The sequence below is a fragment of the Pithys albifrons genome, chromosome 6 (assembly GCF_047495875.1).
Source record: "Pithys albifrons albifrons isolate INPA30051 chromosome 6, PitAlb_v1, whole genome shotgun sequence".
NCBI lineage: Eukaryota > Metazoa > Chordata > Aves > Passeriformes > Thamnophilidae > Pithys > Pithys albifrons.
This window is the reverse complement of record NC_092463.1, coordinates 41,397,639-41,685,996: the sequence shown is the minus strand read 5'-3', so window position 1 is coordinate 41,685,996 and position 288,358 is coordinate 41,397,639. Positions and strand designations below refer to the sequence as shown.

The 288,358-nt window shown below is 37.4% G+C and overlaps 1 protein-coding gene across 5 annotated transcripts; it reads right to left on the bottom strand.

Annotated features, from left to right (window-relative positions):
- Positions 1 to 146,714: 146,714 nt before the first annotated feature.
- Positions 146,715 to 263,129, bottom strand: FUT8 (fucosyltransferase 8). 5 transcript variants are annotated; one of them, XM_071558597.1, is made up of 12 exons: positions 262,932 to 263,129; positions 236,027 to 236,107; positions 210,390 to 210,484; positions 200,613 to 201,038; positions 189,255 to 189,370; positions 188,943 to 189,108; positions 182,339 to 182,453; positions 174,181 to 174,418; positions 162,071 to 162,317; positions 160,683 to 160,859; positions 154,113 to 154,263; positions 146,715 to 149,426 (listed from the first exon to the last, which is right to left on the bottom strand). In XM_071558597.1, the coding sequence occupies exons 4-12, from the start codon at positions 200,813 to 200,815 to the stop codon at positions 149,109 to 149,111; spliced, it is 1,731 nt and encodes a 576-aa protein (XP_071414698.1). In that variant the 5' UTR covers positions 200,816 to 201,038; positions 210,390 to 210,484; positions 236,027 to 236,107; positions 262,932 to 263,129; the 3' UTR covers positions 146,715 to 149,108. The 5 variants fall into 5 exon arrangements, with proteins under 5 accessions (XP_071414698.1, XP_071414695.1, XP_071414696.1 ...); XM_071558594.1 differs by having other exon boundaries at positions 236,031 to 236,107; XM_071558595.1 differs by lacking the exon at positions 262,932 to 263,129 and adding an exon at positions 249,920 to 249,978 and having other exon boundaries at positions 236,031 to 236,107.
- Positions 263,130 to 288,358: the final 25,229 nt, after the last annotated feature.

Sequence of the window (288,358 nt, the reverse complement as noted above, 5' to 3'; positions counted from 1 at the left end):
GAGATTTTCATGAAAAAAAGAAAGAGGAATTCTGTGAATGGTTTCAGTGTGCTTTCTGTAACTGCATTGGGTTTAGACAGTTTAAATTCTTAATATAGAATTTGCGCACATGTAGGTGCCTAATGATGCATTTGCACCCTGAACAAAATCTTTCCTCTTGGATTTTTTCTCCAAAACAAGGCTCAGGACTAGAAGACTAGAAGATAAGGCACCCTGACAGACTGTATGTCAGAAAAGACACAATGTTATTTTCATTTTTTATTTTTAGCCAGGGGCTTTCCCCCTCCTTATGCTAAGGCATCTGCTGATTTTTTCTTTTTTTCCTTAGGAGAAAAAAAGACACTGTTGAATATAGAATGCAGAATTTAATTCTAGGTTAGAATATTATTGCTCTGTTAATGGGCCTTTCCTACATATGAAAACAACTGTCCTACTGTGCATTTTGCTGACAGACTAAGCCTGCTGTCTGTGCTCTCCTGAGGCATCTCCCTGGAGTGATGGCTACGCACCTGTGTAAGGGCTGCAGCCTTTGGCTGCACCAGGTTTTAGCTCTACAGAGTTGTACTCCCTTGGAAGGATGCACTGGCCAGTGAAACATCTGTCAGTGGGGAGAAAGGAGTGGTCCCCAAAGTAAACAGCTCATAGTGAGGTATTTAGAGGATGCACTCTGACTGTGAGAAGGACATAATAATGGGGTGGACTATAAGCACCCTGCAGGACTCCATTTAATGTTCTTTTCATTTACCAAGCCATTAAACTAGAGCTGATTTTATTATCATAATTTTTTCCACTGGCATCTGAAGAAGTTTTATGGCTTTCAATAAAGCCTTCTCTCTACTCAGAATCCTGTTTGATTATATTATAACATCTTCTAGTGAGATTTATGTTCTTGTTTTGCTTAAGATTCACATTTTAATGTAGTCATAAAAACAAGTTAGATTTTCTTGTTTGGGGGAATCTTACTAAGTTAATTATCAGGCACCACGTGGCAAATCATTTAATTTGGCTTCTATTATACAATGACTGCTTTTTATTTTCTTGACTTTACAATGGAGAGAAGAAAGAGACAAATCAGAATGCAGTAGGAATCTTTGCCTAAGAAAGGAACCTATTTCAGAAATGGGAAGTTTCCTCTGGACAAAGTAAGGAACCTCTCTTAAATTGTGAATTAATACTGCCATCCTAGACATTTTTAATGTTAACTTTGTGTTTTTCTGTTTTAGATTTAAATTTGCTCTTCCAGTCAGTAAAATCTTGTGTGATATTCTCATGGCACTATGGACATCAAAGGTTTGGTCATCCTAGAGATTTCCTTCCAAGCTAGTGTTCACTTGTGTGAGGTTTCCTCACAGCTGAGCCTTGAGGTCCCTAACTAGCTAAAAGATTGAACTAAACTTATGATGATGAAAAGAAAAGAAAAGAAAAGAAAAGAAAAGAAAAGAAAAGAAAAGAAAAGAAAAGAAAAGAAAAGAAAAGAAAAAAAGAAAAGAAAGAAAAAAAGAAAAGAAAAAAGAAAAGAGAAAGAAAAAGATCCATTTATGTATTTCTCCTAATGGAAGAGAAAAAATATTTGGTGAATATCTTAGTGACCCTTATAATATCTAAGTCCTTGATTCACACAATGAGTCCTAAAGTCACATCATATGCTGAGTTTGAAGGGACCAACAATGATCATTGAGTCCAGTTCCTGGCCCTGCACAGAATCATCCCCAAGAGTCACACCATGTGCCTGAGAGTATTGTCCAAACACTTCTTGAACTTTTTCAGACTTGGTGCTGTGATCACTGCCCTGGGGAGCCTCTTCCTGTGCCCAACCACCCTCTGGATGAAGAACCTTTTTCTAATATCCAACCTAAACCTCCCCTGACACAACTTCAGGCCATTCCATTGGGTCCTATCACTGGCTTACCACAGAGAAGAGATCAGTGCCTGCCCTTCCTCTTTCCCTCACAAGGAAGTTGTGACTGCAATGAGGTCTCTCCTCAATCTCCTTTTCTCCAGGCTGAATAGACCAAGTGACCTCAGCTGCTCCTCATATGGCTTCCCCTCAAGGCCCATCACAGCTTCATTGCCCTCCTTTGGACGCTCTCTACTGGCTTAATATCTTTCTTATATTGTGGTGCCCAAAAGTGCACACAATATTCAAGGTGAGGCCATAGCAGTGCAGAGCAGAGCAGGACAACCCCCTCCCTCAACTTGCTGACAATGGTTTTTTGCCTGCTGCACCCAGGACATGGTTGGTTCTCTTGCCTGTCAGGGCCAATAAGACCAAAGCAGGAGCACCACACAGTAAAATAATGATATTTTCTGTTCCATTCTACTATAAAGAAAGTCACAATGTATGTTTTCATCAACAGTAAATATAGTCTATATCTGCCATTCTCACTGAGAGTATTAACAAGGGATATAAGTTTTAGAGGTGATATAAGCTGATCCTCTGTTATCCTTCTCACTTGGAGGTAAACACTGAGTTATTCTGTGAAATAAGACTCTCCTATTATGAAAGTGCACTGAGACTTTGGTATTTCACAGCTTCAGACTATTTCATTTGTTCACTAGAGATGTCACCTGCTCTTTTTTTTTAATTATTTAGATAATCTTGGAGAATGATTTCATAGGATAATACTCTTATGTTAACCAAAGAAGGCCCTAAAGATAAGTCTAGCATCCAAGCCAATCTTGAATCAAAAAACTGATGGAGAAAATAGCTTTGCTCACCAGATAGAGACTGAAGTCAATGCAGAATCTTCTCTCCAGAAAGTTCACCATTGATGGCTGAAGATTGTCACCTTTGTATTGATCTCCCAATTAAAATTCAAAGACCTTTTTTATAAATAGTTGGTTTATACATTATTTTCATTTCTGAAAGAAACAAGATTTCACTGGCCATTTAGTTGTCTTTACATTTAGGATTTTTTTATTATTAATGGCAGTCCGGTCTTTGTCATCTCAAAACATTTTGCTGTGACACTGACAGCAGAAAGTGTCTAAGCTAGAAAAGAGATTTCCTTGATCTGAGTTCACTTTCAGCATAGTTGCAAATACCATTAGTACAAATTTTGTTTTAAAAAATTGCACTCAAATTTGAATATAAGGTTATTTATACGTTCTAAAAAATAAATTAATTTCTATGAAAAAAATATTTAATTTTTTTTTTCAATTGCCTGAAATTCCAGTTACTAGGCTTCTTAAAAATTCCTCCCAGTTTCACTAATTTCAAAGTATTTCACAAAGTGGACATTATTTAAGTAAATATGTCCATTGACCCAAATCTACTTATGTTGGATATAAAAAATAGTTGGTCTAGAAGATTCACCTTGCCCTATGGCTGAACTGCAATGACTGTCAGTATGAGTGTTATCTTTTTTAAAAAGTTGTGACAGTAATGTTGTACCCTTATGAGAAATTACTTAATTAGTGCCTTCCAATTATTGAGGTCACTGAATGGAAAATTCTTAAAGTGTAATATCATGCTGAACAGAAACTGGAAGAGTAGACTAGAATTGATCATTGCTCCAAACTTATCTATCATCCTCTGACCTGTGTCATAGTGTCCCCATGGACACCAAATGGTCCCAAACAATAGACTGCAGAGGCCAGAACATTGCAACAGCTGGTGACTGCCAAATGCCCTGATGAATGTGCTTTGGCAACTTGCTGTTAGGACCTCTTTTCATGAGCAACAAATGACCAACTATAATCCAAATCATTCCCAGAACATTGTTTTACTATAGTTCGCTCTGTCTTCAGTATAAAATTTATTGTGCACATATTTCATCCTCCTCAAGATCTTTAGAAAAAGTAGGAAGATGTAGAAAAATTTCTCATATAAAATTACAGCAGAATCACAGCTGCATCTCTTAAGTATCTGTTAAGCGGGTACCAAGATCTCAAAATCATGCTAACAGGTGATGAAGTTCCATTATATAAACAGGCAAACTGAGTACACAGACTTATGTGATTTACACATTTCACTCAATAAGTCAGAGGGAGAACTCATAGAAAAACATGATACTCATGATTCTTCATACTCAGCTCATAATGTCTTCTGCAGTATGCTTTGTTGGAAATAAGTGCCTAAAGCATATGAGGGAAATGACAAATTAGAGAGGGCATGCACAAGAAAGTGGAGGATTTCTAAAGCAGTTATATCATCAGCATCTGCACAAAATTACTTCTTTTTTATTTTCTTTTGTCTTGATTTGTGTCTTCTTGTCATTAACTATAGCAGCATATTTAAAATTTAAAAATATGATAATACCTAGAGGGCTCAGTCATCTAGATGGTCTAGACATTAAAATATTCATTTGGGGTTTTTTTTTATTCAAATGACTGCGCCTAATCCAAAATGTTTCAGGCTCAATTCTCAAAAGTAGTTAGTGTTTTGCTTCTGTTGAAATCAGAGTTATAAGCCTACAAGCCAGATGGAGAAGAGCTGTAGAGTCCAGAGTAAAAGACCTAATATAATACTAGGGCAAGCAAACGTAGGAAAAGTTTTGTTTACTTTCTTTCTTGTTTTTAATTTTCCTTAAGAATTTAGCAAAGCTTATTCTGAGTCACTTTGGTCTCCTGTAGTGGTAACTGCAATGCTGACTTAAGCTATCTATGTGTGATATTAAGTGCTAGCTTTCATGGCTTTTTGCTGACTTACACAAACTGGCAAAATTTATATTAACACCACAGATACTCAGAAAATTAACAGTCAGTGAATATTTACTGGAACTGAAATGTTGTCTACCAGAGAAATATAATGCTCTCTGGCTTCTGGCTGGTAGTATATCAGAAACCCCTGGAGCCAGTTGATTCTGGTTTTGTCATGTGGCTGGGTATTTGTCTTAGAACCCTGATTCATGACAAGGGCTCAGTGTATAATGTAACTGCTTATTGATAGCAGTTCTTTATTTTACACTTTTATTATTGACATATAAGTAAAATCTAAATGTTCATAAAAATGTATTCTGAATCCCTTCCACCTCAAGAGATTTTTGAAGAGCTAAATGAACATGAAAATATTTTCAGACATCCCTCAAAGGTTGTGATACAAAACTGTAGAAGATAAAGTTTGCAATACTCAACATGAGGAAGAACTTCATTACATCGAGGGTGGTAGAGAACTGGAACAGGCTGCCCTGGAGTCAATCTCTGGAGACATTCAAACCCCGCCTGGACGAATTCCTGTGTCACCTCTTCGTGGTGGCTCTGTCTTGGCAGGAGGGTTGGATAGGATGATCTACTGACATCCCTTCCAACCTGAATGATTCTGTGATTCTGTGATATAGTAGGCTCAGAAGATTTCTCAACTTGACAATACCATATATGTCATAAACTACAAACTATTAGACAAGAAGGGAAATTTCCAAAGGTATCTAAGTCCCATTTTAAAATAAGACTTAGACATTTAGATTCCCAAATTTAGAAAACCATAAGGCTTCAAGTCACATTGGGAAATAGAACTTAGGCTCCTGATTTACAAGGACACTTCAATTTTTTTTAAAAATTGTAGTCCTTTAATGGTTGTTTTGAGAATACAGTTATCAAGACATGACTGTCAATTTGGAAAAGCACAGCCTTTTTACATTAAATACATACTAGATAAGTTGTTTGGTCTTTATTTCATATACTGCTGATTTAGCTTATGCTGTATGTTGAGCTGAACAATTAACAGATAAACTAATTGATGGCAATACTATATGCAGTGTAATTAATATCTAAGTTAAAGCAAGGTTGCTGCTAGAAAGGGTATGTCTTTGCAAGCTGTGAGTTCTTGCAAGGTTAATATGAACTATATTTCCCAAACAGGTGCTGTAACAAGCTGTAAGTGACTTGATGTATTCTACCACAAAAAATACAGACTTAGGCATTAATTTTATTTTAAATTTAGGAAGTTAAGGGGTGTATATCCATTGAATTAATCAGAAACTGGTCATCAGATTTCAGATTTGTCTGCAATGATTGTGTAAATGTATGGTGAGACACACTGAAGATTGACCCTGTGCTAGAAGTACATACTTTTATTTTCAATAAAATAGGTAATTTAAGAGAGGAGGGGTATTTTTTCATTCTTTTTTTTACCCCTCCTCAGGGATTTTTCCCCTTCCTCTTTCTCCCATCTTTCTCCCACTCTTAAACCCACACAGAGTACACATTCTCCATTTTCAAAACTAGATTTGAGACTTGCAAAATGGTTTATTGAACTCTGCAATGACTGCAAGAGAAAAGTATCTTGTTTCAAGTTTAATAAAAATTCCATTATCACCTATGCATAGAGGCTCATATGTAATCAATATGAATTAGGCACCTGAGGATGTTAGAACAGGAATATCCAACCCAAGGCCTATCAGAAAAATTACTTTGGCTCATAGCTCAGTTTTAGCAATGCTTATCCTAGAGTTGCAGGACCCCAAAGGGTGATGGTGCCTGAATACAGGCTGCTCCAGTCAGAAGGAGTTGATTGTACTGCCCCTCTGTAGCAGAAGTGAGGAGCAGCAGACAGTCCAGCAGAGAGTCCTACCCTGGCACCAGGATAACTGTAATACACCTGGCTGGAATGACTGCCCACTGTCCTTTTCAGTGTTGGCCTTGCTTACTCCTTCTGGGTCTGGGATGTGATCCAGCCCAGTTCTCACTTCTAAGTTGCCTATTGGCAGACATAAATGCCAATTAAAGCCTTTCTACCCTTTCCAGTTGTTATGGATTAGTAGTAGCTGGCAACTAAGCACCATTCAGCAGCTAATTCACTCCACCCACCCGCAGTGGGACGCAGGAGAGAATTGAAAGTGCAAAAGTGAGAAAATGCATGGGTTGTGACAGAAGTAGTTGTTTATTATTATAATTAATAACAACAACAGTAATACTGTAAGTAAAAGTAAAAAAATAAAACCCAAATAGAGGTAATAAAACCCAAGACAGAAAAGTGATGCAAGTCTAAACTGTAGCTCACCACGATCCAATTGATGCCCAGCCAGTCCCAAAGCAGCAGGGCAATGTAAGAAGCACAAAAGGCCTTGAATCAGTCTAAGAACTACTCAGCAGCAAATAAAACATCCCTTTTTAATCAACATGGTTTCCAGCACAAACCCAAATCATAGCCCAGTAATAGCTACTATGAAGAAAATCAACTCTATTCCAGCCTGAACAGGCACACTGGTGAACATGGTTTCTGTTGTGATCTGAGTTTAGTAAGCATACCTAGTATACCTGGGGTTATTTTCCTTCATCATCTGACCCTAAAGCGCGGACATCACTGAGCTGAAGAATAAATTACTCATTGTATTAACTCATATTTGCCCCCAAATAATTTCTAGATATTCAAAGAGCATGTTTTTGAATCAGTAAGGCTTCTGAAAACACACCAGTTATTTCATTACAAGGAAAGTGCCTAAATCTGTTCAGGGATTTTCTTCTGCTTATTATTTGTATATAAATTGTTTATTTATTGGAAACACCACACCATATTCCCAAGAAATCATCATTTTGGATATAGAGATTTGAATTGTTCTCTCTGACAGTAAAATCCAACATACTCTTCTTAGGAGTAAGAACAAACAATATTTACAGTATTTAAACAGACAATTCCATTAATCAATGACATTTTGTCAAAATGGGGGCAAGATGAAATGATAATATAGGAAGTAATTTTTTACATGATATAGCATAAGTCATTTATCCTTTGGCTTAGAGGTCTTTTATGAATAATGGCAGAATGGAATAAATGTCTCAGTCCTTTGTTAGAGTTGATTCCTCTCTCTGTGAAGGAATTACATTGCCATTGTAAAACAATGCTAAAGATTGGACTTTTCCAAAGTAAGATTTCTGTTGTTTGACATAGAAGTTAGCTTTGACGGAACTAGTAGATTTTGCTTAGTCAAGTAAAAAAAGTTGATAATACTGTGTGTTATTAATTTTATACAGTGATAATGAAAAAAATAGGAATATACAAAAAGGTCTCCAAAGCAATGATGATAGGGCTTTGTTTTTCCTGAATGTTTTATTTATTTTCAACAGAAGGTAGCCAAAGTAGAAAATCCACTGGAAGGATTCTTTAGAAAGGTAACCATCCATGTGAAATAGCATTTAGAATCTGCAGTTTCTAGAGCCATTGTTACTTTAGGGGCAAAGTTTAATTTTATATTTTATTGCTTTGTTTATTTGGCTGTTTACTATCAACATGCTGCCACTGCGAAGAAACTGAGCTGGCTTAACTCTGACTGGTTAGAGCTGTCACATAGGACACTCAAATTCACATAACTGCTGTCAGGACAAGCTTTGATCCACAGGCAGTCTTAGATCTGTGTAAAGTAAATGGATTCCAAGTGCCTTAATTTCATTAAAAGAAATTACGCTTCATTTTAGAGGGAGACAAGTGTAAACACTGAAAGTGTCAGCTTAGAGTCAAGGGACATGTGGTCAAAAGTGAAGCAACTTTGCCAGATATTCTACTATCACAGAATAAGGAGGTTGCTTAAATATGCTGGGGCAGGAAGAGAGGTGAAATGGAAAATGGCAAACAGGGCAAGAAGATGTGAGTGTAATTCTTGAGTAGTAGAAGAGAAGAGGAGCTTCTTAAAGCACAGAAATCATCAGAGGGACAAGACTAGAAACTGATCCATGATGCTGTGATCAGGATGGTGATGTTCATTCCTTTTGCATTGAGAGGTGCAAGATTTTCTCACTTGCTTTCTTTGAAAATTAAAAAATGGCATGAGAGAATCTCTCTTGTTTCATCTATTCCTAGTAGGCTCTAAATTGACTGTAAGGAATCTTACACGAATTTGTGAAGCCAAACATCTGCAGTGTATAGACAGGAGCTGATGAGACACCCCTCCTTTCGCTGATACCCTACTGCTTCTGAAAGCAGCACCTCTTGCTGCTTCCTGGAAACTCTCAGGTCATTACAGCGACCCTTGTAATAGATGTGGTGTTTGATTCCAGACCCTTGTGCAGGGCAAGAGTAATGGTTTATTACCGAAGCATGCTCTGTCTGCATCCTTCTGTTTCTGGGGCACTGTAGAAGAACCTCCTTATTTCACCCCCATCTACTTCAGGAAAAACAGGCTCCCAAATAAATGTGTTTTGAACACCGTTGTTCAATGCCAGCATCTGCAACAACATTTTTTTTGTGTGAATAGAATTTATCCTTAGGACACAAAACACAATTTTGAGTTTAGCTAAGATGGACACATGGACTATTTGTATAACAATTCATGAACAATCATGACCTGGGAGAAGATGCTGGTTTGAGAAGTGTTCCTTTGTATCTATTTGGAGTTTGAAAGTGTCAGTCTGGAAGATAAAATCTGCCTTTTTGCTTTGGGTGCTTCTATTCTTTGAGTACTGATGGCTGATAAAATAAGTTAGAATATCTTATGCAGGAGTGTGTTTAACAAAGCAAAGACCTGACCAACAAACACATTTGTTGTTTAGGAAGTCACATATCAAGGCATGCACACACATAACTGCAACAAGGAAAAAATAAATTTTAACACTTCACCTACCTAATAAATCACATGGAAACTTTGGGGCTTTTAAGGTTGAAAACATGAGCAATAACTTTATTGTTAAGGCTATATGGAGATTTCCACTTAGGCAAGATTAAAAGTATTATGTTTAATACTTTCAGAAAATTGACTAAAAATTAATTAGATCTTGAAATATGGCACAATAATTCTCCAGTAGACATTTGAACTGGGTACCATTTTAGATTAAAAGTTACTATAACAAAAAACATTTAAAATCATATATTAATAAGTGCCCTAAAGTGGCTTTTTTCCCTCTGATCTCATAAAATTACTTTAAAAAACCTCTGTGTTTTATTCTATTAGCTGTGTAACTCAACATTTCTGTACTTCAAAAAATTTCTACATAAATATCGTATGTGTCAAAAAAGTCATATTACTACCTCCTCCACACACACCCCCCCCCCCTCTTAAATTCATGAGGACACTACAGGGCTTTTAATCCCAAGTTCAATGCAATTTTCCTCTTGTAAGTGTCCTCAGAGAATTCCAAGGAAACAAAGAATTGCCTGATGATATTGTTGCAGAAGATTTTCTTAAGAAAAGCTGCTTTTCCAGTAACATTTAATTATTTAGCAAAATATGTCTTCAGTGTAATGGCCTTCATGTAATCTTAATAAAGTCACCATGATCAGCAATACACGTGCATCCTGGAGGAAAACTATTGTTTTTAGTTACTTTAAAGGCATGCAAAAAGCTAAGGAAGCTCATGAGAAAAAGGTTAAAAGAATTAAGTGTGAATAAAATAACTACAAACTACAGGGGTAGGAATGGGAAATCTTCCTGAAAGTACCGAAAGGACAATATTAAAGAAATTAAAAATATTGCTTGTGTATATAGGAAAGAAAGTATCTATGAAACAAAGAAAGGGGAAACTAAGGCTGAAAACCGAGAATTATTTGCCAAATAGACTAATTACAGTTTTATCAACCTCTTAGGGGAAGCATTAGAAATCTCTTTACTCGAGCTGTTCAAATTTAGGCTTTGGCAAAGCCTCAGGGGATATTCTGCAAAGAACAATGCTTCTCTGGTGAGGTGAACAGGCTGGAGAGACGCTGATAAAGCCACAGTATTAGCATGGTGCACGGCTGTGTGAAAAAGGCACAGTAAATGCTCAAATCAAAAGTAAGCAGTTTTGTTTGAAAAGGGCAGAGGCAATTACTGGGGCTTGAATTCAGAAAGTCTTGGTGACATTCAGCATGGTTAAAGAAAGTGGAAACTTCTAAAGATTCCCTCTGTTACCTCTAGAATAACCCTTTTTGGTTCTTTATTTAACAGTCAAATGATCATCAAATGGCTACAGACTGTGAAGCACTACAAAAAACAGTACTCCACACCCTAAGAAATTCACCTAATACAATTAAAAATGTCATTTATGCAAAATGCAGGTACTCTGGTTAGTGAGAAGGGATAAGAGCTGCTTCATGTTCTGACAAATAGTCTGAGGACCATTGACAGATTTAAAGATTTAAGAAATTATAGTAATGCTGTTGTTGGTTTTCTTGAGTCTCTTCTTGTGGCTTTATTGGGAGAACATTGGCAAAACCAATTTTTTCTTATGTTTCTTGTCTGTGCCTCTCCTTCTGCTGTTATTTATCTACTTCTAGATTCTATAGTCATTTCAGGATGCCAGTTTGCATTAAAGATGGAAACGGAAAGTTGTTGTGGGTTATTTTCTTATTATTTCTTAAATTTTTGATGAGATGAAACTTGTCAAGTTTTGTTCTGTACTGTATTTATCTTGTTTAGTTTTAGTTTTATAGTTTTGAAATTCAAGATGTTTTTAAAAAGTAGGATAATAGTAACTATTAATTATTTCAGCTAGTAAATCCTCACTTAATCTGTTGTTTGCATAAAGTAGCATAAGAAATACATAAATAAACACAGAACTACTAAATGCCTCTGTAATTTCACTCTTTGTTTTTGTGAAGTTATCAACACTGATTTGCTGCACAGCTACAGTATTTCAGAATCAATTCCTTGCCATACAGGATGTGCACAGTTTTTCATTGGAAAGTTAGAAATGAAAGGGTTTGTGCAGATGTTTCAAGAAAAATACAAAATTAAATGAGTGAACCTGGCTAAGATGGGAGAAACTATTTTCTCATTATCTCAAACACCAACTCACTCATGTAGTCAAACGTGATCAAAACAAAATTTCCATTTTTTTTGTGGGAATGCTGGTGGTATTAAAAATGTAGAGGCAAACATTTCCAATCCCTTATGCTAAAAGGAAGGTAGGATAACCTACCATCTACAAAAGTAGACCCATTCCAATGTGAAGGATTTACAAAAGAAAAGGCAAAAGATTATATCTTATATGATAACACCATGTAACTGAGCAATGTAGAATGTGAAATTGTTATCTTTGAGAAAATAAACCCTTTCGGAAATAACCTAGGAAAAATATAATGTAAAACCCCCTGTACTTCAGAAGAAATAGCTCATATCGGTAGTAAAATGAACATTGGTGAAATTATAACTGTTGCTGCCTTTTGTTATTCTAACAAAGTTATATCTGGCAAGCTCCCATTCTGTAGAAGTATACTTCACTCAAGTGTAGCTGTCTGGAAAGGAAAGAATAAACAAGGAAGAAAAAATGTGGGTGGGTATCTCACAGTTCCCAGCCGAGGGTCAGGCTTTCATGCCTGCCCTTGAAGTCTTCTGACCTGTTGGAATGGAAAGATTGCATCCATGTTACACATCAGCATGAGCACTCCATAGCAACAACACACATTTCTTTGGGCTGCAGCCCTCTCCAGTCTGTCCATCTGTCTAACTCACACACAAGCATTGAGTGATCCAATGGACACTGTGTGAACTCCTAGAAACAGCGGCCCATGTTCTCCTTTACATTGACTAACTCGCCCTGCTTGGTGCCACTACTGCTGCCATTAGTGGTACAGGTGACAGATCAGACCAGCGAATAGCAGTTTATGAAATAACACATTCTGTAGGATGGCCTACAACAGGATAGAATTTAGGAACATAGTTATCCCAGACAAACATACTGTACACTCTGGAAAGGCAGGTCTGACTACAAAGGGACATTACCCTTTGCTTCCTGAGCAAGTATTGGCAAGCTACGACTGTAAGGTTTTATTTCCCACATGCCAGATACACTAAGCAGACAATGTCTCTTACCCTAGATGAAAGTTCTCAATTCAGGGAATATTTAACTCTTCTGAGAGTAAATCCTAAACTGAAACCAATTTACAGACATGTGAATGATCAGGGAAGTAAATCTGTTACACCCCACTATGAATCATCTAAAAGAACTCTGAATCTCAGTTCTTTGATAAGAGAATTAAAGATGTTAAAATAGATTTTTAGTTGTTCTGATATCAGCTCAACTAATCTGATTTGTCCCACAGAACGATGCTGCTACTTTTCATTAGTCTCATGCCTCATTACCTTCATTTCTCTCAGCTCTCTGAAGTCAACTACTGTGCCCAGTTAGGTGCAGAGACTTCACTTCTGATCTCAGCAAACCTGTGCTATCAGCATTATTTTTATCTCTGAAACCCTGCTCCTTTTAACTTGAGCTTATTCCCACAGCAGACCATTGCATAAACCAAAAATGCTACCATTTGTCTAAATATTAGCCTTCCTAGTGAAGTCAGTAGAATTTTAACTTCAATCACATACACACATAGTACACGATCTGAACTGCTAACATTTAATGAACCTGCATACAATAACTTTCTCCGCAGATCAGTGTTGATGCTAGTCTCCCTGTAGCCAGTATGAGGTTAAATCAATTCTGGAGAATATAGTGGGATGTATTAGGAGTCCTGCAGACATGACTGTAGTGCCAAAAAACAATGAAGCACTATGAAGAACAGTGCAGTCATGGATCACTTGAACATAATGACTTGAGAATCCTAGGATTTGTATTCACCACTCTGCAGATTAGACAGTCCCTTCTACCTAACTGGAAAAGTCAATGTGAAAGCCATAATTCTAATTTGACAGCCTTTTATGCCCTCTTTGCATGAATTTTGCAGAAATGGAAATGACTTCACAAGAATTGTGCAACAGAGAATATAGACATAGAATACCAAGTTAAATACATTGAAGATGGTGGTAGTCAAAAGAACGCAAATTGCACCAAATAAAATAAAAACACCAAACCTCAAACTTAAGAAGAGATGGCTGGACCTGATGATCTGCAGCAAAAAATCTAGTCATATTTCACTAAAGTACATGTAGAGCTTAGGCTTGTAAGGAAAGTGATGTAAATTAGAGATCTAGCCATTGCGGCAATTCTTGTTTACTAAGGACTCTCCTTAACTGATTTCAAAGGTTGTCTTGTTAGTCAGTAAGTGATAATACATCCCTGGAAGATCAGCATTTTTAGCGAAGAAATATGTAGTAGTCAAAGATGAAAATTCATTCTAAAATGGTAGAATAATCTTAATGTTCAGAGTGTTCTCTGCCTTGCAGAGGAGTTTGCCACTGAAACACAAAAAGCTTTCCTTTGGCCTTCCTAAGATACAAAGAACAGTTTTAATAATTAGCTACTGCTTGATACCACAGCATATATGTCTGAGGCAAGTGAGCTTCCACTGAGTTATCTTTGTTTTAGATGCATGCATAAATCAACTTTAGAAAGAGATAAAACACAGAAATGACAAGCCCAAATAGCTATCATTTCTTTAAATTATATGCAGCTGAAGAAAGAGGGTCGCAGTACAGAATATTAGGCAACCTTTATACAAGGCAGCACTTCTGCACTATTTCTAGCAACTTGCTAACTAAACTTATATTTATCAGAGTCATTAAGAAGAATGAACAGTGAATGAATGAATGAATGAATGAATGAATGAATGAATGAATGGCTGCAAAATATCCACAGAAGAAATATTAAGACGTCACTGCAGCTTGTTTTTTTTTCTAAAGCAGTTTTTAACCAAGATCTGCAAAAACAGTGGACCAGGTTCATTCCTAATGATCAATCAGATGATGGATTTGGCCCTGGATGACACAGAATAAGCAAGGAAACATGATTCTGGCATGAATCTTCTCCTCTTTCATTCTTTGGGTGTTCTCAACCTTATTGTAAACTTTAAATCAATCTGCAGTAGGCTGGAATTGAGGAAAGTATCTAAGAATGGAAAAATATCTATGTAAATTTATAATGCTGTCTTTGTTTGAGGGAAAAACCGAAATGTTTACCAAAAAGCAGAGGAGAGGATTCCTCCAAAATAATCACATCACTCTTTATTAAATTTAAGAAAAAGGAACTTTAAATAGAAAATGGATATAAGCAGGATAACCGTTCTTAACTACTATATATATACATATATATGTGGATATACATATAACTGTAAACAGACCAGAGCAAACTATTCCCCCAGCACCAAAAGTAAAAAAACAAACAAAAGAGAACAACCCCCAAACGGTAGGTTCCTCCGGGAGCAGTTATATTTATGGGCAGTGTCAGTGTCACACCTTGGCTAGCTGCAAGGTGAATTCTCAGTCTTTTCCCAGCGAGGCAGAGACAAGGGGTGACCACTCAGATGAACTCTCTCTCTCTCTCTTTCCTTGTCCTTTGTTCCAAACAAAGAAGGAAAAGCTGGGAGTAGAGGGATGGTGATAGTTCCCTGGAAGGAAAGGTCTGCAGTGTGTCCCGACAGCAGCCATGACTCCTCTCTCTCTCTCTCGGGTCGCTGCCGTGGCAGGGCGGGCAGTCGCAAAGGTGCGGGTAATGGTGAAGCCATGGTGGCAACCGAGCTTGCAATGCCAAACCAGGAGAAGAGCAGTGGTAAGAAAAAAACCAGCTCACTAAACAGCAGCAGCAACGAGCAGCAGAACGGCTTCTCTCTGACAGCCACACACAGAGCTGCAGCGTTCAGCCAAAACTGTGGATGCCCCCCAAAACCAAGAGACAGTGCAAACCCATTCCCTTGCCACACCTTCCCCCAGTCTGCCCCCCACCCAAAACAATCAAGCAGGAATTGGTAGCAGTTGACTACTTCTTTTGTTAACTAATGGCATGGGGAATTAGTGGCAGGGAGAGAATTTTTCCTTTAACATCCCAAAACTACAACAAATGCACATGTACATACACAGAGGTTTCTTTGCCTATTTATTTAATTAGAAAGATGCTCAGTTAAATGCAGCCAGTGTCATTTAATGCCTTTCTGCTAGAAATGAAAGCATTTGGCTCTTGGCCAATTCTAGTTAGTACTTTTTGCTAGGCTCCAGCATATTGCATCCCATTTTATCTCCTCTTCCCAAAGGACCCCAGGATCTCCCTGTGGTAACAGGGTTGCAGATAGAGAGACTCAATGCCAGATCAAATACTCACAGACAAGCAGACTTTCTCTCATAGTTGAGGAGATTATTTTAAACCATAAAATTAAAATACATAGGGGGTAAGGGATGCAGACAAGGATGGTATGATTGCTGTCCAAATTCATCTATTCTCATGCTGTTTTTCTCTCCCCTTACTCTTGTTTGGGCTATCTCCCTCTGGGCCCAGTTCTCCCTGCTTCTGTAGTATAGAGAAAAAGCAGGGAGTTGGCACATTGGAGGTCATACACAAAAGAAACATTTTAAGTTAGGCTTTTCTTCTGAAACTGAACCTAAGGGTGTTTCTGTGTATATACATGCAGTGGGTGCTAAATTTTGTCTACCGAAAAGAAGCAAGGTTCAGGGCTACAGCATCAGAATTATTCATCTCCCCTGCATCCACTTTCCAGATTTGAAAAGTATGTGTTTCACTGTCAGATCATGTCCCTTTTTGTCCTTGAATGGGGATATGAGGTTAAACACGTGCAGACAACAAAAGAAAAATGCAGTTTGGAGCATCCAGCTGATTGCTTGCTCAAAGGGAAAATGGCAATTATGGATGTTCAAACACTTAGATCTGCCTATTTCCACTTTCCAGACAGGTTTCACCCATGTAGATTATCATGCCCTTTGGCTCCAAAACAAGGACATAGAAAACTGGCACAAGCCTATTTAAATCTGCAGGCATCCTGCAGGCAGCACTGATCACCAGACACTTAAATGGAAATTTCACATGAGGGTCAGAGGAGCTGTGGAAGAAATGAATGATTTGTTTTGACTTCAGTGCCTATACTACAAATTTACAAGAGACAGCTAAGGGTCAAGTGTGAATGTTCATCTCTTGCAGTGCTCATAGCATGTTCTGTGCATATGTGAATCCACTGGGCCAAGCATTTATATACCAATAGTCTTAAATATGGTTTCTTATACTTTACATTACATGCTAAGGCAGAAGTTAAGTGAAATGAATGAGCCACACAGAAGTCACACATGAGCATTTAGTTGTTTCTGTTACCAAACAAGGACCACCTGAGGGCATGTTGCAGGTGCCACAAGTTAAGTGCCTATTTCTTTGTTCTCAGCAATAAAATGATAATATGGCACCACACTCAGATCCTGGCTTCAGGCTTCAGCACTAGCACCAGCATTGAAGGCAGAGCGTCGATGTAAATGCGGTTGATCATTGTCAAGTCCTGGAACACATTTCTACAGTGGAAGGACTCCTGGTGCATGCTTGCTGAGTCAGCACATCTGCATTTCCCTCTGTGGCTCTTCTGTTACTCTCCGGGCCAGGAAGGCAGAGGAGTTTGAGGCTATCTCAACAATATGTTAGCAAGTGCTATAATGTATAACCAATATTTCAGAGCAAACTCTGCTGCTTACCTCCCAGACCAGCATTTTATAAATTTTCCCTTACTTTTCCTAATGACTAGTTTTAGTATATGAATTGCTAATGTGCTTATATGGACACATTGTACAAAATACCCTTAAGTTCAGCTTTCTGATCAGCATCACACCAAAACGAAATGGTGTTTGCCTCTGCAGTTGTAGGAGGATTCACAACTCCGCAGAGATCTCACAGATCTCTTGGGAGTTTGTTGGTAACCCCCAAGGCAGTACTGGTGGAAAGCCTGAGCAGTAAGCCAAGCTAGGGAAGGAAGTAAGTAGGGAAAATAGATATTTTTTCATTTCTGCTTCAGAAATGTCTTAGTAAACATATGTGGAATCTGAAGTGCTCTGCAAAAATAAGCTGGAGATTTATTTTTATTTTCCTTTTTTTTGGCATGTGTTTGTTTGTTCTTTAAAAGAGTGACTAAACAGGCAAGATAAAAAAACAAAGGATGAGGAGCAGCTGACATTGTTGGGCCTGTTGTTCCAGAGAAGTTGTTTGATGATTCAGAACATGTCCCCTTTAAAGCAGAGTGCAGTAGAAGTGTGAGAGCCTAGACATTAGACAATTCCTTTCTCCGTGATCAAAACAAGTATTCACATAATCATGGACAGTGTGTGGAGGAGTTAACTCTCTGCTCCCTGTACTTCTCTCCTGTGTTACCCTCCAATTCTTGTAACTGCTTTCCAGCAAATATCCTTGGAGACAGGTCACCTTTTGAGAGAGACAAGAGAGGAGATGAGAGGAAGAAAAGATGTTTTTAGTCTGTCTGAGTCTCTTGACTTTGAAAAAGCTTTTCCTGCAAATGCATTTTATACTACAGGTACCTTTGTTACAGCCAGTCTGCAATTGTTCTTTAACATTATTTCATCATTCTTATCCCAAAGATGCTCATCATCTTAGACTCCAAGAATAATTGTATGCTCTCTTTCCTTCCCCTCTGGGCTTTTTCATAAACCCCAGCCTCTTTCTGCCATTCAAAATTTTTCAGGATAAATGTAAACCCCTATAATTAACATGCAACAAAGCCTCTCCACTTTGGTGCTGATCTCAATCAAGGCATAACTACAAATAAAGCATACTACTTTTCTTAGCTGAGTCATCTGTAACCCTAAAACTATGAGAATCACAGTAGCTGTTTGGGTAACACAGATTTATGGCTTGGGTTATTAGAAATTTGAAATGAGTAGATTTTATAAAAATCTGCTGGAGAGTTTGCAATGGAAAGTACTGACAGCAATCTTACACATTACTGCAATAGGCAAGCATAGGGAAATGTAAGGTGAGATGAATCAGTCATTCTCTCCATTCCTTCATGCAAGTTGCATCTGGGCTCACAGAGTTCATCATCTATCAGTAATTTTTGAAAACACTTTGAGTACCCCCACGCTCCAGGAGCCTAAATCACCAGTTTTGCTTTTGTGAGTGTTTCAAAAGTTGAGCATTAGTAGTAAAACTCGATTCTCCAAAGGAAAACTTGCACTTAGCTTGCACTTAGCTTACTATCTTTGTTACTTGAGATTTCTAAAGCTACACTGTATGCAGAAATGTGGAGTCCTCAGACCACAAAATAAGTAAAAACTGGAGCAACTGCTCTCTGAAGCCCAGCTACAACTTCTGCTGAGGCAGATTTTGAAATAATTGTGACGCGAAAGTTGCTTGACTCACCATTGCTAAAATCAAACAGATTTTCCCCCCCTGCTATTCACAAACACCTTATCCTGTGAAGACAATGGGGGAAAAGAATCCAGTTTGGAGCATGAGAAAAGGATATTTTTTGACATTTCCTGAATTCTTTTAAGAAGGTTACTGCTGTTTTGACAGAAAGGAAAATATTGCCTATCTGCTGCTTGCCAGCATGATTCTCTCTGGATTTCAAAGGCAAGACTTTTTTGTTTATTAAGAATTTGTTTTGATTGGCATACTAGAGTCTCAGAGTATCCATGGTCTCTGCTAGTGGTGAAAAACCAAGAGAAGTCGAGGGAATCAGCCTATAACCTTAAGCAGCTGTGGGACAGCCTTTGAATGACACAGGGATAGCTCTCTTCAGTTTCTTGTCTGTCTCTGATTCATTGGAATAACTTTCCAAGCATTGCAATAATAATCTGTGTGAGTTGGGATTTTTGGCTTTTGATAGTTACATGTTATAAAAGGGCCCAGAGGTATTATGCAAAGAGCAAGAATGATAGAATGTTCTCCTTGCAAGACGTGTGTGTGCTCAAAGGTAAACAACCCTTGATTTAGATTCCAGATGGTTGTTTTATTTTCTGTTATTTCCCCTTATTTTTCAAAAATTCCAGCAGCATCGTTGTCTGCCTGTCTTGCAGATATTTATGTGACCCTTGTGACTTTGCAGCTAACACACAGACTGCTTAGATTCATCAGCAAAGGAGATCAAGAAATATGTAGGAGAGCTGTGTGGCATAATGGGTAGCATGCACTGCTCAGGAGTAAGGGAAGATTGGATTCAAATTCCTGAGCTAGGGGTAAGGATTTGATTTGGATTTTGAAGGTACTGACTCTTTGATGTGAAATATAGAAACTCTTTTGTGAGCAGGATGGCAAAAGACATTCTTTCTGAGATATTTACTGCAGATGTATCATAAAATGATTCATGTGGATTTTATCTTGACAAAGTAGTACAAACGAATAAATGGTAAAATTCCTGTTTACTGTCCTAAGATGATATTTAAATGTTCCCATTCCAAGTAGTGTATTTTAATACAAGATTTGTTATGCTATAACTTAAAAGCAATAGTTATGCATGAAGTCATGAGTGAAATTTGAATAAGCTACTTTAATTTTGACCCCTCTGGCTTCTTGAGTGCCTCAGTATTCAGCATCAATATTGTCTTATTGTGATATTTAAATAGTTACGAAAACGAATCAGGCTATGAAGTCACAGAAGAAGTAAAAAACACTGAAGTTAATTTTCCCAGGCTTATACAGCATTGTGGGCTTTTTCCTGTGTTCAGATGCATGGCTTTCCATTTAATTTCAAGGAGGTTATTTCAGGTCCTGCCTCGAAAGGGACTGCTTAAATTTTGAAACTAGAGATTCTGGTGTGTCAAGTCATCAATACTATTTTCCATATTATGCCAGTTTTCTGGCAGTGCTGTCCTAATCACATAAACGATTGGGCCAAATCCTAATGGACTGCGATTCTGGCAGAGCTGTAATATTCTGAGATATGCTAGAATATTTTTCAAAAGTAGGTCAAATTTTACTAGTCTGAGGAAGGCACTATTGCTACATGCAGCAATACCAAAAAGAGCAATGATCACATCAACCACTTCTTTTCTATATCACACTTTTCTTATCCTCAGTCTATTTGTTAGTGTATTGTCATTCTCCTTGAATAAGATTCTTGGGGGAAAAAAAAAGATTAAATTTATGCATGTGTTTGAACAGCACTTCACAGAATATGCTACAGATAATAAGAAGCAAGAATAACAACTTTTTTTTTTAATTCCATCATTAAAATATGTTCATCCTCTAAGACCTATCAAATTTAAGTCAGTGGTTTTTGGGAACAAAATGAGGAATTCAGGCCTCATTCACTTTTGAGGCAACATGTTATGTTTCCTTCAGCTTGTCAAGACAAAGAGATATGGGTCACAGCTGAATGGAACTGATTTTTGTTAAAGAAAACCTGAAGTCAAATGTCATTGTCATTCTACATAAATATTCAGCATTTGTGCACTTCCTCCAAGGCAACTTTTATTTCTCATTCGGGGCATTGGCTTCAGCTAAATTTTTCAACAGAAAAGTAAAACTCAAAAGAAAAAAGTTAGAAATTATATAAACAGTTTCAAAAATGTCTATTTCCCAGCTAAAAGCTTAACAGGGTTCACTTAACAATTATTCACTGAGAACAGGTTAAATTCACAACTTTTGCTGTCAAAAGACAAGCTTTGTCTGATTATGTTAGTGATGTTGTTTTACTGTTGGAACTTTCACAGCATTTTAGGAAAAAAAAACAAGACATAGAGGAACAGAACCCAGTACCAACACTAAAAATAGCTCAGCAGTACCATGTGTACCTCAACGTACCATGTGTAAGGATGGTATCCCCACTGTCACAGCAGCTGTCATGACTCAAATGACGTGGCATCGCTGGAATCCAACTTCTCACTCCCAAGAAGTGGTGAAGGTGCTGTAGCACTGAGGCCACAGTTGTACCAGGATTAACTCCATGTTCTGTTAACCATACACATCCCTGGGCTGCCTTCACACTGAGGAGAGGAACATCAACCATGCTATGTATCTTGCTGATGGAAACCCAGAACTTTTCTATTAATTTTGACTAGTAATGATTTCCTTTGTTTTGCCTTAATATTCCTCCTGGAATGTTTTAGGAACCAGTTATTAAAGTCAGAGCTCCAGTGTAATGCCAGTCCAATGATAAAAATCCATGTGGCTCCCATAGAAACTTGCAGGGTGTATTCACAGTTTCTCTCCAATAGGGATGCACATTACTGCTTTTGTGGTTTTCATGCCGTGCTATTTTGGACGGTAATTCTGGACCTCTAGCATCTAACAGACACAGTCCTAACTTTTGGATACCCCAACTTCCAGGACAAACTGCTGCTATCAGTGCATATGGAGATGTTTTGTTCATCATGAGGAAGTCCAACACTGAAGTAGTCTGTATTTCCTCCTTTGAGTCTTGTTTGTAATGGCTGCTTTATATTTAACAACATAACAGATATTCTAAGTTTGTCGCTTAAGCTTTTTTTGTGCTAAAGCACCTTGTGAGGTGGGAAGAGAACATGAAAGCAAGTCAATGAGATGAGAATGTTGAAAGCATTTCTCACTTCTTTTCCTTTTCCCTTCCTATATTCACTTATCACAAACAATGTCTCATCCTTGTCATTTAAACAAATCCTGCTTGGTTTTTAGCCCTTAAAGTGGGCTGCAGATTAATAATTATTTATACACACGCCCCCACCTGCATTCTTAAGCATTCCACATACTGTTTTTACCTACCCAGGGCAACAGCATTTGCAGACCGCATTTGCAGTTTGTACGTCCACCATAAGATGGCATTGTCCGTTCCTACATTTGTTCCACCATCCTAACATGGTCAGGAGCCAAAGATACAGCTGCACTCGTAGTGGAAAAGTCAGTGGTGTGTCAGCACTGACCCCACTGAAGGCATATGTAGCTGCTGGGATCATTAGAGAAGGAGTGCAGTGTAACTGTGGAAAGAGACAAGGTTTTTAATTCTTCTCCAAGAAGGTGTCAGGAATAAAAATATCATCTTTAACAATAAATGTAAATATCAAAATTAAGAAAATCCCTGTTCCCAGAGAGAATGATGCTCTGAAATTTATAAGGACAATTTCAGTTTGAAGTACTTCAGAAAATGAAAAAAAAAAGAAAAAAATTTTAAAAGAAAAAATAAAAAAGTGAGAATTTCACATTTTAAAAAGGACTAGTAAGGTATTTTTCATGTTGCTCAAAATGATGGCACTGATCCTCAATTAGAGCTGGAAAACGGTCAGGGCAGCCAAGAATGAGGTGTTGATTTTGGCAGTGTCCTGTTCTGAGTTTATCTCCAAAACCAGATTAGAACAACCATATTCACATCTTAAATGGACAATTCTGAGACACAGACAATTTTAACAATTCAAACTCTAGTATTAGATGTTCCAGTCTTGTCACCTTCTGTCTCTGCCAGCTGCAAAGAGCTGGTTTAGCATAAAGACCTAGGCTACCAAAGAACTCCTAAGACCATCCGTTGTGCTGGAGGGTGAATTACAGGAGAATGTTCTAAACACAAACACATCATCTCTCCTGTTTCTTAAAAGAATATCATGTTTTCAGACCAATCCATGGCCCCAGTTAAAGGAACGGGAATTGTATGATCTCACTATTGCACAAACTACCAGAATCTTAATGCTTCATGTCTCTGTACCCCATTCTGTCTGCTCTGACTTGACAAAAATCTTCATACATGCTTGATCTTGAATCATTCACAAACACTGTTTTGAATGTCTGTAAAGTGTTGAATCTCATCTAAAAGATTATTGTTTTCATTTTTTCTTCTTTCTAATTTTTCATTTCTGTGCCTTCATTCTGACTTTCATTAGCTATGTTGGGCTCCCTGTAGTACCACCTTCCATTTTTCAGCAAGGGCATTTATTCTAATATGCTTTGTGGCAACAACACGGGCCAGTTTATTGATCCCGGTGGGACCATTCACATGATTCCAGTGATTCATTTGCTTGTGTGTTTGAATTGATACTTCTCAGCATTAGGTTCGTCTGGAAAATTTGCATTTGATTGAGCACACAGTCCTGGCTTCATTAGACCAAAAAGCCGATGAGAGGGTTTTCTCTGTTGTCTTAGCCTCTTCAATTGACTCCAAATTCACCTGGCAATGTTGCTGAGAGAAATGGGTATACACAGTGATGTACAGGTCTTGCAGCTTTAACATAAGATGAGTACTAGCGTCTACATTCTTAGAAGCTTACATTTATTTCTGAGCATCAAAAAGTAATACAGTTAGGAAAAAATATATTTATGCCAGTACACTCTGACCCATGGTCTCTTTAATTTAGAAGTCCGTTTTTTATCATTTTTGTCTTGGCTGGTTAGCCAGTGATGGAGATGTGAAACCAGTACAGACACACACATATATGTAATTATTCTCCTATATTCCCCTCATAAAGCTCAGCCTCATAATAGTAGACTTGGCATCCATCACAAGGTAGGGGGGGAGAAAACTTTGGTAAGAAAGTTGTAAAAAACAGCAGAGTGGGTTCTTACATGGCATTGCCCCAACAGAGAAAATTTCTATTCAGTTAGCTACTACTTCTTCCTTGCTGCACACTCATCATCTGCTCTCCTCCTCCCCCAAGCCACTTCTTGCCCTCTCCAGGGAGAGTCCTTCCCCTCATTTTTACAAATGCTAATTAATTGCCATACATAAGTAACAGGGGTGAAGAAGACACTAGGAACTGCTTAAGATCATTACAAGAGGCTAAAACATTTGCCAGTCATGAGCAATTAGCAATATAGTCTAAAATAAAGTGTCATTGCATAGAAAAAAAAAAGAAAAATACATACAAGTCTGGCATTTGTGAAGTGTAATCAACATGTTGATTTCTTTCTAATTAATCAATGATTCCATTGTTGATTTTGAAAATCAACTGCAATTTTATCTTGGGAAGTCAATAAAGAGTTTCAATATATTTCACAATGGTACTTCTAATGGTCAGATAGTGTATTTTTAAGTCTACCTTTATTTGAGGTAACACAGTACTAACTAATAACACATTCCTTTGTTACGTCTTTAGGGTTACTAGAGGGACCTCTGAAATGCAATTACAGTATTTTAAACAAGAATTTTAAGTCTGAAAGTAATTTCTGAAAATATCTAAGCGTAGTAAATTGAGTTTCAGAGTTCATCTTTACATTTCCTTCTGCTACATCATCTCTGATGACTGTAGTGCAGATTCCTCATTTAGGATGTCACCATCTATAAGTCAAATCCTATAGATGATAGGTGCACACTAAAAGCATTAATCTGTCATTGCTTTTTTCAAATTTGGATGGATAGATACATATAAGTTAAAGGCACTTTTATCCCCAATGATATTTTTATGTTCATTAGACAGTTTTGAAGGTTATGAAATACAGCTACAAGCTTATTCTAACTTTTCTTAATCCATTTTAATTTTAAAGATACAGACATATTTCCTACCCTAAGACCTTTTCATCTGTGATAGTAGAATAGACCAGCTGTGTATGATATTTTGTGCTATAGAGAAGTGCTCAGAAGAAGCAGCATGAGAATCAGGAGGTAGGCAGACTGCTGTTTTTTCACTTTATTTTAACAGCCTGGAAGGTGGGTTCAGGAATACAACTAATGGACAAATCTTCAGCAGCATTTTGTTGAAATCTTTACTGGATATAAAATGTTTCAAATAAAACATTTTGATGGATATCTCTAGCACGGAAAACAGCCCTTGATTCACAGCAGGCTGCTGAGATCCTGTTGTACACAAACTATATGCACTACAACTCAGCTTCCAAATACAGATCTGACAGTCTGAAAGTGTTGTAAGAACCTTCCAGGGTTTGCAGATCCAGGGCTTACAAGCCAGCTGGAGGCAGAGGAGTCCAGTATTTCCAAGACACCCAATTTATGAGCAATCAACAAAATTCTAGAGAGAGAGTTAAAACGATGTAGGGATCTACAGAAGTGTACAGGTATTAGAACAAAACTCCTGTGCGAGTATTTAAATGCCTTGCTGCTTGACTGAGTTTGGAGAACTATATACTCAGGGTCAAGTTCTTCATTTTGTGTTTATCATCATCATCATATATCACCACTTGTGCTGTTAAGGCCTGTCCTTGGACCGCTTTTAGTGAACACCCGAAGAAAGCATGTGCCGAGCAGTTTGTGAATCCTGACTGAACTAGACAGGACTGGTTTCAAGCTAGGAGCAAGACATGGAAATGTAGTGCTCCATGGGGAATGTCTAACGTGTTTTCCAGTTCTTGTATAGTTTCAAATATTTAATCCTAAATTTGACTGCTACTCTTTCTTCTACAAAAATCTTGTAACTTCAGTCATGTCCTTACCTCAAACACCCAGTGTGTAGCCTTTGTATGCTTGCATGGAGTGGCTGCAAACACCGTGTATACCCCTCCACATCACTGATGAGAGCTGCTGCATCTTGCACAGGAACTGTAGGTGTGTCAGTGTGAGAGCTCAACCATGAGAGCACTGTGGACATTGTAGTGTGGTGATCTCAAGTACCAGATATTGATAAGAGAATGTAACTTGTCTTTATCTGAATTGTTTAGAATCAACAAGGAGAAAGAGAGAACTTGTACTCAATGTAGTCAATGAGGAAAGATACATTCCTCAACTTGCTATTTGCAAATGGAAGAGGATTCCATAGTACCTCACAATATCCTTTTCTCTAGATAGGACACTTAAAGATTTGTTGGATGCACTATGAAGTGGATAAAGAATTGGCTGAATGACTGAATCCAGACAGAGTAGTGCTCAAGGGCTCAGTGTCCTGATGAAAATCAGTGACGTGGTGTCCCTCAAAGGTCTGTATTGGGATCAGTACTGTTTAATAACTTCAGCAACAGCAGCACTGAGTACACCCTCAGGAGACAACACAGAGCTGAGTAGTGCAGTTGGGAGCCTTAAGGGATGAGATGCCATCCAGAGGGACCTTGACAAGCTGGAGAAGTGGGACTATGGAAACCTCAAGAGGTACAACAAGGCCAAGCACAAGGCACTGCTCCTGGGTCAAAACAAGCCTTGGTGTCAATAGATGCTGGGGGATGAAAGGATTGAAAGCCCTACAGAGAAGGACTGGAGGTACAAAAAGATGAAAAACTGGACATGATCTTGCAATGTGCACTTTCAGCCCTGTACCCCAGGCTGCATCAGAAGCAACTTGGCCAGCAGGTTGAGGGAGGTGATTCTGCCCATCTACTTCCCTCTAATGGGAGTGCACCTGGAGTATTTTGCTCGGTTCTGGAGTCCTCAGCACAGGAAAGACATGGACCTGTTGAAGAGAGCCTAAAGGAGGGCCAAAAAAATTATCCAAGTGCTGGAGCACCTCTCCTATGAAGGCAGGCTGAAAGAGTTGGGGTTGTTCACATTACAGAAGAGAAGGCTCCTGGAAGACCTTATTAAGGCCTTTTCAGTAGGGTCTGTAACATTAGGACAGGGGGCAATGGTTTTAAACTAATACACTGGAACAGGTTGCCCAGAGAGGAGGTGGAAGCCCCATCACTAGGAACATTCAGGGTCAGGTTGGATTGGTTTCTGAACAACTTGGTTTATTTGAAGATGTTCCTGCTTACTGCAGAAAATTTGGACTAGATGACTTTTTAACAGTCTCTCACAACCCAAACCATTCTGGGATTCTGGGATTTTTCATCTCACTGTTGCTATCTAACCAAATACACAAAATTTAAAAATAAATCAAGTCCTCACTGAGCAGCTGTCATGACCTGAGCACTCATGGTTTTCTGAGGAGAAGTTTTTTCCAAGTCAACAGCAAAAGTTATTATTTCAGAGGAAGGTGAAGGTATAGCTGAAATTGAAGAGAAATTTGGCTCAGGAGTAATCTGGTTGAAAGATCTTACATAGTATGATTGTGGTTTTCCTGGTAATTATTTTGTAACTCTGCCAGATCCTTCCCCCAAGTCATCTGTGGTCATCAAAGGAAAGTCCTGTTCAGGCAACAATAGAAACAGTGTTTAAATAATCAGTGTTTCTGCTTAGAACTGCTCATTCCCAAATACATCTCAGAAGAAAGTATGAAGTAGGGAAGAATAGGTGATGCTTTCAAAAGATCAAAGAAATAGTCTCCTATGTGTCATAAATGGTTCTCTTTGCACAATGCTTTAATGTTACAGATATGGGATTTATCCTGTTTGTCCTGGGTTGAGCATAGTAGAGGAGCTGCTAGATGTCCTCCTCTTAGTGCAGCCATGATGGAACTGACCAAGCCACTCCCACACACTGGATTTTACCCCCTTTGAGATGATGTAGTATGGTATGGAATACAATATTATTGGCTGGAAAAAGTCAGCTGTTAGCTAGCTCAGCCCAGCTTAAATCAGCTGACAATCCTAGGCCTAGCTGAACTTTAAAACCTAAATTTAGGCCCACCTGGCTAAACCCGTAACACTGTTCTATTTTTGGAATTGTTTAATGGTCAGTTTGTACATCTCAGGTGGGTGATTAAGAAATTAAGCTGAAACACTATATCACCAGCCTGCAGACTCCACTTCTGGTTGTGAATGTGTATTTGATTTATAAATGACACTGTATCCTGGATTCTATCTGGACATTTCTCCCTCCTGGATTGTTTGGTGTTAGCTTGAAATGCAGTCTGCTTCCCTGTCCTTGACTGGCAAGTTAGCTGCAGCCTGTGTGCAATAGGATTTTAGGTGGACTGCAACCAAATAAAAGTATTGATTGGCCTGTGATAGTGGTAGGAAAAAAGGTAAATAAAAGGGGCTGAAATATAAGCGTAGCTTTAATAATAGGCATTTATGAGAAATGAGGAGGCTTGCCAAGGAAAATGAGGGAAGAATGAACAGACTGACTAAAACAGATAAAGATTTTGAAAGCCACTTTTGTTTGGCTGTGTACTCCCATAACTGATTATATTGTATGCAGTGTTCATCTGTGAAGCATGATTACCTGAGAAGCACCTTAGAGATCATTGTACAAGCCTTGCTCTATCTGTTGCATCATTTTTAACAAGTGAGAAACTAATATCTCAAATCCAACATTTTGAGCGTTGTGGAAATGCTTCTGAAAAGGCTCCGGAAGAATGGCAATTATATGGACATGGGCTGTCAGACTGTAGAGCCTCGGTTTTCAGCTAAAAGTGAAGAGATCTGAAACCCAAACTCCATGATTAGAAGCACAAGCTAAGACCTCATGTGTTTGTGAAGTTAATTGCCTATTACAACACAAGCAGAAGATGAACTGTTTATGTTATGTGCTATTTATGAAATATGTAAAAATCTGATGTATTTTGATGAAAGGCACACTGGAGGGAAGAGACTGAGCTTATACTTTGTTTCTCTGCCGCTTATTATTTGGGAAGGCTTTTTCTAAATCCCTGACATTGGTGAGAGCCATTTGAAAAGTTCCCCTTAGTCAGGCCAAACCTGGGCTCACAAGCACAATTCCATTATTTCATCTGGATTTTATTACTGCAAGCAGCTTACCCAGCTGCATAGCAGGAATGTTTAACCAGGAACAAGACAAACTTCCATAAGCTGCTTAATTCAGACTTGGGACTCTTCCTTCAAATCGATTGATATTGAAATAATTACTTCTCAGAATCTGTAGAGGGAAAGGATGTAAAAGGAAAATTAAAATCTAATTAAATGGAGGTAGAAAGCAGTGTCTGAGTAGACAAATCTTAAGCCTCAGCAAATTTTCAAAGGTTACATTATCCTTTTTGTCCCCAGAAGTCTGACTTTTTAGTTTTTTACCTCAATTTTGCACTTCTATCACTATTTTTTAAGTAACAGGGAAAGTGCTTTTATTTTCCTTAAAAAAATATTGGTTTTGTATATCTATATAAAAGTCATGTAAAAACATTTAGAAATAATTTTTTCTTTTTTTATATTTATAATCTGTGGTCCAACAGAATTGACTGAGCTACCATGACAATGCCAATGTCCTGAACAAAAGAGCATTATGCTGGTTTCCCAAGTGCAAGGATCTTTATTTGTAGTATTTGCAGCGGAATTTCAGCTTAGGCAACTGTTCTGCTTTCTCTTATTCTACCTTTATAAACTGTGTAGTTGTTGTCCTCCTACTATTAAACTGCAGACTGCATTATAAATTCACTGTGGTGGATGAAGTAATTCATGTATATAGCACGGGCTAAGCTCCCTTCTTCTTGTCATTAATTCATACTAATTTAACTGCCCCCCTTGATGGAATTATAATGCTGGAGAGCAGAGCTCCTGATACTTTGTAAGGCAGAAGAAAAAGGTCAAAATACTAAAAGAGTTTTGCTTTGTCTTGGGGAGGGGGACTGTCAGAGACCAGATTTATATCTCACTGATTGATGGGTCAAATCAACCATTTTTTCTGGGGCCTGGGGGGTAAAAAGTGGGGGCTGTAACAGGGAATTATGTTTAAAATAAGGCTGGTATTCATTTTCAAATGAAATAACACTGGAAGTACAGAAATTTTTTTTTGTTTCAGTGGAAGTCCAGATTGAAAGCACAGATATGGAAGTACACGGGGTAGGAAATTAGGCTCTAGCTTCCCCTGAGGAAAGTATTACAGGGCAGAGGGAGAGGGGAGGTTTATGCTGGGGTCAGAGTGCTTAAAAGCAGCTTTCTGAAGTTAAATAGTTAATCACTAAAACAATGAACATGAACAGTGGCCATATACAAATACCTAAAGAAGAGTGAAAATGGGGCAAGTGTGTTCCAGGCTTAACACACGTGTGCATGCTCTCGAGACCTACTGCTTTTTTCAGTACAGAGCATTTTGCAGTTGTGGTTTGTCTATCTGGTAACACCAAATGAACCTCAACCCTAGAGGTTTGTCTCTTCTTTTCTTGAAGAAAGCATAAACATTTTTGCATTCCCAACTTTCTTTAGCAAAGTTATAGTACCCTGTGCCTTTCTTGCCATTTTGAATATGCCTCCCTCTAGTTTCCTTTACTGGACTTCCTTGAAAAAAACGTCTGTTCCTATTCAACCTTTCCATTTAATTTATGATTTTGCACACCTGTCATATTCCCCCTAAATCTCTGTCACAGGCTGAAATATTTTGCCTACCTGTGGTCCCTCATAGGGAAGCCACTCATTCTTCTGACTATTCCTGTAGTTCTTCCTTCTGAAGATTTTGTTTTAATAAGGAGTGATTTTCAAGCCAAGGGGTTCAGCAATGCACACACCATTCCTATATATTTATGTTCAGTAAGATGAACTGCTGATTTAAACAGCAGCATAGTGACCAGTTCCGTTTATCCTTCTTTGGCTAATTCCAAATTTTTCCTTACTTTTTTCACTCCTGTTAAGCACTGGCTTGTTACTTTGTGGAACCAAATACTGGGACCTCCAATTCTTTTTCTGGTAATGACTATGATTTCATGTATAAACCTAGGACTTATTTTCCTTGTACACATTGATTTATGCTTATTTCTGTTGAGTTTCAACTGCCATTTTATTGAACAGTTTTGTGAGGTCCTTCAGGGTCCCAGTCCTTTCTCATCCTTACTCCTTTGAATGTTCTATCACTAGCAGACTTCCTTGCCTTACCACTAACATCATTTTCAGGGTTAAGTTTAAGAAAATGAACTGCACAAACTCAATGGTTTTCACTAATTACTTTTCTTCACTGTAGTACTGACCTGTTATCCCTATTCAACCCCCTTCCCCTTATATCTTTTAACCACTTGCTTACTCATTCCTGGACCTTCCCACTTAATCCACTGCTGCTTATTTGGTTTTGGGTTTCTTAAAAAAACCAAACCTTTTGCTTATATAACCAGTTTTTGTGTTCTTGCTGATTTCTTCAAATACTTCCATAATTTGAAATAGAAGACTTCCCTCTACGGAGCGTGTCTGATACACTGATATATGGAGGCTGCATTTTTTGTAGTTGCCTGCTAACTATCTAGTGGAAAATGCTTTCTGTTTCTGATTTAATTTTCATCTTCTGTCCTATGATTTACATAAGATAAAGAATTTTCAGATTTGCATACTAAGAAACACTACATTGAAAAGTGTGAGTTTGGTACTCATTTGGCTTTCATTAGTTTCAAAGTTCATGCACAGTCTTGGTATGAGCTCTTTCGTCCCCTTGCAGTTCAGATGAAGTCCATCCTTGTACAGGCTTTTTTCAGATGTGTACCTAGGTTGCAAATTGAAGAAAATAGCCTTTTGGAGTTTCGTGCTTCAGATAAATTTGTACTGGCTTCACACTTCATCTATATCAAATAGACATGTCCTAGGAAAAAACACATTTTAATCATGAAAGATTGACTTTTGCTTTAACATTAGGAAGAGATAAATTGTCACAGTTGAAAACATTTGAAAGTGGGTTTTGTGTTTAATAGTTTTGCTAAAGAGATCTCTTACAGCAAAAACATTCTCAATTATATATTAATTTGTTTGTGGAAACATAGAATACTTTTTTCTTCTCAAAAATAGGATTATAATGGACCAACAAATTTATCCAACTTCTGCTTCTGAATATTCCACATATTAATGAATATATTGAGCTGATGATGGAGCTGCTGATGGAGTTAGTGATGCATTGTAAAAATATTAAAAATTCATATAGACTTTCTTCTTTCCTATAGCTATAATGAAGAAGGCTATATTGTGGATAATTTAGATAATCTGCAGGGGAACTAAAGCAATGACTGCAAAGGCGAATGTGGCGTGTCGTCCCCCTAGGCCCTGGAGAACTCCATTTGCTAGAATAGCTTCTAACTGCTATTTAGTGGGCAGCTAGTGGAAAATAAAATTGCTTCAGGCAAGTGAGAATCTTATTCTGTTTCATTAATGTTTGCAGTCTGAGTGAGGAATAGGGTAAACTAACTCCATTTCTAATAAGGGGAGAAAACTCAAGGCACAAATAAAGAGAGAAAAAGATCAATATCTTCTTTTAGCAAGATATCTTTTTGAGATGAACATTGTTTGTGTTGTGCAGAGGTGTTGTTTGAGAGTGGAGGAAGGTAGAAGTAGTAGTTTAGACACCTGTTGCTGCTTCTGGAGACAGTGAGTTCTGTTATCTAATGGTCTAACAAGTCACTTGTTGATGAAGATGATAATCTTTGGTTTGCAGAAACTCAGACCTTTATGAAAAACTGAAAATAACAATAGAGCATTATGTAAGAGAAGTATTTCATGCCCTAGAAGATGGTTGAGTTCACCACAGTGTGCTGAAATTCTCTGGGGAGATTAGAAGGTAGACTGTATGTGCTAGCAATTGATGAGATTAACAGGACAAATTTCTACCAAGAGAATCTGAAAGCTTTCAAATTCCTGGGGCCAGTCCAGAAAAGGGTCACCAAGATAGTAAAGGGACTGCAGCACCTTGTATGTGGAAGGGCTGAGAGAGCTGGGACTCTTCAGGCTGAAGAAGTAAAGCTTTGACAGATGGAGGTCTGTAAGTGTCCAATGAGAGAGCTTAAAGGTGGAGTCAGACTTTTCTTAAAGGTGCCACAAGAGAGAAGTAGAGGCAATAGGTGCAAACTGAACACAGAACACAGAATAACAATTTATTTGGGGTTTTTTTTAACTGCAAAGGTGGTCAGACTCTGAAACAGATTGCCCAGAGAGGCTGTAAAGTCTCCATCCTCCGAGATACTTGTAATCTGACTGCACACTATCCTGGGCAACCTGCTCGAGCTGATTATTCTTGAGTGAGGGAGGTTGTCTCAAGAAGTTTGTTCCAATCTCAGCTATTCTGTGATTCTGTGAAAAAAGTGAATGATTCATAAACACCCAAGGTGAGTAAAGGTGGTGTCTGCTCATTCAGCAGTGAATTTGTGATTTAGAAGTTTAAGGGAAAACCTCAGCTTTCAATTTAAAACAAAACCACAAAACCACAAACCCAAAATTCTTTGCAAAGTTGACTTATAAATGAAAGCTAAGGAAGGTCAATAGCCAGGTTGTTTATTTCCTGTTCTCCACAGGACTGTAGTTAATATCTCTTGTGGGTACCTAAGGCTGCTGCTGAAGCCTCTCATTTCAGAAAAGCCACTTACACATTTGTGGCCAAAAGGGCTGGACTCACCAACTCTCCTCCATCAATATCAGCTGAGCAGAATTCTTGCCTCTGCAGTTTGACTTTCAGCTATGATTTCAGCTATGTTATAGGCCACACAACCTACCTCAAGGGACCTGGAGACCAAGTCCCAACAGAAAGTTCAGCATTAATCTCTGAAAAATCTTCTTTGCCAAGAAGCAGCAAGGCCCCTTCCTGTTCTTGTAGCAAATTAGAGACATGGGACCATCAATGTGCATACAACCACTGTGTCCATTAGCATTGAGTACTACACATTTGCAGCAATCTGCTCTTAGAGACAGAGTGACTTCAAGAACATCAGGGATCAATTTTTCTCTGAAGAAAAAGGATGAGGCAAACCTTATCAGCAGACAATGGATTAATTTCTTATTGTTCACCATTAACTAAGTCTGCTGCTTTTGTTAGGGTCCTAGAAATTCTCAGCCAGACTTTATCTGACCAGTCACACAGCATACCATGGACTAGTGTTTAGGAGATGGAGAAGAGAAAAATCTTTTTTTTTTTTGAGTCTCCCCAAAGGCTAAGATCAGCCTTAGAAGGCAATACTGACTATAAAGTGGAATTATGATGCATAATTCTACTAAAGCCATTTTTGTCCCCCCAAAAACCAAACCAAAGAGTACATCTTAAAAGTAAAGCCATATAGCTTAATGGAAGGGGGGGAAAGGGGGAGGGGAGGAAATGCCAGCTTTTTAGAAAAGAAAATATCCTGCACTAACTTCAGAAATAGTTCTCTCAAATAGACTAATCAAAGCCTTACAATGAGAAGTAAAAAAGCCACCGCCACCACCCAATACTAATGGTGTGACAGTAGAAAGGAATACTGAAAATAAAGGATGAATGAAATTATTACTGTCAGGCCATTTCCATTCCAACATTGTACTTAACTACATTTAAAATTACACAACAGACTAGGCATTGTAGGACAGCATGATGTACCATACCAGTGCATCAAAGGAAATTACCCAAAGGGATAATGATGTGGCAAATGATTAATTAATCAGTACAGCATTCTGGCATGGGTTTGAAAGGAAAAAATCATACCGGTTATTGTTTGCATCATAGTTGGACATTTGTTTGATAGCCATTACCTATGGACACATGATGCTTCAAAACTGATCCAGGGAGAAACCAGAGACAATTCTCATCATGACATATGATTGTTATCTCACTTTTCACCTTGTCAGTTTTGTATGTAGAGTTCTTCTCATCTTCCCCATCCACGTTCTCACAGACAAAACCTGAATCAATTCCTACATTACACCACTCAGGATGCTAACAGAAGTCGCAAGTTGCTGCTTGGTGCTTCACAGCAATCCCAACACAGAGATTTCTGGCTTCGATTTACTACTAATCTTCATTTCATGTTTTCTGATTTCCATCTGCTAATAGGAACTGCAATATTTGCACATGCCCACTTAATCCACTGTATTTAAAATAAAAATTATTCTTATAGAATTTAGAATTAAACACTGCAGTTGGTAGCTATGGATTCATTCTAGACACAATGATCAAGATCTTCAAAGATCTCTACTGATTCTGCAAAAACTTGAGATCTGTCTGGGACAGCATGTGTGCCCTGCCAGATATGTGCTTTTTTTGCAGGCAGACAGAGGTACCACCATCTACCCTGGGCCAATGATATCAGCGTGATATTTGTCAGGAAAGAAATTTAAGTACTGAATAACTATTAGGCTCACTGTCATTCACATGACACAGAATCATCAAGGTTGGAAGAGATCAAGTAATCCACATGTTCTGGAACACACTGTTTCCTCTTCTTGATGAAGTCATGCACACTCTTACTCAATCAGGAGGCATCAGGAAAGAAAGCCATGTACAATTCAGAAGATATTTCCAAGAAGAGATATACTACATGCACTTCCTATGTGTACATTTCCGCAGGACAGCAGGTGATGCACTGAGAAAAGAGTTGACAGAAAATTTGAGTGGGAAGGAAAAGAAAATTCTGCCTGAGGCAAGATCATCATACCATCCTGCTGAAGACTTTGTATGGTCTCCAAAACATTCCTTTCTGTATCTTAAGGGCAGCCAGTTCACAGATGACACCCTTTCAGGAAATATATTTGATAAAAGATGAAAGTCTCCTCCTGCGCTAGTATGTGGGAAACTTGGAAGAAAAGGTTTCCTGATAGACTCCTTCCACAACCCTTCTTGAATCCAGTATCTTTTATAAGTCAACATTTTGTTTTTCCTCTCACTGTCATGTTTACCAGTAGTACATACGCCTGCAATAAGTTTAGGCATAAATGGAAACAGATTCTGAGATCAATTTACATAGCTTAATAAGATTTCATCATCCCAATATGATAAAACTTGATTTATTTTACTTTATTTACTAAAAAAAAAGACAGAAACAAAACAGACAAACAAAAAACACAAACCCTAACTCTAATCCTAACCCTAACCCAAAAAGCCCCATAAAATGATAATTAAACTCCAAATCAAACAAACCCCACCCAATGAACAAACACAAACCAAGAGAATTTGAAAGCTTTCAGATTTTCTCAGTCTAGGTCTTGTCTTGGGGTAGCCAGAACTACAGCCAGCACTCCAAAGGAGGCCTCACCAGCACCAACCATAGAGGATATCACCTTCCTCAATCTGCTGGCAATGTTTTCCTAATGCAGCCCAGGATATTATTTTATATCTTTGTGGCAGCTGAACAAATCTAATTTCTAATCTTATAAACAGGGAATGTTTGAATTTTAAAAAACAAAGAAAAACAAAACAAAACAAAAACAAACAAAAAAAAAAAAAAGAAAAAAATATTAACACTAAATAGCCCTTCCCGTTAAGGATTATGAGAAGAATATTTAATTTCTGGGTAATCACTATGCCAGTAATGTTTAATGGGACATGACTTCTTGTAATAGTTCACATCCAATTTTGTGCTGAAATCATTGGATAAAAGAATAATTTTGACAAAATAAGCTAAAATGGCAGTTCTCCTCTCTTGCTCCACTCCCTCTTCATTCTTTAAGCTATTAAGAAAAAAAATCACTTATTAGAGGATTAAATAATTAAATATTGAGGATTTTTGTCTAAACATATTTGATTTTAGTAAAACTAGAACTTTGCATCACAATATCCCTCTAATGATTGATAGGGAAAACAACAGGTGAGACCTTCAGTATCCACTATTTAGAAACCAAGAGCAAGATCTATAATTATCAATACCTGGTTCACTAGCTGAGATGCGCCCTTGCTGCATCCTTTTAAAAGCAGAGGTGAAAATGGACTCCTATTTCTGTGCTCTGTGAAAATGTATTGCAATTAAACATTGGCATGTTAGAAATGGGGGTCTGGATCTGAGGGAAGAGTTCATGTAAGACAGGATATCTTTTGTCAGTCAGAATTTAAAAACCTCTCCTAGGGAGGCTGGTAAACCTGGCAGTCTGCGTACAAAGTCTTTGTTATCTCAGAAGTACAAATCCCCCTTGTATTCCTTGTGAGGTCCCACAAAATTAAAATCACCCTAACTCCCCTTGATTCTAGCCTACATTGAGACTTATCTTGAGGACAGCAGGATTGTTGGGCCAACACTGTCCCCTAATATTTGCTAGTCACAGCAAAGATCCAGGAGGTGGATACTGATGGACAAAATTCAAGCATAGAGAAGCAAGGGATATAGTCTGCATGTTTTTATAAATCATCATTACAGAAGCTTCCCTGCCTGATGATTTAGGAGCACTCTGGCAGTCACACTCCCACCACCAGATACTTTCACTGCTGGGACTAAAGCCCCTTCATGATGGGTGGCTCCAGTGGCCCAAAAGGGGTGCTGCTAGGCTCCCTACACACAGCATTCTCACACAGTCAGACAGGGTTTCCTTACTGGCTAAATTCTGGATTTTCCATAGCTGTCTCAGACATCTGGTTTCTTCAGGTAATTTTTTCATGCTGCAGCAACAGAATAACAGCTCGAGCTGATACCTTAAAGAAGGGTTTCCAAAAAAAAGAAACCTTGGGCTTTTACACCCTTACAGGCTAAGCACACAATTGTCTGTGGTCTTCCAGTGAAGTCATTGGCTTCTGCTGTGTCTCTCAGTGTCTGGTCACCTGGTCAGCACCACAGGTCCCTATGGCCTTTGCTGTAGAAAAGGACCACACCAGTTCACAGCCTCTTGCATTGGGCTCCCACCACCCAGAGCTCAATCTGCAGCTTGCACTGCACCTGCACACTGAAGTACCTGCATTAAATATAGTCTCTAACAGCATGGTGTGTAAGGTTTCAGTGCGTTCTTTCTTTTTATGCTTAAATAATGCCTAAGAACAACTGTACCAAGGCAGAGTTGTCCCTTCTTTGTAGCGTTACCATCTACTCTGTCTGCAGTATGGGAGGCACAGTCTTCTCGTTAGAGAGAACAGTACTTTCATTACTGGATGATCATACAGGAAAATTATGCAGGAGCAGTTCCAAACAGATAGTGTCCTGGTACAGTGCGGCACTCCTATTTGAGTTTCTAAAGCTTTTACATTCAAAATATTATCACTGCGTCAACAAAAACATCAGAAAAAATGTTTTTAAAAGCTATCCTCTGGAAGAGCCTTGCTGAAGGCAGGTAATAAACAAGAGACTTTGACTAGATGATCTGTTACTTTTGGGCATCACACAGTCACTAATCCACTGGGCTTTATAGGTCTATTTAAATTAGATATATGCAGGCAGTGCATTATTTATAACTAAAAGAATGAATAATTCAACATGCCCACTCTCAGCAGGTATCCAGCTTGTGCCAGAAGCCTGCACTAGATGCTTGCTTTCAGAATTATGAAGAGCCTATTAGATAAGTCTGTTTAGCTTGTATGCTCCAGTTTGCTCTGTCTGCTCTTTCTTTTGTATCTTTCTAGTTTGGCTCTTTTGTCTCTGAAGAAGAACAGATGATGCATTCTCCACATTATTCCCTTCCTCTGTAGATGACATACTACATCTAAAACAAATTATGTAAATCCATTTAGGATTAATGCATTAATTTCCTTTCTGTTTCATTGTGATGGAGTCAGAGGGATGTTCAAGACAAGAGTCTTAAAGGCAGCATGGCACAGGGAAAGTACAATGCTCCTGGCCTAACAAATCTAGTCTGCTACGCTTCACTGCACAGCTTGGGCTCAGCTGTGTCCTGAGACTAGTTGTGGCCACCCAGCCTTGTTGAAAAGTGTTTGTCACAGCACCCTTATTCTCAAGTCCAGAAACTTGAAAAAGAATTCATGCTGCCTACTCTCTGCTTCTCTTCTCTTGTTATAATCAGTGATCTGAGTAAGGGCCTTCAAGCAGGAGGTTTTCTGCTGCTTGTTCTTCTCTGAAATTTGGACAGCAAATCCATTGCAAGCAATACATTATACTAAATTTATCTGTCCATTCTGAGTTTGAGCTTCTCTGAATGAGCTTACAATGCTATTACTTGTTTCTCCCCAATCCCAAGAGTACCCAGTTAATCAGTCAGATTTTCAAACATTAGACAACCTGAACATAAAGAAGAAATAAAATTGCTCAGAATACATGGCAGGCTGAGTTGTTTCTTACACAAATAAATGCAGCAGACATCTCCAGGTTCTGTGCAACTGAAAACACAATGCAAGTGCTTTAGCTGTCAATATCATTATAAAATCCTTAGTGGACTGTGACTGAATCATTGAATTTTTTTCTGGGAGCTAAAAAATATTGATTCAAGCTCTCTGTCTGTCTGGCTACAGATAATTCATTATTTTCTGTATCTCATCTGTATATCTGCATAATAATAGTTCCCTAATTATAGCACTAATATGAAGTGTAACATTTACCAAAGATATTGAGGCACTTGAAATCATTGTTTGGAAGGGAAGCAGAGTTAGCTAAATATGATAAATACAGTTCTCCTTCAAAAGCTCCAGAGAGATCGCTTCTGTAGCCACTGAAACACAGAAGTTAGAGAGTACAGCCAGTTTATAGCAGTGTATAGCAACATTACAAGTTTAAGTACAAACTAGGATTAAAACATCCTGCAAAGATACTGCATAAAATTATTAGGCTAGATGAGTATAAAAGCTCTGGATGGAAAATTGCAAGTGTTTGGAGCTTGAGCTGTATCATAAGATCTTTAACAACATAAGGTATCAGTAAAATGTTTGACTGGATAATGTTCTTAGTTGTTGCTTCAGAAACAAGAAAGAAAACATGCTGTGATAAGTCATCATATGTACCTCGTTGACTCTTGACCTCCCCTCTTCCTGACAGGATCTCTTATCAAAGCACTGACCATAGCTAACATGGTTTAACAGAAAAAAATCTAACTGAATCACAGAAGCTTTGTAAAGTCCATACATGAAAAGTAGGTATTCTCTGGCAGTATAGCGGTATCCTTAATTGAGATTAAGCAATAAGATCTATTGCAAATCCTACGTAAAAAAAAGATCCAAACTGATGTAAATTCTTATTTATATATTTTTTCTTGTTTTAGCATTTTAATGAGTACTCATAATTCCCCTGGGCCACGTGCAGTCAGTCAATGGCTGAATCCTTTCACAATCTCCCATTGTTTTGTTCCATCAGGAAAGGCAGGGTCTGTGCTCCAATATGAGGATTAAGCTCCTTTTGGCAAAATCTCAGAAGACAAAAGCCTTATAGAATCTCAGTATCATCTCTAGATAAAGTTCTTGATGGTGGTATTAGGCTAGGAAAAGAAAATTCCTCCCAAGTTTAGCAAATTATCAAAGAACCAAGTTCACTTCATAGTGTGTGATCTGAAGCTGAGGTGTGACATAGGCATAAAATGTTTACAGTTGATATGAGAAGTAGCGGGTGTAGAATATCACTTTGGTCATCAGTGATCTCAATAGTTCTAGTATTGGTTCTGCTGTAAGATCCTCTTTTGTCCTACATGGTGAACCAATGAGGGGGATAAACTCTAACCCAATGATGGCTTGCATATGGAATTTATGATCTGGAAAGCAGAATCTGAAAGTCTTCAAGGGAGGAGAGCTTGAGTTTTCATTAAACCTTGTGACAAATTCAGGATGGCCAACCACAGCCAGAACATTGGTATGAGTTTCTGTGATCATTGAAGAGCTCTGGAAGTTGAATTTCAGGTAACTCCAAACTTAATTTTCATCTGTTGCATGTTTTCTTTGCAGACAAATCTAGAAAACATAAAATTAAAGCTATAAAGTGATGAAGGAATTGGGGTCTAAAATCTGATTTGTTTGCAGCTATACTCCACAAACTTTGCTGTCTGCACCACAGCCAGCTCCTGTCATTCTGCTTGTAGAGGAGAGAGTGCTTTTCTCAAAGCTGTATTAGCAAGATATTTACTGCTCAAACTCTCACTTCTTATAGGTACTTGGACCCTAGTAGAATGCTGTGATAAATTTGTATGTCAATGTTGACACCATAAATCCAGAATAAATTGTTGTAAGGAAGTGAGAAAGGTAGAGATAGGAAATTAAATGTATGCATGCACTGGTTTAGCTTAGGCTAGGTTCATTTAGCATTCTATGATCACTACAAAATCAAAATAGTTTTAAATAATGGGGTATTTATTCTTATACAATCCTATCTGTAGAAATGAGATAGTGCTTCTCTGTTTATCTGGGGAACCAAGGCTCAGCAAGATTAATGTGGAATTTCTTTGGACGTAAAGAGCCTGGTTATAGCATGTGTTTCCAGGCAGGTTTATCAGAGCATGAATTATCTAGAAGATATTGCAGGAAGAGATCTGTATTAGGCCCAGTAAAAATCAGTTGCCCACTTTTGCATTTTTAGTCACTTATAATTCACCAGGTTACATGTGGGAGTGAGCAAGTTGAAAGCTATGTATTCATAAATGTAAATTAAACTGTTTAATAATGAAAACACTGCCTAATCGAAGAAAGACTGGCTCAGAATGAGGAGGGAAAAACAGAAGAAAACTCTCCAAAGGGCTACTCTTAATTGTGACTAGCACCCAGAGCAGCGTGAATTGTTCATCCAAGAAACTCTTGTGTACCTTTCAAGAGCAGAAAGGACACACACTAACCTCTTCTATCTGTGCCCATTAGTGACCCTTGGCTAGCCACAGGGTTATGAGAGCTTTGCTCATCTCATTGCATATGCTACTTCAACTCAAACTAAAAAAGACATATAATTTCTTCAATGCTACAGAGTATGGGAGTCATTAATGATTCCCTTGAGGGATCAGAAAGTAGAGCAAGATTTCCATTCATTGAATGCATTGATGATCTGCAGTTTGCAGGAACACAACTCAGATTCTGCAATTTTACTTAAAAATCTATTGCTAGATTGAAGGCAGCAACTCTGTGGTTTGAAGTCAGCAAGGCCATCTATTCCCCATTACCTCCACTGCTGTTCCATGAATATTCCAGTAATGTACTGGAGAGCCTTCCCTTAGCAGTTTGCATCTGGATTGACTAGCAGTTAATGGAGCTCCTTCCTGCCTGATGGGTCTTTGAGAGATTAGCTAAAATCATTCTGTTCAATTTCTAGTAGAGTAGAATATCCTGGAGACCAAAAAGCATACTTAACTAGACATCTGTTGACAGCTACTGCAAAGATAGAGGTCTTGAATTCTTTCATCAACCTTAAATATCCTTGATCATGACCTCCAAAGGAATGCAGAAGGTCTGCAATCACACCATCTCTGGCATACCTTCCTCTTTCATAAATTTAGGGCTTCATTTCACAGGCCTATCAATTTGACAACTTTTAATCCAGTGCTAAATTCACTGAAGTTTGAAGGAAGTTGATAACCATAATATTTGGATTTACGGAGTCCCTCTTTCTTTTAAGACATGTTCTCTTTGAATATCATTAACTAGATAATAAGTTAAACGAAGATGATGTAGTCCTGCACGATGTCAAGCATTGTCCTGTGGTATAAAGTCTTCCTTTCTTAAAGAGTGCACAGGCCAGAAGTGCTCTTATCTTGGACAATGACACAGAGCTTCAGCCTGAATTCACATGTTCCTCCCCAATTTCAATACTGACTCACTCCCCCAAAAATATTTGCTCCTTTCATTCCTTGCAGTTTTTCACCTAACCACCACTTTCCAACTTTTATGACACTTTAAGTCTGAGCGAGGTGTCTCCCTTGAACCAGCAACTGCCTCAGATCCTCTCTTAACCTTTGCTGCAATTTACCCTCTGTATGACTGTGAGAGCATAGATTCTTCTATGTAGCATAGTGATTCAGCAAAGTTTCTGCATCTCATTTCTGTGTTGACAAGCAGAACTGGGTTGAATAGCATGTGATGAGAAATCCAGAGATTTCAGATATTACTGTATTGAATATTACTGTATTGAACTGAGACTCATTAGAAGTTTTTGAATATAATTCTACAGCAAAGTAACAGCAGAAGCCAAATATTTTATTTAAACTTTAACTGCTTCAATTTTAAAGCAATCACTCTAAAAAAAAAAAACCAAGAAAGAGAATTCTTCATTTTCAAAAACGTCAGAACAAAGTGTTTAAGTTACTTTGAAACGCTTTCAAGATGCAAAATAAAAAAAAAATTGAAATGCAGCCTTCCTCACAAAACAAACATACAAACAAAACCCCTCTGGAAATAAGTGAATTTCCATGAAGGATTTTATGGAAACACTTTCTGACCAGAATTATCAAACTTTATCTGCCCTCACTTTCTCCTGTGATGCTAATTCAGGACCAGTATAAGCACATAGCTTTGGTTATGCCTGGTTATTCCATTCTGCAACAAAGCCTGTGGACGAACCATGTTAAATGCAGTGATGTAGCCCATGAGAGGTCAAACAAAGCCACTTCTGCTAGCGTGCTAGTACAGTACAAGCAGCATAGCAGTGTTAGTCCTGTGCTGTGCTGTGCTGTGCTGTGCCTGCTGAGCCCAGTACACAGGGTCTGGGTAGAGCACCAAGCCAACAGAGGTAGGTTGCTTTTGATATGCCAAGTGGGTTACTTAAAACCAGGTGATGTGCAGATACTGAATACTTGAGTTTTCAGTGTCAATAAATGCTTTCTTTGTGTAGTGCAATACAGCTGAATCACAGCTTTGTATTGTCGCACGTAGCAGGCAAATCTGAACTGAAACCAAGTACAGCTCTGGATTCCTGTGTTTCAACAGGTATTCTGTTTAGCACACTTTGGATTTCTTGATATATGTCAGACAGAACAAACAAACCTATTTCCATGTTTTGCCAAGTGTTATGCTCACGGTAGAGTAACAACCATACTCAACAGACAGAGACAAACCTAATTTTAAATGAAGACTTTTTGTGTCACAGTCTGAGAGAAGTGCTGGGGAACCACCACCTCAGAGGCAGCAGGGTCAAAGCAGAATAGCACAGAATGAGTCTTATTTAGAAAATAGCAAAAGACTAATTCCACACTAGCTACAGAACAAAAGTCATACAGACGTATCTGTCAGTCCTGGGTCCTTGGAGGACTGGAGCTCACCAGGGGGACAGGGCCCATTTTCAGAAGGGTTTGCAGTGTCAGAATGAACTGCAGCAGACCACAGTGAAATACATTTTTGCTGTGAGTTGAATTTTGACTGGAATTCTAAAATATAGCATTATTTTCTACTATTTACTGAAGACAGGCTGCAGCTTGCTTTTCAAATTGCCTTCTTGTCTGCTGACAGCATCTATTGAGAGCTGAAACGGCTAAAGAGGAAGCTGCTAAATAAAAATTACTCAGTTGTCCATTGCTCAGTGGATCAGCAGCCTCCTTGCTCATATCTTACCAAATTACCAAAAATAAGGAAGGCAAGATACCAAAGACACTACTGAGATCTAAGTGTTTCACAATGGGGACAGAGGTTCCACAAATGGGACAATGTTGTAAGCCCAGAAATATTGCTCAAAGCTAGCACTATAGTCTGTTTCTTTGCAGCAAGAATGCTCCTCTACTCCAGTCAACTTAGTTGGCTGATGTTTGTTGGGCTGTAGAAAATTTTTGTTTGAGGGTTTTTTTTTGTTACACTGTGATGTGTATAGCTTCTGGCTGTGCACAGTGAGCTGTCTGGCAGAGCTTCTGTATTCTGGTGTTGTGTGTTTCTCTGTGTGAAGTAAGGTGGGAGAAAGGGGGTAGAGGAAAAAGTAGCAACTTAAAAACCATTTGGAAGGCGTTTTAATAAAAAAAACCACCTACAGTCATGATTTGATAACTTTTCTGTCTATTCCTTCCTGTCTGTCCTGCTAGCAGAGGTATACTGGCATAAACCCCAAATGGATCAAACTGAAGTTTTCCTACTTGTATGCAAAGATTTTTTTACTTTAAAGAGAGATTTTGTCATAAGAAGGCTGATCCTTGCCCTCATGGCCCTACAGGTAATCTGAATACCTGCAGCTCATTGATATTTCCTATTGCTCTCACACTGAAGTGAATTTATTTTGTGTATTAGGCCTGGTACTACACAAGAGTTTGTGCTCAGGGCAATACCAACAGGATATTGTACCAGGTGCTTAGCATCTCATAGGTCAGGAAGCATAAAACACTGACACTGGGTTGAAATGACCAAAGACTGGGTTATTAACACATAAATGCATGTCTCTTTCTCCATTACCACAGGTCTACTTGGACCAAGATATGTACTAAAGTAGGTCATGGAAGGGATGGGATGAAGGCAAGCAGGGAGGAAAATACAGAAAATTACTATTTTCCTTTTTTGTTTCCTGCTCTTTGTTTGTTTCCCAGGCTATATTCCTGATTCCAGACCTGAGCAGGAAAACGCAGAGCCCCATGCAAACTTTTGTGTTACAATTATGATTTAATTTTACAGCTTTCTTCAGTCACTTTAACCCATGGCTCAGAGACAGTCAAAGTGATGTCTTACTGCTATGACTTGGCAAGTTTCTCATGCTTTTATGTACTGATGCTGCACACTGCTTAGATCAGATACCCTTGTCCTTAGGCTCAAGCCCTAGGAACAGTGATGATGGAAATGCCAGTACTGCCTCAATATGTCACTTCACATTGCTCTCCTGAGAGAAGAATGCCACTTGTTTCCAGAAAGGCACAATAATTTATGTCAGCTAGTTAAGTTGGCATACCGCTGATGCAGGCACATTGTCCCAGCTCTGTAATGGCCTGTCCCTTGTATTGCCCATGGGTTAACTAGGATGAGTTCCTGGGGGGAAAGGTCAAAAAACTCAGGAAAGATTGTTATTGTCAATCCAAATTAAAACCAATGCTGGAAATACAACATTTGAATACTGCTTTGAATGTCTGGAAGGAAAAAAAGAATTTTTCTTGGGGAGTATGTGAAAGTATTAAAGTCATCATGGAATGCAGTTGCTGCCAATACACAAGTCCCTAAGAAGGAAGGAAGAATTTAATAGATTAGGAATGGAATTTTCTCACAGCTTTATTAATTAATTTTCAATACTGGAAGAACAAAAATACTGTAAGGAGAAAATGCTAAGTGACCACTGTGAGAGCTTAGACCAAATAATTTTGCAAGAGGCAGCAGGTAATACAAGAAGAGCTGATTCAAGAAGGTCAAGCAGAACAAGTTTTTGAAGGATTTGTCTGTGGGTTTGTACAATGGGTGTATTAAGTGGTTTCTGACAAAAGTATTCAGGACAGATATTTGAGAGAGTGGATCCTGGAGTGTACTTCTTTATGGAACTAAGAAGGACTGACTGCAGTATTTTGTTAGCCCTTTGTATCTGCTTGGGTTCTTTTAATCTGGTTGCTTTTCAGAAGCATGAATGGCTGAGACTAGGCCAGTGACAGAGGGGAGAGAGCAAGCTCATTCTTTTTGAGCCAAAACAGCAGCTAAGAAATCTGGACAAGGCTGCTCAATTTTGCAGAGAGGCCATAATGTTGCAGGAAAGGGCTAGGGAGGTGTGATGGGGTGGGAACACAGGCAGGCGGAGATTTGCTTTTCAGTAACATTCCTTTTGATGTCTTTGATATTAAATGAACTAACTTTTGCAAGTAAAAACTGTAGCACCAGTTTAATAAAGTTGTCATTTTTATACCCTCTCTCCCATGCTTACTTAACTTGCCTCTTCACCTGTCTTTCCTTTTTACTTTGAATAGTGACAAATATGGCTAGATAAATTGAAAATGCTCTCACCATTCAGTCTTCCTATTAACTGATGAATTAGAAAACCCTTCCATTTTCTGAGCACTGTATTTTGCTGAATGGTAGATTAAAAACACCTATGTAAAACCGCAATACTCAGAAGTGGAGGAATTAAAGTGGAGGTTTTTCCCATTTTTTCTACAGATTAGCATTGTTGAAATGTTGGTGGAATTATGCAATCCCCCAGAGATTTTAAAAGAAGCAAACAAAGCTTTGGGTTTATCCTCCATCTACATTTTAAGATTAAACTGGATTTTAAACTTACTAGGACATCCAGTATTTCCTGGGTTCTCAATGACCCCTCTAGCAACACAGCCTTCGTGACAGGAGGTGGGGAGGCACAATGTGGGTAGCAGTGGAGCCCAGAGAAAAGTGCCAAAGCCCATAGTCTCTGATGGCCCAAATGAGGGTTTGCTACAGAGGGGCTATGCTGCTTTACACTTACTGAGGATTTTGTGCTTTAAAAAAAGTTTCTTTAAAGCAGACCTTCTCCATCATATGTCAGGTCCTCTTTTTCTTCAGGTCAAATAAAAACTACAAAGCTGACTTCTTCCCATATTCTTTTGCTGCAGAGCTTGACTGGCACCTTTGAATAACAAAAGCAACCAAACTTGAGCCAAATGAAATATTTACAAATCAGGGTTATGCTCTACACAGTGGGAAAACAACCCCAAGATTTTTATTTATTTATATACTATAGTTTGCATGGGTAAATGCAAATTAGAAGAAAGACTTGGTTTGCACAACTTTATCATTGGAATAATGCTACTAGTAGCATGCTTGTCATTTTACAGTGACTGTGGGACCTTCGTTTTTTTAATGTAAGCATATTAATAGCTCAGGGTAACTTTTTAGGATATCGTATAGGAAGGCAGCATACTGATGTGATTCACAAAAAATGGAAAATGCACCAGGAACCTTTCTAAGCATGTTTTCTTGAACTTCTCTTTCCAAACTCAGGCATCAAACCTCAAAGTTCAGGGAAATATCCAATCCAACTTCATGCCTATTTCATTTTAAAAAAAAAAGAGATGGCCATACTTACACTTAACATCTAAAACATACATATGGTTGGTGAGAGACCAAAAATTTTTTTTGTCTGCTTAACTTCATACAAAAAGATGCATTACTCAGGAGTCAGTATGCTGCCCCAAAATATCTTAAAGTCACTGGCTAGGTCTGTCTCTAGTTTGATTTCACAAGATGCAACAAGCCAAGAATATTCTCCTCTAGTACAGCTCTTGCAAGCTTGTTTGGGAGACTCTGTTATTTGTCAGGTCCCATTTCAATATTTTATGGCAAGTGAAAGAACTTCTACAGAAGGTGTTGAGATCCCACCGAATATCCTGAAACTTAGTACTTAAGGTACTTTGGGAGAAGAACTGAATTCACATCTTTACTTGAGATTGGGCAGGTTTGTACCTCTGTCTCCTGTATGGAGAAGGAAAATGTACTATTTGAATACTAAGTTTAAGGTGGGGCACTTTTATTTTTTATGCTCCCTGTGAGGGGGCGATGTGCTCTGAGAATTCCAAAAATTCCAGAGAAGTGTGACACACTGTGCATTCCTGCCAGGACTGCGGCAGCTAGATGAGAGGCTCTCAATTTTCGTCATGCTGTGTGGCCACTAACAAAAATAGAGACAAATGAAGGACACAGAGATATATAGGACCAGTGAAAAAGAAAACTGTAGTGGTACCTAACACAACAGCTTTCCCATTTGCAATCATAGTCCTGTGTACCTGTCCTTTGTTCTCTTCTTTTACTAAGCATATCTAAAAGGGGATCTTTGGGTTGAATTTTAAATTACAGGACCCTAAGACTTCTGCTTTTTATTAAAAAAAAATGTAGTCCAGGAGTTACTTGTCCCTCACTTGAAATGTGGCAACAGTCCAAGGGCTGTGACTAAAGGCTGTGTTTGGGAAGGTACTTGATTATCTATGCTGTACTTTCATTTGAGATTTTTGTGGCTATAGCAAACTGGCAGAGACTTCAATATTACCCTTGGACTGAGATAATCTAATTGAATAAAAACAAGCTTATTTCTAAATTATTATCTATATTATCGTCCAGTATGTACTAAATGCAAAGCTTTGAAAGTTCATCTTGGGTTTCTCCTGGCCTTCCTCATACAGAAACCTCAGTTACTCTGTGTTAAAGTGCTCAACAAAAAGGGGTGCCCTATTTCTGGTCAGCTCCAATACAGCTACTATAATAAATAAAATTAATAATAAAGCTGGAGAATGAATGAAATCTGGACTTTTTATAATTTCCTGACAAGGCCCATGGCAAGGAGGAATAGCCTTCAACTGAAAGATGGTGGATTTAGATCAGCTATTAGAAATAAACTCTTCACTATGAGGGTGGTGAGACAGTGGAACAGGTTGCCCAGTGAAGTTGTGGATGCCCCATCCCTGGAAGTGTTCAAGACCAGGTTGGATAGGGCTCTGAGGAACCGGTCTAGTGGAAGGTGTCCCTGCCTTTTCAGGAGGTTTGGAGGTGGGTGATCTTCAAGGTCCTTTCCAACCCAAACCATTCTATAATACTGTCATAACAAAAGAGCAAACAATAGGTGCCTGAGCTCCTGATTCCTAATCAGAAGGTCATGATCCTTTTCCAGTTATATCAGTGCTTCACAGGTGATGGGCATATTTGGCAAGATATGCATATTGTAAGTGGAAAACATGATCAGTGTACACTTTGATACTGGTTTCCCAAACAATTCTTCTGGAAGTACTCTTGGTGTGAATTGCTGTGGCATGGAGCAAATTTACTTAGTTATGGCAGAAGTGTGTATTGTGTGTATAAGAGCAGGAATACAGTTGTGTGTTTGCAATCTGATTTGAGATTTCATCTAGTTATGATTCAGTTGTTCCACTTAATTAGTGCATTCTCAGGTCTTCTGCAGTAGATGTGTTTTCTTAACCTACAGTCTCCAAGCTGCCAGACGAGGTATTCTTTTATAATTGAAAAGCAATTTGGGAATACTCCAATCTTTTTTTGAAGTGAAAACCACAGCACAGCACAGTAAGAAAGCAATTTATTCAAAGTCATTGGGGTAGGTCGCTCTGTTTCAGATTGTCATTGTGGTTTTAGTAGGTCTGGGTCTTTTTGATTAGAATTGAGGCAAGAGGGGAGTTGATTGGGGCTTCATTGACTAGACTTCAGGTGTGAGCTATTTCATCTGAAATACCCTTCACAAAGCATTTGATTTGCAGCATGTAAGGTACATGATAGCTTCTCATACAGAACCCACATAATCTAAACATTAAGATAAATCAGAAAGTGGGGTGCTGAAGATCTTAGCTATGGATTTTTGTCTTTAAAGTGATACTTATATAGTGTGAATCTAGCTGATAGTACATATAGACTTCAAAAATGTTTACATTACAGCCTTGATAGCTCAGCACTTGATATAATTTTTCCTTCTCACTAAACTAGTTTACATATTAGGGAAGCAGAGAAATAAAGAACGCATGATGACCATTTTTTACCTTAAAATTCCTTTAAAAATGTCATGTATCCCCTTATTTATAAAAATTGAACAAAAGTGTGGTGTAATTTAATTTTATAAGTTATGATAATCATTATGCAATTTTTACATTTTATCTGCCTAGTTTTCTATTTATACAGTGAAAAGAGAGATTAAGTACTATCACTAGAACTTCTAGCTGGCTCTGGAATTACAGCTGTCCAGCTGGCTCTGACTCATTTCAACAAATAAAAGTGCTAAAATCCGAAGTCTAATAAGCTATGTTCGTGCTGCATGTAAGGGGGAGAGCGGCCCATATTGCCTCTTTTTTTTTTTGTACCTATTACCTGCAGCCTCTCTGTAGACAAGCAAAGTTTCCTACCTGGCAGGAATAAAGCTAATCTGAATAGATAAAGGGCTGCAGTTGTATAAAACTGGAGAGACTTTCTAGAGTAATCTTAGGTCTGCATATTCTGCAATTCTGAGAATTCTAAATTCAACTAGAAAACAACTAGATTATTCAATACCTGGAAAGATGCAAGAAGTACAGGTTTAAAATATATATACAAGTACACACTCAATTGCAGGATACCTCTGATGAAAAAAATTGTTACAATGATCATTTATATTAATTCACATTTGCCAAAGGAGGTTTTTGAAACAGCAATCTAATACCATAAATGTAGTATCTTTTGTTATGAAAGAAACTGGAATAACTATAGGCTTTCTGTTTAGTGAAAAGTTTTGTGATTTCTAAATAGTATATTTTATTACATTTTCAAACAAAAGAAGGTATTCTAGGTTTCCTGTGAAATGAAATTCATGTAGGAAAGCTCTGAGGTCTTGGGCAAATTAAATTATTCTTTGTACTAGTGTTTAACCATCATCGTGGCTAAAAATGTTTTTCCTGTTTTTTAGTTTGTTTCCACTGACTCTCATTCTCCCACTGGGCACCACTGAGAAGAGTCTGGGTCCATCATCTTCACATCCTCCCCTCAGATGTTTATATACATTAATATGATCCCTTCTGAGCCTTAGTTTCTCTGGGATAATCAGTCTCATCTCCCTCAGCCTCTCCTTGTCTGACAGATGCTATTTCATCTTTCTGGACTCTTTCCAGGATGTCATTGTCTTTCTTGCTTTGGGGCACCCAGAATTGGAGACATGACTCCAGCAGTGGCCTCACCAGTGCTAAGTAGAGATGAAGGATCACCTCCCTGAGCATAGACTGAATATTACAACAATCTAAATGGCTGATTAAAGCTAAATTGTGCAAGGGCTGATGACAGAAACCCACACAGTCTCATAGTGGATGCCCCTCCTCTCTAACAACAGATCTATTCAGTCATGCTGACGAACAACACAGTCTTAACCTCCCTTCTTGAACTTCTGGCACATATAGACTACTCTGAGAATTGGCTGCAGGCCCACATCTTGTCTAGGGCAATTATACTTAAATAGAATCAGACTTAAGTTAATGATTCTGTTAGTACCATTAAAAATACCTTTTACAAAGCCAATGCTTCTTGGATGTTAAAAACAACAAACACACACGCACAAATCACCAACCTACCAGTCACAAAATCTGAATGCACAGTCAAATTGGGACTTTGATCAATATCAGTGCATGCAGAGGCAACAATCTGATACCAAATCTTCATTTAAACAGACTGAGCCACCAATTACTGCAGACAGCTCAAGTACCAAGTTTAACATTAAATTTATGCCCACACAGTTTTAAAGGAGTTTCAAGCCAGGTGTTTTCCTTATCCTTTCAAATTTCAGAACAGAGATAAAATCAGTTTGCTTTTTTTTGCTGTAGAATTGAACTTATACTTTGTTCTCCTGCCTGCCTGTCTTTATTTCCTCTCTTTTCCCTAGAAACCAAAGTTTGCCTGGACCCAAACTGACTCTCAGGTATTTCTTTTAAATGCAAATGGCCTGAAATACAAATGGATCCATTGCTAAACATTTCTTCAAGATTGTTCTGAAGATGCCTTTAGGTATAGAAACAAAATCCAGTTGTCAAGGTCCTATCAGTCATCAACTACTAAGAATATTTTGAAACAGTGGATCTTGGATTTAGACCAAATCACATTAGCTTTTAAATTTTTAGATTTGACAAAGTTACAAACTACAAGAGGAGCAGATTCTCTGAAGGCAGGGTGCATACAATAGTAGCTTTTCAGAACATATCAGAAGTAACTGCATATCCTCCCAGCACTTAGTTTGCTATAAGACTCCCCAAATTCTTGTATTTTCACTCTGAGTAGCAGCTCATTTTACTGTATGCTCTGGGAGACATTTATAATCCAGTCAGGGAATTGGGCACAGCTGGAGCACTCCTAATTGCCCTGGCCTAAATGTTCATTTTTAAGTGTGGACATTTCACGCAGAAGCTCATCTGTAGGGCTGAGAGGGTTTGGCCAGTCTGTTTTTTCAGAATTTTCAACCAGATTAGCAAATGTTCCCCTGTGAACCTATGGGCAATGTAGTTCTCTCATAAAACACTTGGTGGTGATAATAATAAAGGTGAGACAATAGTCTGAAATTACCTTCAGTGAGATTGGACAGAAATCACAGTGTAGGGTATTGAATAAATGGCAGCTCAGGAGCACAGCTGTGCTTCATGAGGGCAGTTCTGCAACAGTGTCACATACACATTTATCCTCCAGGCAAAATGTTTCTGACTTCAAGGACAAGGACCATAGTAGTCTCCTCTTCCTATACTGTGACCCTTGCTTGGCTTTTTGTTTCTGGATTTGACTTTTTTGTTCGCCTGGTTTTTTCCCAGTGACTAAGCATCTAATTTGAATCAACTGTGGGAGAAAAGAAGATTGAAGGTAAAGTAGTGCTTTTTATTATTCAGGTTGTCGTTAATTGCTGTTTTCAGTTCACAACACTTAAATTAAATATTCACGCAATTGGGCCAGTTGTAATTCAATCAGAAACCCATCCAACTACCCTGAGGAATCCCATCAGGGCTCCTTACACAGCAAGAAAGAATTTTAATTAGAAATTTGAAATAAGCTTTCCTCCATTTTTGCCAGGAATAAAATGGGCTGGTGCTTAGTGCCTCCATTTGGGGAATTAAAGATGTTGGAAAAAAAAAATTTAAAAAAATCAGCATTTAAAGGAATGTCTAGAATCTAAGAGTGTAATAAATGGGTCCATATTTGCACTTTCTGGTAAGTTCCAGTGAGGAATAGAAATGTCTTGCAAGCACAGTTCTAGGTGTAAAGTACACTACCACTTCTGTTGTATCTCCATTTTTAAAAGTTCTATCTTACACTGAAAAATGATGAATTATTTACTTGTACACAAAGCTATCTTGGAAGATGCAGCTACTAAAAGGCAGGAGGAAAATTGCTATCTAGACCTTTTAAAGAGGACACATGGTATCAGACTGAGAGGTGCTTTGAATTGTTAGAGTAATAGCAGTAAGATGCAGCCACAGGACAAGAGGTGAAGCAACAGAATCAGTTCCCATCATTCAGAAATCACGATTCTTAAAACAGTCACTAATTTTGAGATGTATGTCTTAACTCTAATGAACAGGGGGAGGGTAGCAGGGGAAAGTACGTGATTCTGCTTTAAGTTTTTGTAGAGTAAGTCAAACTAGCTTTCTACTCTTTAATAGCTTTGGCAGCTGGAAACTTCCTGAACGAAACCAGTTCTGGTACCTCTGTAGCATTTGGCATGTATTGTAAATGTGGATACAGCACCAGGCTTGACTCCATTACAAGAGGATTTACCACTCCACTCTCAAAACAGAGTAATATAGTAATTAGGTAGCAGATAAATAGCAAGGTGTGAGGTTTGGTATTTGTTTGGTTTCTGTGGTTTGGTCCGTTTATTTAAGATTTTTTGTGTGTTTTTTGTTATGTGGGGGGTTTTTTGGGAGGGTTGTTTTTTCTTTTTGTTTGTTTGGTGGGTTTTAGGCTGGGGGTTAGATTTTGTTTGGGGGAGAGATTTTTAGTTTGGTGGGTTTTTTCATACTCTTTCTTAACATTTATAATGGAGCTTGGAGGGAAATTAAATAGCCACCTCACATTAGACTGCTTTTCCTTCTGCTTCCTGACCTTTAGATCCATGGCTTGTTTTCCTCCTTCTTATCTCTTTCTTAAAAACTATTGGAAAAAAAAACCCAACCAAAAAACCCAAAACCAAACAAACAAAAAACAACCAGAGCTGAACACAGTATCTTTCCCTCAGCCTAAAATGTAGTAGCCTAAAGTTGACACTTCCAGACCACAGCCCAGCTCATTTTGACATGTTTTTCCTAGCTTTGCTACCCTGGAAACGTTGTGCTTTTTGTCCATATCATTTGAATTTAATTAGAGTGACAAGCCCAGTAGGACTAGTTTGGAAACTTCCCAAGGCTTTTTGCTCAAGGCCACTGAGTTTGTCAGTGAGATCCAGGACTTGTACCTCACTGTTCCGCACCTGCACCAAAGTGGTCAATTGCTTCAGACCCTTCAGAAGGACAGGTGGGAAAGAACAATACAGAATTGTAGGTAGTAACTTACTTAAATTGGCAGCAGCTCCGTTGACCAGACTTACACTAACAGCTGATGATCTATGATATTTGGATACTGTCCTAACAAGAAATATCGTGCTGTCCTAGCCTTACTCCTAAGATAAATGTCTTTCTCTGTGCTCCAAAACTGTTAAGAGTATAGAACCAAGCTTCCATTTCTAATGTTTTTCTCCTGCTGCTTGGGATCCTCAGAGCTCAATTAGGGATAAAATGGGCCTAATTATATGCATGTGAGTGTGAGTCTGAAATACAGCTAAAATAAAAAAGGTAGCACTGTTATTGGGTCTAGTATAAGTAAGGGCTTGATCATAAGTATTTCTGCTGAATTTTTTGCATGTCTTTTTTCTACCCTTCTCCATTCTGAGACTTGGGACACATGTCTTGGGCACACACTCACTTAATGAAAATCAGGAGCAAGGTTTTATGTTAGAACATGAGTTACACTATATAAGTCATTTGTCTCGTTTTCATGTTTAGAAGCAAGACTTTCTATTATAGCTAGATAATTAATTGGGCTACATGGTACTTTTTTTTTCTGACTAACAGTATTCTAATTTCACAAGGATTATGCAGTTTGGGCTGGTGTGGAAACAATATGAGCTAGAAAAGAGTTAATCTCTTAACATAGGAAATTAATGTATTTGTATGGCAACTACATTTATTAGGAGAATAAATTTTCCTTCAGGGCTATCTCACTGATTTTACAACCAGTTTCACATTTAATTCCAGTTCTTTGGAGCATGATATCTCAGATATTTCATGGAAATGACTGCAAAATGTTTCGTAAGTTGTGCCTGAAAATCAGCATATTTAGTTCACCCCATTTCAAAAAGACTTAGGATCATGTTTAAACTGTAGTTAAAGTGTAACATTGTTTACATCACTCTGAACTAGAGCGGGTGTCTCAGTTCAGTATGCAGAGCAGAAGATCATGTTGTAATCACTATTATATTCCAAAGGTTAGTTTTAATTTACAAGAGCAAAGTGATTTTAATGAAAAGGGGAAAGTTTATTTAAACAAAAGCTCTTACTCTCAAAAGAGTTCAGACATTATAATCCCAAGGGAGCTCTTCTTAAAAATTCTTAAGGAAATAATGAAGAGCAGAACAAAGGGTTAGGTTTTAAGGAAATCTACTGAAATTTAGCAGTCAGTAGAAGAGAAGTTATAGTCATGGAAATTAAAATTCTCTACTTATTCTCTACCTGCACCTCTTTTCCTGCTTTGTCTATCAAGCATCTTTCTGTTTCCTGCAGGGGTTCTCCAGATTGTGTAGAATAGAAATTTTATAATCACAGTCTGCCATCATAACAGTCAGTCCCTGTCCCTGACTTAAGTAAAAAATAACCCTTACAAATGATCTCTGTCTGAGGGAATTAAATACTCTGCTAAAAATAATGACAACTCACATCACTCTGAAACTAGAGTTTCAGACTTTTTTCCTTCACCTTTTTAGGTAGTATGTAGTGGTAATACAGGCAATGCTGTAGTTGAAAACACTGTAGTTTCCATCAGTACTAGATCAATTTGCTCTCCATTCTCAGACGTCAATGACTTCTTTCCTACCGAAGTGATTGATTCAGTGCTTAGCCTAAAGCTACATGATGTAACTACAGAAAAGGTAAACATGGTTGCCATTCTTGGATCACTGCTCATCTTCAGATAATACGATGGGACAAGTACTGTCTTCATATGCAGAGAAAATGCCATTTAAAGTCTCTATCAACATACTAATTCTAGACTAGGTATTAGCTGCAGTAGCAAAAACAGCTTTTAGGCTGAATATGAAATCTTTTGTCTGCTTAAGCAGGGAGTAGGTTGTCAGTTCATACTTTCCTCAATATATGTAAAGTAATAATAGTGATATGCCTAGAGAGTATCATACAGAGTTTTCTTTGACAGCTGGGAGCAGCTGCACTATAAACAAAGAAGGCGCAGAAGCAAGGCTGTCTAGCCAGACCAATGCACATTTTGTGTTCCCTGGAGAAACTAATCTCTTCTGCTACTTCCCATTGCTCAGCTTACCCAACATGTCTAAAGCCATGTCTAATTACCATTTCTACTATCATTCAGTCCAAAGAGGCATTATTACATCAGACAAAACATGCATCCTATTTCTGTGTTAGTCATATATTATTTCTCTTCTCCCATTTCCACCTTAGTTTTTACCAAATCTGTTCCTTCAGCTGTACCTCACTTGACTCGCAGCTTTGTATGTGAATGCACATTTCCAGCTCACTCAAGTGGCCTTTGCTGCTTCGTGGTATTTTTTTTACAAATTGTAGAATACATGTGCTATTTAATTTGTTATTTCTTTCTACTTTCTTTTATCTATGTTTCTTTTTTTTTTCCTGTCACTTAGAGATACTGTAGGCATGAAAACTTGATCTTATCCATTTCTCTTGGAACTATGCTATTTATGTGTGGCCTGTAAAGCTGTACACAGGCAACAGCACTTATGAAACAGGAATCATGATGAGTAGATCTCCAAGTCAGTCTAAAGAATGCAAAGTATTTTCTCTGGTTATACTGGTGCTACTAAACCTTTTCATCTTTGACAAACAATGTACTTGTTCTTTCCTAGATACTTCCTTGAGAACTAGCTGATGTGTAAGACCAGGCAAAACTAGCATAATTGGTTTGTGAGCTCTCGAGCCACCAAACCTAATCTCGTGTGCTGCTTCTATACAAACCTACAGTTATTTCCTGTCAGTGAAATATATAGACTGGAGGTTCCGTGGTGTAAAGGAGAGCACTCTGGACTCTAAATTCCAAGGACCTGAGTTTGAGTCTCAGTGGGGACCGTGCCCTGGCAGTTCAATGTCTCCCTGCCATCCCATCCCGTCAGATCTCAGATGCTCAGCAGGGTCAGCCCCGGTTAGTACCAGGTGCTGTGACAGTCCCAAGGACTTCACTGTCACTGTCCAAGCTCGCTCGGCCATGGCAAATGGACCTCAGGACTCAAACGGTGGGGCCAGTTCAGTGCACGCTGAGCCTCACCTAAAAAATCCAATGCACAGACTCGAAGGGCACACCCATGTGGGGAGAGCCCTTCCCAAATCTTCGTTTGTGAAGTTTGGCCATACATACATAGACTGGAGGAAGCACCTCTTGGCATATGAACTGCTTTAAATCACGCTGGCTCTTGGCCTGAGTCATCTTTTATCACTGTGAATTCAAAGTTGGCAAACCTGAAATACCTCAACATTAAAGAAAGGTGTAAAAATTTCTGTCATTGTCACTGAAAAGGAATTGACATTATTCTCTTCCTTTAGAATTCCAGAAGAACCTTCACTACCCTGTTTTAGTTGAAGTTAGGAAAAAAGTCATTAAGGAGGATCAAGAAGAAACTGGAATTAAAATATCTGTATAATTTCAGAGCCACTGGATCTGTAAAGACTCTGCTCTGAGTTACTACTGGGAGGCAGATCCATAACGTATAATAAAAGCACCACATCTCTCACACTGAACTATCTCCTATCTTCTTCATATCCAGTGTTTTCTGAAAAATGAAAAGGAAGCAAGCATGTGTATGATGAAATAGTTAGGATGTGAACCTTCTTTTCCTGAAGCCAATCAGGCATCTCCAAAAATATGGAACAACCCTTTTGGCCTTTTCACGGAGTTATAGTTCAGCACTGTAAGATTTAATTGTAAGAGATCTCTGGATCATTGTCCTAGATACTTCAAAGGGCTGGAAACAAGGACCAAAAATTTAGTGTGAAGTGTATTAAGCTTCATCTTCCATGTCTAGTTTATGATTTTAAAGACAGTTCTTTTGAATTTTTGTGAAATCATCATAGATTGTGATACTGAAAAATGAATTGCTTTACAGTGACCCTTGAGGCCAATGCAACAGAAGACTTCTTGATCTTGGACAAAATCTTGCTGAACTTCAGTGTTTTATCCTGGTATCTGGTCTTGGCTATGTCCTGTAGCCTCCCTTTTATAGAGGAAGATACCTACAGGGGTGAGACACTTGTTTCAGTAAGGTTGTTGATTGATTCTGTACAGTCTCAAAGATTCTGTACTTACGCTAAGTGGCATAGTGATCACACTCCCAGAATACTAGATGCTGACCTGTATAAAAGATGAACTCTTTTAGATATAGAAATATCACCCCCACCTCACCCCCTCCTCCCAAAAAAGGAAAATTTTAAAAAAGCTAAATACAGTTGTTAGTTTCTAGCAAATTTTTGCTACAGTCTGATTAGTACACAGTGCTTCTTGCGTGTTAAAATATTTTAAGTGAAGATCATGCATGCTGGTCTCTTATGTATGACAGCTTTAACCCAGTGGTACTTCACAGTTTGTTGTCTTGTTTTTTTTTTCAATTGTAACAACTTCCTATACTCTCTGCAGGGCATAATAGCAATTTCTAAGTCTTCATTTCATGTATTACTGTATTGATAAGTCAAGTGACTAGCAATTCTGTTCTTTCTGTCCTATTTGGACATAGTCTTTCCTTAAAATATCTCTCAGAGACAGTAATTCTATCTCTTCAGTCATGGAAGAGAGTGTGAAATATTCACTGACTTGAGAAATTTCAGAAAATTCTGTAAACATGTGTACTTTTCACTTACCTTAAAATTAAAGGAATATCTTGAAGTAATCTAGTCGATGAGAACGAAATTGATGATGGATACTTGGTCTCCAAAGATAGCTGTTATTCCAGCCACAGTTGATTTCAATAAGGATGGTACTAGCTGATATCTTGGATAACTCCTTGAAAGGGATGGAAATCAAGTCAAAAAGGGTAAGGTAAGTAGTCTGTCTTCTGGACTGATGCATATCCCTACTCAGGCCAAAAGTGGTTAAAATAGCATGTGACACGAAAGATATTAAAGACTAGACAGTGGAGGCCCATGCTTGTTCTAGCGGTCCCTAGATGGAACCAAACTAGTAAACCTTTAGAGGGGGATAGAGATATGAAGTATATATCTGCCTTCTAAACTTTGAAAAACAATTGCTTCTTTTCTCATTGCAAAGGACTGCCCCTTCAGTTGTCATAAGATTGTTTTTAAAAATAAAGGAGAGACAATTAAGGCAAATTATGGCATACTGACTTTAGTGGGGGACATAGCATTACATAGTATTTGCAGGCTTGTGCTTTTCCCTACACACATGCATTCTCTGTGTCATTCTCCTTCATAGCACCATGGGTTCTCTATGGCTGTGGAAGATTGAGTTCTAGAACATTTCTCACTAGGAGAGGGTTGAAATTGTTTTAAGCATAAGATTTGAGTTTGGTTTGGTTTATTCGTTTTGGTTATGCAGACTAATCAGCCCCTACTAATAGCTATGCATAATAACAGATATTATAGTATCATTTTTGTTCATGAATTTTGAGTAGACTATACAGACACATCAATTTTGTGATTCAAACACCCCGGTAAAGATCTAGTCTTGACCCTCTGCTTCTCAGTGTGCTAAACATTTTAATAACAAGTTGCAAAAGACATGACCAGCAGGAAAGGTTTATGGACTACAGGGAAGTAGAATGTCTACATCAAATATAGTATATATGGTTTGCTTCTCTAAACCCAGGAATAAATAGGACATGAAAAATTACAACAGTTCTTTTCTTCAGTGTACTTCTTTCTGTGTCCTGTTAAGCTGTAGATGGGCCTGTTTGATTATAGTTTGACAAGATGAACTGTTTTTATTTTTTAAATTTGTGGCTACTAGGTGTGTAGGTAATTAGGTAATTTCTAGGAATCCAACTGTTCTAATTGACAGAAACATAATCTCATTAACTGATATTTTGATTTATTTAAACATTACTTCCTACTGGAGTAGCCTGGAACTAAACTTGATGTGTTTTTTGTGTTTCCAGTTCCTGACTATTAATCAGTACTGACTTGCTGATTAATCAGTAAGATAAGGACATTCATGAGTAGATCTATAAATCACTCCCTTGTGTATCAGTCAAAAACAGTGGTATGCAGATAAATCTGGGACAGGCAGTGCTGAAACAGAAGTCTTTTCAAGGAAAAAAAAAGTATTGATAAAGATATAGAAGCGCATAATACAGAAACCTCACTTTGGATGAAGATACATAAAACTTTTCTGGGTATTCTCAGCTGCTACTCCAGTTCCTCTCTTCAGATCTCACTCAATTAGCTGTCCCTTGAAACAGAGTAAACTCAGGGTGTGCTCCATTAGCATATGTTGCTAAAATGAGCAATTCTTGAACCAAACAGCTGTCTTCAGCATATACTTGAAAGCAGCGTTTCAAGTCCTTACTGAGCTTTATGTTTAAAAAAAAGATATGTCCATGACAAAAAGATTTAGGGAAACTCATTCCTTGATCATCTGAAACTTGTTCAAGCCACCTTTTTTATTCCAAAAAACTTGATGAGAAAGTAGACATGAGTAAATTTGATAGGCATTTGACAGCACTGTTTGAATATTCCTTTGTACTAAGAAGACACATTTGCTGCCACAGTTTCTTGAGCTAGAAAGAAGAGTCAATTGCTGAAGGAAATTAGAAGCTGACATAAAGGTCAGCAAGTAGGTGAACAAGGGAAGGGATCTTCTGAAATTAAACAGCTATTGCAATTAAGGTCTGATAGTCCTTTTTCTATGGGTCATAGAATCTGTGGCAGTTTTGATAAATGTTTTAACTTTTATAACAGATCTATCAAGGGTCGCAATGGCAGAGGAAAAAGTTCTCTTTACAAAATCACTTACAGGAAAGGAGTCAAAAAGTTCCTTCAGCTCCCTTAATCTCAGTGAATCTGGATAATTCAACTGCCACTTTCAGCCTCGAAGTTCTTATTCTAGCAGCTCTTCAAATATTTGCCATACTACTGGCTAAATCTATATATAGACTGTCAGATTTGACAGCAGATTTAAAGTTTCAGATTTCAGCATGAGTAATCCTTGATTTAGGAGGCAAAATCATGAAAGAATACATCACATTAGATTTCATCCAGGACAGATTTTATGAAGATTGACCCCTATTGAAATTTTAAGCATATTTCATATTAAAAATCCCCATATTTCATTAATTTGCTGTGTAAAACTCTCTCTGTGTTAAAAAAAACCCCACTGCTTTTTCTCTATTTGGAAGTGGGTAAAAGTGTTATTGAAAGAGAATACTACTACTATGGAAAACAAAGCAGTAAGAACAAAAGCCTATACAATAAAAAGGAGTTAAAAAAACAGCAATCTTACACTATTAGGGTGGTCATAATAACCCTCTGTATTAACCCTCTTAATTGGCATTCATGTTACTACTGAAAGGAACTAGTTGCTGGATCATATAAGGAGTTACGGTTTTCCATTATTGCAAAGCTCTCAACTGAAACAGAACTCTGCAGTTCTTTCTGAATGACAAGAAGTGAGGCGTGGAAAAGAAGGATAACAATTAAAGAAGTCCTTCCTTTTCCTTGTAGCTGAACAGAATAATCTGTGCATTTTTATAATATCTCTACTCACTGTTGCAGGATTGGGGTGTGGAAAATCACCTCTTTAAAGCATTAGCCAAAACTACAACACAGCAAAATCTAGATCTGGGTCATGTGCAGATCAGTTGCCCAATAAGAAGGTAAAACAGTAAAGCCTGTCAAGCCTAGATAAAGCATGGAAAGTATTTTAAGAACAACAGCTAAGGAGAAGATCCTGCCTACAGTGACAGAGAGGGCACACAAAGTGGTTGTAGTAGTAGATTTGTAGGCTAGAGGGGAACTTGTTTTTAAGTTAGACATCAGAATGCAGAGTCAGAAGTTATAAAGTTAAACCCAAAAGTCTTTAGAAAACACGAAGGATGAAAGACAATGGCTGCTTTAAATAAGTAGTTCGGTTTCCTGAACATAAAAGTACAATCATTCAAATCCCTTGCAAAAAAGTATAATCACAGAACAAGAGAAATTTGATCTATAAGAGCATAAACTTGGTGGAGAAACACAACTGAAAAGCTTTGCTGTCTCCAAGCAAGACTGTTTTAGGCCCATAAGAATTTGGGACAAGAGCAGAGTCGATTGTCTGGCTACATCGGTCAAGTCTATTTTCTATACATCACCAGTGGCTGACACCAGATCAGAATTCACAAAGCAGCATTTAATAAACAATGTATCAAGTTAGAAATATTACCACCACTCTCAACCTACATTTTTCATACAATTCTTCACTAATGCATTTACACATGTACGATAAGAAGAAATAATGAAGAACTAATGCTATAGCTTTATAAGACAGTCATACTAAGTGATGACTTGTAAAAGTAATTGGCATAATTTTTGTAGAAAAGAAAAAACTGTATTTGTATTGGTCATTACTTACTTCCACTTTGTAGCATGTCTTTACATGCTTTGACACAAGGCATAAGCAGAACATTTAATTCGTACTCATCTACATAATTTATCTATCCTTTTTCTTACTCCTGTATCTATCTTAGATGTATGCCATGATACATAAGAAAAACGTTTGATACATAAGAAATACATCAGGTATATAAGAAAAATCTTGCCTTTGACTTGTAAGTCTTAATAAAACCCATAATTGATACATAACAGAATAATCTCTCTTTAAATTTAGGCATTCTTTTCAATTATTATTTAGTTATTATTTCTTATTTTAAGTAAAAGCGCACATGTTTTACTTTAGAAACAAACAATAGCAATAAACCAAGCCAAACAACCAAAAAACATTTATCTGAGCATGATGTATCTGCGTACAGCAACACTTGTGTAGCAATCACTGCTCATGCCTTTGTGGTTATATTCTGTGATTAAATGGGACTTGAATAAGATCACTGTCTTACCAGTTGAATACTGTATGCATCTTCCCTTTTTCTTGTGCTTTAATAACCACTACACTGCCACTTTCTTTTGACTTTGCCTCTCTGTACCCATGCTGACGTTCTCACAGGAAAATGTCACTATTTCACACAGAAATTATGGACAATCCACCAGAACAATCTAGATGCACTGATTTTTCCAAGGATTCTTGGGTCATTTAAATTCTGGAATCTGTTTCAAATCTATGTGATCCTCCATGGAAGAGTGACTGAGAGTTTTTAGTATGTTTACAAATAAATAATGCTTTCTTCTGGAGCAGAGTCTCAGAGCTGGTTAAGCCCAAGTGCCCTAATTCCTTGAAGCAAAGCCTGGTTAACTGCATTTTCCTCATACCTTCCACAGTAGTAAACAGAAGGCAGAGAGTCAGTGCTCATCTTCGTGAGCAGTTGCCATCTTAAATACCAATGCAGGGAAGAGCTAAAAAGCACTTTACAGCTCATTTGGAAGTTCAGCTGTCTCTTCCTGCTTATTAGAACTTCTTGATGTTTTCCTTCTTTGACAGGTGGCACACAGAATCTAAGAGCCTCCTCTGCTTCACCATCAGTCTAGCATGTGTCTCCCAAGATTCCCTTCTCCTCAGGAAGATGGCAACAGCCTACTAAAGCCCTTAGACCACATCAGGAATGGGGGGATTAAATACACCTAGCACATGATAAATCCAGGGGCAGGAGAAGGGCACCTTCTGTCAGTGGAGCCTACAGAGTGTTCAGTAAGAGTTCAAACTGGGGAGTAACATAAGAAACAAATCCTCTCATTTCACTGAGACTTACAGAGGTAGTAACAGCTGCAAAAAGCTCAGAGAAGGAGGCACAGTAGAGATGGTATCTGCCATAAAAATTAAATTAAGCTCTAGGGGACAGATGAGAATTAGACCACCAAAAAGCTTTCCTGACCCAAAACCTTAGACAAAAGCAAAAAATCAGGGCAGAATAATTCTTCACAGGCCTACCTTCCTGCTCCCCAACACACACATATGCACACCTGCAGAGAGATCTGAGTTACGCAAGGAAAAGTTAAAGGGGAGTTTCAGAGCCAAATTAGCAGGGTCATACCCCACACTCCTGCTGTAGACAGATATAATCAGATATAATGTGAATGTGGAGGCATGAGAGAAAGTACTACAAAGGCACAGGTGAAAGTAACATCAAGTGAATAGGTCAGATTTCCTATGGGGTCAGTCAAATATTTTTCATTCTGTTTTAGAATAAAACTACTTAATTTCTGCACAAAGTCCCAATCCTTCATTTTACAACTCATGTTGGTCATGGCACCTCAGCCACCAAACTTGTCAACAAGATATTAAACACAGCATCATTTCTACACCAGAAGATTACAGCAATTCACTAGGCACGAAGTATTTTCTGCAGTTCCCTGGCATCTATATCAACATCATTCAACCTGAGATTAAAAACATGGCTTCTCATTTTACATGGATCTTTTTCCAAAAGTTAACTCTGAAAAGAAGTTCTTAATACAGTCAGAAGAAATAAGCATTTAAAGAAAAAGCACTTTGCCTTTAATGAGCTAGTATTCAAAGTCACACACAGACTGTACACAGACCTAAAGCAGTGGACTTTTTGACCTGATCAATTCCTCTCTCCCCACCTCGGGCCTTTACTTGCATTTAATTTTAACTTTGAGGTGTGGGAATCTTGTTTCAAACCTTAAAGCGCCAATCCTGTGCAATTAGAAATGGTTAAACGTTGTTGATTACTTTGCTGGCCCAGGACCAGAGAGTCACTTTTCATCCCAGCTGAGCACAGACTAGCACATTTTTTAAGCTCTGTAATTTCAATTAAGATTTATAGATATTAGTGACAATAGGAATAGAATGGAGGGGACAAAAGTACTGAAACTACTATGACAGCCTCCTAACCAAGCTCTAAATATACCCAGGCTCATATAAAGCCATTTAATTAACTGATTAAATGAATTCTCATACATGGTGCTAAATTCTATTTCAACAAAAGCTGCTCTGAGGTCCAGAGAGGAAGCACTGGAAATGCTTTATGCTCTCTGCATTCACCAGAGGTTGGAAAACTGCTGAGGTCTGTCCAAAGCACTTAACCTTACCAGGAATCAAACTTCTTTGTTCTCTGATATTGGCTGTACTTCAGTCTCAGATGGGAGTGGTATATATTTTCCTCAAAAATATGAAATTTCAGTCAATAGAAAACATAGGCTTGATCATGACTACAGTGCAGTAACAATAAAATTTTCCATGAGTAATACAAGAGATGACTTCTATATTGAATGAACAAATTCAGAAAAGAAAAAGCAATGTGAAGGAACAATATTTTGTTTCCTGGTTAAAAGTAGTGTAATTGTGCATCCAAGTGTTCACAATGCCAGAACACAGCAGAACAGACAGGTGCAGTTGAGACAACTGTAATATTTGATTAATATTGCAATTTCAGATCAATGAAACATTAAAAATTCTTAGTTTCAGTGGATCAGGATCCAGGAAAAATAAAGTACAACCACACTTTTATGAATAGTAGCAAGATCCCATGATTTGTACATTTCTAGCTATTCATCGATGTGGCAAATCTGCGATGAGGCTGACCCCCAATAAATGTAATAAAGCTCATTCTGCATTAAAAAAACAAACAGCAAAAACACATCCAACTGAAAAGAAGGAGCATAAGGAGAGTGATAACATGGGAATAACATCTATCATGCTATAAAAACATGAAAGCAGACCAAGAAACTGCAGTCAGTGAACAAGCTTACATAAACAAAAGGGAGGGAAAAACCATGTGGGTGAAAGTGCAAAAAATATGAGCACTACAGCAACCACATTCTGCAATATACGGGGAATAAAAGAGGAATGATGTTACAGGTCTAACTGCACCTTGGACCTGTTCAGTCTGCCTTGAGCACACCCATTAGTTAACAGTCACAGCTTCTGCTCCTCCCTTGCCTGAAAACTTGGTTCTGTTGCGTTTGTCACCATGTTAAGATGTGGCCAGTAAGATGATGCACATACCACTTTTTAGGCCTCTTCTATGGGAACCTGTAATGTTACCTAAGCAAAAATTCAGCTTCCATTCAAAGACACTGTTTATTCAATGGTCCAAAGAGTCCTTAAATTGTGGATACTAGCTTAACATGAAGGACCTTTATACAACATTTTGTCCAAAATCTCAGTCTAATGACAATTTGGGTAAGATCAACTGACTTCCATCTTTGGGTTGATTCAGACAGACACTTGCTGTTCCTGTATTTTTTTTAATCAGCTTTAATTTGCCCATAACCTGTTCATTTACTTCTTGCTTTAGTTAGCATATTTAGTCACTAGGATCCCCGCTACCCTGGGGTTTCATGTAGAAATGATGCAGAGTAGGAAAGGCTGTTCCAAATCAATAATGTTCCTGTTGTTTTCTAGACCCTCACTATGTATTTCCCTGTGATTTTCTACCATGATTATTGTCAGCCAAGCAGATAACCCAGAGGGAATGAGATACACAAACATGTTTCTTTTTAGGTGCATATAGCTTACTTTCCCTGTTGATGTCGGAAAGTACAGACAGCAGCACACCAAACCTGCAGGCAGTAGGGCAGAGTGTAGGTTTCTTCATACTTTGAACAAAATAAGAAAATAAACTAGCAACTATTAAGCATATCAGAATTCTCTTTCCAACAATGTTGTTAAATCAGATCCACCTACTTGCATTCGCTTGGGGAGCGAAATGTTACTTTGTCAAGCTTAACAAAACTCAGCATTTTCTCAGTTGGGGCTTTTAAAAGGAAGCATTAAATGGATTTTGGTATGTAGAGTATTATGAAGAGTATCTCTCTTTGCAATCCCATTTAGCACACATCAGTTGTTATGGATGCCACTGGGATTATACTGACTTCCAGAAGTGTTTCAATAGAAACTGTATGATTGCAGCAGAGTGATGGCAGGAAAAATTCCATTACTAAAGGAAATACACAAAACAAAAATGAAAACCAAAACATAAACCAACAAAAAAACGCCAAACAAGTCAAAGATATTTACGCCAAAAAAAAAGTGCAAAGAAATATCAAAATCTAGAAACATTTCCTAACAAATAAATACCAGAGAAAATGCCATTCACTCTGACATTTGCTGACATCTGAATCCTGTAAGTTATGAGGGGAAAACCAAAGTCACCTTTACTCCCTTAGCAAATCATGATCCTCTCAAGTTACTGCATCTATGAACAGATAGAGTACTCAATATTCAAATAAAGAGCGAATAACCTGTGCAAATTTTGCATTTCTTGGTGAAGAAAATTAGCTTTTGAGACAACTGGCTACAGACAACTGCATTACAACAGGAGTGAGCAAGAATTCAAAAAGGCTTTTGAAGAAATAAAGAAACAGCACAAATACTTCAGTACTAAAATCTGAAATGGTATAACCCACTAAAAAAGGCTAATGCTAATCTTAAACAGGACATCCTAGACAGGGGTTGAACAGTGCCATCGGAGTGGCTGCTAGCATCTACTATCATGCTAAATATAGAATTAAAATTAATAATCCAAGTGAAAACCTGTGCAAACTGGAAAAAGACTTGGTAACAGTACCATTTAGGATAAACTTTAAACCAGAAATTCATGGCTGAATTAAATAAAATTCTTAAAAGCAAACTATTGAGAATAGGGTGAACTTTCTAGAAGCTCCAAAGAGTATGAAATGGATGCTATTATACAGAGAATAATATGGGGCAGGAACCAGTACTAATCAAGGAGAAACATTTATTGATTAGCTATTATTTTTTGTACAAGACTCAAGCTTTTGGTTTATCTAGCTCAGTATTCTGTAGCTAAGAGACAGCAACACCAAAGACTGAGGAAGAAAGATTAAAATAAAAAGAAATCTTAGTAACCAGATATAAGATTGTCCATCCCTGATGTAAGTCTCAGCCTACTCCCTAATAATTAAGAACAGGTTTAGACTAGCTACCAACCACATGGTCTCACTGGTTTCCAATTAGCAATGAAAGCAACAGGAACCTAAGTATGACTCAAAGCCTTCTGTATTCCCTCTGTTTCTCTCAAATCCTCTATTTTCTTTTTAAACAGTGCATAAGAGATATGCTCAACTCAGTAGGCTATATAGGGTTTTTTTTTCCTGAAGTGATATTTTTAATTTAGGTTCCTGTAAGAAATACTAATAATAGGTCACAGATCAGAGAATCACCAAGCAAACACAAAGCTCTGAAGAAAATAATTTAAAGCACATCTATTACTACCATTGCCTAAGCTCCAGCTCTGCAAGAAGCTGAAAATGTCATCAGGATCTTCCACATAAATCACATAAGGGCCTGCAGACATTTACCCATTTTAACCACAATCTATATAAAACAAATCATAGTTTCTCTCCCCTTAACCATAAAAATCCCACAAGTAGCATCATAGCCTAGGCATTATTCTGGTTACATGATTAACTCTTACAAGTACATTGTCATGGAATACTTATATACAATTAAAAGAGTTGACACTGCTTGAAGCAAGTACGAATACTTTGGTCAGGATGGGTCCATTAGGGCAGATTCATTCTAGTAAGGGTTAATAAATGGGGGCAAGAGGAGAGAGGAAGCCTGGGAGGAAAGCTCAGCAATGACATGAAAAATCTGCTATTGGAGAGAAAGGAATTGAAGGTTTAGGTGTATAGTGAAACTCTGATTTATCAGCATGAACAGTCATGGATAAGCTCCATCATCTAGTCTATAATCAGGTCCTTAGTCCAAGGAAGCACAGTATGTCCCAGAACCTTTTAGTAAATCATACTCCCTTGACTCATAACAAAGAAGAGAAAGAAAAAAATACTTAATAAAACATGTGCCATTCACCTCCCAATTATTTTAGATGATAAACCTCTCTAGAGAGTGGGCAACCAGGCTCTGTCTTGTTACGCTTATCATCCACCATCTCTAAATACTTGTACAGTTTTGTACATAGCACTAATTTACACTAGTGACCCATGTCAGGCTTTCTAAGTGTGTCATTTACCTGTATAAGATTCTTGCCTCAAAAGGGACGGAGAATTAAAATGAAATAGTGAATAAATGAACAAATTCAATAAAGTTCATGGGAAGTTAAAGGTTCCACAGGATTTCTGAAAAGTAGCCCTGCTGAAAAATTTTCCTTCCTTGTCTGCATGTTGCCTGTATGCTGCTTTCAGAATGAATTTTACTGGCAGTGTATGGAGATGCACATACCAAGTGTATGTAGGAAGCATATGCCTAGACAGTGCCTATTTCAGGCCTTAGATGCTAGAGATGCTATTTGAAGGTAAAAATAGAAATTCCAGAAACTTTAATAAAAATACTACCTATGCCACAGACAAGACACTACAACAGATGTGTCTTATACTGATTATGCTTCAGATTCCCCATCAACTAAATAAAACCAAAACCCAATAACCTCTTACCAACTCTGCCAAGTAGGAAAAATATTCACCAATATTTCCAGGGTGAACAGATTTTATGAGGACAGAAGCTTGTCTTTAGAGGCATTTCTTTATGTAGTGACTATTAGGCTTACTGATTTTTGTACAATGACTTTAGTGATTTTTAGGCTTATTCTCTTAGGCTACCACTGGCTTTTATTGTGATACCAATTCAGAGCCACTAGAGCTAAGGGAGGTAAATTAAAGTGAGTTCTTTTTGACCCTAAATCAATATGGCTATTTGCTTTCTGGCAAAAGAGTGACACTGGTGTACCACTGGTGTTGCTTTTACTAGGAAAAAAAAGAGTCTTTTCAGAAATCTTATATAGTTCCCTCTAAACCTCTAGTACATTGATGGCAATGTATATTTTCCACAGAAGAACTACTGAAAATCAACACTGAATAACCTGTGCATTTCTCTCAGCTAGCTAAATCCACCTGAACTGCTAACCACTCTGTCTACTTTAAGATTTTAACATAAACAAATGTTAGGTGAAACTAGGCAAAAAACCCATATCTGTTCAACAAATGTAGACATATCTTAAGTGAGTCTAAATCTAGGACAGTGCGCCTTTGTAACAGGTGAAAGCCAGGGAAAAGGTTCAGCTTGAACATTCAAAGAAACAGCAGGACAAGGAACCTTCTTTCACTGCTAAACTGAGCACATTTCTTTGAGAAATAACAGACATGGAAAGTTCAAAGCCCTTCTAGTTTCTTTTCAGAGCACAGCTAGATTTTGAAGTCTCCTCCAGAGAACCTATGCACAGAAAATATGATGCAGCCTGGGGTTGCAATCCATCCTGCTTTGACAGTGTGGGGTCATTCTGTGACCGTCACCGCAAGACTCCTGCTGGAACAGCTCTGCTTTTTCTGAGCAGCCCCACAACAGCAATAGGAAATGCTGCATTCATTTCCAGCCCCATTCTGAGCACAAGCATGAGAAGAAAACCTTATTGATTCTCCAAACCCCTCCTATGGAACTTCATCTTGGCCATTCCACTTCATCACAGAATTCCTCTTTGCAGAAGAAGAAAAAGGTGTGTGAAAAAAAGGTGTGTGGAAAAAGGGTGGAGAAATTTAGAGAGAAATATTCTCCCCCCAAACCTCAAAGACCTTCCTCAAACCCCCATAACTCCTCTTCATCACCTTCCATAGTAGCTATTTTAAAATATTTTGACTTATCTGTAGAATCATAGAACAATTTGTGTTGGAAGGGACGTTAAAGATCATTTAGTTCCAACCTCTCTGCTATGGACTTTACTAATCCCTGGCATCCTGCTGTAGTCTCTTAACTCTGCATCCTGTGGTTATCCAGCTGTCCTTCCCCATGCCCAGATCCTGCATCTACCCTGAGTGCTGATGAGACCCCCCAGTCTTCCTCAGCACCTTGCCTCAGCACCTTACTCCCCAACTGCAAACCTGAGTGTTGCTGACCCTTCTGAAAAGCTTTGTGCTGACTTTGGCCTCATCCTCTCTAGATTTCTTCCATAAAAAAATAAATAACTATATGCTTTTTAAAGGCTCTTTAAGTCAAAGACTAGCTGCAGAAGGTAATGCATTTTTAATGAAGAGTAGAAAAGTGACAAATTATCTAAAAATACAGCTGCAACAAGTATTTACTTTTTGTCTCACAGTAACACTAACACAGTTGCTAATACATCTATATATGTATTGATGCACTAAGTAGAAAACAATCTCTTGGAGAAAAGAATATTAAAAATTAGATTAATTAAATAATTGCGGGTTTACAAATGAAATTCATTCAAGAATCAGCAAAGAGCTAGCTGATGTCATCGCACAACCTTTCTCAGTGATTTTTGAGCAGTCTTGGGAATCTGGAGAGGTCTCAGCTGACAGGAAGCTGGCCAACATTGTCTTGATTTTCAAGAAGGGCAAGATGGAAGACATCAGAAACTACAGGCCTGTAAGTCTCATTCAGTGCTGGTAAAGTTGCACAGATTATTCTGGGAAGTAATGAAAAACATTTGAAATTCAACACTGTCATCGGTCACAGTCAGCACAGCTTTATGAGAGGGAATTCCTGCTCATCAAACTTGGTTTCCTTCTGTGACAAGGTGACCCAACTGGTTGAACAAGGGAAGCCAGTTGATGTAATCTTTTGTGATTTCAGTAAAGCTTTAAACATTCTCTCCCAGGATCCTTCTGGACAAAATATCCAGCACACAACTGGATAAACATACCATGTGGTAGGTGAGCAATGGGCTCATGGGTCAAGCACAGAGGGTAACAGTGAATGGGGTGATAGCTGACTGGTGACCTGTCACTAGTGAGGTTCCATAGGGCTCCATCTCAGGGCCTGTGCTCCTCAACATCTTCATAAATGACTGGGACACAGGACTGGAAGGGATACTAAGCAAGTCTGCAGATGACAGCAATAGGACAAGGGGGCACGGGCTCAAGCTCTGCCAGGGGAAATTTAAGTTGGATATCAGAAAAAAATTCTTTACAAAGAGAGTAATCAGGCATTGGAATGGCCTGCCCAGAGAGGCAGTGGATTCACCATCTCTGGAGGCTTTTAAACTGAGATTGGACGTGGGAATGAGTGCCATGATCTAGTAAATGGACTGGAGTGGACCTAGGGTTGGACTTGATAATCTCAGAGGGCTTTTCCAACCCAATTGATTCTATGATTCTATGACACAAAACTCAGAGGAGCTGTTGACTCCCTAGAAGGCAGAGAGGTACTGCAAAGACACCTCAACAAATCGGAGGATGGGCAACCATCAAGCTTATCAAGTACAACAGGGGGAAGTGCTGGATTCTGCCCCTTGAATGGGGTAACCCTGGATGTACATACAGACTGGGGAATGAGATGCTGGAAAGCGGTGCCATGGAAAGTGACCTGGAGGTCCTGGTCAATGGAAAGTTGAATATGAGTCAGCAGTGCCCTGGCAGCCAGGAAGGCCAACTGTGTCCTGGGGTGCATCAGGAAAACATCACCAGCCAGTCAAGGGAGGGGAGTGTACTGCTCTGCTCTGTACTGGTGCAGCCTCAACTTGAATATTGTGTGTAGTTTTGGGCATCACAATATAAGAAAGATATTAAGCTCTTCTAGAGTGTCCAAAGGAGGGCAACAAAGATAGTGAAGGGCCTTGAGGGGAAGCCATATGAGGAGCAGCTGATGTCACTTGGTCTGTTCAGCCTCGAGAAGAGACTGAGGGGAGACATTGTAGTTACAGCTTCCTCGTGAGGGGAAGAGGAGGGGCAGACACTGATCTCTTCTCTGTGGTGACCAGTGACAAGAACCAAGGGAATGGCCTGAAGTTGTGTCAGGGAAGGTTTAGGTGGGATATTAGAAAAAAGTTCTTCCTCCAGAGGGTGGTTGGGCACCGGAAGAGGCTCCCCAGGGCAGTGGTGACAGCACCAAGCCTGACAGAGTTCAGGAAGCGTTTGGACAATACTCTCAGGCACATGGTGTGACTCTTGGGGATGGTCCTGTGCAGAGTTAAGAGTTGAACTCGATGATCCTTGTGGGTCCCTTCCAACTCTGCATGTTCTGTAATTCTGTCATTCATACTAAAGAAAGAGAAGATAAAGGTATGGAGAAATCTGCATTTTGAATAAGGAAGAGCAGAAACAGTCCCTAGACTGTAGTTGTCCCAGAGCTGGTTTTTTTCCAGTTTTGTGGATTAGTATAACCTCATGGACTTCAGTAGAAACCACATCTGCTAGCATCAACTGCAGATCTACTTCCTGACTTCTGTGCTAAGCCAGATTCCCTTCACTATTTTATCAATATAAATGTTAACTTCATTGGAAACACATTTGTTCAGCCAAGCTTATTAGTGGTGCTACTATATTTATTTTTCCGCCATGAGAAAAAATATTTTTGTTTATTCCCTCTAGTCTGTTTTCAAAGCTATTTTGTTTTCATTCTTTTTTTTTCCCAGTTATCTAGCTAGAACATGAGGTTCCAAGTGGAACTTGGCTCCACTTCACAAGTGCATGGAGTGAGTCTGGTTGTTTCCAACAGTTTTGGAACAGAACTAAAGCCCTTTGTCCAGGTCTTACATTTACCTGTCACCAATTACCTGCTCACCTTTGACTATGTTGAAAAAATCAAGTTCAAATATAAACATGCATCTTATTTAAAATATAGAAAGAAACAATGCATGAGAGAAACATAAGTTACTAGGCTCTTTGCCTGTCCTCCTGGACCAAGCAGAGTGCTCTGCAATTTACTTTGATTTGATACACAAATACAACTAATGGGGAGTTGGTGTTTGAACCTAAAAGCTCATCACAAATAGACCTGCCACACAATACAGCTCCACAGTTATTCTCTTGCTGCATGGGACCTCAGCCTAATTGCGAGACAGTGCAGACTTTGATGGAGACACATATGGGGACCATAGATACTAATTTCTTGTTTTCCTTATGGACTAAGTCAGGCTTGGCAAGCCGCTCCTGTAGAAGACAGATTTGCTATTCTCTACAAACAAATATTTACAAAGAGCAAAACATTTCCTTTTAACTTATCCCACAATCTCCCTACAGGGCGCATCCACTGATAGGTTCCCCACGCAGAGCACATGCACCAGCAGTGAATGGTTATGTTCTCACTGATTAACCGGATTTGCAGTAGAGGAAGAGTTACAATGAATGGCTGCTCTCCTGCCACCATCATTCAATCATCTGGAAATCTAATTTGTATCTTATTTGGCAGGCAAGCAGCCATCTGCTCCAAGGATATGCTCCAAGGGCAGCTGCCAAATACAGAACAGGCTTTCTGCCATGGGGAAAACTAATTGCCTTTATTGGAGTAATACAGGTTGAGAGCTAATGATATAGGATGTTTCTCCACAAAAGAAATAGAAGTATGAGTTTTTCTAAATATAGTTAGGACTTCTATTCACTTCTGAAGACCTAAGCCTATCAAATGGGCTACATCCATTCACACAGGCTTGTGACTCAGAGTTGCAAGGACCAGAGCAGCAAACAAGAAGGCTGTCAATCCCATAGGACTATTTCTGCCCTATAAAAGGTAATGTGTGTGCACAGATGCACCCTGCCTAATCTGCAGCCACGAGGCCAATGGAAATGGATTAGCTGCACACAGCACAAGCAGCTTGAAAACATCACATCCCATAAGAGTGTTATGTGGTCTACATAATACATCAACACCTTTTGTCAACCAGATCAGAGAGGGAAATTTCCTTGGTTTTGCAATGACATTTTCCAAGATTTTTAAAGTGGATGAGACTAGATCTTTAAAAAGGAGATGAAAGGATGGTGGTGGGGCAGGGTGGAGAAGCTCTCTAAAATAATCATCACATATTAAGTTTGTCATATACATTGAGTGTGCAGAACTCAAGCAATTTTTGTAGTTAATTCTCTCAAATGCTCCCTACAATGCATCCTTGTTTTGAGAATGTTCTTGTTTTGATCAGAACTGATACATTCCCAGAAATTTCTAGTTGTGATGAATGTAGTATTTTTCCAAGGAAACTGCAGGGGGGAGCAGGAGAAGGGAAAGGACACAAGGGAAATAGGCAGTTTTAATCACCACACAAACAATCCTGGGTCTGCTTATGTTTAGGTTTAGGGAAGCTACCCAAGAGTTCACTTGCTACTGTCTTTTTTGACAAATACTGCTCCATTGCCTCTATATCATTAACCATCCCCTCACAGCTTTTTCCAAATACAGTGACTACTGCCCTCATAACTCAGGAGCTGTGTGAGACATAACCAGTTTAACAACCAGGACAACTCAGAAGCATTTCTCTGCATTTGTTCAGTTGATACAACTTGGAATAAGTAGGGAGCAGATTACAGACTAAACTGCTTACAACACATCCTGCTCTCTGAACATTCCTCCCAAATTAATACTGCCAAAAGATCTGGGCAGGTAGTTCCAGGACCTGACTTCTTTTACTCATATATGGCAAGAAATACAACAGTTATTTGTTGTACACTTAGGAAATATATGTGCAACTTGTAGGCAGAGAAAGAGACACAAAGATAAAAGTTCATTTTACATGCCCATTGAGCTTTAGCCTTTCTTTTAGAAGAGCCTGGTGATGTCACTCATGACAAATCTAATCCTAGCCATTTCTGTCCAGAAAGAGCAGAACAGGGTATTATCTTCTCTCCTGTACAAGCCCTAAAAGCTCTACCATCAGGTTTTCTGCATTGCTTACTTGGAGTAGGTTTGAAATAGAGCTAACAAATAAAGGACTCTTTCTACATATCTTTTCCCTAATTCCCCCAAAGATTCAGATGCACGACATGATAGAAGGGCTACTGAAAATCAGACCTCTAACTAAAAGTTTTAGAAATATATGTATCTCTATATGATATTGTCCTTTACTGAAAGAGTGAAAGAAAAGGTATGGGAAGAAAGGGAAAAGGGTAATGGGGGAAAGAAGAGAAAATCCTGAAGTGATTAAAATCCCCACAAAGTTATTTGCCAGGAGAAGGTCTGGGTAAAAGGGCAGAAGGAGGAAGACTGATAAGAGTTAAGTCTACACACTGTACCATTCCAAGCATGCAAATAAAAATCACTGTCTAAGAAGGGGAAATAATACCACACATCTGCCAACAACATTGATGTCTTGTGACAAAAAGAATTACATAAAATTTCCTAATTCTTAGCTGGCAGCAGCCACTCTTACTGAAGAAAGCCCAACAGTGTTTAACCAGTCTTCTCCTGCAGTGTGGCTGGCAGTAAGAGTGTTTTTGGGGCAGAAAAGCTGGCAAAAACAGGGCAAAAGGTCTTGGTACATGAGCTGTGGTTAAACCACTACAGTTCTGCAACCACAGTCAATGCAGTATCCTGGTCCACGCAGCACCTGATAGCAATAACATGTTCACCTCTCAGGTGATAGAGACCTAACATAGGGTAAATAATTTCTTAGCCTTACTCCTTCTTGTAATTCCTTTTTCTATTCTTAATTTTACCATGTCTTTATAGTGTCCCAAGTCCTGTAATTTCTCAGTATTTGTGTATTTGGCTAGGAGGCATCAGAGCAAGCTAAGCCCCACACAGCCACTCACTCACTCCCTGCAAGAAGGATAAGACAAGAATCAGAAGGCTGAAAGTGAGATTTGTGGCTTAACATAAACGCATCAATACGTGAAGCAAAGATGCACATGCAAGCAGAGGAATACAAAGAAATTTATTCACTATTTCATGCTGCTGGGTAGATGTCTAGGTACCTTCACAGAAAACAAAGCCTTGGCACATGTAAACAAAATCTGAGGAAAAAAAAATTAAAATATTCACTTTTCTTCCCTATTCTCTCTGAGATTTTAATGCTAAGCACGATGTCATATGGTCTGGAATATCCCTCTGACCAGCTAAGTCAGCTGTCATGGCAGTGCCCTCTCCCAGCTTCTTGCACACTCCCAATCTACTCACTGGCAGAACAGCATGAGAAACACAGAAGGGCTTGATGTTGTCTAAGTACTGTTCAGCAACAGATGAATATGCATCCTGCTCATGCCCATATCAAGCATACAAAGATGTTGGAAGGGTTCACTTTGCTGTTACACATGTGAGTAGTCATCATTGTTACTTAGTGTTCATTTGAATATCAGCCTCTTGCAGAAAAAGAATTTCTGCGCAGAAGAGATCGAGGTACATAGGAAGGTAACATGTAGTTCAACAGCTACACAAAGTAGCTGATATTAAAGGAAAGCATGAAACCAGTGAAGACGGAAACGCTATAAAGGTCTAAGAAATCTTAAGGATGTCAGATGGTCGTTTATACCAGTAAGTCTTGGAAATGTGCATCAAAGATAACAGGCTCTCCTCTCATTTTGAAGATTTTTTTCAATGGCAATGACATCAGACCCTCATGGAGGGTAGTTTTGTTTTAACAACAGGGCACTAACAGATAAGGGCATGCACTTCAGCAAACGCAGAGCAGAAAAGCTAGGAAAAGAGCAGAAGCTTTAAAAGAAGGAATAAAACAATAACTCCAAAGCTGATAAGAAAGCAGGGAATGGAACTCTGCAGGTGATGGTTTTTTCCCTGCATACACTTGGCAGGAAACTTATATCCACATCTACTAATACTTCTTTTTTTTCAACCGGTTTCTTCCATTTAAATTATCTTTTCCTTGTGTATATTTATTATTGCTAGGTTAATTTCATCTTAAGGGCCTTTAGTGGAGGATGACATTGAACTAGAACATGAAGCAATTACTTTCTTAAGTAATTTCCCAGTGTTTCAAGCCCCACTGGCAAAAAATCATAATCAAGACTCCCTCAAATAATTGCTTACTTTAATTTAGGATTCTTATTTGTAGCCTGCATTTCTCTTCTTCAGGATGTCATATTGTCAATTGTATGTCAAATAGTTCACATGAAATTAAAAAATATACAAGATTATTACACATTTATGTGACTCAATTAAGATGTCAAGACCATTGCCAAAATATTGTGAAAAAGAAACACCAAAATTTATGTAAATTTCTGTTGACCATGATACATAGATACAATCCAAACCTCAAAACTTTGGATTTTTATTCCTCTCTTTTCTCTTTGGAATTTGTTTTCTGTCATTCATAGTCACATAACTCTTTATTCCACTATTTCTAGATTTTAGCCTACAATTAATTAATTTGTGTATGTATTCTGTTTAAACACAGGAGTAAAAAGGCACCAAGGTAATCATAAGCATTTCATACACACTCATTGCTGTCTCTATTCTGCTCAGGTCCTTTGGCAGGGGCTAAAGTGGGGGTGGTATTTGCTATTCTTGATTTCCCTTGTAGTACTAGATGTACTTAAACCCTAAAACCTCAGGGCACTTCACTCTCTTTGCCATGGCTCTGCAAGATTCAATGGATGGTTCTTGAAAAACTCTGTGTAGGATCAGGGATCAAATTATAAATCCCTCTGAGTAACAATCTGGAAGTGTCTGTGAAATGCCATATGTCTCTGTAGCACTCATGATAAAAATAAAACCACTGCTCAGAGGAGGAAAGAAAACTATCAACTATCTCTTTAAAGCAGCTGATATCTCAGTCTCAGAAAAGGTTAAGCAAGGATACAGGTTTAAAAAAAAAACAACAAAAAACAAACAAAAACAAACAACTGTAAATGTCACAGTGATATTTTCTGAAAGAGTCATGTAAATGTTATTTATTGTGCCAGATATACTTCTAAAGCAGATGTCTTCCACAATCTATTTTACTCAGCCACATCAAAAGAAAATAGCTGCACATTCAGCCTTCTAGGCAGTATTACCATTCACAGGTCTCTCTAAGGCCAGTTCATCCTAGCACGAGAAGAGCAATTCAGCCTCTTCCTTTGTTCTTCAGCCTTTTCTTGTCTATACAATGTGCCTAGTCTGTTGCAAAGCATGGCTGTTTGGGGCACTAAGAACTAGCCCTTATAGGACATCCTGACCTACATCTGACCTAGGCACAGAGCTCTTTAAAATGTTTGTCATCCTGAACTCTCCAGTCAGAGGCACTTGTGCTTGCTCTGCCTTTTCATTTGGTATTTCCATCTCTGCTTTGCTTATAGGCAAGCTTTGGAGGATTTGGGGTTTGGGTTCAGTCACAAAAACCTTGGCATTTTATTGAGTTTACATGGCAAGGTTTTGGTAGCTGGGAGGCTACAGGAGTGGATTCTATGAGAAGCTGACAGAAGCTTTCCCTGTGTCTGACAGAGCCAATGCCAGCTGGCTCCAAAAGGGGCTTGTTGTTGTGTAGGACTGAGCCCATAAGCAGTGGTGATAATGCCTCTGGGATAACATAGTTAAGGGAGGAAAAGTTATTGTGCAGAAACAAATTGCAGCCAGAGAGAAGAGGAGAGGAATGAGAATATGTGAGGGGAACAGCCCTGCAGGCACCAAGGTCTGTGAAGAAGGTGGGAGGAGTAGAGATTTCCTTGCAGCCCATGGTGAAGACCATGGTGAGGCAGGCTGTGACACATGCAGATCCATAGTGGAGCAGACATACACCTGCAGCCTGTGGAGGACCCACACTGAAGCAGGTGGATGTCTGAAGGAAGCTGTGAGCCCATGGAAAGTCTGCACTGGAGCAGGCTTCTGGCAGGACCTTTGAATCCCTGCAGAAAGGAGCCCATGATGGAGCAGGTTTGCTGGCAGGACATGTGACACCATGGAGGACTTGCACTGGAGCAGCTCATGAAGAACTGTAGCCCATGGAAGGGACCCTGCAGTGGAACAAGGGAGGAGCATGGGGAGTCCTCTCCCTGAGATGCAAGGAGTGGCACAGACAACATTTGATAACTGACAGTAATCCCCTTTTTCTGTCCCACTGCACTGCTGGTGGGGAGGAGGTAGAGAACTGGGAATGCAATTAAGCCTAAGAAGAAGGGAGGGGTGGGGAGAAGGCATTTTAAGATTTGTTTTTACTTCACATTATCCTATTCTGATTTGATTTGTAATAAATCAAATTAAATTCCCCAAGTTGAGTCTCTTCTGCCTATGGCAGTAATTGGTAAGTGATCTCTCACTGCCCTTACATTGACTTACAAGCCTTTCATCATATTTTAACTCCCCTGTCCAGCTGAGCACAAGTGTGATAGAGTGGCTTTGCTGGGCACCCGGCATCCAGCCAGGGTCAACCCATCACAGGCTTCAAGTGTAGAAATTTGTCAAAACAACGTGAAACTTCAAATAAATGTGATTTGTTTATCTGACAAAGATGTGACACAAAACTACCTTTTAGCCCCTATCACTTATCCAATTATATATTTAGACTGTGTAGAACTCAGAACAGAGATTTGCACAATTTCACCATTTTTACAGGTCCCTGAGGATTCTGGACTTGAGTGACACTGAAGGCTGAAAATTTTTCATTTAAAAATCTATTTCTTCAGGGAAATTTTCTGAGGGAAAGTTTTGAAAGGTACACAGATCTACAACTTTCCTTCAGTAAAGCCTAGGCAAAAAATCTGAGCCAAGCTGATATAAAACAAAAAAAGCTTTGATTTTTTTCAAATAGAATCAGCTATTCAGTTTTGGATGAGTTCAACATTAATTTACATATGTTTGAACACACTGCCTCAGTGGCAGGTGATGTTAGCCATCTTAGGGTCCTGTTTCCCCTCTGCTGCCCAGAAATCTTGCACAACATCTCCCATTCCACTTCCCTCCTGAGCAAGTACAAGATAAAAGGGAGATGCCACACTTGCAAGCCACCTCCTGGGAGCCAAGGTCTAACTGCTGAGACCAAACTTTAGAACTGAGAGAGCTTGATCAGCTAAATACCAAACCCTTGATATTTCACATTTACATTTCAAGTTCAGCCAAGAGTTAAAAAACACAAAAAATAAAACACTAAAACTAGTCTCTTACCAGGAGTGCAAGTTAATTCACAAATAATTCTGTTAAATAGTCATGATGAAGTTGCAAGATCTCAATAGGAACAACATGTTACTTCCATGTATACTATTAATACATTAATATATTACAGCTACTTGACTTCTAAAGATAGCCTTCTTGTCTGAAATCTGTTGCTACATCTACAACCCGTTAAGCTTTGAAATTAAAATCAGACAGTACCACCAGTAGTAAGTTCATCTGCCCAGAGCTAGGAAGCTTCAATATTTGTTGCATTCTCAAGAGCCTGAGGTGAACCATGCACCACTCAGTAACCTTTTAATCTGAATAAAGGTCCTCATGGCCAGTGTCAGCATGCAGGCAGGTGCTCTTACAGCACCAGAGGGCACCACTGCACAGGGAATCTGTGGGTCTTTCATTACCACATTTACAGAACTACTTTGATCTACAAGGTTGAAAAACAGCAGAGAAATCGCTATGCCAGGTCTGTTGTCCTCTCTGGGGATGGCCTCTATTGCATACTCTCAAAGATTAGATTCTTGTTGCCTCTTCCTTCACCCCTTTTTAAAATACAATTGTAACCCACACACAGTACAAGGAAGTCCCAATACAGCCAGTCATGGAACTATGTCTTATTAACTGCATGCAGCACTGGGTACAAAGTCTTCTTCAATCTGATTCAGTTGTTTTTCAATCTTTGCCCTGTGAATGCCTCCTCTCTGTTTTGCTATTATTCTCTTCAGCTTTGCTTGAGCCTGTTACTTTACACTATAATTTCCAAAACATAAAATATATATCCTGAATTTAGCTCTAGGCAAAGATTAATGGCTCCAGAGACTCAACTCCTCTGTTTAGAGTCTGAATATACAACTACATAACACACACACATAAGGCTTCTTACATGTGTATTGGTGCTATGTTGTAGAGGGCAAAAGGAAAGGAGAAGGGAATAGAAGTTGTTTCTACAGGCAGTTTAGTCCTTTAGCACAGGGTGTTGGACTTTAGATTTAAGTGGTTTAAGGAGATTTTTGCAGCATAGGCCCCACTGCAGCCTTAGCTAGGCTCAAGTCATCCAATCACTTTGCAAATATCACTGAGCTGCCATCACAGGGCAATATAGATTATGCTTAAAAGTGCAGGTATGCATTGTAGTAAGAAATAGAGCATATTCATTTCTTTTAAATGTTGGCAGAAACAGCTCAGTTCAGCTCAGTCAGAAGGGCACTGACTGCAGCACAACATTGGCCATACTGCAATACCAAAGAAAAAAAATTGTTAATTCCCACTAGTTCTCTCTTTCATTTTATTGATCAACAATTTCCATTTCTTCAGTGCTAATGAGCCTTATTTAGTTTCATGATCCTGCACAAAACATGCATGTTTAGAGGCTGAATATATGATTTTTAGATGAGTGAGAAGTGGCAGCAGAGCCTCTCTGAATATCTTTTCTGTCAATCTCCAAGGTAGCTGCATGTTTTACATCAAGAGCTATGCTATCACAGGGAAAGATGTGTCTCCAGATGTCTCAAAGCTTATTCTTCACAATTACTGGTCTGGCATGCTGTATGGGAGGACTTAGGGATGTCTTTGCACTGTGAGTGAATTAAGAAGAGGTCTTCCAATACTTGAGCATTCTAGAATTTGCATTCTCATATGCTGTGCCCGGCCTGTGATAAGTGAATACAGTCAAGGATTTGGATCAGTGATCTACACTGAGCATGGTACTCTTCCTTAATGCAAATAAAAATTTTGCAAATATCTTTCAATAAATACTTCTTTTCCAGGAACATATTCTCAATTAAGAGAAAGAGAAAAATATCAAGAATGGTATACTTTTGAGTCTGTAACTAAAACACAGGGCTTCAGAGACGCTTCAGGAAAGACAAAATATGGCCATGACTTTGGATTCCACTTGCAAGTTGAAAGTGTTTGGATGATTTTATAAAGCAGACAGTAAAACTCTATAGATGTGCTGCTGACTACTTTCACAAAACTCAGATTTTAATAAATTTGCTCAGGTCAAACAAATTAGCCTCAGTATATCACAGCCTAAGGTCAAGATCTGCAGTACTGCAAAAAGAAGTTGTGTAGATATGGATCTACAACCCTGTTCAACTCCATCTTTCATGAGAAGCTCCACTGAAGAAAGATTTTCTTTCTCCATTGAAGAAGGATTTCCTATTGTACAGGAATTCTTCTGTCATTAATAGAACGGGCTAAAAGAATATCAGAACAGTCCAATTCATTCCAACTTTCAGAAACCAGGTCAAGTGAAAGTAATACATACTTTTGTCAAATCAATGCAGACACTGTTGAGATGCTGATGTTCCTCACTGCACTGTTTCTGAATTGGGCTGGCCATAAATACTGCAAGGGGATCCACAGCTAAGCAATTATCCTCAGGAGTTTTTAGGAAGAACCATGATTAGAACATGCAGGCAACATAGTATGATCTGGTTCCCAGGAAGAGGTAAGAGAAATCTCAGTGTCTGTCACAAATTGAAATTGTCCTTTGTCAACAAAGTTCGTGCTTGCAGTCCCCTTAAAACATGAGGAGCTCCCATTGCTCCAACCATGTGAGTGAGCACAAAAGAAGAATAAGTAACAGCAATTCACTTACAAAAGTAAGAGGTTTAGTGTGGCTCCCCTCTCTGTTAGGGCTGTACTGAAGCCATTTCAGAAATTCATTGTCTTAATTAGTTAATAAAGGATCATTAAGAATCCTAATAAATAGCTTCAGTTCAGTTACATCAATGACAGCAACTAAATATGGGCAACAGATAATTAAATGAAGAAGAAAAATGTTCTTTATCTAGCAAGACTCAGGCTATGTTCTGCAGGAAATGTTCTACCCAAGGTTTGCAAAATTTCCCACTACTGAACACAGATCAGATCTCAGGAAGAACCATTTGGGAGTGGAGGGACCAACACAGTGGGTGGGGGACCAACTCAGCCTTCCACTTGAATTGCATCTGGTTCTGCAATGTTCATGTTTCTGGATGTCAGAATTATCACTGAGGAGTCTAATAATTATTGGAGAAAATATTAATCTTTATGTTATTTGTATCCTGTCCATCTTGGATACAAGATAGTAACTGCTCTGAATGAGCCAGTAAGACACCTTTAAGACTATGTCCTTCATTTTTCCTTGCCATTGTTTTCAAAGCTCAAACTTTATTCCTCTTGACATTGATGATGACAATTAATGCAAGTTTCTCTAGCAGCTTAGAGCAATCTTGTTAATGAGTCTGTCAGTGCCAAGACATGACAGTGCCTGACCACCACAACAAACTATTCAGAACCCTGAACTAATACGTGGTTTTACTTGTTGGGGTTTAATACAAATTGAACACCAGAATCTGTGGATAACATTTTACATAAATCCATTTCTTATGCCAGCTTTGAGTAAATAATCACTTGGAAGCAGGCACCAAGAATTAAACAAGCAAGAGGTTTTAACCACAGAATAAAGTATTACAAGGATTGTTGTAAATTCTTGATGAGGGCTTGAGAACTGCAGTGCACAGCCTGTCAACACGACCCCAAAAATCTGTTGGAAAGAGCAGAGAGTAGGCATTCCTTTTTATTTGAAATATTCATTAGAATTACTGAATCTCGAGGTCAAGTATTGACTAAGAGTCAAATGCTTTTCATAATATGGGAAGCAGATACTTGATATGATATTTGATGAGTTTATATTGACTAGCCAATACCAGATTTATTTTCTAGTAAAATATTCTACTCATGTATGAAAGAGGTACACATCATAACTTCACTATGTTGAAAACAGCTGTAACATGCTAAATTATAGCTTTATCAGCATTCAATCCAATGTGACAAGGACTTTGATTCAGTCAGCTTACATGAGAATGTCAAAAGAATAAAACCAAAACACATGCACACCCTATAGTGCAAGATATGACAATGGAAATTTACTAGGCAAACAACTTTGAACACTAGAGCTGTTTCTGATGGAAGTCACTGACTGGTGAAGTTCATGCCATTGTACCTAGTTTCTGTCTACCTTCATTCAATAAATATATTTAAGGTTTCCCTGGGAAGGGAAAGAAAATCTGCTTGAAGGTCTGTGCAGACACTGAAGTTACATATATCTTAATTACAGGTAGAGTTGAGACAATCTTATTTAAAGATTACCTGAGCCTTTCTTTTGCCTATAATCACCAGAATGCAGCTACTTGGCTTGAAATATTTTTTCCCCGAGTTTTTAGTCCCAATGTTTCATCCATTTCTGAAAACACCACCAGTGGAACAGCTGTTTGGTTCCAAGATGAGATTTGAATGCAAATTGCTGCTTTCCTGTATCACTGAAAAGAGCCTGCAAGACATTAGAAGTTATTTTTCTGTTGCACTGAGCACTGATAAGGCCTCATTAAAGAACAAGAAGGTGAGAAATGAAAATGATAGAAAGCTAAAACACATCACCTACAAAAAGCAGGTTAGAGAGATTAGCACCATGTAGCCTTAATAGGCTGATGGAAGACAAAAGTCTTCAAATATGTAAAAAGCTGCTACCAAAAGATAAACCAAACCTTGCAAAACCACCTAAAATACTATGATCTAAATGTCAGCTTAAGCCTGTTTGTCTTGTCCTATCCACTATTGTGAGATGAATATTTGAGATAAAACATATGGCTTTTTTTTTTTTTAAATAAACACTGCATTAGCATGCTTAAGCTGTTTGCTTGGAGGATTTGTCAGCCAAGATTTTAGGAACAAGTTAGACAAACATATCTAAGATCTGTATAGGTATAGACGAGTCCATCATATGATGAAAGCTATTTTGGTTTTTTCCAACTTTATCATCATTTGTCTATAGAACTAGATTCTAACTACATCTCTACATAGTGTTCTTGCAAGTCAAACCCCAGGCTTTATTTATTTATAGGTGACAAACACACAAAAATATTAATCACCTCTGATAAAGCATCATTTAAGTGAAAGATATATATAAAATAGAATTTTGTTGCCCACAACAGTTTTTAAACCATAGGATCAGAGAATTGTTTGGTTTGGAAGGGACACTTAAAGGTCTTCCTTTTATCTTTTATCCTTTATTCCAGCAGAGGGCGAGAGCTACACAAGGGAAAGTATTTGAGAAAACAATTAGGTCTGAGTAAAGGGAAAGGTAAAAGAAAAGGTTATTCAGACTCTTGTCACCGCAGTGACATTTCTAATAGCATTAAGAACAATTTTTTGCAGATTTCTTTCGGCTCTTACAATAACACGCAATATAACAACTAAAGCCTCTGTTTATGCCTTTTAAAAAAATCTAATAACATCAGAGCAGTTCACACATTGCTGTGATGATACATAATTCCCATCTCCTCAGACTGCATGCACTCATTTGTTCCACTAAGTTTACAGTGAACTGTTTGGAAAGATGATCTGAACTGACAGCAATTCCATAGCACAAACTGACAATGCTGCACTTCAATGTGTAACACATATACCTCTGAAATGCATATGCCAGAGGAAGACAGAGGTTTGCTCAGCTTAACACTTGAATAGCATAGAAATTTTGCTCTGTTTACCAGCTAAATACACAGAAACATTGGGACTGCACAATTATCAGAGGACATGGCCATGTTAAGCCATAAAGAAGGTAGTGAAGTGCTAATTTGAGCTCTCAAGTGTTGCTAGATTACCCGTATAGTACTTTGGTAGAAATATCTGTATGGCCAAATTAATAGCAATAACAACCATACTACTCTTTGGCACACTTCTTTTCAATACATAATGTTATACTGAAATACAGTCACTTTGTCACATGACAAAGTTTGGTTTTGTCTGGAAGAGTCAAGCATCTAGATGCCTGTTAAAAAAACCAAAGAACAAAATGTTTTTTAGGGGTAACATTAGGTGCCAGTCTGGCAGTTTATATTTGATAGCATATGTCAGAACTGAAACAAAACAAAAAGGATCAGAACCTACACAATGTATCACTTGAGTTTTAAATTGACACTCATTTTACACTGATATTTTTATGTCAATGATTACTATAATTTATAACAAAAAGTACTAATGTGAATTAAATTAAAGAAAATGGAATGCGATATGAACATTGGAAAAAAGCACTACAAGAGTAGAAAGACATAGTGAACTTTTCCATCTCTGAATTCCTTTAAAATTGAGCTGGACAAGCCCTGAAAAGCCATTGTGTGGATGGCAGAGGAATCCTGTAACAGACCATGGAAATGGACTGACATGATATGTCTACACCAATACTTTTTGTCTTTAATTGAAGTAATTCTGTGGGTATAAGCATATTGTTGGTACAGTGATTAGCATACAAAATTTCAGCTCTGACACTTCTTATGAGCTAAGTATAAATTGCTGCCAGGCTGCTTCCCTGCAACGTTTGGCAAACATTTTGATCAATAGGTAATTTATTGCACACTGGAATTCAGTGGGTGTGATCACTGAAAATGACAGATGAGCAATCAACTGTTTGGGGAAATAATAGGAACAGCAACATATTTACACACAGAGATGAAGATGACATCTAAATGCAAACATTTGCAAGCAGTTTTTCATAACTACACAAATCACAAGGACTGATAAACCCAGGGGCCAACAGTCTCAGCAATAGTATTGCAGAGATAGACAGCCTCCTAATCCCACAGGCAGCTTGCTACTCCAGTAAACTGAGTTTCTAAAATACTAAGTAAGCATTCTTCTGCTGAGAGAGTTTTAGGCTGCCTGTAATGCAACCCAATACAGAGCTGTACTAACTCATTGGGCAGTGGTACCTATGCAGTCATAACAGCAAGAGCTGCAAAAGAAACATAAGAAGCTGAATAAATCCTTAGGGAACTGGCCCAGGGTGACTGCAGCTGATTTAACATCAAGTATAAACTTATTTGTATGAGCCTAGCTTTTGAGATGCACTTATAATCTAAGAACCTCACTCTAGGCTGTTTTTCAGAGAGCCACATCAACTAGAGGAAGCTGCCAGTGGGCAAGAGATACCTTATAACTTAGGGAAAATATGTCCAGAGATGAAAATCCTAGTTATGCCAACAATTTGTTATGCTACTTCAGGGGTTTCTACACTTGGAATTCTTTTAGATAAAATACATTCCCACTTGTTGCTGACCAGGACCTAGTGAGACTGCACACACCAATATGATGTTCAAGCAAATCCCAAGTTTATTCAAGAACACAGGTATATATGTGACCTCAAGTGACCCCGCCCTAGGTGCGGTGGTCTGACTCCAATTGGTTGAAGCTGGAAACATGTCCTTTTAAGGTGAAAATGAAACTTGTAAGGTGGTCATTCAGACCCACCTGAATCAAGGCTGCAACACCCACTTCTAACACAATTACTTTTAGAGGATAATTTTGCCCAGTCTGCAAGTGAAAAGTGGTTTTTTGCTGTTAAGTGCAATTTTTTAAATTTCCTGGGAGTTAAAAATAAACTTGCATAAATGTTGTTATAGATCTTTACTGTTCATAAATGCACAGAATCTCTGGGGACAAAATCACTTATAAAACCACCCAGAAGACAGCAGACTGTTAAGCAATAGTCAACACATAACACAATTAACTGGTGCTGTGGACTCATAAATTTAGCAGGACACAAATGCACTTCCTATTGGCCCTTGCTAAATCTTTTAGCAAGCATCTTTGCAATGTCTTCCAACCCCTCAGAGAAACTCATTCCTTTTACTTTTGCACCAACTAAAATGAGTATGACCAAAGGCAAAATGTGTTCAACAAGACCAAAGGAATAATAGTGCATAAGATAGACAAGCCTGGAGCATGGCCCAGAAGCTCTTAGCTAGCCTACAGTTTTGGCATGAACAATCTTGGTTTATGTGAACAGCCTAGAATTTAATAAAAAGCAAGTAGCAGCATTTTTATTTATATCTCAGCATTCTAAATAGCTAAACAAAAAGAAGCTCCAAAGACCACTTAAAAGTTTCTCCCCATTTGCCCCTATTAAGATAAGAAAGAAACCAAATGTAAAACAATTGAGACGCTCTAAAGCACAAGGATATGAAATCAACAAAAATGTCTTCAGACCTCAGAGAGTCCTGCAGACAAGACTCCCGTGGTTGTGTTTTACTTGACAGGAGCCTAAGCTAAGACATAAGTGTCTAACAGGCTGTAACCGGATCCAACAGGCATTCAAGTCAAAGGAGCAAGGGCTTTTCTTTAACTCCAGTAAAACGAGTCTGGAGAAAAACTGGCACTGGAGAAAAGCCTATAGGCAGAACTGATTTGAGTATTCTTAGCAACGGAAGTACCACTAGAGGAGATGATAAGGCCAGGTTACTTTTGCTACCTCAGAATCACACAGAATCACAGAATAAGCTGAGTTGGAAGGGACCCATAAAGATCATTGAGTTCAGCTCTTAACCCTGCACAGGACCATCCCCAAGAGTCACATTATGTGCCTGAGAATATTGTCCAAACGCTTTTTGAAGTCTGTGAGGCTTAGTGCTGTGACCATGCCCCTAGGAAGCTAGCTACAAACAGAAGGAAAATACAGATAGAACTGCTTTGTTAAGGAAATAAATTAAGATAAGGGGTGAGATAAAAGTAGACTTGAAAGACTAAGCTTTGCCTTTTGGAGTAATTGAGCAGCAAGTCTCAGGTTCACTCTGGGGTCTTTTGAAGGTAATATTTAACTTCCAGCTGAGCCTAAACAGAGACAGAATTTCTGGTTCTCTCATGAATTCTTGCATGCACTTTTTCAATACAAAAGATAAACTTCTCCTTAACCGAGATAGAAGCAGTTGTCCTCAAAAACAAGGCTATGAATTCCTGGTCAGATGAACGCAACATGACACAGGAAATGCCTGTTCACCAGGACTCATATATCAGGTCTGCCCTAAGAGAAATTCGTGGCTTAGTGCCTTCCTGTAATGCAAAGCAGCCTCAAGATAGTCACTTAGAACAGGATTATGCATCACAGCAGCTGTGCAAAACAGCCACACCACATTAGCAAATTCTTAGCATCTGAAAGAGAGAAAAGTATTCAAAGATAGCACTCCCACTTCAGTAACACCACCATACAAGTGCCTGTCACAGGAGACAAGAGCACCTCAAGGTACTCAAAGGATTGAGACAAAAGGTTCTTGAATTAAAAGGATATACTGACAGACACAGTAGCTACCTGCAAAACATATAAATGGTAAAGAAACCGCCCCGCACTTTGCAAAGCTACAGCTGCTATGTGATCAGATGCTTAACTTCATCCTGCTAACAGAGCTCAGAAATACTCATCTCTCAAACTGAAGGAGGCAGAGAAATGCAATAAGGTAAACAGGAGAAGCTTGTACAGACAGTGAGATCCCCATCAGATAAGGCTGGAGAAGGCAGGTTCTCATTTTCACTTGGTTTATGGATAGCTGATCACCTGCTGTGAGAGAGGGCTTTATTCTTTGCACCTGAAGGTTGAATATAACCCACCTCATGCCCCACTCCGGCTTCACTGTGGACCTTGGATCTGTGCTCTCCCTGTCTCTACAAGAGCTATGCTGTGTATCCACTTTCCTGATATCGATCTGAGAGTATTTGTGCATTTGTGTTTCCAGGGCCCCAAGAGATTTTCTAGCAATTTAAATATATATTGCTTTTTCTTTTAATGATTTTTTGTGAGATACATGTTTTCTTCTGAAGCCTCATTCCATATTATACTGCTCTGCTTTCTAACCTGTATTTTGAAAGAATGCCTGAGATGGTTTTTACTTTCCATATGTAGATTGCATATTTCAACTCGAGTTGAAGACAGGAAAGCAGTGCCATAAGGTCAGGGTTCTTACAGAGCACTGTAAAGATGACATAGAAAACAAATTCAAAGAAAAATCAAAGACCTGATGGTTATTCTCAGCAAGAGAACTTAAAAATGCTGACCAAATACAAGAAAATAAAACTGGGAACAGAGTCAGGACTTGTCTTAGGTCCTCAAGTGCCCACAAGAATTGTACAAATATTTCTGAGGCCTCCAATAAAAGCTGTGAAAAGGACTTAAGACAGAATTTATGGACCAGGTCTCCATGATTTTACGTGGCTTTCAAAGAGAAAGTCCCCGCACTTGCAGACAGTTTTATATCATGTGAATATAGCCAAGGTCAGTGCATTCAAAGGATGTGACACAGCACCTCTGCATGGTGACTGACATGCTCCTTTTCTGGATGAAGCTGCAAAAGTTCTGAGATTAAGACATAAATTCAGGTTCACCACTCTGCGCAAACATTTACATCTCTGCAAAGTGGCCATAAAAATCTACTGGAGCAGGATAACCATTTTGCACAAACTGTGCAGAAGCAGTTGACTATCTGTAGCACGTGAGGATAGGAAATCAGACTGTCATGCACCCCTGCCTGGCACTTGTTGCTGCCCTGTGGGTCATATAGGGGCTTTTTGTGCCACAGTAGGCATTAGCATGAGCAGCTCCCAGGTTCCTCACCTGGAGGGCTTTGTAAGACAGCACTCCAAGGCAGGAGCACAACCAGTTTTTGTGTCTTCCCCAGCACCCTCAGACAATGTTACGGTAGAGCAGCACACAGTATAACCTGCCTGGTTTTGAAAGCATCCTGCTACCTTTTCAGAGCAGAAAATGCCCATCTACAAAGCCTGCGGGAACTCAGCAGGACCCGCATGGTGCTGGAGGGCACGGTGAGCTGCACCAGCTCTGCAGCAGCTGCCTGTCACAAGTGTGGGAAATCACGGAGTCTCTGGGACAGTCGCAGCTGCTGGTTCAAGCCACACGATTTCCCCTCCCCACTGTGTGTCAGGTTTTGTGAGATCCAGCTGAGTCCTGAACTCACCATCAGATGGAAGTCCTTGCCTTTTATCATGCTTTGATTCTGGGAGCAGCAGCTGCTCTTATTTCCTAACTTATGCTGAGTCCAAGCTCAGTAGGGTTACCCATTCTTTCCTGTTTTAGGAAAAGGCTGTGGTCACTGTCATCATTGCTGACCTCTGCAGACTGCAGCTGCGCTGGTGAGGTTCTGCTGAGCAGGGAATCATTTTGCATCTTTTCAGCACAACTCTCAGGTTTCTAAAAAGTGCAACCCATTGCTCATCTTTCCTCTGGTATGTCTAAAAGCATAGTTCACTTCCATATCTCTCAGCTAAGATTAATGAATAAAACAGTGTTATGAACTTGTGACTTGCTTTCACCTGTGACTCATGCCAAAAGCCTCTCAAATGGAGTGGCCCAATTAGCAGGTACCTATGCAGTTTCGTATGGCTCACATTTAAAGACATCTTTTAGACACTTTTGAAAGTACGGTCTTTCTGCAATATCATCAAAGCAGCATCTTACTGTAAGGTTGAAACACAGCAGTTTTGAGGCTATTTTTCTGTCCTTGAAACACAGTATCTTCTGCCTCTTTTATGCACTGTCACAGGGTCCTCATTAACGTGGATTTTGTCCTATTGGTGAGTCTAGCATCTCAGAGAGCCTCCTGCAATTTCATGAAAAGGCGAGAACAACCATTTGTGTTGGAAAGATCTAGAGTTTAAATATGTGTTTTCAAGTAGCATCCCCTCAGAGTCAGTGGGTAAAGCAGACAGTCTAATCCTGATGCACAATTTATAATACCCATGTCACATTACTGCTGCCCCCCCCGGAGAAGAAGGTTCTCAAGGACACTGTGGCTTGTGGGCAATAACCATGATGTGATACAAAGCAAAATTGCCTTCACAGGTTATTAAAATTCTCAGCATTCAGGCATTTTTCTTCATACGTAGTATATTTACTAATTTATAGAGATTTCACAGTTATTTATGTCTTTTAGGATTTTATTATTCTCTTCCTGCAAAAAAGCTGAGAAATTCAACTTTGAGCAGGTCCAGTGGGCAGCACTGGAGAAGTAAATTATACTTCTAAAACAGGAATTAGCCTACAACACTGCCATGCATGCCTCCAAGATCTTGATTTTGCACATTCACAGGAGCTGCACTGGAGGTAGCATTCACTATCCAGGTGAACTAGCTACTAAAATACAGCCAAAATGTTGTCTCCAAAAAAGTCCTTTCTCAGGAACTGCAGTGGCTACACTCTCACTTGCTGCTCTTCCCATTCAGACAAATCCAGAAATATCCATTCAGTCTTTAATACTTAACTGCACATCTAGAACTGAACAGGTTAGGGCTGACAAAACCGCCCTGGACTAACTATTGTAGCACATCACTTCTCATGTGTTTGAAATCTCACATTTCCTCAAAATGGCAAAAACATTTAGGCATTTTTAGTGCCACAATACATCACTAAGACAACCTCATTTCATATCAGATAGACCTTTTTACTATGAATAGTTTCTGAATCCTTCATTTCTTTTTGATGTGAAGAGCAAGGGACATCTCCATAAATTGTGCTAAAACCACTATCTGTAACAAATGCTGAGTTCTATCAGCCATCATAACCTTCATTAGCCTCAACCTATTTGCTTTATGAATCAGGATGTGACCACAGCACACTGGAACCTGTAAGGTGAAGCTTCATGTTAGTTGGCTTTGTGCACAGGACAGGCAGATCTCCCTGCAGCCACAGTCAGCTTTCTTAGTTACTTCTGTGGGCCAGTATTTTGCAGCGCAGATGTACAGGCAGTTCCAAGCAAAACTGCTTCCACATGCTGGGCCAGGATTTGCCTATGTTCTGTTAGCTGCTGGCTTTTCTGTGCATGCTCTTTTTCCTCATATAAACCAGCACTCCCCCTGGCTGGATGCTCCTCAGCTCTTATGTCAACTTCCCGCCTCTTCATCTGCTACTTCTCTGTACACTGCCGAGAGCTTTGATTACAGTGAGCCTCTCTATTTGCAGGTGGCATTGCTATAGTAAGTTGACTACATGTAGAAAGCCAAGTCTCCACATGTTAATATCTCCATCCTTAGCACTGTAACTCAGAAAAAAATTTTGTTTCAGGAAGAAGTACAAAGTGAAATCTGTAATGTAGGAAATATTGTTTCAGTTTTTAAGGTGCTACTGCCTGTTCTTCGTCACACAGACAAGAAAATTCTTTAATAATCTGTCCACACTTCTCTGATTAGTCTTTCATATACCACCACAGCTCAATTCCTCTCAATTTGAACCTCTGTGTAAGGACCTGGGACATTTAGAGACATGCAGTTATAAATACAGTTGCCCCATCTTGACCTGAGCCAAACTCCCTTGAAGGGCAACCACCGAGCAGAACTGATGGCTCTCATCAGTCACACACACCCATTACAGCAGAGCTGTGCAGGGCAGGCTGCTTTGCACCAGCCTCCTGCACTCCTGCTAAACATCATCCTTGCTAACAGAGATATTTGTAGAGAAAAGCTTTTCAATATTTAAAGTCACAGCTGTAATGACTCTTGACAATGGAAGTAGATATCTTTCATGGTCTTTAATAGCCCTGTTTTTACTAGCTAGTCTGAGCTTTGAATTACTTGTATACAATCCAAAATAATTTAAGTAATATACAGTTAAAAAGAAACTGCTTAAATAAGTCTGGGATGGTAATAAAAATAAAATCCACATAAATATAATTGGTTTTATTTAGTGCATTAACACCCAGCAGAGTTAAAATGTTAAGCCAGGTACGAACCTTTTGATAGATGCTATTCTTAAAAGATTATGTTCTGTATTTATATTTATCAGTCTAAGATTATTTCCTGCCTTCCAAAAAAACCCTCATGTTGTAGAAAAATTGTTAATTCATCTTTCGTCATGACATTGCTCCCCCCTTTCAGTTATCCCCAGAACTCCCCTGGAGGGAAATAACACTTAGATTCTGTCTTTTTAACTTGCCTGATTTACATAACTCTAATGACATTTAAGTGCCTTTGGCTGCACTTTCTTTTCCTCGTTTTTTTTACTCTCAAGGCAGATGAAGTAACAGTTGGCAGCATCTTGCTCATTACAGCATCGCCTGTGCTATTCTTGAGTCATGCTACCATGATTGCAGCTGGCTGAGCAGCTCTCCAGTGCTTCCAATATTTCCAGTTTCTTGTGGGAATACATTTCTGACTAAGTGTCCTTCACAAATGGGGGGAAAGAGCTTCTCTCCGGAGTCACACCATTCTCCCAGGAACAAGGGCTGGAGGAAAGCAGAGAAGTGCAGCTGTTCTCAAGCTTGACCTCTTTCCTTGAATGAGTGATGGGGCCACACCCTGTGAGCCTTTCATCTTGCACTGTCTATGCCAGATATAGAAAACAGGGATCACTCTGCCCAACAAGGCCAGGGAAGAGAAACATTACAACTAACCCTTATAAAAAATAACAGAGCTGAAGAAATGAAGAAGAGGACAGATTTGGATTTGGGAGTTGAATTTATAGTATAGGGATGGGCAGATATGGAGTTGAAGAGTTTCTGCAGACAGGATGAAAGGAATCTCAGTAAATATAAGTGATCTCTCGCACTTGCTAAGGGTAACGTGTGGGGTGGCCACCAAAAATTGTCTTTCCACAGTCATCAGCTGATATTTGATCTTCCTTGCTATTCAGCTTTGCTTTCTTTTTCTATTTGGCACGCTATCTCTTTACAATTTTTCCTGTGTTCTTTTGTCTCTGTACACAAAGAAAATTGAAGCATGGGAAACAGCAGTAACTGTTTTTCTTCCCTGTTGCCCTGATAGTACATATGGAGAAGGAAAAATTAGAAACCAGTTCTCTTTATCAGTCCTAGTGTTGTGCTGGCAGTCAGACATCTACAGAATTTCTGCTCTGTCTTTCTAAAAAGAGGCTGGAGTCTTCACTGCACACACAGGCAGAAGACATGTATGACGATCCTTGCCTCATGAGCCCTTATGATCCTCTCTGAAGTGGTGGTTTCCAAATGAGTATCTGGACAACTACTGATTTTTAAGCATTTTAAAATGCCATGCGGAACATCTAAAAAGAGCCTGAAAAACTATTTTGATCCATACTGTCTTCTTTTCCTTTTGTGTGTGACAGCCACGTGCCACCTTCTACACTGATGCTGGGCACAGTGTTGTTGAGAACTGTTGTCATGATGATAAAGTGCAACTCTCTGTCCATGATAAAAATCCAAGCAAGCTGCATCCAGGAATGCTAGAACTAGTGAACTTTTTGCTTCATATAGATAGGTAGGTGCAAGAAGGGCAAGTTTGCAACAGTTCTTATTCAGGATTTTCTCAAACAGCAACACCATTAAAACAGAAATGCTGTCAGAATCAATGTTCCCATGTGATCCCCTATCACCAGTCACAGGATATAACCCATCTGTGTTCTTAATAGCCACTCCTGCTTTGCTTTTAAATGTGGATTTCCAAGAAACACTTTGCCGAAAGCATACAATGTCATTTTTGTTAAACAAAAGAAAAAAATCACTGTTCCATTGCTTTCAGACAACGAATAAAAATGCTACTTCCTAACAGAAAGTGACAGTCTTTCATGTAAAAACTAATAAAGGTAAAGACTAATATATTCCTTTTATGGGTCACAATATCATCTTCTAAAAATTTGTGAGGACTGGAATACTTTTTGTGATTACATTTAACCAATAAAATACTTTGAAAGGCAAATCCATCTCTCTCAGAAGCTTAACAGGAGCAAAACCCTGCAGAGTATCCACATTATTACCTTTTAGTTCATTATGAATTTAATATTTGGTTTAGAATAGATCCCTGTGGCTATACAGGAGAGTATTCTCTTTTTCTATTTTAGAACAAAGAAATCTGACACCAATGTAGAATTCGTACAATAGCAGCATGATCATCATACAATCAACCCCATATATTAGGGTGTGACCTTAACATCACAACCAAAACCATCAGTCATAGCATATGCTAGATGAGGGAGTGCTCCTTGGCACGCAGAAAATAGGTTCTAAAGGTTGTATCTACATCACCTGACATATATTATGCAGGCTGCAAATGTCCCTACATGCCAACCAGCACATCATGATCTGCTGATCATCTTTTCCAATTGTGAAAAGATGCAGCCCTTTGGTTTAACAACCTTTGTACTGCTGTATGTTTCTAGGTCAAGGTGAAATACCTGCATTATGAAAAATACTGTTTTGTTTTGGTCTGGTTTGTTGGCTTGTTTTTAAAATATGTTGCTCCTAACAGACAGCAACTACATCCTTGTACATCCTTGGTTATCCCTGGATCATCCACCCTGCAATCTCCACAGCTCTTATTTTAAAATAGAAGCATTTTCTCCATTCCTGTCTTCCAAATGAAAACCCTTTTTGTAACAGCAATTGGCAAGATGCTGCCTGGGTAGAGATGCTACCAATTCCTCTAAGTCCATGAGCAATTTTAATGTCCAGAAGCATAACTAGCCTAGCCAGAGCTTCAAATAGTACTCTGAATATAAATATCAATCTTTCTGCCACCTCAGACTTCCTTTCACCTTCTACTGGGAATTATCACAAACCATCTTCATGCCTTTCAAGCAATCCTTAAGCCTCCAGCACTGCCCTTGGCTTTACTACTGTGCAGTTTCCTCAGTGTAGCGCGCTGCTAGCACCATATTGTCTGACTCCACACCAATCTCATTTTCTATCACAGCTAACCTAGCTCAGAGAGAATGGTTTTTGGCCAAAGAGAACATTTTAACAGCAGAAGGACAGGAAAGGAGACTGAATCTCTGTGAGTGTACAGTTTTGACACAAACATACTTTCACCTCGCCAAACAAAAAAGAAAGTTATTGTCTGAATCTGTACAGACTCAGTAGTATATGCCTTCAAGTATAGTCTTATTACTTCTTCAAAAAATCAATCTAGTTATTATTTCAGGAATTGGCTAAATTCCATCACGTTCTACTACAATACTTCTGCATTTTCAATTAAAGACTTGTTTCTCCTTCATTCCCAATCTCCATTTTTAAGCAGTTGCAGTGGAATATGGGAGAAACGGATGCCCATTCTTAAGGATGGGGAGTGAAGAAAATCTTGAAACCCCTGTGGGATGAATGTTACCATAAAATTGGAAGACACAAATATATTTTTAACAACTTCTGTTTTGTAATTGGGGATTACAAATAAGGATTTTTTTTACTTTTTTGTATGCCATTTTCAGAGCAGTATTGTAATAAATATCTTCCTTTGTCACTTTTCTTCCTGCAACTGCAGCATCACACAAGCTCAGCAGGACAAAGTGTTCTTGTGAAAAACTGCTTTATTCTCTCATCTCTGACAATCTAAGATGGAAGGATTAAGTGATGATCCTCTGATCTGCTTTTTTCCCTTGTCTCCTTGCATACACTTTCCTCTTGCTAGCTTGCTGACCAGTCTTCAAATATATTGCTTGAATGGCCCCATTACATCAGGGAACTGACATCTCTCACTTTAGAGTGTTATTAATATCAGTCCTTGAAAGCATTTAACCAATGACAATCTAACATTAGCTCACAATGGGATTTAAAGACATTACAGTTCATTAATTTATGGTTTAATTTTGGCTTCTTCCAATCTGTTGTCCTTTCTCATTACAAACACCAAAAAAAACAAGCTATAAAGTGCACAGTATCCTGCATAAAATGCTGCATAAGGGTTTAATTTATTTGTTTATTGGTATGATTGAAATGTACAAATCCTGTTCTTTTTTTGCAAGACAAATGTAAAATAATAACTGCTGCGTGTCTGGCAGATACTATTTTTCCTTAACTTTTCTGATTCTGACCATTTTTCTTCCTGCAGTCAATTTACATATTATATTTTCATCTCCTATAAAATCTCAGTAAAATGAGGATCATAACATATATCAATCAAGCTGACTTGAATAAATAGAATAGTATTATTTAAACCTTTTGAGAGGATATTCTTGAGAAGGAGGATAAGTTAGCAGGTACAACAGATTTAAGAAATGCAGACAGAATGATGTTGAGTTTTTTTGTCATAACCCTAGATCTTTGCAAAATTAGATTAATGTAATTGAGTTTTAATTGTTCAAAGAAAACATAAGGAACAAAGATATGTCAGAATATCTTTCTTGGAAATTGGAATAAAATATTTAATATCTTCATTTCATGATCTGTACTTTAAAGTGTGTTTCCTAGCCAGCAGGAAAGCAGCTGTGCTGCAAAGGTCCTGGGAGCCTTGGTGGACCCAGTGCTTGACAGTGTTCACTGCCAGGAAAGAAAGTCAACAACATCCTAGGCTTTGTCAGCCACAGCACAAACAAGGGAAGTAATGATCTGCCTCTGCTATGCACATGTTGGATCACAGCTACAGTACTGTGTCCAGTTTTGGTTTGCCAGGAGAGACGATGAGCGAGTTCAGCAGAGGGTCACCAAGATGGCTGTGGCCTGCCTGTCCTGTGAGGAGAGGCTGAGGGAGCTGGAGAAGCAGTGACTTCAGTAGACCTAGCAGCAGCCTGTCTGCACCCATAGGAGGGTAAAGGGAAAGAGCCGGGCTCTTTACAGTGCTGCATGTTGGGATGACAATGGGCATAAGCTGGAAAAAGAGAAGTTCAGACTGGATATAAAGAAAAACCTTTCTCTGTGGGGGCAGTCAAACAGCAGAACAGGCTGGCCAGAGAGGCTGTGCTGCCTCCGTTCTTTGGGATTTTCAAACTCAGCTGAGTGTCCCAGTCTAATCCCATAGCTGACCCTAGCTGAAGAAGGAAGTTGGACCGGAGATCTCCTGTGCTTCCCTCCAATCTGAATAGTCCCATTATACTATAAACTTAACTGATTTCCATTCCCATATCCTTTTATATACATTCCACTGATAAGACTCTGAGGAACCAAGGCTTGGCACTAAGAATAAATTTATCTAATAAAGGAGTAAGATACTGGAGTGTTCCAAGATCAGAAGAAGGATGGATCTATCCTTGACTACACAGTGTCTTTTTCCTCCTAATTTCTTCACTAAGTTTTGTGTATAATTGCTGTGTTACAGTTTCAGATATCAAAACTCTCTCCTTTTTCCAATTTTGCAGTGTTTGGATTCTGGACTTTATATCCTTATATTATAAAAGGTAATAAGGAATGCCAGAGATTATTGTATGATCTGACTATAACTCCATGACATGAGTATATTAATATAAGCATTATCAATAACAGTCATAGGATCAGAGACAGAACAGGATCTCTGAATTAAGATGCTTACTTGAACATAGCCAGGAAGTTTTAGCCTGGTATTAATGCATAAAAAAGCCTAAAAAACCCCCAACAATGTTATTATATACTTATTTTAATCATGTTCTGAATTTTAATAAGCCCATAAATTGACATACCTCACTTCTGCCAAAACTAAACAATGATAATATTTTGACTGGAGAAAGGAGTTTATTCAGCAAGACTTAACTGCAAAAAAAAAAAGAGTGGTGATGTGGAACATTTGTGTAACTCTATCCCATTCATAAATGTCAAGTCTGCTCAAACCTTAAGTTGCTCTACAAGGGATCAATGTACTGCTTAACAGGGAAGTTTTTTTCCAATAAAAGGAAGGAGAATATATGTGTGGGCAGCTTGGGGTAATTTCTTATATCTTCCAGTACCTTAGCAAGAGTGGACTCTAATACAGGTTTGATTGCCTTTATTATCAATTTTCTTGGTGTTTCTTGTCTCCTGTTCTGATTGAAATACACAGGTGTGATGAATAATTTATAGTATTACACATTTACTCTTCCAGAAAATGCAGACCATCACTGTGTCTTTATCAGTGACAAAATGGGTAAGCAGATACACTAAAAAGAGATATATAGCAAATGCTTAGAGAGCTTCACCAAAATCGCCATCCATCCATCCATCCTTCATAACTGTCTTGTAGTGCTCATCATAGACCACTAATGCTTTAAGAGCCACAGAGCTAATCAGATCCATCACTGTGGATCTTGTGACCAAGCCAACCTCCTCTGAAGTCTATAAACATAGCAAAGGTGAGACTGTAAAAGGGGAACTTTTTATTTTTTTTAGTAAAGGCGTGTCTGTCCATACTTAAGGTACTAAGTATATCAGACTCTGCCTCCACCATAACAGCTATACAACATATGGATTGGTTTCTTCATGAATTATTCTGAAAGATGTTTTCTATGAAAAAGAGATGACTGCAAAAGAACAGGAAATAAAAGAAAATGTTGTGTGTTAGCTAGAATGTTCAGGGTGCTCAAAGGCATGAAAATCATGGAAACCCAATCATGGAGACACAGAGCCAAGTCTGTAATGATCCACCATTGCTAAGCCTCCCAGCAGCTTGATGAGACAACCAATATACACTGTAGACTACAATAACAGGACAACACACCATCATACATTGTTATTTTGATACATGCTGTCCTGTTTATCTGTCTAGGAACCATTTTAATTGACACTTCACAATCTCTCCTGAGTTTTTAACATTCTCATGTGTTTGGTGCAAACCACGGTCCAGACACATTTTTCACAATGATTTTCACAAGCTTCGTGTTAGACTGTCCCCCTTGCATATGAGAGTGATGTTGAAAGTTCTTAACAACCTGAGAGACTAATAAAGCTTTTTAATATCCTAGGAATGAAGTTGATTTTTATGTCAAAATTAGGTTAAGGTAAGTTAGCATCATGCAAGTCATGAGGACAGACCACCATTCATACTCAGTGGTGCGCTTGCAGAAGTGAAACTGTACTTGATTTTTCCTGCTTCCATGAATAATATTTTTTCTGTTTCACAGCCAATGCCAAAAATTTCTGAATGTCACACACAGTCCAAGTCTGTCAAAACAGTTACTGATTCAGTTACATGCATTAGATTTTTATGCATATGCAACCTCAGTATTCATCTCCTGTCAGATACTAGAAGACTAATGTGTTTTTTCAGAGAGAATTGGATTTTTTTAAATTTGAAACTAATTACTGATTAAATAGTAGATAGAAAAATGGTCCAGTTAATTGATCATTTTTAATCAGATACAGACTAGAGAAGCATGGATTATTCAAACTTAGTTGATGTTTACATTGAAAATAAAATGCAAGGTCTACTGCATGTCCAGAGTAAAAAAGTGTTCATCACTGGGGAAAAAAATGGTTTTATTTGCAGTATTGTTCAATAAATAATCTATTCATTCCTTCCCATTAAGCTGGAAATAGGAAATTAAAGCTTGTTTTATCTTGCTGACTCAGATCTAATCATTTTGATATTGACTCAACCATTACTACCAATCTAATTTTGCACACAAGTTACAACAAAATAGAAATACTAACTTCGTCATTAGTTTTTTTGAAATGTCAGATAATTAATACTTTACATTACTATAGTGCCTCCTTTTCAAGAAGAACTTATCGCTGGCAAATACAAATATATTAAAGCTCTTATTTTCTTTGTGGATTAGGTATTACACAAGGAGAAATACTGAAGAAAACTCATAGGTTTTTTGAAGGTTATTTAAGCTGTCTGTAGCAGAGTAAAGAACAGCACTCACACATTCTCAGTTCCCCACCCTGTGCTTTTACTACCAGATCATCCTGACTGAAATTTTGTTATCACTGCTTCTGTGCAATCTGGAAAACATTCAATGCAGAAATTCTCTGCTTCACAGAAAGAAGGAGAAATTCTCTGCTTCACACAGAAACAAACGCTGGGATGTTTCAGTAAAATCAACATGGTCTGGCCATCTGCATTCATCCTCCCACTGCTACCAAAGCAGCAAGGTCTACAAGCTTTCTGCTGCCTTCCCAGTTCAGTTCAGATTACCCCTGCTCTCAATGCATTGAATTACTGACCATGTATTCCCTAATGTGCCCTACATAATTGGAATGAATAATTAAATGAAAAAATGTAGTCGCTCATTTATAATATTATTTAAGTGACTGGAGAATCAAAAGTAAAAAAGTATTCTGAGGAGAAAGTCAACAATGAATAAAATGAGTACAAAGACGATTTAAGACTTCAAGTGTTTTTTCATCTGGGGATTCCTACACAAGCAACATTGACATAAACGCTGTTAGATCCATTTTTTTTACAAAGGTACAGTGCAACAGAGTTAAAGTCAATAATTATTTTCCAGCCTTGGTATCATGCTATTATCTTCCTATCAAGACAGCAGTCCATGATTTTTTTCATCTCTTTTGGGACGGAACATTAAGCTGAAATGCCCAGTACCACTTTCAGGACTATTATGCTTCTGAAGCATTTTTGCAAGAGAAAATACAAACAATCCCAGGAAAACTGGGTACCACAGAAAAACCCAGAACTTCTTGGTCAGGTATAGATGAAAATCTTGAAGCTGGTGCCTTAAATAATGCACACAAGAAAGTTCATTTTAAAAAACAGTGTTTAGTGATATTTATGGTGCACTTATATATCTGGAGAAAAAAATAATATGATAGCAAAGGATATTTACTATTATTAAAATCTTTCTAAAAGTAACCTGCAGAAAAGGCTAAAAAGGTACTCCCTTTGTGCAACAAATAAAGCAAGAAAATCTGCAAGATCTTCTGTTCCACAGGAAAAATGTTCACACAAAGCACGTAAAGGATAAAAAGAGACAGGGAAAAGGAAAGATGATGGGCAAATGAAAGGGACTGACTGAAAGGCATTAAAAAGGGGGGAAAAGGAGGGAAGTAGTTTGAAAGAAGAACCTCAAAGAAGAGAAATAGTAACTTTTGGAATTAACCTTACCCACAGATAATCTGTCCCAGAAGAAGCTGCTATGAAGCAGCTCAATGAGAATGCTCAGTGAACAACTTGGAGCTACACTAGTTTTAGGGAGCAGGGCAGAAATAGGAGCAAGGAGAATAATTCAAACATTTTGATTCTCAAGCGCAGGCCTGAGTCAAGATTTTAACTGGCTTTTGAGTTCCAAATAAAATATCTCAAAACTGCTAGAATGAAGCACTAATGTGTCAAGCTCCCTAGATTTTTTAATTAAAATTAAGATACAGCAATTAAAATTCCATTCTGCTCTTATGTGATAGAATAACAATTATGAATCATCAGATTGACTACGGTCTATTCAACTGCTATTATCCATGAGGATATCAATTTCATAAACACATAGGAAGCATAACACTATTTTCAAGACCAAATTATCAATTTATAAAAATTAATTAAAATATGAAAATATAAATATAAAAATTTATTAAAAATACTTATTTAATATTTCTGGAACTTTTGGTAATTATTTGCCTTTTTCTTGTGATGCAGAAAGATTCTGTCAAAATGTCCCTTCTGATTGCTCACTTTTTAATAATCATTTTGTACAAATTGTAAATATAAAATTCCCGTGATTTCTTTGGCAATAAACTCTGATGACTGCACTATAGAGTTGCATGAGATTGTAGGAACTAATATAGTTCTACCTCCAATTCCTAATTCTATTTCTTAAAGTTTGAGAACCTTGCTCAGTCCATTCCTACCTCAAATGTAGCACCTGAAATAATATTTTCCCCATTTCCACAGATCTCAATAGACTATAGAAACTTGCTAAGTGATGATTTCATTAAGGGTGAGATCCAGATTAGATTTAACTGCAACTTCACATGTAAAGACTTTAATGAATTATCAAAAAATGGATTAAAATATGTTAAGATAATTTAAACAGTAAATTCCAATTTAAAATACTTGAATGGGAATTTGGTAATATTTAAAGGAAAATATAAGACTTTTCTAAATGAATATTGCTTCCAATTATAATTTCTAATTTAAACTTTTGCCCCTGAGTCTTCATTTTGTTACCCCTTCTTCCCATTTCAGAAGATGACAGTGTTATTCCACTGGTGCATCTCACTCTCTCTCCTAGCTCTACATTCTAGCCACATTCAATGTCTCTGTTCCTACCTGTGAGGTGTTCAATGACCATGCTGGATGTACCAGAGAAAATCCAGGGCCGACAGTCCACACACACAAGAAGAGCTCACCACATTTCAGCAGTGCAGGAGTCAGAGGGTTGCTAGCAATCATCACAGGGCTGTGTAAACACCAACCAAAGAACAGAAAACTCATCACAGAACTACCATTTTCTGCTCAAACTACTAGGCACAGATCTGCAGCCTGCCTTCTATCAGGAAAACATGTTGGAAGATGTAATTTAATAAAACAGGTCATCTTTCCCCCTACATGCTCTATAAGAACAGAAACAAATCATAGGCATGATTTCTACCTCCCCTAGAAAGGCTTAGAGAGAAGCATTTGTACCTGACAGTACTGTTTTCTAGATTACCATGAAGGAATATTAACTTTGACTGGAGCAGTAACATAGTGCCTGGGGCAGGTTACCAACCCTGTGTCTCAGCTCTGGTCAAGGAAACATGCACAGAATGATTTGCTGTGCTTTCAGGAAGTCACTGTGCTGCAATAAACAAGCAAACAAACAAATAGATAAATAAATAAAAAAATCTCAGCAGAAATAACTCGGTGTGCAAGCCTCACACTAACTGGACATTTGAGACTCAATTTCCTCCGCATTAACAGTTTCCCTCATTTCATTAAAGAAGTATCTGCTGCATCTGCACTTCAGATGCAATTAAAAAGCATTTTCTATTTAGTCAGTTATTAGATAACATAGAGAATTTTTCTCAGTTAAGGGACCTATTCATAAAAATCTTATACATAAAAAAGCCTGACTTAATTTGTCTTTATAGAATGCTATACCTTTAAATTCAATCTTCAATCAGAGGATATAAACACTTACAAGAGCAGATGAAAATTATTATCCACTCATAGTATTTGGAGAAGCTAAAGTGTGGAGTTTGTAATGATTTTTTCAGTATCATGTTGGAAGACAGCAGGAAAGTAGAGACTAAATGATGGTGTGCTGACATTTAGGACCCTTGCATCAGCTATTCTACCACTCCTCTGTTCCCTGTGTGTCTGCAGCTTAAAACAGAATAAGGAATAAGGCAGTCACCTTGGTGGGGTCTAACAGGTGACCACAGCTCAACAACACTGTGTGTCTTTCCCCTGATTCAGTTTAGGATTCCTTCATTGCTGACTAAACTCAATCAAAATTGCTTTATGATTGCCATGGGCTGAAGACAAAATCATAAACAGTACTGCAAGCCAGGCACGGTGCAGTAGCCTGGTAAACCACAGTAACTTGGTTACTCTGATAAACCCTTCTTTTGATGAGGTAAATGTCACTTTGCTCAAGACCTAAAAAAGCCTTACTAAACCACTGCTATTATCTATATTAACTGATTACTGTCTTATCCATCAGTGATCATTATTTTGATCTCTGATCTGTTGTCCTTCCAATATATATGCATATATAATGTATTATATGTACATAGTGCACATACAAATATAATTTATAATGCTCCCTTCATTTTTCAGATCCCCAGATTGTTCATGCCCCTGCATCTTGCAGCCTTACGAAAAAAGGAGATATTGCTTCAGAGGGCAAAAATCAAGGAGATATACAACAAAAATGTTTGACTCTTTCAAAAATTTATGTAGCAGACAAGGCATGAAAGCAGCTTTTAGTTCTTCCCATCCTGCCTCCCTAATTCACTCAATTTTGCCTTCTAGAACCTGTTTTACTTTCTTTATTAAAGAATATCAAGAGCTATTTTCTAATCAGTCCATTTGGATCTGTAATAAAACATGCCTATTACCCATGGTGTCAGACTGTAGAGGACTCTCCAGGCAAAATCTTGTTTCTTGAGTTGCAGACTGGACAAGGAGCTACATCACACATTACAGTGGTTAAAGACAGACTAAATAGCATCAGAGAATACTCTGAGTTGGAAGGGTTCATCAAGTACAACTCTTAAGTGAATGGTCCCTATGGGGTTTAAACTCATAACCTTGGTGTTATTAGCACCATGCTCTAACCAACAGAGCTAATCTCAGGGCTAAAGGTCTTTCTGTCCTCATATTTATGATAGGATAAGTTGGGTTATTTCAGTTATATGGTACTCTCTATGAGCAAATACAAACAGATATCAAAAGAAAACACATTTCTGTTTGTGCAATAACAGCAGATGGTGGATTGTCACGGAGCCTACAAGGTAGGGCATTCATTTAATATAGATTCATACTTGCTGATCATGCTCATGCTTACTTCATATCACCTCATCTGGTGTTTCTCTTACCCTATTTTTTGCTGGAATCATAAAGAGTGAGTATTTTCATGTGCTAATCTACTAGAGAGAAGCCACAGACAGTATAGTTTCCCATCACGTTAATTAATGGATACCACACTGTCTGGAGTTCCCAACAGTCACAGTTTCTAGTTATTGGAAAATCTTTAACTCTCAGTGAGAAGGATCATTATCTGACACTCTACAAGTGAAGTATTTGATGAGAAGAGCATGATTAATCAGAAAGTATTCCATACAGCTTAGCTCTTGGTGACAAGCCCATAATCAAAGAGGCAATAAGGATGTGCACTAAAGCAATTTCATGATTAACATTTACATGATTCTGTCCACTGCGGGATGCAAAGCAAAGTGCTGAGGACAAGTGGACACAAAATGAACAAAATTTCTTATTTCCATAATTTTTCAAATGAAACCTGAACTGAAAACGAATAAAGATGCAATAACCTTTGGCTTCAGCCTAGGAGAAAAGTAGATCCAAAACCTAGTAAGTAATACAGTTCCTTGTCTTAGGTCCAAAACTACTGACACTCCCTATTCTCTCCCTCATAGTCTAGAATATGTCATGTAGTCAGATTTCAAAAGAAGTTTTACATTTCATTGCAAGAAAAGCTGGGCTAGGCATGACAAACAGGCATAGATTAGAATCAGCCTACAAAAAAAATTCTGCAAAGATCTCCTTGCCAAATGACAAACCCCACCCCCAGTCTTCTCACTGTGCTAGCTTGATAATTTTTCTGTTACCTGTTTTCTTTGTTCATTTTTATCAATTAATTAAGGTGCCAGTTTGTCTTGCTGTCTTCCAGGCAGCCTAACCAAGAACTGTGACAGAGCAGTGATTCCATTCACCTGTTGGCAACAATCGAAAGATCTCCAGAAGGTAAATATTACTGGCAGGCTCATCTAAGGCCTTCTTTATCATAAAGAAAGCAGGTAAAGGACCAAGCTCCAAAAGTTTTTAGTTCTTTTTGGTCATTGAACTCTTGTATTCCTCATCATGCCTACAACACTTCCTACAATATTGCAGTGAAAGAAGTAAAATTTGTGATCACTAAGCTTATCAAAATGCCTGAAGGTTGGAAAGTTCAGCTAGGCTATGAATTTTTACACTTTTACAGTAAATAACATACACTACTTCACTGACAGGTAAGCCACCCTAGGATCTAAAAATACACACACAAGTAGCATGCTGTGAACTAGTGTCCTGCAGGTTTGTACCCTAACTAACACCACATTAACTTTTCTGTGTGCCATATTCTAAAAAACGTGACTTTGGGTGTAACCGTTACAGGTGCTTTCACCCTTGAATTCGTAGCTCTATACCTACAGGCAAAAGTCTTGAAAATCATTTGAGACATATCCTCCATTGCTGCAATCCCAATACAACCCTTCACACTGGCAGGGAGTGGGTATAAAATACTGCAGCACTTTTCAGACACTTTGTCTTCATTTTGCACAGATTTAAATGACTGCAAAGGTGCAGAGCTAGGGAGAACCTGGCACTTTATAAATATTAATTAGCAAAGAATTACACTGCCCCTTTGTGGTGCTAAGCTTTATCATTCCCACTTTATAAATGGTGCTGCAGTCACAGAACAAGGTTAATTTACTAGTTCACAATAGCACCAGACAATGAGAGAGCCAGGAATAAAATCCAGATACTTCACAGCTGTTTGTTAATCCCGTGAGCCCTACAGTTGCACTTTTTTGTGTATTTGCCTTTTTTTCTGTGTCTGTTCCCCAAAACAGCAAAAATTACATTATATTACTGTCCCTTTCCCTGGAGAAAATACGTGAAGATTCCCTGAGGCAAAAAGCTGTCATTGTCACAGCACAACATAATCAGCCAGGGATGGTTTCCCCCTGGGACAAGAGGCATGACAACCAACAAGTAAAACAAGCAGCTCAAAGGGATTTTTTGTTAACAAAAGGTTAGTTTAAAAATAAGTAATGTCATGTTAATTGTGATATTTCCATTGGCTCTCCAACATTAAAAGGCTTAAGAACACACACTGCACAGTCTAGTGACTGAAATATATTATAAATCATAGGCAAAACTCAAAGGATTCAAAGGGTTGAAACCTGATATTTTGATGAATCTTCAAGTTTTGTTACTGATAATGCCAAGCAAGCTCTTCCATGCTCTGGCCAGAAATACTGAAGGTGGGGGAAATAAAGGTAAAAGCAACTTCTCAGGAAAAAAGGCGTATGTGTATACTTGATAATACCTGTCACATCAAGACATCAGTAAAAGGGACATTGAAAAGGAATAGTTTCAGAACAGAATAAAACCACACAACTATTCTTTAATCTCCTCCAAAGACCAAATCACATTCCTCTTTTAGAGATGGCTTGCATAATTTTTAAATTCACTTTAGTAGACTGAAAATCAGCAAACTAGAATTCCATAAGTCTCGATTAATTTGAAAAGCACAAGTACAGGAAATTGGTGGTTCCAGATTTTGTCTGACAAAGCTCATAGTCACACATCTGTATTCCAAAATAGCTGATACAGAAACCTCAACTTTCAGATGAGAGGACACCACAATCCACCAAGTATAGAAGTTATTCCAATGCTTCTGGAATAAGCAAGAAGACAGTTCTGAATGCAACTTATCACTGAAGAGAATTATTTTCTGATAACTGCTAAATGGTCAAAATTCAATTACTTTAGGACCTCTCAAATTATCCAGCTTTCCATACCTGCCATGAACTGCTTATGAAGGAAGAACAGAATGACTAGCAGAAGCTTTCTTATCTCTACAGACTGTAATGAAAGCATCAGCATGCTGGTCTACAAGTATTTCCCCTATTCCTGCAGCACACAGAAAAGACAACTAAATATAACACTACGCAATAGTGAAGTAGTGAGGTGAAGGGAGAAAATCAAGTATGAAGCAACACAATTTTATATCCTACCAGCAATTATCTAAAAGAAAACTTCCAGAATTTTGCATAAAATGATAGTGTCAGATCTGAACATTCATTTGCACTACCAACAACTACAAGTCTAAGATTAAATATATTAAGACCAAACTGTATCTCTGATATATGATTGTTTCAGTTCCACTTATATTTGAGTGATAAATTCTACTCAGTATGAAGAAAATGTGAAGCAAGTTGACGTGAACAAAACTGACATGGATGGAAAGCTACCTGAACAGCAGGGCCCAGAGGGTGGTCATCAGCAGGGCAAAGTTGAGTTTGAGGCCAGCAACCAGTGATACACCCCAGCAGTCAATAATGGGTCCAAAACTATTTGACATTTTCATTAATGATCTGGATTATGGGGTAGAGTGTACTTTCAGCAAGTTTTCTCTTGACACAAAACTGGAAGGAGAAGCTGATAAGCCAGAGGGTTGTACTGCCATTCAGAGGGACCCCAGGAGACTGAAGAGATGGGCTGACACAAATCCAAAGTTCTACAAGGAGGGGTGCCAAATCCTGCACCCTGAGAGGAATAATTCCAAGCACCAGTATATGCTGGATGCACCCAGCTGGAAAACTGCTTTACAGAAAGGACCTGAGGATCCTGGTGTTCACCAGGCTGAACATGAGCCATCAATGGGCCCTTGTGGAAAAGGCAGGTAATAGTACCTTGGGCTGCATTACACAAAGTATGCCCAGCAGTTCAAGGGAAGTGGCCACATCTGGAGTTCTGTGTACAGTTCTGGGCTTGGCAGTACAAGACATGTACATATTGGAGGGAGAGTCAAACAAAGGGCTACAACGATGATCAAGGAACAGGAGCAGCTCTCCTATGAGGAATAGCTGAGACATATGGGACTATTTAGCCTAGAGAAGATAAGGCTTGTGGGCAAGGAGTGGTGGTGGTGTAGATTCACCAATCTAGAGAAATACCTCAAGGGATGGTGCAAAGAAGATGGAGACAGGCTGTTTTCAGCAGTGTCCAGTGGCAAGATAGGAGTCAATAGGCACAAACTGAAACACAGAAGATTCTGCCTGAAAGTACTTTTTCCTGGGAGGATAACTGGGCACAGGTTAACCAAGAGACTGTGGAGTCACCATCCTTGGAGACATTCAAAAATCTGGAATTTTTCCTGAACAACTGGCTCTAGGTGGCCCTGCTTAAGTAGAGGGCTTGATCAGATGACTTCAGAGGTCCCTTCCAGTGTCAATCATTCTGTGATTCTATGAAAAATAAAAACATAAGTCCCAATATTACTACTGTTGCTATCAGAATTTCTCAGCAGCTCTAAGGTCATAAGGTGAAAAGCCATCACTTAACTTTTCAGGGACATCAAGTAAGAATATGCAACAGAGGCTTAATTTTTCCATCATCTGTATATTTCTTCCTGTATTTGAAAGGAAGATAGTGCAATGTAGAGATGTTTCAAGTACTAGTGACTTGTAACAATCTCTCTGAAAGTGTTCCACTTCCTCGGGATAGCTGGGACTTGGCAGACAAATAGGAACCCAACTTTTATACAAAGACAAACCCCCACTGCTCTGCCTTCAGTTTGGAACAGCCCTGCTTGCCAGACAGTCACAAAACTAGGACATACTGAGCTTTAGTATTCTGTGCTGCATTCATCTCAAACCAAATTTCTGTTGTCACAAAAGGCATAATGCAACTGTGTCTGATACCACTGGAAAACCCTTCTCTTGATTTCAGCTAGCAATGAACAGGTAGTAAATTTCTGAAAAAGACACCTGGGAGACAATAAAAATAGCAAAATGTGGAGGCCTCTTGGTTCTACAGTTATGCATGTAGTTTAAACTGCTCAGTTTTATCTGTCTAAACAAATAAGCAGACAGACTACATTGAAGAATATATTTTATCCCTGGCTTTATTTATCTAGGATTCCAAAACAAATCACTAGAAGAAATGTTTGATTGTTTCTTGACAACATTCAAAAGCTAAATGTCAGCTGAAGTATCAAAATTTCTTTGTTGATCACTTAGGTAGTTTTAGAACATCATGAAAAAAAGCAAATAATCCCCAGCATTGCTTTTACTTGTAAAATTCCTGTAATAAGTCAATAAACATTCATCTGAAAAGAAGTAGGGGACACATTAAAACTTCAACTAGACAGGTCTTAAAATAAGCTGAAACTGCAGTAGGAAAGATTAGGTTAACACTGGGGGTGTTACAAAAACACTATTCCCCGGTTTTTGTACCAGGCATTCAGTGTTCTTTTCATTCAAGTGACTGAATACTGTATCTGCTGTCTACTCTACTAACTCTCACCTCAAGCAACCTCTGTGACATATATCCTGGGTCTTCATTTGCTTCTTGTACCTGACAGTGTAAAAGTACAGCAATGTTACTCTGTGAAAGATCTTTCATGCAAAATGCATCTCAAAGCATTGCTCAGACTTAAATTAAACATTCCATTACAATATAAAAGAAAGATGTTATGTGCCAATTTAATCTGAAGAGTGGTAAGAAAAACTGTATGAGGAACCTGCATTACTGCGTCTCACTACCTAATGTTAAAAGTGCACAATTTACTAATAGAAGTGCACATTATTCCCTGATAACACTAGTCCTGCTAAATGCATCTGAAAATTAACTTATCAGTGCACTGATCTATCTTTTCATATACATGAAACACACCTACACCACAAAATGAAAATGCAGAAGTCATTGGGGTCTGGTATGGCTCTTTACATATCTGTTAGCTAGAATCCTCTGCTAAAAAGGAGAAAAAGAAAAAAAGCTATTTAGATGAAAAATAAAGGTCATGATCTGAGTCCTGTTAGCTGCCACAGTTGTGCTGCGTAGTAAGAAGACAGAGTCTGAAAAGCAAAGTAACATTGTTTCAGAGCAAATCAGTGTCAGGTCTCTACTGAACAGAGCCTACAATGACAATAAATTGATCTTTGTCTATGGTCTTATATGCAGGTAAAAAAGCCACAGGTTCCATTAGTAATTTGACCATATGCCTTTTACTTAGAACTTACGACCATAATCCATGGCACCTGAAAATTACTCCCCAGCTATCTTAACCCTAATACCAGCCATAACTCTGTTAATGTTCTTACTTATCACCATTTATTCATCATTAACAGATTAACACTTACTTCAGGATGCCAATTATCATTTATACTTTATTTCACATATTCTCTAACACTTGAGAGGAACCTTTTATAAACGTCTGCAAAATCTTCCCTTAAAATTTTTTCTTTTTTTTTTTTTTACATCACAGAAACCTTTACTTGAATTTAGCCACTAATTCTTATGTAATCTATTAAATCATTTTCATCTTCTGAACTTCCCTCGTGTCAACACCGATCTTCTTTCTTTTACTTAGAATGGCCCTTGTAACAGGAAACATGTTTCTGATCTCAGTTTACCCTCTTCAGTAATATGCTGAAAAACATCAAAAAGAAAATGAGAAACTGCAGCTACTGTAGGAAGTAACTACTTTAACACTTTTAAATATGGCAAAAACTCCCACAGATGGTTAAAAAAAATCAGTGAAACTTAGAAACTGAATATAACACAATTTCACATAGGAGGGTTAAATATAAAATGCCATTGCTACATGTACATTACAACAAGAAAACAGAACATAGTTTGATTAATCATGTTGTTTTGTGCTGTGAGGTACAATTTTGATACTTCCTTCACAGAAAACATGGGAAGACTTTCCAGAATTTTATTTGGCACACTTCCTGTTAATATCCATTTTGACAATGTTTGGTCCTCAACTGAACCAAAGGTTAATGATCCTTTAGTGGACATGGCATGTCTCTCCAGCTCATGACCATCACTGCCATTTTGACTTGGACAAACTCATTCTCAACTACCCTGCATCTTTTGCAATTGGTGTTCCTGCACAAACAAGATGCAACATTAGAAAATAAAAACAGCTGTGTTTTAAACTCTGCAAGAAGAATGCAAATGACCATATAGAGAAGAATCAGTTTATATCAGAAAGCAGCATTATGTCCTGTGTTGTAGAAGATACTTCATGAGTGATGGTGACTAAAATTTTGAGAGCAATACTTTCCTGTGCAAAACCACATCAACACACTCACAATGCTGTAATACAGAGGAAGAGTCTGGGCTGCCACCTTTTCATGTGCTATAAACTCCCACTATTGGTTTTAGGGTTGCACAGTCTGATACCTTTTCCTGTATTACAAATGGACACAAGGCTTCTAGGATAATTATCCCTTCTCTTCCTCTAATAAAGATATTAAAAACAAACACTGGCTGCAGATCCACTGCATACGAAAAAAAGACAGTCCTTGTCTTCACCCAGAAACAGAAACAAACAGATGGTGACCTCAGCATTAATGGCTCATAGCAGGCAAAATTCCCATTGGCACAAAGGGGTCTTGTCACATTGTAAAGAGCACATGGCTCTTCATAAAGCCAGTGCTGAACATCACAGTGGTGTCCTTACCACTGCACTTAAGACAAATCCATCAGCATCAGCATTTCCCTTAAGCTCATTTCCTCAAAGGAAAATGCACCCAGACAATGGTCTGTATGTAACATCCTTGTGTTTCCAAGCTTATGATCCCATTTCTCATTTTCTTGTTTCAGTTGTGAATGTGAGAATGTCTCCTTTTCTTCACACAAATAACTCAAACTCAGAGCCTCAACAAATGCTAAGCAGTGAGAACATTCTATGGCTGTGGCTGAACAATACAATTTACACCAGGTTTTGACCCAAAAGCAAACTGAGAACTGTGGATTCAACAGCACAATCTAATATTATCATCCCATTGAGAAACATAGCAAACAATGAGAATAAATGCTACACAAACAATGATTGTAGCAGGGCACTTTTGGAAATGATGTTGAGGAGTACATTCAGTGCTGGTCGCAGCATTGCTTCTCCTGAAAAATGAACTTCTCAATTCAACCTGCTGTTAATAAAAACAGACAATTTTCAACAGGATATACATTTTTAATATTGAATTAGTAATGACAGGACCTCCTTACCTACCTACTCACATGTCAGGGAAAGGAACACTAACCTTGGCTTCTTCATTCTAAAGTTGAATCACACATTCGCAATATTAAAATATTATGAGCCTCTTGTCCTGCCTCTCCTAAATGTCATATCAGTTACACAAAGCAAAATTGGTTATGTCTTTCTGAATTTAACTGATGGTGCTGGTGTTGCACAAGTATTATGGCTAAACTGGGTGAGAGACCATAAAAGAAAGAAAGGGAATTTTGTTTAATTCAAAACTAATTTCTCTGAGTCACTGTCCTTCTCTCATGGATTTCATTCTTTCATTCTTTTAGAATCATTCTATCATATCCATGCATTCACAAGCCCTAAGTAGTCTGGCCATGACAAACAAGAACAGTAGGTGTCAAGACCTCCTAATGTCTTCCATGACCTCCCTACACTGGAGATCATGGTCTAATGTTTGGATGTGCCTTTTATACCCTTGGCTTAATGATTTTCATCCTCAAGACTGATAATGACTGTGAAGCACTGTGTCCTCATATTGTCCTAATGTCTGAAACCACACTGATGATTTATTCACCATATTTTGTCTCTTTATCTGGGTGTTTTATAGTTCTAATTCTTTGTCTTCCTGGCATATTTCCTTTAGATGAAAAGTCCAGCAAGAAGATACATAAAGAGAAGCCGAAGACTTTTTCAAAAGGTCCTATGTAGAGGACAACAAACACATAAGGGCTAATTGTACATTTCTACAGCTCAGGAGCAACACATGACTCAGAGGAAGTCAGAACTAGAAGGATCCTCACACTGCACTGTCTGATTTGGCAATAATTAGAAATGGCAGTCTTTATGCTGATATGGTTCCCAAGCATGAGGGCCAGGTGTGCTGAACACTTGTAGTTCTGAGACCACCTGCCAGTGAAACAGTGGAAGTGTCATTTGCTGAACATGGCAACGGCACCTATTTGATAAGATGTACTTCCTGCATAACAAGTGACTATACCACATTGGCTAAAGCCCTAAATAATGTCATGATCTAAAAATCTACTATTATTTTTTCTTGCAGATTGTCTCACTTGTGTGTGATTGTGCAAGTCTGTGAATGCTACAAGCGGGTGTGAAAAAATCCAGAGCTGAACAGCAAGAACTGTATTGAGCTGGGGGAAAATCCATCTAAGTCCTAAGAGACAATACAAATACTTCTCCAGTCCCATATATGGTGAGAAATCAACCCTCAAGACACTAGACTCCATTTCTTCACACAATCCACGCACCCTAGCAGATTTTGTGAAGCACAGGAAGAACCCTGCTGCCCACAATCAGTCAAAGTCAACTATTTTACTCAGGTCTCTTCCTACTTGCACCACAAAGGAAAGAGCTGCACATTTCAAAACACCTGAGTCACCAAATGCTTTACAAACCTAAGCATAGAAGCAGAAGAGTAGCTAAGAAACATACAGAGGTCAGAAAAGATAAACATTTGCTTTTCTGCAAGAGCCATTGAAACAGACACAGTGTTGGTGTAGAAGGAAGTACTCAAATGTCAGAAGCTGCAGAGCAAAGGTTTCACTTGAAGGAAGTTATAGTCAGTTCTATTATCATGCCAAAACCAACAAAAAGCCACACCAAAGGTCAGCTGGGGGGTGTCCTTCATAGACAAAAACTATAAAAATAATAAATGCCCAGAAATGACTGATTTGTGGGATAGTAGTAAGAGAGGTTTGATCTGAATCCACCTAGACTTCCTTTTATAGAAAGATGATGTAAGACAAAAGACTTTTAAACTGAAGAAGGGACAAGTTATATAAAAAACATAAGTAGTCCAGATTTTAAGTTGTAAAAAATTCCAAGTGACCACATCACAAGAATGAAAATCAACAATTTCCGAAACAAATCTCTCCTCTGCTCATTGTGACCTTGGAGACAGATCTTTGCTTGTAGGCATTGCTATGGAGAGTTTGGTGGCTTTCTGAACTTCATCAAACTTTGCCAATCTCCTCTGATCCCAGGGAAATTCATCTGGTTATCTCTGGGTCCTGCCGATTGCTCCTCTGAGCAGACTCTGTTACAGACAGCTGCAACCTCCCAGGCTGCACTGACTTGTCCTCCTGCCAGATGTGGATTCTTCTCCCCAAAACAGCACCCAATCCCCTCCTGTCCTTTCCAAGGACTCTCCTTTTCCAGCTACTTCATGTAGGGACACAGCATGCAACTGAGAGCATAAACACCAAACAAATACCATCTGTCACATTTGGAAATTTAATTGTGTATGCATTGACCTGAGACATGCTCTGTAGGCTAGAACTGAACTACATGCAATCTCTGTAGCAGAGCTGAGATAAACAGACATAAATTTCCTTCCTCTAAGCCACTTTCTTCAGATCTCCTAGCAAATACAAGAACACATTTTCTCCAGGCCTTACATTCTACAAAAGGCTGAATTTTTGGCACAAGCAAGCCACACAGGCTTTGATGGAAACACATGGGGCCAGATGTCCCCATCTCTGCCCTTTTACACTGGTGAAGTTATGCCACAATTACACCAAAAATATCAGTGTTTTCTACATTGATCACATGATGGAGACTATGTTATGTTGATCATGTAACATCATTACGTCTAATGGTGCATTCAGGGTGTCCCTATGTCATGGCTTGACAACAAGTGTTCTCTTAGAGCCAAATCTGCACCCATCACCTGAACTGCAGCTTGTAGGATGGTTGTCATGTCATCCATCAGTTGTGTGACATGGATGGGAGGAGTAAACGGAGCAAGGTTACTGAGGAACAGAGTGACAAGAAATACACTATCAGCACAACATATTCTGCCTAGAGACCACTGATTCTTGTCTGCTGAGGGGCCCCTGAGGAGGCTGGTGGGAGTAAGACAGATTAATTGTTCTGGTATGACAAATTTGGTCTGCACGATGGAAGCTTCTCATGTTGCCCTACAGTGAGAATGAATGTGCTCTAATTCAATTTGAATTCTCTATTAAGTCACAACTTCTCCCCATCAAGTGATGAGTTCAGCAGAGGTAAAAAAGTGAGAAAAAAGCAAGCTGCACCAGATCACAGAAAATCCTGAAAAGAAAGTGAAAAAAGTCCTTCAAATTCAGGAGTCAAACTCATAGCCCTGGGCAAAAAAACTGTTATGAATTTCCTATGCCTAAGGAGTGAATGATGCTAACTTTTCTGGAGAGTTTGGATAAGGAAGCCAGTTCTTTTTTTGAAGCTGCACCTGGGGGTACACCTAACTAGTTCTTAAAGGAGAAGACCAAACCATTGGCATGTTCTGTTTCAGACTGTGGGCCTACTTGAGTTTAACTGCTTTCAATTTCTGACTGGCTTCTATTCTATTCTATTCTATTCTATTCTATTCTATTCTATTCTATTCTATTCTATTCTATTCTATTCCGTTCCATTCTATTCTATTCTATTCTATTCTATTCTATTCTATTCTATTCTATTCTATTCTATTCTATTCTGTTCCATTCAATTCTATTCTGTTCCATTCTCTTCTGTTCTCTGCATATAAGGTTGCATGAGTTTCAATCTCACAGAAGACAGAATTTCCCTCTCTTGTAAGGGACCATACCAAGCTTTCATAGTGCAAAACTGAATTACAAAGGGATGGCAACTTCTGTTATCTGTCTGATCTCTGCATGGGAGATGACTTTAGCAAACAATTTGGGTATTTTCAACTCAATCAAAACTTTTTCAACAACTGTAGGCACCAGGAACTCCTCCACTCTTTAAAAAAAGAGGTAGCAGTAGTAAAATAAAAAGGTGGATGACAAGAATCATGTGGGAAAACTCCACAGAGAGGATCACACCAAAATGGAACCTCTGCAGAAAAGCAAGGCCATTCAGAAATTTTGGTGAAGTAATGGTTCCAGGCAATGGTCTGCAAGTCCAGAGTATTGAGAAAATTGCTGAAAGTGTTCATTTCATGCTTTAAAATAAAGATATGGAAATAAGTCAATAATGTAGATGCAAAGAGGAAGTGCAGCTTGAACTGAGAAAGAATCTTAGTCTTTGATTCCTCCTAGAGACTCCACAGAGACAGTAGTCTGTGGCACAACTTAGTTCCAATCTTTTTTTTTTTTCCATTTGATGACTTGTGTAGGAGAACACAGGTTATAACTCTCCTCAGATCATTCTACATACATTCAGCAAGTCAGCACATCTGGAAGTCAGAGAAAATGAGGTCCAGACCTCTAACCAGTGGATTTAGAGGTAAATTAGACCTGCATAGGTAAAGCCATTCCTGTTACAGTAACAACCCCATAAACACTCAGGAAGAGACAGACAAGAGCTGCTACTTTGCCAAAACATTTCCAACACCAGCTACCAGAGACAAAGCTTCTTCAACAAAGCTTTTCACATGACAGCCAGTTGATGATGCAGAGACAGACTGCACCTTGCAGCAGAACTGAAGATGGCTGACACTGAGAGTCGGACAAACAGCATGAGACATATTTCTTTACTATGGGTTGAGACCAGTTAGGATTAGTCAATAACTAGGAGAGATGTAAAAAGACTCTTCCATCAACAACAGAACTAGGAAGACCTGAATAAATTCAAGAAAGGAATACAGTGCATCTCTGGGAGGGAAATCAGCATTTTCATAGCATTTTACCAGAGAAACCTCTGAAAAGCTGAGAAATAAGCATTACCGAAATATGCAAGACATTTTTATTCTTTCTTTGAAGTCGAACGTACTGTAATAAAACCAACCATAGCAGAGGAAGTGTTTTACTAGTGTACCTCTTTAAACCAACATAACTTTATTAAGAATTTAAGAGCTCAGAAAATTAGAGATATATCAGTATACATCAAGATATGCTATACGTCAGTTTTGTAGGTAACTGCCATTTTGTATAATAATCTTTCTAACTAAGCAGTTGTTAATATGGAGCCATGATACTGTACAGCAAACCACGTTTTGCATTGTATAATTTTTAGGTGACAAATGTGACAGCTATATCAATATTACAGCCAAAAGTGGTATGAATGTCCTTACATCCAAAACTCTTTCCTCTTTCCTCTTGTCTATATTGACCAGGAACACCAGGAAAGCCTAAGACACTGTACTTCTGGCAATAAAAATCTACGGACTCATTCAGCAATTTCTTAAAACTCCAGCAAACTGTCAGTACAGAAATCAGGCAGGTGGCTTGGCTATCCAGTTCTCATTAATCTGCCCTCTGGCATGTGTCAGTGCTCTGAGAGAATTTTGTGTTATGCTTTAATAAAGCCATTCAAGAAATATTGAATGTGTAAGTAATTTTTCAGTGAAGGACATTCTTGTGGCAGTCCCTAGGCATGGGCTAATCATTTTAAAAATGTTAAAGTAAAAAATATCTGGCTTCAACAATGCAAGAGTAATATTTTATCATCACTCAGACTCACATTATTAGAATTGTTTCATCTTCAGGGGGCAGTAAACAACACATGAAATCTTATTTATTAATTTAAATGAACTGACTCTTCTAAGTTACTATGCCTATGTTCATTCATCTACAATTTCCAAAGTATGGACAAGAAACAGGGTTGAATTAGATACAAAGAGAAGCAAGCTCCCTCAGTTGAAACTTCAAAGAATATATTCAAGGTAATGTTATTTTCTGTTTCCATAAGCTGCTTCTTTATTAAACAGCTATATCACTATCTCAAAACAGTAAAATGTCATTGAGATGAAGGAGATAGGAAGAGGACTATGTCCCAGCATCTCCATGTGTGTGTGTTTGCTATTTTTATCCCAGCTTTGGACTTTCTCAGGTCTAATATAACATCTATTTTTGTTCTTTTTCCATATGATTAACTGGGACATGTTAAAAGAATTCTAATGGTATTGTTTAGAAATGTTCCAATCCCATGATTTTCCTTATTAGGACCATTGCCTTCTGCAGAATTATTGGTGTGATTCTAATTAGCTCACAATGCTCTCAATTCAGAGAACCTATAGTTTCTTTTCTTTAAAAAAAAGGGGAAAAAAGAAGGAAAGAAAGTAAAACTGGATCTTACAACTTTAAAGATTAATAAAGCCTCAGTATAAATTCTCACTCTGCTCATTTTCAAAATAAATTACACTTGATGTAGAGAAAGGAGAAATGTGAAGTCACAGAAACTGTGCCAATCCAAGTGACTACAGCACATACAAATGAAATGCCAGTTAAAAAGCTCTGACAAATTCCAATGTTTCAGAAAGGTCATCTATTTTGTTTCTGCACCTGCATGGGCAGTTTGCCTGACTTATGTAGTAGAGAAAAAGCAGGTAATATTTCACAGTATGAGAACCATTTGATGAAAGAAATAAGCATTTAATACATCTGCCAAAAGAATTACCAGAAGGAAACATTTCTGTGATCTATTTTATATACTTTTCTGCAATTATATTTTCCTTAACATGTGCACTGCAGGACAGAAGTGCTCTGCCAATTCACTGTAGATTAAAATCAATAAATCAAACACACCAGAAATTCTCTTCTGCTTGCTTTGTAGATTGTAAAGAACTGTATAGCTACATTTGAGTCTTTGCTGCTTCTTTCTTAAACACCTTTTTTAGTCTTCCAAAATGAAACCATGGACATATTTTGTGCTTACTCAACTGAAGCATGTCAGGCTACACCAAGACTGTCAGAAATTTATTGTGCAGAATTGTGTAATTTTAACTTCACATCAGCTAAATGAAACAATACATACCCTACCCATCCTGATGCTCCTTCAGACCTTTGGGTGGAGGTATCCCAGAAACTATGACAATGGAAACCTCTTCTGTCTTTTTTCTCCCTATACTTTATCATAAAATCTTTGAAAAATTAGTTTCTAGACAAATTTCTAGATCTTTCTTCCTTTTCCTGTTTAGGGCAGGGAGGCTGGAAATAAATTATTTTTAAAAAATTTATTGTTATTATTTTATTTTTCATAATATTATCGGAAAACTGAATCAGGTGAACCATTTGTCTGTCAGGCTTCCATTCTTCTGTACAGTAAAAAGAAGACATTCACTTTACTATTCATTAGACATTCACTTTACTATTTCTGTTTTCCCATTACTGGTAGTATCACTCTATCCTATCCAGTCTTGATAGCTCTGAGCAAGCAGCACTTAACAAAAACAAAACAACCACAACAACAAAAAATTTTCAAACCTGGAAGGATTCATTTGAAAATGAGACATTTCAACTAAGTAACATTTAATCAACCACTCAGGAAAAATTCGTTTCAGAAATCAAAGGAATTTTTAAAAAGGCTACAGAAACAGCAGTTTTTTAGAGAGTGCTTACTCTTCTTGTAGCTTCACAAAGCACACACAAATTGACACATGGATGGACTTCCTTGAAGGTCATCATGTATTGTTTTGCTTTCTGTTATTCAAATTGCATTATCAGGTACAGGTTTCTCCCTATCCACATCTCTAGTAATGTCCGCTCCACCATGTCAGCTTTTTTCCTTTTTACAGGGAATACATGCCTTATCTCAACTTTCTTGAGAACCATAGCCAAGTTTCTTTTATTTACAACCTGATGAGGTGCCCTGAAAACTCCATAGAAAAAGAGCTTTGAAAAATTTACATATTCCCCTGCTTTTAGATGTCTTGCACAATTTTCATCTATATATCTTGTAACTGTTGATTTGACATAAAATTTAACTTTAGGTGTATATGTGACTTATAAATATTAATGTTGTCCTGCTCTGACACAGAGAGCACTAAAAGCCCCAGAGAACAGCTACTTTTCAGTAGAACTCTGGTAAGAGCAGCCAGGATATGCACTAGATCTCTGTCTGGTCAACTGGTGTCCTATTGGACACGTATTCATTACGCAGTCCTGTGAGCCACACAGCAGTCTGAGAATTACAGCTTAATGGGGGTGATACAGGCATTGTTTGCAAACAAGGTGTGCTGCTGGACCTCATTTACAAATGAGGGGATGGGAAGGTTGAATGTACATGAAGAACGAGGCTGCCTTGCCTGCAGTGACTGTGAGATGGTGGAGTTCAGGATTCTGAGAGGAGAAATTGTGGAAAAGACCAAGATCACAGCCCTCGACTACCTAATACGAAGGAATATTCAGATGGTGGAAACAGGGATAGGTTACCTGGGAGAAATATGGACAGTGGCCTGAGCACATAGAGACCGTTAGAAAAGCCAAAGTCCACCAGACACTGAACCTGGTGAAGTCTTTTGCAAGTGTATAAGTAGCAATAAATGCAGCAAATAAGCAAATAAATAGTAGCAAATAAGTTTTGGGTCCAGAACTGCCCAATGTTTTCTTTAATGATACAGATGATGGGGTAGAGTATATGCTCAGTGAATTTGCCAATGACATAAAACTTGGAGAAGTGGCTGATAAGCCAGAGGACTGCAGCTACTCAGAGAGACTTCAATAGGCCAGAGAAATGGGCAGCAGGAAACTGATGGCGTTCAAGAGGAATTTGTCAAATCCTGAACTTGGGGAGTAACAATCCCAAGCACCAATACAGGTCACCCAGCTGGAAACAGCTTCACAGAAAATTATCTGATGTTCCTCTTGTACAGATAGTTAACCATGAGACAGCAACATGACCTGGAAACAAAGAATGACAGCATCACACCTTGATCTTCACTAAAGCTAGTTTTCCACACTATCCTATATTTTAAGATATATCTGTTATTTGCTTAACAAAACTTTCCCCAGGTAGAACAGTTCACTACTTACATTTTTAAGAAGAGAAGTCAGAAAACAGATCAGTCAAAAGAAAAGTAACCAAACATTACCTAATCCTTCCTTTGTTTGATATCAAGGTCCTTTCTGTATTATTACATTGTGCAATTTCTATTTTTTTAACTACATTACTGTTTAAAAATCATTTAATAAAACATTGGAAGGGGAAAGCTTTAGCAACAATACCAGAATCCCAGTGACTTTCAAGACAATTAACTGTAAATGGTCAGAAATATTTTGGCACTACCACACTATTGTAGGTACTTCACAGAGCCTTTGTCTGCAATCCAGGCTGTTGGAGTCAACATTGCTACTTTCTAAATTTTCTTCAGCTCACTCACTACAAATTTCTAATCCACTTCAAAAAAACCTGAACACTTCTGTAAAAAACAACACAGAAGATGCATCAGTATATGTAAGTCATGACATTTATAGTACTGCTCATCTTTCTACACTTCATTAAATTTTCACATTTATATTTTCTCAGATAGAGGAGGATCAATTCAGATATGGACAAAACAAACTGGCCTCTCTTTTGCAGTTACCACAGATGCTTTACAAAGTCTGAAAACAAAGCTGTTGCAGTCTAAATAACATAGATGAAAGTGACATTTGCTCAGAGGACAGCTATTTATTATGTTATGAATGCAAAAATTGGGCCATTAAAAGACTAAAGGTTAAAATGATAATGTTCCATCTCAGAAATAGCACATTAACAGATATCCAAGAAAAACTAAAATCAGAACACTAGAAAGCTTTCTTATCATATCAGTCTGATGCATGAAGCACTCCCATTCTCAAACTTAGGGTTGAAAAAAGGCCTGTTCACACAACTGAAAAACACTCCTGGGACTGTCCTATATACACCAACTGAAGAATTGTATTTAATCCCCATTTTAGCTCCTGTCCATGCATAAAGTACCTAATCTACAAGACTCGTAGCACAGAAAAAGAAAATTATATTTATTTTTACTTAAATATATTTATCTGGAAAAATTTACCATCATTCTACATCAGAAGCAACCTTGCAAGTATCTTTGCTTCATCTTTGCGTCTATCTTAAGTGGGATATGCAACAGAAAAATACCTATTATTATCCCAAATACAGCAGTTGAAAAGACATCCAGAAAGAGAACTTAAATGAAAACCTGGCTTCACTCAACATATTCCTGTTGATATTTAATGAAGCCAGGATGTCACCCATTCATGCATCAGAAGATATAATACCTGCATATGACAATGCCCAGGAATATTTTGTCTGTTATACAATATAACACAAAATCTTGAGGACAGAAAATGTGATTTTCAGGTGTAAATTAAATGACCTGCAGAACATAACTAGGCTGCTTTCATTTAACATTTATAGATGTCTATGATATCCCAAGAAATACAGAGCAAAATAGTTTACACAGTGTATATGTTTTTGATTACTTATATATTGTGCATGAAAATATGCTATATGCTAATAAAAAATTATTATATTTTAAACCAGTGAGAATGACCAAGGGGCAGAAATTTAAGTGGATTCTATTAAAAAGGTTCTTTCTTCAAAATCTGTGGATTATTTTAGAATTTCAGGGAGTTTTTCTATTTATAATTTATTTCTTCCAGAGAAAGTAAGTCTGGGCATTCTTACCGTATCACTAGTACCCTGCTGTTACAATTACACTGACTGCATGCATTTGAACTGTGAAAAAAGAAATTATCCTAAACTGGGTTTAATCTGGAATATACAAATCATGGCTGTATCAGCAGCAGTTTATAAATCTAACATCAGGGACCCTACCCAACAGTAGTTTATTTTTAAACAGTCTCACATATTCAATTATTATACTCTCTAAGGCTAGTGCTCATGCCAAGTATTTTTACATAGAAATATAGTCCGTACCTTTGATTTAATTTAGAAAGTAAACATAAGTGGTTTAAAATTAGTAGGCTGGTGTGTTGGGGTTTTTTATGAACAGTGCAAATGGATTACTATTCTGAAAAGAATGTCTTAGAAAACACGATTTTGTAACAGTAACAGTGCTAGCTAGAATCAAACACAGGCAGAACCTGTGGAATTTTTATAGCACATGAATACATGCTGAGCTATGGAGCTACTATAGTCTGTGTTTTTATTCCTCTCAAGCTTCAAATCACAGATCTGTGCAGCCCCAGTAATGCATATACCTGTGTTCTGACCTAGATTTATACATCATTTTCACAGACACTCTGAAAATAAACCTACAGAATGACACATATATCCACCTCTTTTCCATCTGAAAGCTGTACACACAGCTTTACTCCATGGCATCCTATTATCCAAGACCTAGGACTATTACAGAATGCGTAAGTTGCAACAAATGACACCATGATTCTCACAGGCAGACAAGATAATCATCAACAATTCTGTATTAATATTAGAGTATTAATAAACAAGAAAGAATAAAACTCTGAAACAATAGCTCTTGTTATTGCTGAGAATAAAGCAAATTCCAATATAAAATCCCACTTAAGGATCTGTGGAAATTCTTAGGTCATTAGTGCAAAATGCATTTTTTGCTTTTGCAACCCCACTCTTACCCAGCTTCTTTCCTACACAGTTTAGTAGTGGTTCAGTTATGCCTGACCAAGTTGCAGAGACAGCATAATGGACACAGCTAAAGTAAGTGCAGCTCCATTTTAGCATATGTGCAAGGGCTACTTGCATATCTCCTTGACTAGCCATCCATGTTTCTTGCTTTACATTACTAACTGCATCAAGAAGTGTTCTTATTTAATTTACTTACTTGCTAATGTAATCATGGCATACCTTCTATATATTTCAAAATAAATGCCAAAAACATACAGTTCCTAGAAAAGAAGTGTGCATGCATCATTGGCATCTCTGCAGTTCATGATCTTGTTCCTCACCAAAGCTCATTCCAAACAATTACCCAATCAGAGTCAGCACAGCTTGCATTTTTCATAACTTCTGATTATTTACATTCTGCATTATTGACAAAAACTTTTTTTAAAAAAAGGATCTGCTCAAACATTTTCCACTTTCAGGGCCATATTTCCTTCAAAGTTCACAAGAGAGTTTGAAGGCTGAACAAGACAATGTAGTAATACAGTTTCAGGTCATTGTCATAAATGCTTTATCATTCACATTCTGAGCTGCATAACAGAAAGAAAAAGAATTTGTACATCAATTATTCAACCTTCTCAGCATGTGTGTCAAAATTAAAGGTAAATGCAAATTTACCTTACTTGGTGCAAACAGTTTATGACACCAAGCCTCTCCATATGTATGTTTTCTCTGCTTAGATCTCATCAGGGGTTTCACCAGTATCTTTCATTGTTTGTATGTCCCCTATGATCAAGTAAATGTGAGAATCCTGACTGAGTTGTCCACTGGTTTTCTTGCATCCTCCATTTCATAAACATTAATACCAACAACTGAACTTGAAGTCAAAGTGTCAGACACCATCACACACTGATCCCACCCAGTGACCACACCTACCATGTGAGAGTTCTCCAGTCTTAGCAGCCATGATCTCAGTCTTTTACATTTTGTAGCTGTGGATTAACAGCAAGATAAAGTAAAAGACTGTTTTCCTGAAAGTATGTCATTGAACACATTTTAAAATAAACAGCACAAAAGTATTACTATATATATGGCTGTGTTTATTTTTTCAGTACATTTCCAAATACATGCACTTGTTATCAATGCTCCCTAACTGTAAGATCTTGATATTTATTTTATCAAAGTTGCAAGAGTTTATAATAATAACTTACTCTATTATCACATCGCATTTTCTTTAAATACTTCCTGACTGCTGTTTCTCTGATCTTTCCAGTACTATCAGCGGATTGTAAATAGCCACCGATACGGTGGAGAGGTTTCTGCTTCCAGGAGCCAGGCTAGGAAAGCGGCAAGCAGGGCTCCCCTAGGATCAGACCCCTTAGAAGCGAGGTCGGCTCCTCCCGCCCCCGGCCCGGCAACCGCCCCGAACGGAACAAGTCCGCACTTGCCAGGAGTCCACGAGGAAAAGCCAAGGTTAAGGCCGTGCACTCGCTTATAAGGAGAGCATGGGAATTCCCTGGATGTAGGTGGGGAAGAGGGGCGGAGACAGGGCGGAGTAACGCACTTCATTGGGTGCATGCAAACAAAGGGAAGGAGGGAGGGGAGGATCGGCAAAAGGACCAATGGGAGAATGAGATGGGCGGGGAAAGTCTACCGTAGGGCTTCCGGCACTCCGAGGCAGGGACAGCTCCTGCCCGGGCTCCAGCGGCGCCTCGTGGGCAGCCCCGCCGGCAACCGCCCCCATGGCCGGGTCGGGCCAGGACAGGGGGCTGCGACCCGGAGGGTTTTGTGGGAAGAGGGAACTTGGATAAGGAACGACTAAGGGAAAAATAACTAGGGTAGCCACATTAAGGGTATAACATTTAGACTGGAGAAGCATCAATATAGGGTGTGAGCTTATTAGAGTCCTTATAAATCTCTCGCAGAGCTTCCATATTCGGGGAGCCGGGTTCCTGGACTTCGACGTCCTCATCTATCCATCTCTTGTAGTATTTTTGCCACTGTATAAACCCTGGGTCTCCTCCGACATCTCCTCCTTTTTTATCTTTTAATGACGGGTAGGCACGAGGAGCCTGAAAAGCTTTAAAAACTTTGAAAAGACTTAAACATTCAAGGAAAAATACAGCAACGATTAAGCAATGTCCTTAACTGGAATAAACTGGGGCAGAAACTGGGTTTACAAATCATTGTAGGCTTGAAAAAGTAATCAGTTTTAAATAAAATTACATGAGGCATTAACTTATACATTAACAAAATTAATGATATGTAAAAAAACACTGCAGGTTCCAACTTAAATTCAAGATAAAAGGCAATACATGTAAATGAAACTCGAATGATAGCTGTCACTCTTGAGATATGTTCTTCTCTTCACAACCTTTTAACACTTCTTATCATTAACATTTTCCTCAAACCTGTATCCCTTCTTTTTCTTTTTTCTCCTTTCTCTTTCTACCTCTCAGATTCTTTCTCCTGCTCCTCTCTCCAACCTATACTTGCACTGGCCATCCTTATCTTACCCTACACAAACAAGCTTTCTTCTACCCTTTCACAGACCGTCTTCTGACCTGCTAACACTTTATTTTATTAAATCTTTACTCCAACCAAAAGGCTGTCAATAAAAAGAAGTCAAATGCATGTAAAGTAAATGTTAGCACAATTAAAATGAGATATAAATACTTGATTTAGGCAACAGTAAATTATGTTCAAGAAGTGTTGATAATAAAGAAAATGTAGAATTACTAATTGAATTTAGATGGGTAAAGTTCAGTGAAATGCATGTGGCCAGCAGAGAGCACCTCTAGGAAAACCATAACATTCACACAGGGATGATAAATATAGTAAGTGTAGGGATACATCTATACTTCACCCTAACTATCTCATTCACACTGGTGACCACCACATTCAAGCAATCACACTCACAGACCTAAGCGCATTCCTAGTACACCCATTTCTGGCCCATGCAAATGATTATACATTGTTCAGAGATCTGCAAAACATAATTAAAAGACAGTTACAATATGAACATATACAGAAAAAAATTCTCAACAGGAGACTTGTGCATTCCAAACAGGATTTAAGCAAGATCATTGTCCTTCTCCTTTGTATGATGGCTTTTTTGGTGTTGTGATGGAGACAATCTACATTGATAACAACATCTCTGGTAATCCAGGTACTCCTGGTCCATGGGTGCAGCCATCTTGGGCCAGATGTTGACAAAGGGAGGGGGAGGGGCCACCATGGGAAAGAGGAAGTTGGGTGTGGCGTAAGGGCTCACAGGGACCGCCCACCACAGAGATCGGCCCCTCCCCTTTTGACACCACGCCCAGGGGATGGGCATCGGCTGTTTCCTCCCTCTTCCCCAACCTCCATTTTGTGGTGGCCCTTCACCATGCTCTCTGCCGCCATCTTGTGGGCACCCAACACGTGCACGTGGAGAGGCCCCAACAGCAGCCGTTACCGTGCTAGCAATAATTCCAGGGTTCGCCGGTGGATCGGTGGAGGGGGGGGCCTCTGAAACCGCGATGCAGGTACCGCGCTTCAACCGCAACTCCCTGCACTACTCTGTCCTGGGGCCCCCTGGATCCCTGCGGCCTGGTCTGCTTCTAGGATTGAGTTCATCAGTGTCCATGCTACTAATGCATGCGAGGCGTGTTTGCCGTTTCTGTTAGCCACCGCCCTTAATTTTCGTCCAAAACAGTCCCACTCCGTTGTAGTAAGATGAAACGGCTGGGACCCTTTTCTTGCATCCAACCTTTTCTATATAACTAACAGGTTTGCATTAGCCCACCTACGTCTTCCTACATTTTCACACTATTTTGTGGAAATATTCTGCACAGTTCCAAAACTGAAGTGGCATATAAGTTATACAGAATGATAACTCTGCCAGCTCAGGTCACCACATCTCAAGACTATTTTCCTTTAGGGTAGGAGTAAGCTTAGATGAACAGCGGCTATTTTTCCTAGAAAAAATTATTACACTTCTTTCTCCTCATGCTGCCACTTCATTTAGAATGGGAATTTTAAACACAGAGTCATATTCCATTGACATTATTGTTCCTTTACTTTACATTGAATGTTGTACTAAAAATTAAACCTTACACAAAAAGCTCCACATCAGGCTTTAATCTTTTTCCTTTTGTAAAAATCTCATGTATTGCATGATGCACAACTCTTAGAAAACAATGTGAACACGTAATTAGCAAATGTATGACAATACAGAGATTCAAAGGAAAAGAAAAAATTCCTGTGAGCAGCCATATTTCCTTCACATGAAGGTAACCATGTCTGAGAACGTGATTTCAGAACAGACGTTTCCATAGTTGAGTGGAAGATGGCATAATGTGTCACGTAGTGTGACTGGTAGAACAGAAGGAAGTACACAGATCTTTTTTTCCCTCCTCCTTTACCTTTTAAGAAGCCTCAGGAAAAATCAATACACTGTTGAATCAGGTGCAAGTGATCAATCAGGAATCAATCACATTTTGCTTTCAGCATCACTCCTGTCTGCTGTAGGTGTTCCTGCAGGTCCTGAATGTTTCAGATACACATTGTTCTTTCACAGCAGGAGCATGGACTTGTAGTCTTTATATTCAGTCATTTTGAGAGCCTACAAAAATCTTTTTTCTGAAATGCAAATGAAGTCAGGGAAGTAGTAATTTGTAACATTTTATAATTCAATGAGACTTTCAAAATATTTACAAAAGACCTCTCTCCTGCTGCAGATCTTTGACCCTGGCAAATTTCAAAAGTTGCTGAAAACAATAAGGTATTAAACTTAAGAGAGAAAAAAATCCAACATAGTACAAAAATCTAATAAAATGGAAAATTTAAAGAGAAGGTTCACTATCAGCACTCCTAATAATTATTCCACATTTCTTACTTCGTTTCTTTCATAACTAAGGTAGTTCAGTGTTCATTTTTACTTTCTACCTAATGAGGTCTATTCTTCCCTCACAGTCAAAAAACCCACTGAAAGTCCTTTAAAGATTTTATCAAAATATGTACATTTTCAACTTCTTGCATGCATACTAGCTTACAGCACAGGTAAAAAGAACTCAAGCTTTTCAATGTATTGTATTATATAAGCTTTTGGTCATTATAACTGTTCAACAAAATTATCTCTATTCTGAAACTGTTTATTTACACCTACCAAAGCAGTTTATTTGAGATTTCTTTGAATGAGTTAAAATCTTTTCAAGGCACGATATACTTTTATTGCATGTGTATATAGTTCTCAAAACTCTGAAGGCAAACTTTTAGGCGTTCTTACAATGGTAAAAAACCCCAACTTTAAAGAGCCTGTACACAATGAGCTTTATGAACAAACATGGATATCATACAACGCATGTCCTTTTCCCTTTAGTAATCTCAAAATGCCATTATCACCATTTATTAATATGTTGATGCTCTAGTTATCCATTGAAAATAGCAATTCCTCTGACTCCTGTTACAGGAAAAAAACAAGTATATTTGAAGTTTTTCAAATTAAATCCAAAGTGGCATGTTTAAATGAAAATTACTTAAAGCATGATAAAGAGCTCGTTATTTCTTTTTACATGAACAGTTTAAGTTTTAGCTGAAAGCATACACAGGAAGAAGAAGGTTAGTGCTGGAACATTTGCTCTGGCTAAAAAAGCGAGATGAGTGCATATGGTAATATCATTGAAGACAAAAAATTTGTGAAGTGGAAGGAAAGAAGCGGCTCCATGAGCCTACACAGACACTCTAGCTTTAGATAACAATTCTAAAACTTAGGATTTCTGGCTCAGGGAAGCAAAAAAATATGCAACAAGAAATGTCATAACTGCTTAAATCTCTTCTCTCAGATACATTATGTTCAGCACACAAGGAAATTCAGGACAATACCCTTGTGGTCAGGAGTATCAGTAAGCAATAAAAACACTGCACAACCCCAGCAAATGCATCAGCTGCATCACTCAGCTAAACTCAGAAGCAATCTAACGTAGATCTTTTTGCAGTTAATGTATGATCAGGCCACAAATATTATAAAACCCATCTGACTGAGTACGATTTCTTTGGTTGGCTGATGTCTTTCCAGGCCATGGATTGAGACTACAATTTTTAATATCTATTTTTCAGGACTATATTGAGAACTCTATTATGTAAATCTTCAACAGCGACAATTTCTTCTAGGCTGGCTGCCATCATAAGGAGCTTTAAAAGCAAGGTAAATCTCCTAAATATCCTCTTTTGGAAACAAAAGGGCTTACAAGGAGCTGCTATGCTTATAGAGTAGGAAGAAGTCACCACTAACATTGTTCTCAACAAATGTCCTATGATGATTCAGCTACTTTTCCAGCCTATTTTTGAAAGATCTTTTAGATTGCTAAGGTCTTTCTTATAGCTGCACAGACAGGCCTCAATGTGTGTCTCTTGGTTAAGGAGGTTACTTTTTTACTTGAAAACACCTGATAAGATTCCTGCCCTGCATGTCTTCTCCAGGATGAGAAATGCCTGCTCATTCAGCATGGCAGATTTTTCAATCCTTTAATCTTCTTCCTGGTCCTTCCCTGGACTTGCTCCAAGTCCACATTTTTCTTGCACTGGTAAGCCCAGAATTGCACACAGCACTCCAGATGTGCCCTCGCCAGTGCTGAGTAGAGGGGAATAGTCACCTTTCTTGACCTGCTGGGAACACTTTGACTTATTCAGCTTATTGCCCACCAGGAACTCCTAGTCTTTTTCTATCTAGCCCTTTTTCAGCTGGTTGGCCCCCAGTCCTACTCCAGTGTATGGGGTTGTTCCTCCTCTGGTGAAGGACTTGGCACTTCCCTCCATTGAACTCCAACAGATTCCTGTCAGCCCATTTCTCTGGCCTGTCGAGGTCCCTTTGAATAGTAGGGTGTGTCAGCCTCTCCTTTCAATTTTGTGTCACTTGTAAAATTAAGTTGCACTTTGCCCACATCAGCTACATCACCAGTGAAGATGTAAACAGTATTGGTCCTAGGCCCTTGGGTGCACCACTAGTGACAACTCCAGCTGGACTTTACACTGCTGATAAAAAACCTGTGAGTCCAAGCAGTTCAGCTATTTTTCACTCCACCCACTACTTCTCTAGTCATAGCTTACTTCATAAGTTTGTCTGGAGGGTGCATTTCAGAGTCTGCCAAAAACCTTACTAAGATCAAGATAAAAAATGTTCGTAGCCCTCATCTCATCTCCAGAGCCAGTCAACTGTCCAGGCTGACAGGTTGCTTGAGCAAGACACTCCTATCGTAAGTGCATGCCAACTGCTCCAAATCACCTTCTGTCTTTCACGTTTAGAAATTTTTTCCCTGATTATTGGCTCCACAACTTCCCAGAGACTGATGCAAGGCTCGCCAGTTTGTACCTCCCAAAATCTCCTTTCTTGAAAAGAAGGATGACAGTTGATTTCTTCTATCTCTTAGGAACCTTTCTGAAATACAATGACTGTTCTAAACCAATTAAGAGTGACCTCGCAATGACATCAGCCAATTCTATCAGCACTTGCTGAGTCAGGGGTGATCATGGACTTGTATATATCTGTTTAAATCTTCCCTAAACTAACTCTCCTCCACCAAGGGTATGTCTTCCTTGCCTCAAACTTTTCCACTGGTCTCAGAGACATGTGAGTGATACAAGTCTCATAGAACACATCTCCATTTAAAATTTAAGAAGGTATGACTTTGTTGATCCTGTCAAAGCTGACTGAAGATAGCAGTACTCACAGTAGCTGTCTGAATTAACCTTGAATAGGGACTTTGCTAATCCTGTTTTATGTCAGATTAATCTGAATGATGAATATGAAGATCAGAAACTGCAACACAGTCTCTGTGGAACTTCCAGAACACATTCACTGCTATACCATTTGAGTGGATGAGAATAAAGACAGAAAATTGAACAGCAGTTTTATTTCTTCTGGACTGAGGTTATGATCAGGAATTAAACCTTCAGTGTTTAATAGCAGAGAGCATTACTATACTCAAATTATGCTACCTCAGTGGGCTCCTCACTTATGCTATGGAGAGGAGTATCACTAAAAGAAAAATCTTGTCCTTGTCAGGAAAGTAATACAGCAGTGCTTTGCAGGAGAGTTATATATGCCTTAAATAAAAATTAAGTTAGGATTTTAAAACTTGGGGAAAATAAAGGGTATGACAGAAATCAGAATCCTTCTGTCACAAAGTGGAAAATAGACTTCGCCTAGGGAAAAAAAGAAAAAAACCCACAAAAATATTCCTTCTATAGGATTTTCTGTTATGCAGTGAAAATTGGTTTTATGCTCTCAGAATTATCACAATATTATTCAAATAGTGAGCATCCAAACAATTAGAAACGGGGATAATGGAGCATGCTGAAAAAATTTATCTTACAAAGGATCCCCCATCAAGGCATAACAGGTCAAAAATGACAGGTAGCAAACAAAAAGAAAACATTCTATCACACCTTTTCCTTGGAAGAGTCACAGGAGAATGTAGTACAAACATAAAGATTCTACTCAATTCAAAATAAAGCATGCATTAAATATTCTTAAGTTCTCCCTTAGAATTTAGTTTCTACAGAGATAGTTGTCATGAGTAAACAGACTTAGAAGCTTTTCATTTTTCAAAGAACACATTGACTTAGGATCTCTTCACATTGACTTAGGATCTCTTCACAGGACATGGTGCTGCTTGTTAAGTTCATCTGCTAAGATGTCAGTTTCTTTCAAGGACAACCAAAGCAAAGAGTACCTCCCCCATGGCTATGATATGTTAATTAACCTATCATTCCTGGAATATAATAGCTTCTCAGGAGAAAAGACTAAAATTGTGAACCATCTTCAATAAAGTTCCCCATTTCAGATGATAAGTTTCTTTAATTAGCATTTAAGCACTACTAGGTAGCCATATTTGAATGGTCCAAACAGCTTTTATTAGGCTTGATAGCCATTAGGATATAAAAAGACAAAATATCTTATACTAATCTTTGTCTTCAAGACATATTCTCAAAAGAGCAACTAGCAAGCTCTTGAATGCAGTCAACAGGATTTTTTTTCAAGTGCATCTACAATTAATTAGGACTTCAGTGTTGTGTAGGTGTGTTTAATGTAGGGTTACACTGAATGAAAGTGTAATCAGGCTATGTTTATTTTCACTTGTCTATGGTTAGACTGCTGCTGTTATCCTCCCTGTTGTATAAAAACTATCTGAAGTATGTCTGACTGAATAATCCACTGGAGTACAGGCAGCAGACCATTGAGAAATGGACATGCATGATGATCAGGACTTTTCCTACAGGTTTACCATCCTCCAGCACTTATGGACTAAAGCAGTATTAGAGCAAAACTCAATTAATTTATAATTACCCAGCAATAATGATTATGTTTTGTTTTTGTCTGAGCATCTGTCATGAAATGTTTTCATCCTCAGTGAACATTAGTCAAACACCTGCTTCTCTGTGCTGTGATGCTGTGGGGAATCATTCTCCAACAGGGGTTTAATATGTGCTGAAATGAGAATGCATATCTATGCCTTTAATTAACATGGAAAAATGTAGTAATATAAAAATCAGCTGACACCTCTTGGAAGCTGAAATATAAGCATAAGTTCTCTTTCAAACTAAATGAGTTGAACCACTGGACGCCATTAAAAAATAGGGATCAAGACCAATGACAAGGTCTTTTTTATCTGCAAGACAGTGCACTACCATTAATCTTCAGGGTTCAGAATTCTTTCTTCTCTTTGCCTTTGACACGTTTAATTTCTGACAAGCAGGATCCAAACATATAAGTGTAGTTTAAATGCTTTCTGCATTTATGTGGCACATGCAATTCGGTCTAGATTTCCCACTGTCATTTCTAAACTATAAATGCTACCTTGCTTTTACAAGAAATTGCCAATTATTTGCATTGAAAATAGATAAAATGTACATAACTAAAATTAGAAAAAAGTAGTATTCTGTTTCATTAAAAACTTAATAAACTATTATAAACAATAAATGATGACACAGTATGAATTCAAACATGACTTTCTTATGTTTCACTTATTTTAAGTCTTGTATTACACACTGGCAGGTTGGAAGGTTAGCATTAATCCTGCCACTAACTAATCTAAATGATGTCAGGGCAACTGCAAACAGAGATCACCATCTGATGACATTTTTATTAGTACCACTTAGGACAATTAGTGTTGTTCAGAATATATATGCTCAAATTAGGCACAATTCCCACTCATTAAAGCCTTGTCAGTTTTAGCTTCTAGAGACCAACATGGTTCCTGAAAATAAAGAAATAAAGAGAGAACCAGAGTATGTATAAATGATAAAGAAGTAGAATAAATGATACTGGGAAAACATGAGACAGACTGTTAGAATGCCAGTGAAGAAATGAGCAAGGTGCAATAGATGGTTACAGCCACACCTATGGGGACAGTTCAGCACACAGAGGTTATACATACTTCACATTATAAATCACAATTTATTTTAGACATTTTATTCACTAAAAGTTAAGTTTGCTTCATTTAAATTTACTCTCAGTCACCAGAGTGCTATGTTCTTTGTGCTTAAGTTAGGAATGGTTAAGGGATTGATGCCTCTGTCTCTCTCCTGTTCCTGTATCCGCCTTCTTCACTTAAGACTGCTTAACATTAGATTTTTATTGTAGACATCTTAAAAATACATGCAAAACCCCAAGGCTCTCATTAAACATACTGCTAGATTTAAACTACCATTTCGGATACCATATTGCCTAAGTGCAGTCTTCATCAAGAGACTGTAATTCTAGCAGCATGTGTGCACAGGCTATTGATATAACCATATGGAAAACAAATTTCTGGGATTTCTTCTCTAACCACAAGAACAGTACTGGATGGGAGGGTTTTATTGTACAACAAAGCAAACTGCTAGCTGAGTTACATTTAGTACATCTTCCCTAAACTTGAGTAAAGATTAAACTAATTTTGACCTCCAAGCAATTAAATTCCAAAGAGATAACTGAGTTTCACTAATTTGCATTGTTCAATTCTGTTGAGCCAGAGAAGGACTCCTGTAACTTCTCTCAGCCATATGAGTATGTTGCAATAATATCTACAGCAAGAGTGCAGATGGTAATATTGGAGACAAGATTTTGCAGTAGTGCTAGAATCACTGCAATAACTCTGAGCTAAACTTTGTATCTAGTTCAAAACCTTGAAACCTGCAGTTCAGGTCTCCCTAGGACCACATGATAGCATTACTTTTAATTTAATAAAGAAGGAAAATGAACTTTTCTTTTGAGAAAATAATTAAGCAGGCTCCAATTCTGCTAAGATCAAAATATAAAGCTATAGGGATCTTGGAATCAAAAGGATTGGGGCTAAATGGTAACAAAGATTCATCATTTACACTGCTATCTGCACATTTAGAGTGGTCATTGTTGTTTGTAAATACTGGGACAATAAGGGAACAAATCCTCAACTCAGTGACTTAAGCCTTCTCATAAAAGCTCTCAGTCTGCTCTAACAACATTCTCTCAAAATACAAAGTCTAAATATAATATAGACAGAATGATATATATATACACATTCTAGAACATGGATAAATAATCTTAAATCAGTGATGGCTAAAAATGAAAAATGTCACTATGAATTTGGGAATTATGCATTTAGGGACAAGCACTGCTAGTTATTCCATCTTTTAAACATGACTGCGAGGGAAAGAACTGACAGAGGAGTGATCTGTTTTTCTTGCCTGAAACCCTTAAAAAGTGTTGTTACAGTCCTAGAGTGTAGTGGCTGATAACTAAAACATCCATGACACCACATAACAAAGAACAGAAGAAATATGTAAAACAACTACGGAAAGAAGAGCAGATGTACAACTCTTATCAACACTAAACCCTTAATAATTAAAAAATACATACCAGTAAAGAATCTTATGTTTTCCTGATGTGTTGCTGTAATGTGCATTCCCCTAGGGCTGGCCATGCATTCCTGCACCGAAAGTCAGAAAACTGAGACTCTTCAGTTCCTAAAGTACACTTCAGCCATTTATGCACAGTGTAAAGGAAACATTCTACTCCTTACTTTTCATTATGGACTTCATGAGGTATAAAGAAATATGAAGCAAAGATGACAGTTGGAAAAAAATGGAATACACTGGGGAACAGCACGTTACAAAGGCAAATCTGTTAGATAGAGGCAATTAACTTTTCTCTTTCTTGACCTGTTTATTCCTATCCAGTTGTCATTTTATCCCAAACAATAAATGAATGATGTAATAAATCAGTCCCTTTTCAGTACTGATGGAAGGAATGACTAACTAGAAAACATACTCAGAACAGTACTTGTTCAAAATACTTTGGATAAGGCCCACAGGGAAGTTTGTTATTTTCTTGTATTGGCCAATGAGTAAAGCTAGTGAAAAATTTTGGACATGCTGGGATTACACTGAACATTCCTGTCTTTGACCATTTACAGCCTGCATTCCACTCATATCTAGTCTGAAATTTTCTGGTGCAAACTAGAAGACTTGTCAGACTCTCAAAAGAGACAAAATTTGAAAAAACTGATTCAAAACCAAGACAAGATTACAGCCATTATGACACCTGAGCTGTGTATATTTATCAGTATGTTTAGGAGCTTTGGTTAGGATTCAATGAACACTTTGTAATGATGAAACAGAGTATATGCACGTGGCTTAGGGGATTGTGATACAAAAATTTTCAAAAGTCTGTTCTAGCTACTGCAGTCTTAAAACACATACATATCACAAAAAGATGAAGAAAGACAACAAATAAATGAAGAACTTTGCAAAGATAACGTTTTAGAAACTTTATTAGAGTATAATACAAAGGATACTTTTAAAGGACAGAAGACTCCAATGGCTTCCACGAAGTAAATCCTCAGAGGGTCCAAAGCTTGCAAGGAAGACTACAGACATCATCATCAGAAGATGCAATTAAATAAACAAACAAACACACACACACTTTATTGCTATATCCAATTTTTTTGGTAGATATTTTTCCTGGTATTCAGATTAACCTTTCCTTGAACAGCCCGTATGGGTCAGAAAATGCATAAAAAACCAACCTTACCAGATAGTGTTGAAAAAGGTTACAGCGTGAAACTTATACTTTGTCATGAGTCAAAAAGTCACCATTTTTTCCCAGAAAACTGGCAGATAATTTGAACTACCCTGTGAACTCAGTTTGTCTTGTCTATGAAGAAATTGCTAGTATGAAGTGCTTTACCTAACTTCATCCTCAGAGAAACATGGATTCCAGTTTTGGAAAAAAGACTTGTTTCCTTTCATTGCAGGTAAGTAGATAAATGATGCTACTGCTGAAAGTAAGGATGACTCATTAGGGAATTTACACTTGTAATTCCTGGAAAAAAGACTTTCTGCAATTGCAAACATGCTAGGGATACTTATCTTCAGTATTGACATGACAATATGATGAGGCACACACGCACCAATTCCAGAGCCCTAACAATACTGTATACAGAAGGAAAAAGCATTTTGGAATTTGGAACAGTCTTGTCTAGTTACGTAGCATATAACTAGACATACGTCAGGAATTCTGAGATAAGCAAGATAAAATTCCTCAGACAAAGAGTAACAATGAGAAAACATGGGTATAGTGCTCTGTTCTGATGCACACTTCCAAAACCAGATCTTCTCTAGGCAAAATCTGAAGACTCTAGATACTTTTCACTAAACTCAGTATGAGTATTTTTTTCCAATAACTTGTTCTTTCCTTAAGTGATTTGGGTGGGACCGAACTACCCTTTGAATTTGTCTCCAACTGTAAAATGTAGTTTGCATTCTTTATTACTCAGTCATTGAGTGTGTGCCCTGACAAAAGTGAGACTTTATAAACTAAGAAAATGTGCTGTTAATCATAGCTACTGTTCTTTAATAAAAACATCCCAGTTAAAATGGACAATGATTTCACAAATCATTGCTTGCCATATTGCTGTGCAGTAAACAGTGATACACTTTCTACATCCTGTGACATCAAAATGATTAATTATTATGACATATCAACATACTGGCTTATGCATAAACAGCTGTTCTTACGCTTTCCAGATGGATATACTTAAAGTTCTATCATTCATGTTATATACCACCCACTAGTGGTTATATGAAAAGCTCAAGATGCAAAAATATTAAATACTATAACAGAACATCAAGGTAATTTCATATTAAGATTTAAAATGTCTTGGGATAAATTTTCATATAGTTGTTCTGAGAAACAGTCTGCACACTGAAGAGTCTGTCCAGTTCCACAGATGCCAATTAATGTGGATTTCTCACAGATAAGCAGCAACTTAGATGAGCTGTTAAACCAACAAGAGAAAAACAGTGGGAAAACAAATTACAATCCTGTGTGTTTGTACTGTGGTACTCAGAGTAATCTTCCATGCACTTCTACTTTTAGGAACTTAATGAGCTTTATATTTTTTTATATTTGTGTTAGGCCTAAATGATCTACTGTTTTTGGAAAAGCTTTACTCCTAGAAATATTTTTCTCTATTGTTTCAAGATTAAGATGTTTGAAAAATGATGAATTTTTTTTTTCCTTCTGAGAACTTAAAATTCAAGAATGTGATATACAGAAGATAAAATTTGATGAAAAAATCCGATATGATTATAATTTCTTTGCATTTAATTTTCTGTTTCCATTATATATATATATATCTATATATCTATATATATATATATATAGATAGATATATAGATAGATATATATATATATACACAGGGGGGTTTTGAGACCTAAATGAAGAGAGTAGAAGGCCACTCTATACATAAGCAGAGACAGGGAGTAAATCAGTTGGAAACCAAGAAATTAAGTTGGCATCAGTGGTAGAGGACTTGTTGGAGAAGATATTGCATAAATGAAGAGATTCATGGACATTGCTGTGCCTTGTACTAGCAGCATGCTTAGAAAACCCATTTACAACTCCCTTTCAATCAGACAAAACTATTGCCTTGTACCTCTGCACTGCAAGAGAAATTCTAAAACAAAGGAAAGCTGGATAAAAGAGACTTAGGCAAAAAAGTGGCAATGTTGGTAGAAAAAAATTGTATCACATGTAATTAGCCCTAACTAGTTCTTGTGGACTCCATATGTCTACTGTAAGGGGGGTCACCACTCTTTCTCAAACAGCAATAAGAGACAGAAATATTTGCAGAGGCTTAGCGTTTACTTTCAGCACCAAATTGTTGTCTGCAGGAAACACTAGTAACCAGCTTGCTGCAGAAGAGAAGTTAAACCCTACCTTGTGGATGTGTATGCCAGCAATGCAAATTACAGGTATCCTAGAAATAAAATATCAGACTCAAATCAGTAAAGAATGGCATCATTTCCTTTTTCCCAACCCTTGTGTATAGCTTTACCAAAAGGAAACCTCTCAAGCAAAACTTTGAAGAGGGAGTAACATCAACACTGAACTGAGGAAATCCAGACTGCTATACTACAGAGGTAGTACAGCAGAGCACCTGTATTAACATGACGTATCTTATTGGAAAGGAACAGAATGTTCTGGAACCAATATCCATCCAGCATGAAGTCATGACAATAATGTATGTCTATTACATGTTGCGTGAAGGGGCAGCTCTGTATCTTCAGAACATATTCCTACAATGTGTTTTCTTGAGAATGACAAAGAGCATGAGCAAGCTCAGGAAAAGGTGACAGAAGTCTATTATTCCAATGGTTCTTACACTTACTCTCCTACATTCAATTTTAAAAGCACAGAAATGAAGTATATACATTCATGCTTACTGCCAAACCAAACCAATCAGCACAGATATGAACCTGTTTCAATTCACAATTAAATCACTTTAGCATACATATGGTCAGTTATTAACTTCCAAGAGAAGGAATGAGAGGAAAAAACTACACAAGATAATTTCTTAAATCGCTGTGCTGTTTCAGAATATATAAATACACTATTGATGACAGAGGTCATCAGCATGTAGAAAGGAACTAAGATAACTTCTTGTATGTGACTTCTGGTACTTGGATTTGTTGAGTGTTTTTTAAGAATTTCCTTTCATACACACATGATGGTAAATAAGGAAGATATATAACTAAACAAAATATAAATGCAATATAAATAAAACCAAACTCAAAAAATCATATTGAATTTAGCATTACAGGTTAAATGTTTAACACATTTTATGACTACAATTACTATTCATATTACTGTACTGTCTATGGATCTTACTGAAACAAGAATCCTACTAGGACAAGAGTGTTAGAAACACAAAAAAGTGCGATTCCTGGATCATAGATTGTACAGTCTAAACACCAGACCAAAAAAAAAAGATCACTAGACTCAGAAACATACAAACATCAGCTAGTATGAATCAGTGTAATAGAGTGGCCATAACACATCAGCAGTCCTAAAGAAATACATTTTGAGCAGGTAGGTGCATTGTAACCATATTTTAATGGTTAGAACATATTTCCCCTCTGTTGTATATAAACAAAAGAAACAAGTAAGCAAACAAATCCATCAATCCTAAATTTGTTATGCGAAGGTTCAAATGCTAATGCACTGCAAACTCCATCTGAGGCAAAAGGAAATATTGCCAGTTTAATCCCATAACTCTGAACTTATTGTGTATAACAATTTTATTCTTGAGTGAAAACAAAATTTTGTAGATATTACAAACTAACCACAAATTTAGAATAATAAACTCAACAGTTCATTCTCCAGCAATAAGCTGAAGTAGTGAAGCAAACTACTCCCACCAAGTAGTTAAGTACTTTCCAGCATCTTGGTTGGACATAACACAGGCCCAATTCCTTGCCACACACAAAGAAGGAAGGAGGATATCCTGGTTTTTGATCTCTTTCCATTCTTCCAGGTTGCTACTGTTTGGAAAGGTATCAGCAAACATACTGGGCTTCTCGTAACAGATGGATCTTTCGTAGACAACTCAATTGGACAGCACTTTTTACACTGAGTGGCTTCTCACAGCTGAGATGTAATATCCTGGTGGCTCTGTTTACAGTGCAGTAATTGACAATTGTGTAGCTGTATTATACAAACCACACTCCCCTCAACTTGCCAGAGAGCAGGAACATTCAAACTTACATAAAATAAAGGATTCTATGGTCCTGTAAAAAAGACTGCATTCACATTTTGTCTCTTGTAAACTAAGCTTCAGGCATTAGTGCATAATAAGCACTAGCCAAAAATGAATAGGGAATGCTATGAAAATATATCTTTCATCTGGTCAAGATACTTGTCATGGTATGAACTGTGAACCTTATTATATAAGGAATTTCTATGCCTTGTAAGCCTCCTAAACACTTATCAAGCACATCAGATTACAGTGTTCACTTTTTGAATCCTTGATTATACCAATTAGGGGCAGCATGAAAATGCATTTTGTTAAAAAAAATCTTCCAGAAATACAATTTCACATGGTAATATGAAAAAGCAAATACAGACACTTGCTGTACCTTGGACTCCTAGTCAAGTAATGACCACTAGGCAAGGAAATCAAAATATGCGAAGCAGAAAGGTTTGAAGAAGGTTCCTACAATCATGATAGATCAGGATCAGATGCAAGTAGGCAGTAGGGCTAATAGAAGAGCAAAAAAAAAACATCCATAGTCTTCAGGAAACATCAGTCTAGCTGATTCCATTAAATTGGTGTGACTGAAGAATGTCTTTAAGGCAGTTAGAGGAAACGGGGTGAGGTCTGTTACACATCTTGAAGAAAATGTAGGATCATTGGGACTTTCTCTCTCCATGCTCCAGAAAAAACTTCATAAATATACCAAAATGAAAAAAAATTCTTGAGCCTGTACGAAGTGGAAAAATCATGCAAAATTGATAGCAAAACCAGTACATGTATGTGCCAGCAGTTATAAAACATGAATAGTGTAGTATAATCCAGTGGAGATGGCTCCTTTCCTCAACAGCATCTCCTAAGAAGTCAGCCTAAGAGTGTGAAGCTAATTTTGAGCAATGGTAAAGACATTTTTGTGCAAACAACTGGCATGCCTTTGCATTAATCTAAACTCTCTTGAATTGCAGTAGCAATAGGATCCTGCTGACAAGCTAAGACAAAGGAAACAAGCACACAAGCTAAAGGAATTCCACTGAATAGTAAAAATCACCAGCATTGTGTGCACATGGTACCAAAAGGGGTAAAGACCAGCAAACACATCAGTGGATGGGATTCTTAAGTAATGCTGAAAAACTTTTATCTATTTAGATTCTGAAATAATCTTGTACACACTGAATGCAACCAGAGATGCAGCCAAAGAGACTATTAATTTTTTTTTTTGCAGACCTGGGAATTTTATACTATCTTATTTTTACCATGTAGCACCACATTCCATGCTTTTAGAAATGAACAGGATACTATGAAGTCTAATAAAACCCTCTATGCAGTTGGTAATTATGCATAACTTTCTTTGCTTCAGTCTTGTTCCAGAGAAGCTTGCGGCTACATGTAGAAGACCTCGACAAAAGTCTGTAGACCACAATTACAATTCTAGTGGTACCTTAGGGAAACGGAATTTTTGTGATGTTTGAATGCCATTTTAGTTCAATACAATAAGAAAGCCAAACAGCCTTTTGTGGCCCTTGACAACCTGTTCCCAAGCCACCAAAACAGGAATAAAACTAATATACACAGTAACAACCAATGATCAGAATATGACCAGCATGTATACACATAACTGGGACTGGTATCAGGAAAAATCAAAAGGAAGGTTGCAAATTCTACGTATTTCTGATAAAGAGCAGAATTATTTTGCTGGCAGAGGTTCTTAACCCAGTATTGAAATGTTTATTTGCGTCTTCTTATTAGATTCTCTTCTTCCCATCTCCCAAACCAGCTAATTATTTTTATCTGGGTTCCTCAGACACACTAAAGATTACATTGTGAACTAATGACCTGGAAAAACCAAGCTCAATTCACTGCTTTGAAATGGTTCCAAATGGTAGGAGCTACTCCACTGGCACTGAAGGAAAATCTCCCTCCCCTTGTCAAGAATTTGTCATGAAAATTTTCTACTTATTTTGTATTACATTCCTAGCTCAGAAGACCCTTATTTTATAATTGCACACCATAGAAAGATAAAACCCATTACAAAGAAAACTTTTATATTGTGAATATCTCTCTGTAAGAAATGGTATCATCAGTTCTCTTTCCTGAAAAATTGGTAAAGGAGGGAAATCTTTCTTGTTTCCTTAAAATTCAATTGTTTCCTTAAAGTTCCCTTAAAACTCAATGATAAAAGGGATAAGCGAAAGACTTATTTGAACATAAACATTTAAAAATATTTTAAAATTTTGAAATAAAACATCATCCTTCATGAACAAATCTATAACACTCAGCAGTTCACATGGGCAGCATGTTGGTAGAGAAGGCTTGTAAATCCCATGCCTTTGGCCACAGGCTAAATCAAGGACAGAACTCAGGCTGGCAGCAGCAAACTGCAGACGGTGACCCCAGTCTCCAGATGCACCAATGTCACAGAAGAGTGGTTAAAAGAACTACTCACAATAAATTTTTTGGCTGGTAAGCAACATGTAGAATATTCAGCTTCCAGAGACTACATTTAGCTGGCAAGTAACTTCTTACAGAGACTCTGACAGTGATAATATAAAATAGCAAAGAACAAGAGTGCTGTTCTTACTGGTTTTTATGTACACAACATGCACACGCACACATACGCACAAATGTTTCTTAAAGAGGAAAGTTTAATAAACAGCAGTTAGAAGAGTATGAAGGGTCTTTGTTTTATGGGTGTCAGAGAAGGTGGTTTGGTATGAGGCAAAAATTACATGATTGGATTGTTGCACAGCTACAAGGCGAATAGAAGAAACATGATGTATACTTGCTTCCTTGCAAGCATTCTGGCTGGTATCTCAATGAGTTCACAACCCTCAAAAGACTCAGCTTTCTTTCAGGTATTAAAGACAACAATTTTATTTCCTATTATTTCACTTTTCTGTGAGCTACAATAAAAATCTGGGGTGTTTTTTCCATGTTACCTGGACTCCATCATTACTGAGAATAAAGTCTCAAATACTCATTTTGTTTAATATAAAACAAGTACAGTTTTAACGTACCAATGTCCCAAGATTCCAAGTCAAAATTAACTGGTAGTCTGAACTGAAACAAATCTCTAGAAACAGATGCATCTATCAATGAATATATTGCTGGATTTCTTCCTCTGAGAAGTACTGAATTATAAGCACTAGAAGATCATATGACCCAAGGGAATAAGATCATAGCATCCGCATTAGTACATTTCTGAATTATTAACAGTAATTCTGTAATTTTGGATAATTTCATGATCATTTTCTTAAAGATGATGACCTAATTATTTATTAGGTACTCAGAATATGTAAGGTGGCATGTGTACGTGGCCAGTACTTTGTCAGATACAGTCTGCTGAGGAATTGCCACATTGTATAGGTACATTTTCTGTAACATCAGTGTCTTCGCTTCTCTCTGCCATATCAGAAGATCTGCTCTTGCCTTTGGGCTCATCTTACATGTTCTGTTATTTATCTTCTTTAGTGGCATTTGCAATTGAGTTACCTGACTATGGAGGAATTTTCGTATGTTAATTTATTTATGAATGCTATTTCTGAATCACACTCTAAGAAATGAGCTAGAAATGAGCTCTGAAGCCATAAGTAAAGAGCTTAAAAAATAAAACATTTTCAAAATCTATAAATATCACGCAGACAATGCAGTATGGAGAAACAATTAAATTAGCTTTCCCAGAGATAAAATGAATTAATTGTTGAGGAAGAAATGTGCATGAGTTTGGATTACTTTTTTTTCAAGATAAAAAGGAAAGAAGCAATAGTTTTATCTGTACAATTCAAATTAAAGTAAAAAAAAATTATCATTTAGCCTACATTTGTACCTCTGAAATACCACGTTTGCCTATGTTGGTGGAGAATTTATCAGAATCACTTAAGACAGGTAACTAACATCAAGACACTTCCTTAGTAGTTCCAAGATATAGAAACACCAGTTAATCCTAGGCATCCTTCATTGCAAAAATTCATCTTCTTTAGCATTACTTGGTCACCTTTACTCATTTGTCATTATCCTTCAATCAGTCTTTAAATCTCATTTGGTCTCTATGCTCATTTTTACTGATATGTCTATCTAACACTATGGTCAATGTATCTTTTGTCCCACAGAAGTTTTCAACTTTGGTTTTGTTATTCTTTTTCAAGACACAAAATAGTTTTTCAGTTAAGGAACACATTATTGGAATGGATCCACAGGATGAGTCCTGCAAATAATGTCAGTGTACTACTTTGTAATTACTTCACATACCAATCCAGTTCCATTTTCAACTGGAAGCCTGCTGTTGAACTTCACACTGCCAGAGATTTCCTTTGATTTTTCATCCTAAAATTTATTCATGGTCAAGTGCATCCATTCATTATGTTAACACCATCCATGGTCTATTCATAAATATAATTAAATATTCTTTTGCCTTGTTAAGGTCAACTAGCCATGCTTTTTTCATTTTTACTCACATGACATTTTCTCATTCTCTGAACAGTAAACATTTTCTGCACTTCCAGTAATCCAGACTGGACTGCACTAGAGCCTCTAAAACACTATTAATATTCTTCTTATTTGGAAAGAATCTTTTCTTATCTTGCATATTATATATATATATATATATACAGACACACACATATATATATATACATACAACCCTCAAGTCTATGATTTTTTTTGTAGAATTGTTTCATAAATTATCTCTTCTTAATAGAGAGCTTACTAGCAAAAGATTTCAAAACACTAAGAATTACTAACAAACTTATGACATGCATAAAAATTCATCCTTGCATGTATTTTCTTCAAACCTACTATTTTTGGGTAAATTGTTAGATTTTTTTAAAGTAGTCCCGATTGACAGATTCAATAAATAGGATAACCTGAAGTATTTTACTTAAAAGTAACTACATTCAATGCCAAAAGGATAAGTGGCTTTCTGTAATACCCTAAAGCCCGAATTAGTTTCAGAAGAGAAACACAGGTTAAAAAAATAGTACTAGAGAATAAATGTAGGAAATTCAGCCACTGAAGTAATCCTGTTCTTACCTACTGTCCATAAAACTGAGCAGCACGTTGCTACTAAATAATTATTGTATTACATGAGTGTTGTAAAATTCAGTGAACTCTGGCTACTTTTCCCTCTTTTTTAATAGGTTTTGTGGGTTGTTGTTCTGTATTGTTTATTCAATCAAAGGCAATGTCAAGAAACATTATCACTATTAAAGACTCTGTTTTATGGCATTGTTTACAAAACTTCCTAACAGACAATGACTATTTTATTGTTGAATGTATCCTTTATTTAATTAATGATGAGAAGTAATCAATGGAATGCTAAAAAACCCCAAACTTAGAAAGAAATCTAGTCTGAAATCTGAATCTTGTTTAAAGCAAGTTCAGTGGTCACGGTAACACCAGATGAAAGTTGACTCTTGCCCATTGTGAAATAGGCATGGCTCTTCTAAAAAGGTCACAAACTTTTCAAATATAGGCACCATGTTTTAAATTTTGCACATACAAAATATGATCATGTGACTCAAATTACACAATGTGGCAGTGTTATAAGTCTGAATGTTATTGTCAATTAATGGCGGAGAAAAGAGCCCAAAGCTCATGTAAGACTAATGACTGGGATAAATCCTGAAGAGACAAAAAGTATAAAACAACAGTTTTTCTGTGGCATGTGGGTTTGTGTGTGCATGTGTGAGAGTGCATATAACAAAAATGTTTAAGAGTAAGTTCAGATAATAGCCCATCCATTTGTTCTCAGCTTCTTATTCAGTTTCATTGCAAAGGCTTTGATTTTAACTCCGTGTTAAAATGCAAATTCAAATCCCATATAAATCATTAGTTAGTGTGTTGTTGACTGGTTTGAACCAACCAAAACTGAGAATTACTGCTGAATGTCTTCCTTTTAATCTATTTGTCAGCCTCTGGATATGTAGGATACTTGACTGTCTCAATTTTCTCCTTAACTTTATAGGATGGGTACAGGCCTGTTCTTCCTAATTTCCTATTGATGCCTTTTGAATAACCATCCCAGTGGTTTCCAGCTACTCCAATTATATCTCCAGCCTCCATTGGAATTTCATCAGCAGTTCGTGGATGATGAGCATAAATAGCAATCTGGTTGTGAGCATTCTGTCCCCCAAAGTAGTAGATATCATCCAAAGAATGGAAATACGCTGAAGCATCTGGATGCAATGTCTGCATAATTTCATAGGCAACTCGACAAACCTTAGAAATAAAAATAGGAGAGAAGTCATTAATACTGTGTGTGCCTGCAGTATATCACAGAACTCAGCAACCAATGTATAGTAAGTTTCCTAGGAGGATCAAGTTTGGAAATTTTCAAGTTAAAAAACCCCACTAACCAACCAACCAAAAAACCCACAAACAAACAAACCCCAAACCAACCCCCTCAAAAAAGGCATGTTTACTGACAAGCAGCATAACAGTTTGCATCGTGATCAATCCTTGGATGATTAGATTTGGTAAACAAATAAACAAATTGGTAAATATTTAGAACAGTCTACTCTACAGTAAAAATTGAAAAACATCTATATTGGCATTAGCAATCCTTCTTTTTAAAATAAATGATTTCTAGCCAATCCAATGTAAAAGAAAATTAGGTTCTTTTTCTACTACTACCAAAAATTGTATTTCCTTTCCTTTGACCCTTTATAACTTACATTTTCAAAATTTATCCTGCAATACTGAAGCTTAATATTTACATCTCTAAAAGAAGTTTCAATTTTCACAATCAAGCAATTCCAGAAGTCCAAGGCTTTAAAATGCTGTTAATATTAGAACAGTGATGGAATTACTACTGTTGGCAACTTAACAAGACAAGTAAATGAAACTGAATTCCAGCAAGACAATGATGTTGGTGAAAAGACGTGTTTTTACTTGCCATTGAATCCCATTTTATGAAGGGAATTTTCCTCAGTCTGAACACAGGTTCCCATATCAAATTGTATTGTACTTCTCAGAGATGCCAGAAACAAGAGGCAGCCACTATATTAAACAAAGCTCTTTTCAACTATCGGCTAGAAAGCTCTTCCCTGTCAGGTGTCTGCTTGGCCACAGCAAGCTTTCTGATGACTTCTCATATACACTACTGTATCTTTCCCTGATTTTCCAGAAGTTTGATAAAGGTTGGTAAGCCAACAATACAATAGATTTCTTCAGTATGAAGAAGCATTTGAGCTTTTTCATAATTTTTAGTACATGTTAATACAGTAAAGCTTGATTTTACTTTTCTTTTTTCCCTTTGAGGATACAGTGAATAGAACTCTGATCAGTCAAACCAAATGTATTTGTACATTCCTAGCTTCTTTGTGAGAGGCATTTGTTTTAAAAAATGTAATAGATTTCCTTTTTGTCCCTCTCTACCTGAACTTTAAAATAACTTTTCAGAAGTCACTTTCAGAAGATCAGGCTGAAGTTAATTATTTGAAGTACCTGTTACACATCATAACATAGAAACCAATTTGCTTATCCACACATTTGTAAAAGGTTATTTATGTTAGAGCTTCAGCGTCTGTCTTTGAAGTTTTGTTCTTTGCATGTGTGTGTACCTCAGGAAGAGGATACACACATACACGCTATGAAAGATTTTACATCTTTTCAGTAGAAATGATTTTTAGCAAGAGTGTCCTGCATATTTGACATAAAACATTCAGCATCTGCTCTCAGCTATTGTTTCCTTTGTAGCACGAAACTTGGGTAACTAAACTGCAGGCTGTTGGGGACAGCAGGCAAAGTATCCACATGCAGAAATATAACAAAAGACAGCCTCCCATTTTTTATTCTTAGATCCACTTGTTTTGCAGCCTGTATACTTACATGTACAATACAAAATACAAAGACTAATAAACTCTGGAAGGAAATGAGATTATGAAGAAAAATACATCAGTCAAAGGGAGATATGATTTCATCTAAATGAAGACTGGAGAGACAAAAAAAATATCTTTGTTTCAATGTATAATCCTAATTTTGCTATTGTGTTATGATTTGTGTAACTACCATGTGACTCTTCTATAAATCTCAGTGCAATGTTGCTGAAATACAGTGCCAAGATAGGTTGTTTCCCTTGACGTCCCATCTCTTGATGCAATTAATTTCTTAACAACAGTATTTTTAAGGAAATACCTATTCTTCAGCTTTTATCAATGTTCATTTAGTTTCAGTAAGACTCAATACAAGGGAATTCCTATTTCTATTCGCATAGAGTGTCATTTTCTCTTAATACCTCTGTAATGAAGTTTTGGCTCTTTTGACAAGGGAAGGAAAACTGAAAAGAAGTCAGCATGCAATTGATTAATGAGAAAGTCCAAAATCACACTGGAAATAAATCAGAATACACTCTCAACCTTATTTTCTCTTCATGCACATTGGACAAAAGATGGCCATTAACGGCCTGATTTTGCTTACTTACTTCTAACATCAAAATAACTCTCAAATGGTTTATTTCATTGATGAAAGGACAGAGACAGCAATTCAAATGTTAAAGATCAGAGAATTCATTTTTAAACCCATAAAAGAGAAAATTTTATGAACACTGGGAAAACTTGCAACAGATCTTAGAAAAGCCCAATATATGAAGATTCTGTAGAGATCCACATTGTTGCAGGCCCATAAAAACTGTGTTAAATTATTCTTGAGGAGTTTGAATTATTAAAGCACAAAAAATTGCCCAGAATAAATTAAGTAAATGGTAGGACCAAATTCGTAGTCCACCTATTCACAGTGCAGTATGGGATTTCCTGTATCTTAGTAGAATGTCATGCAACTCTGGAAAAACAAATATGTTTTCCAATAAACATGGTAATTGTCAAATGCATGGCAATGCAGAAAGAGGCTTGAGCTCAAAGGTATCATGTACCACAAAGGCATCCTCAAAGGCGGTTGTACCAGATGACCTCCAGTGGTCCTGATCAAACTGTACTGCCTTAACTGTGTTGATGTATTTTAACACATTCTTCTTTTGAAATTACGCCAACACTTAAAATTATATTACAGTATATTCTGTCCAAGACATTTGTACCTATATGCACAATGTGTTTATGCTCAGGGATTTATTTAAATCAAACATTTATCACTTAACACAGCTATCCAAATATCACAATAGCAGAAAATGTTATAGATTTTTCATTCATTTTTTTCCCAAGACCATATAATTCTTCCTTCAGAATATGAAATGTCTCTACACCAACGCACATGTGGCATTTAAGACATACAGTCCTAGGTCTTAGTTCTTTCACTGTGATATGCATTGAGTGGATATACTTCAGCTAAATCAAACATTATTATTAAAGTGGATGGCATCTCACAAGCTTTTCTTAGTGAGGATTTTCACTTTAGCATTTACTTATGTCTTGGTCTGAAACAGCCTATATTAGTATCTTTATAAATATACTATAAAATGTCATTCTCTTTACAGGGCGTGCTCATGATTAGGCTTCAGGAACAAGGATTTGGGCAGGGCTCTCCTCACGTGGGTGTGCCCTTCCAGCCTGCGCAGTGGATTTTTTAGGTGAGGCTCAGCGTGCGCAGAACTGGCCTCATCATTTAACTCCTCGGGTTCATCTGCCACAGCCGAGCGAGCTTGGACGGTGACAGTGGAGTCCTCAGGACTGGAACCTACAGCATTCGGTATTCCCAGGAGGTCTCCCATCCAAGTACTAATCCGGGGCTGACCCTGCTTAGCTTCTGAGATCTGATGGGATCGAGTGTCAGGGAGGCGTTCAACTGTCTGACAGGGTGTGCTAAACAGTAAATAAAGTGCATCTACAAAGATGATTGAAGGTTAAGAGGCTTTTCTAAACTTTTTGTGCTTCTGCTGTCTTCTTGATATGGCAATGTTAATAATTCTGCCTGTCAAAATATCACTGTATTGACCATATATTAGTATTCCCACTAGGCTTGTAACCTATTTGTCATTTCAGTGCAGCAGACAATTTACATTTGAGGCTGTGGAAAACATTTATTTTTTAAGTGAATTTTAACTTTTGAGTTTTGTGTCCACTTCCATCTAAAAGTGCAGTCACATGTGACTGTGTCACCTAAAAGAATGTATGAAAACAGCATGTAAAATACATTTAATCTGATTTCAGTCATATCTTGCCATATTTGAAATAGGTGGATCAGCATATCTGTCACAAAATACTGCTTAGTGACTTATAGCTGAGCTTTTAAACTTAAAACAGCTTTTTATAAAAGCTTTTCATGATATACAAAATTAATGTACAATATAATGCAATAAAGAATGAAATACCAACAATGAAATGATATGATTTCATTTCCAATTGGACTCCAACATTCCTCATCACATCACTCAAGAAAGGAAGCTTGTAGGAATATAATTAGGTGCAAAGAAGTCTCTACAGGGGTCAGAATTCACTTTTATTGTGCTGCCACTGGATTGCTAGACATGGAATAAACTAAAGAGGAACTAAATGTCAGTGTTTTTTGCCATTCCTAGCATCCACTAAGGCAACAGCAGATATGTTTGAACTGTAGTAGAGTGCAAGAATGTGTAGAAATGGACACAAGCTATATGAAATTAAGATGTTAAACATGTTTAAAATTTTTTAATCTATTTTAAATGTCTTAATGAGCTGCATAAAATGGATAGATAGATACAAGTTATATATTACCTTTATGCAAAACAAGAAACTCTTAAACTTGTTTAATGATTTTTCTTGCTTATTTCAAATGTCTTAATTAAGCCAGTAACTTCAATTAAAGAGAAGTAACCAACACTTACAGTCCTCTGAATGTTCATATAGAATACCAAGCCTTTAACTCTTCCCTGAAATTTTCATGAGAGATCACTAAGAATAAGATAACAGGAGAATGAAGAAAACTAAGATTTACACTGGTACATATAACCCATATTGTATTTGCATTGCAGTTTACCTGGGATGAAAATGTACAGACCAGGAAGTCTGCCTGAGACAAAAAGTGAATGTCCAGAATAACACCTCTTAGGGAGTTTTCAGTGTATCGGTTATGAAGTCCTGCTGACCAGGATATGGAGTTATCACTGATAAATTCGTAATTTGGATACCTGTGAAAATACAATACACTGTTAACAGCAAAGTCTTGTTCTATTTATTTCAATTTATTTTAAGGAGCATTATCTCTGCTGCAAGTTAAGGTTAGTAATTGATTTTAAGTGAGTCTCTGTTTTACAGGAAATGAATCACAACTTTGCTTTGTTAATTGCTTTCTCCAAGCATGCCTTCTCTTTATCTAGAAAAGAAATTAAATAAAAAATACTGTAAGTCTGTCTGATATCTGTAACAGTGGAGGAAGTGAAAAAATATCAGGAAGTATATGCCACATTCTGCTAATGATGCTGATTTTAGACAAAATACACTCAAATCACTTAGATTTCTCTATTGCCAAAGAGGATATGGGATTCTGACTTTAGTAGACTACATTTATTACCATACTGTCTATTAGATAGTGATGATGACACTGTGCAAAAAAACCCAGTCACTTCTAAAATGGACATCAATAAATGAATCTAAATTAATGAAAATAATTAAAAAGCCACAGAACAAATTCTGGAATTTACTGATGAAAAGGAAATAATTGTAAAATGTTATGCCAATACATTTTTCTAGAACTAAAAAAAAAAATAGTACTACTTTACTTCAAAATATATTATTTGAAATGTAAAGTTTTGTTTTGTTTTATATTATTTTTAAAATAAAAAAATTTATCATGTAACAAGAACTTAAATTTTTTTAAATCCTTTTTAAAAATCTTGAATAATAATGGTCTTTTTCAAAATATTTATAGCCCTGTAATGAGGAAGTGAATCTGAAAGAAACCATGAAAAGAAGAATGAATTAATTAAATTTTCAGTCAGCCCCCTATCACATTTTTATAGATGTAACAGAGGTGGTAATTACATTGCTGTCACACAAGAATTATATTTCTATCATGAAGTGCAACTCACTTGACTAACCAGCCAACTACAAAATTTCAGCTACAGGACTAATTATAAGACAAATAAATATAAATATATTTATTTATATTTAATTATATATATAAAACAACCTTTTTTCCAGATTTACAACTTCATAGCAAATACAAAACAAATATCTATATAGGAGAGTAAGGCAGCTAATACTACATTTGTAAGAATTAATCATTCTGATACCGTTTAAGAAAGAAAGAAATGAAAATATAGAGTAGTCTGCAATGCTGGAACAATAAATGAGGCCCATAACCAGACACTTCAAAGCTTGACAGTTCTGTGATAAACATTGCTCAAAATAAAGTTTAAACTCATAAGCTCTTGGAAAGTTACTAAACTTAACACACACTCGTATACAACAATGCAGTGTGTGCATACACTCTGGACATACATCAGACATGATTACAACAATCTCTTGTTAGAATATGACTAATATATTCCATTTTAATGTTTAAAACCCATATAAAATACTTTCAAAAGTGAAATGCACAAGTAGAGGCTGCCTTCTGTGATTAAAATCGGGAAATAATTTGATTTGCTCAAGAGCAAATAAAAAACTGTATGCAAATCTTCCACATTTGATGAGGAATATATATTTCACATTAATAGCAGGACAACTTTACAGGCTGTATCTGATCGTGTATGTCAGGGAAAGTTCTTATTACATTAGAGAAGTCAAAACAAAACGAAGAAAAGGTGCAAACAGTATTCACTTAAAATAACTAGTAATACCTCTGCTGAGAAATTAAAGAAGCATATGAAGCATATGAAGCAATAGTTTTTTCCATAAGAACTCTTCCACAATTAAAATTTTCTTTCTCATATTTCATGTCTAGCATTTTTTGTCAGTATTTAACCAGCTCTCGAAATACAATAAATGACACAGTATTTGTGATACATTCTGTTCTAGTTTCCATTGTGTTAATCATACTCGTACTTTTTTACAAGAAAAAAAAGTACAGACCAAACGGAGATACATCGTACTCTACTCTGAAAACTAGCTGAGAAGCAGAGATAAGCATCAGTCCTATTTCAGTGAAGCAACTCTGAACAGAGCATCATGAAGAACATTTAACAGAAACTGCCATTTCTAGGGGCAGTGAACATGATAAAGATATTTGCACAACCCTTCACAAGTTCTTGGCATCAGGAATACCACTAAACTAACCACTTCCTTCAGACTTCAAAAATCAGAATCCACATGCTGAGTAGAGACAAAAGAACCTTTCTTAATAAATCTGATTTCTTACCAGAAAAAGATTAGTCAACTTTAAGAATGAACCACAAGAAACGAAAAGTGTCAGATTGAGGTAGAATTATTTACAAATTTTTTAATGCACACATTTAAAATTTTCACCTTCTTTCCTTTTTTCTGGAAACAGTATTTGAGATGCTTTTAAATCTGGTCTCCAAGTCCAGTTTGTAAAATTGATTCAAATTCATCTAAGCAACTGTTTCAGAGTCTATTTCTTCAAACTAGTGATCAAAGCTTATCATTTATCTACTCACACATTTAAGTTTTCAAACAAGCACTTTTATGTTTTCCCACACACAGTGTTCAGGCTTGGAAAAATAAGTTTCTTTTAAAATGTGAGTAAAATAGCAGCCATATTCAATGTGAGCAGAGAATCTTCTGGCCCACCATCCTGTCTTCAACACAGGCTGAAAGCAGGGCATGAAGAAAAACACAGAAAAAGGCCAAGCATATACTCTTCTCAAGCTGTGGCCCACTGACTTCCTGCCTCAGGTGAGGTTTAATTCTCCTTCCCATTCACTATAGTGCTTTACATTCTATTTAGATCCTATTCCTTCCACAATGGCTGCAAAGAATAAAGAAAACGAAACTTCTAAAGTTCTATAGTTAGCTTTTGCTTCCTTCCATTTCTTTTTCCACCTGTATTTATATTATTATTAAAATGTAAGCTTTAGAGGATTATTTTTTTTCTTTTTAAGTAGAACTTAGGCACAATCCTATTACTAGGATTCCTGAATGTGTGGCAAATGAATAATTATATAAGATGTCATATTATTACTGACAGAATCACCTAAACACAACATTTTGTAGGATGCCTTCTAGCTTTACTCACACATTCTCTTCTCTAAAACAGGAAAGGACCAGACTGTGAATCACAGAATCATTTAAGTTGGAAAAGACCTTTAAGATCATTGAGTTCAACTCTAAACCCAGCACGGCCAAGTCCTCCATTAAACCATGTCCTTAAGTTCCACATCTTTGGGACTTCTGAATACCTCCAGGGATGGAGGTATTCCACTTCCTTGGGTAACCTGTTTAAAGGTAAACCCAAGGAATGGAAACTGGCATGACTGTTTCCTTTGTATCAGACTACATATATGTAGTATATCTCACCCACATACCTAAAAATTATACCCAATTCTTCTAAAGATATCTAACAGACTCTTGAAATCTATCTACAGGCCAGGAAGGATTTTTCCTTTTTTTTTCCTTCCCTCTCCTAGGAACAGGGGTAAACACAGAATTAGAAGAAGGTAAAGAAGTAGTCAAAAATCTTTTCTTCCTGCAGCCTTAGATAAGGACACAAATCAAGTGCTATGAGACTATTTCAAGTTTAAACTGGTTTCAGAAGTTGATCAACTAGTTGTGTAACTACAGCTTATCACTGCAGGTGCAAACCAAGGCAAGTCCCAGGCTCCTGTTCTCAATTTCCTAGGCCTGTCAAAATGTCCAGAACAGGTCCTGCAAATTTTTTTCCCCCTGAAAGAAGACTGAGTATACAGACAGAGTAAGAAATAATGGGGTTTCTCAGGTCTTGCACTAAAAAAAATTAGAAAATGTATGACCTGTTCATCAGATTCAAGAACTCTAAAGGACTGCTGAATTCTATGTATCAGGCCTGTTATGACTCGGGGTGGGGTGGGGAGGGTTAGCCAAACTACAGATAGTACACAGGGAGAAAAGAAATTAACTTGCTATTGCAGAAGTAGATAAATGGTGGATTAAAAAAAAAAGAAATAAAAAGATAAAGGTGATTTTATAGGTAAACATTCTGGAAGGAAGGATGTGATTTTTTTGAATTTTTGTGCTCATATACATGAGAACAAGACCTAAGATTCATATATAAACCAGAAATATATTAAATACGGTTTCTAAAGAATTTATGTGCATATTCAGCTGTATTATTTTGAATACCTTAAAGAACAAAGATACTGTAAAGTAGTATTATAGAGTAGAAATACAAATACTAGACATTCAAAAATTTGCATTTGAAAACTATTAAATCAGCCAAAGAAAAAGCAATGTACACCATTGCTAACACATCACCTACCTAAGACAAATGCCATGACCTCTGCTTAATAGAAATTGTCAAATGCTTTAATCCCATAGTCATGACAGCTGTTGAACTCTGTACTCAAGCTGTTCTACATCATCTAAATTCTGAAAACATATCACTTCTTTCCTTCTTTCAGAAATAAAACTAACAAAAGCACTCTACAAACTGATAGTAGCAACACCACTATCTTTACTATTGTAGTTGCAGTTGGTAGACAGCTAATTGCAAGGGATGTTCCTGAAAACATTTCTGTTTTCATGACTATGACCAGTTTAAAATACTTTTAATAGAAACAATATGCCTATTTATGTCAATGTTGGCTAAATTTTCATTATTTAAATGTCAACGCTGTTTGACAGCCAATCACTCTCATATAGAAAGATATAATACCTAATACTTACTAATATTATTGCACCAAATAAGCTACTGCACTGTGACAGCTGTTTTTATCAAAGCTTGGTAGTTCAATGAGATTTTTTTGGTCAGAAGTGTAAACTAATTTGTAGTTGACTTCACAAGAAGAGGAAGAAAAGCTTCTTTATTCCCAAAACACAGCCTTAACCTGCCTTCAGATGCCCTTAAATAGCAAAACATCAAATTGCCTCCTTACTTCTGTGAAATCACAGTAAGTTTCAAATGTCTTCTACTGGATTGCAAGCAACAGTACGTTGCAAGTACATGTTTCAGTGTAAGCTCTGACCTGAAAACTCAGCAGTAACATATAAAAAATTCCTCACTACTTACAGATTCTGAGGCTTTCATTAAGAAAACATACAAAATTAATGCTGTACTATTAAGCTGTATCTTATCATATTGCAGTAAGATTCTGATTTGGAATGGACTTGAGCTGCAATGCTTAATAAAATTCAGTATTGTTTTACTGAATAAGTTTCAATTCTAAAATTAGTTTTTGTTGCTATTGAAAACTTGAGATGATATGTTTACGTAGGAAGAGCATCTCCTTATTATGCACAAAGAGAGCTAAGGACTGAAAGGTAAACAAAAATAAAGAAAAATGCATAAGTAAGATTGTTACTGAAATAGTTACTTCTGTTACGTTACAAATAGTAATTAAAGTTATGTAGGACAATATCATGAATTAAATACTATAACCTTAATTTTGTATTACCTGTCTTTTCATTGTTTAGATTTTCACTTTAAATGTTATAATTGCTTCTGCTACTGTTCTTGCCTCTACACGTAGAAAAAAGGAAGGATTAGGTTGCCATCATCTGGAGCTGTGTATGTTCATTTAGTTTTTACAAAACACGCTAATTTTAAACAGCAGCCCTTTATAGATATGAAAATAGGAATAGCATAGTCGAAACACATAGATTTTCAATGCTGTAGAAAATTCCTCTAAGAGAAAATAGCATTTTCTGCTTACCTTGTATACGCTAAAAAGTTGTTAGCCAGTATGCTATCTTACATATTTCTCCAAGAATATCTACCAAGGATAAAACAGTTCAAAAAACTGCCACTATTGAGTTACGTGGATTTTAAAAAGGAATAATTAATTAAAAGTACAAATTTACAAGAAAATAGAGGCCATATTAGGAGTAAATGAATGCACACTGCATATCCACATTCTAGAGAGCTAGAAGAGGACAAAGACAAAAAAAAAAGGACAGTGACATTGTTACAGATAAAGAATCCCACATATCTTTAAGGACAAACTTAAAACTATTCAACATGTAGGATGAAAGTCTTCTAAATTGTCAATATAGAAATCTTTCTGAAAGTCATAAGAAGTTTTTCAACAAACTTATAAATATTCCTCTGGCAAATATTCACAGAAAGGTATTTTTGGACAGGTGAAATTTCTTAATATACTAACCAGTTTTTACAATACTCATAAATAGTTTATTTTTAATATGTATGTTTTAAAAGAAGTTTGGTGTGTTTATTATTTATATTTTTACCTCCCTTTTACAACACTGGTTTGTTTTTAAATAGTCACAGGTATCTTGCTCAACTCTTTCAGATTTTTAACATTAAGCTTTGAAAAATATACTTGGGAAAAAAAATCCAAAAAAGGCACATCTGAAAGAAAAATGGAAATCACTGGAAAATGAAATGCAATCTGAATTGAGTAAAGGATGAAAAAAATGTTGCTACAACTTGTGTGCACAGTGTCAGAACTGTGAAGCTAACTGGAAGGAACAAACGTAATATAATTCATCTTACTTGGACTTTGCCTCTTGCAACAATGAAGGGTCATCTGTAGCCAAATACACTCTCTTTTTGTCAACTTGCATTCTGCGAGCCAGAAGTTCAAACCGCTCTTCAACGTGTACCATGTATTCCTCAATCGGATGAAATGCTGCCTCTGTTCCTACTTTGTCTGTCCTTCGAACGTGAACACTGAGAAGAGCCAGAAAAAAGGAATTAAATTTACAAATACTACACATACTTTAGGAAATAAAATTTTAACTCTAAGTTTCATGCCTGTGCTTTTAGAATATGCATTAAATTGAATTCCTAAAAAAATAAGGAAGGATTAAAAGTCATCCACGTCCATCAAGACACACTGACAACACGAAGTTAGCTGTAAGTCTGTTTTTGAAAGCAATATAATAATCTTCCAAGGAAGGCAAAGGATAACTGAAAGAAAAGAATGAAGGACATTTAATTATAGCACACAAGGTGTTTCTTCTGTGCAGAAGGTTATCTGTTGTAGCTAGATAATATTTGATCAATACAGCTCAGAATGAAAATAGGAATATTTGCATCATGGATATATTCAGACACAAACTACAATGCATGGTTTGAATGAAGGTAGTTATAAATGCATCTTTTCAACTTTCTTGAAACCTAACAAGTCTTCAGATACACCAGTGAAGAGGCCTACTGACTCACTGGTCAAAAGCCAGCTAACATTTGGACAAACTTATTGTATAGTCCTCAAAAAGAAAGCTTAAGGATTGAAGGAAAATTCTGGCAAAGCAAGCAGTAGCTGCAGACTAGCACAACAGTAGCAACATTTTTCATGTTACATGACAGCAACCTTTCTTCCACAAGCTGCTCTTTACTGCCCACAGCAACTGTCCTTCTCTCTCCCCTATCTGCCCATACAGACCTTTCCAATTCATAGTTACCACTGAGAAACAACTGTGAAATCATCAGCAGGCACTCAAAAGGCATGCACCATGCTCATATGTAGCCAGTTGTGCCTTGCAAAACATAAGTTTTAGAATTTTTTCCTAAAATGTAGGAACTATATGCACCTGAAAAGAAGACCCAGACAGTAAAGTGTCTGAAATACAAGCTGTAAGGAAACTAAATTAAGAAATTCTGTATTACTAGACGTGGAAGGACATGTTAAACAACCTTCTATTGAGCTGTCTTTTATATATCAGTCCAACTGCAGGTAGACAAGTGTGCTGAAGAAGTACTTCTAATCAAGTTTTATTATGCACTGTTAAAAATAATAATAGTTTGATCTAGAAATCACATTCTCACCACAAAATACTCGAGGCTCTTGGATGGTCATTGTACAACAATTTTTCCTGAACAGAAACCACTATATACACATATTAAAGCACAGACAGTTAAAAAGAAAACTAAATACCCACCCGATCACTGGATGTTTGAAACCAAGTTTCCTTGTGGCTTCCTCTATTTCTTTTTCTAGCCAAGGCTGAGGACGAATCAAGTATTTCACAAACTGTGAAACCCACCACACTGCAGGATCCCCATGTACACGAATTAGTCTATCAGCCAAGTCTTCAGGGACAGCCAAGGGTAAATAGGGTGGCCGTGGATGTAAGCTGTCCACAATGGGAAGTTCCACCACCTGAACATCCTTATCATTAGCCTCACCTGTTTTAAAATACATACTAGGATGAGTCAAGTAGTTTACTTTATTAATGAACTTTACCATCGGCAAACAATATCCCAAACATATCAGCTAATCTGTGTCTTCAACTGCAAAAAGATAACCTAACCCTTGTACTTTTTCAAAATAGCATTAAAAAAATCTAACAAAAGTCATAGTTTTAGATTAGATTTATATATGAACTGTATCTAACAATGCACTCATGTACAACAAAATTGAAGATCCTTGATTTCTTAGCTGGTAGTTACTAAAGTACAAACTGTATACCTGTTTATCTACTCATTCCTTTTTATTAACAATTACACCACTACTGTGTGCTAAGGCTTACTTGGACAGACTCATTATCTAAAATGTCTCAAATTCAGTTCTTTAAAAATTAAACAGATATTTTAAGGCATAAGAAATTGTTAACAAAAATTAATTATGACTCTGCTGCTTTTTTGAATACATTTTGTTGCAGTAAATCAGCATTTCAAACATCATTACAACCACTGAATTAGCTATTTTGTTGATAGAAAAAGAGAATTCCTGGCTTGAGGAACTTAAACTATGACGATAAATAGTAAATTAAACAGATCAAGGAAAACACAAGCACTGTATAAGCATGAGATGTACATTCAGGTAAGAATTTGTTATCCTTTAATTACTAACTACAGCATGGGACAGACAGTTTAGATAGCCCTTCCATTCAGGGCTTAATAGCCACTAAGCATTTTTTAAGAGTTTTTACAAACTACACAAATACAAGTGTCTACATAATTCACAATTCAAAGCTATATTGTGAAATAAATTATAACACATGACAACATAAAACAAAGCATTACATTTTTGAAGCACTGAACATTTCAGGTAATATTTCTAGCGTAGTCATCTCCTCCAAAGTAATGCTTTCATTGTCTCCAGGGTTTACTGGCAAAGATGGTTAGTTCTCCCTTTAGTGCTCACCAGCCATGAAAGAAAACTGCTTTAAATATAAGCAAATCAAACTCACATAACTATTGATGATCAAGTAAACCTTACGGCTGAAAAAATCAATTCAGTGCAGGAATAACAAGTCAAAGAGTTTAAGAACAGTTAAAAATCCCAAAGGTTGGAACACTTTCATATGCACTAAAAATCATTTCTGTATACTTGAGACAAAGTCCTAGAAATATGATAACTGCATCATTAAGTCATACGTTGCCAGAATGCTACATTAACACCAGTGTGCATAACAAGACTAGCCAAAATTCAGCAGTAACTGCCTGAGACATAGTTATTTAAATAAGGAACGTTTGTTACGCTCAGGTATATTTTCAATTAATTTCTACTAGATTTGGAAAATCTGTTTTCCTAGATGTATCTATATGTTAATATTTAACCACCGCACTGTACAACATCATTGTAAAGGGATTTTTGAAATAATTTCCCATAGAATATGTACTACAGGCATGGATCATTTTAATTCAAGAAGTGAACTCTTATTTTTATCCTCTATTATATCACACGTACAGGAAAATACATAGTAAAAGTTCATAAATTTAGTAAAAATAGTGAGCATTTAAGTCTTCTTATAATATGATGCATAATATTTTGTTAGTATGACTTCAGAAGGCTGCAATAAATAAAGGCAGGATGAAGACAGGGAAGTGCTAAATCTGATGCAGATGTGAAGTATTAGGCAGAAGTTTAAACAAGATTTTTTTTGTTTGAGAATGGTATGAAAGAATACTTGAGGTTCCATTCTTTTTATCCTTTCCCCCTTAACTGAGACAGGCTAGGAAAAGGGTTGCAAAAGAAGCAACAGCAATCTTAGCCAAGAGGAGAAACAAAAGACTCCAATCATAAGTTAGAGATGGAAATTCACTGCAAACTTTTTGAGGGGAAAAAGCAGAGATGCAAAGGTTCATATTAAAAAGGTGGCTTTTTTATTAAGTACAGTATCACTCACAAGCTTTTAAACTTCATTCTATCACTAGAAAAATACATTGGTGTGTAAAGACAGTCATTTGGAAAATATTGCTACTGGTAAAGCTGAGCCATCATCTAATCTACTGTTTGACATTTCAACTCCAAAAAGCCCAATTCTAAACCAATTTTAACCCAATACATTGTTCCATCCTATTTAAAGGATAAGAATGTGCTTCTAAAAATTTCCACGGGCCATTTCAAGGTTTTGAAGAAAGGATTGGCCAGAAATAACTAGGAAAGCTCTCAGCATATATGGCAAACCATACTAAAATATAGTATCCCAATGTGTCTTAATCACTTTACAGCCCTCAGGACTTACATGATTCTTCACTATTTGGTGTAACTTTACTGCCTGTCTAGTTTTCAGATTTAATCTTTGTCCTCCTAATTTAAAGCTCATTTAGAACCTTTTGCTATTTGTATCTTTCATGTCAACTTCTTAAAAGTCTGAAAAACGCTGGCTTGGCTCAGAAAAACGTTTGGAATTTTGTCATTTTAGATAAGCTTACTTTGCCATTTGAACATTTTTCTTTGTACAATTTTCATACAAAAATTTTGAACTTGGTTTCTGATTACTTTCTCACTAGTGTTCCACTTACTAATTTTTTAATCATCCTTTATGTAACCAAACCTTTTAAGGCAGGTAGGTGTTGAATACACTTGGTGCAATTCTGATTTAAAGAACCTGAAAATACCCAGGTTTCATATGCCATATGGATAGTGTTGTCCCATTTGTCATCCCAAGAGGCTGATTCTTGATAGCTTCAGGAATGAAAAAACAGAAGTTTTCAAATATGCCAACATGCCTCTTATTACTTTTCTCAATCCAGCACTCACAAGGCTTTTTTCCTGCATCCTTTCCTCTCCTCTCTTGCACAACTTTTGCATCTACCTTCACTTGCCCTCATGTCTCTTACCACTACCACTCTCTGTGCTGTTTGCCTGTTAAAAAGTGACATCTGTGATCAGTCATTGCTTCTCACTTGCCCACAGGCCTGACTGTTGACTTCAGCGTCTCTATACACACAGAGTCTATTTTGATAACTTTTCAGCAACCTTAACAAGAACTATTTCTCTTGGTTAAATTTGGCCAAAATTTATCTAATATTCAGAACTTGTACTAAGTTAAGATTAAAAAGAAAAAGAGCAGATAGAAAGGTAAAGCATGACAACAAAACTTTTGCTCTCTCAAGACACTTGTCTAAAATAATTCTCTGCCAAAGATACTATTTTATTAGTTCCCTCCTAAAAAGTAAAACTTTAATGATAGCTTTTTCGCTTCGGTAAAAACCTTAACTTCCAGAGCTCCTGAACAACCAACATGTCTTTGTAATGCAAGTAGCTTTCAATAGTATTTATCTTCCCATGGCATTCTGGTTCTTTGAAAATCCTATCCACAATCAGAACCACAGACTGATGAGATTTCAGTAAATGTTTTCCCTTTTGGACTTAATGGAAGCCTGAACTGAGTGTAATGATTTCTAGACTTGGAATAGCTCTCTAACAAAACTATAGCAATAGCACCTACTGATGCCTTTAGAGCTTCCATTCCCTTTTTAGCAAGCTCAGGAGAGCTGTTTTATAAAGACCTATATTTCTGTTTCACTCTATTGAAAACTTCTCATCACTTATTAGAAGGGGTTTTTTGTGGCAATTGTCACATCACTTTGAGAGAACATTAAAAAGTAAAGATTTTTCCCTTCCTCAATTGTTTAGATACTCAGCATGCCAGCTGGAAAGTTTACAGGTGAAATGATTGTACAAATTGACTTCATATAACAGTCATCAGACCATCAAACTAAGAAAAAATCAAGAAGCTTACTAGTAATTTGTTTCCTTTTATCTTTATATATTTAAACTGCTTTTGAACACTGCCCTGTTACATCTCAACAGCCTATATGAAAGGGGTACCTGCCTAAGAGGAGCTCCAATTCCCTGGCTACCAGAAAATATAAAATGTATTTGCAGAGGTAAATACACATTTATAAATGCATATATAAACTTTTATAAATGTTATCCAAGCTAAGTCATTCAAGTAAACAATAACAAGAGTTGACAATTTAAAAGTAAGATCTTACATAGAGAAAGCTGAAATAACTTAGGAAAACATAAAGAAGACCTTTACAGCAATATTGAAGAAAGACTAATTTTGGATTTGATTTCAAATAATTCTGCTGAAGCTTATTCTCCATTTCAGTCTAACATTAATTACTATATACTTGAAAATACTTTTTTTGTATATCAGGTTATTCTTTCTGGAATAGAAGATAGATTACTTTTATAATAATCCTTCAACAGCTTCCCGACTTATCTCTTGCATTAATATGTGGATTGGACATACACTGGAGCCTTTAACAAGCATGTATAAGCATGTAAAAAAACAAGACAGCATACAGACAATACTTCATATCTCATGACCTAGAAGTTTGCAACCGGTCATGAGAATGGAGTTTAATATTTGCAGTTGGCTGTCCAAGCATCTAGTGGAGAGGTGCTCCCAGTTTAGACAAGATATTTACTGTCTTTTTGAGCTAGTGGTTTATAACTCCCAGTCTTGCCCTAATTTGAACAGTTGTAAGACTCATCTTTCAATGAATTAGTAAAAGTATCTCCATATGCAAGTCCAGATGGAACACAACTCTCAAGGTATGTGTAGACAAAAAGACATTTTAGTTAGCCATAAATAAAACAGGAGACAATGAATCTGGTATATTGTTTGAAATTCATAGCAGTAAGGCACACGTCACCTTAACAATCCATCTGAAAGAAACAGGGATGCCTTCTATTTTATATGGCCTACCAACATGAAAGGAGGAAAATCAAGAGTGTAACTGAAATAATGGAAAAGGAATTTTTTCTGGTCTTCAGTCATAGGGGAAAATGTAATGCAAGTATTAATTAAAAAACCAAGATAAATCACATACAAATATGTTTTATCCATAACTATTATAGTACTAAACTATTATTAATTTGCACAATACTGGAAACTTAAACCCACTACTATTTCTTACAGGAGTTAAGGGTACTTGCAAACAAAATACCTGTGTTGTTGAGGTTTGTCAAAGTATTTATGTGAGAGTAGATAAAAGAAAATAGTTTCTAAAGATTTCTCTAGAAAACATTAACACAATGGCATTTACGGACATGCAATGCCAGAAATACTCTATTCTAGTAAATATTTTTCTTTGAATATTAAATACTTATTGCTTGATATGATATGTTAACAAAATAAATGTGTGTCTTCCAATGTGGGTAGGAGACAAATGCAATAAAATGAAGCTTTTCAAATTTTTTCTCTGTTCACAACACTAGAAAGAAATCAGTGGTCTGACAGCCTAAAGATTGAGACATAGATATATAAAATTCAAGAAAGTATTTCTGCCTTAAAACTCTTATTGTAGCTTTCAGTTATTTCACATGGTGAAAAAACTGTATTCAGAATCATTTGCCTACAAGCATCTTTTCAATATGCATCTATATAAAAATGTATCTTGAGAATTAGCTGACATTTTTTGGTTTGTTTTTAGGGGCTTTTTTGTTTTTTGTTTGTTTTAATTCATTACTCAAAGCCAAAAAGATAAAAACTTTATAGGATTTGGTGAAGTTATACTGAAACAAATGAAATGTCCAGCCTTGCACTACAGTCTCTATATAGAATTAATGGTACCTGCATTAACAGAAAGAACAACCCCCATAATAACTGATACATTCCCAAGTATCAGGGTGATAACCCACAGTGCTGAAGCTGCTCTGGATTGTCTTACACCTGGAAATGGTGCTAGCTACTTTCAAGATGCAGGAAGGATTTGGATGAAATGTTTGCATGACTGGAATTTAACTCCACAATTGGCAGTTCAGATTACCTTTGTTTAAAGATTAATTAAAAGCAGGTAGTATTACTTAACCACAACACTGTAATGACCAGTATAATACATTAGAAAGTAAATTGAAATTTGAATGCAGTTTATAATTCCCCAAAAATCTAAGAATGTTTCAGTTTGGATTGAAACTTATGCAGCCAAACAAAGAATTCAGATTAACATTTGAAACTTTGTGAAGATTGCTTGAGATCTAACATACTTCGGAGGTAATTTTACTCTCAATTTACCTCATGCTGTCTTTTCATATTCAAAAAAACCAGAGTTTTTTCTCATTTGAACACAAAGGACACTAACAGTCTTCCCTACTGTGCATGTGGCAGTACAACTTTTCAAGTGCAGTATGGTTACCTTAAATCAAATGAACTCTAATAGTAGTCCAATTTGTAGCATTTTGCTTATTAAACAATTCTTAGAACAGTGATAATTAAGTAAAAAACCTTTTTTACAATTTGTAATGGAAACTTTGCTTACCAATCTGTGATTTATCATCTATGACTTTTAATGTTCATGAGAAAAGTTTGCACTTAATCACTAACCTACTAGTAGCAGTTTCACTGCTACACTGGGGGCAACATCAATCTTTTAGGAAAATGGAAAAGTCATGCTTGAAGAGGTAATATTTCATAAGAACAGCAGAAAATCTGTGATCAAATACGTGATCAATTATTACCACTGCATAGAACAAAGCCAAGAATCCTTTTTGCCCCCTCCATGCTCTCCTTAGATTTCTAAATAACAGGAGTGTTTTAGCATTCCCTTACCAAGAAATGTAGGGAAATAAGTCTATGCTATTTCAAAAATAATTATTTCAGTGGGAACATTTAGGTTCTCTTCATTCACTTCAACACACTTAAACAATTGTCATTGAACAATGTGTTTGCCAGTCTGCTTATGGTCCTGCCCATGCATGGAACTATTATCAGTCAGGTGTGTTCTATAGAGATGCCAAATCTTAATCTAAATTAACAATGACATAAGGAGAACTCACTTTATAAAATCCCCACATATATGCTTCTTGAACATTATTGGATAGATAGCACAGTTATATACATCAAACATTAATGAAATACACACGTTCTAACGTCTGGCACCAGAAAATTGACTTAACAACAGCTGTATTTAAAGGAAAGTATTCCCCACTTTTCTCCCATCCTGCTAAAAAAGTACTGCTGACATGGAAAACAACCTCCAAGAACACCATTATTTTAAACAGAAGAGACTTTATGTAATTCCTCATACAATTAAACGAGAATCAACAGTACACTTAGACTATGTAAATGACTTAATTAGAATCAACATTCAGTTGGTGGGCTTGATTGATTATAGCATCAAAGAGCACACAGATGTATTTTATGATGAACTTATTAAAATACAAATTAATTCAGTTTAGTATGGTAGATTTGGGATTGCACAAGGGAACTTCATGTCACAAGTTGTAAGACAATATTAAAAGTATTGCTACAAAACAAAAAAAAACAAAACCACTGAAAAACCAAAGGCAAACATGTAAAAAAACCCCCACAGAAATAAATCTAGTTACAAGAAATGACTGTATCTCCTGTAATTCCAAGTTCAAATAATGCAAGCTTTTCTGCTTCTGGACATGTTGCCAAAATAGGGGTCAAGAGCAGCAGCAAGTTGTTGTTTAAAAACAGACCTCATTTCCAACTGTCCAACCACATCTTTGTCTAAAAGTAGAAACATTTACCATGTGTCTATAAAATGTGGCAGGACCAGCCTTTAAAACTTGCTTCATTTTAGAATTGAATTATATTCTTTAATCTCCTACTGTAAAGCAGATTTTTATGGCCTTGAATCAGTGTAGGACTTCTTCAGAATCCTTTCATATTTTACAATATCCATTTTGAAGGCCAGATAACAGAACAAGACAGTGTCCTGCAGCCTATCATTGCTCTGCAAAGCAAAAATAACTTCTTGCTATTACTCAATAACCCTCCACTTAGACATGAATAAGGATCACACTTTGCTCCCTTAGGCTATTGCATTGCTCTGAAAACTCAGACCTATTTCATTAAAATTCCAAGGTCCTTGTAAGAGTTACCACTTCGCAAACATATTTACATGTTTACACACACAAATGTCTTTATACAGAGCATCTTACAAGGCATCTCAAGGACAAAAAAATCTACACAGTATCCGTAGCTTGATTTCAAGATTAACACAACTGAAAAACGGAAAATACAGATATTGGTGTTACGCTCTGTTCTCTCAAATCACCATTCTCCAGTATGCTTCACAGAAATGGAATTTTCTTGAATGAAAATGTAAATAATGAAAGTCACTGTATAAAAATTATATTAGTAAATAGAAACAGAAATGGATCCATTTTTTCTGCAGGATTTTATAATGAAGATTGAAACATGGGAGCACAACAAAATTCATACAATTGTATGCAAGTTAAGGGGTTTTTTAGGTCAATACTAAATATTCATCTGACTCACACAAAAGAAAAACTATTCTCAACAAATATCTAGTTCATGGAATGAAATTTTTATTTATTGCAATTAATTCTGCACAACTTTTTATGGTTTGATTTTGCAATTTTTATTTAGTCCTTTTGATTACTGTTGCCTGATAGGCTTTAATAAATTAAAAATTCATTTTGTGTACCCACAGCATCTTCTTTCTTGAATTATACATATAAACATATTAGTTAATTCATATTTTAAGATTATAGTTCAATTAATACTTAAAAGCTGGAACTATCAACAAATGAAGAGCTCTGCCATTTTTTCCCCTCTGGGTATCCCTTCCTTAAAAGCATTAATTCATCAAACCATAGCTAGAGGCAGCATAATCAGAATGCAAGGGTAACTACAGGAAACCTTGTTTCAGGTTTCTTTTTCAAGTTATCTTTCATCTTACTGGTTTGTTGGCCTTATGGGAAGGAGCACATACTGTTATTTAAAACATGTAGATGCCTTCTTTACCTCCACATCCCTTCATTCCCATCATGAAATGAAGATATTACTTCTAACCGTACATTAATCTGTCCTTTCTCTTAATCTGTTTTCTTTTTCCATTTATTGTATGATTCCATTTCTTTTATTTAGTTATTTTGCAACTGAAAAATGGTAAGAGGAGGCTACTCTGTTTTATCATGTTGCAATGACAACAGAAGCTGGCTATCTAATTCTGTAATAAAAACACCTTCACAAATTTCTCTGTATTTTGGCTCTTATTACTAGGAAATCATTCATGCTTCTTATAAAAATTCCTAACTAAATTATTAATGAAGATTTTGACCATAGATATCACAGGAAAAATGAACTACAAGTAAGATGCAATTATAGGCAAGATAAAATTTTAAAATTAAAAAGAGCATGCATACAACCATCTCCTATTAAGATTTTATTTCCTTTAGAATGAAATAAAGGAAAATTAAAAACTATGCCAGACTGTAAAATAGCTGCTGTATTTACAAAAACCCTCTGAACAGAATTCTCAATTTCTAATATGTTTGAGCTGGAAAAGCTGAACTTGATTTTAGAAATACCACATCAAACACAAAGAACAATTCCTGCCAGGCATGACACGAGCTGAGATGACCCCTAATTCTCTGCACAGATAAGAACATGCTTTACTAATCTTTTGCTATCAGACTGATACCAGGTTCCTTATTAAAATTCACCCTACTTCCCAAATTTCTAAAGCAAGCTTAGCTTTTATGCCTAGTTATGAGAGGACTGGACAAACAAAATTTCATAAACATATGTATTCTCAGCTTAAATAAGCCTCTTAATTCTTTGTAGAAGATAGTAATATCTAAATTATTTCACTGAAGATAAACTTCAGAAACTTCCAAATTTTGCACTGCTAATAAAATAAAATGTCATAGAGAGGCAATTTAATTAAAAAGAAGACAGATATATGTACAGATTTAAACAGTTTTGTCATGAAGCACATTTTACTGAACTATTATCTATGCAGGTCTGCAAATTACATGAGAGCAATTATTTTAGATTATATACTTTTCTTTTTGCCTACTTCTATAATTTACATTAAAATCGTGTTAAAATTATTCCTTTGTATGAATATTTTGGAAACACACAAATAAAAAACATTTTTTATTAAAAATCCCTATATACAGCATAGTAAGTATACTTCCTAGAAGAAACACTGAAATGGAAATTTATAAACGTCAATGCACTTTTATACATTTCTTTTGAAAATCTGGAAAATCCCATGCTGATTTCAGAATTTGCAGAGAAAAAAAATTAAATGTGTGCTGCTAACTAAAGTTAAGAATTTCAGACTTATCTGTCCCTGCAAAGATACAGGGAATAAAATAAACAAATTTATAAGTAAATAAAAATCCATATAAATTTAGGGAGACATAAATATACAGAAATCTTGAGCAAGATAGAATGTCTTCCAAATTTACCAGCAACTAAGAATCCAGTGAAGATTCCTACTGAAGCCATATTGAAGCTAGTAATAGAGATCAATTGTCACTATCATTCTTCCTCAGTGACCATGCCATAGCAGAAGATTAGAATTTAGTAGTTTACACTTTGTGTGGCTAATCAGTAGGCTAACTCTAGAAAGATCATCTTTCATAGCTGAATGTCTTCTACCTCTAGAACATCAACTCAGATTAATGGCATCCATTATTTTTTTTAAAAATGGATCACATTAAGATATTTCATGCATTCAGACTTCAATGCATTCATCCTGCTCTAGAAACTAATTGGGGAAAAAAGAAATTAAAAAAAGAACTGAAATTGTAGGAAACATTATTTGTGCTTCTATCAGCAAGAGCCTGTATTGCAGGAAATCACAATCTATTTTAACAGATTTTCATTAAAATATATAGTCTTGAAAGCCATGTGGTCATAAGTGCACTAGAACACTGGTTTCCAGCTTATTATGCTAAATAGTTGCTCACAAAACTAATGGCATCTAAAGTCACAGAGAGTGGTCTGCCAAGAACCATGGCCAGATGGTCGTTTCACTTGCTAACTTAGTCAAACATGAATAAAACTTCATCTGGAGATTTGGAGTTCCCAGTATCAGTTTTTCATTCCTAGTTGTCCTTATAAAAAATTCAATCATTTCTAACAAATATCTTTTGGAAAAAAAATCTCATTCAAAAAACCTGCTAGGACTCTCAAACCAAAGTTTTGTAGCATCTTTAAGCTTTGAACACAGATGTTATTTCAATGTGCAAATATTGTTTCAATGTGTAAACACACAAGTAACTTTACATACAATCTGTAAATTTGATTTTGTAAATCTGAGTAAGTTAATTTCAGATCTGTAAAACTTACTATTTCTTATATTCTTTAAGTTTCTATATGCAGTGGGTATGCAGTGTTTAAGTGAAAAGACTGAAATTGTTTTGACTATCAGTCACATGGAAAAATAAGAATTTTAAAATAAATGTTGTTTACTTTGGGACAAAGATATCCGATCCTCCAAACATCAATGTCCATCTACCTATTCTAGGCACGTTGTTCAGCCTGGAATAAGAATGGATCAACTTCCTGACCTACAAATAAAATGCATTTTTAACACTGCTACTGGTTTTACAACCTGAATTTTAGATCTGTTCAGTTTGCATTAAGAATTATTTCAGCTATTTCATTATTTTGTTGTGGTGTGATTATTGCATACCATTTACTTTATATTTATTTTGCTTGATATTTGAAACATACTTTATTTTTTATCATCAACAACCTCTGTTTAATACTCTCTTCCCCCAAAATTCAATTAATATCTGGCACACAATGCAGGTGTAGACTGCTGAAGGATTATAATTTAAATCTGGAATATAAAACTTTTTTATTAAAAAACTCTGCTGAAGCAGAGATATCTCAATAAGGAAAATGGGTTTTTTCAATAAAACGCACAAATAAGATGTAGAAAATGCTTACACACACAATTGCAGTCATAGATATTATGCTCCACATAACACTAAAAAGACAATAAAATGACTGAACATGACTGAATCCATAAAAAACAAGGAGAAATTATCTGAGTTATTAAGTCTTACCTGACCAGTGTCCAGTGGTGGAACCTGATCTATCAGTACACGTCTCGCTCACGGGCCTAAATACAGTCTCCCAGCCACCGGTAGCATAGCGCCAGTTCTGGGACTCTAAAATGAGCGTTCGCTGCGTGCCATAAGCAATCATGAAGCAGTAGACTACATGATGAAGTTGACAACCATAGCCACAGCCTTTGTTGATATTACAAACAAGTTTCTTAGCTTTGCTGCAATCCTTCGGGTTCTGTAAGTATGGATGAGAAAGTGGAGCTGAAGAGAAGATACACACAAAGGCATACTTTTTTCTGAAAAGCTGACAAATGTCATAAATCACATGAGCCATCCTGCTATAATACATCTTGTATTAAAACGGATGAGTAAGCTTCAGTTCCATGAAAATTTTATGTGAATTCTTCACTGAACATGAACAGTTATTGAACATACTTCACTATCCTAATGTAAAACAGAATATCTTCAAGATTTTAAATTACTTTCTCATTTGTAAATCTGTCAGAATAAGCCAACATTTGGACTCAGAGTTCACATTTCATCAACATGATTTTCAGTGTTGGAATGCTTTTTCCTTTGGCATTTTTCCAAGTTTGTTAGTTCTCTTACAATAAGCATGGATGTCATCCAATAACAGAAAATTTCCACCTGCCTACATGGTACAGAATAAAACAAATGCTTATTAATGGACTACTTCCCAGACTAACTGACCACATACCAAAGACAGAATATAAAACACATACCTGAGCAGACTGATAAAGGACAGAATTTATTCTGCATGCACTATCCATAAAACAATATACTTCACTTTCACAAACCAAAAACCCATAATGCAGGAGGCAAATGCCTACACTATATGATCATCACCATGGCTCGGCTTCGCGAACAAAGATTTGGGAAGGGCTCTACCCATGCTTGCTGCAAGTGTGCTGGTGGCTAAACATTATATGAACACTATGTTTAAAAGTACAAACTAAGAAAGATTTTAACATGTGTGGACAACACATCAACATAGTAAACAGAAGGTTTTCTTTCTGTAAAATATAGAGCTTTGCTGCATACATTCATACTTCATGCCTCTAGATGTCCTCCTAAATTCTAAAGAGGTCTTCCATGAAATCTCTAGGATGAAAGTTAGTTTCAAAGATGCAAGAATACTCAGATCTGAGCATCAGTATAAATTCTGTTTCTCTCATATTTAATCAACTTTAAATAAAAATTTCTGTTAACCTGCAACAAATTGAATTCTTTCCAAAAAACAATGATCTCTGCCTGGAGACCTGAAATCCCTCCTTCAAGTGATCTTAAAGATAATCTGAATATTCTGAGTACTAAAATATTTTTTAAAAATTTAATTTGTCCATTCAGTTGCGTAAAGGAGGAGAGAATAATTCAGATGTGGGGAAAAAACCAAACCAACAAACAAAACCCCAAACTCAAGACCCTACAATATAACTTCAGCATTTTATTTTTTTCATTTTAAGGAAAATATATCTGATTCAAAGCCTAACTAGGTATGAAAATAATAAATTAAATTAAATTTCCACTCCTAATTTTTGTCCCTCAAACTAGTACTTTTTCTATCACAAATCTAATGGATAACTTGAGAGTAAATCTATCTCTGAAACTACAACAATTGTACTTCCAACAGTCTACCAGGAGAGAAAGAAGGGAGTTCCAACATTTTGTGCAGGTCCACATAGAAAGAATTCCATGAAACACTACCTCCTCATATCATTACTATTACTAGTATTATAATTTTATTATTATAATTATCATTAGTATTATCATATTTTACTTAGTTTCAGTTGTTAAACTGTTATCTCAACCCATGATGGGGTTTCTTTGTGGGATTTTTATGTATGGTTTTTTGTTTGTTTTTTTTTTTTTCCCTGATTCCCATCCCTGTCCCACCATGCAGGAAGCGGAGTGAGTGACTCTCTGTGTGGTACTTTGTTGCCAGCTAGAGTAAAGCCAAAACAGTATTTTGAAAGGATAATCTCTGAGAATTTTTAGGAAATACCAGTAGATGGTATTTTTTACACTTGCAATTACCTTCAAATGCCTGTGTCCTCTTGAAAATTAAAGCATCTAATCAATGGCATATTTGAAGTTCTGTCAACTTTTAAGGTGTGCCCTTCTAACTTCATTTCATGAAAATGCAAGCTTCATATAATAGCTTATGAACAGTATTACAGAAATCAAGTAGGAATCACATAATGAAATACAGTTTGATAGAGTGACTGCTTATCAATGTTAATATAATGCACTAACTTGGATCTTAACATTAGTTGAAGACTTAGGTAAAAGCTATAATATTAGTGTGTGACTTAATAGGAAGCTAGTTAAGCTAATTTCTTTAGGACTGTGGGATTTTTCAAACTGCCATACTCAAATAGCAAAAAAGACAAGGCAGTATTTGAGCTTCATTTATCTACTGAGAATTTAAAAAGAAAGGGATGTAGAGATACTTAGATATGTTGCGATTTCAACTGCTATTTCCTGGAAAAGGTGGAATTATTAACCATCAATAAGGAAGAAAAATTATATTGCATCCATATAGCTCATGTGTTCTTAAGCCAAAACTGCCAACCAAAGCAACCCATAAAGGTACTGAGTTGATAAAGCATAACAGTCAATTTCAAAACCAGTGAAGTCTGAGATTTTTCCTCCTGGCACAAAGTCACAGAAAAGGATTATAAATTTCTGATTTGAATGAGCAGTGAACTCCGTCCTCAACCCTAAGAACACTGCTCATCACAGACTCCTATATCCAATCAAATAGTCTACACAATCAAAAGAACAGTGGAAGGGACCACTAGGAATGTCAAGCCCTGTAATGTAACAGCCACACAGCTGCAGTAAAACTAACACACACATACCCAAAAAAAAACCAGAAAAAAACCCCCAAAAACCCCAACCGAACAAAAAACACTCCCAAAACCTACACAAAAACCCTACAACTGACCAATCACACAAAACATACTTCAATATGTAGAAGATTAGATTATCAAGCCACGCCAGAGTGGACAAAGTGGAGGTAAACTCTCCTCCTTAACATTTATTTTACTATACAAGAAATGACTGTGTTTTTTATAAATTCAACACAGTTCAATTGATTCAACAAATCACAACAGATTAGAGTGGACCGGATAAGCAGTCTATTACAAATCACTAGGTAACCTCATAAACACACACAGTATGATGCTCATTAACAAAGTTGTTCTTTTTTATGTTTTCAATTAATATTTTATTCCTTGATGCTACACAGTCTGCTAGAGGAGACAGTCCCATCCAAAACCTTTGGAAAATGCCATGTTTTGAGAGAATGATGTCAAGTTTCTTGTTCTAGTTACCACAAATGTAGTTCACACCATCTTTTATTCCCCTTTCTTTGTGATGCCACTTTTAATGGCTCCTTTTCATACCCACTCCCCTCAAGACCTCAGCAATGAAAAAAATCCAAACAAACAAAAAACCAAAGAAACTGCTAGAAATTCTTACAGCTGCTAGAAGAAAAGATTGTTCTTTCTCGAGTCAGAAATACTATGCATTTGATTTGAGAGACAGAGATTCTGCCTCTAATGCTGATTCCTCTGGTTTGCTCTTACCCTCCCACAACATACAAGCATCAGATGGAATAAAACACACAGATGGAGTAACCACACTATGCTCTTCAATCCACTATGTAGAATTCTAGAGAAAATCTCACATAGATCTCAGCAGTGATCACACTTTCTTAAGTGGTTATTATCCAAATACCACACATTCAGATCCTGAATTTATGAAGTAACCTTATGAAGAAAACCCAAGACATGCTTCAAGACACTTAAAAATCAAATAACTTTTCATTTTCACTTCTGATAGAAACTATTCAGTCCCTTTATAAACCATGCACAAAGAGTCAGAAAAATTGGCTCTTTTGTTTCAATTTTAAATCGATTTAAATCTATTTTGTCCAAAATGTTAACTTTTAAAATGCTTAGATTTATTCATATGCCTAAGTTTTCCTCTGTAGTATTACAGGGAAGGAATCAAATCCGGAGCCAGGCAATAAACTCAGCAATCTAGCAAAAATGGGAAAAGAACTGCAAACTGCAGATGAGCTTACAATATTAAAGTGAAGTATCAGGATTCTCTGCATTTGGAGTATATAGCAGAAAACTTTCAAATGATGTTAAGGATGCTGAGTCTATCACAGGAAAACAGCACCACTATATGGTCTGCCTATTAAAGAAATCATCTCTTCTCCCAGAACACTGCCCATACAGACATATGGCTGAAATCATTCAACTAGTGTTCTTCTTCACCATAAAAGCAGTAAAAGCTGATAGAGAATTTTCTATCAGAATTTTTCTACTCTGTCTTTTAAATTAGTTTCAATCAACATCATCAGCATACTGTAACTGCCACAATACACTATAATTTGTTTCTCAAGAATGAAGTGGAGTAACTGGGAAAATATGTATTTTATTTTCTTGATTAAAGGATACAAGTTTACACTTTTCAAGACTTCAGTTGTGAGCTGGGCATCCCTTTGCATGTATGCAAATGCACAGAGCTTTTTGTTATTATTGTTATCATTTTAGCATGAACACTTTAATTAAAAATATATATCAGTCATTCTAATGTGAAGGAAAAAAGGATTTAATACACTTTAAGAAAGAAAAATCCCAGTGACACATTAAATCACCAAAAGTACTTGGAAACCGAGAAACCTCAGAATAAAATCTTGTAAGCAACTTTCTTTTCTTTGCAGACATATAAAACCCCAACTATATAGTATGAATATGGCAAACTAGGACTAGCATAATTAATGTGTTGTTGCATACTTAGTAACCTTTCTCACCTGCTTATATTTTTTAACCTTCAAAGCTGAACAAAATGTTTTGAATTTTTTTAAATCAGAGGCAAAAAATATTCTGCTATTGGGAGGCTGCATGCTGAATCAGAAACTTCCTAAAATAAATAGAACAAAAATAAGCACAAAAGAGAAGGGACAAAAAACTGCTGCCCTCATAATCATTTACTCACTTGATTACAGTTCTACAGGTGCCCTTGTCTGACTTCTCTCGCACATTGTCTTCCAGAGTCTGATAATAAACATCTCTGAAAATGAGGTCTTTTACTTAAGTGTAGGCTTCTAGCTTTTTAAATGTTGCTCTAACTACAGGGAACTAGTGACATGTAGCCTCATTAAATCAAATTTATGGTAATGTCATCCAAGTGAAGTAGCAGTCATCACTATTCACAATCATTCAGCTAAATGACTTCCCAGAGAGATGGCCCAAAATAATGCAGCTGTCACTGTTCAACATGTACGAGAAAAAAGCTATACAGTACTTCCATACTTAACTAAAAAAAAGAATTAAAAATATATTCCATATAAATCTTTTTGGCATTGAGTTGAGGAGCAAGGGTTGTTGAATTTTTTATTGTATTTTATTTTACTTTTTAATCTAGATATATTATTAATAAAGGTATATATGTGTGATTTCAAACCACGGACTGCTTTACATTGCTGCTTATTTGCTAAACCCAAGAACTTCGTACTCCTTTTGATGACTTGCACAGTTACTATAATAAAAATATCAACACTTCTCAAAGCTAGAATTACATTTTTTGGAAAATACATACCGCCCTTCCTCAGTTTACAGCACAAAGACAATTACAAAGGAAACACATGTCCCTCCTGTATAATTTCTAGACCTTTTCATACAAAACAGTCACATGTAATTTCATGTGTAGCAGTAACACCTCTATATGTTTCCAACTTCACAAATGATGATTTATTAAAAACACAAAACAATGTAATTTCCTCTGCAATAGAGAAAATAGGAAAATGCTAATTTTTGTTTCTATAATGATTAAATTCATATTTAGAATGCATACTCAGTTCTGTCCACGAAAGAAATTTTATAATTGACCCCTTTTTGATAAATTCATAAATAAACCAGAAACAAAATGGTTTTTAAGTTGTAAGTTTAGCCATGTATGTCAGACCTATTTCTAATTCTGAATCCAATGCCACAACTTTCTGTAAATCACCTGCTCATGCTCACTGGCATGTTTCCTTCAAAGATAATGAGAATAAAGATAGCTACTTCTCTTGGAAGTGCCTAAGGATGCAACACACTTCCTGAAAGACTTTAACTACTCATACTGTTTGAAATATTAGGATTCTGTATGTGTTGTGATTTGGCATTGGTTTAATCCTTAAAATTGTTTCTACTTTTTTTTTTAATTAGAATAAATTAGCTCAACAGAGAGGAAAGCCCATTAACATAGATTATATGCATCTAAACAAATTTTAGGAGCACCTAACTGGGCTTCCTGCTTTTCAGCTAGTAGGTAAATTTATTTCAATTTCACCAGAAAATAATGTACACATTCATCTAATGCTTCAAATTTGAGCCTCTGCTCTCCTGACTCATTTTACTTTCGTTATTCATTATACATACTTGGAGGTCCCAATCTTGAACTATATCCTGAACACTGCAAACCATGCAACAGGAAGATAATCCCCCTCTAGAAACAGATATACGCCTAAATAAGACAACAGACTGATACTGTGCAAGACAAGGAAAAGGTAGAGAAAGGCTGTGTTTATCAGCATGAAAAGTAGTTACAGCATACCATTGCCAAACAGTGCCACCAAAAATGAAAGAACAAGGAACAGGTCTCAGGAAAGAGCTGAAGGAATACAACAAAGTGATGATCTCTGCATAATTTACAGGGACCTTTTTTTCTCTCAGATGGGTGTCTTTTTTTACTTAACATGCAACAAATACACAGCTTGGTCATAGAAGAGAAGGTTCCAACAGCTGAACTGTGAAATAATGAACATCGGAGAAACAAATTCAGCTATTTACAAAAGAGAAAAGATCAGGCATTAGGAGTGACCATACAAAACAGGTGCACACATGCCACAAAAAAGAAACCAAGTACAAATAAAACAGACTACATAAATATCTTTTTGGTCACTATATAAATAGCTGCATGCATTCAGACATGAAAAAAGTCTCAAAATCCTTCAGATCAAGTTTTATTTAAATTTTACACATGCACACAAGCACATACATTAAAAAGGCCTAATGCACTCATAAATACAAGCACCTATGAGAAGTCTCACACATCTGCTGAAATAGTCTATGACTAGACAACATACTATACTACAGTCACTACAGTCACTACAGTTTTGCATACTCATGTTTTCAAAAATAAATTTGTTCAGACGTTTGATACAAGGACTTTTACATTTTTAGTTGTAGCTCTGTGTAAGCATATTTATGCATTCTGATTCTCTAAGGAATTAAAAAAAAACAAAACAGAGACTTATCTTTTGTAATAAAATAAGAAATTGAAATAGGTAAGTACAGCCCACTGAAATCCATGGACCCACTTCCCCCTCAAAAGAAACCCTACACAAAGAAACAAATAAAGCAAAATAACCAACAACAAAAATCCAAACACCAAAGATTTCCTTGAAATACTATCTTCCACATGGATATAAAATAATGTTTGAAATAAATGTTATCATTTCTTTTCTACATAATTCATTCATATACCAGCATTCATTTTCAAGGATTGTGTAGCTATTCTATCACACGGCTATAGCTAAGTGCTACGTATATAACAAGAAAAAATGTTTACAGAATCACAGAACATGCTGAGTTGAAATGGACCCAGAGGGATCATTGAGTCCAACCCTTAGCCCTGCATGGGACCATCCCCAACAGTCACACCATGGGCCTGAGAGTATTGTCCAAACACTTCCTGAACTCTGTCAGGCTTGGTGCTGCCACCACCACCCTGGGGAGCCTCTTCCAGGGCCCAACCACCCTCTGGGGGAAGAATCTTTGTCTAATATCCAACCTAAATCTCCCCTGACACAACTTCAGCCCATTCCCTCAAGTCCTGTCACTGGTCACCACAGAGAAGAGATCAGTGCCTGCCCCTCCTCTTCCCCTCACGAGGAAGTTAAAACTGCAATGAGGTGATCCCTCAGTCTCCTCCAGGCTGAACAAGCCAAGTGACCTCAGCAGCTCCTCATGTGGCTTCCCCTCAAGGTCCTTTACCATCCTCATTGCCCTCTTTTGGACACACTTTAAGAGCTTGACTGAATTGCCTTGATTCAAAAGCTCTAGTCTCTTACCTGTAAATAAGTTATTCTCCTTTGTACCAAATCTGTTAGATCTTTGGCCTCTTTTTCTCGCCAATCTCCTGCTCCATCTGTTTGACTGAGGTAGTACAAGTCCGTCATTATTGACCTATAAACAAAATGGAAAACAACCTTAAAAAAATGTTAAACAATCTTAGCACTACTAAATTGGAGGATTAAATGAAAACAAAGATAAAGCAATATTTAAATTGCAGTCCCCAAAAGTTTCTTTGTGCCACCTCCTACTCCACAATGCAAACAGCAGGCAAAAAAGACTGACTGTGTCCTTCATCCAACATATGTTCCATATCCATGAGCAGTTACAGTATTAAACAGGGGATGGGTTAGGAAAAAATCTTGGGCATAAGATTTGCTTGACACAAAGCATTTGTTTCCAGTGTGCACTAAGGCAAAGGTAAAGGACAGTACAATTCCATGCTAGATACATTATCCAGCACAGGCAGTTAAATGCATCCCTGACATCCGATCCCGTCAGATCTCGGAAGCTAAGCAGGGTCAGCCCCGGATTAGTACTTGGATGGGAGACCTCCTGGGAAATGCCGGGTGCTGTAGGTTCTAGTCCCGAGGACTTCATTGGCACTGTCCAAGCTCGCTCGGCCGTGGCAGATGAACCTCAGGACTTAAATGGTGGGGCCAGTTCTGCGCACGCTGAGCCTCACCTAAAATACACTGCGCACACCCACGTGGGGACAGCCCTTCCCAAATCTTCGTTTGCGAAGCCAAGCCACACACACACATTATCCAGTGCCCCCACATGGAAATGCAGCGGTGATTTCTACAGTAACTTCTATTAAAATGCATTGTTACTTTGCCTCTTGCAAACACCTTACTATGCTTGTATAGAATATATTATCACAAGTGCCTTTAACACAGGTACAATATTCCTTCCACTTCTGTTATTGAAAAGTAACTACAGAATATTACACAGTTTAGTAAACAGTACTTTCTATGATATGGAGAACCTCCTGATTCTGGAAGAAGACAGCAATGTTCTGCCTGCTTATAATGACTGCATGATGCTAATACTCAAACAGAAAAGAAATTGAAAATTTAAAGCTTTTAAATAGATGCACATCCATACAAATTCGTACTATAAAACATGAATTTTGAGGAACTATCAAATACCAAATTGAGGTTATCCAATACACTAGAGAGTCTCTTCTTCTGGTTATGACATTTTGTTGGCCAAATAAGAGGATAAAGAACTCCTCGTCATAAGAAGAAACATTATATATGACATTTATTTGTTAAAATTAGTCAGATTATCCAAGATTACTGACTTTGTGAAAAGGAGTCCAAACACTACCACCTAAGAAAAGATTTTTTTTTATCTCTGTGGCTTTTGGGAGGAAATAAAAAACTAGAGGCAAATTATTCAAAGTGTTTGTTAAAATGTTAATGATTATTCTAAAAGCAAAAGGTACCCCAATTCAGAATCAATCATTTCAGAGGTTGTTTCACAGAATGAGAATATTTAAAATTGCTAAACATTTCCCCATAACAATACTAATGGTTTAAGTTTGAACCAGTTTTATTAATACTTTCATTGGAACTTCAGATGTTGTGATTTATTGCCTGAAATGCTTGGTAAGCCATGAGTTTGATCAGCTGCAACAGAACAAAGACAGAGAAATTAGGGAAGTGACAAAAAAAGAGTACAAGACAAGAATATTTCCTAACAACATTTGAAGAGGCCTTGTCATGTTGTTGGCAGCGCTGGTTAGTACTGGAACCACAAACGCAGTTACATGAGGCCATCCCTTGTAAACAAGCTTAGCAAGTGAGAGGGGAGCAAACTGAGCATCCCTATTAGGTAACTATTTGCAATGACACAGTATTTACAGAGATAAGTAAAACTGGAACAGACCCATCTTTATCAGGAGTTATCACATAAGCTTCTCTTGCTGATAACCATATTCATGGATCTGTAGTTTTTCACTCTCATGCACTCATTCCAGCCTTTACACCCATGCCTCTACACAGGGGACCAGTGACACTGGCTCACTATAGAGTACTGGTCTGCTAAATATTATACCCAAATTGTTCAGCAGCAGTAATCCTCACCTTCTGCCAATCAACTGGAAGAACTTTATCTACATTCTAATCTCAAACTATATAAACTGGATTCTCTTCTACAAGATACTTGAGCTTGAAACACTCTATTCCAGCTTTGCACAAAAATTAAATAAGTTAAAGTATCATCAGGTAACTAGTTTTAAATCAGTAGCTATTGAAGACACATAATACTCAAAGTAACATGCACACACAGTTTGGGGAGAATCAGAAAAAAACTAATGATGGAGTAGACCTAACGTAATGCATTATATACAAATAACTGGAGGTAAAGAGTCTGCTGCTCTGAAGACAGTGTTTTCCAACGTATGGAAAGCATTTAGGCTAGCAGACGTATTAGAAAAGGAAAACCATGCATTTTCTTGGGAATTCAAGTACATTTTTATTCCCAAAAGTGATGCAATCATGTTGGGGGTTTAAGAAAAAAACCATAAAGTTAAGGTCTAAACACTAAAAAAAACCCCAAAACAAACTTCTATCATTAAAAGCATCTGTGTAACCACACATCCATATTTTAAATATTTTCAAATGCTCTTTCACAAGCCTTAAAAAAGTCTTTCACGTCCTTGTGATGTAAGTAACAAGTAAACTCTCCTGTTACTTTACAGAAATATACTTCTACTAAATATGGACATAAATGAAAATAAAATGCTTACCAATTAAAAAGAATTTTCTCTCCAATACTAAGTAATTTTTACTATTTCTACAGAAAAAAGTATTGTCCAAATTTTGTATTATTGGCCATGGTGTCATGGTGTCCATAAGAAAGGACAGCAGGTAAGTTTTAATAATCAGCCATACAGATGAAATAGAATTACTTTCCACCACTACAGAGGTAAGATAAAGGATGAGAATATCCTTATACAGTCATAGTGGCTTAACACTTTAAGTAAAGGCAGCTTTGTTCAGTACAAACCATAAGAATATCAAATAATGTGCAGGAAATTTTCATCAGTTTTCAGTTAGTATCCACAATCTCAAAAAAAATTATAAAACTCTGAAGTAAACCAGGAATGGAAAGATCAACAGGTGTTATCATGATGGCTTATTGATGCAGATTTAGAAGAGACACAAATAACAAAGAGCAGGGGCAGGGTCAGTATCCATGTAGAGAGTTAAAAGTAGATAGACCAGTGATCCATGAGCCCAAGATAGCTACATGCAGACAAAAGATTAGCCTGCACAGGATTATTGGAGGCTATTGCAGGTGGTAAAATGCAGAAAACTTCAAACACTGGCACTGGAGATATTTAGTATGTCATAGTTGGTCTTTCATTGTGTTACTAACCAACAATATCAACTTGCTGCTATCATCATTTCATATCACAAAAAAAATCTCAGAGCTTCTCTTCAAAGCATTTTTCTCCTGGTAAGCAGAATGAAGGAAAAAATCTGGCTATGTATTTCATATGCACTTCATTGCCAAAATAAAGAGAGGCAATGAAGGGAGGGAGGGAGGGAGGGAGGGAGGGAGGGAGGGAGGGAGGGAGGGAGGGAGGGAGGGAGGGAGGGAGGGAGGGAGGGAGGGAGGGAGGGAGGGAGGGAGGGAGGGCGTTTTTAAAAATCAATCTAGATAATTATTCCAATCATATGGCAAAATTACATTTAAAGCTCCTAAAAACTTTACATTAACAAATAAAAACTAAAAGAAAAATCTGTGATTCAATGAAAATAATGTGAAAATTTGTCCAAACACTATGAATCAAATGTTGGCCAGATACCACAATAACCCTAATGACAGTTGTACCCTAGGAGGAGAAGGAATGAAACTCACTCAGTAACCGCCACCTTGCAAACAACTTATGTCAACAAAGGAAACAACCATGACAACTAGAGGATTAATTTGCCCTTTTTTATTAACTCTGAATCAAATAGTCTTTCCAATGTTAGGATGAAGTTACTCTCAACAGCACCCTTCCCTATAGCAACAACAAGAATACAATTATGTAATTCTCAATGCAGCAAACTGTGTTGGGCAACACTGTTTTTCAAACAGGATCAGTAGTGAAATACTTTACAAAAACATATGCAAGATTGGCACTCTCTGAGGGAAAAATCTACACAGCCCCAAGGACATAGCCAACAAATAGTGATGAAGGCATCCAACAAGAAGCACTATCTCACTTATCTCTTTCCTTACAAAGCTGTCTCATCATCTGATCACGACTCACCTCTTTTGTTTGCTTTCCCACTTAAGGACAGCATGGTAAACTGCTTTAAGTACTTACAAATTATTAATCTTTCTAATCCAAATATTAGATTATAATATGTATTAAAATTTCTAAAATACCTATTTATGTATGTATAGAAACAAGCAATACCAGCTTCAGTTGCAGTATTCCATTTATATAACTTTTTAAGGCAGCACTGTCAACAAAAGGGCATTTGGCAACTTTTCTTTAAAAAAATTCAACAAGTGCATATATACTTTAAAAAAAAACCAAAAGAACAGATGAAAACCCAGCAGTAACAAAAAAAAACAAAACAAAACAAAACAAACCACCAAAACCCTGTGAATTCTGGAAGCAAATGAGAGCATCTGATTTGCTCATTCCAAACTTATGCTATGTTCCTTTCAGGAGAAGAGACCAGACAGACTGTGTGGAGGGAAGATGAGACTGCTCCTTCCCTGGAGAGCTCCTGTGCATTGTAAGGGAAAAGAACTCCCCAGAGACAGCAGTGCATCACATGCCAAAGAATGTGCACACAAGGAACTGTGAGTTTTCCTGCAACTCACCCAGCAAGACTGAAAGATTAAAGGAAATTAAGTCAACAGTTTGACCTCAAAGGTGAAAGAAAAAACTTCCTTGGGACTAGACCAACCAACAGCATTCTGCAACACAAGATAATACTGTCGCTTGAAGGCAATATTGTACATACACCAAGAACACAGGCTGAATGTTGCCAAAACACTTTTGTAACTGTTTCCTCTTATGCAATTCCCCTGAATTTCCATATTGTAAATAGATGGTCTACATTTTAGTTTAACAAAATCCAGTTTCTGGCTGTTTGGTTTTAGCTTAAATGACTTCAGTCTTCTTTGAGGACTTCACCACACCAGAATGCCTACACAGATCTACTACTAATATTTAACAGACAAAGAATACCTGTACTCAACACAAAAGTTCCCAAATTTAAAAAAGCAGCTGTGATTGCTTGCATCTTATACAAACTTCTCCCAGTATCACAGTGGTTTCACACTTTCATAGTGGGATTCATCTCGTAACTTCCGGAGGTCTACAAGGCAGACATTTACAATTCAATGCAAGGGAGCTATGCATTTCTAGAATGGGTTTCGCCTCATCCTGAAGTACAGAGAGATGTGAACATAGGCTGTCAGAAATGCAGAAACTTTCAAATTAAGCTTAATGATTTAATAGCCGTTGGTGTAGAAAGGAAAGGAATATGGAACTCATCCTGGGAGGCACAGACATAAAAACGTTCTGGCATCAAACACACAACATTATGCAAGGTTTCACTATGACCGCCTCATCCTGGCTTTATACACAAATAATGTGTACAGAAGTGGGCTTGTGACCATGATGAACATCACAAAGTCTGGTATTAGACTACTTGCTTCAGTTTTTGGCAGAGGTAGTTTAAAAGGTACATAGGCATCAGTGACCTGAAGTTCAAGAAAACCAAATGGAAACAACTTCTATGGAAAATATATATTTCTGAGGGAAGATAACTATTGAAACAAACTGTCCAAGGAAGTGGCAGCTTCTCTGTAAGTTCACTGTTCAACTGAAAATCGCAAGTATTTTGGAAAACTCTGCTTCAGCCAAGCACAACTGTTATTTCAGTCAAATATATATAACTGCACTTCTCTGCGAAATAATTTGATGAAATTTAATCACATCTTTTATATAAATAATAACTCAATAATGGAATAGTCCTTTTTCACTTTCAACTCAATCAGTCTGTGAAAAACTGGATTTTGTGATTTTGGAATACTAAATTACAAAATTTAATGGATTATATTATTTGCCCATACTAATAATCATAACTATAAATAAATTCATATTATCTTTAAACTATGTTTTAAATAGTGTTTAAATTATTTCTAAAGAATTGAAAAGTCTTGCCAGTTTTTCCCTTTACTATAGAATTATTTTCTAAGGCTCAGGCTTTATGAGTGATGTTCACATATGCAGATGACAGATTTTTTTTTTTAAATTGGTACTTGCTTAAGGTGGTATATCTAGTTAATTCAACTATTTTCTTATAACTGTTTACTGATAAGACACAAACTTCACAGCAATCCTGTTGGGAACAGTTATAAATATAATATGCTTAAAGATAGATTTCACTAACTTTTTAACCTGGATTAATTTTGTTCAGCATGAACAAAACTCATACAGAATATTTCAATATAATTTAAAAGATACTCCAACAATGCAGAGACCAGAAGATCAACAACAACTAAAGATATAATTCCAACACATTTTTGAACAATATAATGACAGTTTAATTAAAGGTCAAAATCAACTAATAGAAGTACCTTTCCTGATGACCCAAATCAGACAGAAATTCATCAATACGTGTTTGTAGTTCATTTCCTTCTAGATTTTTCAACTTCTTCAGTTCACTCTGGAGGAAAAACCAAAGTTCCTTAGCCCCATTTTCAATCCTTCTCCTCAGTATTTCATGGTCTTTTCCAAGGCCTTCTATTTAAAAAAAAAAGACATAAAAGCATCAGTACTTGTAGCTGAATTAGGGTAAAGGGTTTACTTGTTAAGAAGTGATGCTTGTGATATGAAATACCAAAACACCAAAACTTGGTTTAGAAGTAAAAGACAACTTATCTACCAACCATCTCCTGTCCGCTTCTTATAGTTTTCTATCTGTTCTTTGGCCTTTAGAAGTTGCTCCTCTAAAGCATGTACCTTTCCTGCAGCTGGTCCCTGATCAATGGGACCATCTGGTATCCTAGAATACAGAAAATAAAGAAATCGTGACTTATAAATATATTATTTGAGAAATTATTTGCATTAGCAATTCAGCTGCCCTCTCATTTTTGTTCCATACTGCTTTCCTGATAAACCTTGGTCATATTTTCTTAACCAGAAGAAATTAAACATACTAAATAAAGACTTTAAACCCTCAATCACGTAGGAGAAAATAGTGCATAACACAGATACAGATTTAAACTGATGCTAAACTGTGTTGTTTACAAGACTTCTACTCACTCATAAGAACAATCCTAGGCTTTGTTTGTGAAAAGAGTATTTCTGTCAGCTTAACAACCATTTGTAGAACTGACTGGCATACAAAGAAAGCCTGATCGACTTCACAAGACTCAAGTTCTGACTACTTTTTATATTCACATATAAAGTACATTCAGCTCTTGAATGCTGGCCATATATTCTTAGAGGACCAGAGCTCCAGCACTTGAACTCCACTCTTGAGTCTTCCTACACATTTGTACAAGGTTTTTGCAATGTATTTTCTGGACTCACAAAAAGATTCAACCTTCTTAAATGTACCAGTTTTTATGACAACTCTAGTATTCTAAACTGTTGCTCACCTAAAACAACACCAAATGCCAGCAACTCTAAAGTCAATTTTTGAAATCTCTGCTATGTGAGCACAGGAAAAATATGGAAATACATATCCTGAAATCTATGAGCCATAAATTAGCCCTGAGAGTATTACTGAGGTTTGTTCATCATCTCAACTTGAATCCACATATTAATAAACTGAAATTACTAAAGTTTAGAAATTAGATGCTAACTTCTATTTGCCTCACAAATTTAACGTAAGAAAGTAAAAACCTTTTCCATTTCAAGAGAAATTACACTTCTGATTAAAAATTATTCCACCCTTTATTAGCTTTTGTAAGAGCTGATTCTGAAAAGAGGAAGCAGATATGCAATGAAAAGTCTTGAGAACTGCAAATATAGAATTCTTGTAGAACATGAAGATGATTCTTCATTCATAAAGAAATATGAGCATAAAAACAAACATTCTCTCCACACACAAATACACAGTTTCAAGATACCATACAGAAAGAGTCCTTGACAGGCAAAAGATCTCATTAGCATAGAGAAAACAGTGGTTTGAGGGAGCACCTTCACAGTAAAAAGAAATTGCACCATTTTAAATATCCTACTGAGATGTCATTAACATCTCTCAGATTTGGATACCCAAATGTCAATAAAATTTCAGGAATTGATGAAAAGTTCCCTTTCAGTCCAATAGTTAAAGGGAATAAATACCTAATGTGGGCATCAGAAAGGTGCATCACATGAAGCATAGCATTTAAGCCCCTTTTTTCAGAAGGGGGTGGTAGAGGTGGAAGAGGAAGCTACATAGCCTGAGAGAAATTTAGTGAAGAATTCTGCAGTGTTAAAACTTCCTATTGAAAACAGATTTGTGTTTTAAAGCTATGTATTGTGCTTCTGTGGCCAGGTTTTGGTAGTGGGGTGGCTACAGGGGTGGCTTCTGTAAGAGGCTGTCAGAAGCTTCCCCCATGTCCAATACAGCCAATGCCAGCCCGGCTCCAGGACGAACCTGCCACTGGCCAAGGTTGAGCCCACCAGGAATGATAGCAATGCGTCTGTGACAATATATTTAAGAAGGAAAAAAGTTATTGGACAGGTGAAAACTGCAGCCAGAAAAGAGCAGAGTGAAAACATGTGAACAACAATGCAAACACCAAAATCAGTGCAGAAGGAGGGAGAGGAGGTGGTCCAGGCACCGGAGTTGAGGTTCCCCTGCAGTCCATGGTGCAGACCATGGTGGAGCAGCTGTGCCTCTGCAGCCCATGGAGGTCCACAAGAGTACAGAGTTACCCCCGCAGCCCATGGAGGAGACTCACACCAGAGTGAGAGGATGCCTGAAGGAGGCTGTGACTCCATGGGAGGCCCATGCCAGAGTAGGGACCTGCTGACCATGGAGAGAGGAGCCCATGTTGGAGCAGGTTTCCTCTTAGGACTTGTGATCCTGTGGGGGACCCGCAGTAGAGCAGCCTGGGCCTGAAGGACTGCACCTCGTGGAAAAGTGACCCACACTGCAGCAGTTTGTGAAGAACTGTTGTCTGTGGTATGGACTTACACTGGAGAAGTTCATGGACTGTCTCCCATGGGAGAGACCCCACAGGGATCAGGGGAAGGACTCCTCTCCCTGAGCAGCAGCAGAAACGACTTGTGATGAACTGACCGTAACCCCCATTCCCTGTCTCCCTGTGCCACTGGTGGGGAAGAGGTAGAACCTTGAAAGGAAAGAGGGGTGGGGGGAAGGTGTTTTTAGGGTTTATTTTACTTCTAATTCTCCTGCTCTGATTCTGTAGTAATAAATCTAATTAATATCCTCAAGTTGAGTCTGTTTTGCCCACGACAGTGATCGGTAAATGTTCTTTCCAAGTCCTTAACTCATAAACCTTGGTTATATTTTCTCTCCTCTGTTCAGTTGCAGAGGGAAGTGAGCGAGTGGCTTTAGTGGGTCCCCGGCATCCATCCAGGGTCAACCCACTACAAGCTACCATGATAAATAAAATGAAATAATTAACTGCTCATATATCTGCTTTTTTTATGAACTGGGAGAACAAGCATGTTAAAACTGAATTAAATATTCTAATCTTAAACACTCCCTAACGTACTCGCTTTGTATCAACAATCCATTTGTGAATTTGTTTCTACAACAAATTTACAGTATGATATCATACTGAAATAATATTGTATTGCCATGTACAAGACAATATAAACAAGCCTTTAAAAAGTACACTGAAAGACATTGGAGCTCTTACATTAGTTTAAAACCACCAAACTGAAATGTATCAGTAGACTTGGTACCATAATTTGAATTGTGACAGAACAAATAACTACAAAATTACTAGAAAAAAGTAATGGCTTATCTTGTACAAGTCACATACCCTAAAGGTAGAATCTGTGAAGAACAATAGGGTAAGAGGATTTAAAATCATTACCACAGGAAGTCTTAAGACAGCATGCACATCCTCCTAACATAAGCAAAGTCTATTAGAGTAGCAATTACAGAATCCTATAGAAGGTTGGTTGCAGATGACATGAAAGAAGTACAATAATTCTGCTCATTTTATATAACCAAGATCTTAAAATGAAAAGTACATGCCATAAAACAATCAGCTTGCTTTGGCATACTGCAAGAAAAATAAGCTAGTTGTTTCGACTTTCAAAAACTACATTGTTCTAGGATAAAGCTAAGATAGCTTATTCTTTTTGCAGTTTTTTCTCTACATCTGTTCCCTCATCAAACTTGGAATTGCTGCCTTCCTCACTTTCATCCAGTCTCAAAATTAAGGAAAAAATTCTTCTCTGCAACCAGCACAGATTGCCTGTTATTGCCCTCTACAAGTACTTCAACTGAGTTGGAGATAAGACATTTGAAGGAAAAGCATTTAAATTAAAATCCTTATCTCTCATGGCATCATCTATGCAGATAACTTTTAGTGCAGAATATCCTAGCAGTAAAGCATACTTATTAATAAAATCTCCTGTTGAAAACCAGAAATTCTTACCAAAATAAGTCCTGACAACTGATTTGCTCCTTAAAATATGGTAAGTCAGTTTAAATAAGTTCATTTAAACTATAATGATTCTAATCAGCAATAAAAACATGTCAGTAAACATCTAGCATAGAATATCCTTCATTTATTGCTATGACAACACTGTAAATTCAGTTATAAAGACAAGATAAACACAATTATAATCCACTTAAATGGGCAATGAAGCTAATACACCAAGCAGTAGGTTTATTTGAATTTTTAATACTTACAAGGTGTGTAAGTATTGTATTGATGCCGTGAATGACCCTTCCCCCCAAAAACAGGACTTCGAGCCACGTTAGTGTAGGGTAAGATAAAAAGTAAAGGTCCTTTAATAACACAGGGCCTACAGCCCACAGGAATACAGGATGACATGCATGTGTCTTAGTTCTTGTTTTCATGGCTTTTATAATAAGATCTTTCCAATCACTGCTTTACACATTTCTCAGTCCAGCCCCAGTCCCACCCCTGGTCCAACCCCCTGGAATTGGGTCTGGGGTCGTCAAGACCCTCTGTCTTCATCAGCTCTTCTTCCTCAGGCACACAAAGGTCTCTTGGAGCTCATCCAGTTTTGGCTTTTGGGTCACTCTGACCTATGTTTATGTTTCGTTCTGTAGGCTTTCTGATATCCTTCAGCTCTACCTTGGAAAGAAGTCTAAACAAGATTAATTAACTAAAGGAATTTGAGCTCCCTGTTCTGGGACAGGGGTAGTGATAGAAAGGCATTAAACTTAAACTGTTAGAAATATTAACCCTCTAAAAATCTACAACTACTGTGTTCCTAAAATCTACAAAATGTGAAAATCAGAACAAAAACCCTTTCGGCATCAGTATCTTTCCCATATCAACCCATCAAATAAAGATATTACTGTATAACTTTAAACATCAAAAAGATAATGTTGTAGAGAGAATCTCTTTCTGCTTTGTCCCTCCTTTAGTAATCCAGCTATACTTAAAGACCCAAAAAATAATTCTGTGTACATCATCCATATCATTCAGGCCACTTTCTCTTCACCTTTATGTAACGTAGAGGGGCAATGACACAGTTGTGATCTCTAGTCTGGATCTCTGAACATAAAAAGAACCCCTTAAAAATCAACCATAGTGACATTCAGTTTAGCTAGAAGGACTGCCATACTGTGTAAAATAAATGAAAAAAAAATTAAAATAAAACATAAATTATAAAAACCATTCTATCCTTTTTCTGTTTCCAAGATATTTAAAAGGTTACACTAATTTATCAGCAAAGGAAAAATGTAAGATTTCACAAGTTCACACAACTATTTTCTCATTCTTTCATTTATATCCAAGATCTTTGTATGGAGCTAGAAGGTTCACAACTGACTAAAGCCACATTGTGATTGCCTTTTTATTCTTTCACTTCTTTTTCTTCCCCAAGATGAAAATTATGTTCAATTATTAATGACCACGAAGACATACAAAAAGAATATGGGTTGTCACTTTACCCTCCTAAGATAAAACCTCCTCAGTAAATTAAACTGAAAGAAAACATCCAATGCTGTCAGCAAATAAAGAGCAAGCAGCTTCCATTATCAATTTAAAACAGCATAGCCCTGATCAGTGCTGATTTATATCCATTGAAGATGCATCCCTTCCCTTAACACAGAATTGTACAAAAAACAGTAAAAGAGCAGAGGTGCACACCATATTATCTTCACCTATCACACACTGGCCTGTGCAATATCCTCAGCTTCAAACTTGAGCTACTTTAAATATATGTACTAGAAAACTATACTTTAAAAGACTATTTAAATTTTTATCAACCCAAAGCTATTCTTTTTTCCAAGTCCCATTCAGTGCTGTCTAGAGGCTTACTGGGCCCAACAAATGCCCAGAACGAAATATTTTTAATAGAGTTCCTTATGATTAATTGATCTGGAGTTTGGATTCTATACCAGCCTCAGCGCCAGCTACTTTAAAGCAACTACGGTGCTCTTTCAAAATTAAAATCTGATCTCTTCTTTCTGAAGCTACACTCAGAACTATGAGAATAATGTCTAGAGATACCTATGTTCAGATTTATTTGTTTGATTACATTTTGCTCTTTTCCACTCTTGTTCTAATTTATAACACATGATTCTATTCTGATTAAGAAATAGGTTATCAGATTTATTAAAAAAATGCAGGTTCTACAAAATGCAAAATTTATTAGATTCTAGGAAGCAAATATAGTCTGAATGAGATTCATTGGTAATATGAACACAATATGAATACATTTAACAAGATACTCTATTTCCCTGAAGAGAACTCTGAAATTACTGGTTCCTATACTGCCAAGCTTATCTTCCACCAATATACTATAAAACATAAAAATTTGACTACCACCCAGCAATACACAAAGAAGTACATGAATACTATGAACCATTTGTATACTGCAAAGAAAAAAACAACAAAAGGAAGCCTAGGACAGGGATGAAACCCAGGACAGCGATGAAGGCATACATAGTTTCACAGTTTCCATCTAAGAAAACGGGTCATTGCAAAAGCTGTCATTTTAAGCCCTCCTAAAAGCCTTCTATCATCTTTATGCAACAGAGTCTTTAGCAGTCCTATCATAATTCTAATAGTAAATAAAAATTTTAGGCAAAACTACATTACAGCCGGTGTTATAGGCAAACAATGAAACAACTTCATGTAATACTTGGATTTGATTCTTACTCCCGATCAAGTTTTCCCTTAAATAACTACAAAAATTGTAGTAAAGATTTCCCTTTTTCCTGTGAGACCTACTATGTTGGTATTAAGTATTCTTGAAAGGGCTCACCCAGTTCTAATGGATATAGAATACTAAACCAACAATCTCTAAAAACTTCTGTTTCATTACTATTTTGCACTAATGAGAGCTTGACTGCTTCTAAAATCAACTCAGAATTGCTCACACAATATTGTTTATCATAGAATCATAGAATCGACCTCCGAGATCATCGAGTCCAACCCTTGGTCCAACTCTAGTCCATTTACCAGATCATGGCACTCAGCGCCATGTCCAATCTCAGTTTAAAAATCTCCAGGGATGGTGAATTCACCAACTCTCTGGGCAGCCCATTCCAGTGCCTGATTCTCTCTCTGTAAAGAATTTTTTTCTGATATCCAACTTAAATTTCCCCTGGCAGAGCTTAAGCCCGTGCTCCCTTGTCCTATTGCTGAGTGCCGGGGAGAAGAGACCAGTCCCCACCTGGTTATATGATCATATAAGGACTATGGTAACTCTCTAAATCTCATTATACCACAATATTCATGCACAGTTTCTAAAACTCAGACAATACAAAACACCTTTAATTCCATTTATCTTCTGCATCACCAATATACATCTCTGTCTCTTTACAGCACACAAGTTAAGATTTTTACAAAGCATCATACTGGCAAAGAAAAACTAGAGTAACTTCTCACCTGCGGCTTTTTAAATGCACCATAAAAACTAAGTGGTGCCTGAAGTAATTTCAAGTAATCAGGAGTGCACCACAAAAGTGAGAGTACTCAGTCCTAAAGGAATCATTTTTTTCTAGGCAATTTTCAAAAAGATGCGAGTGTTCCAACTATTGCAAAGGTACATATTAGAAAATAAGTATTTCAAAATATGCTCACCAAAAGTCCTTACACCAATACGAACTATTCTTGACCAATATGGGTAATACATTACAAAGAATTTTTTTAAAACCTCATAAAATCAAAAGAACATGATGTATTTTGTGAAATCAAATATACAAATGCTGGGGGTAAGGGGGAAACAGAAACCAAAATAACCTCAAAAAATACTTCTCTCTGCCCTAAAACTTTAATTCTACTCCTCATGCAGCCTGTGAGAAAAGAAGTAACCAAGGGGATAATTCTATAATCAGATATGATTTAAGTATCACAGGGAAAAAAGGGCTAAGTAATATTTTATAGAGCTTTCTCACATATATGACATTTTTTAACTTTTGAATGTTTTTGCATGCACATAAGGTGTGTTTCATAAGGCACATTTTTGTTATCTGTTGTTGTTGTCTTTGGGATCTTGGGTGGAAAAGTCACTTTCTGTCCTTGTATATTGGCATTCACAGATGGCTGGATGGAAATAAGCACAGCCCAGCTTGTTTTCAACCATCCCAGAGGATGGACATTTTTATCAGGTTAAAAGAATATCAGAGAAGTCACAGGAACTCATTACGAAGGGAAATTCCAGGCAATTGAAATGTATTGTATTTAAATGCACTTTACCATATAACTAACACCTCAATGTAATTAAAGATGAAATAGCAATTTTCTCTAACTTCAAAATGGAAAATGAAACAACTTATACCTTTACTAAACTACTAAGTCCTGTAACCATTCCTGCCTTCTCTCCTCCCTGCCTTAACTAGCTATTATTAACGGCACAGTCAGATAATTTGCTACCAAAAAGTGTGCTGTTTTATTCTCTAGATGTAAAATCTTAGTGGAGAAGGGCAGCAAAACCAAGTTTTTACCTCACTATAAGAAAATTCAGCTTTGCAAGGGGGTTTACCTTTATGAGCTACACTGGTGTAGAGACTGTCATCTTAATCACTCAGGTTTCACAGCCAGTATCAGTGACAGGGTTTCAGTACAAAACCAGAAATTCTGGCAATTAAATCTTATTCATGTAATTGTTCCAATCTTTCGGTCTTTGATCACTAAAGGTTAAAACAAGTTATGTGTTCCCTTTGAAATGTAAACTGGATCAAAAGTAATCTCTTCTGTCTCTTTCAATTTCTGAAGTTAAGAGGTGGGTTTTTCTATAATGTACACTCATAGCAGCAGTGGCCTGTTCCAGGACAGATACTGACTCCACAGCTTGTTGGTTAATGCTCCATTTTAAACAGACATACTGCTATAAAACTAAATATGGGACAATTTTAAAGCTGACAGCCATTTTTAACACAACTTGTTCTATCTGACAAACACAGAAACAAGACAATTAAATTCTGTATCACATTTATGATTTAGTATTTTAATAATGGAGGTTGACCAGGATATTTCTCAAACCTATTTGGACATTTCTGTGGAAAGACTATATTGAATTTGGCACAATTCAAACAATGATTTTGGCTCTGTACTGTCATACATCACTTCCCTCAAATTCTAGTACTTTATCAGTCTGAGATTACTCCCAACAAAAAACTATGCCTGATTATCTTCCAGACTCAAACTGGCTCGTTCCTGGAGAGCCCTGACTACTGAAGCTGGGGATGTGTGGCTGTTCAAATTGGTATTTACAGTCATTTGGGCTTTCTCATGCAAGAATTCCAGATTCTTGTGGTTACATACAAACTCTTTGACAAAGTTCTCAGAAGTATTTTTAAGCAATATATTCACAAAAAAGAAGCTAAACAAAGTCCCATTAACACAGTCTTGGATTACCTAATCTAATTCTAGAAACTTGAAGCAATTAACTGAAGCATAAAGAAGGAATGTTGAAATGTTCTATTCTAACATGGTTATATTAGAAATAAACCAAAGTTTTTAATTTTATAAATCATTATGAACTGTATAATATATTATATAAAACTTGCCCACCAAAAATGTAACATTTATCTAAATATAGATAGGACTGGTGAAACACAGAAAGGTATCTAGAAAAATTATCACTGCCTAAAATATCATTTAGTTTCTACTTAGCATCTCCAGTCTCTACTGCCTCTTTGAGAGGAAGAGTACCCTGCCATCAGTAAAATCATGTACTCTCTTCTAGTCACTGTGTAATTTGAATGGGTTATATTTCAATGACTGAGCAATACAACACAACACCATTTATTCATGTCAGACAAACATAGGGGGCTGAGAGCATGAAAGGTGATAATCTTTACATTTAAAGCGAAGTATTACCTCATCTGAGGCAAGAAACCCTAAGGTGACTATTACTGTCTAATATTCAAGAAAGTTAAAGATACTGCATTTATTCAAATACAGGATCTTGCTTAAGTTTCTTCATAACAGCATAATCTACATTACATCATGTTGTCAACAAAAATATACTAAACTCTTTGCTAATGCAGTTGTTATCATCTGTTAATGAATGGAGCATATAAAAGTACAGCCCATTCATGGCCATATTATTCCAGGTGAAGATTATTTGTGCTTACTGTAGAGAGCACTTGGGTGAGTAGCATTTCTCCACCTCTGGGGAGCAGCACGTGAATGCTGAGGTACTACTTCGAGGATATGTTCAAAGCCAAGATGTTTTTCTAAGCTAAGAAGCCTCATCAACATGCAACCATATCTATACTGCATTCCAGAAACTAGGAAGAGCATGCAGTGAAAAGACATCTCAGTATGGCAGCCCACCAGATCAAAAGGCCCTGCCTATGCATGACAGAGAGAATGCACCAGAAGAAACATCAGAACAGGCTTAAAAGGAAAGGTATTCATTTCACTGCTACAGAGTCCATATGGGTGATTTCATTAAATGAACAGGGGAAACAAACTGACTTAAAGTAAATATAACCCTAAAAGCCCCTATTAAAGAAAACACATTTGTGCAATTCTATAATTTTTCCCTACAAAATACAAAGTAAAATAGCAAGACAGAAGATCCAAAATGTCACCTACTCCCAGAGGGTATTAAAAGGCAACTCCAAAATCAGTCTCTCCTTGCCAAGCAAGAACCAACCAAGTGACATGACAAAGACTCAACTTTCAGTGTCCCTTGCACTCCATGTACTACACAGGCAATCCTGGCCACATCAGTGCTACACCCATGTCTTGGTGCTTGTGAGCACATAGTTGTCAAAGAGACAGTAAGTGAATTCAGCTTAGTGATTTTAAAATTAAACATCACCCTTCCATTCTGTAAAATCTTGTACTAAGCTTTACTCTTCTCTGCCTTCCTACCACATACAAAGCCTGTGCTCATCCCCATGATCCATCAGGACTTCTAGGTTGCACATGGTGATGACCAGGTACTCAGATCCAATTTGATGCTGATACACATCTTGCCTAAGAAGCTTTCCCTTTCAAGTTCTTAGGAAAGGAGATACCAAAAGTCTATGCTGAAAGGTCTGTCTGAAAAGGTGAAAGAAAACGCTTTAAATTGGAATTGTACCCATCCACAACCTAACAAATAATTATATAAAGGTAGAAGATCCTACTATTTTACAAGTATTTCTACAAGTTTAGTAGCAAGGCAAGGAAGAAAACTTAAGATAAAAAGAATTCATATAATGCAGATATCTATTACAGCTCATGTTCAGCAAGTTAACATTTATCTTCAACAAGTTGTACAAATGTTTTCAGCATTTTTAAAATGAGCTCTTCCAGATATTGCCCACAGAAGTGTAAAGAACTAGCTGTTCTAAGTTGCATGAATGTCATAATAATTGCATTTGTTTGAAGTTGGCATTGAGGGGTGAGTCACCTTTATAGAACCTATTATTGTGATAGTAAGACTTGACCACTATTAAATAATGACTGTCAAATAATTATTACATTAGACCACAACTAAATGTACATTATTTGTTTAAACATTTTGCAATATGTTTTCAGCTACTTATAGCACAGATTAAAGCATTCATCTTAATGTTAAATACGATTCTAAAAAAAATCCCACAAACAACTCTTACCATTTGATTTCTGATATTTCATTTTTCAACCATTTTCCAAACAGCTTTAATTACTTTAAGATCCTACCTGAGAGATTCTGCCATCCGTCTTAAGTCTTCATTTTGCTGCTTTAACCGTTCAAGTTTAGCGAGGATCTTGGATAACTCGCGACTAGAGTGATCTGGGTGTTCACTGTCTCGTACCAGGTGTCCACCAATATAAAAGAGCAAAGTTCCCCAAGCAAAGAGGATGAGCATAATCCAACGCCAGGAACCAGTCCATGGCCGCATTTTCAGAAGTTCAGTTCACTCCAGAACTTCTTCTGCTCACAAAATAACAAACATTTTAAGTCCTTAGCTTGTACAAAGGTGGACAGTTTCAGTTCCTCTGCTTCACCACATTGTACCGGAGAAAAATTATTCTCAGTGTTTATCTTACTGAAACTCCTTAAAGAAGATTTTTATAAGGCTGTATGTAGAAATCATTAATATTGCATCATTCTTCATTTATATTCTGTGGGAAAAAAATTTTAAAAATCTGAAATTATAATTCTGATATGTAAAAATACATTGGATGGCAATTAAGATAAATGTACTGCCATTAACATTCAGGAACAATAATAGGCAACGCTACCACTTTCTGTCACAGAAACAAAGAAAAAAGCTTTTAACTTTCCATAGAACAGTATGCTGAGTTCACAAATGAATGACAAAAAATATGTGATCCTGGGTTTGAAATGACCAGAAGAAGAGTTGCTTTTTATAAGAGAATTATTTACTAATTCTTGTGTTTCATACATTAAATAGTTCAAAAATCATTCTGTGGTAAAGGTAACACTTTCCTTTACTATCAACAAATAGCTTTTATTTAATTACAAATACATCTTCATTTTTTTCATTTTTATTTACTTTCTTCTCCATTTTAATCATAACTTCCACCTTGTAACAATGGAGCTATAGCCATTGTAATATCCTATTCTGCCATTTGCAAGAATTTGAAAATCAGGCATGGCTTTAGAAACTTAGTTTGTAGAAACACTTCTCTACTGTTTTAAAACTTTGAAACACATTTTGATAAGCTATTACTAAAACCACAAAAATGAAAAAAAATGCTGCAAAAGTAATACCTTGTCTCCTATAAAAACACTGCATCATTTAAAAAATGCAAAATTACTTCAACTCATTTTCCACTTGGCAAAACATCATTTAATGAGTGTAAGAATCTCCTCATTCTATCTAGAACAGATTTTAACTGACAGCAGGTACAAAATCTGAAGTACTTCTCCCCTCACTTTCTCAGCAATGTAACATTTCTACCTTTTTTAAAAGGCATATATATACATATATATACTTATATATATATATATGCCATTCATACTCAATTTCCAAAATAACCCATATTTTGAAGTCTCAGATCTGTAAATCCACAGTATTTCCTCTGAGATGTTATACACACCTACCTTCTCTCAAATTATTCTTTTCATTTTAATACTTCTTTAACCTTAGCTTCTTTTTAATTTCATTTCATTATTTTTTTCTGTTCCAACTCATTTTGAGTTTAGAGAAAAATCTTCCCAGATTGCAGTAACTTCCAAACTCACCCACTTATGGAGATTTGCCTGGAGCAAACCCTTCCAGATACAACAACTCTAACATAGTACTGAAAATGCTGAAAAATATCTCTGGTTATCATTCAGAAGGGGGGCATTTGTATATGGTTGAAAGAGACAGGAACAGTTTGTTTAAGATAAATAAAACGGTACACAAGACTAACCATCTGAAAACTGAAAGTTGTTAATAAAAATATTTGTAGTACCTCAGGCTTTTCTACCTAATGTGTCTGTGACAAGGGGAGTTATAAGCATATCAGGGTTTTTTTAAAATACTCGCAGAAGGCCACTCTACAGACACATCATTTTCTAAAGATCCCTATGACAGCTTTCTATGGCTTGTGCTTTAGCTTGGCAGAAGCACAGGACTGCCTTCAGGAAGACAGCGGCTTCTCCAACAATCTTCATGGATCATTGCATAAGTAAAGAGGTCCCACATTACATGTAACAGAATAAGCCATTCCCGACCCACGAAGGATTGTGGCTATAAGCAAAGCAAATTACTTGCTGGAACGATAAATATAAAACCCTGATGGACTGACATTTAAGGTTTAAGTGGGAAGGAGCACTTTTACATCTATACTAACCCCAAAAATGGCTGGCTGTGGCTGCAACATGGTAAGTGAGATCATAAAGTCTGTGAGAGCAGAAGAAAGGAAAAAATAATTAGAGATTTTAAATATTCCTCTACTGACTGGGTAAATATTATACTGGGAATTGTCATGAGAATAAACAGATGCTACAGACACCATAAAATTACTGCCTAAGAGAAAAGCTACGACTAAAAACTCTTGACTTAATCGTAAGCAGTTTGCAGAACTTTGATCAGAAAGCTGAAGGACCACTTTGTACCACTCTGCATAATAGATTCAGATAGGACTGCTTCCTAGAGAAACAAAGTCAAAAAATTTACTACAGTTGTAGTTAAATTCAAGACGGGGAACTGCTTCAAAAGAGAAGTGTATTCCATGCCACTCCCAAAGACACCGAGGTTTTAATTAAAAAAGAAGTTGACTGTTACAATTAGCAAAGAAAGTATCCTAATAAATGTTACAATCATGGTCAAATGATTAAGAAGGTAAGACTAAATTCAGGTATATAAACCACATAAAAATTAATACTAAATCTTTTATCCAAAGTAGGTAGATTACTAGAGACTCCTGGGTCCACAAATGATGAGAGTATATAAGAACAGTTTGAGAGTACTTTGCAAGGAAAATATTGGTTTTCTTTCTTTTGCAATCTTTTTTTTTTTTTTATGAAACATGAGCTTAAGTAGACTCACAATTCAGGTACCTCAGAGGAAGTGGTGGTCTGTCTCAAACAACCATGTTAGCAGATCAGACTAACAAAAAAATCCACAACATTAACATAAGTCATCAGGAAAAGATGATATTCTTCCAGCAGTTCTAAAGAACTAAAAGAATGCAATGGTTTTATTATAAAAAATAGTGTGTAACCTCTTACTTGTAATCACCTTGTAGCAAAGGAATGGAAAATTAAAAGTAAACTGAATTATTTGTAAGGGCTACAGGAAAGATCCCTGCAATTACAGGCCAGGAAAAAAAATATTACTGTCAGGTAGACTAGCAGAAATAATAATAAAGTGAAATAAATCTGCAGACATAAGGATGAATGTTATCAAAGTAAAAAACTATTAACATGGCTTTTAGAAAGAAATTGCGCCTCACAAATTTACTACAGTTCTTTTGAAGGCATAAACAAACACATTGGCAAGGGAGAACTAGTTCTAATTATTGATCTGGTCACTGGATTTTCAAGTGACATTCAACAAGGTCCTCATAATGTTTAAAAAAACCCCAAACTGCAGGGAAGAAGAAAGTTCATCATATGAGTCACCACTCCATTAAAAGAGAAGAAACATATAGTAAGACTACATAATCAGTTTAAGTGGAAAGAGTGATCAGGGACCTCTCTGGACCCATAGCAGAGTTCATACAGTTTGATAAATTCATAAGGGATTTGGAAAGCAAGATGAAACATGAGGTAAAAAAGTCTGATAGCAAAGACCTTAAAGACATCAAGATGTTGTTTAATGCAGAAAAAATGAAAAATTAGAAAAAAAATCAATGTATCAGTGTGCCAAGTTGTGTACAGATGACCTTTGAAGTCCATCAGGAATGGACTTCAGCTTTGATTGTTAGCTCTATAAAATACCAATTCAGCATTGGTCTAAATGTAATCAAGTCCTCACAGGTTTTATCTGATTTCTATGATGACATCATTGTTCTTTTAATAAGTTAGGTCACGGTTAAATATAAAATAAAGATGCCAAGCTAACTGAATAAATAGGAAGAACATTCTGAACTAACATTAAACAGGCTGTATCTCAAATTTGGTGTACATAATTATACATGAGTTCTAACAAACCTCAACTACCGGCTTTGTACTGTAATGTGGCTTTCACATTATTTCTTCTATTTCATACTGTTCTGGGAATACAAAATGTCAAAGTATTTGACATTCCATGGATGGGGCATTCCATATTCCTAGATGCCCTACTCCTGGAAAAGTTGAAAGTTAGGTTGGATGGGACTTTGAGCAACCTGATCTAGCATGCTGCACCCCTGCTCCTGGCAGGGGGGCAGGAACTAGTTGCACTTTAAGGTCCCTTCCAACACAAACCATTCTATGATTCTGCCATTCATTATTTCAAAGTCCATACAAAATCTTTAGATAAATCAAATTATAATAAATAAAAGACCAACAGAAATAAAAGCTGAAATAGGGAAACACAAAGGAAAAACTATCACATTTTAAATACTCCCAATTTATTGCTTGTGTCTGGTTTCTGAAAGATGTCCACATGTAGATGTATACCACAGGTATCTGCCTGACAGGAAGTCAAGATGTTACGTCAATATTTATACTTCTTTAATTTTCAACAGCTGTTTATGAGTTTTCATACTGTAAACTAAGCTCGGGACTGCCAAGACTGAAAGTATAAGCCTTAAGTTATTAAAAATCGTAGCAGCAGCCAACAAATGCAGTAATTCAAACCCAATGTGAATCATTCCAAACATAGTCATGAACATCATCTGACTGTGAGCATCTAAATAAGAACCCATCAAGCCCAAAAGGTGTGGGAGAGCAGTACCAATCAATATATTTTATTAAGCAGGAGACAGGAAAATGTTTAAATAGCAATTATTAGTGTTATTATAAATGTATGTTATTACATAGCAAAGATCCTTGAACTAAGAATACTATGCTACTTTTATTTTACCAAAGTAAGCTATGTATTTTAATTTACTAGCGTGAGTGTGGGCTCGGCTTCGCGAACGAAGATTTGGGAAGGGCTGTCCCCACGTGGGTGTGCTCTTCCAGCCTGCACAGTGGATTTTAGGTAAGGCACAGTGTGCACAGAACTGGCCCCACTGTTTAAGTCCTGAGGTTCATCTGCCATGGCCGAGCGAGCTTGGACAGTACCAGTGAAGTCCTCAGGACTAGAACCTACTGAGATTTATCATGATTTCCTGTCTTAACATTGGATTGGGTTTACCCATACCCTTGCATTTTCCAGTGCATAAGCACGTCAAAACATAGCACATTGACAATTAGCCAATTTACATTTTCTTCCCTGCAATTAGATTAGTTTCACTTCTAGGGAATACTGGGAATAGCTGACTACATTCTTATAATGCCACTTTTTAAAATAATGTAATAAAGTATCTCTTTTATCTCTTTCAAAGGATTTACCCAGGTGAAAAAGAATGTATTCCTCTATTCCCCCCAACAGCTCCAGAACAATCTTTCGGGTTAATTTTCCTTTTAAATTTCACCACTATACACAGTTCAGAGGGTTTCAATCCACTCTCTCAGGGAAATTATCTCCCACTTATAAGAGCCCAGATCCCACCCACAGAAATCCCAGTCACAGAATCGATGCAGGTGCTAGGCATGGATGCAAAGATGAAGCTCAGTAGAAGAGCATCTTTAGTGCCAGTATCAGTGTGGGGCTGGAGATGTCACAGTGAGATTGGTAACCTTCAGAGAGTCTTGAATATATGGTTGTAAAGGCACAGCTTTTAGCTGTCATGAAACAAAGCCATCTGGTCTTACATAAACAGTGAAAAACCTCTTACATATAAAAGCAAAGGGTCTCTTGGTTCCATAGGAAACAAGATGAAGAGACTACAGACATCTATAACATTTTCTCAACATAATGAGAAACAAGTAACATATTGATGGCAATTAAAATGAAGATTTTTGTATCTAAATGTAGGAGTCTATCACTCCTTATAAATTGATTTGTTCATTCAAAATCCTGTTTCAGCTACTTAAGACATTAAAGCAGTCTCAGAAAAAAGTTCAGTAGAATGAAAACAAAGTAACATTAAAATCAAATGCTAAGTTGAAAACAAAGTATCACATAGAGTAACCTATTTTTCATGTTTAATTTAATCTTGCAGTTCTATTATAAAAAGTCAATTAAAAATACGCAGTATTATCTAATGAAACCAAATAGTTCTGATAAGTACTGGCAATAATAAATCATTAGGAATAAACAATGTTCAATGCATCAGTTGAATGGAAAAAATAGTGAAAGGAAGTCAAATTAAAATTTACTTATTGCCAAATACACAGCAAAGAAAATGCAGTTAATGTCACAAATTTATTTAGACTCCATTAAAAGAAGACAGAATATTTATATAAAAATAAGGGTCTTCTTCAAGCCTTAATGGGGAAATCAAACTGAGCATACTACATGTAAGCCACAACTGCTTGTAAGAACATGAAAATGTTTTCTTACCAAATTAATAGGGAAAATTTGGTCAAAAAATATTGCTTCAATGCAATGAAATGCAGTGTTTACAAAATGACTAAAGGAAATAGTAGAAAAGGCATTACCTTGATTTAAATTATAACTTAAAAAAAAGAGACTGAATGTAGCACCAATAGCTTAATGAGAATGATGTGCATCCATGTCAAAGTTATTTTGCTAGAGAAAAAATGATTAATCAATAAAAAATAAATACATGCCAACTTTCCTCATCCTTCTTGCATAAACCTTCCTAGTTATTTTAAAACTTTAAAAGGTACTTACTAGTTAGAAACTTGAATAGCCCAATATGTAATTCCAAATGGAATGACATTCTACATGACTTAAATAAGGTCCTTATTAACTTACTACTCCAAACGTGCTTTCATTAACAAATTCAGTGATGCAGTGGAGATTCTCTCCTTTTGTATTTCTGCTTGCTCTTCAGAATTTTAGCCCCAGAATAGCATTATGATTTTTCTCAGTAATGTACAGTTTCAAGTTATTTTAGATTAAATTCAAAGCAAACTACGCAAGTCTACTTTGGGCTCAACCACCTACTAACCTAAATTCACTCAAAAAATAGTATACCTTATGTAAGTTGAAAAAAAAAAGTTACTCATAAAGTAAACCTCCTATCACTATAGCTAACATAAAGAGCACTATATTTAATGGCATGTACATCATCTACATCATACTACAGTAGTGTGATATATGAAACAAACTTCACTCCACTCTAGGAGGTATAACAATGACTTATCACTGTGTGAAACACTCAAAAAAGCATGTTACGCTGTACATACAACTCAGACTGAACCTTTACAACATTGTTAGTTTTGCTTAAATAAGTTAAGTTAGTATTTATAAGATTCCACTCATAAAAATTATCTTCTTAGGAAAGCATGATACTCTAAGTAATGTTAGCCTGTTGTGCTCTAACAAAAATGAAAATTAAAAACAACTTTCTAATTCCAGTTCCAATATAACGATGATGTGATGGCACAGCCCCTGACAAAGGATTAGAGCCTAAGGAAATAATTCTTTTAGGATATTAAAATTAAAATAAAGATCAAAGGACAAAAGTAACAAGTACCTACAAGATTCTGTACTGTTTGATGAAAATAACCAAAGATTATAAATATTATTCATGGAGTATGCAATGCATTCTTTAAAAAGACTTAAGATAGGATTTGAAGCAGAATTCTCTATGTTACACAAGGTGTTGCTGGTGTCTCGTATGAAACAAATACTTGCTTTTCTCTCTTGGACCTGCCGACTGTAAAATGTCCTAGAACAGGATTTGTCTTTTCATGACCATGTTACTCTGGCAGTCAGCAACCATTTTACAAGGACATAATACCCTCAAATCATTTTGCACCTATCTCTTTAAATTCATAAGCTTCTATCTTACATACAAAAATTCTTATTTTTCATCCCTTTAATTTTGTGTTACTACATTTTATCAGATTGTACCACTCCAGTATCCCAAGTGAAAAATTACTGTACATCTTTCAGGCCTTCATCAGAACACTCCTTTACTTTGTGACCTAAATTTCATTATAATCTAATACAGTTTTGTAGCATTGTCACTACTGAAAACACCCAAGATGAATAACACAAGTAATTCACTGCACTAATAGGGTCTTTCCTCCAGGCTAATACTCTTCCTTGCAGCACAAGTCCCCGTCACTTCATCCCTTCAGCTACTTCCTTTTCCAAAGAATGACTCTACTTTTCATCCACATTTTCTTTTACACAATATAGAACTTTCTATGTGCCAAGAAATGCTGAAAGGAAGTCTACATACACAGTTTCTCCCAAACTATTTCATTAGGAAATTTAACTCAGTGAAACAGTAAGTAAACCCAGAATAATACAGCTCAATTAATCTTTGACAACAGACCTGTGTTGCAGTTATCTAATTTTCTGCTTTTATCTACCTCTAGTTTGTTAATTCTCATTTCTTCATAATTTGTGCCCATGCTTTGCACACTACTGTGATGAAGCCAGGACTGGTAATTATTTCTAATTCTAGCATTCATATATATGAATCCTAAGAGACTTTATCCTATTTAGTTCCAAACATTTTTAGACTATTGACTGGAAACAATTCAGAAAGCATTTCATTAATCGAAAACTGTTTAATTACCTTTATTAACACACAAATTGTACCTATTATTTTCTTCAACTAGAGAATAGAAACACATTCATAGAGCATGTATTAATATTTGTGTTCTAAAAATATCCAAAATTAAGTTCCTTTGGTTTCCTATCCTAGCTCACTGCTGCAGGTATATTTTTTCTACCCATAAAAAGCATCCATTTCCTCTTTTTTCTGGAACAATGACATGGAATTTGTAGCACTACATATGTATAATTATTTATTGTATAAATTTACTTCTTATTTCTTCTTAATGTCTATTCACATGTACAGGACATAAGTAAAAATAATCATGAGACTTGCTTACTATTTACTCCCACATCCACAACTTCCTCTTTACTACTGTTTCTTTCTTTAAAAGCCAAATTTTATATGTATAATAGAAATAGAAAGTGTAATTTCCCTTACAAATCTAAGTTCAATCAGAATCATGTAGGCAAGCAACTAAGGAATACATGCACTTATTTCCCATAAGCCTCCTCCTGCATCAGTGATCCCTCACTACCACAAATACCTGAGTTGTTATCCAGAAAAATCATCTTGGGTACCATTACTGAACAAGGTCTTAATTAGTTCACCCCAAAAGAATTTCTAATATTAATTTATATTTGATTATATGCTTTTACATTATCTCCATGATGTTCAAAATGGTAAACATTACCCAGGTCTTCATCCAACTGCATCTAGTTAAATGTATTTTTCACTTTGGTATTGGTATCTCTCTGTGCTTCCCTCACACTCAACAGGCACCAATAAATACATAATCCTGGCCTTATATCATATCTTTATAACGTCAGCTCTTTGAACATTCCTGTAGATTCCTTATGAGGTTCTAGCTCCCCATGCCACAAACAAGATCATTTTGGGATATTTAAGGTTATTCACTAAATTAATCAAAATTGGGCTTCCCTAAGAATTTATTAACATTGACAAGGACATACTCTTTAATATTTCTCCTGTCCTGCACTGGTCACAAGTACTAAATTCTTTGTATTTAATACATCACATGGTCATACTGGAGCTCATGCAGTATACAGAGTTAGTGAAGTCTCCATCCCTGGAGGCTGGGAAAAGACCTGAGCAACCCACTTCAATTGATCCTACTTTGATCTGTGGCATTGGACCAGAAGATCTCTTCCAAAGTCAGCTATAATTTGATTTCATGAAATAAAGGAACTTTTACACCTTTTGTCAAAAAAAAAAGTTCTGAACTACATAGCAAGCAAATGTACAATGTATTTTATCTTTTACATAAATAGCAGTAAACTTTTAAAAATCATAACTTCATAACACATATAAAGAACAGCTTACCCTCACCATGACAGCAAGGAATAAACACAACTGCATCATGGAGGCTGGAGGTCAACATATAATTCCACTATTGCAGTAGTCAGTGAAATTAGTAACTGTTTGAAAGAAAAAAAGAAAGTCCCTTTTAATTTCACATTCAAACAAAAGTATTTCATATTCTGTAAGAACACCTTCCATTAGATTTACTCTAGTATAATAACAGTGAGAAGGAATCTAACGCTTTATTTTAAAATACCACATTTTCTACTTGTTATTTAACTAATCATGGATTAGCCACAAAGATCAATCACTCAATCAGAATATTTTTAACTGCATCTTCCACTATATCTAGATTAGATACAATGTGATCTAGCAACCAAAAAATTAAATCACAGACTATTTTAGGCTCTGTATTGATTTAATGAGTAACTTAAACAAGTCAGTCTGACCAGGTCCCAATTTTCCCTAATATTTGCCAACTTTAAAATTATGTTTGAAGTTGATTCATTAATACTTACAGATACTACCAAATTTGCAGCTGAAAGATGTTATACTTTTTGAACGCAAGATATAAATCTGCATAACCAGTTAAAGCAATTCAACCATTTAGCAATTTTGTCAACTTTCCCCCATCTCTAAGCATTACTCCCGGTTCAAAATACCAGTCAAAACCTTGAAATTAAAACAAAAAAAAACAAGGACAGAATATTTATTTTAACCTTAATTTTTATAGAACGAATGGAAGAGTATTCATATATATTCTTTTATATATGTTATCATTTATAAAAAATACAAATATGTTAAGGAAACCTCGCAAAGAAAATTAATTGTCTTCCAATCAAAATATTAAAAGTCACTAGAATAGTCACCTAATGTAACTAGAGAAATCATATATCTAGAGATTTGGAGAAAACAATATACAAATAAATTGAATAGCTCTTTAAAAGTTTTCTGTAGCAAAAGAATACAACTCCCAAAATATCAAAAAAATTTCTGCTATCTTACAAAAAAAAACATAAGCTCTCTTCATAACTTCTTAACCCAAAAATATAATTTATCTTTCAAAACAAAAATCTTTATTGTTCATTTTATTATTTATTAGAGACAACATACACATTGTTCTAAGACTTGCCTTTTGTGAATTGTAGTATGACCTTTAGAATCACACAATGTAAAGTGGTTAGAATGGACCTTACAGATCATCTAGACCCAACTCCCCTGCCAAGTGCAGGGGCATCTCCCACTAGACCAGGTTGCTAAGCTTTACCCAGCTTACTCTGGACTTGCTCCAACAGTTCCATATCCTTCTTATGGTGGGGACACCAGAACTATAGAGAGTACTCGAGGTGGAGTCTCACAAGAGCAGAGTAGAGGGGGAGAATCACCTCCCTCGACCTGCTGGCCACAATCCTTTGGATGCAGCCTGGGATTCGGTTGGCTGCCTCGGCTGTGAGGGCACACTGCCACCTCATGTTGAGTTTTTCATCAAATGTGCCCTCCACTCTTTTTGACAGACAGTATTAGGCAGGCAGAAAGCATTGTGCTTGCTTGCTCACAACCATTTTAATGCTTCTCTAAGATGATTGGGTCAGGTAGGGCCTCATAGAGAAAGATAGACAATTTGCACTCCTGGGAGATACCCTGACTGCTCAGGTCCAGGAGATTCAAGAAACTGTGCAGTAAGGCAGTCAAGAAAATTCCATTACAGGAACTTCCAACTCAATAAAGAATTTGCAGCAAGGAGCCGGCTGTTGGACCTTAGGTATGATAGGAAAATCTTCCAGCAGATCAGAGGTGCTGTGCCATTCACAGCTTAAAGTCACTAAATTAACTGCAACCAAGTAGAAGCAACAGCATATTCTCAATGATAATGTGGGCAGGGAAAAATTTAGTAAAAAAAAATTCCTTTTCTTGTTTCTTCCTTATTTACTGAGTTTACAATACTTGAAATGTTAATTATCCTAACTGCTATTCTAATAAAACTTGGCATTTTTTCAAAAAAAAAAACACATTTGGTTTCCTTTGAGGAGCTAATTATAAGGAGAAACTCTAAGTGAAAACACATCAAATTATTGCCAACTCAGTGTCCCATGCCCCTGTAGTTACTAAATTTATTTCTATAGAAAAAACAAAAATCACAACAAAAACAAACAAATGAAACCACCAAAACCACAATGGATTTAAGCATTATTACTAATCTTACTTCAGCTAAATAGTTCCTGCTCAGAGATGAAAAACAATCAAAACACCAGCTGAGGTAATTTTAGTATCACAGACCAAACATTCTCAAAACCATGCTATACGAATACCTAAACACTGTTATCACAAGAGCAGTGGTTCAGAGAAGTCTGTACTCACAGCACACAGACACAGAACACTGACCTCAAAAGATTTTAACAGGAGTTAAGAACTCATTTGAAGTAATAATTTTTCTAAACTAGATAAAGGAATTATATCAGCAATTACAACAAATACAGTTTGAAAATACTAAGCACTCCATTGCTTTAGATACAGTATTAAATACAAGTGCTCAAAATTTTTGTAACATGTTACATATGAAAGCTTGGAAAAAGCCACAATAATTTCTTTTTTTTTTTTTTACAATTGATGCAATTTTGAACAAAAGAGGGAATTGTACCTTGAAAGAAAAAGAGCAGCTTACTTGTCAAATATATGCAAGATTGTCTTTCAAATAGTCAAAAAGTAATTGGTGTTTTTTCTTTTATAAAGGAGTCAATTGCAGAAACAATATACTCCTACAAGGAAGTTATATATATATGGACTCATTTTAATAAGCACTGGATAAAGCAGTCTTCAGTTTTATAGCTCTTTTTAACTACTAAGACAACACATTAACCAGAAACACAGCAATGTGAGAAGCTAGCTTTTGTCTTATCTGAATTAATGAAATGTCTTTGTAAGATAAAAATTACCTTAGAAAATGAATAGGACAATTACATGACAGTAAAAGTTTATTTTTTCTTGTTTTCTTACTGTATTGACTTCATACAACTTTAATCTAATAAAGTCACAGTCAATGCTGAGTAATAAAAATTCAAACATCAACTCGTAGCATCAAGCATGATCTTCCTCCAGAGTAGTAAGTTAATAATCTACTGAAAGTCCTTGCAGAAACCTCACTCAAAAAGAAAACAGGAAGAGTGAGAATCTTTGGAAGCAATGAAATGAACAGACTATGGAAGCTTACAAGGACATGACTTGTGTTACAAAAGAAAGAATTTGTGACATTGAATTGTTTCTTACACTTGCAAACAAAGGCATAACAAAATCTGGGGATTAGGAGTTCAATCTGTATAAATTCAGCTCATGACGTAGGGGAAAGTAACAACAGTTCCTAAACATGCAAGTGTAAAACAGATAAAGGAATCAGCCACTGAAATACATGCTTTCATTAAGTCATGGATTCTCAGTTACTCATTCCCTTTTAACTGAAGCACCAAAAATGCTTTCAAAAATATACAGTAGTTCAGTCAAGAGGCTGAAAAGAATTGAGTTCCTGCATTAGTCATATGACAGTTGCCAAATAGAAATGGTGCATCCCTTTTTTAGTAGAACTTAGAACTTACTATGTTCTTAATACACCACAGAACTTAATAACCCTGATTCTGTGAAATACTTCTGAGGATCAGTAAACCTCTAGCAGAAAGGCCAATCTTCTTAGCCTATCCAGCTGCATACCAAAATCTTAACCACATAGTACAGCACATAGTACAGCACATATCTTCTCCGCGGACACCCCCATGTCGTGGGGGAGAAGCTTGCGTGCCCTCATGAGGTTGTGTGCTATGCTGGCGGTGGTTTGTGCCTTCAGTAGGGTCTCCCATGCCAGACAGGTCTCAGCTGAAGGGTCAGACAAAGTGTGTCCACCGGCAGGATGGGCTCGCTAGCCCTCTGGCAACCATCACAGGAGAAGGACAACTCTAACTCCAAACCCGGGCAGATGGAGCTCGCTTGGCTCTGTAAGGCCATCCATCTAAGAGAAGGATACTCTAACCAAACCTACATCCTGAGGTATTCGCTGTCACCATCCAAGCTAACTAGGCCCTGACAGATGAACTTTAGGAGTAAAAAGGGTGGGGCCAGTTCTGCGCACGCTGTGCCTCACCTAAAAAAATTCATTGCTCAGGCTCAAAGGGTTCACCCACATTGCAAAGCCCTGTAGCGACAGATGAGGGTCGAAAGGTGATAGGAAGCAGCTGGAAGCCGCAGACCCAACCCTGCATGTAGGCAGTTCAGGATATTGGTCATTCGAGACTGACCCCGGAGATGACAGTCTCTTGAGGCAGCATCCTGAATGACCAAGCAGCCTTTTCTAAGGACAGCACTGCTTGCTCCACATGGAGAGGGGCCTAGAAAAGGTGGCCTAATCAAAGCTCATCTCCACCCCTCACCCGGTTGGCTAACCGCGGCCAACCGGCATCTTCTGATGCAGTCAAACAAAAACAAAACCAAAGACACAAAGGCATACACCTGCCTCCAAAGGTGTGTTCAAATTGACACTTGCATGTTGGAATATCAGAACCATGCTTGATACTGGGGATAGTGCACATCCTGAGCGTCGTTCTGCTCCAATTGCCCACAAACTGTCATGGCTCAACATTGACATTGCTGCTCTCAGTGAAGTTCATCTTCTTGAGGAAGGCAACCTTAAAGAACATGGTGCCAGCTACACACTCTACTGGTCAGGCAAACCCAAAACTGAAAGTCACCTTTCAGGAGTTGGCTTCATGAGTAAAAACTCCATTGCCTCCAAATTTGATGATCTGCCAACAGGTCATTCAGATCGCATTATCTCCTTATGTCTCCCACTAAACAAGCAACATGCTGTTCTTTTTAGTATATATGCCCCAACTCTCCAAGCTGACTCAGCGGAAAAAGACAAATTCTACACCAACCTGCACTGCCTCACCCGAAAGGTTCCTGCAGATGGTAAGATCATAATCCTTGGTGACTTCAATGTCAGAGTAGGAAAGAACTCAAGCCTGGAAAGGAGTATCGCCTAAGGAGACTTTCCACTGTGCCTTTTGCAACTTGACTTGCCTATCCCACATCGGCCTTTTTAGCCACCAGCATGTCTGCAGCAAGTGTGGGTAGTGCCCTTCCCAAATCTTTGTTCACAAAGCCTAGCCATGATGATGACAGCACATACCCTGAAAAGATAAAGTGCTCAGAAGCTTTCCTGAAGAAGAATTGGTGGAATATCCTGCCAAATGTCACTGCTGCTGACTGACTGCTTCAGTAGCTGGGGATTTCTATTAACTAACAGCTCCTCTGTCAGCATGCCTCCACTACTGCTCACATGACATGATTCTAAAATGTGAGCTGCATTTAAACTGCATGCAAGCTACAGATTTGCCAGTACTTCTCTAGAACAACAAACTCCTGAGCATCCTAGCATGACCTGGTCAAAATGTATGCAAACACGCTTACAGATCTCACACTAATCTTTCAGACTACCTTTTTGCCACAACAGCCAAACTTCTCATTTCTTTCCTCCAAAAGACACAAAAAGCCTGATATAAAGAGAGAGGCGGGAGGAAAAAAAAAAAAAACACCACCTTATGCTTACAAAATTCCTCTTAAATTAAGCTGAACTTCTCACTACAAACTAAAATAAGAATGCTGTTACTTTTCTAACATCACTTAGAATACACAACAGTAAGGTAACATCTTTCACACTGCATGTGATGTGCTTGACAAACAAGGAATTCACGAAGTAATGAGATGCTCCCTTACCCCCAAGACATTACTTTGTTCCACAGTTTTGCATTAGAACCAAATCTATCAGTATTGGATATACAATGTTTGCCTTCTGTTTGTTTTCTTCTGGGAACAAAGCACAACCCCCTCTTCACTTGGGGAAAATGCAACTTATCATCAATAGAATAATCTATATACCTTGGGAAAGGAACAGAGGGAGACAAAAAGCAATGGACAACCTCAAGCTAATATTTGACATTCCCATTCTCATTGATGCTGATGCTCTTCACTAAATCTTTTCCACTAGCTTCCCTATGTCACTCCTTAATGGCTGCAAACATCAAAAGCAAGATCAGAGGTAAGACCTTTCTTCTTTTGGCTGGCATCAAAGCAACATGCAAAAATCTAATAACTAAGAAACCTAATATGTCTGTTCACAACTCAGCTGGATGTTTATAAATCAAGATGAAAAACAGGCAGATGAGAGAGCTGCTGAGTTTGTAATAGTTATGCAAAAATGCATGACACTTGGCAGTCAGAAGAAAACTGAAGTGCTATTTGCAACTTGGAGGTTTTGCAAAATCAAAGCATAGTCAAGACTATACACTATTCAGACACTGAAAAAAAAAGTCACAGAACTGAGCCAAAAGCCTTTCTTCTTACACATGGCAGGCTTGGAGACTGGGTGATTTGACAACCCAGTAACAGAAATGTCAGAATACAGTTTTGAGTGTGCCATATCAGGGAAAGAATGTTGAATGTGATCATTATCTAAATAATCAGACTTGCTTTGTATCACAATTTCTAGTTCAAATTGAACTGTGTTTTATGCAGTGCTTTTATCAGAACAAGGCAAATTTTACCAAGGATTATAAATACTAATATTGTCATATGATGAAGAAGCATTTGCCTTAACTTTAATTTCACTGTGCCACAATATATAGACCTTAACCTGTAAAAATTCCCCTTGGCATTCCAGTTTTCTTCTTCATAAATACAAAACTTTTACTTTAGGACACAGAACTTTACATGCTACAGTACAAACCACAAAAAAGGCATATAATGAGCTAATTCAAGTATAGGAAGCAATTCACTTGCATTAGCATATAGGTTCATGCTGTCTAATTTACACTGGTTTGCAGCTTTCATAGAGCTCCATGCCAACAAAACTTGACTGCTTCCTGCATGTGATCCTCACCATCACCATGGCTCACGTGTACCACTGATCTAAGATCTATTCATTAATTTAAAAGTGAAGGAACTGAAAAACTCAAAATACTTTGTACAATAGTAAGGCCATGAATAAAACAGGACTGTGAAAGTTGCAAGTCAAAATCACACATAATGCTGCCAATGCCCTTTCCTCTCAAAATTAGTGTGACATATTATTAAAGGAAAATTACAGATAAGCTTAAAACTTACTGAGTTTAAAGCACCTTTGAAGGCATCAGCTTCTTGTTTAACTCTTTTTATGTCAAGTATTAAGTTTGCACTGTTAAACGGCATGCCCATTTTTATTTATAACAACTATCACTAATGCATAAATTTGCTGTCAAACTACAGTGAGAGTTAAAAACTCTGAGCCTTAATAAGTGAGTTATTTTCTTTTACATGCAAGATGGCACTTTTGTGTCTGTGTTTGTGTGCATATATATAAGACTTTATCAACAGAAATAAAGTTTCAATTTTTAACAAAGAATATTTTATAAGTTAAACATTCTAAAAATAATACAAATTAATTTTTCATATAAAGATTGTAATCATTAAAACAATATTAATACTGTACAATAAAAAAGGACTTAAAAGATAAATTTGCATATTTTCTCAAAGGTAATTCTAATGAAATCCCATTCAACTATTCAAGATTGCTAATAAGGAACAAAATGTAGTGTTTGAAATATTCTTTTTTAAAAGTCAAGCACTAGGAAAAACCTACAATCAGATGTTTTTCTTAGGAGTTTCCTAGGCAAAACTACAACTATATCCACAAAGAAAGCTACTAACTTAATAGAATCGTTGAATATAGACTCATTACTTGGGAGAAAAGCAGTATTTTCCTTTGTGATGAACACTATAATAAGGATGTGACTGCGTTTAGCAGTTCTCCAGTAGTATCTCACAATTTCTTGAATTTGCAAGTCAGGTTTTTTCCATCTACTCTCTTTTATAACAGATACTACCTTAAGCTTCTACTTTCAGTTTAGGCTTTTTCTAGCCATTCCCTTCAACTTCCTTTATTTCTGAATAGCTCAGTCCAATTTTAGCAACCATACCAAGAAAAAAATAAAAGATGCCCATTATTCCCCATGCTGGAAGTTGAAAGAGCTCTCCATGGTTCTGAGCCACCTCCTGCAAGAGTCACATATTTCAGGAACTCTTTTCCTTAAGAGTCTAGTGAGGGCCCAGGTACAGATAGGTCTCTGGTTTATAAATCTGGTTTCTTTTTTAAGGCAAGCATCCTTGGCTTAGAAAATTGAGTCTCAGGACAGAAAAACCTAAAAATAAAAGGGAGAGTCTGGATGGCATTAGAGTTCAGTTCCCCAAGGCAGGGTGAAAGATAAAGGATAAAGGATCTACATCTGTACCTCTTCATCATCATGGCTAGGCTTTGCGAACAAAGATTTGGGAAGGGCACTACCCACACTTGCTGCAAACATGCTGGTGGCTAAAAAGGCCGATGTGGGATAGGCAAGTCAAGTTGCAAAAGGCACAGTGGAAAGTCTCCTTAGGCGATATTGGCGAGGAACGGTTCTTTCTGCGTTGGCTTTTCTCCTCGAGACTGACTCTGTGTGCGTTCTCAAAGAAAGGAGCAGCATCATGAATGGTGTGACTCCAACCTGTACCCCTTAGTTATTCACTAAATCAAAAAGTAACACTGAATCAAGAAAACAGTAAAATCAGTCTACTACCCCACTTGAACATTGCAAACTTAAAACAAATGGCAGCAGAAGACAAATAGAAGGCAAGGGCTCCTCCATCATGCTGCAAACATTATACAATGATTAGCTACCTTGAGGTAGGTGTGAAGCAGAGAAGAGGTGATGAAGCCTAATTGGGAGATACTAAATTGACAACCTATGGAAGTTTTGAGAAGGCAATTCTTACATGTATAAAAGCTGCATCAAAAGTTTTTAAAGGCAAAATGGAACTTAAAAATTTGACTTAGATTCCATAGGGGAAAATGATGTTTGAGCTGTTACAGCACTTTAAATATATGACCACAGCAGCAAAGCTAAACAAAATAAATGCATTAGCAGTTACTAGGAAGGAACTTAAATTGATCCTTGCATTGAAATTCTTCTTCACAAAGAAGATGACAGAAGAACTCTTGCAGCTAGGAAACTGCAACACACATCAGAAATTGAAGGCACATAGATAAACACCAGATACTGGGAAATAATCAACATTGTTTTTGTGAGGAAAGTCATGCCTGAGAAGGTGACTAGTTTTATGAACAACTAAATTAGCATGAAATTAAGGGAGACCTGGTTGATCTACAACATTAGAATTTTCAGAAGGCTTTACTTGATTGTGAAATTCACCTTAATTAAAATATGTTTGAGTTTTTAAAAAATTGACATGCAAAAACTCAGAGTTTTCTTTCTAGAAAAATGCATCCATGGATACTATACTGCATCTGTCCCAGAACAAACCAGGTTCTGGAAACTCAAAAAGTAAGCTAGAAGGGTCATGGATGCTTGCTTCCACCTCTTACACAGATAACTTCTACTGACTTTTGAGAAGGACAGGAAAACTTTTCAGACAAAAGCTCAGATCACATTAATTTTACAACTGACTCTTTCTGACTAGATCTTACGTAGGCTTGGTCATTGCTGAAGATCTATTCAGTAAGCAAAGAATAAAAGTGAAGCAAATTTTAACAAAATTCAGTAAATAAACATTGCCACAGAATTTGGCCCATTCCAACAGACCTTCAATACAGTTCTTAAAGTCTTCAAGATAACAAATGTAGTGATCTTGAATTTCTGAAGCACCAGAGTTAGGGAGACTATTTTTGTTGCAACAATTTCAAAAGTAATTATACGGCAGTTGGCTGATATATAGTGCATGTATATGCATTTGGAATTAGCAAGAGATGAATTCTGCAGATACACAACAAAGCTGTACTGATGGAGAATTTAGGGACAACTTGTGCAAAACTAAGCCTTACCATATCAGTGCTAATATGGACTAAATATATATCAGAGAAAATAAATTTTACTTCAAACCATTTTCTCTCATGCTCTTCTTTTCATGAAGAGCAGCAGCAAACCATAGAAAGACAAAAATCGCAATGTGTGACCAGTCATGTGAAAACAGGGAAAGATGAGGGACTATCACACAACACAAACATTTCTACACAAGAAATGTTATCAAAGACATTTGGATGGTAAATTAAAACATGAAACATGACTATTTACCTGTAATTTATAAAATGGTCAGTATCAGAACTTAGAGGAAACAAACTCATCATATGACGCATCTTGTCTGCAACTGCTCTAATCAGTTAGCCATTCCACATAACACATTGACTACAAAATCCTATTAATAAGTTTTGCAAATGCTCTCATTACAGTGATTTTCAATGAATTAATAGGGTATTCCTAGGACAAACGTAATTAAACACTTTACAAAGCAGTCTACTCAGAAAACAAGACTAAAGAAATTTTGTAATTGTGATTTATATATCCTAACGAACTCTGTGCATGTGAACACTTTCTGTTCATGTATTAATTTACAAATTTACACCATTTCATGTGTATATGTACTATCTAAAGCACAGGCAGACTGCACTTTCTAAAACAGTGTAATAAATAAAAGTGCTCATGGAGTGTCACATGCTGTTGCTGGTACAATTCAGTCCTTCTGTATTCAAAGGACTTAATGCTCCTGATTTGCACCCTTAACTCAGATCCTGATCCTGCAATTCACATTCCCAGAAGCACCCATATGTAATCAAAGTGTCTGCTGCAATCCATACAGAATTCTCAGAAAAAAACCAGAACCCCATACCATCTATGTGATTTCACACATTTTGATTTTCAAAAAACTGGTCTGAATTATTTCTGATTATTTCAGAATTATATTTAGTCATCAATTTAGAGAATGATTCAATTGTCCTTTTTTTTTATTTAAATGCATTTGTGTAAGTGATGGCAAATAAAAAACTATTTACTGAATACACTTACTGAAGGGGGAAAAGCCACAGAAGACCAACACTGCATTACAGTGCAATAGTTCTGAACCTATTTTCTAATCACATTCTAGAGAGTAGAAGATTGAGATTGCCAAAACATCAGAGGCTTCATTTAAAATCATAAAGAATTAAATTTCAAGTCTGTCAGAGGAAAAAAGAATTGCACTAAGATACTAAAATTTATTTTCAAAGTTCAGGGAACACTATATGCCTTAAATTCTAAAAATTCTTAATGCCTGCTATTCACACATCCCAGAAGTGTAGTGCATGGAGAAACAAAAACTGAAAATTAGACAGATAACACTGGTGAAGTGGCAACTGATTTTCTCCCCATGTTCCATCCATCACCATGCAATACTACCAACATAACAAGCACTGGAACTCTTTCTATAGAAAGGAGTCCTTATGCTCAATTGAACTTTTCAGATATACCAGTTCTCCAACAGTTTTAGCCTACACATATGCTTTTATGGAGACCAAATCAAACAGCCACCAAAATTCTGACTGCATTTTACAATCTGTAAACAATTGTAAATCTGTAAAATACAATTTGTACTTTACAATCCTCTTTTTCTCGACCTGCAAAACTTGCAAACATCGAAGACATCAGAATCAAAATATCTAATCATATCACTACAGTCTCTCAGATGCAATTCTAACTCTTTCTTCTACTCATAGTTAATTCAAACTTGATATAAACCTAAATAACCTTAGACCACATACATCTGCTGTTTTCAGATTTTTCATACAGGCACCAACTTGAAATGAAATGTAATACTAATAATGAACACATTTGTAGATTGGATTCAGTTTTTGAGCAATAATAATAATATCACCTGATTGAAAATCCTGTTGGTTCTTCTGAAATACAGTTTCATGGTCTGTTAAGCCGCCTTTTCAGGTGTTGATTAATTCCACTTAAATGACTTCAAGACTGCTAGTAGCTGTCACTACAAGTATTTGGAGTAAAATCTTAGCCTTTTCCCTTATGTAGTTAAAGAGTTTGCATGACAGAAGGAAAGTTCACACTGAATCTCTTTCAGAAAATGTGTAAAAATTTTGCAATAACATTTCTTCCTTTTAAATTCAGAACAAAATAAAGAAGTATTAAGTTCCTTCATTAAACTAGAACAGGAGAATGCTGTAAATGAGAATGTTGCAATTTTTAATTTTTATCTAGAATAGCACTACTAATTACTTCCGTAACTGCTATTTCTACCTGTCACTTACCACAGCGTTTGCTCAATAGAAGTGAATGTTAAGTCTTTTGCTATGGTGTAATGCTTTAGCAGTTTAAAAGCTGTATGGGTCTGGTGGCAAGATATTCAGCTTCACACCATGAGCATCAGTCTTCAGAAGCAGTGATGATGAACATGACTTTCCACATATCAAGAGTTTAAAACTGAGGCAAGCTTTCTTAAATAATTGAAACTTAAAAAAAAAGCTACCTGAATATGACCAGATGAATTTTGTAATCTATTTACGAAATAAATTTCAAATTAATATTAAAGATAGCAACATTAATGGAAAGACAGTAAAGATAAATATGTGTGTGTGTGGCTCGGCTTCGCGAACGAAGATTTGGGAAGGGCTCTCCCCACGTGGGTGTGCCCTTCCAGCCTGCGCAGTGGATTTTAGGTGAGGCTCAGCGTGCGCACAACGGGCCGCACCGTTTAAGTCCTGAGGTTCATCTGCCATGGCCAAGCAAGCTTGGACAGTACCAGTGAAGTTCCTCAGGACTAGAACCTACAGCACCCGGCATTTCCCAGGAGGTCTCCCATCCAAGCACTAATCCGGGGCTGACCCTGCTTAGCTTCCGAGATCTGACGGGATCGGATGTCAGGGAGGCATTTAACTGCCTGAAAGATAAATATAACCATGTAATATCATGACATTCTACTACTGTATTAAACAAGGGTGTTTTTATTAGCTAATGATTTTCAGAAACTTATTTTCAAATACCAGATATTTATCAAAATATTTGTTTTCTTTTGGCAAAAAATGGAGTGATGGGCATTTAATTTATGATTAGAAACTGTTACTTTTTATTTCACAGAAATACATATAACATTACAAAAAGGTTCCTCAATGACATAACAAGAATCACTTATAGAATGTCTAAATATTTATTTATATATTTTGTAAGATTTCTCTAGGAAAAACACTCTATGCAACAATTGATAGAAGAGAAATGACATACATTGAGTTTATCTCACTGTGATTTACACAGGTGGTTCCAGGGAAAAATATATTATTTCAGATCCAGACTTGAGCTTGGGGATCTTTATTCATTCCAGTCATATACAAGTAGTCAAACTTTTTAAAAACAGCCACACAGTGGAATACATATTTTAAATATATCAGTATACCTTGCTTTTTATAGCAACAACGGTAGATGGAAGTCTAAGATAGCATTGGGTCATCAAAAAATCGACACTGGTATTTAAAAAAAATACTATCCTGATTTACTTTAAATTCATCTATTAACATTTTCCAAACTGTAAAAGGGATTCCTGATGCTAGTAAAAGTAATGGTGTATTGACAGCCAGATCTACAAACAAACAATGTTTTCATTTATTTCACTTTACTAAAAAAGTTTTTTAAAGAAATGTGGTTATGCATAAGTAATAAACAAATACATATGCAACAATTGCCAGACAAAATTGTGCCTTCTTTTTCTTTAGCAGTGCATATTAAGATCACAACTAAGATACAACATTCAAGGCCACTGTTTTGAACGATACCTTTAATGCAGTGACTTTATTTTAATACCATCTACAAACTCAGCCAAAGTCTAAATTTTCCTCAAACCAGAAATGAACCTAAAGCAGTACTTTGTCACTTGTCAAACCTGAACCATAACAAATCGAATCAAACTGAAAAATGTGCTGATTGCTATTTAAGTGTATATAAAACAGTATCTGTCAAATACAGAACAAGATGGGGGATGGAAGTGGAGTGGAGATGGCTGATATTGTGCAAAAACTTCTTCATTACCAATTTCACCTTTATGTTCATGGAACATAAAATAATTTTTTTAGTGTTTACACATAGTATTCCAAAAAGGCTTCCACATACTGTACTGAGTAACACAATGCTACATGAACAGGTTCATTTAGTACCATTCAGAACTTTTTATATTCATTACCTGACCACAGGAAGACCTCTTCCGAAATCTCACTATGTACTCATTTCCAACTTCCTTCACTCCCTATCTATGTGCACAAAAAATGACAATTCAAATGTAATTATTCCAAGATTATTTAGAACTAAATATAATGTTAAAGTGTCCTATAAAGATTCTACTCAGAAAAACTCAAGAAACCTTCTTTTCCAGATAATTTATTCTTATGAAGTCCACATGATACAGCACAGGCCCTTGAGCAGGATAAGATGAAATTTGCATTACACTGTTTCTACTGTGAAAAATAACCATATATTCTGTTTTTTCTAGTCCCTTACTGGGTTACAAATTCACATAAAGAACTGCTTCTCTTTTCCCAGCAGAACTTCATTTTTCTAAAATCGATCATTGAAAATGCCTTGCCAAAACCAGGCAATTTAATTACAGTTTATTGATCAGGTCACCTCTACATTGGCTCTTCTTCAATGTACCATACTTAAACACGTATCAAATAACTCTTCACAGTTGCTCCAGATTTGCTTGGCACAGAAGTTAAACTTACAGATCTTTTATTTCAAAGACCTGCTTCAAAATTCTTTTAAAATAAGGTTCTACTAAACATGGCACCTTCTGGTTTTCTGGTGCAGAGAACAATATCACCAATAGTTACACAAGGTAGTCAGTACCATATAAACAAATGAAAGGCAATTGGTCCTAGCACAGAAGTATAGTCAACTAAGATGCAGGTATAACCTGTGTAAGAATCATGTTTCCAGGGAGCAGTGCAGGCCATCATTTCACAGCACTGTTGAGAAAGGCTTCCCACATGGAATACAGACTTTTGGAACAGTCTGGCATAAGGTTTTTTTGTTGTTTTGGTTTGGGGTTTGGGTTTTTTCTGTTAGTTTGATTGTTAGTTGGTTTGCGACATTTTAACGTTTTAAGTGTTAAGCCTACTCTTCTCTCCTGCCCCGTTCTCTCAGATTTTCTCTGCTTGATGAAAAAAAAAGTGTATTATAGACCAAACATGCTGAATGTCAGGATACAAATAAAAAGGCATGAAAGTAAATAAATTATTACAATCACATCATCAAAACATTCTTTACAGATAGTTCTGATGATTCCAGAAATGAGGATCATTATTTTAAAACACTGAGGAGACTGATCAACAAGAAAATGGGGGAAGGGGAATCAACTTATTCTGACAATAAATAAAGAAAAACATTAGGCTTCCCCAAACACTTTTAACCAATTCTACCAAAATGATCCCAAAATAATTGTTGCATTTGATATTAAAAAATAAAATGTTAGTGATTATCTGGTTCTTATCTTGTTATAAAATAACTTTTCTTCCCTGTTTGCTTAGGAAAAACATTTTTATATTTCATTCCTTAATCTTGTCTGATTAAATGACAGGTGGAGAAAGATACAAATACTCCCATACTGCAGAAAAACCTAGAACTCTCACCACAATTTGACTGCATGAACTGGTCCAGAGGAATAGAGGGGAAACAAATGGTAAAATTCTTCTTGCCTTGAAGAACACTGAACAGTCACACTGAGAAATCCTGCAGCTGAAGAAGGATAATCAATTTGTAAACACAACAATCTTACTAGATAAAAGAAACACTTGATCAGTCATCAAAACAGGACAGGAATTAAACTGAAATAAAAAATACTTACAGCATTAAGCAGAATACCTGAATAAATCACATTGAAGGAAAAAATTATGTGTGAACAAAAGAAACCAGGAGAAAACATTTGTTTGCACCATGACTGCTAAAAAGAACAGATCAAAAATTAAAAAACAATCCTTTTCTGTGTGCGTATGGATACATAAGATGCTCCTAACATCTCTAAAGGAATGGCAAAGATTAAGATATTGTTGACATACAAGATACTAACAGAAGTAGCTGGCAATGACTTAGCAGCTGTCTACACAAAAAGGGCACATACATGTATGGAAGTACTAAAATTCAGATTATCTTCTGTATCAAGCTATGAGTTCATTCTTCTGATGCTTCTTTACAGACTGTTTTGAGTCTCAGTACATACAGACCTGGAGAAAACTCACAGATTTCAGGAAATCTCAAAAGCCTACTCATTATATTTGGCATGCACTAGGAAAAGATCTCATCCTCTCTGTCACCAATTCCATCTCTAGATGGTATGTTTATAACAGTTAGATACTAAATTATGGAAAAGTTAATGCAAAGGGAATAAAAGAAAAGCAGGCGATAAGCCATCCTTTGATATAAAGAAAACGGGAAACCCTCGAGTACTGCCAAATTTCAGGGACTTGCAGAGTTCAAGACTGAAAGATCAGTGCTCCAAAAAGGCATGCGGAAGAAAAAAGCACAGAATGAGAGGTGGAGAGCTTATGTTATTAAGATACTCTCTGAAGCCACTAGAATGCATGACACAATTTTCTAAGCAGATCTGGAGTTTTCCTTTTTCTTGACCTTGCTTCATGCTATGCTCCCTGCTCTAGTGAGGCATCAAAATATTAATCTACTCAAATATATGTTGCTGTAAAATGCTCCCAAACCCAGAGACTGTTTTCCAGTGGTCACATCCTAATAACACTCTCGGAAATACTGCTATTGTACTCAACAGCCAAAACTAAATACAAGCTGCTAGCTAAAAAACCTAGGGATCAGTGGAATAATTCTTAGTGATTTTGTAGCATGTTCAGAGTACATGTACATGCCATTACTTTTGACTTAAAGTGTATGCTTCAGAACAGAAACATTTTCAGAAATACACCATTTCAATCAATGAAATGAAGCACTGATGCAGAATGCATGTTCAGTTTTTAGTTCTTGCAAAATAACTTTCACAATATCAGCATTTACTTTTCCCATCAGAGATTAGTCATTCAGATTCGTTATACATACATTTTATATCAGAACACACTTTAAGAAATACATAATAGTTAATAGCACCTGAAAAACAGAGATTCCAGCTATACCAAAATCAGTTTTCTGTAATATCCCAGGAAAACCAGGATACAACATTATAAAACAGCAAGAAAACATGGAGATCAGCAGACTGAAAATAATTAGATGAATTGTGTGAATGGAACCAGTGGGGCAAAATTAGTGTAAGCATCTTTAATCTGCATGTTAACACAGAAATTATTTAGTAACAAGAGAAATACAAAGATCATACAACATTTTAAAAAAAATAACTTAGGAACCTATTCTAATAGTATTGCTACACTAGAAAAATTTATAATCCAAAGAGCATTAGCTGTCATATGGCTGCTAACAGTGGCACATCACTTGTTTTTGTAAACATTCTGGCTCCTGTTCACAAAATCTTGTAACCGCAGAAAGGCATACAATACAGTTGACATTCCGGAGCCTTCTTTATAACTGAATAAAATATGATTTATGAACTATTTTACAATGCTTTGTGAGCTGCTAATCGCAGCATTCAGGAAATTATGAAAACTCAAAGAGTCCACTTCCCACAACTCCACTAGTGGTTTTTTAGTATATCCTTTATAAAATACCTGTGGCTCATCACACCAGTTTTTATTCTGCCACCCCCCAGAAGAAATATGAATTCTTCTCAGATGAGTGTTATGCACATACAACAATAGCATACATAATTTTTTCCATATTTGTTTGACTTCAGCAACTACCAAACGATACTGCAATGAAGACAAGATACTGCAATGAAGACAAGAACAGATGCACGATACAGATGATGCACAAAACCCACACAGGGCCACAAGCATTCACTGACTACCTGCACAGTGCTGAGTCTGTGAAAGAAAGCACCAAGTTGTAAGTTCATTCACTCTTCCAGTTACAGGACAATCAGTAATCTCCTTGCATCCTTCCGATTATGTTCATGCCAAACATGACTGCACATAACACTGACAACAAAAATCAGTCATTTGACAATGGCTCAAAATGGAAAGATTGCCCTCTGGAAGTTTGCAATTCCAGACTACTATCTGTCACCAGATCATTTGCTTCAAGGAAAATGTAAGGTAAATAGCTATTATCAGATATCAAAAGTCACTAAAAACATGACCTTCTGCCCTGTAACATGCAGGAAAAAGAACATTTTAAGACAATGGAATTTCTAAACTGTGATGAATCAAAAGAGACATATAGCAGTTCTGCCCTCCTAAGTCAAAATTAAGCATAGAGGTGAAAGGAGTTTTTTAATATGGCTAAAGAAAAAAAAGAATACAATGAATACTAATAGGGCTGGGAAGGAAGGTGCAAAAAGTGGTCTTTTAGAAATATAACTTTGTGAAAACATCAGCATATTTCCTGGAGAGGCACATATTCAGTGGCAGAATTGTAATGCCAACATTCATCCAGAAGGATTCTGCCATTAGCCCAACAGGTAAAATTCTACACACTGTCTGGAGAGGAGTAATACAACTACTGCATAAGATGATGTAACATGATGCTTGAATGCGCATTTGGCTGGCTGAAAAGGAGCTGGTAATGCCTGGAGACAAGGATGGATTTCACAGATTTAATGTTACTGTGTACATTGTATTTTACATACTATTTGTGACAAAAATGTTACCAGTAACATGCTGCCTTTGGTAAGGGTATGTTGATACCCTGTTGGCAGAGGGCAGTATGGTACCGAGAACTGACCTGGGCTTCCTCCCTAACAGTCTGTAACATGCTTGATCCCTGAGCGAGAAAATGAGGTTCCAGTTTCATCTGCAAGGCCAATGGCAATCCTGTCTTTCTTTCCACCTAATGTGAAAGTTCTTCCATATTGTCTTGTTGCACTGACATCATGACTACCATCTTTGCTTGTCAATTAGCCTTTTTACCAACAGAGAAGGTCAGAAAATTATTTTTTAAGATATGTCTTCCCTTATTCTAATCAAAGTCAGTTTTTCCGGTGTCTGATATCTCAATCCAAAGATACTGATGGAAAGCATGGATTTGTTTTGTTCACATTAAACAAGGGTGAGAACACAAATACATTTTTCCTAGGAGAATCCAAATTAGATCAGTTTGAATCAGGAGTGGTTTGTCGCCATCCTCAAGGGAATCATAAACCATTCATCATAGCCAAAGTTTTAGAGGCAGTGGCGATTATGGCTGCTGTATGATACTGACGTCAATCATGGCAATTATAACTCAGTACTGGTACGATCACACCTCGAATACTGAGTTCAGTTTTGGGCCCACTACAAGAGAGTGTTCAGAGAAGGGCAACAAAGCTGGTGAAGCATCTAGGAAACAAATCCTCTGAGAAGAAGCTGAGGGACTTGTGGCTGTTTAGCCTGAAGAAAAGGAGTCTCAAGGGAGACCTTACTGGTCTCTATGACTACCTGAAGGGAGTGAGGTGGGGGTCAACCTCTTGTCCCAGGTAACAGGGGACAGAACAAATCTAGTTTAAAAAATCACTTACTTTGGACTGCTAATTACTACTACCTTACTTTTTGAGATCTACAACATATTTTATTTTTATGGCCTTAGTTGTGACATGTTTTTCATTGCAATTAATTGCTTTTATAATACATAACCAGAATTTCTACCTGGTTGCCAGAACACAATAGCTTATCTAATTTCATGAAATTTTTATCGCCTACTACGTATTTAAGATGCTTTGAGAGCTAGCTCTTTTCCTTTTTTTTATCACATACTCACAATGAGAAAATGTTGCCAGGGAGGTGAAGCAGAATGTTCTTGTGGAAGTTTGACAAAAACAATAAATACAAAACACGCTCCTGAACTTACTTAACCCATTTGTCTTGCTTTCTCTAAGAGTCTGTATCCTCTGGTACACCATCCTTCCATGAATTAAATTGCATGGCCATTATTATGGTACCCTCTTCTGAGTCTTGAAAGAAATCCACTTTCTGGTAATAAAGATCCTAATGCATTCCACACAGGGATAGCATGAAACTGCATCAGAAAGTCAAAACCATGGACAGCAGCATCAACATTTTAGTTAATATCTTTTCCTCTTTTGGTAAGAGTCACCTATCGCACAACCTTTCATTCTCTTCTTGGTTCTCTTTTTGTGTAACTATGACATACAAAGAGGTATTTCTGGCATGTGGAGGTGCACTTTCTTCTGCTCAATGGAAGGACAAGAGGCAACAGACACAATGTGAAATACAGCATGTTTCAGCTCAGTACCAAAAAAAAGTTCAAAAATTGAACTGTGAGAATTGTCAAACACTGGAATAAGTCTAAGATGGCATGGGATCTCCATTCTTGGAAGACATACACAACCCACAGCTGAGCAAGCTGCTCTGACTGGAGCTGCTATTGAGAGGCTGAACTAAATGGAAATTCTTTCCAATCAACATGATTTCACAAATCACACATGCTGAAAAAAAATCTGTGCCATTTACATTACAAAGACTACAGCAAGAAAAAAGTTTTCCAAAATACTCTGGTTAATTTTAAGGACAGAAGCTTGATGTCAATCATAGCAACCATTAGGGAATTGAAATTGTGAGGAACATCAATGAAAGATTAATTCACAAGACAGGGAATGTGGCATCTAAAGAGTGAAATAATGTTAGCAGGAGATTTTATTCATTTACAAAACAATTGTTTATATACTAGAATTAGCTTTATCAGCAGAAATGTATCCTGAAACTAAGACATGCAAAGTTAACACAAGTGTTATTCCTAAAAGCAATTGTGAGCTTCACTACAAATTACATTTTTCCAATTTCAACAAATCAGATTTGAATTATGGCCATATCACAAGGAGTTTTTTAATAAAAAGCTCATTTAAATTCAGCCACTTACAAGCCTATTTTATGCAGTATGAATGAAGACTAATTGCAGTAGTTACAATGCTTTCTGAAATTTTTATTGAATTGATCACTGAAATCCAAGGATCACAGACACTATTTCCTATTTTTTGCATCAAAACTACACATGTTCTCCAATGTAATGCACATCTTTTACTAAAACCATCCATGAGATTCAAACACATTAAATGAATGAGAGAGAACAAATAATTCCCAAATAAATTGTTCAACTAGTTAGTTACCAAACATGTCTGTTTCCAGCTCTCATCAATTCCTTTTCACAGAGGACTAAAGTACAAATCTTCAAAATTTCTCAAGCAACACCTCAGTAGAACAAGCTTCTTAAGTCACTACAGTGAGATACACTTTTCCAGAGTCTGAATTCTCTTAGCTCTTTTCTAAACCTCTCTTTAAGACTATTTCTGAATACTCTTAGGAACTCTAACCTAGCCGTAATACATACACCACAGTCCACTAATATTGTATACAGCAGTTAATATCACCTCCTCTGCAAACCTTCTATTGGCTGTGTTATTCAAAAATACTGTCTGTAACCTCTAATGAAACCTACAATATTAGATTCCAGACCTCAGATCACACATTTGGCTCTATCCAAATACAAGTTTTTCAAGTTCAACTTGCAAAGCAATTTAACAGTTAGTGATGTCTTTCTACCAATTTTAGAGATTTACTAGGAGCATTGTACTCTTCCCAAGAGCTAGTAAAGACAATGACCAAGAACATCCCGCCATGTAGCCATAAGGGAACCTTCCTTAGGGTTTTGAAAATTCCCTGCTTACTGACAGGTTTTTGGATTCACTAACCAATTTTATTACAGTTAACATGAGTTACAACAAATATGCTCAGGAAACATGAATCTGATCAAAAGGCAGTATCATTAAGATCAATTTCAAGTGAATCATCCTACAATTAACTTCTGTCTTCATTGGGTTTTTATACATACTGGCAAAAGCAAAGCACCTAGAAATGAGACATTAAATCATAAAATGTAGTAAGATTATCAGAAGGTTATTAGATCACTGCTGTCCTCTAACAGGAGATCACACACATGCTCATGTGTCTGACTACATTTTAAGAACTTCCAAAGACAAACACATGCTCTTCTCAGTCTACTGAAGCACTTCAGAAGCCACAATGCACTAATCTCCACTGGTAAAAATGTAAGCTTCCAAAAGACCTAAAACAGCAACATTTACTCTCTGCATTAAATCACCCTCATATTATTTCAGCTTCTCTTGGTCTTGGATCCAGTGTTATGACCTTGGATACCATTTTCTTCTGGACTCTCCAATTTGGCAGAATAATTTTGATTTGTTTGTATGTATTAAGTGCATGGTTCCAGACTGGATACAACTACCTTGGTGATTCCATTCCTAAGCTATGCAAACAGATTTACACGGTGCTTTATGACAGCATTTCCATTTACTCTTCCTGGTGCTATGTTACATTTTCAGAACTATTTTCTGTGCATGATGTTGTTGATTTGTCAGTTCTTAACCCTCATCCTTTTTCTTCAGAACTCTCAGTCATTCCTTATCCTGGACTTGCCTGTTTTCTTTTTCTTTAATTTAAAAGCAGTACTTTAAGTTTGCCCCCAATGGCTTGTATCCCATTTTCCCCCAATCATTCTAATGCTTTGCTTCATGTAAAATTCTACTCCAGTCTTCCAACCTCTCTGCAGTGCCTCAGCCTGGTATAATTTTTCACTGCAGTGAACATGCAAGTCAATGGATACATTAGAAAACTCTTTTCTTGAAAAGAGAAACATGAAAGACTGTTGTTTGTGCTGCTGCATCAGAACTGACTTATATAGAAAGCACTTCTAATAAAGAATATATTTCAGAGAGCCAGAGAAGCAAAAAGCCACCTTTCAAACAAAAATCTAAGCTAAATGACTACAAGAATAGAAGAATGAACTGAAACAGAACGTTTCAGAACAAGAAAGAGACTTTGCTGATCCTCAGGCAAGGGGGAAATCTGTAGCAAGCAAGAAAGATAGCAAATATCCCAGAGCCACAGAGGGATGATCCTGAGAAAAAGGCAGGGCTAATTCAGCAATACACTCTTCTGAAAAGGTCTTTTCCTTTTCCATCAGAAATCATACACTGATCTATTTAGATATGTAGAAACAGAGAATATCTATCCAAGATTTTAGATGCCCCTACAATAAATAAGACTCAAGATATAGAGGCTTTTGTGGAGATTAGTTTATCTTTAAAAGCCTATCACAGATTAATCCAACTTACAGAATGCCCAAGAAATGATAAGAAAGTATTTTAGAATGTAATAAAAACGTTCAGTTGATCTTTCTTTTTTCAATAAGCTACAAAACTGCAGTTCATAGATGGAATGGATTAGAGTAAGTGTGAAATATGATTTGGAAAAAAAAAGGCAAAGACTACCAAGAAAATGTTTTTATATGTGAAAAGAATCAAGAAGTATTAAATACGTTGACAAATTAAACACAGTTTTTCCGAGCCAGACTGTGACAGCAGAAAGTAATTCCAAATGCAGCTTGTTACGCAATCTGACAGGAAGCAGGAACCCGACACAAATCAATAGATTGCATAATCAAGTAACATGGAAAAGGTATCACCTTCACTCTGGTACTCAGTTACTTGCCTCAACCTACCAGCACTATCTAGATCTTACCTAGGCACTAAGCTTAATTCAGCTTTTCTCCATTGCTCAATCTCCCTTAGTAGTTGAGCAATGCATATAAAACCACTGGCTTAACTAGTGCTCCAGGCACTGCAATTTATAGACCTGCACAAATCCTTTTAATTAACTTCCCATACAAATTGCACTGGAAAGGCAAGAAGAGTTTTCATGCAGTTCTCAACCACTTTGCCTTGCTTGCCAAAGGAAGAAATGAACCTCTGCAAAAGGTACAACCATCATCACAGCTTACAGACAAATCAAGGTAGTGTGAACACAACATGAAGAATAAAACCAAGGATAAGTAAGTACATATGCATGCATTCAGGCTCTCATAAACAAACAAACTTTAATTTACAAAACTGTAAACCCAGATACAGACAAATTACTGCATGATGTAATAACATCATGTACAAGGGACCAGTCAATTCCAATTAGAAGTGAGGGTTTGACAAGTCATGCATTTTTTCACGTGTACCTTTCATTCATTTTCAGGGCTGAAGATAATACATGATACTACACAGACACTAAACATGGGGCTGGGAAGTTGGGGGGCAGTAAGGAGAGGGGTGAAGTTTATTAAGATTTTCTAGTCATCTGCTAAGATTTTTTCCCTCTAAATCATCATTTCAATTCCCTGTCAACAGGTCATTCCCACTAACAGCAATGTCTGGGAGGAATCTGGTAAAATCAGCCAATTCTAGTCTAAAGTTTTCACAGAAGCCATTTCTGTTCCTCTCCAAGCTCAAATCACCTATTCTCAGTCTAACAACTTTAAGACACCATTACTGCAAACTGCTGGACAGATCCACTGACTGGCTGCTGCCTGAAGGGACAGGTTATGCTCCCACACTATTTGCTCCTGCCTGCAGAGTCTCATTTCTTCCTTTGCACCACTTTAACACTGTTTGAACACTTATCTGAGTTGATCCAATCCAGAACCAAGAAATAAAACTAGCCACGTTTTTTCTGGGTTTGTAGGATGATTCAGTTAACCAGTTTCAGCAGGATAGGGAAGAAAAGTGGGTTCACGGAATCAAAGCAACTCCCTTCAGCAAAGAAAAGAGTTACAGCAGCTAACCCAGTTCCAAGGCACCTAAGTGGCCACTGGATACTTGGAAAGCCACCACCATATTCTTTGTTCTGTTCTAGCCACAAGGTCCTTAGAATATCGTTTGAAATCCCCCTTTTATTTTTGTTAAACCATTCATTAAATTCTTACACTAACATAGTACTTCTAGAGTTATAACTGTACAAATATATCATAATAAATGAGAGTACTTTAGATGTCATCAGCTTGACAAGCAATAGCAAAGTTGGGTGAACTGTAAAAGTGTTTCATCTGCAACAAATCTGCTTGAACTTCTTGTTCAGTTCTGAAGGTTCAAGCCATTTTCACAACTTTCTTATCTTACTTAAGAATACTGATCATAACAGTCTTTTCTACAAGTGCATAAAAAAATAATAATGTCATAACATGCTCGGTTTCCAAGTTCACACCTGAATTCATGTTTCAGTGAAGTTCTTTTCATTAAGCAACTTCTCAAAACAAAGAGACTTACTTTTCTTCAAAGTTTTATTTAAATAAAACAATGTATCCTAAGAGCTGAGTGTCATTGTACTTTCACAGACCTTCAAAACCATAAGATCACAAGTATTAACTTTTTAAGCCTTGACACCATTTGAGAAAAATCTAGCACTGGATCTATAATATCCCAGAGCACAAAATACTTTCCAGCCACAACAGCTTAGTTACTTATAATGGTCAGAGAAACTTCCCGGAATAGCGTCTGTGCCCAGTTTCAACAGAAGCATGGCTTATTTCTGACAAATACATGGAATATCTGCCATTCAGGAGAAAGGGCACAAAAATGCTGCCAAAGAAATAAGGGCTTTGCATATAAGCTGGAGAATAAATAATGAATTTATCAAAGAATTTTTTTTTTTTTTAAAAATGAGAGGCAAAGAGGAGAAGGGAGAGAAACCGGTGTAAGGAGAAATGAAAGGTGAAACCGGTGTCTGATTGAATCAATTTTATTAGTGATCTGACATAAAACGGAAGGACCTGACCTCTCTTGTGCAAAGTTTGCTTTTTTTCAGCTGACAAGGATTTATGAACAGAAGACCAGTTTTTAGTTGCAGAGGTAACATCACAAAGGACAAGAAGTACTTACAAGCAATAATTATTGTTCAAATTAATACTTCTGGGGACTTCTCTTCCTCACTTTCATTTTCAACCATAGGTAATTCTCTGAAAGTAGAAGAGGAAAAGAGGATTATTAGTTTTTATCCCAGAATCATTTAGGCTGGAAAAGACCTTTAAGATCAGCAAGTTCAGCCATAAACCTACCACCGCCAAGTCCACCACTAAATCATGTTCTTAACAGCTACATCTATGTATCTTTTAAATATTCCCAGGGATGGAGGCTCAACAACTTCCCCTGGGCAGTGCCTGAAAACCCTTTTAGTGAAGAAACAATTGTTTTAAACAAAACCTTACTTTTGGGTTATCAAGGCATGGAGTTACTACATAACCTCATAACAGTTGTCTAATTCAGAATGGCAGCACACTACTGAAATAAATGTTGATTCCCAGCCATTTAACAGAAAAGCAATCAAAAGCTGCACATATCAGACTCTGAAACACCAATAAATTGGCTGTTGAAAAAGCTTATTTGTGAACCTGACTTCAAGGGAAGGAATAAAAGTGGGAAAGAAAAATAAATAGGAAACTAATTAAAGCAACCACAGTATCAGGAATAGGAGCAAAGAAAAGAAAATGATAAATGCTTCAGACAACTGACTTTTACTGCAATGACAATTCTGCCAAATTAGTCTTATTTTTGAATGGTAATGAAGTGATTTGATATTTCAAAAATAAGCTCCCATAGCTGTACTGTTAGATGAACACGGTGAACTGGCAACTCTAAACCTCTCAAAAGCAGCGACAGTGTAATGTAATAAATTATTTAAAATAATCAGCACCTACAAAATCAGACCCCATGGACTTCAAAAAATGGAATGCCTCAGGAAAGAGGGAGATAGCCTATTTTCATTTCCATTTGAGATTGATAGCTTGGATATACTTTGGCTAAGACAGCACTCAATGAAATGCTTATAGCTTTGCTTGTGATAAAGTATCTCAGAAATTCAAACAAACAAAAAAAAAAGCAACCCTGTTACTCCATGTATAAACAGTAACATCAGGGGTTTTACCTTTCCCAAAAAAATAAACTGTATTTTACTGTATCTCTCATCAAGTCAGTTACACTGTCTGCTTTACAAAAATGGAAAGGTGAAACTTTCAGCTGAAGGTAGTCAAGAAGCCAAGTAGAATGAAATACAGAGCCCACCAGTTCCAAGAGCTACCCGACTGCTACAGTGAATCCATTACAACATGGTCTAGAATGATAGCTACTTTTATTTTTCTATGAAGCATTACAATGTTATCTTCTCACAAGTTCATATTTGCAACCTCCTTAACAAGTCGAAGTTAACACATTGTCTCAGCTAAACGCATGGAAAAACAGATTTAGACAGATTGGCTCATGGCAAACATGAAGTGGAAACATTTGCATTTCATATAATGAAAAGAATTCTTACTAAATAAGAAGTTGATGTATTTGTAAGCAATAACATTGCAAGCAGTACCAAAAGGCCTTTCAGTCCTATCAGGCTGTGCAAATCACCATGCCCTGCAAAAACCTCCCCAAATTTTAAGCTGTGGTAACCTAAAATACATAAAAACACACAGAACAATAAAAAGAAAGCATGAATATCTGGGTCATTTTTTCCACACTAATGTACCATTGGAGTGAAGCAGATACTTAATTGTTATTGACAAAGTCGTCATCATCATCATGGCCAGGCTTCGTGAATGAAGATTTGAGAAGGGCACTACCCACGCTTGCTGCAAGCGTGCTGGTGGCTACAAAGGCCGATACGGGATAGGCAGGTCCGGTCACAAAAGGCACAGTGGAACGTCTCCCTGGGTGACATTGGCAAGGAACGGTTCTTTCTGCGTTGTCTTTTCTCCTCAAGACTGACTCTCCGTGCATTCTCAAAGGAAGCAGCAGCGTCGTGAATGGTGTGTCTCCATGAATCCCGATTGGAGGCCAGAGTGGACTATTGGTGGCAGTCAATATGGCCAAGGCTGAGGTGTTGTTTCAGGGAGTCGTTGTATCTCTTCTTCGGGGCTCCTCTCTTGCGGCAGCCGGTGGCGAGTTCACCATAGAGCACAATCTTCAGAAGGCGGTGATCCTCCATCCTGGAGACGTGCCCTGCCCAGCGCAGCTGCGTTCTCATCGATATTGGTGACCCCTGCCTGTTCAAGAACAGACACATTGGTCACGTAATCAGACCAGTGGATGTTTAGGATTGAACGGAGGCAGCGCTGATGGAAGCGTTCGAGAAGCCGCAGGTGGTGGCGGTAGATGACCCAGGATTCAGACCCATATAAAAGAGTAGACAGTACAATGGCTCTGTAGACACTAATCTTTGTACTTTTCTTCAGGTGTTTATTGGACCAGACTCTTTTATGGAGCTTTCCGAAGGCTCTGTATGCCTTTGCTAGCCTGTTGTCTATCTCTTTGTCAATCTTACCGTCTGAGGAAATGATACTTCCCAGATAGGTGAACTGCTGGACTGACTTAAGCTCTGAATTGCCTATGGTGATGTGAGGATGATGGAAGACTTCTTGAGGTGCAGGTTGGTAGAGAACTTCCGTCTTCTTCAGGCTGACTTCCACCCCAAAAAGCTCAGCAGCCTCTGCAAAGCAGGATGTTAAGCGCTGCAGAGCTGCTTCTGTGTGAGCAACGAGGGCGGCATCATCAGCAAAAAGCAGCTCACGGACAAGGTCATTCAGGGTCTTGGTGTGGGCCTTCAGTCGCCTTAGGTTGAATAGGCTTCCATCGGTACGATATCGGATGTAGATGCCGTTTTCTTCATCGAGGTCTGCTGTGGCTCTTTGGAGCATCATGCTGAAGAAGATTGTGAATAGAGTTGCTGCAAGAACGCAACCTTGTTTCACACCATTGGTTATTGGAAAGGGCTCAGAGAGTGCATCACCATATCTGACTTGTCCACGCTGATCCTCATGTAGCAGGATGATCATTTTGAGGAACTTGGGGGGACATCCTAAACGTTCCAAGATGTGCCACATGCCTTTTCTGCTCACAGTGTCAAAAGCTTTGGTGAGGTCAACAAAGGTTACATAGAGACCTTTGTTCTGTTCCCTACACTTCTCTTGCAGTTGTCTGAGAACAAACACCATGTCTGTGGTGCTCCCATTGGCTCTGAAACCACACTGGCTTTCAGGTAGAAGATCTTCTGCAATAGTGGGTACTAATCTGTTCAGAAGTATTCTTGCAAGGATTTTACCAGCAATGGAGAGCAAAGTAATACCTCGGTAATTTGAGCAGTCTGATTTTTCTCCTTTCTTCTTGTGCAGGGTCTTCTTCTTGACTGCATCACGGAGATCTGGTGGTAGTTCCCCTTGTTCCCAGCAACGCACAACAAGCTCGTGGAATTTGGCATGGAGTGCTTGACCTCCATGCTTCCAGATTTCAGGTGGAATTCCATCAACCCCAGCTGCCTTGCCAGTTTTCACCTGTTGTATGGCCTTGAGTATCTCTCCCATAGTAGGGGCTGCATCCAATTCATGTTTCACCGGTTGCTGTGTAATGTGCTGAATTGCTGAGCCTTGGACTACACGGTTGACACTGAAGAGAGTCTGAAAGTGCTCAGACCATTGGTTCAGGATGGAGGTTTTATCTGTTAGAAGCAGTTGACCATCTGCACTGAGTAGGGGGCTTTGAACCTGGTGTGTGGGTCCGTACACTGCTTTCAGGGCCTCATAGAATCCTCTTTGGTCACCCAAATCTGTGCATAGTTGTGTCTTTTCTGCTAGGTCAAGCCACCATTTGTTCTGGATGTCTCGAAGTTTCTGTTGGAGCTTACTGCATGCAAGACGAAAGGCTGCTTTTTTTATATGGCAAGATGGCTGAGCAAGGTGTGCTTGGTGAGCAGTTCTCTTCTTCTTCAGCAATTCCTGGATCTCATGATTGTTCTCATCAAACCAGTCTTTGTTTTTCTTGGAGGAGAACCCTAGGGACTCTTCAGAGGACTGCAGGATGCAACTTTTAATATGTTGCCAAAGCACTTCAGGAGAGGGATCTATGGGATTATCTTTAAGTCTAGTTTGAAGGTTTACCTGGAAGCTGTCTCTCACTGTGGCTGTTTGAAGATTGCTGACTTGGAGCCTCCTCCTTGGAATGCCGCCTCTCTTAGGTTTGGGCTTGAAGTGGAGGTTAAGTTTGCAGCGCACAACGCGGTGGTCTGTTTGACATTCTGCACTCGGCATCACTCGAGTATGACGGACATCACTGACATTTCTCTGTTGTACTAACATATAGTCAATGAGGTGCCAGTGCTTGGATCAAGGATGCATCCAGGTTGTCTTCAGGCTGGCTTCAGAATTCTTACGTACTCTGGCATTGAAGTCACCAAGGATTATGATCTTATCATCTGCAGGAACATTTTGAGTGAGACGGCGCAGGTCTGTGTAGAATTTGTCTTTTTCCGCTGGGTCAGCTTGGAGAGTTGGGGCATATACGCTAAAAAGAACAACATGTTGCTTGTTGTATAGAGGGAGGCGTAAGGATATAATGCGATCGGAGTGACCTGTCGGCAGATTTTCAAGTTTGGAGGCAATGGAGTTTTTAATCATGAAGCCAACTCCTGAAAGGTGTCTTTCGGTTTTGGGTTTGCCTGACCAGTAGAGTGTGTAGCCAGCACCATGTTCTTTAAGGCTGCCTTCCTCATCAAGACGAACTTCACTGAGAGCAGCAATGTCAATGTTGAACCGTGACAGTTCGTGGGCAATTAGAGCAGAACGACGCTCAGGATGTCCACTATCCCCAGTATCAAGCATGGTTCTGATGTTCCAACATGCAAGTGTTAGTTTGAGCACACCTTTGCAGGCAAGTGTATGCCTTTGAAATCTCTTTGTTTTTGTTTGACCACATGGAAGATGCCGGTTGGCCGCGGTTATCCAACCGGGTGTGGAGATGAGCTTTGTTTACGCCACCTTTGCTGGGCCCCTCTCCGTGTGGAGCAAGCAGTGCTGTCCTTAGAAAAGGCTGCTTGGCCATTCAGGATGCTGCCGCAAGAGACTGTCATCTCCGGGGTCAAGTCTCTAATGACCCATATCCTGAACCGCCTGCATGCAGGGTTGGGTCTGCGGCTTCCAGCTGCTTCCTATCACCTGCCGTTTTTGACCCTCATCTGTCGCTACAGGGCTTTGCAATGTGGGTGAACCCTTCAAGCCTGTGCAATGGATTTTTTAGGTGAGGCACAGCGTGCGCAGAACTGGCCCCACCCTTTACTCCTGAGGTTCATCTGCCACGGCCTAGCGAGCTTGGACGGTGACAGCGAATACCTCAGGACATAGGTTTGGTTAGAGTATCCTTCTCTTAGATGGATGGCCTTACAGGGCTAAACGAGCTCCATCTGCCCGGGTTTGGGGTTGGAGTTGTCCTTCTCCTAGGATGGTTGCCAGATGGCTAGCGAGCCCATCCTGCCGGTGGACACACTTTGTCTGACCCTTCAGCTGAGACCTGTCTGGCATGGGAGACCCTACCGGTGGCACAAACCACCTCCAGCATAGCTCTCAACCTCATGAGGGCATGCAAGCATCTCCCCCCACAACAAGGGGGAAATTGACAAAGTAGAGCAGGGGAAAAAAAAACAAAAAACCCACAAAGTCCAATGTAGTTTATGCCTCTGCTCCAGGAAAATTTGTCCACATACTGTCAGTGATTAAATTTTAAAAAGAAAATTACAAACCAGTGAAATATTTCCTTGTAGCCCATACTCTGCTCACATTAACCCACAAGAAGTAACAAATGCCATACTGTAATCAAGATACAAACAGCAAATTTTGGGATTTTTTTCCACAATTCCATAAAAAAGGTGCTGGAATAGACAGTCACTTTACATAAGTTGTGATTACCTTAAAACAGTCCACTCTGAGACATTCAAAACCATCAAAAAGTTTACAATTTTCCAGAATAGTATTGATGATAAATCCCTGAAAATGGAATTCTATTTATAATGTAAAAACTAAAACTATTTTTAAAAAATCTTCATTTATTGTTCAGTCACCTCAACAGTATTTACAGTTATCACTAGACTTATTAGACAGTGGTTCCTTCCAGATAAATATGCCCCTCTTGCAGAGGTCTTTCCGGAAATAAAGGTCATGAAGTGACCTTGCAGATAGGAAATTTTAGCTATATGCCCAATTCTGACTGAAATGCTGGGTGAATATAGACTAGTCACTACTGGTTTTGTTTTAAAAAATTAAACTACTTATAAAAAATCCTTTTAAAGGGTTCAATACCATCTGCAGTGTTTAATCCAGTCTCCTGCATTACAAGAACCTGTTCAAAACAAAGTTCAAAACATTTCATTAGCATTTTTCATGTCATTTAAACTGAATTTTAAAAATATGCAAAATTTGAATGCACAACAGCAAGACAATAGAGTTCCAGGATGCCACACTAAGTACCTGCAGCTACAGAAGTGTTAGATGAAAATACCTCAGGAATACAGAGGGGTGCAGGAGGGGAAAGAAAAAAGGAAACACTTCTTCCCTCCCTTCTCCATTTGACCGGGGCAAACTGATTAAACACAGACACTACATCCATATGTCAGGCCAGGACTACTTTGCTAAAACCACAAGACGAATCAGATGTCACTCAAAAATCCCCCCTTTAGTGAATGGCAAATTGTCTCTGCTTCAAAGAAGATAAACTATGCACCAAGAAGAGAAAAAATAAAAATAAATACTCCCTTCAGATCTGTACAGAATACCAGCGGTAGCTGTGAGAAACAGAATTTATAAAATTGGAAACTTTATGATAAAACACAATCAAATATTTTCTTGTCTGCTCTACCCTCTTTCTCAGATATTTTTGTTAAACTAGTACCATGAAATCACACATGTTCATTTTTAAATTCCAACTCCAGGATCAACATTATAATCTTACACAGTCTTCTTGGATAAATATATAAATCATCATCTTGAGCCACTGCATTTCTTTCTCCTCATTACTGAGATTACACCTCACCCTCTGATTTTCAAACAAGACTTGTTATTGTTTATCCCTCAGATACACTTATTTTCAGATGTTTCTCTCCCCTCAACCCTAAATGAGACTTTTCTTCCTAGGTCTTACTTGCCAAATTCTTTCATTCTCCTTTAAGAAGGCAACTTCAGCTTAATCACACCAACACTTTTCTCTTACCTGAATGGCTCAATCTTATTCTGAGTGTGACTGTGGTCAGTTATATGCCATTCCAAATGTAAATCAACCTTTATTAGCTGGTCCTAGCAATCTTTTTTAAAAGCTAGAAACCAGTAGATGTGGTTTAGCATTATGTCACCCTCACAAAGTCAGAAAAGGAAATAGATGAGGATGTGGGTCATACAAGAATAACCTACCTCTCTGGTACCAGGCAGGTTACACCAGGACTTCTCATCAGTGCTCAAGTATGTGAATTTGTAATATTTTTTTTCATTAAACTTACATAATTTTCTACTATTTCAAAAACATAAATCTACTATCAAGTTTGATAACCCTACCTTCTCTAGTACAAGCAATTTCTGAAGCACAGAGATCAGCTTTTTAGTGAAGTCACTTGTGTATTTCAGTGCTGGCTCTACAGTTTCAAGCATCTGACTGAGAAGTGACTGAGCCTATGTTAGGGAAAACACTACATGAAAAGAATCAATTTTAAACAACAAAACTGCTTAAAACAAACAACAAAATCAATAAATTAGTAAAGAAAAAAATGAAAAATTATTCCTTCTGTAAGCCAAGTGAGGCTCAGACCATGATTTTTGCAGTAATAAGAGATAATGTAGTTTTCTAATGGAGAAGCAGTTATTTAGCTGAAAAAGTGGACTTCATTTCTCTTATACCCATCAATCCTTCTCTGTTACACTTCTGTCTGGTAGCATTATTAGTTGCTGATATTAAGCAAATTTCTTTAAACAAATACAGAAAGAAAGAACATCCCATGGAAACAGAGGGATACATCATCTTTTTAATGCATATAAAAATATATATATATAAGGTTATCTATATTTCTTATATAATGGTTTGGTGTTTGGATGGGGTTTTTTTTCTTTAAGATTCCTTACTTCTAAGAGCTAAAAAAGCTGGAATATATTCAATCCATAATATGCAAGAATCAAAGCCAAATGATCTAACTTTTACTGCTCACAGAAGAAAGCTCTCAGGAATTAGCTATTTTGCAGAGAAGTGTACGTGATTCTTTCTGCAGTTCAATTTTGTAAAGGAGGTTCCCTTTCAAACAAGCTTTGATCACCATTGGTTTGAGAAAGAGAAATGAAATTCCACTTCAGTCAAGTAAGATCTGGGCAGATCATTCCTCAGTATTCCTCAAAACAGGCCTAAAAGACAAAGATTTCCTCACATTTGTTTTTCTTTATTATACAGGACTTTACCACTTTGAACTTGTTCTAAGACTAAACTATTTTTAATAGCACAAGTAACACTTAGGGGCAAGATTCAGTATCATTAAGTGCTTATCCTTCCCAGAATAAAATATAAAATAGTTGCTATAAGGTATGAAGTCCGTTCATGATACTGAAATTTTTACACATTATTGTTTCTCAGGGGGAAAAACTCAGAACAGTCTACAAAACTGATACAGTATACAGAACAATATACAATCTGCTGCTTTCTTTCATGGACATATTAAAGGCCCATATGAACAATTAAGTTATTCAATAACATCCCAAATATAAACCCAGTTTTCACCAATGTGACACTATGCAGTACTCAAGTTCTTTCCTGCTCCCCTCCTTCAAGACATACTGACTGGCCCAACCACTTGACTCATTTTCCCCTTCCTTTTACATGACCCTAGCTGACATATCCTATTATTCCTCGAAGATGTCACTGTTCCTCAGTGTCTGCAGCTCTGCATTTTTCACTTTACAAAGTTTCATGTAGGCTAGAGTGACAGTGCTCATACATTACACTACTGCATGTGTAGTGTAAATTTGGGGAAAATTTGGAAAAACACTTCAAGTCCTCTCTTAGTTCTCTCAAATCCAGGAAAACATATGTTTAGTTTCCCCAGAGTTCCAATTCTTCTCAGCCATGTGAAGCACCATCTGTGCTTCCCAGACTGGCAGGCTAAAAATCTGCTGTCATTCAAATCACCAGTGAGCAAATTAAAGGCAAAGAGTGTCCTCTTTAATAAAATAACAAGACTTACAAATGGCAACCTAGATCACAGCTCCAAAGTAATGAGTGGCAAGTGTGGGTAGTTAAAGGGTCACAGGGAGAAGAAGGTGGCAAACAGTAGACTATTTTCAGAGCTTCCTTGTAAACTTCTGCTTCTCAGTAAACTACCACAAGAACTATGGGGAATAAAAACAGGGGTAGCTGGAAATCTCAGAAAGTAAACAAAAATATAATTCAACTGACACAACATATTTAGTGGGATACTCCATACCATTAGAGAGCATACTTGGCCCAGGATGGACAGGCACATATGGTGGAACAGGAAATCTTGTCTTGAATATCTTAAGATTTGAATACTTGTTCTGAGATCCAAAATGCAACAGAAGCCAAACACTCCACATAACATTAGAAAGAAAAAGTTACAGTGAGAAGGAAAGTGTAGAACTCCTATAAATTACCAAACAAGAAAATTTAAGTGGATGAGGGTTTGGAGGGACTGTTGGGAGAGACTGGTTGGGGTTTTTTCCTGTTGTTTTTTCTTTGTTTGTTTTATTTATTTTAGACAACTATCAGAATCACTTAAATCACAAGATTCAATATTAATGATTCACCAAGTAGGCCTTTTGGGAAAGAGATCACAGATAAAACCGAGTCAACCTAGTTGGAAACTGGCTTGACTATTGCCTTTAAAAAAGCTAACCTTTAAGGTCATATCAGTCTCTTAATGACTAAAACTTTCCCAGGCACTAAATGCAAATCTTCATGTCAGAACAAGTCCTGGAATACTTTTGATAAAGGCCAACTGCACTCTTCCAACCTCTGGGAACAATCTGAGGGTTATCACATGATTGGGAAAACTTCCAAATGGTACTGCATACACAGCTACCTGTTTTGAAAGCTGAAAGATTAACAGAAAGGACAAATCTCAATCTGTGCCAGCTGTCCTCAATACCGGACAATGGTCCACTTTATTAGTGTTGATGCAGTCAAAAGGGATTTGAAATCAAACCAGCTTAAGGGAACTAAAATTAAGTGCAGATAAAGTCCAGAAAAGTACATAAAAGGCGGAAATAGTAACCATCCTTAGAAATTTAACCAAAAGAATGAGAAAATTTAGAGGCAAGAAAATCACACAGAAAGAATACTCATTGTAGAAACAGGCTAAGGAATGAAATGACTGAAAAAAGCTGTCAGGAAAGCCCAATTAAGAATGTGGTTAAGTAAGAATACAGTCAACATAAAGAAGAAATAAAAGCTGAAATGTTGGCAAAACCTGTTCTCTTCAAATAAGGTCAAGAAACAAAATAAGAAAAACAAACCTGGGTTTGAATTTGAGGAAGGAAACTGTTTGTGCAGTACAGCTTCATGATTATTTGTTACAAGTTGCAGTAATTAGTTCAAAAGAGAAATTCTATCCCACCAAAAGACAAGACTATGAGCAATGTAGGACAGTACCAGAAAAAAAAAGATCTGCAAGTTTCACAGAAGAAGGAAGACAGTACCCTACATATCACTGAAAAGCAATTGTGATGTTGAAAACATAACATAAAGGAATGTGGCTGTAAGCCAATTAAAAAAATCTAACTTGTTTCTAGTTCATATTTATATAAAAAAGCTAGAGAGCCTTGCTATTCAATATGAAGGTTCATTTTAAACTGTGGGATTTAATTCAGCTTATCAAACTGCTGACATAAAGGAGGTAAAGCTTTTTAAGAATTAAAAAAGATATACCTTACTACCCACTACAAATACCAGCTACCCCTATAAATACCATTACCCAAGTCTTTTTACAGTCAGAGAAATTTATATTGAAAGAAATGTGAACGCACATGAGAAATACCAACACTAAAAGAATTATTAAGGACCCTTTATGTGGGAATTGAAACAATTCATTTAGTAGATTAAAAGAAAGAAATTTCATTTTGTATTGTGTCTTAGACTTCCCTCCGTTCTCCTTCCTCTTTTTTCCTTCCTTCTTAAAAGGTAAGTTCTTCAAACCTGCCCACAGTGAGCACGTGGTTTGATTTTGCTATGGAACTTATACTAGGAATTCGTATCATTTCATCTTTCCTTTTAAGTTTTTCAAGGAAGAACAAAATAAAGATCATAGCACTTCAAAGTCTATCATTGATAGCTTGAGTGACTCTGCTTTTATTAACTGATTGGAGAAATAGCAGGGCATAAACAAGACTGTGGTCAACCTCATTGCTATGACTCAGAACCATACCAGCAACTGTGCACATTTCAGAGATAGTATCTGTTTCAAACCGCTGCCATTGCTCCTCTGTGGGAAGGCTTTGAAAAGATGCAGGCAGCGTTCAGCATCCAGAAAGCTGAAGAAAAAGGAAGACCATAACACTGCTTCCCTTGAGGAGAGAGCAGTGCAGCTTCATGTTCATATCAGACATGGTAAATTTTCATGTTTATCAGATAGGCTAAACAAAGGTAGATCTTAAAAAAGATGTCATGAAGATTATCAAATCTAAGATCCTGGTAACTAAGATCAAAGAAGTGGTCAGCGATTTTCAGTAAGAAAAATCCCGAAGACCTTGCTGAAATTTGCCTGTTAGGTGGTTGATGGTGCCCGATAATGAAGGAAGCTGAAAATTTGCATTGAATTAATTCCATCAGCATGAATATTATACAAAAAAATTTGCAATTTTTATCATTCAGTACACCAGAAAACGCCTTAAAACTATTCTTCATACTATACTCCAAGTTTTATAGAGCCTAAATCTCAGGGAAAAAATATGCACTAATACTAGAGTACATTTCATTTCAGAAAGGTTTCAGGTGATTTAAGTTTCTCATATTTAAATACATTTTGATACATCTTTTCCTTGAGGATGCTTTACCACAAACAGACTAAAATAGGGTGATATTAAGAGACTATTGCTAAATGTGTGCTTCAAGCTTCCTCCTGAAGTGGTTGTTATCTTTCTATCTCCTACTTTTACTACCCATTAGCCAATCTTGTATTCCTCTCTTACTCCTCTGATGCTTAATTTATGAAGGAAATTTTTAGAAAATTACACCCATCTTTCTTACTTAGGGATAAAAATCAAATATAATTTTTAAAGTTACGTGTTGAGTTTAATAAAGCTAAACTTCGTATTTTTATCTCTTTTAGTGTATAATATATAAAAGAAAGCAAACAGACACTGCAATGACTTTACTGTGGGTTAAAGGTTCCACAAATGAGTGCTTCACTCATTCCCAAAACAAGCGTATATTGGTAGTAAGTCATGTTTCCCTACACTGTTCCATGGCTATGATTCAAGCTACCCTATTGTGTTAAGTTGCCCTTGGCTGAAGGAACAATACCCACTCCTCCTTCTCAGCTGGACAAGGGGGAGAAAACAGGATGAAAAACAACTCCCAGGATGAAATAAGGCAGTTTCCCAAAGCAAAAGTGAAACGTTGTGCATGCACAAGTAAAGAGGACAAAAAAAAAGATTATTCTCTCCTTCCCATTAGCAAGCAATATCTGGTCACCTCCCAGGGAACAGGGCTCAGCACGTGCAGCAGTTGCTCCAGAGGGCAAACACTGTAAATAACAAATGTCCCACTTTCCTCCTCCTTTCCTTAGCTTTTATATCTGAGCTGATATCATACGGTATGGAATATCCCTTTGGTTAATTTGGCTTAGCTGTCCTACTTGTGTCTCCTCTCAGGATCTTTCACACCCGTAGTCAACTGATGGGGGACAGAATGCTGGAGAAACAGCACTGATGCTGTGCCAGCACCACTCAACAGCAGCCAAAACACTGGTGTGTTATCACCACCTTTCCAGCTACCAATGCAAAGTACAGCACTGTGAGGGCTGCTGGTGGGAAAATGAACTCCAGTCTCAGCCAGATCCAATACAATTTATATAATCTAATATAATTACATAGTTTTGTAGATATGTATGTCTATATGCGTATCATATGGATATGTACAGTCTACATGTATAATCTAATTTTCTAACCACAAAAAACTGTAAATTGTATCAAGCACGATTTCTGTGTTCCTTTATAACAGCAGCTCCATTTAACCCCTGCAGTCAAGAGGTGCTGACAGCTACCAAGCAAAGAAAACAAAAAAGAAACCAAGCCAGTACTCAAACACAGATACAGAATCATGAAATAGGGTTTGCTACAAAATCCTGATCTCAGTAAGAGAAGGAAAAGAAAAGATAATATATGGAAGAACTCTGGAAAGCATTACAGAAAAGACATTGTGACAATGTTAAAAAAAATTTATATGTAATCTTAAATCTGATATAAAAGCAAATTTTGCAGCCATTTTAACTATACACATAGTTTTAATGAGATACAGTTTGACATCAGTGCTGTCCAGCACTGAACTCCTACTCAATAAAGAAGGACAAACTTGTCACTGTATTTCATATATTTCCACCAGGAAATAGTCTAAAGCTGATAAAGCACAAGATAAAAGATAGATGAGAGAGAAAATATTGAGGCTCAAACTGCACCCTCAAGAACTGATGACTCTGCCTTCCAAAGATCTTTTCTCTACACACTATACATGCTGTCAGCAATTACATATATTAATAAGTGCAGTTTAGGGAAGACAGATCCCTAAAATAGTATAAATGTCATTAGAAATTACAGTTCAAAAGACAATATTCTGTTTCTGTTTACCACATTCCAGCAGAAATTTTTCACACTGATATATGTGGTACTAATACATCACAAAAAGTATTTACACTGATTATTCTTAAATACCATCACACTATATGGGTGGGGGTTTTATCTTAGTACATACTAACTGCATACCTAGGACTATCCACCTTCAAAGTAAGTCTTCACACAGCACGTCCAAACACAGCTGAAGAATTCTCAGAGGAGAATCCACAGTTCACAGCACTTTTTCATCTATAATCACGTTTGACCTAACATGAAAATAAAAAAAGCCATTATCTAAGAGCCCTGAGCTCTAGAAACACTTCAATACCAGGTGATGACAGTAAACAAGCACCATATTAAAAACATTTTCTAGCAACACCCAAGAAAAGAACTGTCCAAAGGAGTATTCCAGATGCTTCCATTTCACAACACTTACTATTTCCAAAAGAACAGTTAAAGCTATCACCTTCTCTGATAAGATATGCTTAAACCAGATAAAGACATAATCAATCTCATTGTGGTTGCTTCTGCCAGAGATGGTAAGAAGTTTAAGCTAAATACTACACAATTGTAGGAGACTTCAGGAGAAAAGTCACTAACAAAAGGTTATCAATCTAAAGATTCCAATTGTTTATGACTTCAAGGAGCCCTTGAATAACAGAATGGCACTGAGAAACATTACTTACAAAAGCAGTTTTTTACTATCCTAGAAGTCAGATCAGTGGAAACCCCCTTAAGAAACAGAAGACTGTACTGGTTAAATATGTTTGACTAACAGGTGCCACTGAATTATATCCACTATTTACAAACTTCTCATCAGGAACCAATAATCTTCATGAACATGCAGGGTGCACCTTTGCTGTCTAACACAGTGTAAGCACGTTGCAACATTTCACATTGGAGTCACGAGGAAACATATTTAAATGAAAATTTAATGACTGAGGGAAAGTGCTTCCATGTTTACATTAGCTATAAAAACATGAAGTCAAAAGGCCTGACTCAGAATGAACACTGTCCAGTATCTCTATGCACCTTTGATACAGCACTCAGAAATAAAAAAGATACAATTCTGCTTGCTATTTTTAGCACTTACTTTCAAACATAAGCATGCAACTGATACCTTGGTTAACATATTTGATGGGACACTAAATGATATTTCCATTTGCTAGCTCAGATTTTTGAAAATATATAAAATTAATCACATAATTCTATAAAAACAAAAGGCCATCAGGATTAATCATTTTTTTCCTAAATAATCTGTTGCAAAACACATTTGGTGTGATTTGAAGAATGGGAAGCCATGCAAAGGGACCTGGACAAGCTTGAAAAGTGGGTCCATGGGAATCTGATGAGATTTACTAACACCAAGTGCAAGATTCTGCACCTCAGTGCAACCCTTGTGTGCTGGTTCAGGCCATGACAGGGTTAATTTTTCACAGTAGCCAGAAGGGAGCACGGCTAGGACACAAGTTATTCTATACCACCTCATGTCATTGCAGGGGCAGTAAGAAAGGATTCTCACTTCTGAGGAGAAGGGCTTCCTTCCAGTCAAGAAAATGTGGTTGAGGGAGCCATCCAGTATTGTCTATTATGGGGAATGTTTGTCTATGTGCATCACTTCTTTTCTCATACCTTTTGTTTTTAATATTGCTGCTTTTACTGTTCATTTTCTTATCTCATTGCTGTTTCCAGTAAATGGTTCTTATCTCAACCCATAATCTTTGCCTTTTGTGCCTTCGATTGGAGGAGGGAGGGAGAGCTGAATGTGGTTTAGAGAGTCTTGGTGGGGGGCACTGAATCTGGAAGTACCATTCCCACACCAGTGTGTGTTTACAACACCCCAGTAGCAGTACAGGCTGGGGGATGAACAGATCAAGAGCAGCCCTGTCAAGGACTTCAGGGTGCTGGTGGATGAGAGGCTGGACATGAGCTGGCACTGTGCACTTGCAGCCCAGAAAGCCAATCATGTGGCCAGCACGTCAAGGGACGGCATTCTGGCCCTCTGCTCTGCTCTGGTGAGACCCCAACTGGAATACTGTATCCAGCTCTGGGGTCCCCAGCACACCAGTTAGAGTGAGGCCAGAGGAGGTCACCAAAACGATTAGAGGGATTAGAGGGATGGAGCACCACTCTTATGAGAAAGGATGAGATTTGGGAGTGTTCAGCCTGGAAAAGAGAAGGCTTTGGGGTGACCTAATTGCAGCTTTCCAGTACCTGAAGGGAGCCTACAAGATTGAGATGAACTTTTTACAAGACCATGTAGTGACAGGACAAGGGGGAATGCCTTCAAACTGAAGATGAGTAGGTTTAGATTAGATAGCAGGAAGAAATTCTTTACTGTGAGGGTGGTGAAGCACTGGAACAGGCTGCCCAGAGAAGGTGTGGATGCTGCATCACTGGAAGTGTTGAAGGCCAGGCTGGATGGAGCTCTGAACAACCTGATCTGGGGAACGGTGTCGCTGTCCACAGCAGTGGGGCTGGAACTACATGATCTGTAAGGTCCCTTCCAACCCAAACCATCCTATAATCTATGACTTTCAGAACATCATACGAATGCCTTAACCAACATGATATAATTTCAATATACATGAAAATCTTTACTATACTGTACCACAGTGAATTTTATGCTTGTCTTCCAAAATACAAAATATTTTTCATAAACCTCTACTTTAAGGAGAGAGCCCTCTGCCTGAGAAAGCAGGATATTATTTAGCCAAGAGCAAACCTGAAATCAGACAGGTTCAAGTACTGCACAAGGGATCCCCAGAATTAACAAAGAGGTAAAATTTACGTTATATTAAAGCACCAACCAAGACCAGTGGGGGAATGCATAGGAGGAGGGACAGGGAAGTGAATACATGTCATGTCAACAGAAACTTCAGATAAAAAAGACTCAACTGATGATGACATAAAAAGTTGGATAAAAGGATATCTTAACCACAGGTGAAACCTGTAACTGTGAACAAACCAACACACTGGAGACAGACACTCATCTAACAAATCCACTTAGTAGGCATGCAAATGTGGCAGTTCCCCTGCAGTACTTGTGAATGAGCAAGCCCACCTCAAACAGCCACAGCATGCAAATAGCAAACCTGAGATTGAAACAGTTTGACTGATATACTCACAATATAAATATGAAAATGTGCCACAAAAAATATAGTCCTGGTAGTCCTAACTGAAAATATAATTGGTCACAAAATTGTAATTGTCTCTGTAAAGCAGGAACAGAAGGATCTTGTCTCCTGAGGACTTTAAAAAACAGTGGATTTGGAAGTAAACAAAAAATCAATGCTCTGTAAAACAGTATTTGAACTCATCCTCTGGAGAGTCTAGAATTGAAACAAGTCTGGTGAAGAGATACCAGTATATCCTGTTATATGTCAACACACAGTTTTATGACCTTACTGTCAGGTGGTCAGTACTTGGGATATTTCCTATTCTTGGCCCAATAGCTTGAAACAACTAGATGTGTTCAGTGTGCCTGAGGATAAACTACAAGTGACTTTTTATACACATACAAAGAGGTCTTAAGAGCGAGCAACTGAATAGAGACCATGTTCTCTCAGCTCTTCTGTAGACACAGAATCTGCAGAATTATTAACATTACCTATGCATGACACTGCAGTATGTTGTACAGGAAAATTAAACAAGCATTTTAAATTATGCTGATCTCTCTATCTCATATACATGCCTAGATCCTTGAGAGACCAACATTTCTCTGCTCTAGTTATACTAGATCCCTCATCCTGTAAAAGCGGTATCCATTGTAATCAAGTGAAGAAGGAGAAAAGGGCTTTCTCACATGCATTACAAGGATCCTGCTGCCACTGAAGAAAAAGAAATTACCTCAGAGGAAACCATCAACAACATGCTCCCAAGGAAGTACACAAAGCACACACCTGCAGAGTATGAAGGTGTTGTTATAGGTGCAAGCTATTACCCCCATATTATCCAAATGACCATCCATCTTTACAGCTGTGCTGGTTTAAAGGTAAACCGGCAGGAGAAATGAACCCAACACAAGAGAGATTATAAGACAGTTACAATTTAATAATAATAAAAAAATTACAATGGTCACCCTCTCACAGTGATAAAACTGGTCCCACCTGCTGAACCAGGATAATAGCCTGGCAGGGCAAACTTCCAAACATTGGTACCTAGAGCAGCATCATTTCATTGAAGTTAAAAGACAAAAATGGCTGCAGAGAGAATGTCTAGCAGTTCAGTCCAAAATCTAGACTGCTGAATAAGCATATGCAATAAGAACAACTCAAGGACAGCATCTTTCAATGCCACTGGATGCCTCCATGAGGAAAAAGGTGTAATTCACACTGTCATAACAGCTGTAACTTAGAAATACTCCAAGCAGAGACAGATCAAAAAGTCAGATGCTGTACTGTTAAAAAAAAAACCAAAATCCCAACAGAATTGTGAAACAGATTTAGTTATTGAACAGAAATGTGGAGACATGCATCCAGAAGACTGTAAACTGTGAACAAGTAATTCTAAACTCCAGACTACAGAAAAAGGAAGGGCAGAGATTAAGCATATCAAGGCATGGCACAATACCACAAAGGTGTCTCAGTGAAACCCCATAAGTCAGGGAAACAATTAATTTATTTTTGTTTTTTATATTTTCAGTTTTTCTCCTGTGAATTCAAACCTTGCCTTAAATAAGGAACAAATGCTTGCCTAAGCAGCTGAGAGGAACTAAAGACACAATGTGCCCTGCCATGAATGGTCCTATATGGCTTCGGGTGGGAGAAAAACAGGAGAGAAAGAGTCCATCAATGCATCACATACAGATTAGATAACTGTATACTTAAGATGGAATAGTTTTTGCTGTTGCAGTGTGTGTTTCGATACTGATTGTCAAATAGGGGAAGTTACTTAGCAAACACCCAAAAAGAAACCAGCTGTCAGCTAAGCACAGCATATCAGAACCCTGTGTACATATTTCAGGTATACTACACATTTTTTCATCATAAATAGAGGCATGGAGCTAAAAACAAAGGTCTCAGGCAATCTAAAAGTGCACAGTTTGACACTTGGTCAACAAAAATCACCTTAGAGGCAAAGTGTTTAAAGAACAAATATTTGTAACTGAAAACACAATTTTTTTTAAAAAAGTTACATAAACCGTTCAATAAACAGCATATTGGATACTTTAATTTTTATTACATACATCCATTTAGACTCCTCGAAAAAAAAACCTCCAAAAGCTTAACAAATGTATTGGTACCCACACAAATCTTGAAAAGTTACTATGTCTCTGTGGAAGTTCTAAACAAATTATGGTGAAGTTCAACATAAGTAATATAGTAAACTAAAGACAAACATTGGGAGGTTATTGGAACAGAATTCCTACTGTTATTTTACAAAATCCTTTGTAAGAGCAATGCTTTGAAAAAAGAGTCTAACTCACAGCAACTCAAAATTAATGTCCATAAAATATTCACAGCAATGTTCCACAAGCTTCTAAAGAGAGTCTTTAGCTTACAGAATTAATAATGTCACAGTGATATTCATTGCTATTAACTGTCTCACAAAAGAAATTCTCTAACTTTACAGAAAATTACTCATCTTACTACTATCAAGTTATGAAGCAAACATATAATGAAAGCAGACTCCTAAAAAGCACTTACATTCAGAATTAATACTGCTACCACAAAGTAATTGTAGCAGAACAAACTTCATCAAATTCTAGAATGACCAACAGCTAGTGTTTCATTTTATTTTGAATGTATTATATTTTCTGAACATACATTATGTAAATTATGTTTTATTGATATCTAATATTCAAAGGAACTAAGTTGAATGGTTGATTTAGTGGAAACTTTGCTTTGCTACAGAAATCACCACTTGTTTTAGGGAGGATGCCTAAAGACTACAGGTTAGTAAATACAACAAAGGAGGCAAAAACCTCAAAAAAAAGATCATTCCTCATGTAACATCTCACCCTTAACAAAAATGAACAAATAAATTTTAAAAATATGTGTGTGTGTGTGTGTATACACACACACACACCCCAGCCTGTTATTTAACAGTACTTCTTTGCTACACTCAACTCTTCAGATTTTAGCCAAAAGACTTCCAAAACAGTTATGAGGCTCCTTGCATCTTAGGACTGCTCCTCTTCCTTTATTTACTCCCCATCCCCATGCTGAAAATGTGGCAGGGGAGGAAGCAAGAGAGAAAAGAACAGGAAGAAACAATAATCATGTGAGGAAACTAGTACATAATGTTTGGGGATGAGAGGAGAATCAGAATTGATTGCAACTGATTTAACATATTGTCAGACAATCCCCACCTTAAAATGATGCATTATGCGCTACATAATATGAATTTACATAGTTATCATGACAAATGACGCAGAGAGATCACCTGTTTTTAAGGCTGACAGATACTTCATTGTAGAAGATTCATTTTTCAGTTTCTTTTGAGTTGCCAAAGACTTTTTAGAATGACCCATTCTTTCCCAGGTGTCCATGTCAAAGTTGAGCAACGTATCCATTGTATGCAAAACATATTTTTGCCCTTTCCAAGGAAAGCTCTAGAAAAACACACTTTTGCCTCATTACAAAAGGATATTTTTACTTTAAAAACTTTAATCTCTTGCATTCTTTAAGTTCCACATGCATCTTCCTATCAGACACTGAAATTCTTATCATGACATAAAAATGATGCTGTTGTCAAGCTCACTGTAATGTTAGTGTTACTGATTTTGTTTTGATATGTTGCAGCTGAGCCACCTACATATTCTGTCTGTACTGATTCCATTCCAATATAAGGCTTCTGGGAGCTAAACATTGACAGCTGTATTATCACAGGATAATACAGGTTGGAAGGGACCTCCACATGTCCCCCAGTCCAACCTCTGGCTCGAAGTCAGCTATGAGATCTGAACAGGTTGCTCAGCTTTACCCATCTGGGTCTTGAAAACCTCACAGCTTCCCAGGGCAACCTCTTAGACAGCTTAGCTATACTCATGGAGAGAAAATTTTTCCTTATATCGAGTCTGAACCTTCTTTGTTTCAATTTACAAACACTGTCTCGTGTCCTCCCACTGCACATCTCAGCAAAGAGCCTGATTCCATCTTCTCAGTGATGTCCTCAAAAACACCAACAGGTTGCTGTTAGATCCCACTGAAGCCACCTCTTCTCCAGCTTGCTCTCTAAGCCTCTCCTCACAGGAAGCGTTCCAGATCCCTAAGTTGGTAGGCCTCCACCAACTTCGCTTCTGTTTATCAATGACTTTCCTGTACTGAGAGTCCCAAAAGTGGGCCACAATAATCTAGATGTGGTCTAGTGAACACTAAATAGAGAGAACCACTTTCCTTCATCTCCTGGCTATGTTCCTTCTACTAGAGTCCAGGATGTTGTTGCCTTTCTTTTCTTCAAGCTGAATCAGGGTTGTTCAGCCTGAAGTAGAGAATGCTTCTATGAAACCTTAGAGTACCTTCCAGCAACTACAGGGGATCTACATGAAGAGCTGGAGAGGGACTTCTCACAAGAGCATATAGTGGATAGGACAAGTGAGAACGGTCTTCAGCTGAAAGAGGGATGGTTTAGACAAGACAATGGGGAGAATTTTTTTACACAGTGAGTGTGGTTTCACCCAGGAGCAGGCTGCCCAAAGAGGTTGTGGATGGTCCTCCCTGGAAGTGTTCAAGGCCAGGCTGGATGGGTCTTTGAGCAACCTGGTCTAGTGGAAGGTATCCAGGCCCATGGCAGAGGGGGTGGAACTAAACAATATTTAATGTCCCTTCCATCTCAAACCATTCTGTGATTCTGCAGGGCCATGATGCTGCTGACCCAGAGTGCTGTCTACCAGGACTCCAGGTTTCTCCAGCAGAGCTGCTTGCCAGTCTGTATCACTGCAAGGCGCTTTTCTTTCTCAGGTGTAAGATTTTGCACGTGTTCTTGAATAAAACTACAGATGGACCTTTTATTCACAATGACAAGGTCCCTCTTAGCAGCAGCCCCATCCTTACACATATCAACTATTCCCCACGATTTGGTTTCATCTGTAATCACAAGAGTACACTTCATCACCTTCTCAAAACAAATTCCAGCAGTCCCCCACTTGTTAACAACTTCCCTATGTGACACATTGAGCACTTCCTTCTAAGTCCATCCATCCAACCAGTCTTCTAGTTATCTAGTTCTCCATCCACTCAGCCTGTAATATTCAAATCTGGATACAAGAATATTGTTGGGGAGACAGTTGAAAGTGTTGCTAAAGTCAAGATAAATCAAATCTACTGTCCTTCGTGCACCCAAACATTCAATCACTTTACCACAGAAGGCAATCAGCCTAGTCATTCATGATCTACCTTTGATGAGTCCATGCAGATTGTTCCTATTCACTTCCTTCTTCTTGTGCTCAGGAATGTGTTCCAAAACCACCCATGACCTTATTTTCCCATGGACAAAAAGGAAGCTAGCAGGCTTTGTAGCTCATTGAACTGTATTTTGGCCTTTTTTGAAGGATACAACATATGCCTTTGCTCAGTCACAGGGAAGGTGTTCTGGTATCCAAGATGTTCCAGAGATCATGAGGAGGGATCTCAGTCTAACTCTGGCCAGATCTATCAGCATCCTCAGTCATAGTCCATTTGGCCACCTGCACTTTTATGATTTTGGTTCTCTCAGTAATCCCTGAGTCCTCAGCCACTGCTGGTAGCTGCTCTCCTCAAACCCTGCTAAGGTAAGCTAGCCATGTGAAGAAAAGGGGAGAAAGAGAGGAACCAATAGAATCTGACTGAAGAAAGAACTGCAGTGTGGGAAAAAGCTGGTACAGTTGACATGGTGAACATAACCTTGAATTTGGGATACAGTCCAATCTGAGATGGGTAAGAAGACAGACAGGAAAGGAAGAAACAAATTCAGATGAGGGAAGCCAGGAAGAAAGAACAGAATGAAGCACAACAGAGAAGGTGGAAAACTCCAGAAGACAGAAATGGTGCCAGTGGAAATGCAGAACACAGAGAGTACAGATCCTAGTTATGATGGAGAACTGGACGTGAAACTGAGGATAGTGGACAGAAAACTGAGATCAGCAGACAGAAGTATGAAGAGCTGGAAAGGAAAGAACACCATGATAAACAATTTATTAGTTAGAATCTCCCTGCACAGCAGTTCTGGATTTCAGATAAAAAGCCCTTTAGCAAGAAACAAATCATTTACATTGGGAAACTAGGATTGTGACAAAAATTTTAGAATAGGGCAAAAAATATTGGGACATGAAGATATCACACAAGAAATAAGCAGAAAAATCAGCATCCAACAGAATATGTTCACTGGAATAGAACTTAAGATTCCACTTTTCATCACTACTTTGAAACATTTAAATAATCTTAGAAAACCATTCACAGATTATGTCATTTGGACCACAGATGAATTACAAATTACTAGTATCACATTTTCTGCTAGCTCAAGTGGTAGAAGTCTCATGGCAAAATATATAAATTTCAGCATTTCTAAAGACTTACATGCCATATGCATATTAGTCTTATATACTCAATCCCACATGACACAAGATTTCCTCCTATCCATAAGGGTTGCCATCGTTTTTATCTAGCATGTTGAATATTTTGTTTATAGGCGAACAACTTTGTTCTCTTGTATCATCACAAAAATTAAAGATCATTTGATCTTGTTCTCTGTGCCCTTGTGCCCAGAATACTCTTGCTACGATCCCGAACAAAATGTTAAAAAAAAAATCAAATCGCAATAATACATCATATAAGGACCTTGCCATAAGCACTGAAAACATTGGCAAGTACACTGTTAATAAGATAGGTACTGCAAGAAAAGAGAGGCAATTAATACTGTTCTGGAGAATTTTATTTTATTCTTGTTTCTTGCATGCAAATCATCTTTAAAAGAAAAAGAGAAAAAATACATATAAAAAAAATTGCACAAGTTTTTAATGAGCAATCCATTCTTCATCAAAATTATGGACTTAGTTGTTTTGGGCTAACATTGCAACAGATATAAGTATTTATACTTGCATCTAAATCAACACACACTACACTAAATCAAGCAGTAAGGTCTTTTCTAGATATGGATTCATGGATCCCTGTTGAAGGGTCTATTAAAAACAAGAAAGAAAAACCAGGTTACTGTTAGTAAATTAGACCTTTATGGGAAAATGGCTCAGAACACACAAATCATTAGTTCACTGATAGATTATTTTGAAAAATCATATCAGAAAGGCCCTAAATTGGACATTCAACATGAAGCAATATATAACGTGTCTCCAGGGACTTCTGTGAAAATATTCCTAATGAAACATGCAGGCACTAGAGACTGAAAGTAATGAAACAGCAGAGGAGGAAATTAAGCAGGTACAGTATGAACCACACATAAGCAAATAGTAAGGCTACACGTTATTTGATACCAAGAAAAAGGTTTCAATATTCAATACTGGACACCATCTATGACATTCTATGCTATATACTGAAAGAAACATTGTAGTGAAAAGTGTAACACTGTAATAGGCCAAATTACAGTTCCTACAAGAATCTGTAATTCTGGTATTTCATGATTTACAAGAGCTTGACCTTGCAACTTCAAAGTACTTTGAATACAGTGATTGTCGCACAATAGCAAAACACACACTATTTCCTTAAGAAACACACACATCGCTTCACTTGCAGATTATATTCATCATACAAGAGAAGCATAGTAATGCAATCATACACAGCACGCATCATCTACATTTGTTTTCCTTCTTGTATTAGTAACATATTCTATCACCAAACAACAAGCTTGTGAATGAGTCCAGAAAAAGAATTGTCACATTTTGCTTTGACACTAGCTCCCCCTCCAGACCAGCCTAAGATTATAGTAATGACTTTTTATTTTCATTCTGGCTCTGCAACAAGATACAAAATACTCAAATTCATACCTCCTTCATTTTCATCCCCTTAAATACCAACAAACATACAGAAGAGATAAATAATATATAAAATTATCATTTATTATTCTTTTTACTGTACATAGATTCCAAGCCTGGGAAAATCATTTCGTTTAGAAAAGATCTGAGAGATAAAGCACCAATTCCATACAGTCACAGAAAGACAGGAATGGACCAAAAATATCATTTTTACACTATGAATTGTGTACAATATTTGTAATACATAAACACTCAATTATACAATCAATTCTCTATTTGCAGACCCAATAAAGTCATCATAAACCACAAATGCCAAACCGAAAGGAAGCCCCTACATGGTTTAATACTAGCTTTACTAATTCACTTAAGCTGACCTAGCTCCATTTCTACACCAGCAAGTATAGCTAACACTTTTTTTGTTCTCATATTATCTAGAACCAATATCTTTTCAGTTGTTCAGCTAATGAATCTGCCAAAATTTTAAACAAATGAAGACACAAGACTAAAAGGGAAAGAAAGTTACAAATTCCAAGTGATCTTCTGGGTTTCCCTGTTGTCAAATGTTCTAGCAGCTACATGACTAAAAGAGTGAACTTGCCTGATTCAACATTCTAAGGTGATTCTTGCCCTTCTCTCATTGTTGAACTGCTCATTCAGAAAATATGAATAATTAATCATATTTTCGACTGTGAAAAGGATTGTCTTATTACAAGTTGTTGGGCAAATATGCAAACTTTGCAATATGCTAGCCTGCCAGTTTAAGGTACATATGCATATGAAACCCTAACAAGTATCAATAAAAATTTGGCAGTAAGCACACCTGCAAAAACCAGAGAAACAGCCACTACTGGAAATATACCAAAGCAAAGTCACCAACTCCTAATAACTAGTTTTCTTTAATTATGAAAACAATTGTAGCAGAGTCATCAGCAGCACAGGCAATGTTAGTCATTTATTTGCTTTTGCAGTTCATAGTGGGGAACTACTTGGAAAAGGAAATAAGATTAATGCTACCAAATCAAACCTTTTAATGCTGAAACACTCTTTCCAAAGTATTTACTGCATTAGCTTTCAGGCCTAGACATTAGGATACTTTATTTTGGGGTAGAAATAGTATGTTTGTATACTGAAATACACTTTTCAGCTGATGTGTATGTTTCAGTATGCAAACACACGCAAAAAAAAAACAAAACAGGGCGCTAAGTGCTAACACGAAATCACAGGTGAAGTGAAGAGGGTTCTGAACACATGATTGTTTTCCACATCCACGTATACACAACATGTGGATCATGTGTGCACTGAAGACACAAGGACAGCAGGTACTACCCCGAGGAAGTTAGTCTTTCAACAAGCAATTTTTCAGCTCATGTCTTTGCCCATAGGCTTCTTGGTACAACCTGCACCACGACATCATAGTTCCTGTCTCCTCCTGTACGCTCAACCACGAGCTTCTGAAAGCAGAGGGTCACCACCCGGTCTTTGGAGCATCAAGAACACGGTGCGTGCGCACACTTGAACACACGTGTGAAAGACCTGAGCGTACATCAAGCACAAACCTGGCTAGAGGAAAAATTGCCAGAGCCTTACCGATAACAGAATCCGTGACCAAAGCAGTTAATTGTGCCGAGATACGGTAAAGGTCGCCGTGGGAAAAGCCCAAGCAACAACCGATGGCTTCGTACCCTTGCCAGACAAGCACTTTCTCGAGCTACCAGGCGGCCTTAGAGCATGAGCTCCGTTCACAAATCTCACGTTTCCCGTGTATTTCTCTGCCAAAACCAGGCGTCCCCCCGGGCGGCCGCAGTTCCCGGGACAAGGAAAGTTGGGGGCCGCTACCCGCGTCCTGCAGGAACCGCGCAGCCCTCGCTTGCCCCGGGGCAACGCCGCCGGCCGGGGCTTGCATGCATCTCCCTCCCGGGCCCGGCCCGGCCCCGCTGCCGACGGTGATGCCCCGGCCGCCCGCCGAGCCCCGGCCTCCCGTTCCTCCTCTGCCGTGCTCTCCGGCGGCCTCAGGCCCCACCAGCGACGCTCAGGTGTGGGAGCCCACGGGGACCCCGGCACACGGCGGGGAACGGCCCCCTCCCCGCCACCATCACTCCGGCAGCGGCGCCGGTTGCTGAGCAGCGCCGGAGTCGCAAAAGCGGCGGCGCCAGGCCCGGGGGAGGGATGGGGAGCGCTGACCGGAGCAGCACCGTCTCGCCTGGGTACCCGCTTCCCCGCCGCCGCGGCTCCCGCTCAGCCCCCGCATCCCCTTACCCGAGTGCCGGCGCCGCTGGCGGAGCCCGCGCTGGCGCTGCCGCTGGTGCCGTGCGCGGGGAGGCGGCGGGAGGGCGGGGGCGCGGGGCGGGGAGGGGACGGAAGCTGGACCCGCCGGCGCGGCGCGGGCGGCGGGGCCGGGGCGCGGGCAGGGCGCGCGCCGAGGGCGGGGAGCGGCGCGCAGGCAGAGCGGTGACAGCGGCGCGCGGCCGGGGCAGTGCGCGCCCCGAGAGCGCGCTGGGAAGAGCCGCGCCGCGGGCGCGCGCCTGCCGGGGGAACAGCCTATGGGAGCGCGAGCCGGGCCCCGGCGCCGCGGGAGCGGCCCCGTCACGGAGCGATGGAGTGCGCATGCGCGCCATGGACCTTCCACCGCCGGTGTCGGGTCCCTCCGCCTCCTCCCTGAACCCCCGCCGGGAGCGGCCCGGCGGCCCCACAGCCCCGCACGGGGCTTTTCCTGCCAGGAGCGGGACCCGCAGGGTGGCAGCGAGAGCCTACGGGTGTGGGGGGAACGGGAGAGTGCGGAGCAGCGCCCCACTGAACGCCGCCGCTGCGCTCCCTCCTCCTGCGGAGAACGCGGAGCGGATGGGGCGCTTCGGGGCGCAGTGCGACCTCCCCTCTGCCGCTTGGGCACTGCGGGGACACGCCTCTCCCCCGGGGCAGAGTTATTCCCGGCGGCGGGGCGGGGCCGGGCCGGAGCAGGGCGGGACCCAGCGGCCGCACTCGGAGGCGCCGCCCAGAGCCTCTGGCAGCGCCGCCCGCAACAGGCTGACCCATCGCGCAGCTCCAGGGCATCGCGCCCGGGGAGCGCGCTCAGCGTGGCTTGGTGTTGTTAACGTAAAGATCCCTGCAAAGGATAGAACTGTCACAAAAAACTGTATTACTGGAGTAAAAGGAATGCTGTGTGTCTGCTGGGTGCCAGCAAGACTTGGGAGTGGCTACTGTAGCACATACAACTTGTTCTGCTGCTGTGGCTTACCAAAACCCTTCCTGAAAGAGCACATAAACACATAAACTCGGGTGGATGGAGAATTTCAGGGCAGAAAACAGAACTATCATTTCCTAAACATTCACATGGGAAAGCTATATACATTTCCAAAGTTTGCAACATGCACTGGGAATGTTTCAGCGTGCTTGGGAGATAAAATGGCAGAGATGGGAATGTGAAGCGAGAATTGCAGTAGGAGTATGTTTCAGGATGCTACGACTTCTGTAAAAGCCGGAGATGTAGAAGATGGATATTTTATAACTATCACGTCCTTTTCGCACCCCCTCCAAGGCTCAGAAGAGCCTGCATATTGGTACTCTGTCATGTATTTGTTCACACCTGTCATCTCTGGTTTGTTCTGCAAGCCCTCCTTTTGTTTTTCTGTTTTGTTTTGTTTTGTTTTGTTTTGTTTTGTTTTCCACAGAACTAGTAAACATTCACAAATGTGCTTGTAAGGTCTCTGCAGGATTCTCTTGGTTTTTCTCGTTTGACTTTTTATGTTAGGAGTCAGCTGTGTGCTCACATGGAGCTTGGGGCACAACCACTGCAAGCATTGTCTGGGGGACAGAAAGAAGAATTATAATATTCTGTGCCAATAGCAATCTTTCAGAGAGACCTGGAAGTGCCAAAATAATTAATACATCTGTTGTCCCTAGGGTTTCAATTCCTAACTGACAATACTAGAGATTAGTTTGGAAATTGAGATCACAAGCAGATTGCCAATGGTTGTAAAGTATTGGGTTGCAGTTGCTACCTCCTATCACTGATAGTTGCTGTATTTACTAAAAATTATATTGCCTTCAAATTTAGCCAAGAATTTGGATTCCATAAACGCACTTCCACCAATCAAATAAATTTTAAAAGTGTAGATATATGCAAAGGAGCCAAAACCATGTGCAGATATGGGAAGGAATCCCCTATCCTGGAAATATTCAATGTCAGGTTGAACGGGTCTGGTGGAAAAGGTTCAGGGGGTTTGGACTAGATGACATTTAAAGGCCCTTTCCAATGTAAATCATTCTATGACTCTAAGTTGCATCAAGATGATCCAAAAACTTAAGGCACTGCTTTCCAAATGATACATTTGCCTTTGCTTGAAGAATATCACCCAAAGAAATATGATAAAAGAAAATAAAATCATTCAGGGAGACATCTGAAAAGTATCTTCTTCTGATGGGTCTTTCCTGTCTGGTATACATAAATCTCACTACTCACCCCCAAAATATTAGGGTACTTTCAATGCAAACAGTTCTTAGATACATTGTTTGCAAACTGGAAAAAAAAATCAGGCCAAAATAAATGGGCTGTTGCATTAGTTCACTTGCGGCGATTTCAATTGTACTTACAATGTGTGAAATTAAATGCATTTCAAGTGATTGCCTAATGCAATCAGGAAACTACTGCCGGTTTACTTACTTTCAAATCCATGATATTCTGTGCTACAGGCATATTCTCTTAAATCAAAGAAAATGACACAGTACTAGACTTAGTATCCACTGGAGATACCAGTGGATGAAATCTGATCAATCTGCACATGAATTTTCAGTAGAATATGGTTAGGAAATTAATTATCTTAAACAATTTTAAGGTGGGGGATTCTAGTTCTAGTTGTCCAGTGTGCATTTTCTAATGTTAAGCTCCCAGCTTACTGAATCGATTTACCTGATAGAGACTCAAAACCTGCTGGAGTCAGCTAATTTTTTCCCTTTGGCAAGAAGATGGTAGCACGGTTACATAGCAGGTGGAATCTCAGCAGGGCAACTCTTGTTTCCCTTTGATGAGATATCCTGCCACCTGTCTCAGAAGTTTCTCTGAGTAGCAACTTGAGCTAAAATGAAATGTAAAAGTATTTGAAGTTTTACCCCAAATACATGAACACATACTGAAGTCCACACATAAACCTCACTACAAACAAAATTCTGCTTTTTTGAACTTTTTCTTTCTCTGTGCAATGCTAGCTGTCTCCTGTTCTTCTTTGAACCCCACAGCCATACAGCAGTCTTAATGGACACCAACAGCTCCCCCAAAAAGATATTTGACTGCTTAAATCCTATCCCTTTATATGAAATGTATCCTCATCCCAGTTGTATGGTGGCCTCAAAAACTTGAAAATCAAATTCAGATTTAGCTATCATAGTAGTGAAATTAAGCTGAGAGGAAGAATCATCAGAGTTGGAAAGCATGTAAAAAATGCTTCTCAAAATAATTTGGGGTTTTTTTCTTAAGCATCTGGTTTGGGGTTTGGTTACCTTAGGTTTTCTGAACATCTTTTGTTTATTGCAGTGTAACTGTACCTTGGAAATGCTTCACTTATAAAGACACCCAATTCTCCAGGTGATGCCAGAGTTAAACGACACTCTGATCTGAATCCCTCCATACGCAGCTTAGTGCTGCAAACTGGCTTCACTTCACATCAACGATTTTACATTATTTGTTGCAGGCCACTGTAAAATGGTAGAACTCAAGTATCACTAAAACTAAAATCAGAACAGGAGGGGATTACAGACATTTTTCTCTGTGCTGACCACAAATAATAGTTTCTGGCGTAATTTACCTAAGCTTTATTTTGTCTTGTGAAGTAGGAATAAGGTATGGGTAGAAATAGCTCAGGATCCATATATTTAAGAAACAAATGAAGAAACTACATTGGAAAAAAAATTGCAATTGGAGAGGGAGGTTTCTCTGCCTTTGTCCTTCTTAAGTAAAGACTGTATATGCTGTGGAGGAGGAAGAGCTGGGAAAGAATACAAACATCTAAATCAGCTAATTTATCCTCCATATAGAAGTCAACATGTTATGAGTACCCAGACACTGTAGCAGTCAGGAAACTGCAGAAATGCAACCAAAACATAAGAATTACAGAAAACAAATCAGAAGAGTTAAAGGAAAGTCAAGGCAAAATCAGCAGGGACATTATACAAATTGCCCATGTTAAACAAAACTTTTTTTCAATGTCTAACAATGTTACCAATCATTTAATACAAAATCAAATTCCTTAAATTCTAAAGAATGCTTTAAAGGCTCCATCATATCTTTTTTTCTAGCCATTAGTATTTTTCCTGCTTTTTCAAATGGTTTGAAATCTGATCATGTACTTGTTAAGTCTCAGTTTCAGGTAGAAAAGAATTGCAAATAATTGAAAAAAAAAAGGCAATAATGTTATAAGAAACTTTTTAAAACATTTTAATTAAGACTTAAATCTGTGTCCATAAAAGGATATCAAGAAAACCTGTATTTATTTCTCCTTTTCCAGGAAATGCCAGCTGAAAGGCATGCTGTACAAAGTAATGGTTCATTCTCCATGGAAAACAAAACAAAATAGAATTTTCTGAGGAACTGAGATATATTGCTGTTACAAGATGTATGGTAGTGCTTCAGCATAACATACAGAAGTAGTTGCAGCTGCAGAGCAACTTAACAAATTTTTCTGTCCCATTTATCAAAACACTTTCAGTTTCCAGCTTAAAGCAGGTGAAATCATAACTAATATTGCACAAGGACTGTTTATCTGTATCCAAAGCATTTGAATAAAGTGTTTCTATAAATCAGTGCAAACTTATTTTCTCTTGGCACTTCCACTTTTACAATGCTTCAGTTTGAATTCTGGTGGGATTTGATGTGGCATACCAGTTTGTTTCTGTTCAAACACTGGTTTAATTGCAAGCAAAGGCTTCAAAGTCAAAAGGAACGAAGTGCAAACACAATTAAAATGTGCTGGGTGGGCCATGTAATCAAAAAATCACATTGCAGATGTTCATCAAACATCAAAGATGCCTGTCTATGTGAAAAATACAACTGCACAGTGGCATGTCTTCTGGGGGAATGAAGAAGGAATGGCTTTACTAGCACAGCAGCAGTCTATGCACCCCTGCAGAAGAGAGACAGTGCCTTCATAATATTGGAAAGGCAGTAATGTAAATGCAAAGACAAAAGGATCTTCTCCATATGTTTTTTTTAAATTAAGCCACAAGTAGTACATTGTGTAAACACAATCATTTGTCCCTGAAGACAAGCAAATAAAATACAAATTATCCAAAAATTGTTCTTTGGATTATCCAAAACTATGCACAGTAAACGTTTCTTCGAGATTAAAATTCAACAATGCAATTTGCATTGCAAGCTGGACAAGCTGCAGTGTGGACACTGTCACCTGACGCTGGCCCAGCACTTCCTACTTGAAGATCCCATTTCAGTTACTGGCAGCAGAAATACTTCACTTTATAAACTATCAGCCATTTAGACCAGCATTTTCAAAACTTTATGGTTTTTCTTTCAAGTGCCTTAAGATTTGGAGTGAGAGTTTCAAATTTGTTGGGGTTGTACTGGTGAAAAGAGTGTACCTTTAGCGTTTCCTCTAAAAATCTACTTGTATTTGGCTAAACTATTTCTATAAGGAGCAAGGGGAAGATAGGACTTTAAAAACTAGATTTTTTTCACACCCTCAGAACTGCCATAAAAACAAATTGAGTTTTGCAACTGTTTTCCAATGAAATTTCCCAAAGATCATACTTGTATTGGAGATGGCCTACTCCTTCAGTAGGACCTGATCTGAAACTGCATTTCTGGTCTAGCTGCATATTGGAGACAAAAAGATGGAAGGAAGTCCACTCTCCCATGTTTCACATAATCTCCATGTATCTCTTATTCCTGAAGAAGCTAAGGCATCTTTACAAACAGATACTCATCACTTCTTCCACTATAAAATACTAGAGGAGGCAGCATTTCTAGAGCTGAGTAATGAATACAAATCTCTAAATATGTTAATGTGTTATTACTAAGATGTTAATTGCTACAATCTTTCAAGGTTTCCTTGCTCAGATTTATTTTATTATAACTGAATGCATGACACTCAGAAGGGTGCTGGCATCTATCTTACTTGCATAGTACATTACAGCTGTATTAATTCTCTTTTCTGGATACTATTTCCTTCTATGAAGGAGATGCACTTGCTCATCATCAACACATTTTTACATGAGAATTTCGTAGCTTTATTCGGCTCCTATTTCTACCCTAAGAGAGAGTGGTAATTTTTATTGAATACCTGACTATTCAACATGTTTCTTCAGAGTAGATTTTATTTGTTTGTATACACCCAGAGGGAAATAAATAAAGCTACTAAGTTGCCAGTGTTTTTCCACACCTCTTTCTTGCTCTAAGATCTTGGCCCTTGAATTCCTGAGTCTTGCTAACCTGGAATGATTTATTCCAGATAGATAATTTATCTTTGAATTGGACTGGGCATTAAAATTCTTACTTGCTAATTTGCTTCCTGTCTCAGATCAAGTTGCCTACCCCACCAGATCTGTGTAAATAAATTTATCATTTGTAGTAGGATTTTCAATATTGCAATTTAACAATAGCATTATCAGATAATTTCTAGGTATTCATGGAGAACAAGAACTTATCTGAGAGCCCCATCTGTGTGCTCACAGGGGTGTGGTTGTTCCATTCGCTTTCCAAACAATGGATTTCCTGTAAAGGTAAACTTACACTCAAGAACAGCCCGATCTTGTTTACAGCCTGAAATAGAAATGTGGAACATTTTATCTGTGGCTCATAGAGAAAATACTGTCGCCTGGTCAAATAATAACCCCAGCTGTCCCTATTCTCAGGATTGCCTTTGCAAGAAGTTTATGCGTACGCTTTCAAAGAATGAGCAGCCAATAAAAGATGTGCTGGAGAAAGACAGTCTGTAGCACTGGCCCAGCATGTCCCATGAAACTCTGCTGGGTTCTGGACATAAATACTTCTGTAATCTAAAACCAGGAAAAAACCCCACATTTTATTCGATTAAACTTTCATTAGACTATTAGACTCAATTATTTTCTTTTGCTTTTGACTAATTGATGTGAATTTATTATTACATCAGTAGCTGCAATTGAAATAGTTCTTTAGTGTCCCAAGGGCATTTCATTGTTGTTGTGTCTATCAGTGTTTGGTGCAAATGCAAAAACAACTAATAAGCAAGCAAAGTCAATTTATCAGTGCGATTTACTTATCAGCCCATTCTCAAGTCACATGTCTCAGATGTAACTTGAACAAGCAGTTTTAACTTTTATTAGCAAGTACATTAAGAAAAAGTATCTACCTCCTAGCCAGTACCAGATAAACCAGATACTGTACCTTACATGGAAATTTTAAAGTTGTATGCAGGGCCTTCAGTTGAATTTTATTCCTGTTTCTGGCAGCAGCAGCACAAAGCAAAGACTGTGGCTAACAAAGAAGTATAAAGCATGACTTTCTATCTCATAAAAAAAAGATAAACTCCCCATAGCCACAAGTATCTACCAGGAAAGAAATACAGCCTTCACTTCTATCAGCCCTTTTCCTGCAATTGAGGCAAAACATCTATTTGCACCTCTGGAAAAGGATCTTGCTACAGTGACAGATGTACTCAAGACTTTATTTCTAACTTATTAAACTGCATTATCCCTGTGAAAAAAAAACCCTCCAGATGGTTAAAAACATACCATGCTCTTTGCTGGGAATGAAAGGCTGTAGGGAACGAAGGGCTGTTGTGAGCAAGCTACTCTGGTATGCCCATCTGTGTTGTTTCTCCACCACATGCCAAGGTTGTTTAAGGTTTTGCTTCTAACATCCAGCATTCCCACATGGTAGCAGCTCCTTTAGTGTCCCACTGTAACCAGAAAGCTGTCAACTAGTGGAAAGAAAGCAAGCTTTTGTCAGTAATGCTCAGAGCCACTGCACTGTTACCAAGTTTCAGAACTGGCTATCTCATTTCTTAATTTTCTTCTGATTCTTTCAATAATCAATTACTTCCAACTTCAAAGAAGAAAAATATATTTAGGAAAGCCAAATTATTAAGACTTCTCTAGTAATTTTGAAAAATGTTATGCTGCATACAATGAAGGATTGAAACTGACTTTCATTGCTAATCTTTCACCTTTCTTGAATTTAAGTGATGACTTCAGAGCACCTCTAACAATCACCTGAGGGGGTTAGACACTGGTAATATACAGTAACTCTCTGAAAAGTCTGATAGTTCTTAGATTTAGTATTTAACCATCGTTTAAGGCAGCCTTCTCTCCTGCCAGTTATGCCAAATTAAGCCAACTTGCTGTAATGCCTTCCAGCAACACAAAAAGCAGCAGAGCAGTGTATGGATTAGGACCTGGTTACTACTGAAGACAGTTACTGACCTGGCCAGTGCTGAAAGAGGGCTAAAAGGCCTCCTTTTGCTTCTTAAGCAAATATATGTTTGGCTACTGTAGTAGTGTTTATTTTCACTACTATTAAGTTAACTAATGTATGCAAGTTTTTTCCAATTCTGAAGCAAAATTTGGATATGAAGATGGCATGTGTGAGATTAAAATTTGTTTTATCTAAAATGGTAGCACAAAACTTGAATTTGCACAGGCAATTGAGAGAGAAGTGGTTTATTTTTTGAGTTATGCCCAAAAGCATGCAGGATGTAAGTGAGGTTTCCTTCCTCATAAGGACTCAAAATGGGTAAGCTGCTTTTTGTGCTCTTCTCTTCCCATGTGTGCTACAGATGGTAGATAAACTGAACTAGAAACACATATATAATCTATCTAGTCTTATCTTAGCAAAGGTAAATCAAAATTATTTACTGATTCCACCTAACTAAATTTACCTTTACAGGGTGGCTACAGAACAGCTGATAAGTGGCAACATATTTTACACCACCCTCTATCATGGCTAGTGCAGCAAAGCAGTCCTATAAAGCCTACATGGTCTCTATTTATATAGTGTTCACATAAGACTTGCTGTTTGTTTGAACTCTAAGAGTTGCCTCCAGGGAACGGTTGAAGACAGCTTAGCTCCTCTGTCATTAGAGACATCAAGGATGAAAAGTTCACATAATCTTTTACAAACATATTTCAACACAAATTATTATTTCCTTTTGATGTTTCTATTTCCTCTTGATCCTACAGCCAAGTTCATATTTGATGACAGAAATAGAAGTGCCATGAGAGAGAACTGGTAAAAACTGATGTATGTAGATACAGCTTAACCACTAAGAAGTCAAAAGTATGTTAATGGCAGCACAAATCTTGGAGCAGCAAGATTTATAGAGCAGGTTTTAATAATTTCAGTGTTGCTCTATAGGAATATAGTTACAGTCCAGGATAGCCACAATCCAGAATGCTTTCAAACCTGTAATAAGTATTATAAGCATATTTTTTATTATTTTTCCTTTCACACTTGTGTAATGCAAAACTTTACATAGATAAAATAATTCAATTAAAGAATTAAAGAATAAGTTGTATTGTTATGAAATACATATATATGTATTTCTACTTACTGCAAACACATCAGTCAGTCAAAACCCAAAAAGGATTTGTATGCATAAGCAATTAAGGAGTATTTTCTAAAGGCAGAGCCCTAGAAGGTGACCAGCAACAACTCTTGGAAAGAAATGCATGTGCCTATCAGACTGACATTATACTCTGCACATCCAGGGAGAGCAAAGCAACTTCTGTTCCAACCTAAACAAATGGTGCAGGTCATGTCTCATCTGCCAATGACTTCTCTGAGTTCTATGTGGCAATCAGCCACATCTCACTCTCATCATCAATACAGCTATAAAAACATATACTAAACATTTGACCATTTGACCTCTTGAAATGGTGGAGCTGTTCTCATTAACATGTTCCTAAATATTCTGAATCAGAATGAGCACATGTAAAAGAACATTTTAAATCTTTACTGTAGTCCTTTGAAATGTTTCAAAACATCCATTGACATGGACAAAATAGCTACTATTGTCAGAAACTATTATTGGTTGCGTGTGGAAAGATTCATGCTATTCTATTACTGTAAGTGTCCATAGTCTCTTTCCAACAAAAAAGAGAAATATGTGAAATGGCTGAAAGATAAACATGTGAAGTAGCTTTTGCTAGTTTTGTGGGATAATCCTGCGTTTCATGCAATCTGTCTTTCAGTAAGACCAACTGCTCCCTTGGGCTCAAGTGTCTATCATTTCACCAGCACTGTAAACCAGTCTGGATTTTCTGTCTTGAATCTTTTTAACAAACCACTCTTCTTCAGCTTGTCGGCCCAGATTTTAAATTCATTTTTTGTCTACTGTTGAAATTTTGTACGTAAATGGTAAAATTCAACTTCAATATTCTGATGAACACGTGCAGAATGGCATGCTCAAGTGTGTAGCTACAGTGTAGCAGTGCTAGATTAACCCTTACCTCAGGCAAGGCAGCTGCTCAAAACCTGACATATTTTGTAGATATTAACCCGACAGGATAAATCCCGTGTTAGATATACCTTACAAATGTAGACTAATATGGCTACAGTAGCTGAACTGGAATTTACGTGTTAATCCTGTCAGCTCTGCCGTTGATTTGTTGTGTGAACTTTGATCACTTTATTAGTCTGTTCAGCATTACCTTTCCCGCTCTGAGCTGCGGAACAGTGAGATAACAACTATCTCAAAGGCAGTGAGCCAACATGTGCAGAAGAGCTCTGAGATCAACAGACAGAAGGTGGGTCTTGGAGGCTAGCAGTGGGATCTACCTGGTGCTATAGTTCCTTTTTAAATAATATTGGATGCTGGATTTTTGTCAGAAGTTATGGCAAAGTTTTATTTCTCTGTTGGCATTACAAAAATGTTCTTTTATTGGTACCTTGGGGAGGTTAATTGCATTGAAGTGTTTTGTTTTAAAGTTCAAACCTTCAGTGAATGCAGGTGAGCTGCTTTCTTATCATTTCATCTCACACCCTATTCCTCAGGGCTTTTTCTAGCTGTTAACAGTTCTATTGGTTCAGATTCTATTTCAGTAGATTTTATATTCTCTGATATTGCCAGCTCTCTGCAACTCTTACAGAGACCCACCCTATGTAGGCTGTGAATTAGGTTTTATTGAGTAGGTGAAATATTTACTTAGCTGTAATAAGCCCATACAGTGTTCAGTAAATGACACTTGTATCATATTTTGGAAAATGCTCTGAGATCCTGCATGGTGAACAGCTGAAAATACTAGCTGTTACACAGATGGCATTGCATAATAGCCCTCAGGTACTACAGAGCCTGTTTAGAAGTTGAAAGAAAATACAAGAATACACTTCCCAAAATGCTGCTGTATGCACACCGAAGGAGCACTCCATGGCTACCAGTTTTCTTAATGAAAGTATAAGAAATGTGGACACACAGCAATGTAAGTATAAACCCAGTGTTCATATAGGTGTGAAAGTTGCTGAACTCCATGCACATTTTTTTACCTTGGCACACCTTGTGCATTTTAAAATAAGGTTTCACAAATTAAAACACCATTTAGCACAGAAGGTAGTTCTTTGCAGGAGGCTAACTAGCTTAATTCCAGTTAATGCTATAGTTTTGGCAGTAAAAATCTGGTCTTTTTTCTTGACGTAAGAGGGATATATAGCCCAGAATCCACACTAAGGGATGCGAGTGACAAATAGCTTAGAAAAGGTTTATACCCTGTGCCATGTAGAATTTAGAGAAACTGGAAGAAAATATTACTATTATTTCATAAATCAGCTGATTGTATAAGTAACCAATGGCAAGCAGCATAGGCACTGGTGTTCAAAGCTGGCACTATGAAATAGCACAGAAGCAGTCCAAGTATTCTGGAAGCATGTCATGCAGCATCCAGGGGCTCTGCCTGTACTATGACTTGCCATGGCCTCTCCACATTCCCTGTGTCTGCTGAAAACACTGCTGAAGGTTCCCTGTAAGCTAAGACTAAAAGAGCTATGGCAAAGAAACATTCTGCTTCAGGAACACAGAAATATATTTCATATTTCTAAGGAGCACAGGAATTTTACACCAGGTATTTTATAGAAAAGCCCAAGAAGGAACTGCAACTAGCAGTTAACAAATATCCTGTCCCCCACAGCAAGTGTTTCCTTCCAATATTCAGTATTTAAAGGCATTTAATTAGTTCAGTGTGAGAGTCTGTATCCTTAAGAAACTTTTAATTTCATTGCTTTAAGAAAATCACCTGGTTGAAACTGGACCTCTGTATCTCCAAAGGAGTGGAAACTACGGTATGTTAGCAAATTCTTCAGGCTGTTACTTTCTATCCAAAGTTTACTAGGCCAAAACCAAGCTAAAATCTACTCTCATAAGGCAGAAAATATGTCATGAGGCAACTGGGTATGACAAAGTTGTTTAATATCTTAAATGTGAAAGATAGTTTGTCATGGCAGGTTTGAACATAGAAGTCAGTTATCTGACTTCCTGTTAAATGCTATCTTGATCAGAAATTGTAAAGAAAGCTTTTTCGTGCATGATTGCCTCAGATGACTCATCAAACTATTGAAAAAGTGCACATGAGTAGATAAAAGTTAATATTTGTATACTGAATGCATGCAATAAAATCGTGACCAGATCTACAAAGCATAGCCCAGCTATGTGCTCCGTGTTTGGCTCTTTGGGTGGTGCTTGGACTATTGCAACATTGCAATGCTAATATTCCCTGAAGCTAACAAGTGAAAGAGTTGATTCCTGCCAGAGAGAATACATTAGGGCACTCATTTCTAACGGCTTTTGAAAGTGAATCATATGCATCAGATAATCCATGCCTGGAGCTTTCTTATTAGGGAAAAGCACAAGTGCTCCTTGAAGCAAGCTCATCTCGCAAAGTGCAAATAAAACTCCCATGGTCCTTTAACAAGTGAAACATTTGATTCCTGCCAGACAGAACATATAAGGAAACACATTTCTTATGGTTTTGGAAAGTGAATCCTATGCATCTGAGAATCGAGGCCTGGAGCTTTCTTACTCTGGGAAAAGCACAGGTGCTCCTTTTAGGAAGTTCATCTCGCAAAGTGCAAATAATAATCACTTGCTCTGGTAACAAGTGTAAGAGTTGATTCCTGCCAGACAGAAGGCATGAGGATACACACTTGTTATGGTTTTGGAAAATGAATGATATGCAAGAGAGAATCGAGGCCTGGAGCTTTCTTACTCTTGGAAAAGCACATGATGTAACTAATCTTTTGTGGGTGGAATGCTGCCAAATTCTGAGGTAGTTGGTTTGGTTTTGACTTCTGCATAAACAATTTGCAAGTTGATTTTTAACATGGTAGTAAAAAAAGGCAGACTTCGACTACACCTTTTCCTGTTTCTTCCACAGGCTCCTTGTAGAAAGCATTTAGTTAGCTTCACTTTGTTGATTTTACAATCTCTCTTTGTTTCAGTTAATTGACGTTCACATTGACTTTGAATGCAAATATTCCTCCTAAACATGCACAATTTAAGGGGCTTTTCATTTTTCAGGTTATTCTCCTAGTGTAGTCACTGCTGTCGTGCTCACATTGAGGTATTCACCATTGAAATACTCTGTGTTCTTATACTAGCCATGGAATAAGCTATATAAGGCACTTTCAGGGAATTAGGTCTAAGTTCAAAAAGGGGAAAACACAGCTCTACTTTGTTTTATGAACTTCTCTTTATCATTTAATTCTGAAGAGAGATTATTTTGAACAATTAAGTCATTGATTATTTTTAAGGTAGCTTACAAAAGTTGTAAATACCTTCAAGCACCTATTAAATTTGCATCATCAACAATAAACACAAAGGCAAATCCTGGATGACAGCTTCATTTGGTCTACACAGATAGAGCTTATTTGAAAACACCAGGTTTACAGATTTGCACCATTTCAGAGTCTGACACACGTATACAGGAATACAGAGATATTAAATATTTCCATGTAATAGAATATGTGGGGTTAACTGTTCCAAAGATACTAAACAATTCCTATTATCAAAGGGCAAAAAGGTCTAATTTAGAAATAATACTGAAATGTGAAAGGAAATATTTCCATTTGGAGAATAATTTAAGTTAATTAGGGCTCATAGGTCTGGAAAAGAATGGCCTGGGGTGGAGGGGACCTTAAAGATCACCTAGGGAATAGGCTGGCAGCAGGCAGGTCCAAAGCAAACAAGAAAGGTGATTTTTCATGTGACAGGTGGCAAACCTGTTCAACTTCTTGCCACAATTGTAGATCATAAAGCTCATGTGAGCTCAAGGAGAGGTCTTCTAAGGATTACTAAACACCACAAAGCCACATTAGCCCAAGGAGTGACAGAGCTGAAAACAGGTGGAGTGCAGGAACATATTAGGAGCAAGTGTCATCCCTGCCTGCTTTGTTCGTCTTTTTTCTGGGCATCTCTTCATGGCTCTGACACCTGATCCTGTCAGATCGCGGAAGCTGAGCAGGGTCAGGCCCAGTCAGTACTTGGATGGAAGACCACCTGGGAATAGCGGGGGCTGTAGGTTCTAGTCCTGAGGACTTCACTGTCACCGTCCAAGCTCGCTCGGCTGTGGCAGATGAACCAGAGGAGTTAAAGGGTGGGGCCAGTTCTGAACATGCTGTGCCTCACCTAAAAAATCCACTGCACAGGCTGGAAGGGCACACCCACGTGGGGAGAGCCCCTCCCAAATCTTCATTTGCGAAGCCTGGCCATACATACATACAGCCTATCTGCATGGCCTGTGCTGTACATGGGGCACTGGACTAGCTGGGCCTTTCATCTGACCCAGTAAACCCAGTACAAATTCTTAGATGATAAACATATAATAATATTACCCATGTAATATTAAGCTTAACCATCTCTCCCTGCCTATTCTAGAGCAACACACTATCAAATAAACATGGTTTTCAGCTTGTTGCTAAATCAGTCCTTGCAACCACAGCATGGCAAAACTCAGATATGTTAATTTTTATTCAAATCAATTGTCAGTGTGCAATACCAGCAAATACCTAGCGTAGTAGTCTGACACCTTTACAGTCTAACTTCCTTCGATGTAATCAACCTCAAAGAGTTAATCATACTTTATATGATATACAGAATACTTACTGACTGTCAGTATTAAAAGGCGTCATCACCTTGAGTTTATCATGGTTACATTTTTCATGACTGAGTTATACAATTGCACAAATACTGACATAGAGCTTACATGGTGATATGGTACAAAATTGTCTTCATCTACTGACAGCAGAAAGAGTGAAGAGAGAAAATAGTTATTCTAGGAAAGCTTTGGTTTGGGTTTTGTAAATGTACTGCGACTGATTTTTCAAATTTGATTCAAATTTGATTTTTGCTCCTATTGCTTTATGTGTAAAGTGAAGTGACTCCATCATCACAAGTCCTGCTGCAGAGTGTTCTTGGCAAACCATAAAAACATTGATAAAGAATAATGAGCTTGTTCTCAAGGGGTAATCAGTGCATAATAAAGCAGGACATAAATTCCAAGCATCCTAGCCAGCTTGCAATAATATTGTAATCTATTTCCATATGCAGGAAAAAAACTAATGTCTCATCACACCTGACAACTCAGACTTTTCCAACATTATAAGTAAATGACAAACAGTGAGAAACATCATGGTCTCTCTCACTGATAAAGACCCTCTCTCTATTACCTAAAAACCATCTTTAGTCACCCAAAATCTTTCCATCTTCATGCACAGAAAAGATTGTCATTGCCTATGTGAGACACTGGAAAGAGGTTATTTTAAGAGGAAATTTTGCATAAAAAGAAGAAAAATTTTTCTTTGAAATATATATGTACTTATTAATTGTAAAGTTGAGGTGACTGTGCTGAGTTCAAGAGGAAGAACGCACAGGTCTTCAAAAGTCACTGATCTTGTCTTCCACAGACTGTTCATCCACAAGTAGCATATCCATGCTCAAACATAGTGGTTCCTTGGTTAGTAAACTGGGAGAGAGGAATAACAAGAACATCTAGCAACAGCACCACACTGAATTCACTTCACTAGGAGCAGGTAGAAAGACCAGATCCATGAAGTCATTCTTTGTAGGTGAACTTGTCCTTGCAACTCTGAGTGAGTTTTCAAGGGCACTGCAGACTCAATATGTGCCTTCTGACAGCTTTATGAGATGAACATTTTCCATTCAGTGTGTGTGCTCAGACACCTATGTACTCTGAATAAACACATCTCCCACAGACTCCAAGTATCTCTTGCAGGTATTATCCAAATCAACTGATCAGTTCAAAAGGGAGGTTACATAAGGAGATGCGATAACGCTGCAGCAGGTTCAGTGGTCTGCCTGGTCCACACACAGTCACGCATTCCTCAACAGTTCAGACACAAACACAAATAAAACAAACTGTGAATTAAAATTTTTGCCCTTCTTCTGGTACAAGCTGATAGGGGCCACAATCTTATTTATATTTATAAAATAATTAAAGCCATTTCAGTATTTTCACCTTCACTTCTGTGTCTATTTACAGGTTAGCTATGAAGTAAAACTGGTTTTGCAGAGCAGATTTTGTTAAAAGCTTCCATGAAGACCAGCACTATATCTTTTCTGTTTAAATGGGCTTGGGTAACCTTGTTCTTGCTTGGACTGAAAGGTAAAACAGAAGCTGACTGGGATGCAGTGCTATAAATCTGGGGGGGTTATATATCCTTTTAGAAACTTTTAGTGCAAAATTATGTATAGACCCTTCATCTTATCATGGCTCTTTATAGGATTATGGCTCAGAGAACCCTTGTTTTGAAAGAAGTATATGGCATGCCAAAAAGCAAGGGCAAAATACTGCCTTAAATATTGTTAAGTGCCATTGAATTCACCTCATTGGGCAACATCTTTCAACACCCTGGGTTACACTGCAGTTTGCAGCAATAGTTATTAGATAGAGTTTATGTTTCCTACAGTGACCTAATGTATTTTATTACATTAATACATTTGAAGAATACACAGAAGGCTCATGGATGAAAACCAAAATACAGAGCTAGTATAGAGAAGAACATGGTCACAAACTGCTGGGTCACAAAACTGGGGAGATGAAAGACATACAAGGCAGAATGTTACTTGAAGAGACAGAGCTGCCTGTAAGGGAAAAAGCTACTGCAGGGAATAACTTAAAATCAGGCACCCAGGCAGTGTTAGTTCATGGAATCAGAAGTCCAGGAAGAGAGTCTGTATGTCAAGTTTTTGTGTATGTACACTAAAATAAACCACAAACAACTTTGTACAGATAATTTCTGGCTTCCTCTAGCATGCGTGTTAATTACTGCAAGTGTTTCTAATTAATCAGAATTTTAAATATGGAAAACACACTTCATGAAATAGTAATGGAGTTCTACAGAAGCTTAAGCTTTCAACTACTGTAAGTTCAACATAAAAAGGTTGTGTGCCACTTTAATTTACTGTTCTGGGCTTTGCTATAATTTTGTGCAAACCAGCAATGAGGGACCACTAAAATGCAACTAGTCCTGCTGGCACAACTCTGCGATAAATTTAACATAAAGGTCTGTTCCTCTAATGCTAATTTAGTGAGGTTAAGATGAAACAGATTTAAATAAGATACTGGCAGAGAGTTACACTGCTTTTATTTTCTGCTACTGAAGATCTGGGGGAAAATACTCCACCTAAGTGGTTGCATTTCACTTGATTTCCTGGAGAAATTTTATTGAGAATAATCCCACAAATTTAAAAAGAATTGCTTGAAAATTGAAATCAACAACAAACAGACAACTGAAGAAAAACAAAATAAATTAAGTGTGGGATGGTTTGGCATTTAATCCAGGGGCAAAGGAGTTTGGGGGGAAACTTAAGAATTTAAGACAATAAGGCAAGTATGCTTCTTAAGTGTTTTCACTAAAATGGTCTGAAGGAAAGAATGAACATCGTGATATCTGAGGTACAAAATCAATGCTATTGAGATCATATGAAGCAATTTACCCTTTTTTCACAGTAGTTGATTCTGTCTGCAGTGTCTGGTGGATTTTACTTTAAATGTTCATATTTAGAAGATTATCATTTGCAAAATATGTAAGTCTATTTTTAATTTTGTTTAACTATGTTTATATGTACCCATAACTGATTCCCCTTTTTCCTGCTTGTTCATATAGTTAATGTTTCCTGTAACTGAAGTAGGCACTTTTTAACAAAAACTGTACTACTGTGCTGCTGTACAGTCTCTAGAAAAACAGTGACCTGAAAAAGCTTTTTAGACTTCCCTGCAATTATATAGCCATTACTATTAACCTCAACTGCATTCCACTTCCATAAACTAATTTATCATAGCTGGATAATTTCATGGTTCCCTACAAGAAGCAGATTGCAACTTAACAGCAAATAAAGCAAATAACTGTTCAACCAAAACACTAAAATTTGATGGCAATTACATGAAGAGTACTACATTACTAGGCAGTCACCTATTGCAAATTTAAAGCATAAACTACTATCTGCACAATAGGTTTTGACACATATATTAAATAATATTTTTGAGAAACTTTCTTGTTCTGGGCTAGGCATGACACAGGGACTAAAATCCAGGTAGCAAAAGAAATATTTCAAAACTCTCCACATATTGGTCAGAACTGAGGCTACTGTCTGTCAAGTATGATGTGGCCATTTATTTCGTGTTAGCGTGAGAGCCGTGGCCTTATGGTCCATAAGCAAGCTGCAATTTCATTGCTCCTATTTACTTGATTTCTTTTTACTTGATTTAGATCTGAAACTGGGAGCTGTTACTGGTTACTGGTTGTGGAAATGAAGCAGTCTGTCATAATGCTATACCTTCAATACTTCACAGCCTGAAGTACTGACAAAATTTTCAGCAGAAATTGCTCAAGGCAAAATCAAATTCTCACTTAGTACAGGATCTTAATTTCACTTCTATGCAAGGCAGTTGTGTGTGGTCTCTGGGATTTCTGAAATAGAGTGATTGAAAACTCTACTGGAGAGATGCCTCTATATGCTCCTGAATTGAAAATGAGAAGCATCCCTCATAACCAGGCCCACTAGGGAGCATTTCTTTTCTGCTACCTCTCCTTATCTGTCACTCAATTATGAAAGACTTCTATCCTTGATTTCTTGCATCAGTTATATTTTAATTTTGGGTTGTAAGAAATTCTCTTTACAAGTATATGATTTAGGATCTTACCTCTGAAATGCTGACTTTAACTCATTGATATTTCTGAAACAACTATGTTGATATTCAAAGATGAAAGAACAATTTATCCCGCTTTTTAAAACATTTCTGTTCTTGTTGGGTTTTAATAGAAGTATTTCCATGCCGAGTGTTCATATGCTTCTATTCAGAAGGTCCCAAAATCGTTGCCTACTATTGTTTTAAGTATTAGTTACTAATGAAAGATCATTGAGAATAAAATGAGCAAAATAAGATTGGTATGACTGAAAGCCACACAGCCTTCTCATGCCTTCTCAGTGCATGAACTGTAGTGCAGAAGAATTGTACATGTCTCAGAAATAAATTTGTATCTCAGCTTGTAATAAGAGAAAGATTTCTTGTGTTTGTGACAGAACTGTGAACATTTATATGAAATTTTATCAAGGCTGATAAAAATCAGTTCAGTTTTCACTGTGGCTCTGAATTAATTTATGAAGTTTCAAAAAGACACTATATTCTTCCTTCCTCTTCTAGAAAAATCAAGGTTTTTTTCTTCTTTTAGTTCTGCATTTAAAAGGCAATTTTCTCAATTATGGAGGGATGGATTATAAAGACAATGCTCAGGGACAGCGACAGTCACCAGCAGCTACAAAACTAAGGAACTGACATTCCTAAGAGTGCTCATAGAAAACAAGACAAATGGAAGAAACATTAAGGGAGAACACATTGCGTAAAGGAGAACTTGGAGACATGAAGAGGGACAATAGAAGAAGATGAAGTCAAGATGCAGAAAGAATGGGTTCACAAATGGAGGTCAAATCAGAAACCTGAGTGACTAAAATTTGTATGAGACATTTTGATAAAAGAAGTCAACAAAGATAAAAGTAGCTAAAAGTAGACATGAAATAAAAGAGAGAGACACTGAGTGAAAGAGTGAAAAGGAACCATTCTGTGAGCATAGAATTCCCATGGTCTGGTTTCTCACAAATTTGTTTCTTGTGATTTCATTTTCTTTTGTCCAGGAAAATGCAAATTCTGAGTGAAGTTTTTTCCTGCTGTTGATCGTTAATAACAATTAATAATTGTGCAATCACTGGAAGGAGCACATGCTGCAGCCTTTTCATCAGTAAAGGCAAGTGAAGATCTTTTTCTTTACCCCATCATCAATCTTCATGAAAACTGCAGGAAGTTGGTATTTTTAAGGCCTTCTCTCTGTTATTGCTGAGGTTTCAGCTTACCAATGGGTTAAAAAATGGGTCATTAGATTTAGATGCTCACATAAACACACACATAGCTGAATCAAATAAGCCTTAAGAAATAAGACAAATTGGGTGGAACAAATCCCAGAGGAAGAAGAGCTGGGGTTATTGAGTGGAAAGGAGATGAATGAGGCAAGACAAAGGGAAAGCTGACTTTGTCATGGCTTCAGGACAAATGGCAAAAGAGGAGGTAAAATATATTGAGACACTTTTAAATAGAGAACTAAGAAGAAGGCAGAAGAGAGAGATTTATTGATAAAAAGGAGAGGAAGGGATAGGATGTGAAAGGACTGTGGCTGACAGTCTGAAGCAGGAAGGGGAAGAGGAAGCTATGGCTTCCCAGTGACAGGTAATATGGAAAAAGAGGTTTGAAGGCAGAAGTGAGCTCAGTAAACTGAAGGAGGAGATAATGAGAAGGGAAAAAATTAAGCATATGCAGCAGTGGAAAACACAGTAGTGCCACCTGACTGGCGTGACAGAAGGCAGGGGGCACAGGCAGGCAAGGACAGAAATGTGAATATGGGGAAAGTAAAAGCTGACATAAGGATGAACTGTGTGAAGAAAATTGAGTAATGAGCATTAGATCACTTCTGCCTTGCAACTGTGTGCCAGGCTTGAGAGGGAAGGCTGGAAAGGGATGGCAGGCTTGCTCAGCTATTCCGTGTTGTGGACACTGCCAAATGGGCAGATGGAGCATAACTGGTAAATGCTATGTTCATGGGAGAAATATTGAATTGTCTGGTAATTATACAGCAAGGGAACTAAAGATAGTGATTTGTCTGTCCATCAGTGTCTCTGGAAGTATCAATTAATCATTACACAAGCTAAAGCTGGTTGTGAACTCTCCAGCAAGGCATGGCTTCTTCAGAGCAAGCTGGGATCAGCACTGGGATCAGCATCCTTGATAAATAATGAAGTGGGATTCCAGTGGAACACCAGGCATCCAGTCCCTGCAAGCAAGGGAGCCAGCTGGCTTGGAGGCCTAGAAACTCTGAGACTACATCCAGAGGTCAGACATATCCCAGCAATCCAGACCTGGGAAAGCAGCAGACACTGAGCAAAATTAACACAGTCATGAAAGCCACAGCTGCTGTTCAGAAGGTGGGCAGCACTGAGCCCAGGGAGCACCATACCAATTTCAGCAAGCAGCTGCCAGGGGTCATACTTCATTTCAGTAATCCCATGTGTTGTTATTTGCAGACTATTTTTCCAACAGAAATTCCAGCTTCCAGAACACATCAGAAAATCCTGTCTTTGTCTGAATAAAACATATTCACATTTCTAAGATTTGGCCAACTTTGCCACATTTATTTGCTACTTGCAGGATCACTGGTGAACCATTAAAAGGTTTTTGCACTTGGAAATTTGTGCATCATCCTTCAACACATCACTAATTTGATAATGGACATAAAATCTTTCTCATGACTTGAGTCTTCTCAAATGCAGTTCATGTAAAGGGGAAGAGACCCTCTGACGACTCTGGGCCGTATCAGCAAAAGTGCGGAACAGACTCAAATACAAACTGAGTCAATAAGCTGCTAACATTAATCACTGATGTTTTGTCAGTGAATATTTTTTCCTCAACTCAATAGAAGTTTAAAAAAATTCAACCTTTGACTTCCTGCCCTTCATTTTCACCATCTGTAAATGGGAAACCAGCTTCTATTCTATATTATTTTAGTGTATGCGTGGGCCAGAAGATGCCTGTAGGTCTTTTCTTGGAAGCAGCATAGAGGACAAAAAAATTATTCTTTTTTTGTTTTGGACACAGCTTCACCAAAACCCAAGCTTTCTGGACCCACAAAAGACAACACAAAATGGAAAAGAGCTACTTTTCCTCCAAAAGCCTTCTTCAACTAATTTTAACTCCCTCTCCCTGTTTATGATGTCCTGTTTCTTAACTTTATCTGTCATGTTCTCTGAGGTTACTGCCATGTCCCGTCCTTCATACAATCAGAGGTTAGCCACAGCGATGTTACAGCAGCCTGCATGAGGATGATAAAAACCAGATTTGCTTCCCTGTCAGCCACTGCTGAAACACAGATGTTGAAAACTGTTCAAGATCATAGAGTTTGTTTCTTGTAGTGACAAGCTGGCAGGAACTCCTCTCCTTGCTACTTATCAGAAAGAAGTTAACTGCCTTTAACATGATCTCTCCTCGCTGCTGTCTTAACTGTCCTTTTGGTATCTTTCTGACATAGACCAAGTCTAAAATGTCACCTTATCATGTCATGTGTTGTAGTTTAGAAAGAAATATTTCTATTACAAGAAAAAATGTTCTTCTGTATCTGTTTTTAGGATGCAAGCACAAAATTGAAAATATAGAAAAAATATTCCCCCCACCCCCCTTAGCTGGGATTACTGTGCAACTGTAAGCTTACCTTTACTAGTACCATTACTGTCTCATATTTCAGGTATCTATAAGATATAATCATACTTCTAGATATAGACATTTTCCCTTTATTATTTATGTGTATAGTGTTAATATATAGATGAACTTTGGGACAAGATTTGTATAGCAAGTTTCTGGTCTATGATAAAACAAAAATCATGACCAAGCCCTTTCTGAGCAAGGGACTGTAGAATCATGTCCATTCTGTGATTCTACAGCCTCTTGCTCAAAAGGGGCCATCTGAAAGAGATCAGTTTGCTGAAACAACCACTTCTGTTTTACTATTGGGTCTCATGGTCAATTCTAAACTGCAGCTCTGGATTTCTCATATAGAGGAGAAAGGTATTTAACATAGGGGGGAAAATGTTATTAACCACTGGCTAGATAGTTCAGAGAAACAGACAATGCTGAATGCAGTCTTGACAATCTTGTTCGGTACACAGCTTTGGATGGGGTAACTTTCCAGGGAACCTAAACTGGCAGATCAGTCCAGTCCTGCCCAAAAAGAAGTCTGATGGATATATATTGCAGACGTATCCAATGGAGACCGCAATACACCAATATGATGTTCAGGCAAATCTCAACTTTATTCAAATTAGACAACATTTATAACCTGAGATAACCCGGCCCCGGGCATAGCACATCTGACTCCATTGGCTAAGGTAAGAATCATGTACTTATAAGGTAAAGTCCAAAGCTTCTTCCAGGTGAGAGGCTGGGCTTGTTGTTGTTTGACTTCTGTGTCCGGTGTCACATGGTTCCTCTGAACCCACCGGAGTAAGTGGGCGGCAACAGATATAACTGGACTAATGAGAAAGACTTTTCAACTGTTACTGGACAAAAGTGTTCCACCTGCCACCAACTGCTGTTTTCTTCCTGTTCCCAAGCTGTGTGAATCTTGTAATCAATAAATAAATAGGCCTGTACAGATCTTTCATCTTTAAGAAGCACATACAGCTGTACAGGAACTAGAGGTGTAACAATATAAACTCCCAGCTAAATATACTTACAACATTTGAATAAACTGGATTAAGCTCCCTGAAGAAAATCACCAGTAACTATTAACAAATCTGCAAAGCTAAACAGGGAATAAGGGACCACACAAGTCAGTAAAAACAAATCAGTGACTGTGTGCAGTCATGACAGTCAACAGCATTTTAGAAAAGAATGTGATGGTTAAAATATAATATATTAGTGTTACAGCTGCTACTGTCTATATCACTTTTCCCCTTGCTTTCAAGATGAGATTAACTGTATTATCTATAAATAGATTTAACTGTGCAAGTCCTTTACCTACAAATAGCACACACAGTTAGTTCTTCACAAAGCACCTTGCTCAGGCCGGTCTGAATAGCAGAAAAGATGTGTTGTGTAATGATGGAGAGGATGCTGGTGACAGTTGGTGGTTGCTGAGGCTGAAATCCTCCACATAACCACAGACCTGTGACACCAATGGTACAAGTTTATTTCCAGGCTTTGCTGTTACTGTTCTTCTATGTTGATCTGCATGAGATAACCCTGCAGGTGAGTGATATACCTATAATCATTGCCATCTTGTTTCTTGGTTTCCAAGTGTGATCTTGCTGCTATTTCTAGTTTCTAGCCACTGGAAAATCCATTGCATAATCATATACCAAGACAATTATATACCCTTAGGTAATCTAACCTGCTGGAAGAAAATGAAGCAGTTGAGGAAGTACTGAGATATTTTCCAGCAGGGATAGGGAACCACTGCCAGCAGCTGGCAAATATCATATAGAAAAAAAAATCAGTGTTTACCTTTGACCTTGCAATTATCTTGTCTATCAGTATTTTATGTGATTCTTCTGCTTAGTTGGATCTCGTATTCATCTCCACACAAGATTCCCTAATCATTCTCTGATAGACATTATAGTCAAGAACCATGAATCTCTTTAAGGCAAAATTTCTCCTTAGCAATATTATTCCCTTTCCCATAATCATACATGAGGCTCAGTTTGCATTTCAGCTAGGTGATGCTTCAAGAATGAATTTCTCCTTCATGAAAACAACAGTAACATTTGCCCCTTAGCCCAGTTTGGGGCAGTTCAGAAATCCATGTCCCCTTCTCCTTTTTACCCTCTTCAGCCCTCTTGCTCCCTTTCCCATATGCAGCAGGCTGCATTCAGAGCCAGTGGAACAGGACAAACAACTCCTGGCCGAATGTACTCTGCAGCAGCCTTAGAAGAAAGTCTTTTGCACCTAACATCATGATCAGCAAAACTGTGCTCATTTATGAACAGAAACAACCCCCATCCCTCCACGGCTCCACCTTGGGGCCAAGGGAAGCTGGCCAATACAGTTCAAATCAGATGTGCAACCCAGTCCTTGTGTCACAATAGCAGGCACGTTGTCAAAGTTCAAGACACCTGGGCTTTGGTCACATGCATCTGTCCAGGAAAAGACGTTGGCATTCCATCTCCCTGCTAACTGCCTCCTGCAGGAAAGCTGAGAGGAGCTGCAAATGCAGCATTTGTACCAGAGCAAATTCTTCTTAACCTTTGTTTCATTGGCCTTATGTTGTACTAGAAAAATACATTTATTTTACAGTTTAAAGGAAGTGAGGAAAGGTCTCCTGAAGAAACAGAGATACTCCTTCATTTTAAAAATGTGTAGGGACAGGAAGTTGTTACTCATTGGGAAAAGTACTTTTCTAGATCAAAGGGCTGTCTATTTTTATTACTACTTTCATTATGATACAAACAGAAGATACTATGATCCAGAAAACAGATAAAATATTTCAACCATTACAAAGTAACAAACTCAATTCATTATTTTTAAAATGAATGCAACTCTTTTATGATGGCATATAGCAGTAGTAACATAAAATGTTCATTATTAGTTAAAATTTAGGTAACTACAAATGCTAAGCAGTAATGCCAACATTCTGAAATTAATTTATTCTAAACTACTTTTAATTT

Bases quoted from the DNA above. Each gene is read 5' to 3' on its own strand.
- FUT8 (XM_071558597.1), bottom strand. From the start codon at position 200,815: ATGCGGCCATGGACTGGTTCCTGGCGTTGGATTATGCTCATCCTCTTT. The intron at 162,318-174,180 runs GTAAGACTTAAT...ATTTTAAAACAG, and splicing joins CACCACTGGACACTGGTCAG to GTGAGGCTAATGATAAGGAT. The intron at 154,264-160,682 runs GTAAGATGAATT...GTATTTTCACAG, and splicing joins TTGCAAGAGGCAAAGTCCAA to GTATCCAAATTACGAATTTA.